This window comes from Strix uralensis, chromosome 10 (genome assembly GCF_047716275.1).
Source record: "Strix uralensis isolate ZFMK-TIS-50842 chromosome 10, bStrUra1, whole genome shotgun sequence".
NCBI lineage: Eukaryota > Metazoa > Chordata > Aves > Strigiformes > Strigidae > Strix > Strix uralensis.
In genome coordinates, this window is record NC_133981.1 from 10,682,612 (window position 1) to 10,970,969 (window position 288,358).

The window sequence follows — 288,358 nt, forward strand, 5'->3', positions numbered from 1 at the left end:
TTTCCCTCTGGCCACTGGTACAATTACCCATCAAGGATAATTGACAATGAGCTAATAGGATAAGCTTTTGTGTGTTTGGGTTGTTTTTGTGTGTTTTCCCCCTTCTTAGCAAGTGGAAGTCTATTAACTGGTGAGGTTCCATCAGGAAGGTGCTCCAGGCACATAAGGACAGTTCTTCAAGCAACCTGAAAGGGACAAGTATTTTTAAGGAGCCAGGACAGAGGAAGAAATAAATGTCTTTCATCTTATCTTTGACATTAGAATTCCCAAACCCCTCGCTGCTACAGTGCTGCATGTGCCTGGAGCTGTCCCCAGCGGAGCTGGCAGCCATATGTCCTCCACCTGAGCCGGATGGGCTGAGATGGGCAACAGGTCTTCTCAGGGGCCAGCTCAACAAGCCACAGCTACCGTGTTTTCTTTTAAGGTGGCAACAGCAGTAGTTGTATTCTGTACAATGACACTGGGGTGAGACAAGATGAGACCCCCTAAACACTGCCTTACTCTGAGAAGCATAAACTCCATAGCCTAAGAGCTCCGGGATGAAGAGGAGCATCCATCACCTTTTTTCCTATAGCAGTGGTCTGTTTACATCTTGTCCAGAGCAAGCAGCACTCACTGCTCAAAGTTGTCACAGCAAAGGCTGCAAGTCCCAAGGCAAGAAAAAGGGAGGAGGTTGGAGAGAAAGAATAATTCGCAGCTCAGGGCACTCACTGGGATGTGGGGGATCAGGATAGTCAGCTCCAGCATCGCCAAATGGGTTTACAGTTTACATCCCATTGCTGACGGGTAATACGAACTCCTCTGATGTGTGTTAGGTCCTCGTCAGATGGAGGGGGAAAGGGAACGTGGATCTTTCACTTCTAGAGGCCAGAAAATTGTAAAATAGATCAGATCCATAACAATTTGTCTGCATTTCAGTTAACCTCTGAAGATGAAATTGGACTCAAAATTGCAAATGAAAGGGACACTTTTCTAAGTCAGAGAGCAGCATGAGTTTGGTCTGTGTTTAGTGTTTGCTGATGGCTGACTCTAAAACAACCCCTTGATTAGCCTGTGGATTTTTTTTAATGTATTTTGCCAAATGCCTGATTACCTTTATGCACTTTCACTTCTAGAGTCTACCTCTGGCAGCTGGCAGTGCAGTGACAGTGTCTACATCCTTCATCTACCTCCAGCTGCATTTATTGAAGTGTAGCAGTGCTCTCTGGATCTACTTCAGGACTCTCCTAAGTGGCACATTTCTTCTGTGACTGTTCCCTAGTGATTACAGTTTTGTTCCATTGTAATCTTTCCTACACAGCTAGATGTCTGTATCTCAAGGTATGTTTGAATATCTGAAGGGATATTATTAACTCGTATTATTTGTATTTAAAATATGCAAACCCATTAACCCAAATTACCTGCTGGTTTCCTTCTGAATTTAGTTTTCAGAACAAATCCCGTTACCTTTGAAAGAGCACAAAAATTTGGTTCTAAATAGCTTCTGTTATAAAAAATTAAAACTATGAACAAGGATGTCTTAAACTCTTTAAACCATCTGCACGCTGCCAACTTACCTATTGTGCCTTTAATTTAAAAGAAATGCTAAAATGAGTGCAAACACTGAAAATTATGGCTCTGTGTGGAATACTAATCTGCAATATTTGCATGTTTCTGACATTTTAAAATTCCCCAGACTCTCATTCCTCCAAGTTCCCATTACGGCACTTGTGAGGACATTTTGTAGTGACGAGTAAGAAATGAAAACTAGGAGGATCTCATCAGGGAAACTCCATGTGACTTTGAGAACCTCATGTAATCTCAGGATTCATCAGATTAAAATCAATACTTCTTCCCCTAATATTAAGGGAGGCTGTATGAATTGTTATTCCATCAGGAATGCAATGGTATTTTCTTTAATCGTTCTCTTTCTATGTCCTGATTCACATCACCAGTGAAAAGGACATTTCTTCTACAGTCCACTCCTAAAAACAGAAGGACAAATATGGTTCTTTCAGATTTGGATATCATCACCCGTTGTCAATATTCTACCATTGGAATTTAATTGTCAGTCCTACAATTGACACACAAATGAGAAACAAGTGCATCCCTCTCTTCTTGAGAGGGCCCCGGGGAGCTGAGGAGTCAAAGTAAGCACACCTTCATGCCTTTCATTGGGTGACTGATGTGGTTTGGAGTGGTGAAGATGAAGACAAGTAAGGATCAGACTGTAGCTATGCTCAGCTGTTTATAAAATGCCTGGATAGATTGGTCTGGAGACCATAGGGCAAGAATTTTCAGAAGAACTTGGGACTTGTATTTGAGGCCAGATTTTTCCACAGTTTCTTCTGCCTTAGGTGACTGTTAGCTACTGTGCTTTTCCCTATGTATTAAAGAAAGCAGGAGTTTTGTAAGAGTTTGGTGGGGACAGAGCCTTTCTAAAAATTGGTGCCTCCAAAATTACCTCCTGAAATATTTTTAGTCATGAGCAGAAAATAATCCTTTTGGACTGTTAATATCAATTTCCCATATTCCAAATCTGGTGTGTAAGTGGGCAAGGACTTTGGCTATAGGTTGGTTGCTTGGCCTCACTCTAGGGTAGAGGTCACAAATTTGCATAACTGGTTTTCTGAGGAAACCATGATGTATCATGAAATGCAGCATATGAAAATAACTATCATTCTGCTGTTCACCTGTGAATGTGTTTTGAGGTGTTTACTGTAGCATGCAACTAATATTGGTCCTAAGGCTGCTAGAAAATGTGTTACATGCACAAAACAGTTTTGAGAACTGTAAAGTGGTATCAAGTCATGTTTGGCAGTTACGTTGGTTCTGCTTGGCTGAACTAAGTATCTTGCCTAAAGAACAGCTTCCAAGTTGGAACAGAAATGTTTATATCTGCCCTCACTTTGCATAGATGTAAACGATGATAAAAATGAAAGGCAAATCAGACTATTTTGGAACTCATTCTAAACACTAATCCATGAAGTTGCAAATGTTCCTCATTCTACCCATTTATTTCCAGTGCAGAATAACCAAGGACTAGAACTTCTATTGTCTGAAAATACACTTTATTAGACCTTATCTTATCATCCTGTTCACTAGTTCAGAAGGATGTCACTATAAGCAATTGACATTTTGATGCACTTCACCACACAATTGCTAGTTTTTATTTTTTTCTCATTAAAATCATTGACTCAGTTTACAGATGGCTTTTTTTTTTTTTTTTAATCTGGTCCTTCCTATTCATATTGTAACAGAATCCATTCAATTAACATTGTGCTGGGTGGAGGGGGAAATATCAGTTATCAAGTAGTACCTATTTGCCCTGGCCAAACATGGAGTGGGGGTTTCTTTTTGCTCTGTCAGAGACAAAAATTTTGGAATTTGATGTTGTTAAGACTTAATTTTGTGAGCAATCCAGGTAATTAATGAACTTCACTTAGCTGTTGGAGTGGGTAGTCTCCATGCTAGGATATTGAGTCCAAAAGAGGCATCTTGGCTTTGGGCTTGGGGAAGTGGGGTATCTTCATGAGGGTTTCTTTGTTTGGTGGAGGGTTTTTTTTTTGTTTGATTTTTTTGTTTGGCTTTTTTTTTTTTTTTAAATTGAATCAACCTTGTTTTGTATAGAGAAAGAAGCATAGAGAAAATGTGTTTGAATTCTGCAGTTTGTGAGTAAATGAATAGCATGAAAGAATAGCATAGAAACCAATGAACCTGAGGTAGACTTGAACTCTCTGGACTTCTTTTGTTGTGGATTTCTTTTCATTACCATGGAAGGCATCTTACTGTTGGCAGTCATAATAACCATCCTGAATAGTCTCCATCACAGCACTTGAGTGGAATCAGACCTTTGTTAACACTGTAAGCAAAATATTCATAGAATTTGACAAAGATAAGGAATTTTCCTTCCTGAGAGTGAAGGAGACACAGGAGGGGAATGCTAGCCCTGGGAGATGTGTAGCGGGCACAGTTATTTAGGGAGTTAGCAATTCTCTTTCAACACTGCCACCCAACAGGTCTTCTCCAGCTGTCTCCCCATCCTGTTCTTTTCTTTCCAATCAGTGGATTGAGAGCAGCCCTGTGGAGAAGGACTTGGGACTAGTAGTGGATGGAAAACTATGAGCCAGCAATGTGCACTTGCAGCCCAGAAAGCCAACCGTACCCTGGGATGCATCAAGAGAAGCGTGGCCAGCAGGTAAAGGGAGGGGATTCTCCACCTCTACTTCACTCTCATGAGAACTCCCCCCTTGCAGTGCTGTGTTCAGCTCTGGGGGCACCAACATCAGAAGGACATTGACCTGCTTGAGTGGGTTCCGGAAGAGGCCACAAAGATGATGGGGGTGCTGGAGCACCTCCCCTATGAGGACAGGCTGAGAGAGTTGGGGGTGTTCAGCCTGGAGAAGAGAAGGCTCCCGGAAGACCTTAGAGCGGCTTCCCAGTACTTAAAGGGGCTACAGGAAAGGTGGGGAGGGACTCTTTATCAGGGGTGTAGGGATAGAATGAGGGGTAACTGTTTTAAACTGACAGAGGGCAGATTTAGATTAGATGTAAGGAAGAAATTCTTTCCTGTGAGGGTGGTGAGGCACTGGCACAGGTTGCCCAGAGAAGCTGTGGCTGCCCCCTCCCTGGAAGGGTTCAAGGCCAGGTTGGATGGGGCTTTGGGCAACCTGGGCTAGTGGAAGGTGTCCCTGCCCGTGGCAGGGGGGTTGGAACTGGATGATCTTTAAGGTCCCTTCCAACCCAAACCATTCTGTGATATGATTCTATGATACTGTTTTAGCAATTATGTGGAAATTATTATATTTCTCTTGGGGGGGGGGGGGGGGGGAAGAGAAGACAAACTAATTAAGAAAACTGACAGTATAACATATAATGCAAAGGATTTTTTGTTTTCAAAAGTCCTTTCAAGCAAATCTCAATGCATAATTTGGAGCAGTGTCACATTCAGACCAATTACACAGTTGATGTGCATTTCAAGAGGAAAACACACAAAATGGTTCCTATTTGTAAATCTTAATAAAACCTGGGGTGGACATGAAATGAGACCCACACTCACATGATCTTGAAGTTTTTGGTTGGAATGTTTCATTGCCAGAGGGGAAAAAAAAAAAAGCTAAACAGCCTGTTCAATTAAAATCAATGGAAATTTTCCCAGTGACTTCAATGAAACCTAGCATAGGCACAAGATCTGTGAAGATGACTGGAAATGGTCCATAGAGAATTTTAAGGCAAGCAGCTTTGAACTGGGTATGAAATAAATGGGAAACCAGTGTAAGTGTCTGCCAGTGGGGCTGCGATAAGCAAATGTGCAAACACTTCCTCTGATAGTACTGGAATTAGCTACAATTAAGTATGATTTTGATGAGGAACACATTGCATTTCCAGTTCATCACAGCGAGAAACGTTTGTGTAAAATGACAGCTGCAGCTAACTGTTTATGGGTCTCTGCAGGCACTTCCTGAAGTTGGTGAGCTGGTTTATTTGTGTGTACAAAGCCAGTGGAAAATTCAAGCTTCCAACAATGGAAGAAATTGGGACACACTAGAGCAAAGCCCAGTAGACCACAGTGCTATCTTTTAAGTTCAGAGCATGCTTTTCTGCCCCAGTGCACACAAGGTAGCCCTGAGGTTATGCAGATGTCTCCATCCCACCAGCCCTGTCACCTACCCATGACCCATCTGTAACACTTGTTTTACTAAAACTTGGTGAAGGCTTTAGAAAACTAGAGGAACACCCCTAATGGAGGTGTTTGACTTTATCAGTCCTGCTTTTGCATGTATCCTTTTTTGCCCCCTGTTGTTATAAAAGTAGAAGATGACAAGTCAGGAGTGTAGTCCCTTAGATACAGACTTGGACAGCAATTTTTGCCAAAAATGAGTCTGATGAGAACAATGAGAAACTGAACAGTAAGGAAGTGTCAAAGCTCCTGTGAGAAACAGAAAGAAGGAGGAAACATGGAGGGCTGCAGACTGAAATGTGGCATTGTCCCAAGCCACCATCTGTCTTGAGTGGATGCTGTTTGCAGGGTAATCCCCGACCTCACTGATGTCTAATTTACTGTTATTTTCAGAATTGTGCTCTGGTTCACTTAATGGAAAAATCAAGGATTTGACTGAAACAGGTAGGTAGGTAGACACTGGAGCATTTCTATGCACTATAAAGGTGGTGTGCACTGTAAATATGGTACTAAAAGAACAAGATTTTCATATTTTTTTTCTCTGAGGCTTTGATTCTCCTCTCTCATCCCTATTATCTATTATTTTGGTGTAAGTGGGATGGTGTTTTGCCTCACTGATTTAAAAACTGCTCTGTTTGCATGTTTCTGCTTATGCAGTGCTTAACTTAGGGGATAGTATGGGTCCCTTAAGGAATTCCCTAAAAGGCAACCTTAATTAATGTTACCAGCTGTATGGAAATGTGTCTGCCCCTGGCAGTGTAGGGGAATGATGCTGAATGGTGACAACTATGTCCTCTTCCTCCTCTTGAGCATAATAACTCTCGATCTTTCCTATTTCAGCACATGGAGATGCTAAGCCCATCTCATAATGTAGCTACATTGCAAGGCATTTGCTTGCCCACATAAATTATATCTGTACCAATCATTTTCTCAGTAATTGTGTTTTAGGAAAAGGCAAAGAAGTACATGCACTTAATGGCTCTAGACCAGAAGCACGGTGATCATCAAAGGTGTCCTGATTTTCAGAAACCCTTACAGAAAGTAACTGAGCCATGGCATTTGCAGTTAGGATGTCATAGAAATGAAAGCAGTTGAAGTACGTAGTATGACTACATCCAGGACTAGCTGTATAGTGATATTGGCAGGATGGCTTATCAGCATAGGTGAGTAATAGCAGGGGAAGCTTGCCCAGCCGCTGTAACTGATTTCTGCCCTCCAGGTACTTGTCAGAAAATATTGTCAGCTGGTTGCACTTTGCAATGACAGGATTTGTCTTCATTCCCCCAAATAACCTGCCTGTGTGTGGGCACGTGTGTGTGTGTGTGTGTTTTAAAACAGGATGGAGAGTATTTTATTTTGTCTCACAAATGATAATTTGGTTCTTTTTTTTTTTTAAGAAGATTGCAACAGAAATGATGTTGACTAAAGTCCAGACCAAACCTCCAGATGTTGGGTATTTTGGAGCTGAGCTGTGACCATGTGACAGTTGAGTTTAGGTTTGAAGGAACCAGGAGATCTCTTGATGTCTTATGGTACCATCAGCTATTCTCTGTTATCTCTGCTGCTGAGACAAACTTGTTCATGTGTGATGATGTTTTCATTCACAGGTGTCTTTTTGTTAGGAATATTTGCTGCTTTCTACTTCCTTTCTCTTCCTCTCTCTCTGACAGCTGACTTGCTAATCCTGTTTCTTTGTCTTTGCCTTTCCTACCCACAGTAGTGTCTTTCCCTTTGCTTCTGTTGTGTTACAGAGGTGGGCTCTGCTGCCACTATTGATTAAACAGGAATGGATTCAGAGTTCCCTTATCATTAGGCTGTACATTTTTTGTGTGTGGAGAATTTGTGGATTTATAGACATTTCAAACTATACCAAAGGTGGGGAACAGACTTTTTGCAGTCATAGTCTTGCACGAATTTACATAAGCTTTAATTCTGTCTACCACAGAAGTCCTAAGGAAGTCAGAGATTGCGTATGTCATACATACATGTGGACACATGTAAATCTGCATGTTTGTACTGGCAAAAGCCTTCATGTGGATGCAGTTATTCTTTAGTAGAATTTACTTAATTTGGGCAGCTAAAGCTACCTAAACTGAAGTTGTTTGCCGGGATGAGCCATGTCTGTGCTAGGAAGGCATTTTAGGGTGATTTGGTAGTTTAAACAGCCCTTACATAAAAATGATAAGTTAATACCATCACCAGAATTTCATGCATTCATGCACACAATTTAATCTAATTTATGGTCTGATCCCAATCCTGCAGCAACTACTGACAGTGAAAAAAACTTTTGTTTCTACCTTTGGTGGGTTTAGGAATTGCTCAGTGCTTCCCTTTTGTAACTCACCAGTGTGAAAACCACTGGGGAAAGTTTCCTCCGTAAATAGCTGGAGAGCAACGTGGTCAGTCACTGCATGGTGACTCTCAGCGGTGCCTCTTAGTTCACCTCTGCAGGAAGGAAGACAACTGAAACCCTGCGTTCTGTATGGCTCGTCTGCAGAGCTGTAGTGTTTTCATGAGTTTATTGCAAAGCTCTTCTAAAGTGAGAGGGTCATGGAGGGTCCTCAGTGGAGATGTTCAGAAGCATTATAACAAAATGCCTTTCAGAGATGCGTAATTAGGAGCTTGATCCCACTGCTTTGATTCAGTGAGATTACCCAAGTGAGTAAGAGCTTCAAGATTTAACTTCCTTGCTTTTCAGTGACAATATAATAGTATGTGTGTTTTGGCATGAGATGCAGGGAGTGACATTCAAAACAGGAACGTTTTTGCTAGACTGAAAATATCTTGGCAACAATAATAATACTACTAATAAAAAGATACAAACCAGAAAAGTAATAAATGCTGACATCTGCAAGTTAAACACATTTTGACAAATCTTTTCACCTAAACCATGCAAGGTAGCTCTTTCTTGAGAGATACTCAGTGTGAACCCCTTGTCGGGAAACCGATTTTTCTCAGGAAATGCTGATTGCCTTTTGAAACAGTCTTTTCAAAGTGCATGAGATGAGGTCACCCATTAAAATTGGCAAGATGGCATTGTAATTTCAATGCACACCATGCATGCCTTACTTCTCAGAGATGTATCATTCACTTTTCCTCAGTATCTCTTTTTTTCTTAGTGAAAGGTGACCCCAGGCAAGCAATGAGGGTCATACCTGCCTCAGAGCAACCTGGAGGTATGTGGGCTATACTGCTGGGCTGGTCTTGTACGCTACTGGGAAGATCAGCTGGTTCACAAAGCCCGAGCATTTGGCAGTACAACAATTTTTATTGGTAGCTTCAGGCTACCTATATTTTTTCTTGACAATTTATACGCTACTCAACCCAAAGTATTCGATATAATCTGTAGATTCATGGACAGAATGAAAAGTTGGCTTCAAACTATATCTCAGGGCTGCACAGAAGGATACTTGCTCTGGTCTGGTGCAATGTTTTTCTTTTATTAGCAGATTTGAGCTGTAAAACTCTTGGTTATAAGACGCATTACTTAAATTCCATTTTCAGTGTTATTTATTGTTATTTCTAATGCTATTATTTGAAGCATAATATTATTCTTACTTTAGACAGTCAACAATCCTAAATACCATTATCACATCTGAGCATGAAAATGTTAACATGCAAATTGCTTATATCTGGCACTGAATATGTATGTTTAAAGCAAAACTCTTTGATACTTGCGATAATCATTACTCTTAGCTCTAAAATCTCCAACTGTTTAAATGACAGAGTTCATTAAGTTAATTACAATTTCTTGACGGCAAATCGTCTTGTTGGCAAAGTCAGTCTCTATAGGAAACCTAAACAGCTGAAATGTAATCAGATGCTGCTACAGAAAGTGGTTTAAAAAGGCAAAGTGATTGAAATTAGCTCATCTTTAAACTGAGGGCAAAGGCAGTGTGTGCCAATCCTGGATTCTCTGTGTCTTTCCTTTTGTCAAAAAATTGATTTTTGTGTATTGTTTTTAAGTCTGCTAGTACAATAGGTAATTCATCATCACTGTGAGATATAAACTCAAGCAGTCTCCAAAAATAATTGAATTTTGCAGAAATTCTCTAAGGGGGTGAAAAATCCATAACAGCCATTAAATTCCACTCTTTGTAGAAGGAATTTGAAATATTACAATTATGATAAAGTAGAAAAAAAACCTCTTTAATTTTAGTTGCTGAATCTAGCAGGAATAATTTGGTGTTTTGTTATGCTGTTCTACTGTTTCAGTGGAATTTGTATGCAAAAATGCGATAACACATATAAAAAATGTCATTTACCATGGGAGGGGGAAAGTTGTTTAGGAATTCCAGTCTGACAAATGCAAGAGATTTTAATCTTGATCTGGAGCTATGCTTGTATCTGCACCTGTACTGGAGAACAGCTTGTTGCTACATAAACTAGGAAGTGTTTGGTGCCTGTCCTATTATTGTATTTCTGTGGGATCTATCATTTTTAGAGCATCTCCAGATCTCCTTTAAACTATGACTGCCCAGCTGTGATTCCCAGGATCAACCCCTTCTCTACACAACTTCAGGTCATGTGAAAGAGTAATATTCGTCTTGGAAAACCCATCTGCTCTTGGCAACATCACGCTATAGGCATGGCAAAAGACCACAAGTAGGATCTAGGTTTGAGCTACTTATCAAGTAGATATTTCAAGGGTAAAGCAAGTATTATGGAAGAAACTTTCCAAAGCACAAGAGGCAATTAAGACCGCATCTCTCAGGCATTTTGTTCCTTTCCTGGTAGCTGTAGGACTTGACTTGCTCATCATCTTCAAAGATGAATCAAGGTTCTTATTAATTCTAGTGTGCCTCAGTAAGACTTCAGATCTAGTGGTCATATACTAAACATTTGTTATCCAGGAGAGATATCACAAGATCTTGTGGTCCATGCTTATAAAGAACTCACAAAGTTTAGGAAATGGACATGTGTTTTTGTAAATACACTTACATTGGTATGGGTTAAATGTAAAAGTAAATAGATACTGTAAAGTAAATAGGTGCTGTGATAATTTATCACAAGCTAGGTTTTTTCTATATACATAATAGCATGCTGTAAAGTCATAGATCATATCAGAGGAAGCTGTAACATCACAAGATGGATCATTTAATATATAAAATGATGCTCTTCTGTGTACTGTTGTTATCCAAAGTATATTAAAAAAAAGTATCAGACAGTACATTTTTTCCAATCACCCTTGTATGCTTAGATCTGGCTTAGTAAATCTACTGTATCATTAGCTTCTGCCTGAATTCAGCTTTTAGAATGGTTTACAGTTCTGAAACCATTTCATTGTAAATTGTAATTTTATTGGTGTTTGTTAGTGAAATAATCATTTGGGAACAAAGGAAAGAAGTGACCATGCTGTTTAATAGGATCTGTACCCAGATCTAGCAAGAAAATGGTGTCATTTCAGTTTACGTACAAAGTCATAATTTTGTGTTGGTTATTGACATTCTTCCCCTGACTGCTGTGAGGGTTTTCTTTCTGTCAGTTCTTGAAGAGGGGAGAGAACAAAATTGGGGAGGGAGGCAGGGTGGTGGCACGATGTAGCAGCACTGCAGTGGAGTGTCTGCCCCGTGCCAGGACCTGACCCAGCTTCTGTCATCCTCTGACCATGCTCCATGCTTATTTCTCAGTATAACCACATTTTAAAAAGTGATGAAGATATTGTGCCCAGAGGCACAATACTCTGCTTGTACTCAGTTGCTTGGGATAACCTACACAGCCCCATCCATAACGTCCCTGCTCAGGGTACTTACTAGGTGTGGGCTGTCCCAGACTCATGAGAATAACTGGCATTACTCGAGTGTTTCTGATCATGCCCCTTATAGCAGCTCTCTAGAGATGAATGTGATCTGCTTTGCAATATGTACTCTTTCCACATGGTCCCATGGCAGTAAAAGGCAACTTTAAGTCTTTGTAACATATGAACATATTTATCCATATTTTTTTCTTTCCTGGGCTGAAATTGGAGCAAGCAGGTTCTCCAGACCTTTTGAAATGGAGTTCTTTATTTTCTTCCTTTGCACAGCTGAAGCCAGTATCAGAGACAATTAAGTATCTGTGTTAAACTTCAAGGACACCTTCAGCTTTTTTTGTTGTTAGAAGTAGAAAAATCTGGGACCAGACATGGAAAGGGAATATTACTGCACCACTTGGGGGGATTTCTGAATGCTGACAGAGCCGCCGAGAGATCAGGAAAGGTTTCACTGGGTTGGTGAGTGCTGTTGCTCTCTTTCAGATGAATCGATGCATTCCTGATGCTTCCTGACAAGCACATGTGTGCACTGTGAGTCAGTGCTTCCTGTTGTGACCTATAACTTTTTATTCCCCATACTTATGGAGACAAGACAGACCCTTCTCACTGAGATCGGTGATGACAGAGCACACTTGCCAGGTAGAAGGAGGCCAAGAGGAGAGGAAGAGAAGACAAGCTGAATGCCTGGGGGTGTCTTAGGTGGCAGCTGCAGCCCAGGGAGTTGAGGAGAAATAAGGAGAAGTTAGGAGGTTTGAGAACTTTATTAAAATTCAAAGAAAAGAAAAATAAAATTTTCCGAAAAGTCTGAAGGCAAAACGCTTGGAAGTCACGAATTCAGGTGTAATGGTAACTCCTTTTGCATATATGATATAAGGCCTTCTCCCACCATTGTGTTCATTGACCTTGTTCTCATATTGGTTGTCTCTCTGTATTGTTTGTCTTGAGACATGCACTCCCACACCTATGCATGTTTTAAGCTTAGCACTGTTGTCAGTGTCTTTTACCATCTAACAATTGCAAGGGAGTTGAAATATAATTACTTCAAAGAGGGTAATAAGGGAGAAAAATGCTAAAGAAATGTCTTCATGGACCTGACGAAACATTAAAAAGCAGAATGTCTCCCATTAATATCGATAGCCCTGGATCAGCTCTTTCTTCCTTTTTCCTTCTCGTTCTCTCCTGATTCTTATAGAAACAAGTTGATGGGTTTTGTAAAGGCTTGTGTTAATTCCTTGCAGGGTTCAGATCTCTACCTTCACCTCTCCTTGACTTGCATGTCCCCCCATACCTGGACCCCTAGGAAAGCACTTGGGATAGCGAAACAGGAGCTGCTGCTCTTACAGTAATTCCTCTTAGCCTGGAAAGATGTTTGCAAAGGGGCCATCGGTGCCCTGGGAGACCTGGCACGAAGGAAACCTGCTCAGGACAGAAAACAGATAGATAGATTTTAGAAATGAGGGATGGAAAGAGTTTTCTAATGGGTAACATTTGATTTGGGTTGTTCATCACATCTGACTTTTTAAGAGTTTTCTGTGCAGTGAGTCTCTGATTCTGGGTGTGGTTTTAATTGATGGGCTGATTTAAGGACAGGTTATATTAGCTCCTGCTTGTCTCCAGAATCACTTTTGGTAATATTTAGCTGAGATGTGTTGCTACTAGCTTGTGCTTGGACATTACTGATACCTAAGGCTTCTGAGCTGGGTATTGCTGTCCCTTGTATAAAGACGATACCACTGTGGTTGGTTGTGGCTATCCTAACTGTTTTAAATAGTAGAGTTTCTAGTTGAAAACAAGACTGCGGAATTGGATTTTTTTCCCACAACTCACTGGCAACTGCAAGTATTAGCTGCCAGAATCTGCCACAATATTTAATTTAAACCCAGACTTATTTATATAGTAGCTAAGACAATGTTCACTGAGTTTGATATTAGCTTCCAAACCTTTCCCTCATAATGATTCCCAGCGCTCTTTTCGGAAGGACTGCCACAAAGGGAGGCTCACTCAGTTGCCATCCTTGCTGCCCGCAGTAGAAGGGGAAGAGTGAGTGCTAGTAATACCACTGATTTTATGAAGTGGAAACATCTTTATGCACAAAGGGCACTGTGATCATAAATTTTAGGCAGTGTTGATGGGGGAGATAAGCGAGTTAGTAACCTGAGGGTAAGAAGCACTGCATACTTCTAGCTATCCAATACCCAACTGAGCTTGGTTTTAAGACAATGCATCTTTTCTCTTTATTAAAGCTATGAGTTCTTATTTTTGGCTTTTCCCAAATTTTTCGATGTCTTGCCCTTTATTTTCCTGCTTCTGTTTTACAGCATTTTGTATTTCTGAGATGCATTATGAGGGGCAGGATTGTCTTCCACTGAAGAATTATCTACTAGCCAATGTTGAAAGAAGGATATAGGATTTCATGGACCAGTGAACTAATACGATGTGAAATCCTATTTTCCTATCTTCCAAGTGTCTACAGAATTCCAAGTTAATGTACTTTATATTATATGGTTGCCACCTGTTTATATTATCAGTAGTTTGAATATTTAAGCATTACACACTCCATTTCCTACCAATTTGTCTGTATTTCAAGAATGGTTTCTCCTAGTGTTTCCATACTTTTTTTTCCCTCCTTTTTCACTGCAAAATGAATATTGTGGCCTAGCATGATTACATTTAAATTTTCATTAAATAATTATATAGTTCACAGCACAGATTTAATTGATCGCACTCTTACCTGGTGTAAATCAACACAGCAACATTAATTCTAACAAGATTATTCACCAGCTGAGGATCTGCTTCTGTGTATTTTTATGTTATTCTCAAAGCCCAGAAGAGCACATCTTCAGAAACTATCTTTGAAGCTAGTTCACTTTTAACAGTTCAAAATCGCATTTCATTATCATATGCATGTTTGAGAAACCATAAATCTCACGTAAACAGCCTATAGTTTCAGTGCATATATTTAAATATATGATGATCCAAGGGCCTATTGCATGCTGGTGCACAGACATGTGGGTGGGTGTAAACACATCGACTCATAAGGGGTCATTGGATCATTTCTGCATCTGGACTAATAAATGGCAACTGCAGTTAATAGAGAACAATGAATCTTGGAACAAAGGGAAAAAATAGCGCATCTGCTAAAAGGAAAGATGTGTCGAATACTGATTAGGAAAGAGATCTGGGAGTTGTTGTAGAAAATCTCTAAAGCATTCAGCTTAATGTGCAACTGCAGTGAAAAGGGCAAGCAGAATGCTGGCTTGTATTGCTAGAGGAAGGCAATATAAATCAAAGCAGCTGGCTTTGTTACTATCAGGCATTGTTTTGACATCACCTAAAGAACTGAACTTTATTTGCTATTGGCCACTACAGCTTCAGAAGAATGTATTTTTTACTGGAGGGGATTTTCTGTATAGCAAATTAAATTACCATCTTCTGCATTTTAAGATAATGCAGAGGAAGAAATAGAAAAAAAAAAAAAATCAGCTCATTAAGAAATAAAGCGTATACTCTGATTGGTGCAATTGTTTGGTGCCAGCAAGGAACAGTCTACAACTTAACCTGAGTTTTAGTTTCAGAAAAAAGGATGCTGAAATATTACCTAAATATGGTGAATTTGGATTGAGAAATGTTTTGTTGAAAACATTTCATGACAGCTCTAAAATGATGTGAGTTATCACTACAAAGACAGCAAATGATAGAGAAAAATATAACTGCTAGTGAATGAAAAGCACAGACATGATGAGCTCAGTGCTCTTATCTGCTTATGAGCATTTGAATATTGTTATGTTTTAATTTTACAAGATTCTCACAAAGTCCAAAGGAGGCTTTATGCTTAAAAAAAAAAAAAAAATACAAAACTTATAGCAGAACCCGTTGCAGCTTTTATGGGCTGTTCTGTCAGCATTGCTATCGTGGCTCCGTGCATACAGAAGCTGATGATTCAGCCATAAATAATCACTGCTAGTTGGAAATCTGGTATGTAAAATTCTAGCTAGAATACAGTCATAGAGTCTGTAAAAAGATACATAAAGGAGGTATTTACTCAACAACAAAAATTTTCCACTTCTATTATATTCAATGGGAATATCTGACACTAACAAAACATTTTTATTGGACTTGAAAAAAGATCTAGAATATTCATGTATTTTTCCTCTTTATACACTTGGACCTCGAAGTCCCTCCCACAGGATTGTTAAAAATGACTCTGCTTTCTCCAAAACCTCCAATTTCAGTGGGGAAATAATAAGGGCATGTCAGATGCAAGACATCAGCAGCCTTGATGGTTGCAGTGTGTTTGCAGGGGAGCCGTGAGAAGCGCAGCAGCACGGGCTTGCTCCCCGCTCCCCGGTTAACTTTTCCCATGGGCTGTTTCTAACGGCCCCCAACACTGTCAGAACAACTTAATATCACTACAAATTCCCAACATCCTCATGAAGAGGGGTCAGGGCTTTTTGGACCGTGATGCTTCTGGACATAAACCTATCCTTAACCAAAAGGGACAGGGGAAAAAAAAAAAAATTTCATAGTGAAGTCATTTTGTACTTGCTAATAACAGACTTCAGGTCCTTTTCTCTGCAGATTTTGGAGTTGGTGGAGCAGACACCTGCCAGGCAGTCCTGTGTTCATGTGTCTCAGTCATGTGTTGTGACTGTACTTCTTGATCTTGGCAATTTTTCTGTGAAGGTCTCGTGCAGTCCAGTGGATAGGAGCCTGGATCTGGGGTAATGTGATTTAAGCTCCCACCTCTCTCACTGTTTTGCTGTTTCACTAATACTAGTTCTCCCACCTGCGTAGAACCAGTCTAACTTTGAGCAAATTGTTTTGCTTCCTCATAACCCAAAGTAAACATTTGTAAAACATGGATAATATTTACTTACTTTGGAAGTGCCTCCAATGAGGAACACTGTTCAAAGGCCAGGATTTGTAGATACTAGGCATGTAGATATGAATCAGCCCTTACAATAAAAGCTGCACATAGTTTTAATTGCAAACCGTATTCACACACTTGTTATGGAAGGTTTTCTATAGCACAGGAGTGGACAATATAAAATACCACTTGACTGGGACAGAAAGTCCATCATTCTTGTCTGCAGGGCCATGAACAGAAGTTCACTCAGTTCCCAAATCTCATTCCATTCTGATCTGAAAAGAATTCAGAAGTGTTATTTTCAGGCTGTGATTACCTGTCAGATCAAGTGAGGTGATGATAGTTAAGGAAGATGCCTTCTTATCTTTTCCACTAGCTGTGCCCAGCTCAGGATGGGTGATGTTCACCTTCTCTGTTATGCCTGTGAGAACATGATACAAACTGATAGTCAAGCTCTAATCTTGAGAAATAGTTTCAGTCCCTTGAGCCTCGTCCAATGCAGCAGATCCTCAGGTAGACCAGTGCCAGTTGAACTCCAATGACTCCAGTGCAGTCTTTCAGACTACCTCTGCTTGTTTGCTGGCCTCCCTATAGGGCATCTTATCTAATCCTTTCTTTGTTGAAACTGATTTTTTTTAAGCTTATATTTCTGCATCCCTGATGGGCTTCCAGAGTGTTTCAGATACTGCTGCTTATCAAGGTAGTCCTCTTACCACCATGACTTGCTATGAACAGTGCTAAACCCTCTTCCTCAATAAATTTATGCACTTCCTAAGATACAGACACAGGAATAGATTGAACACCAATAGAGATGGCAATACATATGCTTCTTCACAAGGATTCACAGAACGATGGCTTCAGTAAAGCCTAGGAGGTGCTCCCTGCAATAATTTTAGCACTTAAATAGTTATATGTATCTTTTCTCTGTCCAACCAGTTTAGTTTCCCAAGGATGCAACCAACTTGTCAGCAGGCAATGTCATGCTAGCAGATGGGTGTGATGGCAGGTAGCAAAGTGAAAGTCTGTATCAAGTGTATTTACTGACGGTGGATTCTCCTCTGGGAATTTCTCAGCACGTGCCACCCTCAATTCAAGGGGGTATGGCACTACTAAAGCAACTCTGAAGCAGATCTACTGTCCAGAGGCAAAATCAACCTTTCATGGCCATGCGGCCCCAATGACAGTCTGGGACCCTAGTCCATATCTGTATAAAATATAAGAATACACTCGGCCTTGTCCATAGGGCACTTCTCCTCACCTTTCTATCCATCCCATGTCTCAGTTTCTATATCAGATGTATTTCTTTGCAGTTATATTCCAATTGAAGTCAAACAACAAGAATAAATTAGAGAGAAGTGTGTTAAGCTGAACAATTTTCACTTTACAAATATTTTAATAATCAGGAAAGTCACCCATGTATAGTAATGATAAATTGCTTTGTTACAGGGTAATATAAACTTTAACAAGTATAATAAATATTTCTGCTTGGCCAAGAAAACTGAAATACTGGAAACTGTTTAAATATGTGCATCAGGATGAATGAAAATGTAAAACTGGTGAATATTTTAAAAATAGCATATGTTTTTGTAAATTAAATCTCAATGTGTCTTTATAGAAACAGGAATTTAGGGCACTGATCTGTTTATGGTCTAGCTGAAATCAGTGAGATTTTGGTGTCACATACCAACTCAGATTTATTTCTTTTCATATTGCTGTTAAGTAAAAGGGGATTAAAACATTCAAGGTTATTTAAAAGAAAGGTGGCAGACTATGTTATTCAGTAAATAAAACTCATAGGGAAGCTCCTTTTCTGAGAGTTACAGACGTGATCCATACCAAAGGCAGTATTTATCAGTGATACTGAGACAGAATGAGATTTTTATAACAGGCCTCTGAAGTTAGCTTCTACTTTCCATCAACAGCCAAGGGATAAGGGAACTTAATACAACAGGATCGTGAGCCAGGAATAACTTGTCTGAATGAAAATACAGGTAATAGAAACAGTAAAAGGTAATAACTTTATTAGGCCTTTTTATCCCATTTGTGATTAGTGAAAAGTTACCAGGGACCAGAGGGAGAGCTTTGCACCACTTGAAAACCAGGGTTTCAAGCTTGTTTCAAGCTTTGTTTTCAGTGCTTGTGATACCAGTCTTTCACTTACTCTGGAGAGGACATTTTCGAACTTTATTCAGTTTTCTTTCCAAAGTTGTTATATTTCTCTTCTGCTAAGAAATGTCTAACTTCAGTCAGAGCATCCAGCTGCAATAGCCTGTTTTTCATCTGTCTTTTTTCCCCATGGGTATTATCAGTCAGCTCAATCTGAGCAATCCTTTATATCAGACATGTTTTATACAGGGTTTCCCAATATTTTAGAGAGATACAGTTTTTAATATGACTTTAGTATAAACTCCTGGGCATTCCTGCATTCTCTGTGTATGTTTCCAACGTGTTTTTCTCTTCACTGACTTGTACTGATTTTTCTTGTGCATCTTTTTTGTTTTGCTTTGTTGGTAGGGAGTGGTAAATGAGGGGAAAGTTAGACTGCTTTCCAATTTCTGCTTCTGTTTTTATTTCTTCATTACCTTTTTCCTTCTTCTTTCTCTTTGCTTCCCAGCTACTTCTCAACAGGAGTGACAATGCACCACTGAGGGTAGATGTCACCAGTATTTACACTTCCTCTGCGAGGGACAAATGTCACAGAAACAGATGCAGAATAATCTTCTAACAACACTATAATCCCTATTGTGGCAGATCATTGCAAGGTCAAATTATAACAAAGAATGTTAAATTACCAAATTTAGCCCTGGAGAAGAGCAGCATAATTCAGCCTATGATTACTACAAGATGAGCTGGAAACTTGAAGCTGACCTCTTGATCTTCAGGCTGTAAGTTTAAAATAAAATCTTGCTGATTGTCCCCTCCAATTTCGTTTTGTATTTCTTTCTGTATTCTCTGATGCATGGGTACAACCTCTGGAGGTGCAATTCATGCCAGGAAGAAGCAGCATTCTGTCTTTACATCAAATAAAGGAAGGATGTTGTGCTGCCAGGAGAGTTTTGGATATTGCTCCATTTTGGTTTTCTACACTGTCTTGTCCTGACTTCTCAACTCTGCTGAATAATTTCATTCATTTCTGATTTGTGTAAACACTGTGGACAAAAATTATTTTCTGACACACAGCAGCTTTCTAATTCCTGTGTGGCTGCTGTGTGGTTTTATAGCAGACATTTCAAAATACAGGCACTTGGATCTCAGTGGAGAAAAATAAAAGGTTTATATGCTGAGGTGAGCTACCTGAATGAAATGGCACTGCAGCCATGAGCACGGGCTGTCTGCACTGACTCCCTTTTTATAACTGTTTTGGGTAGGCAGTGCTCAATATCTTTTGTAACTCAAATTGACTTATGTATGAAGGAGTAGATTCAGGAGTCTAATATAAAAATAAAGATGATTAAATGAAACACTGCAACCCACTCCTTCATTTTGTAATAGTACACATAGACGTGAAGCTTGATTGTCAGGGATGCTCAAGAGGTACTTAGAGCAGCTGTAAAATTGCCTCTGCATGTCACTGATGCTATTAGGATCAAACCAGCTCCCAGTTCATCTCTGGTTAGTCAGAAGGTGGCTGCAGAACGAGCCAGGAGATCCTGCCAGGAGTGGGTTGGTTTTGGTGTCTGCTTTATCCCCGTGCCCTCCAACCACAGAGGTTACCCAGCTCTCCTGCTGCATGCCTTGTGAGCGGTGGCAGGTAAACCCAGTGTCCATCCATAGGGGAATTTTGGTTTAAGACAGTTTTATGAGCCTATATCAGAATAAAAGGGATCTATTAAGAATGCAAAATTTATCTTTTTTCTGTTAGGACAAGGAAATGATTTTATGAAGTTCTCACCTGATGTAGACCATAGGGATCTCTGTATTTTTTTTCTTAGGCAAGCTATTGAATTTGTTACTCAGAACATCCTGGTGGAAGGGAGACAGGTTGTATGCTGCTCTCTCCAGAAAGGGCCTGTTGCAAGTTTTATAACTGTTTTTTTGCTTGAAGTGGCCATTCTGTTAATATTGCTGACATAAATATTGCTGGTATTCTTGCCTGGCATAGCATAAGCATTTCCTAATAGGGCAGTAACAGGTTCCTACAAGAAGGAATTTGCAGCGACCACCACCCTTGTTGGGAATACCTCATGTCCCTTCTCTATTTGCACAGGAGAATCGTGCAGGCAGTGGGGAGTAATTAGGATTGATTTCTGCTGTCTCAGTCACACACATGGATTCTCCTATAATTGAGAGAGATTTCACTGATAGAATTGAGCTGATTAGCCTGAACAAAGTAATGTTGCATCCACATGCATCCTGCCTTCATGTAATTGTAATTGTTGGTCTTCCAAGAACAACTGAGAGCAGAAAGCTGTGAACTAAATGACTCTATAGATATGTAGTAGAAGATAGTTCCTTCTCCAAATTACATCCAGTCTAAATGGAAAATTAAAAGGTAAGACAAGTAAGAGAGAAAGACGGAGGTGAAGTAGTTTGCTGAGATTATATGGCAGGACAATGACTGCACTGAGTAGAATGGAAATGTCCAGGGTCTCTGATCCTGTATTTTATCCACTGGATCACATCCAATGTCTTTTCAAGCCACTGTAGTACAGGCACCTTTATTTTTTTTTTTTATTTTTTTTTTTTTTTTTAAATAGGCTCTGTGCTTTTAAAAGCAAAATTAAATCTACTGCTTGTAAAGGGGGGCTGAAAGGATGTAAACCACTCCTACAGGTGCATCCATCCCTGCATGATGTCACCTCTGTTTTAAAATTAGCAGTTTTAAAATTGTCAGTGGATACATAATGGAAGCCTTCTCACATAGGCACATGCACAAAAAAAAAGATATTTATTTGCAACTTACTGCTTAGGAAGATGCTAGCAAAGCTCCTTTTTTCCCTGAATAGTGCTGTCCCTCATCAGTCCTGGACAGGTGAAATCCCATTGCTAACATCCTTAAAAGAAAGATTTTTTTTTTTGTTCTTCATGATTTATTGAGGTATTTGAAACGTTTACTGTAAAAGGAGCTCTGCCATCCCACATTTACATAAGCTCCTTATGTCAGACAATACCTTTGTTTGTTCCTGAATACACCATGTATTTTCCCTTCGTGTTTAAATTTGGATTCACATTTAAGGATGATAAAAGGGGTTGAAATTAAGCGGTTCCTGAGTTAACTGCAGCACCTTCTTTCAATTAGGCATTCATACATTATAATAATCCCTATTTTGAAGACTATTCCACTAAGTAAATGAAAGATTATAAGCAAGAATGCCTGAGAACAGCACCTCTCCCCTATCCAATTAATGATTTATCCTCTGAATATTTTCATATAACACCTTTCGACCTACTTGGATCTAGTTCTGCCTTTACCTCACTAAGTCTCCCAAATGTTGCACACTGATAAAATCAGTGCACAGAAATTTTTCAAAACAGTTGTTTTTTGGCAAAATGTTTCTGTCCTCATCAGCACCTGGGATATGAATTTCAGTACGATGAACTGTTAGAGCAAGCTATATAATGAGCAGCTGAAGAAATGGTATATAGTTTCCTGAGGACATTTTAATTTTATCAGTATTTTCTGGAAAATGCTCACACTGAATTTATTCTAAATAGAAAAAAGGGTTTATGTGCAACACTAGTTTGTGTATCTGTTTTGGTTTAAGTTTGATTAATAAAAGCAAAAATATATATTTTTAGAAGATACTACCTAGTACTCATGGCACTGTAGAGCCCTGTGGAAGGGAATAATTCCCTGTATCATGTTGTCTTTTTTGCCAATTTCTTTCTTTTCTGCATTCAAATAGCTTTTGTTGGTGCAGCTGTAAACTAGAGACTGTCTTTGCATCTACTGAGTGGTGCACATGAGGCTGTATTTGTTGGATAGTGATGTACTTCCCTGAAGTAGAAAAAAAACAGTAAATACATGATACATGTTCAAGTTGAAGAGACTTCCTCATGGAAACTGAGGGGTGAGTTTGTGTGAGGAAGACTTGAGGAAGAGCACGAGCCATGGGGAGGGGATGAGACTCCTCTCTTCCAGGTTTCTTGCTGACCTGCCGAGTGGTTGAGTGTCCCCTGGCATCTGCTGCAGATTGATGACGGGCTATTTCTTCTATGTCCTACAGACATGCTGTTAGAAAGATGCAGTCACTTTGTGCAATCAGTGAAACAAACAGCTATGAAATTATAAAATACCACACATTAATAAAACACCTCCTCATCTAGCACACAGCTCTTCTTTCTCAGTCTTTGGTACTTTTTCTCAATACCTGTTTAATGTCATCTTCATCTGTTTTAATTCATTCCAATACTCCAAAAGCAGCAGCTGAAACACCAATTTCTCCAATTAGTGCAATCTTGCTCCTGCACAAGAATCTTTTCTCCAAGCTGCTGCCTGCTCAGAGAAGTGCACTTCTAAGTGAACTGGTCCTTCAGTTTCGTTCAGGCTACCTGAAGGTGATGTAAAGGAGTATTCAGGAGTAAACACTGATGGAAAAATACTATGTGATTTCCTTTTCAGAAGGAGGTAATAAGGCAGGGACAGACTGTAGAACACCAGATTTCACCTTTTCTGTAATGAAATTTGAGATCTGATATACTATTAGGTAATAAAAAGCTGTCTATTCATCACAGGATTTTGTTCTGTCATTTGTACCATAGTATTATAATGCTTTTCTTGTGAATTCAGTAGTTATAGTAATGTTCTTAACTGATCACACCAAATCTTTGTATCTTCTCAGGAATGAGAACACTGTCAGAGGAAAGAGCTTGTGTATCCTGTAGGTAAGGACAGAAGAAGTTGGCAGCGTCTAATCTTTGTGAAGGGGAAAGGTCTTCTCTGTTTTGTTGTGCATCCACAAGACCCCTCTGTCACTGATATCTACACTAAAGGTCTAATGCATGCGGGATGATTGATTTGGGAAGCCCCCCCAGTGACAGTAGCCCAGACTGCAAGCCTGTGTGTCCTGTTTGTGAGCCTCCTTAGACAGCAGTCCCTTCCACAAGACCTACGGGTATGAAAGGTTTTCAGTTTATCTACATCAGGCAGTGAAGAGCAGTGCAAAGCTAGCCTTGAAGAAACCAGCTTCAAATCAAAAGATTTTGTGTTAGCTAAAAAGCTGTGATCATTTCATGGACCTGAACATATGGCTCTGGTACTTCCCAAAGCAAATGATACGTCTGGGTGTCACTGCAGTATTGTTCATCTGACTGGACAGCCTTGGCATGGTGACACACCTCATGGGTTTGCACAAGTCCCCTCTCTCTCCGTGCGTGAGGTTTGCTGATTTGAATTTGGAGATTATCATAGATACCAGTAAATAAGTACCAGTATCTAGTGTCAGTCTACCACCAGTAGACCATACTGGTGGTTCCACTGCTATGGAGGAGATCGTGATGTTACAGGACCAGGAGAGGGCACCAGAAGCCCTGACTCTATTCTAATGTGCCCCAGGACTGGAAGTGCAGGGGAGAAAGTTTCCTACAATGCAACTGTTTCTCTTTTGGACATATTCCTTTGTTCCCAGGTTCAGAGATACCTTACCGTCTAACTTGCAAGGCTGGGTTTTTACCTACAAGAGCTCGCAGCACCCTGTGTGAGTTAAATTTTTCTACAGGCAATACTGGATGGACAAATATTCATATACAGAATGACATTCAGAGCTGGCATTATCTGGTACATTGATTAGCAGCTTTAGCAAAGAGCTGAAGATATAATTGAGAGAAAGAGTGAACTGCAGACAATCTCACTTCTACTGCAAAGGTGTGAGGTTCATTAGTGAAACAGTGTTGGAGAATTTGTCTTTCCTCTTTCATCCTGTGGAAACTGTGTGAATTGGCTTGTGATGGTTTTGTTCTGTGCTTAAATATTGCTGTCTGACTTACAGACTTTGAATCATCTTAGGCAGATTGTGCAGCTGAATAAATAGAGAGGGAGCAGTGAGTGAAGCAAGCATGCTTGGGGGAGAAGCAGAAAGGAGCTTTCTTCCACTGACGGCCTGCAGAGAAGGTGGGATAGGAGGGACTAGTCATCTCTTTTGACCTTTTTGCAATCAGACACATTTCCCTGTCGTGTTCACGCAAGTGCATGCATCTAACAGCTGCCTCTTGCAAGTTCATTCTTGAAGGAAGTAATTGAGTCTCTCGGAGAAAACTCACAAGCTGAGAGCATCAGATTGACTGTACAAAGGACTGGAGGTCCAAAAAACCAGTCTGGTTTGCCAAGCAAGGAATTAGAAGCAGTGGCTTGGATGATGCATGTTATCCCAGATGAAATAACACACTTGGAATGATTATCTCCAGCCTTAGAGCATCGAGAGTTGCTGAATTATCTTCCTTCTCCAAATCACCACTGTTATCTTGGCACGGTTTTATATCTTCAGGTCTTTGCTCCTGCAGCTTCAGATTAGATACAGCTTTGAAATTAACTGGAGAAATGTAAGGAATCTCTTAATGACATTTGCACCACGTGCAACTGTTTCTGGGTATAATCAGGTGTCTCCTTAGGCAAAACCTTTAGCATCCAGCATGGTGATATTGTACAAACCTACATGTGGTTACAGAAATTCACACCAGCAGGCTTTCTTATGAACGTTGCCATCCTAAAAATGCCTCCATGTTAGGGCTTTGACTATCTGTGTTTATTTAATATGTATGTAAAATAATATCCACATCTTTATTCAGCTTTGAAACTACACAGAGTGATCTCTTATCTACCTGCCCTCATTGCAATCTGGGATTTGGAACTTCAGCAGCCCTTCAACAGGCTGTTTCCATAACAACAGAAGAGAAAAAACCCTGAGTAGTCTGTAGCTGCATTCAGGGTTGGTCCGTGTGGCCTCTGGAGGTCCATCAAGCCTCCTGAACCTCACAGCTTTCCCCAGGCTCAGGGGAGACCCAGAGACTTTCCCTTCTCCCCAGGCTGAAATGTTCTCTGAAGACAAAAACCAGCCCCCCCCCAGCTCCCATGAAAGAAACTTAAATTCTGTCATCATCTGAACTGAAATGAGAAACTCATCTCTGTGGTGCAGATCCACACCATCACACAAGACGCTAACGCCTTTCAGCTCTATCCATTAGTTAATTTTTATCCATTGCCTTTTGCTGTGCATTCTCTTTCACTCCATCACCCAAGGGCACTCATAGACTTAATTGCCCTCAGCAGACTCACTAGGACCTCCACTCCCACACCTTCTCCCTAAGGACCCAGGAGCTGTGTTTAAACTCAGCCCCAGGCACCCAGGCAGTGTTTGGGACCTGGCACGAGTGTGGTTGTGCTCTGCTCCATCTCCCACAGACTTGCCTCACTGACTGGTGAGCCCTGGTGCTATGGGCATCCTGAGGATGGACCTTGGAGTCACCCTCTGGGTAGCCTTGTCCAGTCTTGTCCTTCACCCTATCTCCTGCTGGTCTTGACTGGACCTTCTGGATGCCCCAGGACTGATCCCTCATCTCACCCTGGGGCTGTCCCGCGGCCTGTCCCTACCCCCAGCACCGCTTGGATGCAGTGGGACAGCATGATGCTGGCCCAGGCAGTGTCCACACCAGCACTCAGTCATCATCCGCCCCTCCCTGGCTCCTGTTTTACCCTTTTTCTATCCACACTCCTCTTCATTTTTAACCTCTTCCTTTTGTTTCACTTCAAAAGAGCCCTTCCTCTCCTGTCCCCTGAGTTTCCCTTCAGCAGAGAAAATAGCCCAAACCAGCCATTATAATGTTACAGTACGAAAGGATGAAACAACTTCATGTTATTAAAAAAAAACTGCAAAGGAAGCATTAGTCTATGAAGCTTTTGGCCTGATTGCCAAAATTCCCCATTACATTGTCATTGTTTGTGCCATTCTTTGCCTGATTTCTATCTTTTTGAATGTTATCTCAGGAGTGCGCACACAGCCTAATGTAACACTGAGCTCGTAGTCATTACTGCAACAGAAATAATGATAAATTATTCTGTGAGCAAAACAAATCCTGTGCAAATTGGATAGCAAAAGTTGTTTCTCAAGCAGGTTTAATTTAAGGCAGTATTATATTTTTGTCCTCATTCAGAAGTGACTTGTTTACTTAATGAGAAGGGGTCTCATTCTGAGCACATTTGCTGCTGTTTCACAGAGGTATCACTCTGTTGCTCATTGGCATTACTCCTGATTTATACCAGCAGTCAAAACGTGCTCATCTCTTACTCTGTCATCTTTTTTTATTAATTCCAGCTTGTCTTTGCCCTTTTTGGGATCCATAACTCCAGCAGGCACAAGTGAGAGTGCTTATTCAGTACAGGTGAAAAGGCGGCTGCCAATTAAAGCCCCATTATTCATTGTCATTCTTACATGAGATAGAGACAACACGGTTAGAGCAATCCATCTCATCCACTCTTTGGGTCACACTCCAAGCCACTAACCTCATCAGCGTAAACACCCATAAGCCTTCCTTATCCTCTTCATCACGGCTTAAGCCATATTTTACTTTCTCTTGCCTTTTGGCAGTCTGCATGTTGAACTTGCAACGTGAATTCCTCCATTGCCTTGCACAACTTACCACACTGGCTTTCCAGCTGAGAAATACTTTTGCTAACCTACGGAGCCAGCGGAAATCTATGGCCTCTCACTTTTCCACCTAATAACCTTATCTTCTCTGGTGGACCAAAGTAGCATTTTCTGGGAAACACGTAAGCAAAGTTTCCTTTGTCATGAAGGGTAACTTATGCTTAAGACAAAGTTTAACTGTATATCTTGAAGGGTAAATACTTGCCACAAACCAATACCATAGGGAAACCTGTTATTTCATCTATACCTTTGTCTGTTATCAGTATTATATTAATGCCATTTGTAATGAGCTAATACACATCACAACATATTTTAAAGAGACAGCATTTCATATTTAAGACTATTCCATTTTTTAACTACATTAGCCAATTAATATGTTAGTAACCATAATAGATGCCCACAGGGTCTATCTGGTATACTTAACTTTATTACAGAGTATTTAAAATCAGCCTTGGCTGAGTGGTCTGTGACCACATCTAGATCAGCTGTGGTTTAAAAGATATTTTTTCAGCACATGGCTCATCACAGTATTCAAAACTCTAGAGATCCACAGCCATAAATATGCTGCAGCTTGCTCAGTAATTTAAGTTCAAATAGCATCTTTTGATGAGAAAACGTGAGTCAAAACACACAGTAATACAAATATTTCTCACTGTTTTTTTTTTTCCCAGTGAAGCACAAAGCTGTATGAATCAGTGACAGCATTCACACCTTCAGCCATTGCTTTGAAGATTTCAGTGATTTTTTTATTTGAAGACATAATATTTTTTTTTGTTTTTATATCTCTCAGCTGCTCTTGACAAACACAACTTGCTAGCCCATTTTACATTTCGATGTTGAAAATTAAACATGCTCAACTCTTTATGGTAAGTCAATACTGTCTTCTCTTTAAATATGTAATCCTATCTAAAATGTGACTAGCTTTTTAACTGTTTAAAGATCTTTAACCAGCAATACTATTATTTAAATTAACAGTCAAATAATAATAAACAGCAAATCATTCTCTTGCGCATCTCCTGGGCTGGATGCAATAAGCACAATCAACTCATTGCCTTTGGACACATGAGCACACCCATAGCAGGCCATTCTAAATTGTCAGATAAGGGTGGCCCAGCAGCATGTCCCATCTATCCACTTGGTGGGTGAATTTACATCTCCAGCCTAGGCACGATAAGAAACTGACACATAAGGCCCCAAATCTTGCTGACTCATCAGTCTTTCCATTCCTTTTTTGAGCATGGGCTCGGAGATCTGCCAGAGTGCATTGGTAACAGGATAAATTAAATTCCACAGCATCCTTTCACCCATCTGGAAACAGCAATTCTGGCTGTTTCCCACTGACCTCACAAGATTAATTGGCAGTTGATAGCCTTTATATTCTAATTTTCCACCTAAGGGCCCCATTATATTTCAACTGCTGTGCCTGAAGAAATGCATCTTCACATAGAATTAAAACTTTTATGAATGCAAAAACTCAGCTGAGAGGAAGCCATGCCTATTTTGAAGTCTTCTTCTGTCTTTTCATCCCTGCTTGCTCCTGCTTTGGATAGACAGGTTATCTTATAAGGATTCCCATTTTTTAATGGTTTGTGTTAGGTTTTTTGGCTCTACTTTTGCTGCAGTTGCATTATTTAACATCCCTCTCTTTATTTTCAGCCAGTCCAATCTCTTGGCAATAAGGGTGGAGAACAAAACAATCCATTTTCAACAAATGCATAAGATTATATCAATTGACTACTGCAAGAAGAGAAAATACAGTCCCTTCTACACATTAGGGAATAAATTAACCAATGATTCCAGAAGATAACTATATAGGTTGAAATAAGATGTAGTCATGTAGAAAGAAATAAAATTTGAAACATTTTTTTGTTTTATTTAGTTTGAAAGAAAATGGTAACCTCTTCTCCCTTCCTGCTCCCTCTATCAAGAAAGCGTGGAAGCATTTTAATTTATTTCGGTGCATCATGGATGGCACTGGGTGAGGATACTCATTCTAGCAAAGGTAAGAGAAATATAAACAGTTTGGGTGTTCACAACTTGGACAGAGGATTGTATATAGTTTCTAGAAACAATTCCTTTTAGAAAAGTTCCTTTTGTACATTGGTGATTACTGTCATCATGGCAAAATGATGTCTGAGTTGCATTCCTGTCCAGCGTTTGAATGTTGGCATGGGGATTTCTTTCTTTGGTGGTTGTATAAGGGATGTGTGCGACTCTTCAAGTGTGGAATATATGCTGGGCTGTGTTCACGGACCTTGTAAGAGGTTGGTTTTGTCAGCAGTCAGTGAATACTTTGCAGAGAAATTTATGTCCAAATGTAGATGTATTGGCTTCTGCTATTTTTTTAATCACTATGCATTTCTGATATAAGTCATTTAACTCTCAAATGAGGCAAGACACTTTAAAAATATACTTTCCGTTGTGCTTTTCACTGCTTTAGTATGTTCTACAGAGTCACTGCCAGAGAAGCACATGTGAGCCCAGCAAAAAAGCAGATGGCAGAAGGACTGAGAAAGCAGTTTCAACCAAGTTGAAATTTGGGAGCTGTTAGAGATGATAGATATATTTAGAAAAGTATATAGGATAAATTTTCAGCTGATGGAAAGTGTCACAGCTATATTAACTTCAAGGAGCTGGAAGTCAGCTCAGCTTGAACTTCATGGTAATTCTATATCATTAAATCAGTATGTAACATAGCGCATCTGCATGAATCTAAATACAGGTGAATTTGACAGCAGTTTTTCTCTGTATTGTTTCCCGGCAGTGTTGGATTTAACATCTAGCCAACCTAGTATACACGTTTAAGATGACATATACCTGTTTTTGCTATTGATTTCTGAGGGTGCACATCATCTCTTTGAGAAACTTTTTCAAGCCCTCAAGCGAGATGTAACTATTGTAACTGAGGGTTTTTTCTGCTCCATCCCAGAGAGGGACTATGCAGACAGAAATAGGAGGATGACAGAGTAGGATAAGCCTGCGTAGTCTACTACAGCTGCAGCTACTTCACAGCTGGACAGATCTCAAAGCCAGTTTCTTTCTGGACTGGACTTGGACATCCTTGCAGCAGCACAACCTGGGTTCGTTCCAGGGTCCTGTTGGTCTAGACCTTGTGCTTAGTTGTGCTTTTGTCACTGCTGGGCATCAGCAAGGGCTGCAGTACAACCTTTGTGATCAACTAACATGAATTTTTCATATTACACATTCCCAATTTGATCTTTTTTCTTGAGCTAAAAAGTATTTTTAAGAAACTTATATTGTCTTGGTGTTATAATGGCCCATCATGAATAGTTTACCACAACTAGGAAAATTTTGCTCAAGGGTTAATTAAACTCGCTATTTAGAAAAAAAAAATAATTCTCATCTGCCAGTCATTAGATCTTGTTATACTTTGTCAGCTGGATAGAGGAACCCTTCGTTACAAAATACCTATTCCCTCTGGTACCACAGACTGGGACCTAATCACCTCTTAACATGCTACTTGATGAATTCTCGTTGCTCACTGTGAGATGTACTTTCTAATGCTGCAGTTGTTTGCCTGACTCCTTTCTGAATCCTAACAAGTAGTTTGCTATCCATCCTGAGCTGCAGATGGCAGAACTAGACACTTTAATTCCAAAATACGTACCAGCACAAAATAGAAAAGCAATAGAGACTTTTTGCACCTACTTAATATCCTGTTTATACAGCTATGGATTTTGCAGCCCTCCAAATAGATAAGGTTCAATCTATGGTTCTTAAATCCCTCTCAGACTTATGTCCCGCTCAGAGTACAGGTGCTCCATAGAGATCCTAATTCTATGCCTTAGATTCCTTGTTCCTTGCTCCATCACATTGCATTTATTGGCTGTTCTGAAGAAGCCTATGGCTTGCTTACAGCCAGCTAACCAAATGGTTAAGGTCAGCCTGCACCATGGACCTCCATGTACTGTTAGTTTTGATTTGAAAGTTTTGGAAGTATTTCTCTTTTTCATTTAGATACTGGAAAAAACTGCTAAGTATTGCCTGCACAGTCTACTAAAACTATTAGGGTATATTATCACACCTTACAAGTATAATTCTGACCAGTTTGGTAACCCCCAGTCCTTAATGTCATTCTTGTAACAAGGTAATTTTTGACTCACACTCATCACCTCGGCCTAGCAACAGTATTTCCAGCATTTACTGAGTGATGCTTATTTTTAAGAAAATTTCCTGGGTTTCCATAACGTCAATTTATATATATGTATAGAAATATAAATATATTATAAAATATATATCTCTATAAGATTGAAGGGTAAGACAGAAGTATGCTTATTTTAACAGTGTTTTCCCAATTATTGTACCTGATATTCACAGTACTAATTTTTTTCTCCTTGAATGCCTTGTCTGAAGGCCATTGAAGAGGATAAATCATTTATGTACTCTGTTACATGAGAATTGCCAATATTTTTAAAAGAAGTCTTACGCTGTTGATCAAGCTATTGCTTCCCTGCTTGTATTAAGAATTTTGTATAACTGCTGATAGCTTGACTGTGCAAAAAAGATTGTTTTAATATACAGTTATTTGTATGCTGTTTTTTCCTAAGCCTTCTATTCTTCATGTAACTTTGTCTTGTCTGGTAGAATTTAAAATCAGTCTGAAATGTAATTGGAAAATGTGTATCATACCATGTAGTATTTAGAAGCAAACTGTCTGGACTGAAATTGCTGATGCAGGTGACCTATTGAACACCCTGCAACCCACCAGTCAGATTAAATTGGTAAAGGAATGCAGGGAGCACCAAATGGTTCAGCAACAATCCATCTAGTGTTTTGTTTTTGATTTGGCCTTTAACGTAGGCTATTTTAATAAAATCGGTTCACTATATGGATCTAAAAAAATGGAAGAATACAAATGATAGCATTAGCCAATACCACTGTTCATCCCTGTTTTGGGACATCAGTGTCAGTTCTTCTTTTCTCATGAAAATCAAATGAAGCCCTTGGCAATCATCTTGTTCATGTGTCTGCAAAACTTGGGAGGGGAGTCCCTGGTAATTCTGCATTAGCCATTTACATTCACAGCTGTGACTGTTCTGTTTCAAGGGTAGCTACAATAATTCTGTAAATGTTACTTGTTATTATAATCCAACTGGGTTTGAATCTCAGTGGAAAAATATGCCCAAGCTATGTCTTTAAAATACTTGTTTTTATTTTTGTGTAGGGGAGTATAGATAATCAGGTTGTGATATATCAATGTAGGGTTTTGGCAGTAGACATTTTTGTGCAAATTATGCCAGTTGACCTTGACAGAAAGCAAAAAGAAAGCATTTTATTAAGTAGTTGATGAGTGATAGGTCTCATCTACATCACTGAAAAAGCTGTGACTGTGTCCATGGGTTATCCAGGCAAAGGCTTCATTCTACATATCCCTCTCTGCACTAGGCAAGAATAAGAACAACTGTGGGGACTGTGTTTTGTCCAGTGACTAGCAGTTGTTCAGGAAATAGAAAATCTTTATTCCTGGGCTTCTTTAATCTCTTCCACAAATGAATGAGATCAATGCCATTGTCCTGACCTGAGTCACGATTCCACTTCTCTAAATATTGTGTCTTGCTCTTTCTGGGCTTCATGCCAGTTCTGCACAAAGACCAAAGATACATTTTAAGATAGCATTTTTTGTGAGTATGGTATTTGCTTTTCTTTATAAATGACCTTGTCCCATTGTATGGTGGATGACTGGGCATGCATTGGTCTGCCATTCAGGCACAGCCTTTCTGTTTGACTTCCAGTTTTGTAGCTTCATCCCAGAAACTGCCATGCACCAACTAGATAATGGGGCAGGCTACTAAATGAGAAGGTGTCTGTAGTGGAGTGGCCAACTACACTGATGTGGCAGATCTCTGCTTTCAATACATGTATGTGTTTGAAACCTGTGCTATGGAGATCTGCTTTGAAGTGTTGTATCTGGGAATGTCACTACTGCGCAGTGCAAAAAACCCCAAAAACACCAAAACCCAAGCCAAATCAACCCAAGCCTAAAACTCGGAATGATAAAGGTTTCACTTAAAAAGCAATGACATCAAAGATAAAAACTACAAAGTAGTTCTTATATATTATATGATACATTCATTCAGAACGAACCTTTCTGGATGTGTTCTAGGATCTTTAATGAATGCTTGAAGGAAAAAGCATGAATAGTCTGTTGTGGCATCACTGGAGCTCAAGTCTTCCTTTCATCAATGCCGTAACACAGGTGAGGCTCAGTTTTGCTCCAGGTTGGGTCCAGTGAATCTTCAAGTATTTTCTGCTTGATGAAATATGTTCTACAGAGCTCGGTCTTCCTGTCCTGAAGCAGAGTGCAAACTTGTGTGGTCACAAGTTTTTCTGGTACAGCTGGGAATTAAACCTAAATCTCCATCTCCAGGCTGAGCTCTCTCATCTCTTGCTGTTCCTGTTTTTCAAAAAAGCGACCATGGCCTCTTTTTTTGATGGAAACTTATGGTTGTCTTCAAAAGCGAGATCTTACAAGCTGGCCATAGGAGTTGCCTGCATGGTGAGCTGATACCCTATGAATTGATTGGTTTTTGTCCTGATCTTTGGATCTGAACCTAACTATGAAGGAAGCAACTTGCCTAACTTGAGTCTTTAAGATTCATTGTGAGATTCTTGATCCTAAGTTTTGTGGGGTTGTTCAGTTTTTTGTTTTTTTGGTTTTTGATTTTTTAAATCTAGAGCTTACTGCTTTCTTTCACAAGAGCTGTAGGAAACTGGAAAATAAGAACTAAATATTTCACTGAATTTGATCCTAAATCTATTAGTGCTTGCAAAGCAGATAGGCAGCTCACTGTATTCTGGTGTCATATTTGTTACTACGGATTAGATCAATTGTCTAGCTACAGTAGCAAACACTCCCCTTGTAATGCACTTAGTCAGTTGTGAAATCATGTATTCAGTAGTGGGAAAAAAAGAAAAACCTCCATAGCCCCTTCAAGCAATCAATTTATGCCCTGAAGCATGAGATTTGATTACCATTGTTATTATCTTAGCTTGCATAGTTACAAATGTTATTAGCAGTCATAAAATTATCCAGCCTTTAAAAAATTATATTAAGAAAAAATGCCAACATTTCACTCTAGGTTTTTCAAAGCCTAAATTCCTGGGATTAATTTGAACTGCAAAAACTGGTAGTTTCCTTTAATTAATTTTACATTTGCTGTCCTTTGATCACGTGGAATTTTCCTGTATTCTCATAATGAAGGAATAGATGAGCATTTTCTAGCACATCTGTAGCTTCTCTGCTCTGGCCAAGACCCACCTAACTTTCAGCATATCAAAGCTAAGCATTGATGATGTTTACTCAGATACATGTTTAATAAACCATTAGCGGGATATGCATCACTCTCTATCTCTTCTATGTTTTTCCCTTTACAGTTAAAATCTTTCCCTATGAGCTCAAAGTTTCTAATGCAGCTTTGTGCTTCTCAATAGACTAGTATAATTTAAATATTCTAAAAATTCCAAAGTTAATGAAAATACTGTGAAATGTTGCAGCAGAATATAATGTCCCAAACAAATTTTGACATGGAAAAAATGCTAGTTGGCATCATGAAATTATTTTAGCCATTTAATTTGTTCAGGACCAAAATGGATTCCCAGAAACTTATCCTTTAAAAAATAAATCAAATTTTGGCTCTTGATATTCAAGTCTATTCACATTTTTGCATATCTACCTATTAAAAAAATTACATCATCTTTATTAATGAGCTGCGATGGTGGGATATGTGCTAGTAATTACAAGCAAAGTGAATTTTCTCTAAAGAAAATCTGGCCAATCTGTTCTTTTGTCCTGAGTATTTAATGTATTTCATGGCATTTAGGGTAAGATTGGAAATCTTCTGAGCCTACCATCAGACTCTGGAATTGGTTTTAAAATGGTATGCGTTTCTTGAGGGAATACATTCAGTGAATCAGGTAACAAGTTAAAGTTGCAATAGGCACAAACACACCCTCTATTCCTTCTGATTTCTTTAGACAGTTCCTGAGATAAATATTCTGAGGTTTTTTCCTCACAATTGATTTGAGACAATATTATGCATTTAACATATATTTTTAATATGTGATCAATACTAGCCTAGAGAGATTTAATGAATTTTTCTAGTGTTTCTAGCAGTGTTGCTCTCTCATTCTCACATTGAGTAGTGGATTCGATGAAAAGGCTCCTTGATTTTCAGCAGGAAATCCCAAAATAAAGAGCAGTTCTGTGGAGACACGGAGAGGACCAAACTGTGCTTCTCTGTCTTTATTTTTGTTCTGTGCAGACTTAAGTGCTATGACATTTGCCCTGTTTCATTACTCAGTGAAATCTGAAGCACAATGAAATATCTCTATTTACACTTTACTTAAGGCAAACCCTAGTCTTGGAAATAGATGTGATTAGTGCCATGTCTTATAAACATGGACACATTTTATTTTGGAAGTATGGAGCGTTTTTTGGCACATTGATGTACTTTGACTTTTCTATCAGCTGGCTTCCTAGTGGAACAAAAACTTTCTGCATGACTCTGTGTCAAAAAATTAAAACCATTTAATAGTTTCTATATTACGAGCTAAAACCTGAAAACATGAGAAGAGCCTGGGGAAATCATGTTGCCAGAGAGGATCTAAAAGTTGGGCCAGATAGGCAGGGAAATGAATGTCTAAGTGGCCGCTGCGTTTTGCAAGCCCTTCTGTTTGTGGCACGGCGTATCTGGGTAGTGGATGCAGCAACGTAGGTATGGGCAGCCTAGGAAGTTGACTTTGGCAGCAGTCCTGCCTCAAGCAGTCACTGGAGGTAACTCTCTTCTTTATGTCAGAGCCCTGCAGAAATCAACCTGGAAACTCCTGGTACTGCTGAGGCATCCTGAGAGGAGGGCAGTGTTGGCCAGAAGCGGGTAAGAGTCATTGTCCCCGTCTTTCATCCTCTTGGCAATGGCAGGAGGGGCAATGCCAGCTCTCCCCAGCTCTCCAGCCAGCTCTCTTATCTCCGCTCCCAGACAAGCAGGACACAGCTTCCCACCCTTGGCGTCTTCAGCTTTTGCCAGTGCTGCAGTAAATCTCCAGTCATTTCTGGATTTTGACTCAATCTCTGATGGTCACATTTATACTGGGTCAAATGTTTTTTCGATACATCGGCAGCCCTGACACGGTTGAGACATTCCTCTAGAGCTGTCTCCTTTTCCATTTATTTTCAGAGGTTTCTGCTGCACGGGGGCACAGCCCTGTTGCTTAGCTGTTGGTTGCTTTGGAAAGCAATGTGCTGTAAATATAGCATTTCACTGTCTTTGGATGAAACAGTAAGTCAATTCAGGATTTGGCTGTGAGAGCGGGATTCAAAGGGAGAACTCCTGTTCCCTTATGTGTGCTCTGGGCTGGGCCTCTGCTGCACAGAAATCCGACTGCCCAATGTCAGAGCTTTCTAAGCAACCACAGCACACTTTCCTTACATAATAGAGGCTTTTCTCCATGCACTTGCTGAGAAGGTTGGCATTTATATTGGTGCAAGTTGACTTAAACGTAGTTTAATATGAAAATTATATCTATGAATTGCCTGAACTTGCATGACTAAAATAACAAGCATAACATTGCTTTAAAAGAGTTTTGCATCTGCTTTCTTAACACAAAACAAGTACATTAAATTATTCTGCCTTTTTCCCTACTAGATTTCAGATTTTTTTTCTTTTACTACCATCTTTAGTTTATAATTCCTTTCCTTTAAATTTTATTATTTACTTCCTGCCCAAAAAGTAAGCTCACCTACCTAAATCTGGTGGAGATGAACAACACAAGTTGGCCAGTACATCAACAAACTGTGATTGCTACTGTCCAAAAAATCTTTAACCCAAATGTTAATAATACCCATGAGTGCTAACTGTGATTCGGTAGGGTGGTTTTATGGTTTAATGTCCGTGAATGTTTCTTTATGATTATTGTTCAATGCATTAGACAAAGCTCAGAGAAAAGAAAAACACCCAAAGGTCACCAGCAAGACAGAAAATTGTCTGAGAAGTCCAAGTCCTCAAGAAAATAATTATGTCTGACCTTCACCACGTCCACGCAGTCTCTGGATGGAGCGCTTAAGAAAATGACTGGCAGATTTGTGACGGCTGTTCTCACCAATCACTTAAAAATTTAGCCTGTTCCACAAAGGGATTGCAGAAGTAAACCATACAGGGAGAAAGTCCAAGTGTACAAGCATGCACATACAACCTGATCTGTTTTTGTGGTCGTGTGTGCTGTAGAGCACATGCAGCAAAAAATTAAGAGCGTCGTTTGCAGAAAATGAGAAGATAGATTTTCAGAGGTTTGACTACATAACCGCAAGGTGTGGGGATGAGGGATGCACGGGGGTTTTTAGCGAGGGAGCGCACAGCAGTGGACGGGGCAGGGAGGACCATCCCCATCTGAGGTTTTCATCTTCCTCATCCTTTCCTCTGAAAAGAAATGCCACTTCTGCACCCCGAGAGAAGGGTAAAATGGGGGGCCGGGGAGGGGTGGGGGGGTGTTGGTCGATTCCCCGACAGTGCCTCTTCACTCCTTGACCCGATTGTGCCGGCCCCCACCTCCACGACGAAGTGAGGACTGCGAGGAGGTCTTGTCGGGTGGGAAGTTCCCCCCTCTTCCCCCCCTGCCTCGATCCTCGGCTCTCGGCTGGCCGGGGGCTCGCCGTGCCCCCCTCCCTGCCCGCCCCGCCGGGCCGGGGCCGCTCCCGTTCCCGGGCGGGAGGCGGCGGTGCGTCTCCCGTTCCGCCTTCCCCCCCCCACCCCCCGGTCCCCGGGGCGGGAGGCGGGCAGGGGAGGTGCGGCCGGGCCGGGCCGGGCCGGGGCTCCCCCCACCCCTCCCGCCTCCCTCCGTCCCTCCCCGCCGTCCCCAGGTGCCGCCCGGAGAAGCGCGGCGGGGCGGAGGCGCCGCTGGCTCCCGGCTCTCGCCGAGGGGGCGTCGGATCGGGCAGGTGGGGGCCGCCGAGCGGGACCGGGGCCGGGCCGGGGGCCAGGGGGCGGCTCGGCCCCCCCGGGGGGAGGCGGGCAGCGGTTTGGGGAGGTGCGGGGGCTCGTTGCCATGGCTCCCTGCAAGCTCTGCCGGAGGAGATAGTGATGCCAGTCACGGAGGGACCCCTCTTCCTTCTCGTGGGTGTGTAGCGGGGTTGGGTTTGGGGTGGTTGGGTGTTTGGTTTGGTTTTTGTGGGTTTTTTTTCTTTTTTGGGGGGTGGGGGGTGGAGCGATTAATTTGGAGAGCCGGGACGGGGCTGCGGAGACGCCGCCGCCAAGACTGGCAGGTCCGGCCGCCCCTCACTCGCTACCGGCGCCGGGCTCAAGGTAACGCGGGGGGGGTGGGTGGGGCGGGTCCCGGTCCCGGTCCCCTCTCGGGGCTGGCGGGGGGTGCAGGGCTCTGGGACCGCGGGTACCCAGCCGCGGGGCCACCGCCTCCCCTCGCCCTGCCTTTCTACCAAAAGCCTCTTTTTTTTTTTTTTTTTTTTTTTTTTAAAAAATCTCTCTTTCCTTCTCCCTGTCCCGCACCGCAAGCGCCGGGTTTCCCCCTGCAAAGCAATGAGGAAACGGAGCTGGGCTCAGCCCCACCAAGGGGCCAGCAGGTGCCCGCGGCTCGGGGCACAGCGCCGGGGGAAGCCCGGGGGGTCCCCGGGGCACAGGTCCTGCCCCCCCCCCCCGCCTTTCTCACCCCCCCCCGGGGCGGTCAGGGCTCCCCCGGCCTCGGGAGCCGGTGCCGGCGCGGCGGGCGGAGCAGCTGCTGCCCGCGGAAAGTTTGCCGGAGGGTGCGGAACCCGGCGGGGGGGGGCGGCTGGGCGAGGTGGGGGGGTCCGGGCAGGGCCGCAGGGGTCTCGGCTGTGGAGTGGCGTGCTCTGCCTCGTGTTGGTTGGTTTAGGTGGGTTGCAGGTTGCAAGCCTGGGAGTCACGCATCTGTGGCAAACACTTGTTTCTTCTTCCCTTCCTAATGATTTTGGCGAGTATTTTATATATACCTTTTTTCCTGCAGTACCCAAAAGTCTTTTTTTTTTTTTTTTTTTTTTTTTTTTTTTTTTTTTTTCTGGGAAGCGATGTGATTGTCTTGCGCTCCAGGAGAGGCGTAAGAATCTTTAAACCTTAGTGTCGTCTGCTGTGCGTTAGGAATTTGTGTTGCACGCTCAGAGCATCACTGGTCTCAGCTGGGTTTAGGTTTTCACACTGTAAGGAGATGCTGTTTTCTAAGAGTCGGACACAGTAAATGTAAATAGATTTTTCATCTATCACTTCTATGACTAATGTTACTTTGCTGCTTGGTTTTGGGTGGAAAGGATCTAAGCTATGATACGTTGGATAACATACAGGTATTCACCCATAACTCAACAGACAGAAAGCAAGTAAATTCATTTTTGGTGCTACCTAGGAATAGTTTTGCTTGAAACATGGTTTGGAAAATTTCACCAGAGACCTGACAGGTGGTATTTTTGTTTGATTGTCAAGGGTTCATTTGATGTGACTGAGTTAAGTATGTGTTATGTAGCTCTCCAGATACCATTCCATAAACAATATTATGAGTTTAGTTACAGGTTTGAGGAAAGGAGATGGGGAAAAGCTTACACCTTAAAATGAACATGTAATTTTTGTTCATTTGTGGACACATGTGCGACACTGTCTTCTTGAAGCTGTGCACATGATCTCTTGCCCATCCTTTCCCGTGATCCTCTGCTTGGCTTTTCCTGACATGAAGTATTAGAGAGCATGACTATTGCTGTGTTAACACTTTTCTGTTGCTTAAAAGTAATGAATTTTCTTTGTCTTTCAAAAAAATAAAACCACCCAAAAACCACCTGTCCCAATGAGTCATTAAAAAAATAGAAAATTCTTGTTAGCCAATTTCTGTGGTCCTTACTTAGGCCGAACATCTGCTGTCAGTGGAGTCTGGCTTACAGAAGAACTACAAGACCAGACTATGTTACATTAAAATAAGATGCAAAAGATAAGATACCAAGGTTTGCAGGAGGTAATGGGGTTCTTTCAGGAATATTGCACAATATACATGAAAGTATCATTAAATATCTTCAGTAAAAAAACCTGTCAGCCATCCAAGAGTTGTAGAAGTTTTACCATATGCAACACACAGCTTCTAAACCAGTTCATTCTCTAAACTCTTCCAATTTATTATTGATTTTTATCAAAATAGGAATAAAATGAATTCTGAATATGAGGCTGAAATAAAGAGATTGTACTTCAGCTGTGTACACCTTGATTACATATAACTCACTCTCAGTGTGAGTGAATGTAATTGTTGTGGACATTCAGTATGTGTTGCTTCAGTAATGAAGCTTAATGAATGAAAATATAACAGTACACTTCTTTATCCCAAGAAACCCAGCAGATAAGCCTTCATTTAAATGAAAGATTACATTATTCACAACATGTATGTGTACCTCGAGTGGCTTGGATTGTAGCCGTCTTGTTTGCCAATAAAAATACAATTTATCACTTATGTTTGGAAGGAAAAATGAAAAAAAAAAAAAAAAAGAGGTAGCTATCCATTACATAAAACAATGTTGTGGGCAGTTGCTTCTGTGATAAGAAAGGATCTGCTCCTTTCCCCAGTGAGAGAGGACAGGGACTACTTTAAACACTACTAATTAGTTCAGTTTATCTTGCATGCGTTACAATGCTGTAGTTAGTTAATTATAGCTTTTCCCATTAGCAGTATGTTAAGAATAATGAATGAACATATCACACAGATCAAAAGAACATCTACAAAGTTTATCTTGGAGGAAAGAAAGTGTTATTGTGTGGCAGGAAGTCCCTGTGGCTTTCCCAAGGCGCAGATTTGTTGGAATTCCTGAGCTGGTGCTTCAGAGCCTGATGAATGACTTGAATTGATCACAAACAAGTGACACTGGAGCTCTTGGTTGCTTAGCAACCCACCGAGATGCCACAATTTCTTTTGGTATATTTGTCCAGTAAAGTAGAAATTCTGTTTTGTTAAAGATTTTTTTTTTTTTGCTAGCACAAAGCCTACCTTATAACAGCCTTAGATTATGTATAATTAAAATTGATGCCTCAGTACAGTCCGGGGAGCAGCATGGGTATGAAAAAAAGAGCAGGAATCTTACTTGTAAACCATATTCTGGTGGTGATGTGATCGGTGTTTTATAACAAGTTTCAATTGTCCTTTCTCAGTTAGACTTCTGTTCAAAAACCAAAATCATTAGTGAGACAAGTAAGTCTCAACAAAGGCAGTCATCTACCAAATGCTTTTTGAACAGTTCCCCTCATGCTGTCTCGAGGTCTGAGATCCTGCAAGGTCTTGTGGTATTACCCCACACTCCATTATGAGTAAATGAAATGCAACATGGAACATGCGGTTTGGTCATTGTCCAAACTGCATTGAGGCAGCCTGGCCCATCCTATAGCCCATATAGCTGGACATCTCTGCTAGGCTGTCCTTGCAGAAGACACTGGTTTCTTAACAGATCTATTTTGTGTAAGGAAATAACAGATTTAGTAGAGAGCAGAAGGAAGATAAATGTCATCGTTGTTATATGTACCCAAAGTACCAATATTGCCTTTAACCAGGTTGTGGCATCCTGCATACAGTTTCTACATGCTGAATTATATTTTTAAGTCAGTGAACTCTTTACAGTTACCCTTGGGTCCATGTATGCTGGCATCTTAGTGCTGGAGTGCACTGTGGAAGGGAATCTTGCAGTCATCCCATCGCCACTTACTGTGCTTTGGTTTGCATTATGGGGAGACTGCATAGACTGGATTAATTTTGGATGAACCTAAACCAGAATATCTGTTTCAGGAGTTTGCTTTGTGCGCTTCAGGCACTAATGGGCTTTTCATCCGTGGCCTCCTGACTTAGAGCTGAAGCGAAGCCTTTGCAACGTGTGGGGGTGGATTTGGGGTTCCCAGCACCGTTTTGCTCTATTTATCTATGTCCTTTTGAGCTCTGCTACTTGCTAATATAGACATATCCTCTTCCTTCTAAAATTGTAGCTAAGAAGAAGCATACTAGGGCTAGGAGAAATGCAGGCTGTCATGACATTTATTTTACTTAGACAGTAGTTGGCATCCCTCTTGGTGAGAAGAAGGAATCCAGGTATTTCACTTCTTTCCTAGACAAAGAGGTTGGGTATTGTATGATTTACTGGCGTATTGGACTAGAAGGGGATGTTTTAGCAGTGCCCATAATAACTGCTGCCATGTTTGGACCACAGTGAACCGAATCTCAACTAATTGTCAGTATTTCTAGGCTAAGATCATTACAGTGCATAACCTGTGTACTTGTAATTGGCTTTCTAGGCTTAGACGAATTTGCGGTAAAGATTTAGGCACATGTGAGCTTGTTTGATTTTGCTGTGGGTTTGTGTTTGGTTTTTTTCCTGTTGTCTCTATTTAACACAGTCAATGCCCAAAACTCAAAGTTGTGTTTGGGGTTTTTTCTTTTTGCAGCTACTCTCCTTGTAGCTGTTTTATGCATTGATTTCTGTAACTGTATTAGCATACCCAAATGCTGATTAGTGCTTGCCATTGCAGTGATTGCCTCTGCATTATAAATAGATGAAGGTACATGGTAATATTTGGTGTCTTGGGTTTCTCCTCCCAAAGTGTCCAGGCACCCTGTATGAAATGCACAGTGTGGAACTATGATGGCTGTTGTGATGTTATTTTCTGAGGCTGCAGCATTCCCTTGCAGATATTTGTTCTTCCTTCATTACACCTGAATGTCTAAAATGCCAAAAAAACTGCAGATGGAAAACAGTTTATCATTAAAATGAGTGTTTATTGTTATAGCTGAACTAGTGTTAGTTGTTTTGAGGGTGGTCTCCAGGTATAGATCCTGCTCTATGTAAGAAGAACAAGATTTATGTTGCTTTCTTCATTAGGGTTTTTAAGACTTCATGATTTCTTTTGACCCTCGCTATCCTTCTCTTTTCTCCATTTATCAAGAATATTGCCAATTTATCTTTTCAGGTGTTTTCCTCCTTTTGCTGAGTCAGCATCAAGATGGAATTAAATTCGAGGTGTGGTGGGGATATGGCTCAGTTTAAGGAGGGTGAAGGAGAGTTTGGGGAGGACAGGGATGAACTTGCTTGGGTTCATCTCATCTTTGCTCCCGTTCTCCTGCACAGAAGCAATAGAGATGTCTGGCTCCAGGCCTGAGCAGCTGGGGGAGAAGGAGCCAATGGTCAAGCCTGGGTAGGGTTGTTTCTGTAAGAGTGCAGCTTTCGAGGATATTTTTAACAGATGGTTCCTGGTCTGGCTGTAATAGCCAGTCTGTCAGCCAGACTGAGCTGCCTCGGGGACAGCCCCATGCCAAGCTCCTGACAGGTAACCTCCACACAACGGCTTTCGCTGTGGCAAAACCAGAGCTTCTCGTAGTGTCCCCGTTTCATCCTCCCCACATTTGCAATCAAGGAGGTGGGGGAAGGTGAACCTTGTATACCTGCTGTGGACGTTGCTTTCCCCTGGGCTGCCCCAGTGCAGCAGCAAGGTGTGCACCAATGGCCTTCGCATCGCTCTGCCAATGCTCTTGGTCTTCAGCGTGGACCCCACCTCTGCAGCTCCCACCTGCCCGGCGATGCTCCTGCTGCGCTCGCTGCCTCCTCCTCCTCCTCATGGGAGTATGGAAGGCAGCACAGGGGTTGTGCATTCACAAGTGCTTGTGCCTGCTGGTTGTTTTTTAGAGGTGGATGGGGCTTAACTTTAAAGGCGGGATGAACCCATGTGAAGGGGGTCTGGCAAATCTCAGTGCCCTCATGAAGAGAAAGTTTAACTATAAACAAGCCAAATAGTCAAAGCACAGGACTCCAGTTTCAAAGAAGTGTATCTAAATATTTCAGTGAGCCAAAGTCCTCCTGCCTTTCAATATAGCTTAGTCAGATGACTTTAGTGCTTCTAAAAATCTCATTTCAAGTGTCTCCATTTTTTGGGAGACCCTAGAGACGACTCTGAAACGCTGGCAGTTGCTATTCAGGACAGCCTCCCAGCTGAAATTAATTGGTTAGGCAGTAATCTCCTAAGAGGAGTAGGGAAGAAATGAATTGCAGAATTGGGCCCATCCACCTTTCAGTCTGTGTCTCCTTTGGTGACTTTTCGAGTGTGACACAACCAATTCCCTGTCAGCCTTTCCCGCTGGCTGACACAGAAGAGGTGGCTTTGAATGCTGCCTGCTGTGCTTGTATGGCACTTGAAAGGAGGAGAGGACTGCCTTTAAGGGGTGTATTCCCACAGCTTTAAAGTGTATTTGAAAAATGCATCGTTCAGTGATGTCGTGTGTATTACAGTATTAAAACTGATGGAAACCTGGAACAATGTTTCAGTAAAAAATGGCTGGTGCCATTGCTGTATCCCCAGTGCTTGAAATAAAATTAGTCTTGATGAAAGATTGCTCTGCTTACAGGAAAAGTAAAATTATTATTCCAGGGCAGATTTTTTCTGTTAGAAAATACCATAACAGTGCTTTCAGCTAACAGTAGTTATTAACTCAATGGCTTTTATTTTTCAGGCATACTCACAGAATACAACATTTTTTTTGCAGTTCACTGAAATCAGAGAATTGTTAACAACAAAAGATTGTAGGTTTTGGAGCATCTACAGTTTTTTTCCAAGAGTGATCTCCTAGCCCAGTGTGGTCAGTCTGTCACATCACTAAAATCCTTCCCTCTGTGGTACTGGGGTGGTTTGTGTTGGTTGATACAGGTCTGTGTGTATGCTTGCACCCGTGCCCATTTGCCTAATTTTGTTGGTTTTTACTTCTTCATAGGCAAAATACTCCAAACTACAATATGTTTGCTGATTTTAATGAACTTATTAACTAAAACTGGGGTTACTGCTCAGGTATTTTACCGGATCAGGGTCCTGTGCTTTATTTTTCACAGGTTATTCTCTCATATTACTCCACCAATGACTTTGTTCTAGTAAAATTTCATTATAGGGAATAGATTTTAGAAGATTTCTATTTTGACCTGATATGAGTCAGAGAAGGTCCCATCTGATGTTCTTGGTCATGCGACAGTTTTACAGCTGAATAAACTGTATTCAGTACTTTGTACGAGTTCTGCTGAAGCATCAATCAAAACGGTAGCTATTTTGGTAATTAAAATCAAAAATCCTTTGAGATGAATTTTTCTTTTGGTACATTTGAGCAGAAGAAATTAACACAGAACTGAACTAAGAGTATCTGCAAGTATTAATGGAAGATTTTATTGAATATGTTTTTAGGAAAGTAATAAACCTGATACTGTGGTGACTTTTGGGATTAATATTGCACATGAAAACCACTGGTGAAGTCATGGCGCCACTGAAATAGATGGTCAAACTCCCACTGACCTCAGCAGAGTCAGGTTTTTATCCCAAGAGTGATGAAAATCTAATTTACAACCTAACCAGTTTGAGAAATAGGCATAATGGCTCAGGCCCTTGACTGATACAAATTACTGTGGTTCAGCTGAGGATGATTGAGTTATACCGACTTATGCCATCTGGGCTTCTGGAGAATTGTGTCCGACATCCGCACGGGCTCGCCATGTCCATCAGTGAGCATGCTGTAACAGGCTGCACGCTCAGGCTCACTGCAGACAGGCGTGTTAGGAGCTTTATAATGGTGTCTCCTATCAAGTGGCATATTCTTGTCTCATATTTTGACTGGAAACAAATAACCGGGAAACAGTAATGAATATTCTTGTTTTCTGAGTCATACAAATTACAAATGTTGTACTGTAAGCTATAAAGTAACAGCGATTAAGGGACTGTCCCAGCTGTACAAAGCTCAGACATACCTACTTCATTAAATTTACAGGGTTGCCACCAAAATCCACAGTAATTGCTCAGGATTTACTACCTGCATGACAAATGCACCTTTCTATTACTGACTGTATAAGGTTTGACTTAGGCTTTTGCCTAAATCTGGGATTTGTATTATCTCTGATTATCGGTTTGAATTGCAGCATCCCCGCTGTCTCTGTCTCTGCAGCACTCAACTGGTGATTTTACCCACCCTGCTGGTAGGTGCTTTTTGGCTAATACCTGCCCAGCCGGTGTCTCCCTGCTGGGAAACGCTCCAACTCGCCTTTTCAGCTTCACGTTACATCCCAGGGAACTGCTGAAAATTGAGAGCTGTTTGAGCTATGTTATGGCACAAAGCTTTATCAAAGTGCAGTAAGTGTGGTGGCACCAGAAAGTAATACAGCTGTTCTAGGTACACAGCCCCTAAAGAAAAGGAAGTTTCTCCCATTTATTTCCACGTGTGCAGGATCCTGCCTTTCAGAGCATTGTACCTAATTATCCTGCCAGTGCAGCAAATTTTCACTGTCAGCCATTCCCCTTGTCAGACATCACTGTGCAGTGAAACCTCATATAATTCCAACTGCATAGCAAGATGAAAATTTCATTTTTGGTGCAGAAGAAATATGCCTCAGTGTTTATTTAAAAAAAAAACCAACACCCAAAAACCCCAACAGACAGCAAACATCAAGGGCTATTCACAAATCTTATCATGTGTATCACAAAAAAAATATTGGAATACAGCAGATAAGCAGCATTCTCTATACAAATCTCTTCCACCGTCATACTCCAAAATGTATGCTAAGCTTGTCTGTGCACAAAGCTCCTTGTAATGGGTGGTGGTTAGACCAAATTTTTTATCCTTATGTAGGATAGGATATAGGCAGGAGTGCTATGTATTTGCAGTGTTTATTATATAATGCACTCACTGGAAAGAATAATGTATGCAAACTTCTGAAGCTCAGGCAATGGCAATCCATTTATATTTATATATATATTTACAGCTTTATGTATTTTGTAATCCCCAAACCCCAATGTCCCCAGAGAGGGAATGCGTCCTTAAAAATTTTAGACCTTTAAATTAAGTGAATTTAAATTCACTCATTTGCATACTTTTTTCTTTGTTCTGCCTGAATGAGATATTACTTCAGTAATTGAACTGTAACTTAGCTACAGGTAAATAATGTAAGACAGCTTATATTTCAAATGCTTGACCGCATTAGGGTTGTGCAGTGCTAATCCGGCAATTTGCAGCACACCTTTGAGAGAAGATGGTGTCCTGTCCACTTAGGATCACTGAACGCTGGGCTGGCGCTTGAAAGTTCAATTAATGTGTGGTGCTAAATGTGCTTCTCAAACAGGGACTTGAAAGGATGCTGTGGGGTGAGGAAACAGGCATCCCTGTAAAAAAGACTTCTGGCTGAGTTAATATCATATAGATAGGCCAAAGCTGAATTCTCCTAAAAATCAAGTTTTACAGCTAAAATGTAACACTGAAGTCTCTGAAATAGCTTTCATGAGCAGGCTGTAGTGATGGCCTCTGTGGTCTGTATTGTTCTCAGCGGCTGGATTTGGCATCTCTGCACCTGTACGACAGATAAACTGGGATGGGTGGACAGAAACAGTGGTGGGAGGGAGAGGTGAGACTGATCAAAGGGATAAAATGTCTATTGGGAAAAGTCTTGCTTAGGATTTTTGGAAAAGATAGGGTGATATATCATACAAGAATGACAAAGTATTTTTGGCTCCGTTAGGCTATGTGTCTCAGTGTTCTGCAGGAATACTGGAGGAACCCATGTACAAAGAGGGAAAGCTGAAGGAGGTAGGGGATGATTGTCTGGAGAGCTTGGCACCAATCCCAGAAAAATAATGGATAAGTTAATAGAGGACTGAATTAATATAGAGTTAAAGAATAGAGAGATAATTAAGGCCAGTCACCGTGGCTTTGTGAAAAGGGAGCCCATTCCTGATGGAGTTACAGGTTTGATAGATAACGGGTAACTAAGCATTGTGGCGGAGTTTTCTAGGTGTTAGATTTGGTGTCTCATGAAATCTCAGTTAAAAACAAACAAACTAAGTTAGTATGTAAAATTGGTAGCAGTCTTGTTTAATGGATTAAGATTAACTAACAGAGCTAAAAATGTATTTGTCCGTGGGGATTATTTGTTGAAAGATGTGTGGGTTTAGCACAGTTTCACAAGAGTGAAAGCTAGTCCTGCAACTATTTAACTTCTCTATCAATAATCTGGACACAAAAATTAAATGACTGATGCCAAAATTGTTGATGAGGCAATATCGGTAGTGTGGAAATAATAAATTGTATGGAGCAGACTGACCACCTGACAAGATGTTGCCTCTTCTCCTATCCTCCCAACAGTCTGTGTCTTAACCAATGCACTAGAAGAGGGTATACTTGAGAGGAGTTAATAGAATCATAGAATGGTTTGGGTTGGAAGGGACCTTTAAAGGTCATCTAGTCCAACCCCCCTGCAATGAGCAGGGACATCTTCACTAGATAATGTTGCTCAAAGCCCTGTCCAACCTGACCTTGAATGTTTCCAGGGGTGGGGCACCTACCACCACTCTGGGCAACCTGTGCCAGTGTTTCACCACCCTCATCATAAAAAATTTCCTCCTTATATCTAGTTACCCTTTCTGTTTACAGTGAAAGGGTATGGAGGGATCACAAGAGACAAAGAAAGGAAGATGGCTTCCCAAAGGGATGCTATGGCTGAAGGACTAGCGGGATCCTTTGACACAGGGTTTTTATCTAAGTGCATGAGAATGCTGGAAAGCTATGGCCAGTTTTGGTGCCAAAAGCTGAAAAAAGAGTTTAAAAAACTGAAGAGTTGAGAAAATAAACACAATATCAATTTGAAGAGTAGAGAAAATTCCCTGCAGTGAGAGATTTAGAGAGCTCAATCTGCTTAGCTCATCAAAAAGAGGATTGAGAGAGGACTTGATTACAGGGACAAGTATTTTCATGGGGAAAGCATATCCAGCTTTTTAATCAAGAAGAGAAAAGAAAAATAAGATCCAATAGCTGGAAGCTGAAGCCAGACAATTTTAAATTAGACATTAAACACAATTTTTTATCTGTGATTAACCACTGGAGTGAACTATGATGTGTTCAAATCGAGACTGGATACCTTGTGTGATATGATCAGTCAAACACAAGTTACTGGATATTATTTGTAGGTGATAGGGAAAAGCCTGTGACGTACAGAAGAGTGCAAAGGCCTTAAAATCTTTGAGCACTGAAAGAGCAATCAAAGGCAGAAAATAAGAAAAAGGAGGAATGTACATGGGAAGCACAAAAAGGAGAAATAGAAACACCAAAAGGGCAAAGAAAGGAATTTAATCTGGAGAAGGAGCTTCTGTTTCTAAATACAGGAGCATATGTCTCAGCAAAGTGAGTTTTGGCATTGGAAACACCTTGAGTGTTGGCAGAGCTGGAGTCATCTGTTTCATAGTCAAAACAGCAATTTTGGATTCCATGCTTTGTTAATGATGATGAAGAAACCTCCTATTTGTGGTTTGGGCTTTTGGCACCATTGGCTCCCTGTTCTGCTGCTGTGAGAGAAGACAGTGCAATCAACTTTGCTTAGCTGTGATGGAGCTGATGGCTGCATCCCACTGTGAGAGCCGTGCCATGTTCCCCAGAAGTGAAGGTCACGTCATGGATCACCTGGGCTATGGCACGATTTACCTCTTCAGCAGCGAGCTGGCACTGTGGTCTCTTGTGTGCCCTTCACTTTATTGACATCAATGCTGTACAAGTTTTAAAAGAAATCATGAATCCTGTATTTATACTATTAGAAACAAATTTTGGGGAAATCCAGCAGGGAAACCTATGTGGTGTTGGCTGTTTTTGATGAGTATTGTCTGTGTATGTGTTTGTCCTCTTGAAATGGTTTCACCAGATCAGTGACCGTGTCTTCTTTTTTTTCAAAGAAGAAACATACTTATTTCAAGTGCTCACAGTGCCTGATATCCAGGTAATTGTTAATATAAATGTAATGCTGTGTTTCTTCAGTGGGGAAGTGCAGTGGTTCAGTCAAGATCATGGTCCAGGTGAATTTGCTGCTGGGTTTTTCTGTGGATCTCCAGTTATAATGGAAGTGAAACAGATGCCTTAATGACTGTAAGTCACTTTGCTATTGTGGAAGCTCTTTAACCAGGACTGAAAATCACTTTTCCAGAAAAATTTTTGAAAGTGCTATCTTATGTCCAGAGTAGAGAATACTTCTGTAATTGTTATGTGGAAACAAATAACTCGTGTATTATTTTTCACAACTCCATCACAAAGCTATCACCTTTGTTTAGCAACACTTCCTGTATTGTTTTTGGATTTATAGAGAGTAGTTATTTCAGGATCTTTTCAGTGTAAATTGGCAACATGTTTCCTTTGGACTATTTAACAGAAATAAACTTTGTGATCACTTAGAGCACCCAATTACCTGCAACTCTGCATGGGTCAACTAATTCTGCCTCTTATGGCCATAAACATTTTACATTGCCAGCAATACTGAATAGTGGTTTTCTGACTTCTGGGTCAGCGTGTGGATATTTTCAGGACTGCACTAGAACCTGGGCTTATTATGGTAATGTTCTCCTTGGAACTAGGAAGACTGATAAATTGTAATAAACTGTTTTCTTGAGAAAAAAAAAATGCAAGAATGTCTGCACTGCCTGTAATAATGGACTAACTGGACAGTAATTATTTCAAAATACAGTTGGAAGTCTGTTGACCTTGATGATCATTTTCTTACTCAGTGGACATTTGAATAATTGTCTTTGCCTAAGGATTCCCTAGAAGCTGTTCTCAAATCTGAGCAGCACTTCAGCATTTAATTCACGACACTGTGACATCCATTAGGAACGCAGAGAGGCAGGAATTACCCTACTCAATCCGATTAAAGATCCAATTAACTTAGAATCCTATCTCTGTTAGTAACTAATACTAGATAACTCAAGACCCTGGGAAATAAAAAAACACCTAACCACCAAAAAAATCAACCCGAAACCTTCCTCCCTCCTCCCCTGAACTCTCATTATCACAATTAAGGAAAAAAGTGTCCCTGAAAGATACTTTTTTTTTTTTTTTTGTGAATGAAAAACATTCTTACCAAGCACTTACTGCTTGGCTTCTATCCTGAAACATGAGATCAATAGCCCTTATAGCCCTTATAAATTCTTATCCTGGCTTAGGGAAGTATTATTATTAGCACTTTAAACATCTAATTATTCTCCTAATCATTACGCCCTTTGTATCAATAACCTTTTTGTGTCAGAGAGTTCACAAATTTAATTATTATGATTTTCTTTCCCATTTTAAATTTGCTGTTTCTTAATTCCAGAGTGATCATTAAAGTGACTATTTGACCTTGTTTCACCTGTTTTCATAAATACTTATGTCTGTCATGTTCATTCCTTGAAACACTTCATCTGTACATGAAATACTGATAATTCTTTTCATTCCTTTCTTAAAGGGACCTTTAGTATTTTCCTTATTTTTGACCTGTTTAGTCCTTTCTATTTCTATAACTTTTGAATGCCCTTGGAATACAGTTAGACTTAGTGTCAAAGGTAACTGTATTAGCAACACATCTAAATTGCTAATTTTGCACCATACTTATTTTTAGTCCTTTCGAATGTGTTCTGTACGGAACCTCCCATCTCAGTTCATCTTGACCACCTTGGCCTTCTGAGCAGATGCTTTCTATTGAAGTGATTTTTCTTTTTTTGTAGAAAGAAAACAATCCAATAGAAACACTATTCAGTTTCAGCCTTCCGAAGGCCAGGGGCTATTTGGTGAATTTAACTTCAGTTAAATAAAATGAAACAAATCTATTATGACCTTCTGAGAAAGTCTCATGTTTTAGATCATAGGCTGTTTCTAAATAGAGGGATAGGAAATTAATGTCTCCCTATGTAGATTATTCTGTAACTGCCTCCTACAAGGTTTTTCACAGTTTCCTTTGAACTGAGTGTCCTGGCCATTTCTTAAGAGACAGTAGTTTGAGTGGATAAAGTCTTAAGATGATACACTGTAAGATATATATACACACACAGTTAGTTAAATTGCTTACTATATATGTATGGTTTTGCATGGAATTGTTTAACCATCATGGCAGTTCTAGGAAAAGATCATTTGAGATATGTATGTGTAGCTTTTTGTTTTTTTTTTTTTTTTCCTAAACAGTTTTGTGCAGTGGGCAATAGCTTTTGCCTTGGGTTTTGTTTCTGATACTGCTTTATCTTCACTGCAAATATTCAGAGTGCCAGCAGTATCTGATGTGACTGAAGGGAAACAAACAAAAGCAAAGCAGCTCACTATGGAGTGTATCAATTTTTTAGATTTATTCTGGAGACATTAATTTTGAAACTTGAAATTACACACCTATGATGTGTGTGTTTGTGTGAGTATACACGTACAAGTGCACATACATCTATTTATAAATATGTATGGTGTAATTCAGATCCTTGTCTTGTGCAGGTACATTAGAAGAGCTGGAAAGCTCATAAACTAATGTTTATTGGTTCTTAATATTTAACAGTTAGGTCTTACCACAGCTATGGAGAAGTGATTCAGATTCCTTCTATTTTGGGGTATTGCTTTTATTTGGGTGCTCCTCTCTGTAGAAGAACACCTTCCTGTGTTTGGCTGCAGACACTCGCTGTGGCAGATGTTATGACTCAGAGCAGAGAAAAAGATTCAGATTTTTATTTTTTTTCTCTCTTTTTTTTTTTTTTCATAAGTGACTTGCCCCCAGGCATGTTTTGACAGGGAGGATATCATTTCAAATTAAATGTGAATGTGGAGGCTTTCCAAAGCTACAAATTGCAGAGATTTCTCAGCATGACTCAAAGAAAAAAAAAGTGTTGTGCATGCTGATCACTTGCTGTGGTGGGAGGGTGCTGCTGTGGTGTAGCTCTGGTATTGAAACCCATAGTTTATTGCCTTGTTACACATTTGGACATGAGAGAGGCAGTGTCCGTGAGCGAGCTCCTTTGATTTCATTCCTTTAATGACCATTTTCCTCTGTAAACTACATAAAGGCCAACATGGCAGAGCTGATTTTTTTCCCTGCTACCTTCAGGTAGGCTGGGATGGTGACTGGTGGTTTAAAATCTCATTTCCCCTTTTTGTCAGGTGAATCTCTAGCATAAGTGAGCAGAAGTTGTTTTTAAGAGGACAAAGAATTTGGTCTGCAAGTAGGCAATCCAGAGGATGCTTCCTGACTAAGGCTGCCAGAGGGCCATGAACGGCTTTTTGTCTCTAGCAAGATGATTGCTTTTCCCCTTTTGAATGGGGAGAGATGCAATGAGGAGAGGAATTCCTTGTTAATTGTGGGTTGTTTTTTTGTTTTGTGGTTGTGGGTTTTTTGGTTTTGTGTTGGTTTTTTTTTTTTTTTTTTTCAGCCCATTTCTGGAAAATTAATGGAGGGAACATCTATGGTTCTGAATACCATCTTATGAGCTGTTGGTGTCTGTGATCTGTGTGTCTTTTGAAGTAAGAGGGCTTAATACTCTAGATCTCTAACATTTTAAAGTTTTTCCTGAGTTTAAGAGCTGAACTTTTTCTTTCTAATGAAACAAAGCAGAGAACACCCCCCATTTCTTGCCTAAATCTCCAGATTTATGGCACAGCCATAACAAAGGTCAGATTTGCATTGTTTGAAGCTGGTACTCTTTGCGTGGGTTCTGACTTTCTGAGGATATTATGTCTTTCATTCTTCCCACCTTTATTCTCTTTTTCACCTTTTGTTCGAGCTTTTGACCTGCGTTTCATCTCTTCCTCCGCTTCTCCCTCCTCAGTTTTCCACACCCCACCACTGCTGGGTCTCAGGGCAGGTGTACTCAGGCACGGGGTGTTTCTGCAGCCTCTGGGACAATCCCAACCTTGGTGTTTCGGTGTTAACATGGTGTCAGTAAAAGGAATGATTCTGATCAAGGGCACCTTTCATCAGTGTGTGACTTCAGCTGGGATCTGTTAATTTACACTTCTCTTGAAAATCAATGGAAATTTGTATGCAGGCAGGATCTGGCCCTCTGCCTTGGCTGCGTCAGCCCCAAGGTCTGTAGCATCTTGTGGTCCCTTCAGGGAGACGTGGACATGAGCTTCCTTTGTGTCACCATGTTCACAAGATTTTTTCCTTTTATGCTGAGAATATAGCGTAGGAAAGGAACGAGAGCAAACTCTGATAGCTTTAACCCATAATAAATCTGATGTCCTTGGGGAGAATGGAGATTAAAGAGCCAAAATTCTCTAGGAGATTGTCACTTGGCTAATGATGATCGTAGCCTATGGCAGTCAGGGATGATATGGCTGATACTTAGCAGGGGTTGTGAACCAATTAGTCTGCTCAACAAAATACTTGGTCCAATGGGTGCAAATGTTAAGAATATTTATAGGGCTGGCTGTGGAGTCAGCTAATCAGAACTGGAGAAAGCTACTTAAGAGGCTGTCCCAGGCTCTACAGAGGCTCTGAGATTACACAGCTGACAGATAAACAAATGTTTGCTCATGTAAATATTAGGACTCAAAGATTGTATTTGAACTCTTTTTCAGTTTTCTAGCATTGTAAAATCAATTAAGGGTGCTTAAAACATGCTAGAATTGTCTTCCCTGTGGAGAGCTGACTTCAGGGGTGGCTGTCCAGGTTGGCTTCCTCCAGCTTTAATTTTGATGTGTCTTGGATGGTCCAGGTGGGAGCCCATTTCCATGATGGCAGAGATGTCACATAAGCTGGCCCAGGTAAAATGGCAGCAGCACTGTAATAATTCAGCATATACTAGCATGTTGTTCTACATTCATTAACTGCTTAAGATCTGAGTCTTTCCATTCACTCTTTAACCCATTACCTCTTTAACCTAATGACTTGCCGAAGTATGAAACTGCTGCAAATCAACATTGGTATCACAGCCTGGTCCATTGTGTTAGTAATGTCCAGTCCATTGTACTAGTGATGTAGAGAGTTGGTACTTACATAAGGACTAATAGGATAGTTGGAGAAGAAAAGCAGTAATTCATCTAAGTTTAAAGGGTGGCTTAAAGGTTTATAAGGGTTTCTTTCTTGGCTTGTTTATTTATTTGCACTTCATGTTAAATGCAATTAATAAAATACTTTTTCACTTTTTTGCCCCTCTAAGGCATTGTTTAGCAGAACTTCTGTTAAACAGATAATAAAATGAGAAAAATCCACAGGCTTCACTGGAAAAGCTTTTTGAAACCTGAGAATATTGACTCCTCAGATTTAGGACATAAATGTGGTTATACATGTTTTTACACAGAATCTGTAAATAGAAGAACAGCTTCTAACCCTGCTACTAAGCTTCTAATCAAAATATTCTGCCTTGCTATTTTACAGCTGTTACTTTACAGCAAGCAATCAGTTTGAAATACAGCCATTTTGAGTTTGATGCTGAAGGTTGTTTTCTCCAGTACTTATTTGAAAAATCAAATGTTAAACTGGGGCATTTATTGTACTTGGCAAGCTCTACACTAGGTCTTTACTTATAGAAAAACAAAACATTAATAAAAGCCAGGTTGCAGATTGTTCTGGTAAGCACAATGTGAATTTATTTTTTTTTTTTTTATTATTATTATGATTTTTTGCACCCCTCTGTGTAAAAGCTTTCTTTGTGCTGCTGCTATTCTGGCTGTAAGTGGTTTTAAGTGCAGTGGGTTTTAATATACAGATGTTATTTCTGATGGATCTTGTATATTGAAACTGGCATAATGTCTTTTTTGATCCTGAAAAGCACAATGATTATTGGTACTGATAATTGTGTTAATAGCTTTTTTTTTTGGAGGGGGAGGGTGCATGTGTGTGTGTTCATATGTGTATCAGAGATGCAACATACTGGTAGTTAAATGGGGTAAAAATGGTATTTTCAAGAGGAAGATCCAAGTCCGTAGAGACTCTCCAGGGATCTCATTAAAGCGCTCTTTCCTTAATATAGTGTACTGCAATAACAGCTATCAGAATCCCTACAGTGTGGTTTCCTGATAGGTTAGTTTACACAGAATTAATTGTCTAATTTTGCAAGCGACCAGTACAGTGCACACTGATTTTTATTTATTCATTTTTAGCCTGATGTGTTGCTCTTGTGGATTTTGCTTCGTAGTTTAAGATAGTTTTTACAAACCATCTTCAGTTATACCACTTTGTCATAGCACATATTACGTAGGAATCGTGATTTATTCTTATCATTCTTCTTTTTGTCCTCCATATATAAGACTTGCTGTTAATTTAAGCAATAAATTTTTTGCATAAAGCATTTTTAAACAATACAAATAAAAGGATGCATCAGAAAAGCAGATTCAGACTGTATAAGGCTTCTGTGGTTTAGATGCTCCAGAGACCCATCCTGAATGGGGAGAGTGGATTTTCCTTGTCCCCAGAGGTCAGCTTGCTGGTTTGTCTGGTACAGGAATAGCAAAGTGAAGATGAACCTTACACAGAACAAAGGACCAGCAACTTGCAGTCAGTTGATACAGAAGCATAGAAAAATGTATTTGAATAAAACCTAACAGGCTGTGCTGAGAATTTGGCTTGAACAGGATTTTAAATGTATTTGGAGGCTTCCTTTTTAAAATGAAGTTCTTTTTAAATGATTTGCACACAAACAAAAGACTTCTATCTTACTACCTACGTTTAGCAGCATGAGAAAGATGGACTTATGCAGAATATTCTTCCGCTCAGTTTGGGGCGGGATGGCTGCTAAAACAACTGCTGGTCTCGACCAACAGCTAAAAACTGCCTTTCAGCTTGACTCATCATTGCTGCTGCCCTCGGGAGATGATGCTTCTTCCCTCACCTGCTCAGGCTCATGCAGGTGGGGAAGAGATGATAGGCTTCTGCTGATTCCTTGCCCCTGGACCTGGCAGTGTTCCTGCAGCCTGCTGATATTTTTAGCCTGAGGAATGGCTTTGCTCTACAAAGACCATTGCAAAAGCCAAACATCTCTGCTGAAACTACCACTGTTCACTTGTGATCAGCACGCTGGCTGGAGGAATTGGTGACTATGCCCTCAGCTACTGTAAACTGGAGAAGTTATATGAGTAGCTGAAAGAGCTTTCTGCACAGACGGTCTGGAAGCAATATAGGAGGCAGGGAATGAGCATGGGCTGGATATGAGCTGGAAGGAACATGGGAACCCAGAGACAGCCAGAAGTGATGTAGCCTGAGGAGACCGCACAGAGACAAGAGAACAGTCCTGTCCCAAGTGTGTGCGTGTTTGTATGCTTGGGTACCTTCTGTCTCAGTGTGGTGATGGGTTATTAAAACATCTCCTGTTTCTGTAGGATGAAGAACTGGATGGAGGAGGGAGGGAGGGCTGAGGAGCATCATTCCCATCATTCCAGTTGAGAGTTCAGGCAAAGGGTGTCCTCCAACTGGGACTAAAGGATGTGGAAGTGAAACACTTCAATTAATGTAAGTGAGGGAGAGTAAGGCCATAGTGCTAGCTGAGAGAAAGGACAAGTCAAGATAGCTTATTGGGGGGGGGGGGAGGGGGGAACCCAAACCAGCAAAACTATCATCAAAGCCTGTTGTAATTCAGAAAGTGTTTGTCAACACTGGGATTTTATCTTTAATTTCTCGTTTACATATATGAAACATTCTCCAGGTAAAAACTCTGACTTTTCTTGTAAGAAGTGAGCATTTTGTATGGTGTTGCCATCCTTCTTGCTGGCAGTTCTAGGAGGGAGACATAGGAAGTCAGTGAAAGGTGAGATTCCTTTGCCTGCTCATTCATTGCCTTTTTAGCTCTTGCCTCTGTTAAAGAAGTTAAGGTACAATGTGCTCTGTGAATTTATAATGCTGTAGGTATTCCAAACTGCTTTCATAAACAGGGATTGTATCTCCCTCTTAGACACTAGATATGAAAAAGCCAGCCTACAGGCTGCAGTGTGGATCCAGCCCACCAAGCAAATGAGATGCCCATCACACAGGCAAAGTTCTACTGTTCCCATGTATTACAGACCATGGTGTGTGGACTGGGCTTGAGCAGAGATGAGGCTGTTCTCTGTTGGGAGACACCTGAATTGTGAATGTGCCACCATTCTGTCTGGTCCTGTGACAGGGATTTGATGGCGTGCAGAGCCTTTGAGTGCTGTGTCCTATCGTGGCCCCATTGGTAATGTGCATGTTGTTCTCGTGTCAGTTGTTATCTCGAAGTGTTGACATCATGTACTAAATAACACTTAAGCAAGTCTCTTTCCATCAGAAGATGAATTTCTGACACAACTGAAGTCAATGGGGCTTTTGTCACTGACTTCAATAGACCTCAGCCTCCACCTCATGACTCCATGGGAAGAAGAATAAATTGCTGCCGAAAATGCAACCGTCTCTGACATCCAGTGGGAAAGGATAATTAGCAGTCAGTCATGGAGCTGCCATCGTGGTTGTCTGATGAATAATAGAACTGAGTACAAGTGATATGTTGCCTTCCAAGTGCGTAAAGTAATTTTAGCAGATTAGCATGAGTATAAGCAGCCAAGAAATATGGTATGAAAACCAAGTGTGAGATGAGTTCTAGACAGTAGACATCAACTTTTCCGCCTGTCTGGCCTCCAAAACATACTGCATAGTTTTATCTAAACACTAGAACAGGAAGGTGTTGGGGATTAGGAAGACAAAGTCTGGTGTTACTAGGCTTTTTTTCTTTTATTTTTAGGGGTTTTTTGTATTGGGTTAATGTTCTTAAAAGAGCATGAGAGAGATTTCAATGAAACTTCTTCTCCCTCTTTGCTTCTTGTTAGAAATACCTCTGGAACTGGTTAGAGCACGGTTGGACTCTGTTGTAAGGATGATGGTACAAGGGTGAAGGACCACGTTTTATGGGTGTGTGTAGCTTCCATGCATTGAGGAAACCCTGGCTTGGAAATTCTGATTTCTATCAGAGACACAGTTCAACCAGCTGGTGTGTTGGGCTTTTAGGAAGAAACACAAAGATAGGTGCTGGATTTGTGGATCTATACCTTTTGAGAAAAGCGAACAACAATTAAAGCAGAAGAAAGCAAACCCAATGTGGTTTTAATCATTAGCTTCAGTTTGTAGTTGGTCTTAACACTGCGGGCAGCTTTGTGAGTGCATAAAGACGGCACTGTAATGCTGTGGCTTTTAACTAGGCCTGTTTATGTATTGTGATTGGCGAAGCTATTGACTTCATATTCTTTCATGTTCTTTATGTTCCCTTCTGTTTTGATGTTATCGTGCAGTCATCTTAGCTACGTATTAAACAAGAGACTACTTCAATATAAAATGATCAAAGGCGTAGGGGAACACAGGGCCATAAAGAATATATGGAGAGCTCTGGGGGAATGATAAGTTGAATTTAAAGGCTTTTTCAAGCTGCTTAATTCCTGCTTAGATTTCTGATGCCACCAATAGGCAACAGTCATTTTCTTTAAATCTTTTACTAAGGATTGACTGGCAGAATCACTGTTTTACATGGGGTTTAGAGAGTAAAAGGCCACCCTGAAGGTCAAGCCCGAAGAGATTTCCTCTAAGAGCTCATTGATTCTACTAGATTTTTGACTTGAAAAAAGACCACTCCTTCCTAGGTCTGTGGCTTGGATACAAGTGCCTTAGTATGTGCCAGCACAGAAGGCAGGAGCAAAAGTGTAAGTGCAGGAAAAAAATGATAGAGAAAGATGCTGTGGGGCAGATAGACAATGATTTCAGTTTCTTGCTTGTACAATTCAAACTGGTGACATTATTAGCTACTGGTCCATGAAAAAAGAAAGTATTATTTTATTGGTTTCAGAAATGGATTATATTAACAGTGAAATTGGGCAGAATAAAGATTTATGGTCACATCCTTAGCTTTAGTAAACAGGCAGAGGACCTCTGCTTATAATGGGGATAGAAGGATTCACTGCAGCTGTGGAGCTGGGCTGTAAATACTGTGGGTCTGGTTTTCTTCACATATATAAATGATTACATGGTTGCTGTGAATGTATATACATGTACTGTCTTTATTTTGCACAAAAATTAAGATGAGCATGTTTTGCCTCTCTAACCTCATTATAATATTGGCTTTGTAAGTTGCCCAGTGCTGTGGTGGTGATTAGCAAAATGAATCTGAAAGTCTACCCCATAAGCAAACTCTGTATTTGCGCTATTACCTACTCCTGTGATATTTCAATCTGATTCATTAGTAAAATTAGCATTTTTATGGACTAATTAGGGAAGAATGTTGCTTGCGCTCTTTCTGATATACAGAGATTTTCACAGCTTAGTAAAATCAAATAGAACTGAAACTTCCCCCCCCCCCCCCAAAAAGAAGAAAAGCAAAAGCGTTACTCAAATTAACTCAAAAGATTGGGGAGATTTTAATTTAAAGGGGGAAAAAAAAAAAAAAGGAATTAAGAGAAGATTAGATTACTGTACTATTGGCAGTTTGTACAGTTTTTTGAATTAAAAATTCCAGATCTCTTTCAGCTATTTTGGTTCTTCAGGCATAAAAATATTTTAAAAGCTGTCAGTCAGTCACCATATTTTTTGTGACGGTTGCAAAATGAACAGTAATGAGAATGAATAGTAATGAGTGCATTATCCGGTATCTATAAATACCAATTGATTTTCATTGTAAGTTTATATATTTCAGTCGACATACATTCTAGTTTTTCTCTTCTTTTTAAAACCAAGGTCAGGTTTTATTAGACCATAGCCGTTCATTCAAACATGTCTTAGTTTTTCTCACATTACGCTAATGAACCACTTGCTTTTGAAGTTTAATTCTAAATATGCATGTGTGTCACTTTTTCCTGATCACATTCTCCATTTGCCAGGAGGGTAAAAATGGGTGTCTGTGACTAAACATCTGAGGTCATCTTTTTGCAAGAGAAGTATTCTTTCTTCTTAGAGGATGGAATACAATTATTTTAATCAATGCAGGCATCTTCTGTTTTGATTATTATGTTTTTATAATGATCTTGATTTACAGAGACAAAGAGCAGTGAACATCTCATTTTGGGCTTCTGTAGAGAAGGCAAAAATCTCCATCTTGCATAAAGGGTAGAAGTTCAATTAGGCATTTTGGTGTCATGGGAGGTTGATTGTGCTTTAATTGGCTCCAGCTGACTGGCTTTTAGGCCATGATACTCTTCACCTGCAGTTGGATACTTCTCAAATATGTATGGAACTTTTTGTTGCGTTTGAAAGTGTTGCACAGTCAAAATAATTATTTCCAAATGATACCTTACAAGTGAATGCCTGATGATAAATACAAGTTACATTAAAACTGTAAAATAATTTAAGTTGGAAGGCACCTTTGGAGGTCATCTGGTCCAACCTCCTTCCGAATGTAGGCACAACTTTGAAGTTAGATCAGGTTGCTCAGGGCTTTGTCCAGTTGAAAACAGTAATTAGCCTTTTCTTCTTCAGGCTAGACAAACACAGTTCTCCCAGTTTCTTCTTCTAAATTATGTGCTGCAGCCCCCTCATCATCTTGGTGCTCTCTGCTGAATTTTTGCCAGTTCATCAGTGTCTGTTTTGTAACAGGCAAACCAAAACTGGACACTCTGTCCCAGAAGCAGTCTCACAAGTGCTGAATAGAGAGTAATAATTGCTTTCCTTGACCTGCTGGCTGTGCTCCTGCGAATGCAACCCAGCGTGTGGTTGACGTTCATCACTGTCACTGCCGACTCCTGTTCAACCCTGTGGCTGTCTTCCCCAGAGCTGTTTTCTGCACTGTGGGTTTCCATTTGCAGGGCTTCACGTCTGCTTCAGCTGGATGTTGTAAGGTTTCTGTCAGCCCACTTCTTCAGCCTGTTGAGATGCTGCTGAATGGCAATCCCACTCTCCAGTGTGTCAGCTGCTCCCCAGCTCTGGTATCACGTGGAAACTTGCTGCAAGCGTACTCACTCTCATCGTCAAAGTTGTTAATGAAGATATTAAGTGGTTAAACAGATTGCCTTCAGGAAGATTTGCTCCAAAATCTTGTTTGGGACTTAGGTGAGGGTCATCAGGCAGTTGGATGTTGGTGTGTGTTGTTCCTTCTTGCCCTTCTTGATGATGGCCATGACAGTTGCCTTTTCTAGTCATCAGAAGGATCCCCCAATTGCCACAATATTTCCACAAAAGACCAAAAATCAGCCTCAAAATGATGTCAGCCTGTTTCCTGCACATTCATAGACCTGTGTAGATCCAGTTAATCGATTAATTGATCCCTAACAAAATCTTCCTCTACTGTAGATAGGACTTCCCTGCCCCAAAGACATTAGGAACATGGACCTGGGCAGCCCGAGGGTAGGCCTTGCCAATAAAGACTGAGGCAAAAAAGTCATTGACTGCCTCATCCTTCCTCTGTACCCTTTGTTAGTAGTTCTGTTGACATATTCAGGAGTAACCCACATTTTCCTTGATCTTTTGCTGCAGGTGTACCTATGGGTGAGCCTTTCTTGTTGGTCATACCATCCCTTGCCAGCTTCAACTCCACCTGGGCTTTGGCTTTCCTAATTTTGTTCCTGCAGTCTGGGCAAGGTTTCTATAGTCTTCCTGGGTAGCCTGTCCCAACTTTCACCTTCTGTTCACTTTGTTTTTGTGTTGGAGCTCTGTCAGGGATTCCACATTCAGCCAGGTCAGCCTTCTGCCACGTCTGCTCCGCTTCCCACTCGTCAGGGTGGATTGTTCTGGTGCTTTGAGGGGGTTTTCCTTGAAGATCAAGGAGCTCCCCTGTGCCCTTCTGCACCCCGGGGAAGTCATCCATGACATTACACCTGCTAGTTCCCTGATCAAACCAAACTGCTCATCTGAAGTTCAGCATCAATATTGTCTTTGATGCGCTCATGACATCTCAGTTGCTTGTGCATCACCAGTGTCATCTTAGCAGATATCAGGGTGCTTAAAGTCCCCCAGGATGACAAGGGCCTTTGATTGTGAAGGCTGAATAAAGCTTTATCCACTTCCAGTTCTTGATAGGGTGGTGGGTAGCAAAAACCCACAGCAGTGTCCTCCTTGTTGACCTCTCTGTTTCCGACCCATAACCATTAGCTCCCAACGAACCCATCACCTGCTTCTCAGCACAGCTTCACACATGTCTTGAGAAATAATTCTGACTCATTAGTCTCTACTGAGGAAAATTCTGTTTTCTGAGCATACATTTTAACAGGTTTCAATCCTATACAGTGCCTTTTCCAGCATAAACATGTATTTTTTTTTCTGATAGACAAAAATATTTTGAAACCCTATTAGAGTCTAAACATTTGGGTTACCATAATAACTTAAGCATATACTTAATAACCTTTCTTGATGGGGGATTGTTGGTATAAAGTCTTTATGGATACCTGGAGTCTTAAGTACCAATGTAAAGCACTCACTGAACTGATGTATTTTTTTCAGTTGCATTTTTCTCATTGTGCTTTCAGCAGTCCAAACATTGCAATACTGATATCACCCATCTTGACCTCAGTTGTCTTCTGTGTTAATAAAATGCCCTGTGCTGTTACTTAGACCATTAGATTGGGACTCGGAAGTGTTATTTCTGGCTCTGCAATTATCCTACTGCTGCAATTTCCCTATCTGAATTGGGGATAACAAAGCTCTCGTTCTTTGCAGAATGCTTTGAGATTTGATGATGAAAAGTGCTATATGAGGGTTCAATATTGTTATGTGAACAAATATCACTTTGTTTGCATGGCTTGACCATCTTATAAGCAAGCGGAGAGCTGATGACCAAATCAAGATTAGAACTGAACAAATGAGTTATAATGAAGAACTTCAGTCTATTGACTTCGTTTTTTCCTTCTGTTTGAAAGTCATTAACTTTTATAAGTAAATCTCTAGAGACATTTTTAGTCTGGAAATCATTTGCCAATTGGGTTTATAGATCTTTTAAGTTTGCTCATTTTATGGTTTTACTTATCATTTTAGATAACAAATAAGTTACTTATTAGTTTATATGATCATTAGCAATCTGAGCATAGAATCGCATATTATAAGGTTAAGTTTCCAATTTCAGTGTTGGATATTTTCCAAGTGCATTTAAAATGCATTTCCAGAGAAAAACCCCTGAAAATTACAGATTAACAGTGAACAATCTTTACAACAGGAAAAAATATTCCTTTGTTAAAACTATACTTTAAATCTGTTGTGAACAGGGCAGCAACACAATTGATTATTTTAAACATAGTTTCAAAACCCTTTCTACATTATTTGCACTTAGTGTCATGGGTTAGGTCCTTCTGATCTTTCTGAGTTCATGTATCATGGCAGTTTGCATATGATTGACTTTTGTGTTGTAGAGTGGAAAAAAGGAACCTCAGTTAAATTTCCATACTGCCTGCATAAGATTTTTAACCAGGAAATGTTAGGGAAATAGTTTGTCATATGGTGTAAATAAAAATAACTTTAAAAAAAACCTGTGCTGATTTATCCCAGTTGAAGATTTGCTCCAGAGTACCTGAGAATGACTGTGTGGTCTGGCACATGGCTGTGAATAGCTGAAATCTAATTTGTATCTAGAAAACACAGAACTAAGTTTTCTGGCTGTATTCTGTCCTGAAACCTCAGTATTCTGATAGGAATGCATGGGTCTCATGAAAAATGGTGGATTTTTTTTAGCTGGCATGTAGATACTCACGATGCTGCCTTATGAGATCAGGAGAAATCCTTTTCTCAGCCCATGTGCCATTCAGTTTGCACATACTCCGTGTTGAAGAGCTCAGGGAAAGGTTGTAATGCAGAATTGTGTTGTGCGTTAGAAGGTTATTAAAATCAGGTGAAAGTGTGCTCTATACCTTGGGGACCTTAAATGCAAAATCATTCTAACTAATAAGCAGATACTAAATGTGCCAAATTTTACCCCACGGTACCACAGGCTCCTGTGGTGGTGTCGGTTTTGCTCGCTGACTTTTATTGACTATCAGGATTTATTGACCCAGGAGGGAAATATTGACAGAGGTGATTCTCTACCAGTCACAATTTCCCTTAAGGGACAATAGCACCTGGTGTTCACTGTAAATTTAAACTCAATGCATGCATGTGTGTCATGGCACGGGGTTTAACTGCTGAACATTTACCTACTGTGATCGTGTGGCAGTGCTGTACATGAGACCTAAGTGCTTTTGCACAGACCTTGACATTTTCTTTAGGGAAAGATATCTGTGGTGTGACTGGTGACAAGCCTGAGAGAGAGCATCTGTGTGCGTGTGCCTTTATATGCATTAGCCTTTGTATGTATGTAAAAGTCAAGGTGATTTTCTTCTGGTAACCATTAGAACAGGGTTTAATGCCATACATCCATGTTGCTAAGTTCACTACAGACCCAAATTATGTACTGGCAAAGTGCTATAACATTTCCCATGTCTGAGTAATCATGGACCGGAATCTGGCCCAATATGCTTGATTTAGTAAAACCTGTTCATGGCTGCCTTCTTTTATTGGTACAGTAAATCACAGAAACTGTTGGTTAACATCATGTGATGGTCTTAGACAGCTATGATTAGTATTTGGAAGCTCTCTTCATATTCTGATAGTCCTTTCAGTAATAAATAAACAGATATTTGAACAACTTGCAACAATGTGCTTGCAGTAATTATGAGCCACCTTATTCTAAATGTGAGACTGACCTGATACACATTTTTTTATTCTTTTTTTTTCCTCTGGTCAAAAACTGAAATATTGGTAAAGCATGTCTGCTAAACTGGAAATCTTAATTTTGTTCTTTTAAAATTAGTACTTTCCTACTATTGCTAAAAAGAAAATAATCATATTATTTAAGAAGTAGAACAACTGTTGTACTGACTTTTCTCAGCAGCACAGCATCTTTCTTGGGTTGTGTTCATAATGCACGTGGGTAAAATTATACCTAAAAACGATTGTTTCTTTAATAATAGCTATTTTTCTCTCTTGCTTTTTATTTCTCAACCCATATTAATATCACATACTTGATATTAGTCTGAAAATGTCATTGCAGATACATATTTGCACTAATGTGGGATCTATAAGCTCTAAGGACAGCAACCTTTTGCTGTGACTAGAGTTTATTCATTTCATCCTGTACTATTTTCCAAGCTGGTTAATGCATCTTTTTATTGTTTGACAAAACTTCCTACTCGAAAACCTTTTGCTATTAATATGCACAAGTGGAGCTTATTCTGCATTCGCAGTGGTGCTGGAGCTGATGGGAATGCTGCCTAGGGCTGGGTGCTGGGATTTTGGGTCCTTTCATCCCTTTGCCACCCACACATCACTTGATGAACTCTGCAATAGGATAAACCTTCATGGTCTGCACTGTAAGGCAAAGTCGAGTCTCAGAAGATTGGATGTGCAGAGCACAGCGCTGCAGGAGCAGGTTGGCTGTAGGAGGGCTTTGCTGAGGGAGAGTGGCCAAAGTAACGTCAGAGTTTCATCCTGGCCAGTGCTCCCCTCTTTTGATACTGTTCTGCTTTGTCAAGTCCTCTGGGCCAAACCTATTGTTTTCCTCAACATTGTGGGGATCTGCAGCAGGCACGATTCAAGTAATGTTTAAATATTTAGTTTCTTTTTTTCAGAACATTATCTGAGCCTGACTCAGAGGCTTGTACTTCATCGATTCATGTATCTTTTTGAGAGAAATGCATGGATGAAATGTGAAGGTCACATTGCAGCAGGGACCACTCGTGCCTGCTCCAGTCTGTTCTTCCCCTGCAATCAGTAGACGGAGGAGCCCGGGAAGCTGCCCGTGCCATCTGTGGCATGGCCAGAGGCAGCGGGTGATGCCAGCCCTAATCCTGGCTGCAGCATGTGCTCCCAGTTCTGCTCAGAGACCAAGCAGCCCCCAGGTAGCTCAACACTGGGACTAGAGATGTCTTAAAGCCATCTTTGTGCCCTGCTGCTTCTCCCCTCTCTGCACTATGTGTAACGCAGCTGAAATACAGTGTCAAATTCAGCGAATGACCAGCTGAGTGAATAAGAGTGTGAACTGCATTCCCTCACTTAGAAATCTGTCAACTCCCTCTAACCTTTTGGCAAATTGAAAGACCAAAGTGAATGTACTTCCAGAGTATCATAACAATAAAATGCCATTGTGAAGCAGGAAGCAGAAGCAGCACTGGGAATCCAGACATAGAGACACTTTGCCCATATCCACAGAGGAAAAAGATTGTATTTTTATTTCTCATCTTTTAAAATCCCAACAGATTTACAAGACCAGGGCACCTAAACACTTTGATTCAGGCCACGAGGTCTCTAGGACAGTCGTCATAAATCTGTAGGTTGCAGATTTTTCCCTTGTAGTACTGTGCTGGGTTTGTTTTGAGCCCTCTGAGCTCAAACCATGACGAGTACCTAAGGCGTGAAAAACTAAACAGCAGGTGAAGTTTTCAACACAGACTGGGAGACAGGTTTTCTCATTAAGACATACATTGTTCCAGTAATTCTTTTCCAGTGTAGTGCTAGATGCAATCTTTCTAGACCTTTTCTGCAGGTGCAAATTTTCTAGAGTCTAGGAATGACCATGTGGATACTTCTGTGCACAACAGTAATAACGGCACGTAGCCCAGAGTGCCACAGATCATCTTCTCACGCCTCTGTGAAATAAGCCTCATGGTTAGTTTTTAAACTTCAGTAGCTTGATTTGGACAGAGTCATTTACTTGAGCAAGGGCAGCACGAGACGTCTGTGCCCATTGCGTGGCTGTTGTGCAGGAAGAATGACGGTGGGTCCCTACTGACAGCATCACCTCGGATGGAAGCACCTGGGACATAGACCATTGAGTCGTAATTCTTCGTTCACGTTACAGAAGAGTCTTGGGCAAAATGGTGGATAACCTTCACTGGATGATGCATGTTGCCAGGAGTTTAGATCATCTTCCCTGGGGAATTGCAATATCATTGCATGGAATATTGGATTTGAGGTGGAGGAGGATTGTGGAGATTTATGGTCAGCTTAGTTCCTTCAGCAGGACAGTCCTGGTAGCTCACTGGTGAAAGCCTAAAGCAATACCCCTTAGCAGTCTTTGAGCTGAAGCTGCAGTAGGTACGCTTGAGCACTGATATCAGCTCTGCTCCTACATTGCCTTTTTAATGTTAAATGTTTTTTAATGTTTTGGGGAGTGATGTATTCTTACTGTCTGTTTATACTGTGCCTGAAACAAGAACTCCTATAAATTGCCTGGCTCTAATAAACCAAATTAAAAACACCCAGTGATACAGACTAGGTTACCAATACTGTATCTTATGGGTTTTTTCCAAAGTTTTCCTATACTTTTCACTGGAACTGTTTTTGATATAAATCCTTTCCTTCAGTCTGTGAGCTCGATTTACCTTTCCTCTCTCTGTACAGTACAGTGATAACTTCAGTCCTACAGACCTTCTCTTCAGGAAATTCTATTAAGATTTTCTTTTAGCAAAAGTGAGTAGCCCTTCAAAAATCCTTTATCAGGTCTGTTCTTTCCTGTTATGGTTTGCCTTTGCTTTTCTTTTTTTTTTTTTTCATGGATAGCTGTAATTTAAAGCTTACTAGATCGATAAGTCCAAGATGCACAGCATAAATGGGAGCAGCAGACAAACAGCTGGTAAAGATAGGAGAGAGCTGATTAAAAAGAATTCAGCTATAAAGCATTTGAGTTACTATTATCTGCTGTGATTTTTCAGTTAGGGGGAAGGGGACTCACAAATCATAAATCCCTCCTCCCTCACAATCTCTGATTAAAATAATGCTGAATTTTCTCTTTTTTCATGTCTCTAGATAAAAAGTGGATTTTTTATTCGGAGTAGATGTTTTAATCAGTTATAAGTGAATTGGCTTAATATAGAGATAGCTGGGGGATATGTAATGGCAGGAAGTCTGGACCTGATGTAATAGCAGCATCTCTGGTCCTGAACTCTCTACATCCAGTCCTGTGATAAACTGAAATCCTGAAAATAGCCTCTGTTTTACACTGATTCACGACATAGGGATTTTCTACCCTGCTTTGCAAGCCCTGGTGATTGTGCGTGGGACTGGGTTTGGGTTTACTGTGCTTTCTAGCAGAGGCATGTCTTGCAATCCTTGGACCAGGCTGCCACAGCTTTGTTGGGTTATACCCAGCTGGCACAAGCTGTAGATCAGGCAATTTGCATTGGTATTACAAATTGCAGTTACATTATTCTGTGAAGGTAAAGACGGTATAAAAGGCTGAGCGTGTTGCCAGCAGGAGAGTAAACATTTCTAAGCTAAAGCCTCAGTAGAAGTCAAGAAGGATTAAGGTGCAGCTGAAAGTAGAATTGAGGTTCCTAAATCACTGCAGAGCTTTAGAAAATGTTTTCTGTTCACATCAGGAAACATAATTTATTGACAAAGGGTTTGAACTTTAAAATATATGTGCTAGTGAACTGTGTTTCAGTGAAACTGCATACTTATTTTGATGGGGAGGTTGTGTGCCCATAACCACAGAAATTATGTGAAAGACTAAAGATGTGTGTGGCAAAAAGCATGTACATCTTATACATGTACATCGATGTATGCTGAATTTGGCTGTTTATATACCAAAATAGCAGAAAGACATTACGATATGAATTTGAAATACTGCGGGAAAGGATGTGCATGTGCACGTGTGGACTTTGGAAGAAGGATTGGGTCTATCTATGGGGAAATAAGTCTGTCTGCAACTGGTGAAATGAGACCAGATAAAGAGATTATCAAGTAGTGACAAGAAAGAAAATAGGTTAGCTGAATTTTTCTTTATCACTTCTTTTCCCTTAAGACATCTCACTGAATATCTTGTCATTCATACAGAGAGTCTGGAAAGAAAATCACTTTTAAAGGTGACCCACGAAGGAACAAAAATTAGAAACAGTGCTTGTGTGCTTCTTGTGCTCCTTGGTGGCATAGGAATTTACACTGTGTGTGTGTGCTCTCTTTTGGGAGAGCAAGAAAAGTGGTCTTAAACTTCCAAAGCCTTCCTGTTGCCTTTGCTGCTCCCAGCACGTAGCAGAGCATCCTGTGGGTGCAAAGCAGGATGCTGAACAGGGACTGAAGCCCATGGTGCGGCCTGGCTCATCCAGGAGTGAATATTGAGGTGCTAGTGCAATAGCAGAGGTGTATCATGACCATGTTTATGAGAGATTGAGATAGAAATGCACCTCTTGGTTGATGTGTTTAAAATGGGGGAATATTATTGGAGAAAAACAGTTAAGGAATCTGTTTCCTCTTGAATACACTTTTCTTTCATGGGCCTTTTTTTTTTTTTATTTTAAATGAAAGTAACACTTGAAAATCATTTTGAAATTGTGTTTCACATCAATGGACTATAGGAGAGCAATAATGTAAGTGGTGATTGATAAGATTAATTGTTTCTGGTTTTGTGTTATCTGTGATTCCAATGAAAGCTGAATCTTATCTGTTTGGTACTATATAAACACTTAACAGGCTTTAGAAAGCTTGTAATCTAAGTAGACAAGAAAGGCAAAGAAAGAGAGGGGAAATAGAGGTGCAGAGAAGTGACTTGTTCCAAGGTCACAAACCAGATTTAGAATAAGAATCAGATCTTCTCACTTCAGCCCATTTTCTATTCCATAGGGTATGGTGCTTCTGTTATTCAAATATGGAAAAGCCTGTCCTTTTCCAGTTAAATAGAGGGCAAAGAGAATGAGATCAGACATAAACTCAGTGATACAGAGAAAAAATAATAAAAGAAAACAAAGGAATTGTGCTGATAAGGATGCTATTTTTAGATAAATTCAACATATGACATACCATTACTCAAATCACAAATTTGTCTTTCTCTTTAGATGCAGTAAAGTGGGGAGAAAGATTCAGATGTAAAACTGCAAATTGACTATACATTGATGAAGAAACTGCTGCACGTACTGGTTAGAAATGCTTTTTTAAATTTTATTTACCTTTATTTCTGAATCAGAACAGTTAAAGTCATTGTAACTATTTTAGACCCATTTGATACTGTTTCTGTCTAATATGCTTTCTTTAAAAGCATAAGCAAGTGTGGATATTTATTTGTGCATATATGTATGTTCTGGAATAATTCCATGTGATTTTAATTACTTGAAGTATGCGGACATGCTTTCAAAGTCTGAAAGCTCTCTAAGGCCAGATGGAACTTGATTGTCTTCTCTTTTTACAAGTTAAGCAAACAGTCATTTGTTATTATATGTGTAGCTGAGCCCTAAACTAGGCTTTGTCCTGTTGTAGCATCTGATTGGTAAGGAGCTTGAGATTTTACATTCAAAAAAACTGCTCAACTCTGGTCCTTCAACCTGTAGGAGAAGGTACTGTAATTATTCTATTCTGATTATTTCAAAGGAAGTCTTCCACTCTGCTTTCCATCCGCTGGTGATGGCGGCCACTGGGACAGCAAGTCACCCCAAACACTGGTGGAGGGGCTGGACCCAAAGTGGTGGATGGACCTTGCCTTTCCTTAAAGTACCTCTGGGGCATGTTGAAGAGAAATAGTGGGGGAGCAGGGCCTTGGTGATGGTGTTGCCAACAACTCTTCATCAGTGAAAAAACGTCTTGGAGCCATGGAGTTATTTATGACTTGGGCTTCTCTAGGATAGCTTGTTACTGGGAAGTTTAAGTGCCTGTGGACCCTTCCTGTAGTGAGATATGCTTGGAGGAAATAATCACACTGACAAGGGATTTCTATCTTTTTTTTTTTTTTTTAAATCCTATTCATAAAAAAAAGCCTCCTGTAATTTTGTATTCTGTTTCTTGTTTGTGGCTGATGAAAAGCAGGTCTGTGCTACCAATATGTGGAGTTTAAATATGCATTTCCCATTAACTTTTATTAATAGGAGCTCTAAGGCTAAAGCTTTATGTATAATGGGAATTATTTACACCATTACTTTATTTTGAGATACCGTTTATTGGGATTTTCTGTATTCTGCTCACTGGCCTTGAGTACTGCAGAGAGCAGGGCTGAGAACATTGTTCTTACGTATCTGCTGCTGAATTTAATTTTTGCTTATTTTTGTGGTCTGTAAAATTAACAGTGACAAAGTTATTGATAAAATGTAGTCTGCTTGCTTTATTTTTTTATATTTTATTTTATTTTTTTATTTTATTTTTTTTTATTGCTTTAACTTTTTTTTAGTAAAATGTTCTTATTCTTTTATTATACCCATAGCCAGTGATTGTTTCAAGTAGAAAATAATTTACTAATTTCTGATAAACCCCGACTAACAAGGCAGTGGGATTCAGATGCTGTGTGAATCTAGATGTCCGTAAAATCTGGTTATTTTTTGGTTCGTCTCTTTGTAGGAGAAGCTCTGAACTGAAAAGCTCACTTTCTTGTCAGTTTGTAAGTTAGCTTATAAACTTTCCCTCTTTCAAGACCAGCCATCTGGAAAGGTCACCATGTGGAGGCTGGCTATTTTTTAGGTATGCATGAGCAAAGAGAATAAAGATTTAGTCTGCTTTTCTTGAGGGACAATCTGTCTTGTTTCTTCTTGCACACCCCCAAAATAATGCATAAACTTTTTTCTTTTTTTTTTTTTTCCCACCCCAAAACCTTCTCCTGTATTCTCTGTCAGAGTATCCCATGAGCTATTCCATTTCAAGGGAGAAATACTGGAAATATAGGCATAACATTCCGAGTGTAGACTTGAGCAAATTTCTATATAGAATCATAGAATCATTTTGGTTGGAAAAGACCGTTAAGATCATCAGGTCCAACCATAAACATAACACTGCCAAGTCCACCACTAAACCATGTCCCTAAGTCCACGTCTACGTGTCTTTTAAATACCCTGACCCTTTTCCTTAGCAAGAAAGGACGCAAAGTGATGCAGCCTTTATAATCAGCTGGGCGCTTGGTGCTCAGGGCGTCAGCGATGTGTATGTTTGGGAAATGTGCTATTTTCTTCCCTTTGGCTCACAACTTCAAGTACACCCACTTTTCTAGTTAATATGCTGTTTCCTCTCTGACTGAACCAGTTTCTCAGTGTGGGGATCAGCCTCACGACCTCTTTGCCCTGCGTGACCAGAGAATGAACTCAAAGCCATTCAGATGGAGCTTCAGACTTAAGTTAATATGTGCTCCAATGTCTCCCCCACAAATAACTGCATTTACACAGGATCTTTTTATTTAAATATATGTCTCCTCTTTGTCAGATAGAGAAATTGTATTTAAGATTTCATTACGTTTAACTGTGTGATAAAATTCCTATACTTAGAGTTTGTGAGTCTGTTACCTTTTAAAAGATTTTTGGCAATGTGAAAGTTAGTACTCATTTGTTTTCATTTAAAATTCAGGGCATGATATGTGAAGTTTTATTTATAAGAAGGATACACTGTCATGTCATTTTCTACTTGCTTAAAAGCCAGATAACTGGTTAAGGAAGCTCCCATCCTGAGGAGAAGAAAGGGCTCATTAAAAACATTAGCTGATATAGAACAAATTGAGCTTCAGTGCCCTGCATAAAGATTATAATAACTGTAATAATAAATGAATTAATAATGCATTAAAGGAGAGTTCCTACAGTCAGATTGTCACATGCTTATCCTTGAAAATTGACTTCATTGAGGTGTGTCATGTGAGCTAATGACCTTAACTGATAGATTCAGGACTTTTCCACACTCCAAAATCCACTTAAATCCATATTTCTGTACTTTTGACGGTTAGTATTCTGGACAGACATGAAGCAAGTAGGACCATTTGGTGTTGCAAGCCAGGGGGTAGCTCATTGCTGAAACAAAGCGATCTCTAGTTTTAACCTCAGGTAGTCAGAGTTGGATGAATCCTGACCACTTGCAAGGGAAGCTCAGGTTAGCAATCTGGTGCTGCAGGATGCACAGCAACACCAGAAGCATGCACATATTGGGCTGTTGGGGCTTCAAAAATTTATACAGCCTCTATCATACAAAGAGCTTCCAAGAAGTTGAAGGTTTTGGGTGAAGGTCATGTTTGTATGTATCACCAGCAAATTCTCTCTCCCGAAACCAAAATTCTCTCTCTTTCTCACCAACCTGCTTCTGTGTGGTATGATGGGGCCGTTCTGTGCTCCGCGGGAAGTAATGTGGTCTGATTGCAGCTTGGTCTGACATCTTCCCCTCTGCGAGGGCTGGACTGGGAGAAGTGGGCATGTTCCAGAAGTGCCTACTTAGGTACTAAATGTGAAATAACTTGAAATAGCGCTGTATCTGAAAATCTGATTGAGTTGTGCATTATAAATATCATGAGATTATCAGGATTTAGGAATAAATGGTCAAGTTCAGCACTAAAATACAGGCGTCAACAGGGTTTTAATAGTGGAAGTTTAGGTGCTGAGGTGTATCTCTAGACACAGCAGAAAAGTGAGAGTATGGGGATTTCTGCTGTCCCCTCTGGGCAGGGGCTCATTTATATGTGCTGCACTGGGGAAAAACTGTATTAAGGGAATTGATTATCCAGACATTGTAAACCTGTGCTGGTTGTAAACTGCATCTTTAGGCACCTAGGTACCTTTAAAATGAATCCATTAGTCACTTCTGAAAACCAAAATGACTCCCCTAAACCCATGTACTACTGAAGATAGAGTTTACATGTGTTGTGAGGTCGCTAATTTTGAGAGTCTTAAAAGAATTGGCACTGGAAGGGACCTGGGGAGGTTGTCTGGGTGCCTTAGTTCAAAATGGAATCTATGGGTGCCAAATAGAGATTATGGGGAGCACTTGTCATTTGACTTATATGTCACACTCATGCTTCTGTGTGTCCCCATTTATACCTGCAAACAGGTATTTGTAGGTGTTAGTTTGCATGTGCAGACTGAGCTTTGCCTATGAAAGATGTGAAAGCAAAATTCCTTCTGGGATGCTTTTTTTGAGAGTCATTGAAAATTCATCTTTTTTTTTTTTTTATAAATAAAAATCTCATTAGCATAAAAAAGCAAGCAAAAGGGCAACATCAATGGGCTTTTTATCAGTGCTTTGCATCATGTTAATACTATAGCCAACAGTAAATTATGTAGGCATTATACTGGAACAAAGGAAATTATACCAGGGGTTTTATTTGAGAAGATTTTGAGTTTGCTTGTCAAGTCATGCAGTATGTGGTTTGTTTTATTTGCTGGCTAATGTGAGTCTAGCTGAACAGTAGCTCTAGTTTGCACAGGGATTCTTCTCTTTCCCAGTGCATCATTTGATACATACCAGAAAACAGTAAGAAATTAAATAAAGGTAATGCATTAATGCACCAAATCGTTACGGCTCAGACAAACGACCAGAGAGTTGCCTATGCATCCCATGAAGTAGTCACTCAGAAAGCTGAAAGCCCAATTCTGTTTTTCAACCCTTCAAGCAATAAAAGACACAGCAGCGCTGAGGATGTTGAATTTTGGAACAGAACAAACAGGTACCTGCTAGGAAGCTGCTAAAATAGTGAAAGCCTGGGACTGGCAGCGTATAACAAGGGAAATATAACTCTGCCTGCTGAATTGGATCTGCTCCTCCATGCTCTCTATGCTTTCTGTATTGACTGCTGTCAGAGGCAGGAGAAAGAGCTAAATGCTAAGGCTATTCTTAAATTTTTAGTAACGACACTAGGTTCATTAGAGCTCTCATCAAATGGCTTTCAGTTACTATCAGTCTGACTTGTATTTGAATTGATGACCTTGAGATGAAAGGCTTTTTATTCTATTACCCATCTCCTGAGCCATCAAGTCTTTAATATGCCGTGTAAAATCAGTTTTCAGATGGTATTTCTTTTATATAATATTGTCATTTATTATTAACAGTGTCTGATTTTGAGTGCTACTAGCTATAATTGTGCGTAATACTACTTTTGTTATTCCTGTATTACTATATACTTGTAGACACAGAGAAAATAGATTGGTAATAGACTGTAATCTAGGTTTATATAAATGAGTTAATAAAATCAAAGAAAAATACGAAGTTAAAATAAAGTCAGCATCAGCAAAGCTCGTGCATTACTTCAGTAAATTGAAATATAAAATTATGTTTTGATGCTGAAATAAGCTTTCCTGCAAAGTAGTGTATGGGACTACCAAATGCATAGTTAAATTAAGAAAAATGAATATGAATATGTAATACAAACCATCACAATGAATATTACATACCACCTTTTTCCTCCTGAATGGTTTTCCCTAAAGATACTATAGAGTAGATCATGTTAAGAAACCAATGAATACAGGAGTGTTAAAGAGAAGTGCAACAAGGTAGCTTTTTCTATTTCAGTTTTATTTGATCGTGTTTCTTAGGAAAAGTGAAAACTGGCAGCGCTGGGATAAAGAGACGCCTTTGTGGACAGATTCTTTGCAAACTCTTGATTATGGGTAGCATATTGTACATGTTGGATCTGGCTTGCAAGTATGTAATATGAATTTTAAAAGAGAGATAATATGAAGCTGGTGCTGTACTGGGCAGCAGTTGTGCCAAATTAAATGATTCTTTTACCCTTATTTTGTTCCAGAGGAGATAACGTTTCTGTAAAATGCTATTTCTTGTGTTTTGACACTAAAAGTGTTAGAATGCAAATCTGGCATAAGATCTTAAGGGGTTATCCAGTTCAGCCCACTGGATCACACTACATAGCCAGCCTCCAGGAGAGATGTTGGCGTCAAGGTCTTTTTAGAAGCTTCCAGTGACGGATCCCAGCAGCTGCCTTGGAGATAATGTATTAAAATGATTAACTATCTAAATAGCTCAGGAAGCTTTTCATAATGTCTGTCCTCAATTTTCCTTTCTGTGAATTAAGCCAGTCACTGCACATGCTCATGAAGTACGACTGATTGTAGTTTTCTTAATTAAAACCTGTTATGTATTGGAATATTGCTGCTATGTCTACTTTTTGGTCCTCTTTATAAAGTGAACAAATATCCTTCTTTCCAGGTCATGTTTTCTAAATCTCATATGAATAATTACCTCCTGTGTCCTGTGGTTAACATCTGTTAATATTTCCCAAAACACCACTTGTCTTTCTGGCAGCTGACTCATGTTGCTGACTCATGTTTAGGTTTTATCCTTGCTAACCTCCCTGTCCGCTCTCTATTGCTGCCTACCCAATAGAGCTTGTTTTAAAATTTGAACTTGATTATTTACGAAATAGTTAGGATTTTGCATATCTTTTTATTACATTATCTTCATGATTTCAGATGGAGGTTTTTTCCAAACATGTTGAGATAATTTGGTATGCTAGTGCTATTTTCCAGAGTGCTTGCAGATCCTCTACTCTCCACGTGACCTAAGTTACTCATGAAAATATGGGACCAGGTGCAAAGACCTGGTGATACACTGGTGTGTTCCCTCAATTTGGAAGTGGACAGTTGAAAACTGTTCTTTGAGTGTGTTTGTTTATTGTTAGTCTAAAATAAGAAGTTGGTAAATCTACCTTACTGTGATAGAAGAACATGTTTTTCTAGTCAAAAAATATCACATCTAATTCCTTATTATGATATGGTAATTAGCCTGATTAAATAAAAAAAAAAAAAAAGAAGATTGGGTTGACATGATTAGTTCTTCAAAATACATTTTGGTAGTTTCTTCTTGCTTTATATTCCTCTGGGTGCTTTTAATTCCATTGTTTAATCATTTGTTACTGGGTCTTTCAATGTACTGAATCTATACTGCGTAGTCTTTCTTTTTGCCATTCCTAATCATAGTTGCTATGTTTGACCATCTCTTACCCTCTGGGACCTCAGCCATTCCCTGAGAGTACTAAAAACTAATTACTTATAGTTTAAAGAGAACTTCAGCTGATACCTGAAGTATTTCAAAGTAAATTTAATCCTTAATGACTTATTCATCTGTATCCTACCCATGCAATCTTTAACTCTCTGCTTGTGTTCCAAGCTCCAAGTTAAAATGAAATATACTGAGAGTTTGGTCACTGTAAAACATCTTTTTGAGAAGACATAAGGCAAAAAAAAAGACATTGAGTATACCAACCTTTTATATGTCGAGTGTGATTTGCTATTCTTTCCCTATTAGGTAATGGACCAATATTTCCCTTTATCTTTTAAATCCCTTTTTGCAGGCAATGTAGGAAGAGGGGATCTTGTACTCAAAAGGTAAACGTTATTTAGTAAATGACCATCCTTTTTTTTTTTTTTTTTAATTACAGTTAATTCAACTACTGAAGGGTTAGAAAAACTCATTAAGGTTTATAAGAAGTATTTCTTATTGCTTAATTAGTCTTCATTAGTTGAACCAGAAGATTTGTATTTTTGTATTATTTACCACAAACATGTTAACCATCAAGCATTAATATTGTTTCTAGAAGTGTGCTGTGGTTGTGATTATGTTCTCCTATTGCATTTCCTTCCCGGCTCTATTTTCAGCACCTTTTTGCAGTCCTGGCACCTGATCCTTGCTCTGACAGGAGCGTTGCGGGAACGTCCTGCTCCAGCAGCCTTGCTTGGGTGATGGTTAGTCACTTTGAGATGGTGCGTCTCCAGTCCAACAGCAGTAGGACTGAGAGGGACGAGGAGTTGATCTTTTGGCAGCCTGAGCATCCAACACATGGAGGTTTGAGGGGTGGGGAGGGTTAAGCTGTGAAATGTCTCCAAAGTTGGTGTGCTGGGTTTTTTAGAGGCTTATAGCTTGATAACATTGCAACGGCTTTTCATGACCATGGGTATGTCCTTGAGGCAGGTGGCATCCTGTGCTGAATTTGGAGGCAAAGGGAGACCAAGCACCTTCAGGAAAAGGGCTTAAGGTTTTGTAATATGTGCACAAGAAACCAGAGTATTTTTGCTAATCTTCAAACTGAGGAGATGCAGAACCATTTTGGTTGAAATGAGTCAAAAGTGTCTGCCCTAAAAAACAAAACTTTGAGAGACTGTTCACTCTTTAAAAAAGGAAAAATAGAGAAATGTCGTGAGGGAGGACCAAGTCCTTAGATGTAGAAGAGGCAAATGTAAAGACCATTTCTCATTGTGGATAGGGAGGAAGGCCAAAACTGTGGCATGAATGAGTGAGGATTGGTGTTGGAGAAACACTTGCCGGTGACCAAGCCAGCCAGCCCCGCCTGAAGCTGCCAGGGCGGCCGCTGAGGCCCTGGCTGCTGTTCCCAGCACTCCCTCCGTAGGTAACATCCAGGAATGACAGAGCCGTGGTTGAGTCTGATGACTAGATGACTTCTTGAAGTCCTTTCCAACACTCTGGTTTGATAATAAAAATTAGATTAGGGCCAACTTTTGAAAGGGAAAGTTGTTACCAAAACGAGCTCTTAAAACGCGTGGTTTGTTTTATGAGGGGTTTTTTACGTGTGGGAAAAAATGTGTACAATCTTGAAGCTTTACCACAATATTATATATAAATATGGATGCAATAAATTAATTCATGGGTTGCAATATTAGTTATAGATTTGGACAGGGTGTAGTGTAGTGCTGTCCTCTGATGTCCACTGTAACACAGAATAGTAGAGAGTATTGGAATAATAAATATATGATAAATATAATAAATATATTTAAAAGGTGTGAAAAACCATGCATTGTAAGATTCTCTTGAAAATGTACTGCCTATTTTTTGTTATGTTTTACTAGTTTATTCTCTTCTCAAGTCCTGCACCCATAGACTTGAACATTAATTTATTTCAGTCTTCTATGAAGAATACTCACTTTTTCTGCAGTGCCACTTTCTGGTTAGGTATCTCTGAGGCAGATTTGATAACAGGGTGCCTACAGTTCTGTACTTTGGAATAAAGGAAATTACTATTTAAAAAAACCCAACGCAGTACCCTCCATGAAATGAAAAGATAAATTAATTTTCTGAAAGTGACTGAGCTACTGAATTTCTTTTTTAAATTCATTCTTTGACAGAATAGTGTAAGTAAATGCTAGAGAATGGAAAGTGATTAAAAATGTAAGAATTAATAGGAAAAAGTAGATAAACAAATGTTATGAGTACAGATTTGCATCCTGTAGCATAAAGAGGATTAAAGAATTAATTTACCACTGGCATTTATTTTGGAAAAGTCCTAAGGCCAGTTCCATAAATAATATTCCTGATGTGCGAGCACCCTAATGAAGGCAATGGGGTAAAACCAAAAGAGTCTGTTGAAGAAGAACAGGAAAAAAATACAAAAAAGTATTTAATTTTTTTCTTATCAAGTAAAATATTAAGTTAATAAAAACTATGAAGATGGAACTAGAATAGACTAGGTGGACTAGAAATTGGAATTACAGTTTTCTCTGAATGTAGTTTGTGGTAAGTAGGAAGATTTTGAAAAGAAAAGTCATTGTATAAAGAGATATGATTTGTGAACCAAATTATTAATATTACCAATATTTTTTCTCGAGGCAACAGTAACTCAGTCCTTAAGTGATGAGGAATTGCTTTATTTTTTGACAGTCTGAAAACTGATTCTGACACCCTGATCCATCCTTGATTGGATTAACTGAACTGACATTTTTCCAGAAAAGAACAAACAAAACACACAGCATCCATCCCATGATGAGTCGACAGAAGAGGTGTTCACAAATTCCCTCCTCGTCAGCCTGAGCTGTGGCGACGTGCCAGCTCTTATTAGTATCAGCCCTGCGTCTCTCTTCCCAAAGCACATATGCTTTGCAAAGTGCTCATGTCTCCCATGTATGACAAGTGCTCGGGGTAGTAACGGGAAAATGTTTGCAGAAGTTAGTGTTTGTCTGAAAGGCTGCTGCTTTCTCCTCAGTCATTTTAGCATGCGTTATGGATGCATGGTATGTGCCCATATGGATTCCTGTTTTCCATGGCACCCATGTACAGAGTAGGCTTACAAAATTATACCTTGGCTAAGCAAATCAACCACATGTTAGAAACTTAAGCCTTGAAAGTCATCACAACTCCAACTTCTAAAAGTCTCATTACAGAATGACATGCATGCCTGAATCTGGCTCAACAGAGATGTGACAAATTACTTGGGGATTTTCTTTAAATGCTGCTGCACTATTGACATATTTCCTCAAAACCTGTCCTGTCATGCTAGATCAAAAATTGTTGCAGTAGAAGTTATTCCTCTGTAGCTCCAAGACAGATTGTTATTCAATTGTACTGACAGCCCGTGTTTAGTACTCTGTTTATTTGGCTCTGCTATCTTCCTTGGATCTGTAGAAGTAGGATTACCAAGCGGGCAGATACCTCTTGGAGATACCTCACTTTGCATATTTCCTCACTACCACCTTTGAAAAAAGTCATTTGCTTCTAAAAACTTCCTTGCCAAGCTTAGCATTTTATATCCTGCCAAAAAAATATCACTGATCATGTCTGAATATGGTAAAAGAGGAAAAAAGAGTTATTCTTGTGGCCTAATGCACCTTTTTCCCTTTAGGGTAGTTGCTGTTTTGTTCTTGCACACAGGGCTAAGGGTAGTAAGTACAGTACACCAGCTATTCAGTGCCTGAAATAACTTGGATGGAATTTATTATCATTAGCATGCAGAAGGGGCAAAGCCAGTTGCTGCATGAGTTCATTACAAGGGAATTATTTCCTTATATACATTTAGTAAGAGTCAGCCTTAAGTGATGTTACCTCATTAAATTCAAGAACTTGGATACTGTTATCACTCTCCCAGATTTAATAGGCATGCTTTTTCCAAAGAGTTGCTTTTCTATAATCTGCTGCATAGCATGCAGACACCTGACAGATGCTCAGTAGATTTCTGCATCTGATGAGGGTTGGAGCTTTGATAAATGCAGAAGGGCTGTCGGAAAGGCCCGAGGTGTGAGAGCGCAGGGATGCTACCACGGCAGATTTTGCATGTGCTGAGAGCTTGGAAGAGGCTGCTGTGAAATAAACATTTTTTGTTAGCTGGTACCCGACAGCTTGCGTTGGCTGGAGGTCACTGCATGGTTTCTGTCGTCATATGAGAAGTTCTGTCTCTGAGTGAGGGGTGAAGAGGACACCCACTAATAAGGGACTCAGCGTTATATCCTCAGTATGCCACGCTGGAAGACAAAGGGACACTGTCTATGCTCAACATCCCTCATTTGAAAATTAATGAACAAATGGCAGGCTACCGACGTGATGGCTATGAAACCTCTTACATTGGGCAAGAAGTGCTTTCCCACTGAGTGCTTTCTGGTTAATGATTTAGTTTCAAATTTGAGTAAGTCTTTGTTGCTGTGCAGTGGTTCCGGGCAAACTAGTTTTGGGGGAGGGATAGACCTTTTGAAGGATGCTTCACGCATACATTAGAGAAATACTTACTTTCTTAATTTTTTCGAAGCCAGTATCATGAAATCATGCAGATTAATGATGCAAAAGGTCTTTTTATTGTCTGTTGAACTGCTGTGCCCCTACAGGGTCGTTGTTTTCATTAACCAACTTTGGTTTACATTTCTACAATTCAGATTTATGTAAAAAGTTACTAGTACCCATATAGCACAAAATAACAGGGAAAGTAATTCTCTCCAGGTAATTAAAAATCAAGCCTTTCTTACAAAACAAGATATTCTGTAACCTGTGAACCTAAACCCTTGACTTGGTTTCCTACTGACTTATATTCCCAATTGCTCTGCACAGGGCAGTGCTTGTGCATTTTCTGTCTTCCCCAGCAGGCAGGAGATAATACTGGGTTACTCACAGCCTATGTTATATGTTATGTACGCACTGACTGGATTGCCAGTAAATATATTGGGATTTGCCGGTCAGCTGCTCTCGAACAGAATTTATGATTTTTTTTTCTCAGTGGAGGCACTTTCATTTGAAACTTCCCCGTTTGCCAGCGATTGAGGGGTTTGGATAAATGGGAGAGGCTGCACAAGTGCAAAAGCCTCTTTTCCTCAACAAGCTGTCCCAGAAAATGGCATTTTTTCCTTTGCCAAGAAAAAAAGAAGTTCTCATCAAACCAATCTATTTCAACATTATAACCTTTATCCCCCAAATAAAGATGCAGAATTTTTGCCAAAACCCTGCTCATTACACAGGATTTTCATTTCTCTCTGAAGGGCTTATGCTTGAGTTTTTATATGCAAGCACTGTGGGTGAATTCCCAGGGAAGGAGGGTGTACACAGGGTCCCCCAACACCCCTGGGGTGCTCCTGTCCTGTCCCCAGGGCTGGTAGGTGAGGATGGAGTCAGCCCCTGCTGATAGGGGGCAATACACCTTCCTTGGGGGGAGGTGGAGGAGATCTGGGGGCTGCTGAGGAGGAATTTGGATAGTTGAGCAGTTTTCAGGAAAACTCTGAAAGCCTGGCATCCATTGAATATATGATAACTTCATCCTGATGTTCTCAAGGTCATAATGGAGACATTTAACATTTTAAAACAGCATTTTGGGAAGCATTGGATTTATTAAAGATTTCATTATGTTAGTGGTGTCAATGCACTAGTGGAAGCACTGGAATAGTGATATTAAGAAGGCACTTGCAAAACTTTTTGCTTGTTGCGTGCTTTGCAAGTAAGGAAAACTGAGACCAGCTCTTGATGCTGCTCATTATTAAACGCTTTCTTTAGCAAACGGGCTTGAATACAAACATAGTCATTTGTCTTCCTCTGAACTGCTAATGCTTTTGACGTATTTTTTGAAGTTGCCATCGTGAGCTGTAGCCTTTGGACTCCCTGTGGTTTGCTGGCAATGTCCAGACCTGAAACTTTATTTTTCTTTCTTGTAGTAAGTATTAAAAATCAGTGAGAAAAGGTTGCTTGGTATTAGGATTGACTTGAGCTTCAGTTCCTCTTCACTCCATTTTTTTGTTCAAAGTCATTCTCACACTTGCAAAATAAGTGACCTGCCATTTAATGCTCTCTGATGGGAAAGTGCCACACCAGATCCCATAGGAGTCAACAGCCACAGTCCAGATGCTGGTGATGGGAGGATGATTGTGCCACAAGGCAGCAAATAAATGTTGTGCCATCACTTGATGAGAAATATATCCAAAAAAGGATCATGTTTCTGTGAAAACAGTAAGAAGTAGAGAATAATACTTTAGATGAAAGGTTAAAGGAACTGGATTTATTCGGGATTTTTTCTGTGTACGTGTGAAAGAGTAAGAGAGTGTTTTACTGTAGACTGGTAGACCTGCAAAGAATAGAGGTTTTCAGTGATAAAATATCTAATTAATGCCATTGATTCATCTTCTTGATGTGAGTTAAAGTGTCCTTTACATATCATACTTGTATATCTATATATAGAAAGAATAAGTATTGTATTTTACATTACCAGGTAGTGAGCTATGACATCCAAGCACAGGTTAGCACCCTGCTTCTTATGGACTAACGAGGTGTTAATCCCTGCACCATTACTGTGTGTATATGTAGGAATATTTTGTTTTGGTATTAATGTCTTCAGACTTCCAGGACTAATCATCATACCTCATTTCATTGACAAGTAATGGTAACATATGGATATAACTTAATAAAGTATTATGAATTGTTATTTTTTTACTGTTTCTATGTAGGTGATTGTTCAGTTCCCTGCTTTGTTGTCTAAATTAGTGATCTGGATGCATTAGATAATATCATTTGCTTGTTTTAGAACAAAACATGAGACAAAATCCTGTTTCTTCTTATTTCCAGTGATAAAATCCTTGGTTTTAGATGAATTGTCAGATTTCTCTGACTCAGTTGGGCTTTTTTCAGTCTTTAGGTCTGCCACTTTGACCCATCTGCAACCTATTGCCTATTTGAAAAGAGGGCTAAAAATACTTACAGGCATTATCTCAACAGTCAGTTGCAGAGAGACAGCAATTTGTTGACGTATCAAAGGCAGGTGCACACTGACATCCGTTAGAGAAGTTAGAATAATAGAAAATAATTTACTGATTGAAAATTGAATTAAAAAGCAAAGGTGCCACATCTCATAAATTGGTAGAGGGTCTGCTGGTGAATCCTGAGATCTCTCTGAAAGGAACCTGGTCGTCTCTGTAATACAGATTTGCAGCCTGGATACATTCAGTGTAGAAAAATGCACATGTAGAAGGTCCTTTCATATTGGTCTAAGAGAAACTCTGTTCGAGGCCATCATAGCTTAGGACGTACTTGTAGGAAGTGATTGTACTTGAGTAGTTTTAGTTACTTAGAAGCTACACGGAGACTCATGGTACTTTCAGTAGTTTGGCTGCATAAAATTTATTGGTAGGCCAACTATCCCAGTTTGAAGCTGATCTTAACAGAAACAAAGTGAATGCAGATGTAGGTGATAGGATGCTGGTAATTACAAAAAAGAAAAGCATTGGAAAAGCTTGAGATTACTATGATAGTCAAAGACAGAAATGAGCTGAGTTTGGGAATGCAATTTAAAAATATTTAAAATATAATTTGCGCAGCTGTAATGGAAGATAGAATTTAAAATATTTCTTGGCCAAGTTCAGCTGACTTCTTTTAAAAGAAGAGTTAATTGAATAGAGGGCAGAAGGACAAACCCAGATATTTTAAGATCAGGCTTTGCAAGTACCACATATAGGAAAATATAGTGCTAAATGCTTTCCCCTTGACAAATGTGGTTCTTCTGCCATATGATCCATATTTCCAGCTCCGGGATGTATCACCCTGCAAATTGCAAAACTAAGTATTAGGAAATATGCCTTGAAAATGTGCCAGCTACATTCCTTAAAAGGATCTGAGAAAAGATGACTCACTACTTAAATGGCCATTCCTTGCATCTGCAGAGCATTTCAGGTTAAATTCTCTGAAACAGTCATGATTTCTTGTAGAAGCTCCTCTGTGTTGCAGAGCCAGTGCTGCAGCCGCAGCCCATTGCTGAGGTGCTGGTGAGGTAGGAGGAAGGGAGGTAGCATCAACCTGGAAAGGGGACGTGGTCCATCAGGGTCACCTACAGCCATCTGGAGTGGTGAGGAGGTGGAGGAGCACGAAGACTACCCCTAAGAAGGTTTGAAATTTCTGAATTGATTAAAAGCTGACCTAAAGCAGGTTTTGGATGTCAAATGGCTGGTTAATGACTGGGGTCACGAGAAAGGAACATGAGTGAAATATTGTCTTCTTGTCCCCTTGTACTGTTTATGATGCATGAGGCAAGGGCTTGGGCATTGCAGTGATATATCAGATCACTTTGGGGAAATATTTGTGACCTGTTGATGCATGGACTGTAGTCAGTATTTTGTATCTCTGTCTGTCTCTCCATCTTCCTTTGTTCTCTTTTCTGTTTTTTATCACAGAGCCTTGTTTACTGCACATCTTGGTATAAGATCAGAATTTTTCTCTATTAAGTCAGTATTTCTGAATTCCTATCTTAGCCCAGACATTTTGTGGGGGTTTTGGTGGGTTTTTTGCTGTGGGTTTTTTTTTTTTTTTCCCTTTCTTTTCTTTTCCTTCTCTCTCAATAAAACCTGCTTTCTCAATCTCTCACTGCTGTTCCCCTACAAGCAGTGAGCTCCTAGGGCACAGCTATGCCTGATGTCCCTTCATAGCTCAACATGCCGACGGGGCAGAGTTGAAGTGACAAATGTTGAGCTAGTGCAAAGCTGAGGTGTCTGAGTTTATTTTCAAGTGACTGGTGCTTTTTCCTTGTTAAAACACATAAAATAACCTTTACTGGAACAATTCCATTTAACATTTTTGTCATCTTGGTCATACAGAAATTTGATTTTTCCCAATTGTTTGCTGACCAAATACATCAGATTTTCTTTACAAAGTGTGTTTCTGGTACAGAGTGCTTTAGTTTTGATGAACCTAAGTTCAGGTGCTCTGTAGGAACCTACCTTGCAGAAAACACTAACATCATCTGCTGAAAAGCAGATCCCTTTAAGCATTTATCAGATTTTTAGAGTATCCTGCTACAACCATTTGCAACCTTGAACAGTCTCAGCTGGCACGGGTAGGTAAAGCCACCAGGAATGTGCAGGCGCGCACGCCTAATGAGCTCCGTGTTTAGCTGCCGTGGTATGTGCCAGGTTTTGACTGACAGCCTTTTTTGCCTCCTTCTGAGTGAAACCAGCTTCTTTCTGTCTTTTCAATAAATAAGAGAGCTGCGCATCAAGACAGTGTCTTTTGTGGTTATTTCTCATAGCTTCTGATCCGTATTTGAGGAACTTTTACTGCCTTTTTCTATTTGGTTGGGTGCACTGATATATTTTTGCTTCCTGTGTTCAATTATTCATTTTTCTTCTTTGAAACTTGAGAGAAAAATAAACCAGGAAGAATCCAGTTATATGGGCTTCCAGATTTTGAAGATTCATCAAAACTGTGCTATAGTCTCTTGCAATTCCTTACAGAGGAGGGATCCAAAGTCTGCTGAACTCAACATGAATCTCTTTCTAACTTTCATGTTACCTTAGTGGTCATTCTACCTTTGGCTCGATATGGACAGTAAGTAAAAATAAATGACAATTATCTTTTCAGACAGAGGTGCTTGTAGAGATACCACACTTAATGGGACTCCATCCTAGGCTGTTGTCATGAAAGGTCAGAATAAGGGAACTTAAATAAAATATACATATTTTATTCCTATTATGGGAGAAATCTCATGTTAAGTTTTTGTTGACAGGTGGAAAGGAGAAGAAAAGAAGAATGAGGAGGGAAAGTAATCCATTGGTTAACTGTGGTTAAAACTGGGGAGGGCAGAAAAAAGGAAAAAGAACTGTTATTTTATCATAAATATCAAAATACAAATTCAGGTTGACATACCATCATCTAAATCCCCCCAAATTTAAATGAACTCTTTTCTTCTCAAGCATGTTCTGTGGAAGCCAGTACAAATAAAGTTCTCACTTCATCTGCTCTGAGGCAGAGGGACAAAATCCTTGAGTACATCCCAGCACATTTTTGGGTTGCAGTAAGAGGATGTGGTGGGGAAAATGGAGATGTATGTTGATGAATGTTATACATGCTGCCATGAGTGTTGATACATACTACTTGTGTATGAAACTGTGTGGAAAATAGTCTAAGTTTTCTTTCTATCTGCTGTTAGATGTGATTGAATAGAAGAAATGCTGTGATTTATTTTACAAAGTTTGCATAATGGCCTTATTTGCCCTGAGTTTGGGAAAAAAAGGGGAATATTCTATTTACCAATCACAGAATCCGTTCTACTTTTAGGTATTGATTCCTTTTGTCTCTGTTAAAGTGTCTCGTATTCTGTCTGTCTCCACCCTGAAATCCAGGTCTTTACGTGGAGCATGTCTGTTTATGTTCCACATGTGTGTGTTTTGCAGTGGTAAACCAATATTTTCCTTTACAAAGTACAAGCAGAGCAATTTTGCCTCAGGTAAATTCTTTCTCTGGGAAAACCCATTCAATAATGCCTCAGGGCTTGTATCTCAAGATGAAACAGAAATCTGTCTTGCTGATAAAATGTGAGTAAATTTTCATGTCTGTGACAGCTGAAGGAAAATTAGCAGGAAAAAAATTATACTCTTTAAGGGAGGAAAAGCAACTAAACTCTTAGAATGTATATACTTTTTCTTAGCTCTTGACATGAATTGCTGTCTCCTGTGAACTGAACAATGCAGCTCTCCCAGACCCATCTTGAATCTTCCCCTATTTTCCTGCTGGATAAACCTCCCAACCCTCTATTGGTATTTCTTCCTCTATCTCCTTCTCTCAGCCTTTGTGAAAAGACAGGGTTATGGCGAGGCTGTCCTCCTTGCTCTGGGGTCTGAATCTGGCAGTGCCGAATGATGTCAGGTAATCCAGAGGTTGAGTGGGAGTTTTTGCCTGCCCTGGGGTTTCCCTGGACTCCCACATGGCCAGTGCTGATCGTTTTGGTGACCGGCACTGATCTGCTGTGTTGGATGTCTACATTAACTAGTAGGAATGGGAACACATTGGTTGTCTTTAGAAGGAAAAGAGACGTTTATGGTGAATTGTCTTATTCTAAGGTAGATGCTGTGGTTTTGAGGTTTGACTATTGAAGAAGACAGACATTCTAATTTCTTTTTTTCTTTTTAATGTAAGTTCAGAGGTTTGACTAAACTGTAAGGTACACACCTGAATTTTTAATCCATTTACTGGTCTGTTTTTAAAGCTGCATTTTTTGTGACTATATGGTATTAATGAGGTTTGTTCCTCCTCTTTACTCAAAACTGTAGATGTGGTCTGCTGTAGCTTTCCAGCCAGCACAGACACCAGGATGGCACTCTCAGCAGTGTCGGTCTGAGGTGGCTATACAGCAGTAGCAGAGCATGTGACTGGCTTATAATTAGTTTGCATTTCTTTACAGCTTCTCTTTTAGACGGGGGAATTGCATAACTTAACGTGAGTAATACTAATTATTTTGGATCTGTCATTGCACAACTGATGATGAATAATGCAGATGCTGCTGTGACGCTAAATGCAGTTGTTGAGGATTTTTTACATTTTCTCCTCATCATCTGTCTTGAAGTATTGTGACATTGGATGACACAGATAAACCTGAATTCTGTAATTAAGTTTTATTTTAACGATCCTGGAAAATATTCAATTTTGCATGTTCTTATAGTTTAAATGCAGCTTAATGAGTCTTCCAGCTTTCCTGTCTGCTTAATACACTGCTGACATTTCTCCATTTGGATAACAAGATTCAATAGGATAAAACTATCTTCAAAATGCTCCACACTGGCTTATTTAGGTTTTCATATTAATGGAGATATTTTTATGCCATTAGATCAACAATTTTTCTTCCATTTATGTGTGGAAGGCCAGGTCAAGTCTGTTGCTAAGCAAATAACAGCAAAAGATGAGGGGGTAATTTCAGTGACTATGAATTTGTTTTTTCTAAAAAAATTCACATTATTTTCCATGAGTGTTGGTGTGATTAGGATTTTGCAATACTGATTCCAGTAAACAAGCTTTAAGCCTCCTTTTACAGGCTTTTGCATTTGAAAAAAATTCACATTTGATGAAAGCAGTGACTGAAACCGCAGGCTTCTCACCCCCTCACTGTAAACTGTGCACAGAGTCAATTGAATATGTAGCTATGCAGAAAAAGCTTTGCTTAGGTGAGATCTTCTCAATTTTTTCCACAGTATGCCAGCAGAACTGCTGGCTGCCTTGCTAAAGAAAAGGCATTTATGTGTGTTGGGTGAGGAATTTGTGTATATTCAGCTGGGCTGTCTGACCTGACTCCTGAGTTACGAGGGCTCTGTCCATACCACGTCCAAACTGGGATATTTTTAGAGTGAAGCTGATCCCCCTTAGGCACAGAAACTTATGAATTTAACAAACTTTTTCTTTTCTTTTTTTTTTTTTTTTTCCCCCTCCCACCCCCTCCATCTTTTTTCCCCCCTGTGACTGTTTAATATTAAAAGTACTGCATCTCTTGATAGTAAAGTCAGCAGGGATCCTCCTGCTGCGGAGGAGAGCAGAATGCTAATGCTCGGCAGTACAGGGCTTCCTTGGAAGCGGCTGAGGCAGCCAGCGTAGTTGCTGTGCCGTTGCACCTTGCCACAGGCTCTCAGAGGGTTTCAGGCTCTCTGTGGGTGTGCACAGGCCCTGTTGGCTTTCATGGGCCCTGCGAGTTTATCCTGGTGGAAAGATGCTCCAGATTTGCTGGTGGCAGTAAGGAAAGCGTAGCCTAATTTTCAGAGTTGATTCCTGTAAAAGGAGGACATACTGATGGCCAGCTCTTTCCCAGAAGAGAAGGTTTGAATGATGCTCCTGGACTCCAGAAAGGTGATTTTATTCAGTCTTAGACTTGGAAATAAATCTGAAATATTTTTGTTTTATCCAGCTATACCAGAGTGCTTGGGAACATGAATGACACGTTTCCAACCATGGTTTTCTTCTTCAGTTGCAGTTGGAAACACTATGGAAAAGGACTCAGAAAAAAATTGACTGACGATTCTTGCTGTAGAAGAGTCCTTTGAAGTTTAGCAACTTAACTTCCCGAAGTCACAAGCCATTCATGGGTGATGTGTGTTGCAGTACAAACCAAGTTGGCATTTCCAGAAAATAAGTGAATTCAAGACATATTTATTAGCTCTATGGCTCGAATTCAAAAATCTCCAAATGAGAGAAAAAGTGTTCAATTTTCCCAGTAGAAACATTTATAACAGGAAGAAAAAGTTTGAAAGATTGGCCTTTAATTTCTAGACTAAGGCCAAACAGAGCAATCATGTATAGACGTATCAGATGTATTCTATCTATAGAATGGTAGAAAAATCTGTTATGAATCATCAGTTAACACTATCCTGTTATGATTTTTAGGTATGTAATTACAATCATGCAGTATTTACCAAGTGTGAATACTTCCATTCCAGTGATTTGTTATCAAACTGGACGTGTGGCTTAATTTAGATTAAATTCAGAAACTTTGTGTTTGAAAATTGTTCTGTACTTTATGCCTTGTAGGCATAAAGTGTAGAGGAAAAACATGACAAGATGGAGAGGAAATAAACACCACATTTGAAGAGACAGTGATACACATTTTTCTTTTTTAATTTACAAATTACAATAAAGGTTCATATGTGATAATAGAAACAAATCAACTTGATGTAAATCCACTGCAAACCAGAGGTGCACTACATACATCAAAAGGGAAGATTAAGCACCCTAACCAGAGTCCTGTGGAAGGTGGTTACGGCAGTTGATTATTGTGAGAGTGAGCCTAGGTAATAAGCATGAAATATTAATTACACTACTGGTGTATTATGAAAAAAAGGTGTTTTAGCATTAAGAAATGAAATTGAACCAGATTTAGAAGAAACATTTCGGACTATTTTGTGCAATAGGCTAAAACAAATATTGACTCACTAGTATGTTAATACAAATAATTAAATTATTAGGGATTAGTGACCAGTTTAGTCTGTAGAGAATCCAAAGCAGAAAGCTTTAACCTTTTCACTAGTCTTCCTTGACTCTTATCTTCAGCTGTAACAGCAGTCATGTATGTCTTCTGCACCAAAACACTAGTATTCTTCAGGGACGTCTTTGGTCAAATTAGTCCATAATCTTTCATAATGCACTCCCCAGAGGGTCTTATTACTAAATGCTCTTGATAAGTAATAGCATATGCAAAGTAGATCTGCACTCATAGGTCCTGTCATGTAATAAATGATTGAAGTCTAGCAGGGAAGTGTGCTGCAGTAAAACCGCTATTAGCTGAACCCAAGCAAAATTGTTATAATCTGAAATTCAGACATGTCCCCGAGGCTTGCTTATCCACACTGCCCTGGATTTTCAGCAAGTCAGGATCATTCTCCAGTGACATGTCAGTTTTGTTGCCTGGGTCCTGGTAGAATGAGAAGAGGGAAAAGCACCAAAGGAGTAAGAAATAGCAAGCATCTTTTCTCCCTTTGGCAGGGTGAACTCCCATGAGGAGGTGGAGAAGTGTGAGTTGTGCCATGGACGTGGGACACTGCACTGGGTCAGGTATTGGAGCTATCAATGTGACCTTATCATGTCCCGTGTGGGGAAGTAGGAGGAAGGAATCACTGGAGAACTGGTTTTTGTGATTGTCACTGATTCCTCCAGAAAGGAAAATGCTGGATTGTATCTCGGTTGTTTTTATTGCATGTGCCTTGTAGCTCCTGCCAGTTGTCTCCAGAGCGGAGCCATGACAGGAGCTCCTCTGTAGGTCCAGAGTCCCTCCAGTTCCCTGGTTTTTATAGCAGCAGTGAGTGTCAGGAACCCAAGTGGCAGTCACTTTCACTTATATCCTGGTTTCCTGGTGTCATTTAATTTGCACTGGAAAACTCAATACCTGTGGAAGCTGTGGGTTCACTGCGCTCTTCAGGAGCAGATGGTGTTCCCCGCTCAGCTCTTACAAAGTGTTGAATTCCAATAAATTCACCTTGCTGCTTAACCCGGATACTTATTCATATTACTTGGGTTTTGTGCACTTTATTTCATCACTTTTATAGGATCACAGGCATTGTCAATTCTTCTGTTAAACCTTGGTGTAACATTTATTAACTGATACAGGGCTGGTTTAAGCATCCTTTTGTTTGTAATTAATGGCCTGGCAAATTTGGAACAAATGCGCTTCAAATTAAGGCTTAAATAGTGCTTTCTGGCCATGATTAAATGTATTATTACAATAGGCCTGTGTATCCCATGGGAAGTCCAGGGAGCATATGCCCTGCACACAGGTCCCATCCTGAGAAACTTATGGTATGAATAGAGAAGGTGTCCAAAAGATGGAAGAGGAAGGTACATCACAGCTGGACACAAAAAGATTCAGTAAGATCACATGTAAAGTCTGTCAGAGTTGGGATCTGAATTTCTGCTGCCAGTCCAAGACCATCTCCTTAATTAAAAGCACCACAATGATTTGGGAAGGCAAAGGACTGCAGTGACAGGGTCAGATTTGAGATTTGTAATCCACATCATCCTTTTCTGAGCTCATGTTCTGCCCTCACGAACATTTCATTGAGTGCAGAAGTGCTGGTTTGTGGATGGAGCTGGTAGAGTTGAAACACAGACTTGGAGTGGACCTCAGCTGCCTGCTCCTGCCTGCCCTTGCTAAGAAGAGCCTTTGTTTAGGTCCAGCAATTTTGCTAGTACACCATATATATCATTAGGAATCACTAGCCTAATTTCTTGTTTCATTATGGATGACAAAATAAAACATTAATAGGTTTTTTAATATGAACTGGAAGTTAAATATTCATTATTTCTTATGACTTCAATGTCAGTAAGCTTTTAATACGCTGTAACTCAAAAAGTCTTTGCTCTCTACTTGCCCCATTTTAATTTATGAGTGTAAAGGTCATCTGAGCATTGCTTCTGGCCCATTTCATTCCTCAGCAGCTCCCAGCTGTACGTCATGTCATTGTGTGTCCTCGTGGGTGGCTCCTCATATGCATCATGAATGTTATCTGATTTCTGGTGTGCACTTTGGCTTTGGGCTGACCTCTCCCTAAAGCTGGACCAGTCCTCGATAACTGCTTTTTCAGTATGTTTCAAATGTGTGATATATAGAAGAATGGCCACGTTAGATGGGGAAAGAGAAGCACTGGGCCATCCTTGTGCACATAGTGTGCCAGAGGGATCTGCCGTGTGATGTTGTGGTAGCTGCGGAGCTCTAAGGGGGACGCAGATGAGAGGAACTGGCTTTGCAATTTCTTTCTTAAAGCTATTTGTATCCTCTCTTTCATCCTCACAGCTCCTTTTTGTGTCTGGATAGTTATCTTGTTCCTTTATCCTTCCAAACCATCTTTCATGAAGCTTTCTATCCTAAATTTTCTCCTTCAGATTTGATTTTGTTCCGATACAATGTGTTCATATTTGTTTCTAAGTGAGTGTGCTGAAAACATTGACTGCCCATTGTCCTTTAATATCAAGTAATTTACATAAAAATTACATTTGAATACCATATGCATTTTTGTGGCATGTTTCCGGAGAATGGAAGCAGAATCTGCATACACATATGTGAAGTCTTTGTGTGTATTAGTCTTACTCAGAACCCTGTCATAACCAAACCCTGCTAGTTAACACCAAAATACCATAATCATTAGTTGTGTAAGTCATTGTATGTCCCTGTAAGTATGGTCTTAGTTCTGCTGATGAAGATAAGCAGCAATGTGAAAATCAGTAGTGAAAACGGGGGGTTTTAAGATGAGGAAAAAGGTACAAAAGTTGATTTTATTCATTATCAATAACCAGTAATTATGAATAATGGCATAAGTGAGCCTGCAATTCAACCTTCTTGTCATACAAGTTGCATCCTGTGGATCTGGGCACTGAATTTGCAGTTGCTAGAGCACAATGGCACCTTTGCTATCCTCCTAAAACTAGAGCTATCAGCGAGTGCTTAGTGCAGGTCCTGCTTATGGCTCCTGGTCTCCTGGCATCAGCCCAGTCCTTGGTGCTGAGTGAGCATGCTGCTGCCCTGCCGTCACTGTCCCTAATACCATGAAATTCCTCATGGCCCTTTTTAGTTCATCTCTTTTGTATTGCTGAATGCAATGATCACAAGATCCTGGGAGAATAACTGTTTCATTTTAATAATCTAAATGCAGTTCATTGCACTGAACCTATAATGACATATAGTGTGATGTTACGGTTTTATGCTTTTGCGTCTGGGCATTTTCAAGTATTAAGTTCCTCATATCCAGGTTAAAGAGAATTCTTTATCAGGTACATGATCTCCTCTGAAAGAAACTGCACATTTTGCTTTCTGTATGATTAAATATTTTGCTACCAAGAAAACCAAGCTAACTGTTAAGTTTGTATGATGACAGATCTGCAATACAGCAGATACTTACCTTATGAGGTGATTGCTGTTCTCTGACGACTGGATTTTGTCTGTATGCAGTAGTACGCCGAGTAGTAAAATTAAGTTGTCACAAATGATGCAACCTCTGAATGAAAGATAGTTTCTTTTCATACAGTCTTCCTCAGAAGTCCACATTTCTGACACCGATGAGGTACAAATGCTAATTTCTCACTACTGGGTGTTGTGTTTACTACCATGAGCAGGGCCATGGGTGTTATCAGCATGGTAGGAAGGAGCTCGAACAGTAACAGTCCTAGAGAGAAGCTCCAGTACTTGATGAAAAAATAATACAATCAATTAATAGATAATCAAGTGTTAATAATTTATATGAACTTGGGAATGAATGTTGTTAATATTTAAACATTCTGATAGATTAAAATTAATCAAAGTATTATCTATCTATCTGGAGGCATACTGGGGATAAACTCAAGTCTACCTCCTGATATAATGTATTTCTGTAACCCACTTCAACATCAGCTTGTGTTTTGTGATTCAAAAGGTGTTGAACGTATTTCCTACGTTTTACCTACCTTTTTACAAGCATTCAGGGAACATAACCTCAATGTCAGCAATTAAATACATTCAAAAGGAATTGGTTTTTTTGGGTTTTGGGGTTTTTTTGTGTTTGTTTTTTTTTTTTTTCTGAGAATTCAGAGGGTGTTGCTCTGCTACTGCTGCTTCATGTGACAAAGCAATGGAGTAACCTGGCACAGATGACGTTGGGGTGCAGGACCTGTGCCCCAGCTGTGTTGGTGCAATGTCAAGTGCCTCTGGTGCAAGTCTGGTCCATGGCAGTCAATGGGAGATTTTTGCAGCTGAGATGATCTTTTTGTCAGGGTTACCCAGACTGGCTGTGACACTTGAAGTCTTAAAGAAAAGCAAGTCTACATGAAGATGCTCCTTCGGGTGTATGAACTGAACACTTAAAAGAGAGAGTGCTCATGCTGAATTTATAAAGTGATGTCTCTTGATTACTCCAGCTATTTCTCCAAAGGTTCTTCAGCACGTATCCATTTTAAATTAGTTTTCTTGTAGTATTTCAGTCTTATAAATGTCTTCAACTAACACTGCAAAAAGGTGGATGATTACAATGTTGTCATGTATTTTATTCGTAAATCCTGAATGCAGTAATAGGATGTTTGAATTCCTTACTTGACTGTATTTTTTGCTAAGGGCAATGTCTGTTATATTACAGGAGGAAATAAACTCTTTCATCTTTCTTGATCTTTCCTTTTCCAGACCTCTGCCCTTTTCATATCATAGCTACAGCTGCAGATATTTTTATTTTATTTTATTTTGAGATGCAAGTAAATTCTCCCAAATCATCTGTGGCATTACAGATCAAGATGGTTATTGGCCATCTGAAATGTCAAGAGTGAGAGGTCAGGGAGCTTGAGGAAAGAGCTAAAGAGCTTTGGTCGTACTAAACTGGATGTAATGTTAGCCTAGGTGGACGAAAGTGGCCTGGGTAGAAAGTGGCACATTGAGCTGGCTGCATGCAATAACGTATGAACTGATTTGGTGAGCTAGTACCTACTAAATTTTCCAAAGGAAGAGGGCACAAACTACACAAGATTATCTTGGAATAAAGAATAAAGAAGGAAGCATCTTTATTTTATAGTCTCAACTCTTACACATGCATTAATTTTCCAGGTAATTATAACCTCATAGATTCATAGCAATGACTGTATTTCAGTCTTGAAACATGGCAGTTCTCCAGGTCCTTAGAAAAACTTGTTTCTGTTGTCCTGGTCCCCTTTCCCAGTTCACCTTTCAACTCTAAATGCAATAATTTATTGGCAGCATTTTAGATTCCAATAGTTAGTCTTTATTTAGTGACTCTGGAAGAAAGGGCAGGATAAAAGTTTGGACTCACAAGAGAATCCAGAGGTTTCTCACAGTTCCTCACAGGTTTTTGCTTGCATTCAAATTCTTCTGCTTTGAGGCACCAGGGTTTTTTTGTTTTATGTCATCTGGAGTTTTGCTGTAGTTTGCACTGTAATGGGTACGTTTGCTCCAACTCACATCACAACTGTGCATTGTTTGCAAAATGCACAGTCACTCTCTTTAAATGCTCTGACCTCTAAAGCTCCGTCATCTCGAGTTAAGGTCAACTTCACATCAAGTCATTGTTAGAAGAAAGTTCAAGTCTTGGGACTCTATGAGCAGCAGATTGCTCATGATGTGGTAGTGTAGGTGACTGTCATTCAAGCTGATCCATTCCAAAATTACAGACTTGCAGGTATAAGAACATCAGACAAAGATAAGTGTTTTTTTAATATCTTTAATTTGTCATGGGCTTACATGCTAGAAATATTAGTTGAATAGTATAGAATAAGATACTGAGATTTGGATATATAATATGAAGAATAAGATTTAAATGGTAGTTAGATTAATAGAATCTTTTAATTACTCGTATCACTTACTTAATCATCTACATTAGATTTTGAAGCATCTCTAAACCGGGAAGCAGGTCCTCCTATAAGATCTTGTTCAGATAATTAAAACAGGAGACAGCTTTATCACAGTCAACATTACAAAAATGAGAGAAACAAAGAACGTTTCTTTGAGGTTGAGGTACTTATCTCTCCTGCTTTTAAGATGCTTGGATGGAGAGCAGTTTCAGGGCCCCAAAGGCTGTTTTTGTGCACGCTGCGATATTCAAATGCCAAAGTCTTTTTATCAGTGGATTTTGAACAGGTGTTGCTCAGGTTTGCATTCCAGTACTTGCTGGATCTGGTTTGGGGGGCACGGGGGGAGCCACAGTCAGCCCGTGGCTCTGCCAGCACACACGGAGTGGGAAAACACTTGAATGATTTTTCTTCTTCAGAGCTCACTATTACATACAGAGAGTTTCTGTATGTCAAATCAATACAGAATTATTTTGAGGAAATTTCCTTGTTTATTTGTGTGTAAGTCTTTTTTTTTTTTTTAATGGGTTATGATTTTCACTGAAATGCACTTGATTCTTTCTAGTTTTACCAAAATCCATGACATCCCATGGATCTGTTGAGATGAGATGAGATGAGATCAGTGAAATATTCTCTTATCAGGACAAGCAGTTTAAAAAGTCTGTGCTGGTGCTGCAGAGGGCATTGCTAATCACAGAAAGGCCTGGAAAAGGCAAGAAGGTAAACTCAGACAAAGTAGAAACTCTCCTGCACATCACTTTTCTAGGAAATCTTCCTTTAGACAGAAATGCTGAAGAAAAAGATGCGATTTCTATGAGAGCTGTGTTCCTGTTTGAGCATGCTATGACCTGTGAATCAAGAGAGGTGCTTAAGGCAGCTCTTCTAGCTTGAATATACTGACTTCCCTTGTTTTAGGTGTTGTCACCTTACTTTAGAAGAGCTGCTGGTTGCGAGAGCGTGGAGACTAAGCAGCAATGAACAGTGGTGCTTTTGCCTCACTGCTTTTGACAGCTAAAATCAAATCTTTCTGGTGAGGACAAGGGAAAGCAAAGGACGCTGCTGCTGTCCTCCTTGGTCTCTTTTTCATATTCATGCGTATAAACCTACATACATTCATGCCTGTGAGGACAGGCTGAGAGAGTTGGGGGTGTTCAGCCTGGAGAAGAGAAGGCTCCAGGGAGACCTTAGAGTGGCCTCCCAGTACTTAAAGGGGCTACAGGAAAGCTGGGGAGGGACTCTTTATCAGGGGTGCAGGGATAGGATGAGGGGTAATGGTTTTAAACTGAAAGAGGACAGATTTAGATTAGATACAAGGAAGAAATTCCCTGTGAGGGTGGTGAGACACTGGCACAGGTTGCCCAGAGAAGCTGTGGCTGCCCCCTCCCTGGAAGGGTTCAAGGCCAGGTTGGACGGGGCTTTGAGCAACCTGGGCTAGTGGAAGGTGTCCCTGCCCGTGGCAGGGGAGTTGGGATGAGATGATCTTTAAGGTCCTTTCCAACCCAAACCATTCTGTGATTCTATGACATATGCCTATGTGTGCATATTTGATGCAGTAGAGAGCCCCAGGAGTCTGCACACATTCTACGAAGAATACAGAGACTCAAGCTATTGCACCTACCTGAAACCCTTGTACCCTTACTGAACTGTGCTTTTGCTTGCAAAAAGATCTGCTCTGTCTCTTACCTTTCCATCTACCTAATGGGGAAGAGCACTGCACTCTCTCAGCATTACTTTTAAGGACAATTATATGAAGAGATGGTTGGAATGGTTTCGAAATGAGTGTGGCCAAGTGGGGAAGGGATCTGAATCTCTGGAAATAATTCTTTATCAAAGGGCTTCCAGTTTTGGGGCTTGTGTTCTTCATTTTCTCTCCTGACAGGTTGGAGTTTTTTTTGTTTGGTGGTTTTTTTGGTGGGGGTGTGTGTGGGAATGAAGGTAAGCATTTAATAGATGATAAGCTGTATAATGACTATGATTAACATTCATATAAGGTAACTCAAGGATGGGAAAGAGACAGCTCGGCAAGTCTAATAAATGCTTTGTAAGTGGATCTGCTTCCTCAGTGCTTGGGAAGAATACACAAACCAAAAAAGAAAACCGAAAAACCCACTCTGGGATTTTCAAAATACCCTTAGAGATTGAGCACACAGATTGCTTATGGTATTAATTTGAACAGAGTATCCAAATCCCTGAAGATATTGGTCTTAATCATGTCAAATGCCTGGAGGACTTGGTGTCCTGGAGGGAACTGTTTCTGCAGAGAGTTGGGAGTTTGTGCTCCTGCTCTGGGCTTCAGCAGCTCAGAGGTTTCAGGCTGTTGAGTCCCAAGGTTTTAAATAAGCTGTGCTAAGTAAAAGCCCTAAAATTGTGAGTCATATATGAATTAGGAAATGTTTCCTGCACTCTGCAGAAGGCAAAGCTATACTACTGAACTGGATCGGATGATATCTACACAGCTTTTAGCAGGAGTGGCCCTGTTATGGACATAGGCTTATACAGAAGGTACCACTGATCTGTCTGCACGTCACCTGTCAAAGCTGCTCTGTCTGCTGGGCAGCGGTGCCCTTTTGGACAGATTTATGTTACACACCATACTTGTACTATGGCCAATATAATATGAAACAATGAAGGAAGCAGGTGCACTCTATTTCTTAAATATTTTTTTCAATGTAAAAATAATTTAATTTTTTCTCTTTTATTTTTCTTGTTTGTTTTTCTCTTCCCCTCCAAGAACAGGTTCATATTTGTTTTTTCTTACTGTTATTGTAAATGAGCTGTTTCAAGTCTACAGCCATCAGAAATCTTGGTTTGATGAGGCTGCTAGGAAACATGTAAAGGTTTAAATTATAAACTCTGAGTGAGAAAATCAGTGGTGCATGATTAGTTGAAAGTTTTAAATACACTAGTCATATTTTTCATATTCATGTACAGAAATGGCTTGTGTCAACTGTAATGTGAGTTTTAATACATATTAATAGAGTCTGTTACAATGTAGATGGTTTGTACACCTTTTGGTATGGCTGTGGTATTAAGAGTCTGCACAGTATAAATTAGTCATTTAATAAAAGAAAACAATACATGAGCGATAAGGTCAATTTTGTTCAGAGATGGAGTTCCAGTGCATCGCTTCTGCAACCAAAAGGATTAGAAGCAGGATCAAATTTGCCAGCAAAATTAAATAAATTAATAGATAAATTGCTGTGTCAGAAAGGAGTTTGCTGTTACGCTTGTCCACGTCCCTGGCTGTGTCTCCATCTTTTTACTGCTGTATTTTTTGATGGTGCAAAGCCAAGGCTGTGGCTCAGCTCACCCCTGGAAGGGTTGGAGTGGAGTGACATCTCTGAGCTGTGTAGCTCGGGTGGCTCAGGCTGCCTTGCTTGGGCAGGCTGTCTTAAAACTGATGTAAAATATGAAAGGAGTTGATGCCTGAGCGCTGTCTCCTTTTTTTGTTCTATTCAGAAAACAGAATTAGCTGGTGATGAATCTGCGTGTTCTTTAAGTGTGTTACACTTTTCAGGTAGTGGCCTAACAAATGATCCAGATTTTGTAGGAAATCACTTTAGCAAACACTAAAGGGCACTCACCTCTGAGCCGAAATGCAGCAGCTGCTTTGGCAATTTATTGCCATGCTCAAATACCTAATCGAGCCGATCGTTTGTAATTGCTTTGCCTGGTAACCTTGGCATCGCTAAAGCAGTCTATAAAGAGATATTTTAAAAAAAAAAAATCTGTGTTTTCTTCATTGGAAATCTTTTGAACCATTCCCCTTCCTTAAGTTTTCAACAGGAGAGGCAGTAGCTTTTGGCTTATGCTTTATCAAAATGATTGTCAGGATGCTTAATGAGCTTTGTGCCAGACCAACCGCTTTAGTAACATATGTCTTCAGCACGAACCTTGATCCCGCTGGCTGGGCACGCCGCTCCTCTCAGCAGGCAGGCTGCATCTCCCTGCTTAGCTTATCTGTGTAGCATTTAAATGTTTCAAGACACCCATTCTGAATTAGGATTTATCATCACCTTTGTATCAAGCTAGTCCCTTTGAATGGTTGTTCTGTAGTGAAGAAAAAGTGGAAATGATTTCTAGCGCAAAACACAAGATGCGAAAAAACTGCCTCTTTGTACTAGTTGTGATTGTGTTTTCTCTCTAAAAGAAAGTGCAAGAAAATTGCGCTTTAATTCTTTGAAAAGAAGCATTATGAGATAAGGTGGTAACTAATATTAGTGCACAATAACTTCCTGACAGGTTTGCACCACGCGCTGACATGTCATGTCAGAGTTGCTGTAGATGAAGCCGAGTTCTTTGCTGGAGATGCAGCAATTGCAGATCAAGTGATATATAATTTACTGAGCTGCTTGTTAATTCTATGGTGTTATGAAATCTCCTGGGCATATAATTACTACAAATGTTTACTTGACTTTCTCACATAGCTTGACATTCTACTGTAGAAGTTTGTACTTAGCTTGACATTCTACTGTAAAAGTTTGTACTCAGTAACGTTATGGCCTAGCAATAAAATGCAACTATTAGGCAGCAAAATATTAAAGAAGTATGGATGAGACTAAAGGCGTTTTAAAAAAGCTTTCTATGGCTTGGAATTACAAACATTCATCCCATCTCCCGCTGATTACACGCTTTGTAATAGCTATTGTTTCCATGGCTGGGGTTTAATTTTCCACAGTACATTGGCAGCGCTGGCGATCTCAATAGCAATCCTCCCAGCAAGGTTGCGAGGGCTGCGGGGAGGACAGCGGGGAGGCAATGTGATTGACAGATATTTTAAGCCTTTTTGTGGTTCAGAATTCGTGAAACATTTACAGGCAGACCTGTTTGAGTGGGTAATATGTGGGCTGGCAGCCACACTGGGATCCTGGGACCCGCGGGAGACTCCGTCGCCTGTGAGGAAACCAGGATGACTTTGGGATCAGGTCAGTGTCATTCCTCCCTTCAGGTTACATTTCAACCCTGATCTCTGCAAAGCCTGGAGCGAAGGTAGTGCCAGCTTTCTGATGAAACTTAAAGCCGCCCTCCTGACTATTCATTGCTAAATTGCTGCTGAGAGGCTTTCCAATTATGCTGGTTAGCCCCAGAGTAAAGGTGTGTGTTTGAGCTGAATATTTCAGGGTGTACCCTTCACCTTCAGCTGTTTTACAGACTGCTGACCTGTCACGTTAAGCAGGCATTGGGTTAGGCTCAGCCTGCTTTGCACTGGGACATGTTCTGCAACACCGGTCCTGTCCATACTGCAGTCCCTTAGGTCTAAAACCAGATGAGCTGCGCTGTGCGCCAGTCTGCATGTTTTCTGGCATCCTGGATTGTCCCTTCCAAGAGAGAGAAGCAGTGCTAGAGATAACAGCCAGCTCCTGGGATGGTTCCTCCTGACCTGCAGCTTGATGGTAGCAGCCCCAGAGCTGATTTTGCAGCTAGTGAGAGCCACTCCCAAACGCTTGGGATGCCCAAACTTGTCCTGGATTATAGAGCCTTAAAGTATTTATTTAAAACACTGATTTCTTTCAGTGTGAAAGTGTTATTCCTCATGCCCAACAAGTTCATGTGAGCCCATTTAAACATTAGACATGTTGAGAACAAAAGCAACTTTCACTCTTGTAAAGCAAAAGTTGCAAAATTAGAAACGCTGTTACAAAAGAAAAGCAGACAAAATTAGGAAACAGAAACTTAACATTTAGCTGTATTAGCAGCTGCAAAAGCATTACCTTTGAATAAGGAAGCTGTCTTTACTTTGGTGCTTCCAGCCTGATAGCGCTCAGATTTCGGTGAAGCCTATTAGAGGTGGGAGTCTACCTGGAAATTTTGCTTTTCTTTATTTTTTTGTAATTTTATGGCTACTCCTAAATGTAAGAGGCATTTTATAATAGCTCTCAGACTCTCCTTGATTTCTCCGCTGATTTGAAGGACCTGTGTATGTTGTCAGTTTGCATTTACCTGCCTGGTGCCCAGAAGCGTGCTGATGAACATGGGTTTACTGGCAAATGGATCCAAGGAAAGCAGAGGGACTTGGGCTACTACCCTTTTCTGTTCCTCTCAGGAAACAATGAATTGCAGTTATTTGGTAATGTTTATAAACTGTATAAATCACATTAATAAATCACCCCTGAAAGGGTTTCCTGTCCTGAGATCAGTAAGAGAGAGTGGCCCCAGGCCCAGCCCTGGTTTGTTACTGGTTGCTTCTGTTAGCTGGAAAGACAAGGAAGAGATCTGGTGCATGAGTGGAATTTGGTAGGTTTCCCATAGAAACAGAAGATCAGGGTTTTTTTTGCCAGTGAAGGTGATGTCAGTCAGGAACATCTATTCTGACCTCAAAGGTTACAGTCTGGTGTTGATTAGAGGAAGTGAGGGCTCAGTCCTCTTGTGCCAGTGTACTGATGCAACTGAATAGCTTGTAGAGTCTTGTCTGTCTTAATATATCTTGTTTCTGTATAAAAAAAAAAAAAAATTACTTGGTGTTATTTCTGTTTCTTTTTGAAATAAATTCCCACTCTGTGTCTCAGCTTGGAGAGTTCAGGCAGGTTTGAAATACTCTGTCGAATGCAGAATCCAGTGCTGTGCTCCGCCTTGGTGAGCTGCTTTTCTCTCGGATCCTTGCAGACTGCTGTCACCATCATGGGACCTCCAGTTCCCTGCTCAGTGCTTTGAGACCCAGGCTGGCTTTCATTTCTTCCCCAGTGAATTACTGCTTCAGCCTCACAGATTCTCCCAAGCTCCTGCCCTGCCTGTCTCTGCTCAGCCGATCCCTCGCTCGTCTGCATTCCCTGTTATTTTGACAGGATCAGCCCTCTCCCAGGATCTGTTCACTCACTCATCTGCATCTATTGGCAGCGGCTTCGAGGCCCCATGTAGCTGTACCAGGCTTGTTGGCGTCTGGTCTAATTTCCTCATGTACTCCTCTTGCTGTCATCTTTTTTCCTGAAACCTTTCTCTCTCCATCTCCTTTTCACACCCCAAGTCCTGCACTCCTCTGTGCAGCTTCACAGCTCTTTGCCTGTTCAGCCTCATCCCTTGCTGCTTTCTCATTTCTGCACAGAGGGGTATCGTGAGTGTCCATCCCCCCTGTTGAAACAGCTTGGCTCAAACAGCATTTAATATTTTTTTTACCTTTACCTTTTCTACCTGCAGTGTCAAACTGAGTCTAATGGATAGGGTCTTTTTTTTTTCCCCACACTAAATTGGTTCTGTTGTTTCCAGTATGGAAATAGGTGAGAATCTCAGAGTCCTGCTTAGACCGAGTAAAGGTGAGTCAAGACACACATCTACTTTGTCAGTAGGAAAGAAGCTTTTCCTTGAGCAAGTTGAACCTTTACTGGTATTTGGTCAACCCAGTTGCCTTTAATGCTATTCCCAGGGTTACCTGCTGGGAGGAACACAGTGAACAATTCTGTTAACACATATGGTTGAGTAAACCCAATACCTCATTGATCCTGGCTGGGAAATACCATAAAGCATCATGGAGACATTGCTGTACCTGGCTGCTAACTAGGGAAAAATTATAAGTGAAAGAAATTCCAGAGAAACCTGCTTGAAATCCGTATTTCTCAAGAATTCTCTTATTCACATTGTGATATTAATCTCCATTTCCATCCTCTATATAAACCTGCTTAGTATGTGTTGTGATATCATTTACCTGATCGACTTTTCAGTTGTTGGTGAGAAAGAAGAAAGAGAAAGGGTAAAAAAAATCACTTTGTGAAGTGCTCTGCCAATTTACCGTGCCATAAAAGAGATATGCCGTAGTTATTACTAAAGTCTAATTATGTAAATGACATGATTTATTAAATCCCAACAAGTTTTGTTTCTTTTCCTTATTGTTGATAGTTGTCCTTGATAGCAAATGTCACGGTGTGTATCATAAAATTAATTTTTGTGGAGACTTCACATCGTTACAGGAGCTTGGAGTGCAGGAGGCCTTGCAGGCGAAGGCGGAGGCTGCTCAGCAGACCTGTTATCTTTGCAAGAACAAATGTTGTCCACAAGGATAGCAGAGAGGGGAGAGAAAACTCGCACAGCAGCAAATATTTAATTAAAAGAGCTGCTTGGGCCAACTAGTCGTGGCAGCAGCTGCTTAAACAGAGATCTGTCCTTTAAATAACTTCAGCTAAATAAAAGGAGAAAAAGGAGAGTGGAGGGAAAAGCTCAAAGGGCATGTGCTGTAATTGCAGAAGTGGTTTTCACTTTTACATTGCAATGTCTTTAGTAGCCATTAGCTCCTTCTCTGCCTGTTTGAAAAAGCAAGATGCTTCAAGCTCTGGCAGTTTTACATGGTTGCCAAAATTAGAGAGGGGAGTGTCAAGAAAGTCAACGCATCACCTGCCAGCTCCTGTTACCTGTATTTTAGATGTACAAGGTCTAATGAGGAGGGCTCTCATTGGCTTTTCTGCCATGTAAAATAAAATTTGGTAGGTACAGGATAAGTGCTTCTCTAGTATTCACTGACGAAATTATAGATAAATGTGTGGCTCCCCACTGCGGTAGGTTTGGCCTTGGGCCCTCGTGCCAGGGCACTGTCCCAGCTGTGGGCAGTTTTCTCCATTTAATGTCAGGCTCTCTGTGAGTTCCCTTTGTGCCTTCTTTATCTGTCACCCCATGAGCTGGGCCTCTAAAGGATTCATGCTATTCATTTAACATGAAATATTATTTATAATAGTATAGCCATGTTTTTCAGGTAATACCTAAGAGCATCCATCAGGCTTCCAGATGCATTTCAGCTATATAATAAATGATGTTGTTTGCCCCAAGGGAACGAACCTAATGGGCACACCAATTGGGTTAGACAAGCAAGAAGAGCGTGGGGTGGCCGTGCATTTATATGTGTTGGGGAGAGCTGTTTGAAGTGCTCAGATCTGTAAGGAGTGAAGCCATGCAGCTAGTCTTTCCCCTGCTCTGGGGACCTTTGTTAGGCTCACAGCTGCCAGCAGGAAAGCATGAAGAAGCAGAAGTTAAGTCAGAGATATTTCAGAGTAAAGCATATGAAAGGTATTGTGCAGTTGTCTTTTTCCTGACTCCTCTCTGGTTTTCTTCACTGTTTTCTGGTAAGTCTTTTTAAGGTGCATACTCAGTTATGCAAGATAACGATTAGAGGGCAATAAAGTGGATCTATCCACATGATGCAATACAAATGAAATAAAAACCAGTATGACCAACAGTATTTATGATTTCTCCATTTTTTCTTTTTTTTAAAGAAAAAGGTAGAGCCCACGTGTGGTGCTATAGAAGCTCTGTATGAAGTGTGTAATACAGTTTTCATGTGTGTGACATGGAGAGCGCTTTTTCCTGAATGTGCATGTAATTGATTAGTATGATACATCTGCAGACAGGCTGGTGAGCAAAAGTCACACACATCGTGTTATGGACAGAATGGGTAATGAAGACCATGGTTCTGTGTGTTTGACATTCAACATTAAGATTTTTCTTACAGTTTTGTGTAACTTAACAGATTTTAGTTGTTCAAGCAGAATTTTCCACTCCTGATATATGTTTGTTGTACTTCTAATTTAACTTCATTTGCCTTATTTTCCAGCAAGGTGGAGTTCAGGTTTTTCCAAAACTGGGATAGGGGAAAATATGGTGTGTTTGTGCTCAGTGTTCATACAATCACATCATGGGGAAGCAGCAGCAGCTCCAGCTTTTGGAACAAGGACTTAATATTTGGTGGTGTAGTTTAGATGCGTGCATTTTACTGTTGCCATGGAAAGCAAATCACCAAAAGTAAAGAGAAAGGAAAAGTAATGATGTAATTATGCTCATGTAGTTAGTGGGCACTACCTCTAGGTTTTTTCTAAACCTACTTGTCTGGTCTCAGGAAGCACTTTACCTAGGTATTGGGATGGACTTTTGCCCAATTTCCTTCAGCAGTTTTTTCTCCAGGTACTTAGTAAACAGGTGAGGAATCTCATGTTTTTTCAAGGCTTTTAGACTGTTTGGGTAGTGTGTTTTGCTGCATGTGTTGCTTCCTCATTGTTCTCTGCTCAGGCACCTAGTTGGAGTCAAATTGTATCTCTAAAGATCAACTGTGCCTTAAAATATACCATGTGTGTATGTGATCTATCTAATGAAATACCTTCTGTGTGATCACCTGAAAATAATGCACCCACTGACAACTGCTTTTCTGCATCTTGCTGGTAGTGAAAGGAATGATGAACGTGGATCCAGGGGAGAAACAGAATTACAAAGCCTTTTCCCTTTCTTTCACAGTTACAGTAGATATATTCAATATATTGTCAGCTAACTGTCTTCAGCGTAGTTGATTGGTGTTTTGATTCAGTGCCCTGAAAAAAGGCATTAATGGCGAGAAGCCACTGTTCAGCTAAAAAATCATTGGGATCTGGAGCGTTTTGAACGATGCTTTTCTCTTACAATGGTAAAACTACATGAGCGAGTGCAGAAAACTGCCCATGCTCAGAAATAACCTTCGCCTTATCAACAACTCGGTTCCCCTGAAAGCCTTGGTACAAAACGTTTCCATTAACACAAGCTATTGAAACAAAATGATGACCAGATAAATTGTAGCATTATGCTACTTGGAAGAATAACGTCCATTAAGATTATGAACTCTTTCCTCCCTGGGGATCCCAGCCAAAAACTCGTCCCATCAGTTTCTCTCATGCGTCCGCTGGGATTGTAACAGCTCCTAAGAATATGGGTGAAACAAGAGTGTCCCACATATGTGGACTGGGCTTTTGCATGTGTGTTTTTTTCTTTAACTTTATTGTTTATTTTTTAGCTCTAAGCTTGTTAATGGCAAAAAGGAAATTACTGTAGACTCCGGCATCTAAGGCAGACACAGGGAAAGTAGGCAATGCAGAATCAGGATGAAATACCCATTCCTCTCTCCTGCTACAGTGTTTTCTCTAGTGATTAGACTTCTTAATGCATAAACTGGGCCAAATCCTGAACTTATTGCCCTAAATCAATTCTTCTGGTACTTCTTCCTTGGTAGACTGCAAATCCCACTGGTAACTGTGGACGATCCTCCTGTAGAAGCCAACACAAATGGAGATCTGACCCAGTGCCTTGGGGGAAGGCTCTCCCTGTCCAGGCAGGGCATGCCAGGATTTCAGAATTTGTCCTGCAGTGATGTGGATGGTGTTTGACTTGTATCCTTAAATGCTTTCATCCAGTGTCTGTGGTTAAATCATTACATTTCACTTCCTTTTTTTTTTTTTTTTTTTTAAGTAATCCCTTGTATCTCTGGTAATGTGGAAAATGTTGGGAGTTTAATGGCCTTGAGTTATCAGGAAAAGCAAGCGTTGTGAGATCCTCCATGAAGCTGGAAAAGCTAATCTCTTTTATTACACAGAAGGAGGAAAAATCAGAGGAAAGCAGAAAGTACACGAGATTGCTTGCCATGAAACTCTTCGTTGTCATGAGTCACTGACTGCAATTTAAATTAGAAACACAGTGTCCCAATGACTTTCAGTGTCTTGTAGTGCTGTTGTGCTGAGATACAAGAATAACACTGATACAGAAGGAGATTTGCTTCAGGTTTGATGTTAGTTTTTCTTTGGGTTTAAGATTTTGTGTGTTAAGCCTGCCAGGATTTTTCCTCTCAGAATCTTGGGAACACTCTGAGCCTTCCGCGAGTCCGTGAGGCAGAGAAGTGCTGTAAGTGTGCATCTTGCATGGCACAGATGAAGCAGTGGACTCAGATTTAGGATTTTTGCTATTTGACAGTATTTGCCAATGTTGAACATTGTGAATGAGTTCACCTGTCTGGGTTGTATCAGGAAAAAATGATCCCTAATGGTTCAAGTGGGAATAATAGCTGCTTTCTGCTGTTTATGGAGGTAATTTATTTGCAATTAAATACCTTATTTTTTCCCCCTGTTCATATTGTCACCTTGCTACTAGCACAGGGAACTCTCAAGTAAACACAAACCCATGCTGTGAAAATCACTAACACAAAGTGGAAGCATCATTGCTCTGCAGTGGTTTCTGTTTTAGATGATTTTTCTGGCACGAGGATTGCTCCCGCACCGCAAGCACACCACACGCTCAAATGGAACCCATTAGGTGCTGGGTGCTGTAATTTTTTCCCGCTCCTTTACTACCTGATAGAGTGCAGAATTTCTCCCATGGCAGACTTTTGAGGAGCCTGTGCCTATGTGTTTGGGAGGGGGATATGCTGTTTTCACTGAGCTTTATGCTGAATGAACAATCTCATTAGACTCCAGGCCTGCGAGGAGCTCTGCCTGGCAGATCCCCTGCCCACATTTTCAATTCAATAGGGCTCTGCCTGGCTTTGTGGCTGCTGAATGATGTGCTGTGGAGCAGGAGCTGGAATGGCTAAAACTAACTGTGGCATGAGCTGGGTTTCAAGAGAGGTTTTCAAGGTGAGGCAGGATTTCTCCTAGGAGGTGTTGCTTTACTAGAATGCGTTCGTTTGTTGTTATTAACATGAGAAAGCTCATGATTTTGCAATTATTCTGTGCTTTGAAAGAGGGAGAATGAGTGTACAAAAGAAGAAAGAGCCTTTGCTGCAAATTCATTTTGAAATTCGGGAGAATTTGCATTGCCTCTGTTGGAGGAGGCTGTCATTAGCAGTCTCATCTGAAAACAAACTGCAACCTGCTTTTATTTCCTTTGTGCATGGCTGACACGCCGTCATTCCCAGTCATCCAGCCCAGTTGCTACTGTACTTTGTTTTATGCTTCATGCTTGACCTATGAGCTGAAATGCTAATCGCCAATGAAAATTTCAATTAATATAAAACTAGTTTCAGCCAGAAATGTGGTAAGCTCATTTAGGAGATGTAGTATCTCAGGGAAAAATATAATGGCAAAAGCCTCAGACAATAGTTTAAATTTTAACCAACCAGTGTGCATTCAGATGTATCTGCAAAGCTCAAATCTGTGCTGTTTTGTTACCAGCAAGGGGGAGTGATTGTCATTGCGTATTTGTAGGTCTGTGGAAAAGCCATGCTCACAACATTCCTCTACTACAGTGTTATCTCCTTGTGCTGGAATAATTTCTCTGATTTCGTTGGTTAACAAAAAAATGAATGAATATATGGCCATACCTTTAAGGAAAGGAGCTACAACAGATACACTTGGAGGGATTACACTGCTCTTACATCTGTAAATGTGCATATATATAAATATATATATATAAATATATATATATAAATTCAGGAACGTTATTTTATCATACTTGTACAAGTATTATGCAAAGTGCATTTTATGTTGCAGTGAAAAAATATAATCTAAAATTTCATCATGGTATTTTTAATTCAATTAATTTTAGACACAATAAGAACTTGCTAATTAAATGACCGTAGATTTCTCAGAAGTCTGCAAAACTTTTACACCAGTAATTTATGCTGCAGGTCATGGTATATACAGCTCAAGTACACTACCTTAAATCCAGATTTTCCCCTGAAACAGAGATTGCTGCCACAGTAGAACTGGAAGAAGGCTAGAAGAAGATGAATGTAAAGATATGGACTAGTTCCCGTTAAGGAAAGACTGTTTGCGTCTACAGACCTAAACTCATCTATTACAGAAGATGCTGTAGTGGCCCAGTGCTCCCACTGCTCAGTGTTGCTGCCCAGTTGACCCCAGATCTGGGGAAAGAACAGTTTTACATGCAGTGAGGATGGCCAGAGAAGCAGGATCTGAGACCAAACTGGGCAGCTAAGTTACCCCACTGCATGCATGTGCTCTGGTAAAGCTGGTGCTTGGGGGAGGGTTCAGTTTGGTAATAGGATTGCAAAGGGGGGATGCGGGGAATTGCACAATCACAAGTGATGCAGAGGTGGGGACCTCAGAGAGTCAGGGAGACCCAGGGAGATTATTAGGCAGCAAGTTTAACACTGCACATATTGAGGGACTCATTATCTCAGGTGATGGAAGTCAAAGTATATCGTCAATTAATAAAAAAGAAAAAGGTACTTAAATTTGTGGACTAAAGGCCTGTTGGTAGCTATTATGGACAAAAGGTTAGATGCAGCAGCTGGCTCAGACAGACCCCAAAGAGCTATAGGAGGTGGGGAGGATGTATGTACCAGGAGAGGATCATCCAGATCCACTTCGGTGTCACCTGAGGTCCTGCTTGTGGTTAAGCACTGTTGTTCCTTTTAAATCAATACAGATGCTTGTAGTTATTCACATATTTAAGAACATCCATAACGGTGGAATTTGGCTGCAGGGTATTGAGGTTTATGTGCTCCTAATGGTAGAAATAACCACATTAACTGTTATCTCAATTTACTTGTAAGTGCCATGTCAATAATGTTATAACTAAAGTTTAATGATGCATTCATCATAAACAATGTATTGTTCACAGTTAACATTTATTTCTTTGGTTATGAAAAAGCTAAACCAGGTATTGATTTCCATGCTGGATTTTCTTTTGAGTCTTTATTGCTAGTGCTGCTCAGAGGCATTTTGAGCTTACAGCAGAGCTGGTCTGATGGGACTGGCAAACCTGGTCTCCTGACCATCTTTGCAGGGTTGCTACTTTTTGAGTAGGTTTCCATTATGAATATCCACAGCTGCAAAAGCGCACTTTGTTTTCAGCAATTGTGTAATTTGTGTTAAGTTGGTGGTTTTGTCAAATGTTCCAGGTCTTAAGCTTGCTCACATAACTTTACACTGGAAGGAAATGCAAAAGTGGGGAGTTTTATTTAAGATTGCTTGACTTAAAGTTTACAAATGATCCTCTGCTGGGCTAAGTCAAGTCCAATTAACATTAGATGGGTTGAGCAGAGAGACCAAAATAGGTACTGACAAATTATTTATTAAGTTTAAATGTCATATGTTGCCAGAAATATTGCTCAGTTCCACACTGTTTTTAAAAACCTGGCTGACTTGAAAGGAGCCATCCAATGGAGCATGTTGGAAGGTGTAAGGAAAAACCAGGAAAAAAAGTAAAAAAAAGTATTCAGACAATCTGGTTTGTATGAATCATATTGGTGAAATGACCGTAGGGAATCCATTTGTTTATTTTTTCAGGAAAACCTGAAGACCTCACATTCTTTGGCAGCAAGCACCTCTAGACCCTAGGAAGAAGGCTCACACTGGCAAATGTCAGCAGACAGCTAGAAACAAGCAGATTATTTGTACTGATTAGAAACCACATTTCTTTAGTTTTCAGTCATTGTGTGTGTGTAAGAGACATGCAAGACTTTAAGAAATATGGTCCTTGTACTGTGTGATTTAGTACTACAGTGCTTCAGCGAGTAGATGTATGAAACAAATTAAATCAAATCTGTCAGCTGCTGTGCCATTATATGGGCAGAGTGATGACCAAGAGAAATTATTAACCATTTATAGCTATCTTTTGAATGGTTTGAGAGCATAGGGTGTGGGGGTCGCATTTTAGGATTTTGTTGGGAACACCTGGGAGTAGATTGGGAGTATTTTCAAAAATGGATAGCTGGTGCCAGCTGCCTTCTCTCGGGGTTGGGGATATGCTTATACACCTTTTCAACTTCCTTTTAGCTCAGGGTAGATCTCAGACAGAAAGAGCATAAATTGAGTTTCCACACAATCAGCACAAACATCAACCTGAGATGTCGGTCAGAGCCGGGTGGTAGCAGAGCACCAGCTCGGGGACAGGCACCAGCTGTCACCCTGCTGTGAGTGCCTGGCTGGGGAGGTGCCCTGCCCAGCCGATATCTGACTTCTCTTCCAGAAAACCAAGGTTTCCCAAATCCCTAGATATTTCTTAAAACCTTGTCCCAGGGAAATTAATTCTATTACTTACACTGGTTGTTGAATTGAATGTTTTACTACTGCTTGTGCTACAGTAAAACATTTCATAGCCTTTTGTGCATATTTCTTTATTATTTATATTCATTCTATCACATTTTTAGAGGTTTTTTTGTGGTTTGAGAAACTGAAAGGCTGATGGATTACAAAATTGGGAAGGCATAATAGTTGCAATCATATTTAAAACACCTACATTTTGTGAAATAGTGTTGAAGTTGTTTAACTGCACCGAAAACTTTTACTTTACATGTGCTGTCCAATAATGTTTATAATATCCTTGGCAAGATAAATAAAACATAGATGTCTCTCACTAAACCTCCTGAGAGTGGACTTGCATCTCAGAAAAAGCCTTCATGGCTATGTGATACAGTGTATTTGGAAATATTTTACCACGGAAGGAAGAATGTCTTTCTAATTTGGATGATTATTTTAATCACCTCCAGCATATGCATCATGGGCTGCTTTTCTGAGAACATCCAAAAATAGGTGATTGGAATAGAGTCAAGTGAAGGTTATCTTCTCCCTGGTACTAACACTAGAATGTCAAAAAGCTTTTAGGGGAAAAGCTATGTATAACATTGATACCTGAAGTACAACAATGGGTCCTTATGAATACTCCTTCTCATCTTTTCCAAACACATGAGTGACTATGCATGTGGGTTTTTTTTTCAGGGAAAAAACCCCAGCTAACTATAGCTGCCTAAATACTGTTGCTGTAGCATTACATTTGAAGCTTCACTAGCATAAATCTCAACCTTTCCTAGCTAATTAGTGAAGTAGGGAGGTATTGCTACTCGCGGCATGGAAAAGCGCAGAGGTGATTAATCCTACATGCTCCAGGGCTCTGCCTGTATCCCAGGGGACCGTGGCCCCTCTTCTGGGAGCTGCTGGGGGACCACTTTGTCCCACACTGAACACATTTCCTTGCCTCATGAGTTTTTTGTCACCTGTTTGCTGGAAGGCTCAACAGCAGAGGGGAGATGGGCATGGAGGCTCACTGGGGTGGAACACTTTCTGAGTAGAAGTCCTTGTCATTGTAGGTGTCACCTGCAGCTTCCCTTGAACCAGGGCATGAAGCTTGGAGCAGCAAGGGTGGAAACAGGCAGGTGGAGCATCCCTGCTGCCCTCCACTCTCAAATTCCCCAGCACCTGAGGTCGCTCACTATGATCTTTGATCAAGTCTCATCTCTGGGTTTCATACCACCAGCCTCACCAAAAGGCCTTCAAAGGTGACGGGGCTTCAGGGGCACATGGGTGGGCACCGCTGGGTCAAGGCTGGCCTCGGGCTGCGAGCTGTGCAGGGATAGAGGCAGAGGCATCGCTTCTGGAGCATCAGTGCTCACCATGCTGAGTCCCCACCGCACTGGCTGCAGCTCGCCAGGACGCGAGCAGACGCAATGTGCTTCACGGCACAACTGTCAGCTGTGGGTACAGTCCTGCAACCGCCCTCAGGTCAGCAGGGACTGCTGCCGTTTTGGGATGGGGGACATTTTTCACTGTGTCTGGGATTTTTTTTCTTCGGGGATTGTAATCGAGAAAGAGTGAGAGTACTTAATTAAGCTCCCGTACTATATAGTCACTTAACCTGCAACATATGGTATAATTAAATAACCAAATTTTTATTTCTCATACCAGGAAGCAATTTTTTTCTGGAGTTTTGTTCTGTTATTTTGTAGCTGGGGCTACACTGAAGTCTGTAATTTCTAATTACCAATGACTTCTATTTAACAATCTTGTAACATGTATTTCACTGAGAAATTAAATCTGATTCTAGCTAATGAAAAGGTCAGCTCAGAAATGTACCAGTATTAAGCTGTGGGAATCCAGTACTTTCATGAATATTTGTGCTGTACAGGACTTATACAGGGACCAAATCTTACATATTTTAAGAGGGAACCAAATAGCTGAGATTGATGCCATATTTAGTAGTGCAATTTAATTTCTCTTGGAAACAGTAGACCAGTAATCTGGGAATTTTGGCTGTCATCCTGCTATTATTTATGAGCAATTTTAATGTAGTAATTACATGTAGGGAAAATTGTTCACTAGGTTGATGAGATAAATGAAAATTTAATTTTTTTTCTTGTTTAGTTGTCCAATATTTTGATTACACATTTCTGGAAGCAATGGTATACAATAAAAGAATCTGGAACTGCATCGCTCCTTAGAAATACTGATATTTTGAAAGATTTGCTCACTGTAAGTTAAAGGCAGCTCATTAAACAAACAAATGAGCTGTCCTTGGAGCAATCAGTATTTACTATTAACTGAACAGCACAGTAAATAATGAATTGCAGGTAAGGAACTACAGATAAGTATTTGCAGTGAATTCAAATGACTTGACTTAAGCCTGAGGCACAGAAAAGCGAACATAAAGATAGAAATGGAGGAAGGAGAAGGAAAAGAAAAAGGAAGAGGAGGGATAGTGAGTGTAACATTTGGTGTAGCATATATGATCGTTCATCGTGCCCAGGAAAGGTTTTCTTTGGTAATCTTTTGCCTCCCTGCCTAGTGCAAGGGATGCTACATCCTGCTCCTGGTGAGAACAAAGGAGGATGTAGAATTCCTGGGAAAAAGCAGGGGTCCACAGCAAGCTCTGGGCCTGATCCAGCACACCAGCTCGGAAAGCAGGGCTGATGTTTTTACTAAGGTCAAGATTTTGCAAGTTGCTCTCTGGCACTTACCAGACTCCAGGAGAGCGTTGTGCTTTGGCACCAGTGAGACCGAAACCTGCCCGTAGCTGCCAACTGCTTGCGCAGCTACCTCATTTATTGCTCCAAACTACTTAAGCAGCTAAGTTGTTCATTTGCTAGGAACTGGCACAAGATGAGAAATTTTGGTTTGGAGTTTAATCATCATAGGAGTAAAAGATAGTGCTGCCTGACGTTTGGGTATGCGGCTGCGTTCAAGGCCAGGAGGGATGGGGTGTCTGGAGGATGTCTGATATTGCTAATTTAGGGAAGGGGCTTGGGGTTGTTTGGGTGGTGCAGATGAGAGGGAGGGTTGGTGATTTAATCAGGGACTCTACAGTTTCAGCTGAGCTGTGGGCCTGAGGGTTGGTAGGGCAGCCAAACACGTGACAGCCATGCTAAACGCCTAATGCTTGGCAGCCCTGTCTATACATCACCTTAAATAAGGTTAATCGCTTGACACAGGTCTCCTTGCGGGGAGGACATATATCTCACCTGTCCGTCTGCTGAGGACCATCGCAGTCCAGAACAGGGCACGGAAGAGCGACCAGCTGAGTCGGGGGATGTTGGGGGAAATGTGCATTAAGTGTTAGCCTTCATAATAACTGCTGTCGCAACCATCACAGCCAGGAGTACGCCTCTGCTACTCCCTTAGGGGTAATATATATAACATACGAACAGGAACCTTATCTTGCTGGATAGTTATCACTAGGTAAATACCTCCGCAAAGATACTGTTGCTTAATTCACGTCACCCCGGGACTGTACCTCGTGGAAACTGCCACAGAATAAAATGGCAGAGGTTAAATGCAGCTGCAGGGAGATATCCAAGTAGCCTTCGGAAGTATCCGATTGCTGTGCACAAGTCCAGCACTGTCGGTCCTCAAATGCTTGCTGCTTCCAAATGCTGGTGCTGTCGGCCCCTGCATTAGTATTCAACGCAGGGAGAAAGAACGAGGCGCTAGACAGACCAACTAATTACAGCAGCCTGCACAGGCAAGTTGTGCTGTACCACATGATAAAGTATATCCTTTTTATTTAGTAGATTTCTTCTTTGCTCTCTGTCACTTTATTTAAAAAAAGTAAGACAGTGTGAGCTAATGGGTTTCATTAAGGAATCAAGCTGTTTTCTTGAATTTAATCTGAATCTATACAATGCTTTGTAACAGTCATATAAAAAGAAGTTTCCTACTCCTCAGTGTGCAACCCTAGCAAGCTGCACACCTGTAATCTTAGCTCCCCTTCCTCTGGTTGGCATCTGGACAGGGGCTGCTGTGGTCCCCCAGAGCTGTCAGCAGATGGGGGAGAAGAGGGCTTTGCTACCGCTAATGTACCATCTGCGAGCAGCAACACTGGTCAGATTTTTATGAGCCTAAATTGCAATTGTGTGGCTGGAGGGTTTGCAGTCAGAGCATCTCTTTTACCATCGATGACACAGATAGATCTGGAACTGAGCATCAGCCAGGACCGGGTAAGGCAGGGTAGGAGAGTCCAGTCCCTCAGTGACAGGAGTTGTGCGGCCGTCAGGTAGCTGCTGGCCAGGGCTGCCATGCGGCTGTGTTGTGTGTACCCCCCCATGCTGTGATACAGCCCAGATTTTATTGGGCTGAGGTTTGGAAAGGTCTATTGCTCCCAAGACAAAGCCAGGAGAAATCAAACTGAGGGAAATATCAACTGTCACAAAACAGAACTTACTGATGTTGGCCAATCCTGCCCAGACACATCCTGGGGGTGGCAGCTCAGCCAGCAGGTCCCCGTCCCCTCTGGTGCCCTTTTGCACCATCCCCTTCTGCAGAGCGAGGCACTAAGCAGATTAGTCACCTTCTTCCATCAGCAAACACTCAGTGCCTAAGATACTTATAAGACCTCTAGCTTCATTTCTAAACAAATGAGGCTTATGTGGTTATAGTGTCTGTCCTTGTCCCCTTGTTGGCAAATTTCAATCTTCACCCAGGGGTTTTGGTCTCAAAGATGTTAACTTCCGGAAAGTTTTCATGAACTGGTGCCTGTGTGAACAGAAATTATCCTGTTAATGCCTCTGGAGAACAGGCCACAGCACAACCTGATCCTCCTTTCTGAGAGCTAGTGTGAGAGGGAATGTGTGGGGTTAAAGGGAAATCTCTGCTTTATGCCTGTGTTTTGTAGAGGTCCATCAAACCAACCATAAGGAGCAAAGCGTCATGGACTGGAGCAAGGCTTGGTGCTGTCTCTGCTCCAGCTGCAGCCAGCTGTGCTGGGCAAGGGCGAGCATCCCTAGTATGCTGCCCAGGTCCCACCCCTGCCTGCCCCAACATGCCAACTGCTCTCAGTGATCCTGGGACTGCTTTTCTGATCCGTGGATTAACTGGGTGGTATGTGCAAAGATACGAGAGCTGTGTGTGAGTCAGGCTTAGTCTGGAAATACATGGCCACAGTTGTACAGCTCTGTTTGTGAACTCTTGAATCGAAGCGCAGTCTGCCATACAGGGCTGGGCTGGGCTGCCAGCAGGTTGGTCCTTACCTCTGTCATAGTAGCCTTGTCTTGAAAATTGCTTTTGCAAAATTATCTTGACAACTGAGGACAAAATTCTCTTGAGACTGATGTCCTGTAAGTGCTATGTGTGGGAAGATACACCAGTACAAAATATCTTACACCGGTTAATATTTCGCTGAGATATTGTGAATGATGCTGACTACTGAAATCCTCCATACACCCACATTTGTAGAATTCTCTCTCCTTTACTCCTCTGTGAATTACACTTATATGCTCATTAGAGCTGAATATGTCTCCTTTTGGCAGCCGCCTGACATTTTTGCCTTGTAATGCAGAACCTAAGGATGTATAATAGATTGTGTAAAACCTGCGTATAGTAGTTCTGGGATTATGGAGAAAAGCAAGGGTTTCGTGTTCTGGTTCTTATTAATGAAATAAACTAGATTGTGTCCTTTTTAAAACATAAATGAAAGATAAAAGACACATGAAATTTATGAACAAGGTCATTAGTGTACCAAATTTCTCTCATTAGATTTGTTACATTACTTTCCAACTTATACAACTCTCATTAGAAAAATTTATGAACTGGAATGATTACAAGTATACTGTATTTTAAACCATCCCTACTTCTAATTGCAAAACAAAAAATAATTATACTTCTGTGCTATAATGAATTTGTACTTTTGTGCATGTATTTTTTTGTTAGAAATTTAATAGAGGTCCTTCCCAAAGCCAGGGGGGTGGTGAGAGAGGAGAGGAAATTGTACCACTTACTGCAATTTGCAATTTAGCTGCAAATCCTGAAGCATTCCTTTAATTTAGTAACCTAGTTAGAGCCAAGTTAATATTGCAAGCTAATATGGCTGTTTCTTCTCCTTGCTAGACTCAATTTCACATCCTTACATCTGATTTGAAGTGACGGTGAGAGGAAGCATAAGGTATCTCTCATTCTGTTTGGACTCCTTGTTTACAGAAGAGTGATGGAGATGCTATTAAGCACAAAAGGGATCACCATATGCCTGTTTTTCTTTGTATTGAGTTTGGCAGCAGGTATTGAAATACCATTATCAGGTGAGTTATAGCTATTTACTGAACAGTTTGCTGTTTTGTTTTGGTATCCCTTTTTTTTTATCAACCTTTCCCTGAAGAAAAAAATATTAAATCCTGCTTTTCAGTTGTTCCATTTTGAATTTAATTCTGCCAGAACATGGCCTTTGGGAAACACAGATCTGATAAAAATGTAAGCTACTTTGTTTGGACCTGTTTAAATGTAGCAGTAAACTTGTCTAATAACATATATCTGGTGTTTGTGATCCAACACACCACTTAGCTCCAAGGGTTTGGTTTTGTCCTTCACATAAATTCCTCATTTTGGCTCTGAATCTCCCTGAAGCTTGTTTGATGTACATATACTCCTACTTACTTGTCTTGCAACCTGCCATTTCAGCCTGGAAAAGGAGCAGGTGTATGTCTTGGGGCGTACATTAGTCCCCAGAGAAGTATTTCCTATGCCTTGCATCCTGCCCTGGGGAGCACCTCCCTTATCCCTTCTCTGGCTGTGATGCATTCAAACTGCCTGTTTTACACGGTTGGTGTGGTTTCAAGACACGTGTAAAATACGGGGTGAGGCTCATAGGGGACAATCCAATGAAAGCCATTGGACCCTGCTGCCTGGATTACAGCCCAGACCTCCCAAGTTTTGCATTTTTCAAACATAAATGGACCAGGAGGATTGCAAACCACAGTTTGCTTTTTTTGGGGGAAAAAAGAAACAACAAAGCAAACCTCCATAATATAGGGTTTTATGAATTTTGGTGGGGAAAAATGAGTAAATAAAGCTTTGGGTGCTGTAGCCTCAGAGTAAGACACAGGCCAGTTTCAGCGCATCATGTAGACCTGCCATGAGCTGTTAGCACTCTGGAGTCTGCCAATCACCCTGGCTGCAAAGGAAGAGGCAGTCGAGCAGGTTTATAGGATATTTTTCAAAAGCTATCCAAACTTGTTTAATGACATTTGGAAGTAGAAGGGATTTTTTGAGGAAGGTACCATAGTGGCTCCTTGTGTTTAAATAAAGCAAAAGTGGAGCTGTGATTGTAAAGTGCAGGACAAACTGTCTGGGCATCCATTGCTTTTAAATAACTACACGGGGGAACCATCTAGCCCTTAATTTGCTTTAATGAAGCATTTTATATTTTAATAAAATGGAATTATGTGTGATCAGTGAAGCTGGTGGGCTTGGGAGTGTTCAGCTTTGAGACTGCATGGTATGGCAAGACACCATGTTTCGCTTCAGCATTGAGCTTCCTGGACTTAAAAGAGAAACCAAAGAGCATGTTAATTTTCTTCCTGGCTGTTTATAACAATGTGATGATCCTATTATCCCCAGCTCCACTGCAGGGAGCATTCTCCCTCGCGTGGCTCTGTTACACAGGCATTCGCAACACTTTAATTCCCTTAGAAAAAAAAGTTAGTGAAACATCATTGCGTGACTGTGTGACTGGTAATGGCTCTTTCCCTGCTGTACCCTGGAGGGGGTATTAAGTCATCTGTGCAGTCCATGGATTTCCTGGCAATTTTATCCAGGCAATTTTATCCAGGATGGAGATAGCAGTTTGCTACTTCGTGTGCATGTCTATGCGTCTGGATTAAAAAGCCAGTTATTGACTTCAACAGTGAATAAATTTACCAGTCCACACAACAATGCTTTGGATTTCATTTTAGCATGGCCCCAGATTTCCTCTGCGCTGGATGGTTTGGTCAGATGTGAAAGTGTGTGTGGGCAATCCCCGTGAGTGGCTGGCCGAATGCAGTCAGTGCTGTCCAGCCTTCTGCTGGCTGCCGAGGCAATAACAGTGTTCAGTGCCAGGAAGATGATGATGATCATCATCCTTTTTTTTAAGGCAAGCCTCACTCTTTACAGGAGTAAGACAATCCTGACATTGTCCCTTTTCCAGAAAGGACCTGAGTAGAGCACAGTTTTGCTTGAATTGCATTTTAACCCGGTACCTCTTTGTGTTCAGTTGTGCAGCTTCCGACAATCACGGAGCAATCTCACACCCAGGTTGCCTACCCTTTTGATGAGGACTTCACAATTAAATGTGAAGCTAGAGGAAACCCACAGCCCACGTAAGTACTGCTTTCACCTGGAGAATCAAGAGAAATTGAGTTTGCTTTTAGCCTTTGCCAAACATTGTTCTGGTTTTGAGGAGGGGAGGAGTAGCTGATGTATGGTAACCTGCTCATCATCGTAAGGCAAGGTTAAGGTTTGGGTTTCCATTTAGGCCATTCAGCTTTTGTTGCTCCATCACTTCCACTCATTCTGTGAATAGATATCAACATGCCTTTTTCGTGTTGGGAGATGTTTCATTTCTCTGGCATGTGCTAGGTTCAACTCATGATTTAGAAAAGCTTGTCTGGGCTGTGCAGCAAAAGATAGGAGGTGTGTAATGGTAATCAGAGGGTCCCAGCTGTTCTTCTGCCTTTTCCACAGCAATCCTAAAAATACCGAGCACATTAAACCATGTATTCAGAGACCACATTTGCATTTTATCAGATACCTTGTCTGCATCTAACATCATCACGACCATGGTGATGTTACAAATATACACATAAGGAGTTATTCAAATAAATATCCAAAGATAAGCTTTATGTATTTTACACCAGTGTAAAAATGACAAAGATTTTTAATGAAAATGTGATTAACAAAAATATGGGTAACAAAAATGTAATAATAACATAGTAAAAATCTCTTCCTGAGACTTTTGCCACTGGATGGTGTATGGGCTAAATTAATAGCTGGTTTGCATTGTAATTTTTATTCTTTAGTCTTTCCTTTCTTTTTTCTCTGCAACATAATTTCAACTTGCTTAAAAAAGGCAATTATTATTTTAATATCAAGATTTGATCTTTTTAACTGGCTCTGAACAGAGATTTGTAGTGTGATAACCAATTTCCTTTGTTTCACTGTTTGTCAGCAGATTGATGAAAAGTTTTCTGGTATATTTAAATGCATGTGATAGTGCTGGCTAGGCAATAGGAACCTGTATTCCTCTCCAGACAGGTCACAAGGCAGTTTTACCAATACTGGTGAAGTGCCAAAACGTATATTTCTGCTGACATTAATTTGTTCTATTAAAACGTTGCAAAATGTTGACAAAGGTACGTATTCCACTAAATGCATGTTATACTGTAATTTCAAACTGTCTCTGATTTTGAATTTGTTTAGCCCAATTTCAAGCTGCCTGAGACTCCAGATACATAAACTATGACCAATACTTCAGCAATCAGCAAAATCACACCCGAGTAGTATCAAAACCACAAGTGATTCTATGTCAAGACTCAGTCGAGTCATCTCAGTTTCTTCTGGGTTCAACCATGGTATCTCCTGTAGATGGTGAGAAAAGCTTCTGTCAATCCTTGCCAGTCAAAAGTACCAGCTCTCCTACAGACACAACTTTTTTGCAAACCTTTACTTCCTTTCACTGTGTGGCTCTTGCTTTCACAGATGGTCTCTCTCATTTACTGTCCTTGCCTTAAGCTTTGTATTTTTATTTCATGTCACAGTCAATTATCCAAAAGTAAAGTGTCTGATAGGAGACACATGCCCAATAGCTGACAGAAGTTATAGTAGCACAGTGGTCATTTTACCATTCAACACTCTCCTCTTACATCAAGTTTTTCCTTTTATTTTCATAGTACACTATTGGACCCCTATTTACTGCTTTTTGTACCGTAGTGCTCTCTGTTCTATGACCTGTGCTTTGTAACACTTGTATTATTTCTCAGCTTTAACTGGACCAAGGATGGAAAACCATTTGATTTATTATCTGACCCGAGGATAGTTGCCTCTAACAACTCTGGAACATTTGTGATTCAAAACCGTGGAATCATCACCAATTTTCAAGGGAAATATCGTTGCTTTGCATCCAATCTGCTGGGAACTGCTATGTCAGAAGAAATTGAGCTAATTGTTCCAAGTAAGGGATTACTTTGCTTGTGGGTTTGTTTGGTGTTTTTTTTTTTTTTTAAGGTGGAAACTGTGTTTCCTCAAATTAAATGGGAGAGAACTAGTTACTAAGGTGGTGTATGGTAAAACATGCAGTGTTTGTTATTCAGTGAATATTGGAAGGAAAAACTCTGTATCCTTTCTGGAATGATTTTATTTCATTCCTAGTTTTGAGGGCAGAAACCAAATCTGAATGCAAGATTTCAGACAGTACTGCTGGACTATCAACTCCTTGCAGGTTTCCAAGCGCTGATACTGACACTCCTTACCAACTTCAATTAATACAAATGCAACTGGGTACATTATGTATATGTTTTCCCGGATATATTAATTTGGAAAACATTTATTATTTACTTTTTCTTTCTGAGTATCATCTGCCCCACTTTGCCTCTAAAGGGTGGGTTAGTGGGTAAATTAGTATAAACTTTTTAGTAGCCATCTTGGGAGAGATGAATGTTCAATGACAGAAAAATATTTGCTTTGATGTGACAATTTAAATGCCTTTATAAAGCACTTGCTTTGCCTTTGCCATAAAACCTGTAAAATTCTTTTCTGATTTGTATTTGCTTAGAGCCACAATTTGCTCTTGTGATGCTTCATCTTCTAATACTTTTCTCTTTCTCTAAAAAAGAAAGCATAAATATTGATGAGGGTTGTAGTCTGGTAAATTCTCTACTTAATCTGGGCAGAGACAATTTGTGAGCTGATGCCAGCACATCATGAAGATACAGAAATTAAAATATTTGGAGAGATAAAACACATAGCAGAAGAAATACAGAGTAGCTATCTTAACTGCAGTGCAGTTATTGGAAGATATTAGTTGTTCATGAAAGATAGAAATAATGGCATAGATCATGAAATAGTGTTAGAATATATTAAAAATTAAAAATGTAGTGGGCGATAAAGGAAGTCATTGTCAGAGAAAACAAAATTGGTTTGAGACAGATCACTGTGGGGAAGTATAAAAGACACTTTGTCATTTTGGGGAAAGTCCTGAGTTAATTTTGGAGTGGTCTCTCTAATACTGGATAAGTTTACTTGGTAAAGAATTAGGAATTATGTGATGTTTTTGCTTTCCAAACATTTATTGGAAAGCAGCTGCTGTTAAGAGTCATAAGACTGTAATATTTCAGCTTGGCAACTGTGACTGAGTGCCCAGAAATTGGGAGGACAATATCATCTCCATCTCAGAGCAAGGAACATGGAATCAGAAGCTGGGGGGAAGGATGGGAGAATTAGCATTTTATTACTGCAAAATAACAACTGATGCAAATGTTTGAAAGCTCAAGGGGAAGTTATCCAATCAACTGTGAGTTCATTAGTCTGATGTCAGTAGCATTCAGGGTTTGGTACAAGTACTTACGGAGAGAATATTAAAAGACCTGGAACTGAATAGAAAATGAACTAAAAATATAGTAGTAAAAATTACTGATCCTAGAAACTTGTCCTTCCATCATTAGCACAGAGGGAGAGCAGATGAATTGAGTGATTTTAAGGACCAGGTTTATAGAAGTGGGATGAAATTTACTGATACAGAGTTCAAGGTCCTGATTAGGACAATGCTAATACAACTGATACGACAGGAGATGGCTACCTATCTAAAAAACTACTTCTAGCATGTCAGTGTAGATGAAATGGGCTATGAGAAACATGCATAATCATTTTTGTCATGTCTTTTTCATAGGGTATAATCCTGAGAAGCATTCTAGGCATAGCCAAGGGTGGGAGATTCGTGACGCTGTGGTCATGTTGAAAATAAGTTACATCACAGGGGCTGAGAGATTTCATGGGAGAGGGCTGCTAAGGATGCCATGTAGATGTATTTTTATGAGTGCTGCTCATGAAAGACATGATTTATTTTCCTTCCAAACAGTTTAATGGATTTTTTTCCTTGGGAAATTTATTTCATGTTGCACTGTATTGCATAGTATTCCCTAATGCAGTAGCTTGGTGTTTGGTGAGGAATTACTGAGATTACATGTGTTGCTATATGGTTTAGTCTCTACCAGCTTGCAGTTGCTGTAAAGGAATAGCATTCCTGAGTGGAGGAGAACTGCACAAAGTGTTAGGACAGTAAGTTGAAGTTTATTGAACTAGTAATGTAAGTTAGCTCCACAGGTAGGACAGTGCAGCTGATGTCAACCGGAGTTTCAGTCAGGAACAGGATAGTGATGCAGTTACTCAGAGCTTTAGACAGGACATAATTATTAATTTTGGGATCTGGCCAGGGCAGTGGGGTTAATATGACTTCTCTTAAGCAAAGTGCCTCAGACTCATTAATTTTCAGAGGAGTTCAAGACCTCAGTGTCATGTTTCAGTGAAGGTGTGTCACCTCCAGCAGCAGAATATTCTGATACTTCATTGCTACTGAACTAGAAAAGATGCTTAAAAGTTAAAAACAAAAAAGAGTTGATGACTGTATCTGGGATTGTTGATCTGTACTTGGAGCAGATAATTTTTGCTTTTAATGAAAAATTGCCTATACTAACTTGAGTAGATATTAAATATGCTGGTGGTAGTTAGCAACAGATTTAATTGAGAAGTTACAAACATGGTTGTTATCAAATGTGAGGGAAATTTTAGTGCTAACATGTGCAAAATCCTAAATCCAGAAAATAAATAAATGGTATAGATAATTTATTAGAGGAATTTACCCAACTCCCACACCTTCTAAGGCACATTTACTTTTATTCATACTCTTCTGCCATGAATTCTTTCATTTAATGGTGCAGTGTAGATGCTGCAAATTAAATCAGGATTCAGAGAGTAATAGAAGACACCTTTGATTTTCTAAAGTGCTGGATAGTCTACAACTATACTCAAGTGAAAGAGAGCTGCTGGTGCACAGATCCGCTGTAAATTAGGCAATCACTGACACAGAAGAGTTTGGGATAAATTACCTCTATTCACCCACAAGTTTTGAAGCAGACTGGTACATGTGAGATCACTACATGCATTCATGATAATGATGCAGAGGTGGCAGTGCTTTGCCAGCTGTATTCAAGTAAAATGTAAGCTACTTGGCAAGTCATTATGCCAATGAAGTGAAGAAAAACCCAGCAAGTCAGACTAGGCCAGTTTTTTTCATAAATTACATTTACACTGCAGAAGTAGAATGCTGGGTCTGTAAGGTTTCTGCTGAAAAGGAGAACAAAAGACTGTTTACTCACAGTAGTCATTCCAGGAAAGCAATAGAAATGTCAGCAGAAATGATCATTAAATCTCACCTACATAATGAAAATACCACACCTCCTCTATATATGGTGACATTAAGGAGAGTGGGGAAGAATGGGGTCTGAGGATCTCTATATGGTTGCATCATTTACAAAGTCCAGATTGTTACAAGATACATGCAGCATGAAAATGAATTTAAATGGTGAGAACACAGGCTTCAGCTACCCTCCTCCTGTATTTAGGGAATCTGTTGCTTGAATTACTGAGTAGGCCCAATGCCAGAGGAAGGAGAAGAACTACAGTTTAAACCTCTTTAATTAACTGTAGTGTAAAAGACTCTTCATGGTATACTGCATTAAGATTTATTTATGCTCAGTATTTCTAAAGCCACTGCTCCAAAAGACTGAAGATCTGAAGATGGAGACAGCCTAAACATAAAATTGTCCAGTGGCAGGCTGTGCTATGCCAATGATGTTAGTTCTAGAATTCCAAAAGAAAGCAAAACCAGTGTTAGTATCAAAAATACAGATGTGAATATTGTGAAATCATTAAAAGATACTGAGCTGATACTGAAATAGGAGGTCTCAGTAACACGCTCAGTGAAGGCATTCAGTATAGCCTTTATGGAAGAGAAAACAAAAGAGACTTTGCAGATGATGGGAATAAAATTTGAACCTCTTGCCTTCTAAACCAGTGTCCTATACCTTTTGACAACTTTTCTGGCCATCTAAATTGTTGGGATCACCCTGATTGTTGCCAGCGATTATCATTTTGGATAGGATGATAGATACTTACACAGAAAAAAAGACCATCACTGATTCCATCATAAAAGCTTCTTTGAGAGCAAGTATCTGACAGCCACAGTCTTCCTGACAGCCAGGCTTTCCTAACTTTTTTAATTTAATATAGCAATTAAAAAAATCCATAAATAACAGGATCATATCTCATAAACAGTTCAAAGGCTGCAATGAAAATTATGGATTTAACTACTGCTTATACTACATGGATCAGAGTATCAACTGATGCACTGAGAGGAGTAGTGGAAGCTGCCCAGCCTGTATTCAGCACAACTCATGTGATTGGTGACTGCAAGTCACGCTTAAGATTCTTTGATGGGTTGGGCTGTTCAATGCACAAGATACACAGATGCATATAACAAATCAGTCAGCTACTAATTAAAGTGTCTCAGGAGCTGGGAATTTCCAGGATATAGAAATTTCTTGACTATTTCCACTTTCCCTCACTCTTAGATCCTTTAAGGATTTATTTGCATGGAAGAATTTCAGAATATCCATGATGGGTCAGGCTAAACATCCATCTAGCCCAGGACACATCTCCAGCAGCATCCACAGAGAATGTTATAAAAACAGGCCTGGTGTATAGTGATGTTTTCCTACAATAGTTTCCCAAAATATTTACTAACTGCCGATTTACCATAATGAGTTGACTCCCATTTTACACCAGATACTGGTAGAAACCAAGTGCCTCAAGGACTTCTACAGTTACCTGAAGAAACCCTTTTCCTTCAGTTCAATTTCTCAATACTTTAACCCAGAAACATGTAAAATATCAGATTGAATGGGCTCCATTCTCCTATAAACTGGTATAAATTGCCATACTTGGTATGGTTATAGTTGTGTGAAGTCACTGTAGTCAGCTGTAGGACAAAAGCTAAGCTGTAGGACAAAGTGTGCTAATAGCTACCAGAGTAAATCTGAAGCAATCCTGCTGGGGACTGGAGAACCCCAACTCTGGTTGCTGTATTTCTGAATCTGTACTGCTAAACTCAAATTTAGATTTTATATTGCATTGTATTGGTCTCCCTCCTGTTTGCTTTTTGTTGAGATACTGCATTTTCTGACCAGATAAGAGGTAGGATGGAATGACCCAGTCTCCTTTCTGAAATTTCTCTCAGCCAACCTAATTTGCCAGTGGTATTTCAACCTAATCTCAAGTACAGTTCAGTCATTAAACTTTGAGTCACCCCAGGGATTAAACAGAGCCTGATTCCTTGCACAAATTACTCTGGGCGCTGATAATCTTCCATTTCTATGGTTTTTACACGTTGTCAAAGAACTGTAATTCTGTTTTTTGAGTGCTGTACAGCATTCACAGTACAGCCTTGTCAGGAAATAATACTTGGGCAACAAAGCCTTTCCCAAGACTGTTTGGAGAGCTTTATATGTCATGGTGGGCTTTTAGAAGATGTCTCCATAACAGGTCAGGTGTGTGGTTTTTCATCTTCCTTATGGCTGTTTCATACATGCCACTTGATTGCTTGTGTCATGAAAGCCATCCTGCTGGCACTTCAGCAAGCCTTTTTCAGTCATTAAATAATGTTTTTCTCCCCTGTGTTATGGATATGTGTGAGGTAGCACTTGGAGCTATGCTGGGTCCTCTGTCCCCTCTCATTATATCTGTGTGTGGGGAATTACATGAAAGATAGACATGACAGTTTTAATGGTATCGCTGCGAAGAGATCAATTGGTTGTAAATTTTACAGTGTCCATGTGCTGCATTGATAACTCCATACAGTATTAAACACTTTCATGACACAATTAATCTTGTATGATACTTTCAAGCTTAATTCAGCTGTGATAGTTTCTGTGATCAGCCACAAATCACTAGTGATTGATTCTGGAATATCCAGTAATTAAAACAGAGGAACACTGCAAAAAAAAAAAAAAAAAATACTGCCTATATATACATACTGAAGACTAATGTGCAAGAGCCAAAGTCTATTGTGATAGTAGCTTCTTAGTTTTAATAAATCTCCTCATGCAGAATTCAGAAGCAGTTATTTTTCCAGTCTTTGAGACCAGTGGGACCCCAGCAAGAAAATATGCTTGTCAGAAGCTTTGGCTCAGAAATTTATCATGAAAGTTGTTTTCTTCTCTTGCAAAACTTCAAGGGTTCAAAATACTCAAAGTTATGCATTGAGGGAAAAATCAAAGTTTTTCAATATTTTTCACAAGGAACTGAGTGAAATAAAACAGCATGGAAGGACCCAGAAGCCCCGACGACCTGTGGTTCAAGTACTTGTTTGAGGTGGAAGACATTTGGGTTCAAGTTGCTGCTTCCCCCAGTGAAGTCCAGAGGCAGATATCTGAGCCATGCATTGGAGATGAATGTCTGTGCTGCCAGCAAATTACACCAAGACATGATTTTTCACTGTCTCCTGGTGGGACTTAGTATATTTTTGTATAATTCTGTAACTATTGGCTACAGAAATTGACTGAGAAGACCAGTGGTTATGGCACCCAACTGGGACATTGAAGACCCAGATTTATTTGTGCCAAATGAGGCAAAAAATGGGTTTGAACAAGAATTTCCAATGTCCTAGCTGAGTGATCTCACTATTAGTCTATTTGCTGGTCTCTTTGGTTTAGCCAGAAATCCCTTATCATTCACCTGAGCCAGCTTTCTTAATGTTTTGTTGAGAGTCATGTGCTTTTGGGAATAAGTAAGCTTTAGATTGAGAAATGGGCTTTTTCCTACTGGAAAATGTTCCACCTCTCCAGCAGTCATCAGATGTATTTTCCAGGGCTTGAAGTCTATAGGTGATTGAACGTATTGGATTTGAATATATAGTTCCCTTTGTTATCTGAAATTTCACCTACAGAGGGGGTAATGCTTATTAGCTCCATTTTGCCTCTCGTAAGAATTCATAACATATTAATAATTCTCCTGGAGATAAAAATCTATGCACAGTCTGCATTCAGGCAATCAGCATTATAGTGATTGCTTCTTTTTATGTTTACTAATCCTACAATGTATGAAGTCTCCTCAGAGTCCTGCCCTGCATTTCTCACCCTCCTCCCTCGGTTTGACTCCTGCAATGTGACACTGCAGGTATCCTGTGGAGCTGCTGGACCACCGATGTTTCAAATTGTTTATTCGCTATCAAGAGTTCCCTGTCAAGACTTGAACACCAGGATGGCAATGTTTGCTGTGCCAGTTTGGCTCTGCCCAGCCAGGATGTTTTCATTCCTTTGCTGTTTAATTGCTGTTAATTTTGCTATTTAATGCAGTTGTCTGAACTGAAACTTCTGCTAGTTTGAGCTTGCCTGAAATGAAAGCAAAAGACAATGTCTACCCTGAAACTGTCTTAGCTAAATTTGTTTAAGGAGTGGTTACATTTTGCAGACTGCTTTTTTTTTGCCCTAATCTCTGAGTTACAGCCTCCCAGTGCTTGGTTTGGTGTGGGCTCCAGCCCAGCTCTGCTTTCCCTCTTCTTGGGTGTGCTCTGGTTGCATTTTGACTGCTGAGACTGGCCAGGTTGCCCAGATTTGTCAGGTGTGGTTCAGACTTTGAACAGTCTACTGGCATCAGTGCTGATGCTCTGGGTGATTAAACAAGTCCTTGATCCGTTAATTATTTAACCTGTATTTAAGCCCAAATAGTGCAGCCCTTGTGCACCCCTCTGTATTCTTTTGTGCAAAGCCTGTCTCTGCATCCCAATGGACAAGCTTGCTGAGAAAGTCTGCAGGTCTGCACAGCAGAGGTTTTACACCTGAGGGGATGAGGAGGCAATAGAGTGTTTAAACCAGACTTCTGCTTCATCTGCTTCTGGAGATGGGAAAGAATTGGGACAACTCCAGGCACAAGGCAGAATATCTGCCTCCTCTCTGTCCTCCCCTGCATTGACTTGCAGTGGCTTCTTGGGAACCATTTTTTAGCCAAGACTTCCCAGAACATACTGCACTCCCAGGCTGGTTTCTGATCTCCCAGGAACAGCCTGGGACCCGTCAGTGCACAGTCCTCTCTGCCAATCTTAGCCTCAGGCTTTGGTTCTGCATGGCTTTGAGTTGTCCCTTTCAGACAGCACAAAGGAGCTATAGAAGCATTTAAAAATAAATGCTTTAAAATAAAGCCTAAGGAAAGCTCATGAACATCACAGACAAGTGTTAAACACCACCATTCAGTTGCCTGGCTTTCAGTTCTATGGTCTGTGCACTTTATGAATGAAGAATGCTAGCAGAGATTTCTTACTCTTAGTAAAATGCATCATTACTCTGTATCACTTTGTCAATAATAGTAACTGAAGGCAGAGAATGCAAAGGATGATGTTAATGTAAATATTTTATTAAAATTTCTATTAAGGCGGAAGCAAGGGGCAAAATTTCAAAAGGTAACAATAAGAGAGGAACTTCTTTGCTTTTGTACAGGTGTACCAAAATTCCCAAAAGAAAAAATTGAGCCCCTTGATGTGGAGCATGGTGATTCTGTGATTTTGCACTGCAACCCCCCAAAAGGCATCCCGCCTTTGCATATCTACTGGATGAATATTGGTAAGTAAATAATTTGTACACAGTTCATATGAGGAGACTCAAAACATTTGTCTTCCAGAGCAGTTTCATTACAGATTCATAATTGATGGGAATGGTAATTGTGCAAATGCTTAAGGAAAAGATCTGGATATTGAAAAACAAAACTGAAAAATGAAGAGTGGAGATACATTTTTACATAACACAAAGTTAAATTGTAGAGTGCATTGACTCAACATATTATTAAATCTGAGGTATCAAAAAGCTTACATATCAGCAAATGAGTCTACCAGTAATGAGGACTTCTGCATTTACAGTAGAGAGGATAAAATGTGTCAATATATTATTTCTATCATTACTGTTTTCCTCTTTTCATAAACTAATGGTTGATTTATGATACTAAGAAAAAAAATAGTCTGTCAGGTATGTATAATTAGTTCCTCATGGCTTTCTGTCACGTTATTCTTCAGCATTTGTGTTCTGCAGGAATTTCTGGCTCTTGGGAAACAAAGTAACTCAGATTGCCTCCATGACATGAAGGGTTTGTTTCTGATGCTGACCAAGCATTTGCAGAGACAGGGTGCCAGATTAAACCTCTGATCTTATAAGGCAGGCTCTCTACTCCTGACATACATATTTAGCACAGACTTGCATTTGGCTGGATCAACAACGAGACAGTACAGCAGCCTTAGTTCATACTAACAATCCCCTGCTGTAGTCTGTAGTTACAGAAGAGCAAAGTGCTTGGGAGACTGGCCGTGGGGAACATCTGTAAATGGTGACCTCTCTATCATCATTACAGGCCTTTGTGTCAGGGAGAGGTGCTGGAAATTTTCTTTCATCTGAGCAGGAACTTTGTACTGAATAATTTTTAATTATCAATTTTTCTTTATAAATTATTTAAAAATATATGTTGAATACTGGTAAATAACTCATTGCTCATGCTGGGTCTTCTGCTTCTTTTGCATCAAAGTTATATTCTGTATCTGGAATCAAATGTATGACAGAAGAGCATTAGTAGTCATATTGGTGAAACAGCTCAGTATCATTACCGTATCATAATTATTTTTTCTTGCTAGATTTGCAACATATTCCGCAAGATGAAAGGGTCTCCATGAGCCTTAAGGGAGATCTCTACTTTGCAAATGTGGAAGAAAATGACAGTCGAAGTGATTATTGTTGCTTTGCAGCATTTCCAAGACTGAGGACAATTGTACAGAAAATGCCAATGACACTGAAGGTTTCCCGTTGTAAGTCTGTGGATGAGTACTTTCTTGTTTTCTGTTGTTTTCTCTTTTTTAACTCCCCAGGCATCAGTAAATGCAGATATGTGTCTCTGATGTGGTTCTCTCTGAAGAACATGCATGTTACCATGCTTATTCCTGCATTATTAACTTTACTCTAAGGGCTAAATTCAACCGATAAAAGCTTGTTCAGCTGTTGGGCCCCAAAAGGGCCCCATTCTTCCTCCTGGTCTCCCCGCAGTGAAAGCCAGTGATGTGTTAGGGTAATCTGCTTCTTTGGCAGTCCAGCGAGTCACCGATGGATGGGACATCGCTGGGTCATGAGGACTGTACGTGGCTTCCTCCTCCCTGGGTGCAGGCCTGGTTTGGTGCAGGTGCAGCAATGCGGTTGGGAAGGGTGGGATGGGGCTTCCCAGGTCTTTGCAGGCTGCCTTGAGCATCAGTAGTGAACACTTAATGAAATGTTGTGAAAGGAACTTCAAATTTTATTTATTTATTTATTTTAACATCTCTGTATTCCTGTAGTCTCCAAGGGTCTTATACAAAAGATGGTTTCAGGTACTGCCCCTGAGTCTCACTGGGGCAAGTGGGGATTGCTGTCCCATCGCCATACGCCTGCATTTGTTCAGTGTACACCTACCTGCTACAATATCAAACTGCTAATTCAAGCTGTGTAAAGCTGAATATATGGGGTGTACAGCTGTCAGTTAGAAGCATAGGAAAAGAATACAAATATCCAAGCAAAAAAAAGAGCCTTTTAGGGCATGCTCTCAGCTGCATTAAATCAGCAAAGCCCAACAGAAGCCAGTGGAACTAAGGCAGCTTATACCAGCTGGAGATCCATCCTGCTTTGCCTGAATCTCTCTTGGCTGTAATAGTTTCTGGTATCACTTCTACTATCGCTGAGGTTGCCTGTGCCCTTAATATCAGTTTTCTGTTTCACTAATACTTCTGACCTTTTGAGCTTACGCAGCCCAGAAAACCAAGCAGGTTTTTCTTCATGAATGAAAGCCTAATATTAATATATGATTTTGAGAGTTTTTTTGTTGGGATGAAAAGATGAAGGATTAATAGTGGCTTTGTATATCTTAATACTTGCTTAAACCATATCTTGGGATAATAATTGTGAGAAAAATATTAAAATGAAATGTCATTCTCCATAGCTTTTCTAATGGGTCCACTCCCCCACATACGCACACACAGATTACAGGAGAATGAGGAGGGGTTTGACTGTGGGGCCACTGATAGCCCTGGCAGTGGCCCAACAAAATATTTCAGTGCATGCACCTTGCCATTGAAGCCATGAGACTGGGTGCAGGCAAAAATGTGAGGCATAAACTTAAAGAGATTTGTAAACTCAACTTGAGACTGCCCGCTCCACTCTGTGCCAAGTCCTCATTAAGGGACTGTATTAAAAATAATACATAGAAAAAATGTAAGCAATAAGAAGAAAGAGACTGGATAAATTTTATAACATTTCCTTATAGTGGATACTTACGGCTTAGTAATTTTTTTATTTTACTAGGTAGCTAGGATGAAATGATGATTTTATCACCTGTGAAGTATTTTGCAGAATAATACATATCTTTGAAGAATTTTCATTGTATTTTCAGAAATTTGTTGTTCATCTGTTGCTTTATTTTATATTTTTCTTTGTTTCTTTCTTTTATGGTAGAAATGGGGGGGGCATGTTTTTGTTTTGGTTGATTTATTGTTTCTTTTGAGTCTATATCAACTATGCATGTTTGTGTTTGGTTGTCACTTTTATTTATTTCAGTTAAGCATGCTAATGACTCAGGCTCACCTAACGCTGCGGTTACTAAGGGTGAGTTGAATGCATCTGTTATTTAGCCTTTAAACTGGGAATCTACTAGCTGAGATGAAATGTGAGCTGCTGCTTAGGAAAAAGACAAAAAAATAAATCACAATTTTTATTGCAATGGGATGGATTTAAGTGGTCCATGGAGTACAATTTGCTCATCTTGTACTTTTTGACAGAAATCTGAAGGGTTTTTAACAAAGAGGTAGTTTTCTTACTTGAGAAAAGAACATTCACATTTCATAATGTGATGTAAGTAAGGAGGCTGACGTCCTGGGTTTCTCGTGTTATCAGTTCAGAGCAGGAGCCAGAGCTGGATGCTCCAAATCTTCCTCTGGCAGTAAAGATGACTCTGGCGTTAGGTACCCACAGTTTGAAACCATGAATTCATGTGTAAAGGGTCACCCCAGGGCTGCATTACTCCAAGGTGAGCTTAAGGTGTGGATTTACAGAGCTTTAGCTGTTTTGTGTTAATTGTCCCCATCCCCAGCTGTACCTTGCAGTAGATGGGAGGTGGTTCTCTCTGGACGTATATTGTCCTGTCTGATACCACTGGTAAGCACTACACCAAAGCAGTTCTTATCCTGGGGATTCACATCTTCCCTTGTTCTGTGTTCCTCTCTTTGTGGAGCAATATCCTGAAAATATTCTGCTGAGGTTTATGCAAGCAGTGTAGATAAGTCAGAAGGCAGCTAGTGGCTATTCCTGCAATTCTCCACACAGTTAATTTTGTTTAAAATACATTAAAATGAGAGTCTTTGGTTTTGTATGTAACTCTTGACTCTGATTTATTTGGTTAAATTGCTTTGAGAGTCTCTGTTTTTCGAAATGCCCAATTTGAAACTCCTGAAAGACCTCGTTTTGCTGGATAAGCACGGAAGTTTTGGAATAGGGGGTTCTCTTTGGGTGTTTTGGGATGGATAACTCAAAAGACTGATCAGTCCTCAAGCCTTGGCCCATGGAAGCTAAGCCTTATGAGCAGAACAAGCAGGGCTTGTGCAGAGTGACAGACACTCAAAAAACAATTTTTCCCTTGGAGAGATGTCTGAAATCCTGTCACTGGTCGGGAAGGGGGACTGCCTGCCTTTGGCAGTGGGAGGTGGAGGGCAGATGGAAAACCTGCGAGCGTATCCAGAGGCACCAAAGTGTTTTGCTGTGACTCTGAGTGTGACCAGATTTGTAGAGATACAAAGCAAGGGGAGGAAAAAAAATTAGAAAATGATTCAGAGAGATACATGTGGTCTTTTACCAAATCATCCGTAACTGACTATTTTTGAAGAACTAGTACCATTTGGGGACTTATTCATTACTGTGCTAATTGTTATTATAGTGATAACTGGATAGCCATTTAACTCTGCGCGTATTTCATCATGAAACCATTGTTTGGCAGGCTGGAACAAATGGTCCGTTGAAATCAAATGCAGGTCAATCTTGTTTTATTATTTTAACGGTCTTCCTTACAAATTGTATCTACATTACTGTAGATTTAATAATTGTAGCAAGAAGGACAATTCTGTGGGATATTCAAGTTGGGAAAGATGGGTTTTCATCTGAGATTTAAGAGATGATGGAGTTCAATGCAGAAGAAAGGTGATGTGAAAGATGATGTGGACCAGAAGATCAGCAACTGAGCAGACCAGTGTACCAGGAGTGGCTGAGGTGTATGATAGACTGAGCCAGTGCTTGGAAAGCAGGACATAAAACTGTAGGAAAAAGGGCTTCACCAGTGCTGCTGACTGTTATTATTACTGTAGCTGTCTTCTGACTGTTAACAGGAGAGATAGGAAAGTCCTGGATTAGTCTTAAAGCATGTAAATAAAAAAGAAAATTTACAAATCAATGTCCAAAACCTTCTGACAGAAGTAATGTTTGTGGCATTATTGAAGGATAAGCAAAGGTTCTATGATTTCATATCTAACTTTTATTTTATTTTATTTTTTAGCAAATTTCATCAAGGAAAGAAAACCCAAACTGCTGATCCCTCCTGAATCTGCAGGCAGTAGCTCATCAGTCACTGTCATCAAGGGAGGTGTCCTGCTACTCGAATGTATTGCTGAAGGGCTGTGAGTAATGGACAATACTGCACAAACTTAATCACTTTTTGAAATAGAATTGAGCAAAGAAAAAGCTATGTTAAGAATTATACAACTACAAATGAATATACCTACTTGCCTATACAGTTTTAAATTGAACCTCTATGCAGAGTTTTTCAGAAGTATGCATACTCCTTGTAAAGCAGCACACATCTAGCATACAACATTCATGTATTTGTTATTGCTATAGCTTATAAACAAGTAATTAAAATAATAGGGTATTTATTGATTGTTGTTTTTACTGTTATATTAAAAAAAACCCTATTACTGAACATTTTTCTATAGTGCTACTTTTGAGATGTTGAGAAACTAAATAACATCAGAATTCAGCTTCTGTGGTTTGGCTCACAACCTGTAACATTTCTTTTCTAGTTTTGCCAATTCAGTTTTGGTTCAATGGTCAAAAATTATTCTGCATTTTTCCAGGTGTCAGATCTCATGTTTTTAAAAGCAAAGTTTTTGAGTGATGTAAGACAAGACATCCGTTAAAAAAATGCCCCAGCGGCTGAAACTGGTGGCCCATCTAGCCCAGTTGCAGTGACAGATGCTGGCTCGGGAGCGCATGTGAACCTGGCCACTTTCTGTGGTCCATTTGCCAGCATCCAGAATTTCCATACAAAGGATGTACCTTCCATGATGTTCTCACAGAGAACAGCATGTCAAGGAACAAAGTCCACAACTATGTAAAAATATAGTGAACTGGAGTCAGCTGTATTGATTTGATCCTGCTAAAACTAGCAGCAATGGGCTAACTTCAAATTTAGTTTCAGTCCCATGTTTTCTGCTTGGGCCCGTTGGTATGAATGCCTCTGGTGCTTTGTGCTGCACAGATATCTCAAGCTTGTTACTACTACCAGCATTTACATTAGAGCACTACTCAAGCTGTAGTTGTGGATCTGGATGTACTAAGCGTGGTAAGATATCTCAATGAGAAGATGTTTGCTGTAAAAATATAGGGAAGGGTTAAAGTAGATGGTGTGTGATGGGAAATCAGGACAATTTTGTTCCTTATTGTAAATAACACAGGACAAAATAAGGGTAAGGAAAGGGAATGGCTAACTGAATGCCAAATGCAGTCCTCACAATGAAGCTGTGATCCCTCTCTCAGACCTTGTTTCTGCTCTAGTAGCTCAGACAGAAATAAACTCCACTTTGCCCTCAGTCCAGTTTTCCACGTTTTACTGTGTGCTTGTAGATGCAATAGTCTGCCCCAGAAGAGGCGCCACCTAAACATCTTTCCAAGCACTAAACCCACAATGAAAGCACAGTCACTTCTGGTTTATTTGTGATAGAGCTTTTTGTTGAATGGAGACCTAAATCATTGTCTTCTCCTGCTGTATGGTAGAGCTGCAGGTCTGTGAACGCAGGCTGTGGTTAGCAGTTAGATAATTCATACTAAAGACTGTGTAATTATATCCCCTCTATAAAATTCCAAAATCAGGATATTAATCTGCCTGAACAAACATGTTTAGGGTATTTTGTTTTTCCATGTGGGCTTGAAAGGGCATTGCTCATTTAAGCTGGCAAGATTATGCCTCTGCAGTTGGTTGCCATTTCTGAGAGAAGGTGAATTACTTGTCTTTATTGGATTCACTCCAAGAATCTGCAGTGAGGTTTAGTTCCCTGTTGCAACACTTCCTTGTCTAATTCACTACCCATCAAGCTAATTTGCAGGCCCACAAACCTCCACAAGTCCACAGCTATGAGTTTATAGTGTTTTCAAGGTACTTAACAGGCAAATCACCTTGGAAATACACAAATATGAATTTTCATGTGCGAGAATTAATATTATGTAAAAGAAGAGAAAGCCAGAAAAGGCTTTCTGTTTATTTGGAAGAAAAAGTAAAAAAAAAAAAAAAAAAAAAAAATTTGTTTCACTTAAACTTTTTTAAAAATTATTTTTCAAACAAAAAGGTTTTTTTTAAAGTAGTCACTTTTGAAAGAAGGTAAAGTACTACTTTGATCACCAAACAAATATTTTTTCATTGAAACCCTTCAAAAATGCAACATTTTGACAAAATAAAATGGTATTTTTATTTACTAAAATTCCCATTTTTCAGGAAAAAAGTGGTCAGCTTTGCCTATATCTCTGCCAATCCATCCCACCAAATGTCCACAAACCATGAAAGCGGATAGACTGAGCCAGATTTCGAGTAACTAAGATCAGGGGCAGCCAGCTGCAAAATAAGGATTTTAAGTACATTTGCAATCTGTCATTTTTGAAGACTTATATTCTGAGTAATGACAGTGTCAGGAGGGCATCGCCTCAATACAACACCAAGGCAACACAAAGCCTGACTTTGGTACGAGAGCAGGACAAGGACTCTTGCAGGAAATAATAGGATATTTGCACGGTTGCACTCACTGCTCATGGAAAACTATAATTTCCTGGTACCTGGGGCTTTGAATAGCTTGTGCCCGGGCATTTTGCCATAATGACAGATGGACACAAGAGTAAGCAGATATGACACTGTGTATGTGCGTTGTGTACGGTGTTGGGGTCGCGAAGCCCAGCTGGGAGTGTGCAGACAACAGTCTGTCCCAAATTTCTGTGTCATTGCCATTTGCTTTCTAAAAATGTAAGGAGCATTTCCAGCCATCTCCAATGGTTGGCCACCTTTCTAACCAGGCAGGGCACTGAGTGAAGTCACTGTAATGAAGTCTTTACCTCCTTGTCTGTCCTCAAGTGCCCTTTTGGAATAGGATGAGACGAGCTCTGTTCCCTCTCCTGCAGTCCATGGCATGCCACACGTAGGAGGAATGCTGCCTCATGCCATGGCCTGGTGTTGGCTGTGAAAAACCTGTTCACAGGGGCCCTTCAAATCAAGAAGCAGTATAGACTAGTTGTAGTCTATAGCATAACCCTTAGTATAGCCCCAGTGTTTTAAAAGAGCTCAAAAGTCTCTGAAAACTTCACCTTGCAAACCATATGCAAGTCCAGCAGGTCTGCTAAGATGAAACATTACAGCAGCCTAGTATTCAACTCAAAAATATTTTGTTTTTTTCTTTCTTTGCTATTAGCCCAACTCCTCATCTAAGCTGGATCAAGGTCACAGGAAACTTGCCCAAGGACGAACCAGAAACAGAAAATTTTGGGAAGATATTGAAGATAGACCAAGTGACTGCAGCCGATGAAGGAACGTACCAGTGCACAGCAAGCAACCCCATGGGAAGAGCGAAGCACGAGTTCCACGTTCATGTGGAAGGTTCTGAGTACACTTTACTAAGCTTATTGATTTTCAACAGAGAGGTGGTCAAAGGGAACTGAATAAGGACATTTGCTGATATCACTCAGTGTAATGCATAAATTCAACCAACTCTATGAATTTATGCTAGCCAAGAACCTGCCTTACAGTTTTGGGAAGCTTGCAGAAGATAGCACCTTTTTTTTAAAAAAATAAAATATTAGAAATAATGCATTTTTTTTCCTGAACCATGAAGGCTCTACAGAGTGGTGAACAGGAGTACAAATACATGAGCAGATCCGGTAGTCTAAAGATGTGAGTTAGTCAAGCAGAGATACTGATGAAATGTCTTGTATTAACCTGAGTGTCAGACCAAAAGATCTAATTATTCTACTTGCTCTTAAAGAATGTGAAAATGACTGTACTGGGGCAGATCAGAGATACGTTTAGCTCAATTTCCTTTCTTTGGCTTCCACCAAAAGTGAATGCCCAGGAAGGACTGTAAAAATGCAGTGAACAAGCATGGTACCACCCTTCTCTTCCCCTCCTTTGCATGGTCCCTTGCTATAAGAACAACCTGAGCTGAGTTGTTTCTGTAGCCCCTGAAAAGTGTCATAAAAACTTATGAAACAAAGTAAAAAAGTACTTTCTACTAATTTTTCACAGTTTAAAAAAATTGAAATATGACCCTTTCTGTCATCTCACTAAGTATCCAAGGTCCGTTCCCATCCTAGCCCACGTGCTTGGAAGGGTGACCAATACTGTATTAACAGCATTCATAAATAGTCCCAGGGTTACACTCGTGCCTGTCATACACTTGTGCGTAGGGTGGTGTGTCCCTGTGTGTGAGCGTACACCTGGGTCTGGGGGCTGAACAGGGTGAGTTCTGGCTAGCAAAATGGAGAACCTGGTATGTTTGTGCATCCGTTTGGTTGTCAGTTATTTCTGTTGCTGCTGGAAGGTGGCAGATTAATGAAGCCAGTCAAGATACCTTCATAACAGGCAACTTGAAGGGTGCAGATAGAGGCTCATGGTGCCTGCTCTCCCTCCATCCTCTTTTCTCCCTTTCTCCCCTCTCCTACTCCCCAAACCCTGAAGCTATGAGCCCTTTGCACAAGGCAGGCGCAGATGCTCTTTTCCAGGACCAAAGCAGAGCTCCAACGAGACTTAGCAAGTAAGCCCTGCAGAAGTATTACGGCCACTGCAACTCTTTCAGCAATGCTGCCCATAAATAGCTACAAAAATGAGAATCCTGAAATGCAGCTCAAAAACTTGCTGAAAACATTTTCTCTTAACTGATGAAAAATGCTCCAGCCTCTGCTCTGCAGAGTAAAAAAAAAAAATCACAGTCTGTATTAAACTGTCGGTGTCTGCCAAGTGCTTCATTTTAATCTGTGCTTCTTCTCACTCCATGGTCACAAGCAGTCCTGACAGGAGGAAAGGCATTTTCAGCTACCTGCTCTGTATTTACTCATCAGCTGAGGAGAAGCGTTTTCTCCCAGTACGTGATGAATCATCCCCATTCACTTGACACAACCTTGTGTCTTACAGTCTTCTTTCCCTTCCTGGAAGTGTGGCAGAGGGGGATACCAGGGCATGGCAAGTTTTCAGCTGCAATGGAGGGGAAGTGCTGACTCTAGAAATCATTCCAGATGGTTTGGAGCATCTCTGCTGTAGCTGAATATTTTAACAATCTGGCTACGATTTTCTCGGCTATAAAAATTGAATCCTTCAAAGAAATTGCAGGAGCTGCAAAAACTAAAATACCAGAGAAATAACATTAATTAAGCAGTTCAGAATATTGACCCCCTTCTCCCCTAGTCTCTAGAGGGAGGAAAGCTTTCTGGCAAATTGTTGTTACTGCTCATTAATAAACAAGTACTTAAAAAAAAAGAAAAAAGAAAGAAGGAAATAATCCTGTTCTAGCCACTGTAATGTAAAAAATGCTTTTTGCAATTGCTGTTAAGTTTGTTTTCTGTATGTGTAAATAATGTTGGCTGCCGTCACTAGCAGGAATTCTTTCTATTAGGAGTCACCTCACATGCAGGGTATCAAGGTAAAATTTGAGCCTAAACACTGTCTTCTTCTAGAATTTCTAACCAGAAAATGTCACTACCATTAATCAGAGATGGGCATGTTCATCATTCTTGCAGCAACTCCTGCGTGCACACTCAAGGGCAGATCTTGAGTTGGTGGAAGTGAGCATTAATTTCAGTGGGTTTCAGGAAGGTTATGCTGACGTAGGGCTTCCTTGCACCTGACATGCTCTTCTCAAAAGATGCATGCAGGGAGAAGAAAATTAAACATGGAAGAAAAATAATCTCAGTTATTAACAGCCAACCATTCTCAATCTAGTGCTGGTGGGTAAATCAGGATTTTGCTATCATTTCTGTCCTATGTCACATTTTCTGTTCTTCTTTCTGGTATTTGAGGATCTCAAACCAATACCCCAGCCTTCTAAATAACAGTGTTAATTAATGATATTTGCATGCAGCCCACTTACTAATCCTACAGGAGTCTGAGGGCAAAGATTCAGGCAATTATTACCAAGCATATGAAAATATTCATCTAGGAAATTGCTTGAGTGTTTGAGCATTTTAATCTCTCTTTGCAAGGAAAGATGTAGCCTGGAACATTGGAGCAGTGAAAAAACCTCCATTGTTGTTACTAGAATGAGAGAGAATTATTTAAAAAAAAAAAAAAAAAAAAGGCAAAGCAAGCCCACAAATTGTCTTGACTTCAAATAGTGGTTTATTTGGCTATTGTGTATAATCCGCCAAGCCCAACAGAAAATGTACATATGTAACCTCAAAATCTTGTCACTATCACAGCGCCTGATCTGGTGGTACCTTGATCTTGACTGAGGCTCCTAGACTGTGTTTAATAGAAATAATTATTACAATATAATGATTAATTATGGTAATGATATAGTAGCTAAGGGGCTTTGCAGTTATGTCTTGTAATACTTTCATTACTCAGCTAGACAAGAATAAAATAGATTAGATTAATGTGAGGCAGAACTGTGTCTGGTCATTTTAATCAGGCTCAAACTGCAGTTCTGTTTCACTGGAAAAGTGCTTCAACTTGGATGCAGACCCCAAGGTGGTAACTGCATCTAAAGCTGCAGACGATACCCCCAAAGTGGTGTGGATTGCCAGCCCTCAGGAAGATGTGAGGAGAATTTGAAATGATCTTGACAAATTGGGAAAATGGTCTGGAATAAAAAGGATGGGCTCCAGTAAGCACAAGTGCAAAGTAATTCTCATCAGGCAGCACTAATTGGCTTCATAAGCACAGGATGGAAAATGTCTGGTTAGACTAGTCTGGAGGATATAGTGGATTGCAAACTGAACACCACTTGGAAATATTAGTCTTGCAGACAAAGAAAAAATCATCCTGGAAAGTATAAAGAAAAGTGATGTTGTAAGAGAGACTACTGAGAACTGGTAAAGCCTCACATAGCACAACCAGTTTTACATTGTGCACTTCATCAAAGCTGCGGTTAACTTGAGACAGTTCAGGAGAAAGCAGCAAGGGTAGTCACAGAGCTCCAAAACATGCATTTGAGAAAAAATTGATAGATATGTTTAATTTAGGAAAGAATGAATCTGGGGAACACATAGCAGCCTTTAGATGCACCGAAGTTTCTTCACAATAGATAGTAACAAATTGTTCTACTCATTCCATGGGGATAATGCAAGATACAATAGACTTAAATTGCAGTAAGGCAGAAGTTAGTTAGACATTAAAAACTTGTTCTAGTGTAGACAACATGGGAGGCTGGGAAGGTTTGAGTCTGTTTGGGGTGTTTTAGGTGTAGGTGATCCTGCTTTGTTGCAGAAGGATGGACTAGATGCCCATTTTAGATCCCTTCTATTTTTGGACCTGTCATTATATTTCCATAAAGACATAAATCTCTTAATCAGGAGCACCACATTTATAACTTTTAGCGAGAAGAATATATTATGCAGTGAAATATTTGACATACCATATTGCTCATGCAGATAACTATTTGACTGTCCAACCACTAGTTTCTGTAGTTGCTAAAAAATATGTGTATATTTTGTGTACTTATAAGTAGTATAGCATATCTGCCACACAGAAAAGAGGTTCTTCAGCCTTTCTGTGAAATTACATTTCATACTTGACAAAATCTCATTGCCTGTGGCTTCGCAGCTACATCACTTTCTTGGGGCAACCACAGCAATTCCCATGCTGAGAAAGGAAAGCAGTGGTTTAATATATCTTCAGCTCACTTCCTGAGTGTATGCACAGATGAAAATAGGGAGCAATCCATTGTTTGTATTCAGTCTGTGTTTGGTGTCTCACCTCCTCCAAAACAAGAAAATATCCTGTCTCAAGCACTGTATTTGTGGCAGACCTAGTAGTGAAAAAAAAAAAAAATTTCATCAGGGCTGTTACAAACCTTTACACCTCCATGCCTTTGACCTGTCTTTTCCTGATGGAAAGCATAATGTATATGAGAGAGAGAGAGAAGGGAAAACATCTACAAAACCAAAATGTCCTGCTACTTGCAGAGTTTCTTCCTGGAGCCAAATACAAGGAAGCATAACAAGTATCGTCACGTCACAAGCTGCATTACGGGAGGGCAACCAGCACTGTGAGAGGAAGATGGTAGAAGAAATCTGTACTGTGTGAAGGAAATGCAAAGATGTTATAATTTTAGACAAGCTTCGGTGTCGTGGATTTTACTTCAGTCTTTAGCTGTTGCTTAACAGTATCTCTTCATCGGTGCTCTACTGTGGAAATGGTGGACTGTGTGTAGAAGCTCTTGTGTATCACACTTCAGGGGTGTTTTTTTAATATATCTGTGTGAATATGAGCAATGACGCTTTGTTTTAGTGTATCACACCGATAACATCTGGAGATATATTACCAGGCACAGCTCTGTTAATCTTCAAAGCGCTTTATAAGCATTAACTAATGAATCCTCATGTTTCCCATACATTAGCTCATCTTTTTCAAATAGGGAAAGAGGCCCAGTGACCTGCCCAGCACATGCAGAAAAGGAGTGTCAGGTCTGGAATTAAAATTTCAAAGTTTGTTGCTTCTCAGGGAGACATAATGATGAATTCAAGGCTGTGTTTTGGATTGAGGCTGCCCATTGAAGAGTAGACGGGCTTGGGGACCTGCATTCAGTCTGTAGAGAACAAAGCGTTAATCAGATTGATGCTTTTTTTTCCCCCTCAGTTCCCTTCCCTCCCTTGTGGTTGTTTTGCCAATGAGGTTTGTGTACCTGATGCTCAGGGGCTGCTCTGGGGAGGACAGGGTTTCCCAAGAGCAGTTTAGCTGGCAGTGCTGGGGAAGGGGAGAGCAAGGGAATGCATCAGCACACTGCTGCTCCTCTGCCACCACCCTGTGGGCAACCTCTCTGGACTCCTCCTCAGGACAATGGTTCTCTCATCCCCAGGGGTGAGAGAATGTTTCATCATTCCTAAATATTTTTCGAATCAGCCTCTTATTTCAATACGTGATGTAAAACAAGGATATTGAAAATCACAGTGCATTTCCCTAGCACACGTAGATGAGCAGATGGAGGTGCTGCATCCTGTCGTGGAGCTCTGCACTGCTCCGGCATCGCTGCGCTCTGCCCTCTGACTGCTCCTGGGCAAGTTGGGGGAAGCTGCTTGCTCATGCCTAGGGAGGGGGATTTGAGCTGGATGGATATTTGCATCTTGTTTGAGTTGTTGAAATAGTCTCACTTCATTTCACAGACCACAGTCTCGTGTCTGAGGGTCCTTGGGATAATGCCGACCTGTTCAGGTTTACCTCCTTCCCCAGCCTCTCACCTCCCATTTGCATTTGTTTTCCACTTGGATAAACACTGCTGGTTTCCTGCACACTCTCCCTGACATTCACATTTCACAAAGCCTGAAGGACAGAAATTGATGTGTGCTGATGCTAATTTTACCTTTTGTAACATCAGTTTGCAAGAAATACAATACAGCTGCACAAAGGCTGCTAGGAGCTGGCTGGGAACTGTTGGCAACGTTTGCCATCTCCTGGAGGACCATAGCAATAGCATAGTTCGACTTGTCTCGCTGTGGCACTTGATACCTCCTATGTCCCCTCTTTACAGAGCCTCCTCAGTGGATAAAGGAACCCGAAGGTGGTGTTTACAGTGTAGGAACAAATCTGTTGCTGCTGTGTGAAGCTATTGGCAACCCAGAGCCAACCATTCAGTGGAAACTCAACGGGATGCCCATCGATAGTAAGTGCAAGGTCCAGTGTCCTCATATAGGTGGTGGCCAGGTGGGATGCACCAGTGTTGTGCCCGGTTAGAGGGAACACACAAATCCTAATGCGCTGAATGATGTCTGGTTTGACATCTATTTAGACATGAATGAATATTTATTTACTTAAAGCTAATGTTTACATGTGATCTCGAAGAGAGTAGGGGTGAAGGCTGCAGGGTGTGGGGTGTTGGTACCCGTGAGTTACTGCCTCTGCCTCACTCTGTAACGGTCCCATCTTTTGGTGATCTGGGATAGCTTATGTTCATTGAGGGCTCCTGGTCTTTCTTTGTGCTTCTGAATAAGCACAAGTGACTGTGTGTCTGGGGAGCACGCAGACTGCTCCCTGGTGTAACAGTATTATTACTGCCATTTTAAAAGGCGTGTGTGGGGATTTTACTGGAAATTGATGCTCTAGAGCACTTTCTTTTGGCCATGGGACTGCTGGCAAAGGCAGTGCTCTGCAATTTGCTGTCTGGCTGTTGAGCAAGGTTCTGGTTTGATCCTGAAGATGCTCTTTGCCTTTAACTTTCAAGCAGTGAGGAGAGACTGTGAACTTCACAGTCGTGTTTTCTCCATCTCCTGATACAGTCTGGGTCTTTCCAGGTCGGACCTTCAGAGGGAGAATCTCTGCCAGAGAGATCAGCCTTACCAACCTTCAGCTTCAGGACAGTGCTGTGTACCAGTGCGAGGCCAGCAACAAGCACGGCACCATCCTTGCTAGCGCCAACGTGAACGTCCTCAGTGAGTACCAGCCTTTCCTCTTCATGAGAAAAGGTCTAAATGAAGTGTCCCATTCTGCTGACTGAATCTTCAGAACAGCTTGAGGTTTGTAACCATGTCATGTTCCTTCGCGTTGCCCCCAGATTTTAAGAAATGCATGTCCAAACTAATGCAACAAGCCTTATCATGGACAATATTATATGCTTAGCCTAAGTGCTCGTGAGCTTTGATGTGTTCTTTATTTTAAATACAGGACTGTGGTTGGGCTTGAAACCTTTTGAATTCAAATGTACTAAAATCACTGGGGGCTGAATTGTGACCACAACTCTGTTTTTGGATTACTAAGTGTATTGTTAATCTTTAATTTCAGTTGTGATGCTCAGCCTGTTCTTTGAAGAAAGTGATGGGAATTTATTTAATAGAAGAGGTCTCTAGAGGAAGCAGATCTGAGTTTGTTTTCTCTCCTGGAGCACACTGAGGTTTCATGTTCTGACATGTCCAGCAGCCAACTGCCATTATCTTTGTCAGTGAAGCTTCTGAGAGCTCAGTTGCTCAGTGCAACTGGTTCCAAAAGGCAGTGAAATTCCCATTAAGTGGCTAGGCCTTTGACCTTTGTTGGAGAAGGGAATGGTGCAGGCACAGTATTTATATTCCCAGTTCTGAAATGCAGCGTTGCTCCTTCTGCATTTTCTTTTGCAGATATTGCTCCCTTAATACTGACCTCAGATGGTGAAAACTATGCTACAGTTGTGGGTTATAGTGCCTTCCTGCACTGTGAAATTTTTGCCTCACCTGCGGCAGATATTAGATGGTAAGCCACTGAGAACTGATGTTTTCATGTTAAACAAGTTCATTCAGGCTCCCCAAACATTGAAAAATGTGCTAGTTGTTATTTTTATGGAGTTAAAATCAGAAATTTGTAACAAAACTGTAGATAATAGAGGTATTCTGTGTTTAAATGCACTTCCAAGTACTCTGAAGAACTGGTTTGTAATAAAAGGTTAATGACAGTTCTCGATATCAGTGTGATACAAGTGCTGGGATATTCATTAAACCAAGCCATGCTGCATATAGCTAAATCCTGCTACAGCTTCATTGGCCTTAGTTTAATGTTGGCAACTTTTTAAATTTGCACACATTATTGAGGTGGAAACCTGGTGACTTACAGAGCATATTTACCTGGAAATGGTTCCATATGGTTAGAAATCACAGGATTCTCATAGCACTTGACAGGTGCAATAAAATTGCAGATGACAGCTATAGATTAAAGGCTCAGCCAGACTAGTTTAAAGACCTTACTAGATGCTGTCAGTATGTTTTTGGTTTGCAGGAAGCTTATGTCCCTTTACAATTTGCCTGCACATGGATAAAATGAGTTACTAATCTTGACTTGGTTGCTCAGTGGCAGATCTGAGACCAGCTCCCGAAATGCCTGTATCCCCTGCAATATCTGCTAACCATGAAATAACAGTTCCTGCAGCCTTAGAAATAATGCATAACTATTGTTATCATCTGTAGGACTAAGGATGACAGCATAGAGCCACTTTCAACATTACGCTATGAATTAAATAAGAATGGCACCCTAGAGATCAAGGAAACAAGGAAAGAAGACTCGGGGTCATATGCTTGCTGGGCTGCAAACTCGGTTGGAAAAAGAGCAATAACTGCTAATCTGGATATAAGAGGTAATATCTCATTTATGAATAGAAAGACTTTTGACATTTGCTAAGATTTTATATTTACAAATTTTCAGTAAGTAATTAGTAAATATTCAGGCCAAGATACAGATTTATTATTTTATTATTTATATGTAGCAGTTAGTATCATCTCCATTTTTCTGTGTGATTTCTCCATGCTCATACATGATGTTTACTTTCTTTTTGATGCTTGCAGAAGTTACATAACCCACCAAAAACTTGCAGAAGTTGCATAACCCACAAAAACTTGCAGTTTACTTTCCAGATCTGTTAACTTGATCATCTTGAATTGATAGATATAAGGAAGAAATTCTTCCCTGTGAGGGTGGTGAGACACTGGCGCAGGTTGCCCAGAGAAGCTGTGGCTGCCCCCTCCCTGGAAGGGTTCAAGGCCAGGTTGGACGGGGCTTTGGGAAACGTGGGCTAGTGGAAGGTGTCCCTGCCCATGGCAGGGGGGTTGGAACTAGATGAACTTTAAGGTCCCTTCCAATCCACACCATTCTATGATTCTATGATTTTCTCTCCTTCTTGCCATCAGCCATGTTACAGTCAGAGCAGGTTCTTGGCTGACCCTTGGGAGCCCAGAGCCCTCCCTGTGCTCGTGGGCTTGGTGGGCTCCTCGCTGAGCCAAACAGGGGCCCTGCATCTCCCACAGCCGCGGGGTTCCTCCTTCCCTAAAGCTACTTCCCATCTGTTGATCAGAAGGTACATCCCAAACTGAATAAATATCCACAGCAAACACCAAGCACATTGCAGCAGAATGAGTTAGAGGATGCTGCTGATATGAGGGCTTTGCAATGGGCCTTTGCCTGAGTGTCAAGTTGACAAATATTTGTAAATAGAGAAAAAAGATCACTGAAATGTGTTTACTCGCACATTTCAGATACATACCTTGTGCTTTAATTCGGTTTTAAGGGATTTATTTGGTTAGTTGTCCAGGAGGGGTCTTTTCCCTGAGTGGGTGGTGGTAGTAGACAGCTTCTGTTGAACACACAAGTTAAATTTAGAGGGTTGCATACAAGTTTACTTAGGATTTAGGGCTTGCCAATAAAAAGAAACTTTAATACTCAATTAGTAAAGTCCTCAAAAGGACTGTCAGATGCATGTTTGCTGTGAAAACTTGAGAAAGAAACACTCTGTTTGTGTTCTATTTCCACCCATTCCTTTTGCTTTGTAAATTTTACAGTGGTAATAAACATGAAAATGTACAATGAAATTCTCACAGAGCAACATTTCACTGTAAAAATAAATTCAGCCAAGTGCTTTCTTCTTACTTACTCATCTGTTTCTGCATTCAGATTAGAGTCAATTAAAAGAACAAACTTGATTGCAATAATTTTTTCTCACTTGACTTTAATAAGCTTGTAATTTTTCTTGGATCATTGCCAAAGCCTATTTCAAATGGCAATTGGACATAAAAATCATACTTAAGCCTTTTTTTTATCATCCATTTTATGACAGTCTGCTAACAAGGATTTTCACCTGTGAGTCTTTTTTGTGGTTTGTTTTTTTTTTTTTTCTGAAGTTCTTTGGTTTGGAGTGAACTAAAAAAGAATTTTTCAAGATAGAATATTATATCCTGGCAAATAGCTATTTCAAAAACAACCATCCTTCACTTGAAATATTTGTATATATAACCAAAAAGACATGATCATTGCTCCTGAGGTGATTTTTATATATGAAGTTCTTGGTGAAAATTTGATGTAATAGTCTCTCTCTCTCCTAATCAAAGTTTTTTTCTATGATCAATCAGATGCTACAAAACTTGTTGTTACTCCGAAGAACCCCCGAGTGTTGAAATCACATTCAATTTTATTGAAATGTCAGTCTGAGTATGATTCACACTTGAAACACAGTTTTAAATTATCCTGGAGGAAAGATGGAGATCAGCTGCCAGTCAACAGCACAGAAAATGGCAGGTAAGCAAGGAAGAAACAAGAGTTTTCTTGATCTCAGCTGAATAATGCTTTATGGTGCTGGAACATGAGTTTCAATAAGCACGAGACGTAATAGCTTGAAATGCAAATTTACGTCTGCAAGAATTCTTCATGTGAATAGATCTGCTTTTTATATACATATAAGTATAAATGCATCTATATGAGTTTTGAGTCATGGCTGGCAAATTATTTTGGTTTTTGTTAACTCTCCCACCATCATAGCAGAATATTGCATAAATGTTGGTTCAATTCAAAAATACAAACATAGCCCCAATGCAGTAAACTGAGGTTTTGTTTCTCCACTTCAGTGGAACTTGGTATTTTCCTGTGTTTTACACCTATTTGACCAAAACAAAGTCCTCACAATATTGAAGTGAATGGAAAAGAGGTTTCTGGAATTCTGCCTAAAATCATACACATTACAAGCAACGAGTATGAGTTTAGGACTTGCAAGTGCAGGCTGAATTTTGCCCTACCCTTGTGTTTCTGTTGACCTGAAGGGGATGGAGCTCAACCTTTATTCCATACAAAAGGTCCCACAGTGGGCAATCAGATGTCTTTATTAATTACCACGGAAGAGAGATGGTTTCCTAAATACTGCAGTGCTGGAGAGGCTGAAGATCCTGCTGAGGCCATGTAGTGGAGGGAGATAGCGCCAAGCAAATGCCATGTCTGCAGCAGACCCCATGTGCCTGGGTTAATGCCAGTTTCCCCTGGTGCATTGGACATTACACAAGTGGGTTGGGAATGCTCAGTTTTACTCAACCCTTTCAAAAATTTGGACATAAAGCCCATGTATTTGCCTCATTGATGATGTGCCAAAATCCTATGTTCCAGACACTCAGCAGATGCATATCAATGTGGCTCTTTTCAGACCAAGAGACATGCCAACTTCCAGCCATGGAGGCTAAATTGCTACAAAATACAAATAATAGTCTACAGCACAGTGTATAATACAACCACAATTATGTTTTAAAGTAATAGGCCTAACATGCAATTATGTTATTCAAAATGTCCTGTTACCAAGTTTTTTTATGAACAGTTTTTTGGAGAACAACAGTGTCTGTCTATCATACGCTTATCTTATAGATTGTTCTCTTCCTTATTTTTATGTACCTTTTTTTTTTTTTCCCCATAGGATAATTCTGGACAGGGATACACTGTTCATATCAAGCGTGACGCTGGAGGATCAAGGAGTTTACACGTGTGTGGCTAGCACTTCCCTGGACAGTGTCACAGCTGAATCGCAGTTAATTGTTCTTGGTAAGAGGATCTTTTGCCAGTGTGCAAACAGCTCCGTGGAGTACATAATGCCATTGCGGCACTTTTGCATATTTGCTTCTTTTGCCCAATTCAGTTACAGAGCCTCAATAACCCAATTTCACAGAGGTGCAATGTACCTCTCACTCATTAACCTCAGTTGTGCTGTCCTTGTATCTCCTGGAATGGGGATGCTGACGCAAACTTTTCATTTATATTTAACCTTTGTTATACCTAAGATGAGGCAGCCTTTTTTTCTCAGTTCAGGAGTCACCCACAGTGGCTGTAGGAGCTTGCCCAGGCTGGCAGGTGTAATAGGATGTTAAGAACGACTCTGACTCTGCTTCTGCTTTGAAGTCCTTGGTCAGTCCTTCACCCCACTTTACTAGGGATTTGCACACGTATTATGGCTTGGACTATTTTTTGAAAAAGATGTAAGGTCAGTATTTAGATGTCCAACTCCTCTGAAGATCAGTGGAAGTTAAGCACCTAAAAGGATGAATTATCTCTGAATCCGAGCATAAATTATTGTTCAGTGGCAAAGAGCAAGTCCACAGCAGAGAAAAGCCTTGACCCACAGAGTCTGAAGATTGACTTTGTGTGAGCATCCTTACAACCTGCCTCCCTTCCTGAAGGACCACTTGAAATTAAGGGGGTGAACTTGTGCAGTGATGTGCAGTTCTTTGCATATGTACCTAAGGGCATCAGCCAATAGCTAAAATTCTGTTTTGTGAACAGTTTTGCATCATCTTAATTTAATGAAATTTTGCTTCATTTTACATTTTTATTTATTTCTGGCAGTGATTGCAACAAGAACTAAGACAATCTGACCTTCAAGATGTTTTCACACTAAATGAATTGTATATTTCAGTAAATAGTAAATTAAGAAGATGCTGTGCACATTATTTGTGGTAGTGTTCTTTAGTGCTGTATAATTCAAAATGTTTGTAGACTATTTGTTACATTACTTATGAAAATTTCATGAAGCACTTTATTCCCTTTTAAAAAGGTGATTTGCAGAAGAGAAAAAACAGTCGTTTTTTATGCCTTGTTTATTGTATATAGAAAGGTCTTGATGGATTAACAATATCTGTTATTTTCCAAATGAAAAATTCAGGCTTCCATTTCAAAGAGAGACTTGTGAGATGGCTAAAGAACTAAATATGACACAGATGGAGACATCATAATATGGGCAGCTAAGAGCAAAAGAAATATTCAGTTAGAATACTTCTAAGTATTTGTTCTATGATTGATTAATGAACAGATAGAGGGGTGAGTATCTTTAAGATGTACCATCACCATCTTTAAATTAATATATTGAATTTTAACACCAGATATGCTTCAGGAATACAACAGCAAAATGCCTGTACATTAAACTGTGCTTTCCTGATTTTTCCCAAGTACAACAGAAATAGGGGAAAGAAATGCAAACAGAACTAAAACAAAAAACCCAACTCTAATGTAACCTTTTATACTTTTTGATGTACTCTGAGATAAACAAGAAAACTCAATACTGTTATTTAAAAAATGCAGTACAAACACAGTTAGTTTCTTTCACAATGACAGAGGCAGTATTGGTAGCTGTTTTTCCTATAAGAAATTGCATTGCCAGCCAAAAATGTAGTTGGAACATTGGGGCAGGAGGAGGTCAAAGGCCCGAAGTTTGTGCAATCTTGTTTCCTTGGTCTGTACATTTTTTAGGTTTTGAAACACCAGCCTTATGTTTAAGGAGGGGAAGTGTGTGTGTGTGACTTTGGAAGGAAGAGGAGTTATCATCAGTCCCCTGCAGTGAGAAATTACTCTTTTACATTAAGCCCTATACATTTCAGTTACCAAACTAATCCAGTACAATCAGACTGCAAACTGTCAAAGCAAGCTATAAGGAAGACAAACATCTCTGTCTGAAATCGCAATATTTGAAAGTTCATTCAATTAGAGGCAATTTGACAAATGACCCATGCTGCAGATCACCTCTTCTGCCCCTGATGCTGTTGAGAAACCAGGTCATGTTGAAGATGTGTGTCCCCCTTGCCATCTCCCAGGCCTGTGAAGGGGAGCAGCCTATTTCGGTGGTGCTGGTAACCCCAGCCCAGGCTAAGACCACATCCCCGAAAAGTGAGCTCTGACAGCAACAGGGTAGTCCCATGCTCGGGGCTTGTATAGCCCCACACTTGTCCCCGGGAGGTGCAGTGTAGTTATCACACCAATCACCACAACTCTGACTTTGCTAGATTCTATGGACAGCATTAGTTGAGCTGGCAGATAATGAATTTTCTTGTTTCCTTTTAATATGGATCCCCATGACTGGGATAATGAATGTTATCCTTTCACTCATACTCTAAAAGATCAAGTTCGATACCTGTCAGAGCTGAGTCACCTTCTACCACTCTGGTTTGCACCAGTGTAAATCCAAGTGATGATAATATAACTTTCTGCCAAGAGCAGTGTCAATATCTGTTAATGATTAAATAGATCCTAGTGTTGATTTGAAAAGAAAAATCTGTTGCTGCAAGAACAGTAATGAGAGTAGATGTAAATGAACTCAAGAAGGGATATTGCATTATTAAGAGAGAAAGCAGGACCAGAAGATTCAGCCTGGTTTTCTGTAATAAAAAAGATCTTTAAAAGCTATTCCCACTTTCCTCATTTTGTTCATTTTGAAATCAAAAGATGTTTTACCACCATCTTCACTGAACTTGCTGTTCCAGTCCTTCGGAAGATACCAAGACAAACAGAAATAGCTTGCCATGCTCCTGACACTTCATTATTTTTCAGATGTTCCTGATCCACCAGAAGACCTTCAGCTCTCAGAAAATCAAAACCGAAGTGTTCGACTAGCCTGGAAAGCCGGGGCCAGTCATAACAGCCCTATTAATGGTATGAAGGATTTTAATAACATCATCTTGCACTGTTTAGCATTATGGCACGTCATACAGAAGAAACAAACTGTGCTCACCGCCATACTTAATCGGTTTTACTATGACAGTTAATTTGTTGTAAGTTCATTTCCATCCTTGCTATTTATAAGCTGTTTATACTGGCTCTGCCTTTTTTCTTTTGTTTTGTTTCTTTTCTTCCCCAGAGTCGATTATAGAGTTTGAAGAGAACCGGTGGGAGCCGGGGAGGTGGCAGGAGCTAACCCGAGCCCCGGGGAATGACACCACAGCCCTTTTGTCACTGGCCCCATATATGAATTACCAGTTTCGTGTCGTATCTGTGAATGCTGTGGGAAGGAGCCAGCCCAGTAAACCATCGCTGCGCTATGCAACACCTCCAGCTGGTAAACACTGCCATCTAGTTTTCTGAATATTCATATCTTTAGTGTTTTGCTGGGAATAACATTGCCCTCCTGTGCTTCAGAGGGCTGTAAAGAAGCCAGGGTCACTTGTGCTGCTTTCACTGCTCAGTGGCAGGCCAGGGATGCCAAAGTGAGGAGGCTGCACTGCTGTGGTTAGCAGGGTGTTTCCTACCGTCCAGCACAGCGCTTTTCTGAGCTTTGCTGATTTTGTACCTTTAAAGCCCACTGCAGCCCTTTACGGACAAGCAGTTGCTGGAAAAGATCAGGGTTTAAGGGGGGCCTTTCAGCAGTGCTGAGCTTGTCAAAAATCTCCATTCACAGTGCATTTCTTACTGTGACAGAAAACATTGTGTCCCTGAAAGTCATTTTAGAGGCCAACTGTTCAGCACAGCATTTGCATTCCTTGGCATTTTTCTTTCATTTTTTTTTCCCCTTTGCTTCAATTTCAGGTCCTTCTTCAGCTTTTCAGCTGTGTGCATCCCACTAATGATATACCTTCTGTTTACTATCCCCATAGGGAGAAATATCTCTTCCTCATAATCCCCCTACATCTGGTGCTTTGAAATCCAAAAGTCACAGTTTCATGTTAGCTGGTGGCTTCAACCAACAAGGGCACTTAGGAATCAAAACTGCATGAACAATGTGTTTCAGTCACAGCAACTTTGCTGATCCAAGTAATTAATCTCATGAACGTTTTTTGTTTAGATGTCTTTCACTCTCAGTAATACGGAAATAAGAAAAATTATTTGTTTCCTTTTTTTGCATTTAAATAATAAATGCAAATAAACCCAGGTTATGCAAACTAACCTTATCACCTGTGTGGTTCCAGCTCCAGACAAGAACCCAGAAAATATCCGAGTTGAAGCTTCCGAACCAAATGAAATGGTGATGAAATGGGAGGTAAGGGAAATCTGTCCATCAGTGCTACACCAGAAACAGGTTCTCCCTTCAAGCAATAGTTTCTAAAGCAGCATGGCATTTATCAGGATGATGTCTTAATATAATTACATTAAAAAAGAAATAACAATTCCCTTTATCTCCCTTTCTTTTACCCCTGTTTTTTAGGAAATATTAGCAAATTCCATAGGTAGGATCTTTGATATTCCTGAAGTCAAAATAAAAGTTGTTATTGACTTAAATTTGTTCTGGATTTCCTCCCCTAGTTTTATTTTTGTTTCAAAAGACAATATTTTACATCTAACTTTGCAGGTTATTAAGAAATATGAAAGTCCTATAAAGCACAGTGAGAATTCTCGAGAGTATGCTCATCTTCTGTGCATTGTGCATACAAGAAAGTGCTTAAAATAGTTGTGGTCTTACCCTGCTCTGCAGGAGGAGCAGCCAGGCCCAGGAATGGGATGGTTTACACATAGCTTCTGCCTTTCCAGCCTGGAGGTTTAAAAACGATGGGTATCACTTGGCCAAGTGAATGTGAGCTTGAATTTTTACATCGGGAATGAAAGGAGCATAGATAAAGCTAAGCACGTGTGTCAGATGAATTGTGTAAAAGTCTTGAAGATGGTTTCCACTCTTCAGTTTCCCTGGCTTTGAGGCTTATAGCTTCTGTGCCCACAGTTTAGAGATATATATTCCTTCATTCAACACAAATTTCAACAACTGTGGAAGGAAGCATATTTTTTTGTAGCTGGAATTAAACACAATTTACATGAGATTTACTTCTCAATCTGCTGCTCGCAGCAAAGAGCAGTAAATATTTCCCCAGTGTGAATTCATGGTTTAGGCTATAATTACACCAAAAGGAGATGGCCCTCTAGGTCTATTGACTTGGATTTGAATGGGGATTTTTGCTGTACAACATAGCCCAGGGTCAGGGAAGACAATCCTGCCTCTCAGAAGAAGTGCAGAGTGGTAGTAACCAGCATGGCTGGGAAATGCTGCTCTGACCAGTGGTTCATTGAACAGAGAAGGAGCTTCTCTTCGGGAAGCCTGTAATCCACTGCTCAAACAAGGCAAAAGTAGAAGTGGAAACTGAGATTGAAGAGAGAGAATGGGATGGACAGGCTTTGTTAAATCTTGTTGAATCAATTGAATGTCATAAACAGGATATTCATTTATTTTTGGTGTTTCCTGTATTCATTTCAGAGGAAATGCTAGGCACTGAACATGCTATTTCTGGCAGACGAAGGCTGCAAAATGATGTTAATCTGCCTACTTTGGATTAAGAGATGAGATGAGCGTTAGTGACTAGCTTTTCAGCCAAGGATTTGCAGCATTAAGGGAGATCAAAATAAGAGTCAAGCAGTGCTGCAATTTAACTCTAAGTGAGAAGTTATTTTTGGTAGGGATTTTTTACTTTTTCAGCTTCTCTTGCAAATCCCATTCCCCAGGATCTTTGTCATGGAGGTGATTCTCCCAGCAATGCCTGTTAGAAAGCTGCCCAGTCTACCGACTCCTTCACCACAGTCATCCCCAAGGTGCTCATACCCTCAGAGAAGATAAGTGGTAATTTTTGCAGATCCCCTAGACCTAGGTCCCCTCGTGCATGAGGAGCATCAATGGGGCATTGCTTTCTGCTGTCACTTGCAAGTCAGTGCTGTATCATTTCAGACCTGTGTGCAGATTGGATACATACCAGTTATTATATATTTAATAAGTACAATATATAATTTAAATTTTATTAAAAGTAGGCTATGTGGTGGGAAATATCCACAGCTGTTTCAGTAGACTGAAATAACCTTCATTTTTGGTAGTGCAGGTGACCTGTTAACTTTATTAATTAAAGAAGCACATTTTCAGAGAAATAAACTCAACTGGAGAATGTCTCATGACAAGCCATTGCTATATGTCTTCTAATATTTTATAAATTAATGTTAATTAGATGGGAACCATGCTGTGATGAATTCTTCATCTGATTGGTAAAAAAAAGTAGCATAAGTGTTGCGCAATAAATGTCCAGGTGTAGTTTCAAGCATTTGGTGCATATGTAGTACAAATCTAAATTGTAATAACCCAACTTGCTGTGCTGCATAAAATTCTAAGAAAAAAATACAGATTTTAGCTGTACTCAAAGGCACACACAGCCTTATGTCAAGATACACATTTTAGTTCTGCTAAAAGGCATGCGGTTTTACATCACACAAGAAAACAAAGAAAACCTGTGGCAAAACAAAAACTGGTATGTGTAGTATGCAGAAATATGTCTACTAGCAATTAATCTGTTTTAAATCCAACTGTTTCTCTGCGTTTCACCCACCTATCTCTTGAAGTCATGACTTTTTTTTCCAGTTGCCTTAAAATTAACATGACAACGAAAAGTTAAAGCTTTCTTTTTTCCCCCCTTTTTCTCTCGCAGTGTTGTAACATGCTCTCCAAAATTATTCCCCCCTCCCCTCAGCTGCTGTTTCATGATTACTGCAACAAAGGCAGACAAGATCTCTTTTAACTTCTTCCGCAGCCATTGAAACCCGTGGAGAGGAATGGGCCAGGGCTGGAGTACAAAGTCAGCTGGCGGCAGCGGGGAGTCGAGGCGGACTGGAACGAGGAGACAGTGAAGAAGCATTCTCTGACCCTGCGAAACACCCCCACCTTTGTGCCTTATGAGATCAAAGTCCAAGCAGTAAATAATTTAGGATCCGGTCCTGAACCAAATGTTACTGTTGGATATTCAGGAGAGGATGGTAAGTAGCAAAAACTTTCATGTAAAAATACGCTGCATGGGGGATTCTTGCGATGCAAAATGATCAGATATGGAGTGATGGATTAGGCAGTACATGCCAAAACTGCTTAAATGGCAGTGCTCAGCGTGGTGGGCTACATGAGATGCAGATACGACTGATGCTGAGTGCCGTGGATGGCAGCTTGCTGGAGTTTGAGGGCTGTTTTGGAAAGGTCACTTGTGCTTTCATTAATCTCAGTTGCTGGCTTAATGTGGATACTTGTTTGAAGGCCACAGTCCATAAGAAGTCTATGAAGTGTAGCTGTCGTTGTGTTGTACTTGGTGGGAAAAAAGGTCTTTAGCTTGTCTGGGGCCCGATTCAACAGTTAAGAAGTTAAGTACTTGTCAGAAGTTAAGTACTCTGGCAATTAAGCATGAACACTGAGACGCTGAGTGTTGTAAATGAATTTACAGATAATGCCACATTCCCATTTATGTAGGGTGTTACCTTGTCCATTGAGTCCTTGAAGAACAGGTCCTCTTTTCCAGCCTGGGGTTCTGTCCGGTGACTTTCTGTGGCTCCTGGGTGGCACAGCCCCCTCATAGGCCTCCCTGTGGCACTGGAGAAGTCTTTCTCCAGTGTAAGGCTTTGCTTTGGCCTGCTCCTGCTCCAAACCCCTTCCCCACATCTTCTCAGCACCTGTCCATCTGATTTTGGACTCTGCCTAGCCCACAGTGCATCATCCAGACCAGATCAAACAGAGACATTTCCTCCCCTTGCCACCTATTTTCACAAAATAGATGCCCTGGGCTGCTCTGAAACAGCAACCGCTTATGATACCCACCCTTTGCACATGCTCTTCAAGCTCCAGCTTCATGGTGGACTTTGATAATCATGTCCTGTTAGGAGAGATGAACATGGGGGAGGATTGTCCTGCTAACAGAATTAATGCTGGTGCCACAGAAGATGCAACAGCTCTGCTATGTCCGTGGGACACTGGATAATGTCACTGCTGAGGCCACCCCAACATCTCTGAACAGCAGCCTCTCCTCTTCGGTGTTTACTGTGTGACTAGAGAATAAATTTGGAGGACTGGAAATGTATCCAGCTGCAGCAAAGAAATGCCAAGTGTCACTTTAGGAAGCAACCCAGTTAAGCACTAACACCACCAAAAAAAAAATCTTTTTTCTAGGAATTAAGGATATAAATCAGCAAGGGAGTAACCAGCATGGTGGCCAGCTAGCGTGGGGCACCAAGCTTCCCTGATCCCGAACACAAATGCTTATTTCATTTGCAAACGTGTAGCAGCAGGGGCTGGGAGCTCTGGCAAAGAGGGGCCAGAAGGGCCAGCGAATGGTCTGTGTTTCAGATCTGCAGCTTAATTTTATTAAAGTCAGTCAGTTTTCATCCCATGCAGAGTCCGAAGTCTTTAATTTGGTTTCGTAAGAATGAAATAAACTGACAGTTTGAATGGCTTTTGCAAAGTCTACAGTGGATTAGCCAACTAAGACAAGCATGTGTTTTGCTGCTTATTGAAATGACCAGACAGCCACGTCCTTGATTTTACCCACCACGTCCCACAGCGGTCACTCCCCAGTAGCAGTAGTATAGGTGCTGCTGCTCCCACCTCTCCACATGCTGCAGCTTCTTGCAGAAGCCTTTATGAAGTATCATGACCCATGGTAGATGATATGAAACAGTTAGTAAAGTTACTGTGATGACCACAGATGTAAAAAATGTCACCAGCTTTGCAGAGGGAAACAAATCCTAAAGCAGGCTCTCTGGAGCACTCCTCTCACTGAGTGAGCGCCCCGAGATCTGCGTTATCAACCCTGAATGGACCAGTTTGATGTTTGCAACCTGCTGAGTGCTTCCTGGTGTGACACCAGCATAAGGCTTTGGTGCTCGGAGTCATCTTGGTGTGCTGTTCAGACAGCAGAATCACCACTATGTGCCCTGAGTTGAGCGACAAGAAGGTTTGGTGGTACATATTCTCTTCCCTGTAGAGTGTATGGCAGAAGAGGTGGTGAGTAGTGAGAACAGAAAGAAAGAAACCTCACAGCATGTTTATTTTCTTTGTGTGTCTGTGGTGGATCTAATTTTATATCTATCAGTGGAAAATCTTCCTTGCAATTCAGTTGTCAATGGATCAAGGCCTCTTTTTTCAGGCACTATAATAGCTCTCTGTGTTGTGTAGTGATTAAAATCCCACTGTTTAATGAGCTTAGTTGTAAAATGAAATTGATTATAAAAAAAAACTTTATGATTGCCTTCTTGAGTGCTGTGTTAATCATTTTTTTTATTCTTCTCACTGCTGTAAGCATTACTTGAAACAGGAAATCATAAATACTGGTGTAGAAATTCATATGTCCCAGTTCACCTGTATTCCAGCCCTCAGCAGAAAGCCCTGATATGGCAAAATAATGTTTATTGGCCCATTTCACCCACTGGATGCAGGTGGAATGGCTTTTTTCTTGCCTACAGTCAGACTGCATGAACTGCCACAGCTTGAACTGGAAAGCCAAGCCCTGTAGCTGTGAACAGTGTGAAACTGAGCTCTTGTAAGTGTCTTTAATATGCAGCACTTTTGTTTTTACAGTTCCAGATGCCGCTCCTTCCGATGTATCGGTGGATATTGTGAACAGCACACTGGTCAAAGTCTTCTGGTTTGGAATACCAAGGGACAGAGTTCGTGGACATTTAAGAGGCTATAAGGTTACAAATTTATCTTTAAATATTTGTATACAGTTGAATAAACTACTAAATGAATGCCAGATCAAGGATAGATTGCAATCTCTCATTTCTGGGAAGATGAGAGAAATCAATATCATGTTCAACCTCATACAACATAATTTGTTATAGAAATACCAATCTCAATGCAGGTCCGTTGGTGGAAAACAAAAAGCATGCTGGATGGAAAAAGACATCACCCAGAGAAACACTTCCTAACATTTGTGGGAGACAGAAACTATGGGATGATTCCTGGTCTAGAGCCCTTCAGTGAATTCCGCTTAACTGTTTTGGCTTACAATGCCAAAGGAGATGGCCCGGAAAGCTCCCCCATTGTGTTTGAAACTCCAGAAGGAGGTAAGACAAAATGAGAATATAGAATGGAGGGACATAAATATAAATTGTCCATGCAACAAGACAAGTTGATTTCCTTATTCAAAATGATTGTAAAATCTCCAATATTCGTAAAACCCTTAACTAGAATGGGGAACTGTAGGTTTTGAGCTAAACTATATCCTCATTTAACAAGTATTTGTAGAGTCAGACCTGTTCAATCTTCTTCTCTGAAAGCTAATCCCTGTATCTTTCAGTCCCTGAACAACCACGTTTCCTAAAGATCCTGAACTTTGACAAGGACTCTGTCACTCTGTTGTGGGGACTTCCCAAGAAAGCAAACGGCCATCTTACTGGCTACATTTTGCAATACCAGATAAGTATGTGCTTGTTTTATTTCGATTTTAGAATTTAAGCATTATTAGTTAAAGAAAAGAAGAAAAGAGAAAAAAAGGGTTTATATGTGCACAGTTATTTAAAACTGAGACTGTGAGAAGGGCTGTTTCTGAGATCCCTGTAACAGCATCAGAACAGTGTTGTGAACTGCGATGCGCACACAGCCTGCTAGAGGGCAGGCTAAAGTCATCTTCAGAGCAAAAAGTTTTCCATGCACTTTCCTGATGTAAACTCACATTGCTGCCGTGCCCTAATTCACATTTATAGACTAATTCAATTATTTCATATTTCCAAATTATACCTACGTAGTAATTAAGAAGACCTATAATTTATAGGTGCATTTTACTGAAGTGAAACTTATTCAATGCAAAATAATTTGTAAGTAGCCACATTTATTCAGATCTTCACATCGTCAGTGAGCACCTCCTCCCTGTACAATGCCTCCGCAGAAATGTAGACAGCTACCACCTGAGTCACGTTATTGATTAATCACATTGAGAAACAACTGAATACCAGGAGTATTTCTTTCTTTCTTGCCTATGAAAGAACTGAGTAGCTGGGAAGAGACCAAGCAGATAACTTCAGGCAAGATCCAGTATTGATCCCAGACTGCCACAACACCAGCTGTGAGGTGTGGTGACAGTTCAAGGTATTTTATACATTCCTTGAGGAACAGGCTTAGACTGTGCCCTATTTACAAAAAAACCCCAACATGTAGTTTTCACTTATCTCTGCTGATAATGGAACTGCCCAGTTGCCTTTGCAAGCAAGGGCTGGAGTCTGGATGTTTGTTTTTGGTGACTATGAACAGAGAATGGATCCATCTATTTAGGCAGTTTGGGAGTTGCAACCCCTCCTTCAGCTGCCAACTGTGCCAAGGCAGAGGGGAGAAAAGCAGAACAGCCATCCGTTAACTTGCTTGCAAAAGTTTGCAGATGTTTGGAAGCAAAGCAAGAAGCAATTCATATATATTTAATGATCTAGGAGACAGTAATTTTTACCTCCCACTCAGTATGTGAATATCTAGAATCAGAGAGCTTTTTAAGAACAGTAATAGCTCACTGAGTAGTTGGGAGATTGACATGGACGAGATAAATTCCATTAAAGTACTTGGCAGGAAGGTGAGATATGCTTATTCAGGCTTCATTCTTCCTACTTACTGCAGAGAGCCTCCCTTGCAGGACCGTTCATGACACATTTCATGTTCGTAGCCTGTAGCTGCTGGATGTGACTCAACTGCCTTTTCCCTTTCAGTAAATGAAACGCACGAAATTGGACCCCTGAACGACGTCAGCGTGACCAACCGCTCCACACTCAGCTGGAGGCTTTCAGGTCTCAGCTCCAGTACCAAGTACAAATTCTATGTAAAGGCTTGTACAGTCAAAGGCTGTGGGAAGCCGGTCACAGAAGAAGGACTAACAATGGCTCAAGGGAGTAAGTTAATAGGCAATATGTTTTTATGTGGAGAAGCTCCAACAATAATGAAAAAATCTATTGAGAATATTTCAGGCTTGACATTTCCTTTGTAATTAGAGAAAATAAATTTGTTTTTCTTTCCATGAGAACAATCAATGAACTTTTTAATGTAGCCATGCAGCTCTTCAGAAAAGTAGAGCTTATCTGTTTCATTTTGCAGTACAGTACTGTGTTTTTATTCCCACCGATCAACTCTAGCTGTACTAGAGTAAGTGAATTGCATTTAGTCACGAACAGAAAGTTGAAGATCTAGATAATCTGTTCTCAGTAATACAATAAAAACAAATTCTGCCCTTGCATGAAGATGCAACATTAGGGGCAGGTATTTGACATGGAAAATCCAGATAAACATGAAGTTGACTGCAATACATTTGATCCATTATTTTATTATTATTTTATCAGAGACTGGGAGTGAGCATTGTGTGCCACTTAAACCCTATCCTAAAGCACTCATGTTCAGTGATTTAAAGGAAAATTGCAAGCACGATATGATAGCTCATCTTTCACATTCAGCTGAAATGAAATAAAATGTACTGTGCTCAGCAAGTCTGAAAACTCTACAATACCAAGGAACAAATCCTTGCTATTAATCAGAAACCATTGCTGTGCACTTACCATGGGGAAGGAGAAAGAGAATGTGATAAGGAAAAGATTCCTGGCTTCATCATTTTTAGCAATGATAACAGTCTGGAACAATGTTCATATAAAATAGAAAAATGGTCTTTGTTGCACAACATCCTATTGGACTTCTAAGTTGCAGAATATCTTCACTAACTGGTAAAACAAGTAAAAAGTGCTTTAAACTCATGACATCCCAGTTCAGCATCCAATCATCAACAATCATCCGTTTTCTCAAGTAATGAAACTCCTTCTCAACTGTCTTGTAGCCTCCAGTCTCACTGTAGTACAGAGGTACTCATGGAGTAGTAACAATTAAGCAATCAGCATGGTTTAAAATTTATTCTTTGTCAAGGAAAGTAAAAGATCCTCTTTTTTTTTTTTTTTTATTCTTCCAAGCTAAAAATATACAATTTCACCTCCTTAGATACCTTTTCTGGCCTTCATTGGGCAGCCAGAATAATGTGTTTTGCCCACTTGAAAGCCTCTAACTTCTTTGAATAACCTTGTCAGGTTTTATGAAATGCATCCCTGCCTGATATGCTTAAAAGGATGATAATGTTGCCATTTGTTTTGTGCTCATTCTCTTCTTTCCTAAGACTTTGTTTCAGCGGTGGCAACAACTGATTCTTGGGAAATGCTTGTAGAATAAAGTAGTATAATTAATAAAAGCTGCAAGGGTCCAGTTCTGCAATTAGTGCGTGCTCCTTGCTGGTTCTCAAGCCACCTTAAATTAGGACACTGCATCTGTCACTGAAGCCATTAGAGTTTTGAGTCATTAATGCTGGCTAAATTGTTTGGATATTTTTCAACTAAACATGATAGGCTGAAAAAAATCACTCTTTTCGGTGACCTTCTTGGTGTTTTAAGTTGTGTTATGGGAAGCAAGGTAATTTCTCAGAATTAAAACAATCTCTCTTTTTGAAAACAGGCAGTGATTTCAAAAGTCAAAGTTTATAATTTAAAATGACCCACATAAATAACAGATATAAAATGTGGTGCCCTCCGAAATGAAACTCCAAGATAGAGCACTCCAAGTTTCTTTGGGTTTTGATTCAATGATTCTATATCCACTATGGTTTTAGTAATAAAAATATAAAGCTCTCATTGTTCATTTTGAGACTTTGAATAGCTTCCACTGCTGTAATGTCACTTGTGCAGGCCATGCCATGGGTATTTCAGAATTTCACGATACATTTTGCCAGGAGAGTAGTGGAAGCTTTGGATTCATTCACATTTTATCATTGATGTACTTGATCTGCATTACCACTATTGCTTTCATTTATTTGCAGTTATCCCTGCTACTATAGTCTGGAATCAGAAAAAAAAAGTCAGTCTCTTTTTTTAATATGTACAAGTGTGACTATGCATGTATCACCACTAAAAGAAAGTCTGTGTAGGGAAAATTGTTGAGCTTTAAATGGTAATTTTGCTAACCTGTAATTTATGTGCAACCCACCTCCTGATGATGAGTTTGCAGTGGCACTAATGACTAAATTTAGTAAAAAATATTTCTCTCAAATAAATGTAACTCCCTGTATAGATAAATGGGTAGATCATACCCTTTCTCTACAACTGCAGCATCTTCCTCTGTGAATGAATCATTTTTTGTCAGGAGTAACACATTTCTTTGGGTTAGCAACACTTTACCAAAAGGCCATGAGTGTATACTGATAGGGAACGACCATCTCACGCTCACATCTCTATTTCTTTGTTCTCCAGCGGAGCAGTGCCACTTTCTGCATCCTGTGCATGTCCGGCAGCATCAGAGGTAGAGCCCTCTGTTCTGCAGTACTGCCTCTGTCAGACAGGGCTGTTTCTGTCTAATTAACTTAACAGAGGAAAACCACACTTTAATATTTTTCTCCAAGATTAAATGCAGACCCACTGGAATTAGTGAGAAATAGAAGTAAGCAATATAATAGCTTTCATTTATAGCATCCTTGTTGCATGACCCAACACCACTGGCATTAGGAGCTAATACAAAGGCAATGAAATAAAAGTCCTCTTTCTTATCAAAGATCTTAAACATAGCCAAAATAACTCAGATATGAAATGCTGATATATAACCAAAGGTCTTCTTCTGTCGTTGATGAATTACTGTGGACAATCATGAAGACCCTGGGCAAAAGGATATTTGCATTGTAGTGCAAAATAAATAATAGTTTCATTTTTGTGGCTTTCTCATGGTTTCATTCCATAGAAGAAGGTATACTGTCTTTAGAAAATGAGTTTTACCTCTAACTTTCCATTTTCAGGCAGTATTTCTTAAATGACCTACAAACTAATTAGCTTTCCCCTTGAGAATGTCGATTTCCCGATGATCATTAGCCCTCAGAAACATAACACAAAATAATGTTCTTACATAAGTGAAAAAAGTTAATTTAATATAGCAGTTCTTCTTTAACACAAAGCTTCTTTTCATCCAGAGCTACCAGTATTTCTGGAGGATTACTAAACATGTATTACATGTTGAGAATGATTACTGTGTGTCCAGAAATTCAAGCCTTAATGAAAAATTCATCCAGAGGAAGCCATACAACTATAGTTTTATTTTCCAGAGAGGCCAGAGAATAGAAGTTCACCAGTTTAATTATATTTCAATGGCAATTGGCACATAATTCCCACAGGCTTTTTGAAATCTTAGCTGGAGGGTACTAACCTTCATGACACACCGTAAGATGAGGAGAGTAACCATTAGTTACAAAATATCTGGTTTTAGTTCTCTTTTGCCACAGGCACAGTGAAAAAGGAAAAATACAACTGCCTTAGCCATATGTAACCACTGGTATTGTTACCAGCAATATACCCTCTGCTCACAATAAGAGAATCTGATGAAATCTTAGTGAAAAGTTTCTTTTTCTGTCATTTATGCCACCCCACTCTGCTGCCTCTTCTCTGGCCAGGGGGCCTGTAGCCCATCAAACCCTGTTGCTAGTGACAGGCAACAAACTGTCCTGCCAGACTGGGAAAAGGAATACATGGGATATCGCTGTTTCAAGCCCTTATCATTTTGAGCGAGAAAAATAGGCATGTTAAATAAAATGTGCTAAATGTATCAGTCTGGGAGTACTTTAAGCAAATTTGTGATTAACTGTTTTTCTTTACTATTTTTTTTTTGCTTTTTCCTCTTCAATCAGCCTGCCCCAGTATAGCCAACACAGCTAAAGAGAAGAGGAGATGAAACAAACTATAACTTCTCTTCTTCTCTGAGCTCAGACTTCTCCTGCAAATGACAATCAGTACAAATAGATGATCACTAACTTACCTATAAATTCTTCTCAGTAGACTTTACATACTACAGGTTTACTAATCTTTATAGCTTTAAATATTTCCGATTTTAGCATGAATTACTTCCTGCACGAAAAAAGCCCAGAAGATGAAGGATATTTGTGATGCATATTTATACACTTTTAATAGCCAAGCAGTAGGGGAAAACTAATGAAAGTTCAACTTTCCATTTATTGCAACAGATGTATTTAGACAGGTATGGTTATAAATTAAGATTTTGCCCACAATTAGTATTTAGCTATTAGACTGCCAGTTTTTTTATGTAAGTATGTTTTATAACAGATGTGCCAAGTTTTGGAGAACTAGCAGTCTTCTAAGTCTTTGGGGGCAGTTTATATTGTTTTTCCCTTTATGCCATAAGCTTCTATAAAAAATGTGTGTTCTGTTGTTCTCATAAATCTTGAAGCCCGGTAGGAATATTGTAAAATTGCAGTTCAGTGTTTAATGTTCATGCGAGTCCCATGGTATGGCTGATAAATAGTGGGGGAAGATGAGAAGTGCTGGTGATATGCCTTTATTACTAATGCTTCTTCTCCCTTATTGTAGATTAAAAACCTAACCCAACTGCTTTCAATTTTCTGAAGCTAATTTCTGCAGCTCACTGACCTTTCAGTATGTTGAGCTTTTCCTTATCTGTATATCTTTGCTTTTATTTTTCAGGATGCTACGGTGCTTTTTCTATTCCAACCACCAAACTTGCCCCAATTAGCAATGCTTTCTCCTCTGTAGGTCCTATATTGAGTGTGTAACACAGGCCAGAAAGAAATCACGTGGAAAGAAACCTCATAATCACCTGTCACTGGACAGCTGTACTGAGTTTTAAACAAAAAATTCTGGTTTGTGTTTTGGGATAGGTGATGTTAATGGTAAATCCCCAGTCCCAGGTCAGGTTGGGCTCAAACCCTCATTCCAAGATGTGCGTCCCAGCCCAGCACTGCTTGGTGTGCCAGGGCAGTGGCATGGCTGGCCAGAGGGGCTGATACAGCTGAACAATACCCTGGCAGAAAAGGGTTATTTTTCAGCCATATCAGTTCCCACTTTGTGCTTCTGCAAAGAGTTGACCATTCAAAAAGAAGACGCTGGCACAAGCTGGAAATAAATAGGTGATAGATATGGAGTGTTTAAGTTGGTTTAAGAAAATGGACAATGAACCACAGCGGTGGACTACCATTGAGATCAGGGATAAGCATTTTGCTTACCAGGAATTCAGGAGAAATGCTTCCTAAGGAGACTTGTGTTGTGTACAAATTGGACCATGTGGTTCTCATGTCATGCCTAGGTGTTATACGGTATTTAATACACAATGGGTTGAAGGTTCACATTCATTCTTGTCACTTTATGGATCGTGTTTCCATTAAATAATGTTTTTCTGATGTCTTGATTTTAGAACGTGTAATTAAAATATACCTGTGATATCCTGTTGATTAATTTGCAGTTTGATTAAAAATTATAGCTCAGTTTCACATAATTCATTTAGCAAAAATTACTGATAGATGGATTAATTTATGCTAATAAGCTGTGCTTCAGTATCAACATTATTTCAGCTGTATGTGTTCTCTCTGGGTCCCAATGGTCTACTAATGTAACTGTTTATTGTAATATATGTACAGTTGCCTTGGAAAACTTATCTTGAACTGCTGCTTTGATTGTGCTTTGATTCGTCTTAATCTCTTTTTTTTTCCTTCAGCTGTCAACTAAGCCTTAATCTCTGAAAGCTTCTTGCTTTGCTTGTTTACTAGCTTAAGTATTAACGAGCATTGTTTTACTGTCAGTGCTAATGGTCAAGTAGTTTTCAAATTATACTGTGCTCAATCCTTAGTTTAGACAACTTTGGATAAAGCAGGCAAATTAGGCAACTGAACACAATTAAAGAGTTATATTTATTAAGTGCAGCCCCCCCCGATCTCTCTCCTGCCTTTGAAGGCAGGCACAGTCCCCTGTTGGTTGACTAAAGAGATCCCCCATGTCAACACACAGTTCTGCATTTGTTTATATGAACAGACTTTTCATGTTCAGGCAGTGATTGCTAACCTCTCTAGATGTCCTTTTTTCTGTTATCCACAAATGCTATTTTAAAAAAACCTATTTAATACCCTACAATCTTAATGCAGACAGAAATTACAGTAGGCATTTTGCAAGTAAAAAGGATTTAAAACTAGGGCTACTGGAATTTCCCTTCTACCTCTTATTCAGATATTAAACTCATCAGGAACATTGAAATGCCTAAATACCAATTTAAAAGCAAACTTCAGCTATACCTAAAACACTGCTTTGTGCAGGCATTGTGGAATTTAAAGGACATGGAAAATCACTGTCAGGAGAGAAATGAGTACAAATCCCAATGTTAATTTTTACTGTGAGACATGTAAGAATCCATTTCCAGATAACAAGCTGTCTGTGCTTCCCTGCTGAGTTCAGTTCAATGGGAGAAGCATCAAGCCCCAGATTATCTATACAAAGCAAGCCCATTTTCAAGTTGTAATTTTTTAAGCATGCATTAGTTAAAGCAGGTCCATAATCCCCCATCAATATTAACTATCATCCTGGGAAATGTACAAACCCCTTCATAAACATCAGGATTACTTCAGTCTGCTGTTTATTTTATCTGATGGAATATTAAAAATCAAATAGGGGGAATGTTTTTTACTTCACTGCCTGCTTTTAAAAATCAGATTATCTGGTGACAAATGTTAAAAATCCTTGTGTGTCATATTTGTGTGTTATTTACATTATTTGTAAGTGTGCATTTCACAGGCCTTTTGTTCAATGAATACCATTAATCAATATGACCTGAATATGTACATTCCATAGGTAAAGGGATCGGCAAGATCTCAGAAGCAGTAAAGCCCACCCAAAAGTTTCACCCCATTGAGGCACTTGAGCCTGGAACTGAATATACAGTTCGTCTAGTGACTAAGAATTGGGTTGATAACAATAGCATTTTTGAAGATGTAATTGAGACAAGGGGGAGAGGTGAGACATGAAACCCTTCAAGGTGATAAAGATTTATTTTGAATGTAAACAAATGTTGAAGTTACATCTTACATTGTGCAGTGAAAGTGTACCAAAATCATAATTTTGTTCTGTGATTTTTACGTTGACCCTTGCAGTTGAATCCCATGGGAGCATAAACGCATCCATGGTTCTCGGCTGAGTCCTGTGCCTTACTTGACTCACAATAGCCTGGAACAATTACAAACCTTTACAAAACAGTTTTCCTCCTATGCGATTTTGAAAGGGTAGTGCTGTGATATAATTTTAAGTGTGCCAGTCCAGTGGTTTGCATGTCTTGGGTGCCCTTTTAACTCTGTTTCTTTCGCAAAACTGCTTTTGCATGAGAGGCTTAACAATTCTCTGTTCAGCTTTCCTATTTGGCATTAATCCTGTGAGTCAACTACTCTCTCAGAAGTACCTTTCCAAAATGTCTGTATTGTGCCTTGTAGACTGAGCATTCCCCTTAAGTCTAAAAATGTCACGCTCTGAACATATTTCTGTCTTGCATTTCTTTAAGTTGAACACAATAAGTAGTGATAGACTGATTCAATTAGGATCCAGTGAAGAACGTGCTATGTATTCATGTTATAGTAGGGTGATGCCCTCTTCCTCTGATTAATTTTCTTCTTTTTCACTCCTCTTCTGTTTCACAAAGCCTATGCTGGCATTTACGATGGAATTTCCACCCAGGGGTGGTTTATTGGACTGATGTGTGCCATCGCTTTGCTCACCCTACTGCTGCTAACTATTTGCTTTGTCAGAAGAAATAAAGGAGGAAAATACTCAGGTAAATGGATTTATTGTCCTTTCGCTATGTTCACATGTTAATAACAAGCATCCTTCAGACTTTTATCTCTGGAGGCTGCAAAGCCACAAGCAGAAACATCCAATTAGGATTTGTAGCTTTTGATAAATATCCTCAGGATGGATTCTAATGAATATAAGTGAAACTGTACTCTCTGGGTAAGATAGTGCTGTGTGCTGGTCAGAGATCTTGCTAAGGCCTTTGATAGTGCTTGTTGAATCTTCCAGTATTCAATCCAGCTGTAGAGGCAAGGTCCTTCACCAGCTGCACCTCTGAGCCTGCGTTGACGGGTCTACCTGCTCGTTTTTCACCTCATAACTGCTGCTTGACATACTAACTGACATAACTTCCATGGGTAGACAAACTGCTGAACAATAGAATATTTTGCTGAAGGTAACACTGTAGTTTTCAAAGCAATGAGTAAGGATTTAAGAATAGATCTGGTTGCCCAGAGAGGTGGTAGATGCCCCATCCCTGGAAACATTCAAGGCCAGGTTGGACGGGTCTTTGAGCAGCCTGGTCTAATTGAAGATGTCCCTGCTCACTGCAGGTGGGTAGGACTAGATGACCTTTAAAGGTCCCTTCCAACCCAAACCATCTATGATTTTATGATTCTGTAAACACTTGCTAGCTTTCTTAAAAATTGGGGAATGGCCCCAAACCCTTGATGGAAGCATGCTGGTTGTGTCTGGCCAGACATGCAGTGCGAGCTGTTGCCCTCCAGGTTAGGCTGTAGGTGACAGGCGATTTTCCCATTGCACCTGCAAACAGAAAAGTCCACAGCAGAACATGGCATACAGATCTGTGCTTTATTTTATTTGTACAGTGAAAGAAAAAGAAGATTTGCATCCAGATCCTGAAGCTCAATCAATAAAAGATGAAATCTTTGGGGAATATAGGTAAATAGGACCCGCTTTAACAAGCATTTCTGTTTTTTGGGTTTTGTTTGTTTCCAGCTGTCATCATTATTTAGGACATTTTTATAGCATGCAATTAATGCTATTTTTCATTTTCAAAGCAAACCTCATAGGAGTGGATACTAGTAGGAATATAAAGGTATATCCAGTATACTTAAATACATCCAGGTTGGGATATAAGTAAATGTTGATGTATCAGTGGCTATTTTTCACTTTTTTTTTTTAATTAGCATTGTATGAATAATGTAAATATATATGATAATTTGGGTTCCTGCTGTAATGTCTAGTGAAGTCAATAGAGAGACTTTTATGTCTTCAGTGGGTTTCTGAAACTCAGTCAGGCCCAAATTGTTTAATATGGGGAATGTTCTTTTTGTGGAAGAAAACAAAATTTTGAAACATGGTAAGAGATGGTGAAAACCCAAACAAAGCTCACTACAGAAGTTTCTGTAGGAGAACTGAAATAATCACTTTGGCTGCTTTAAAATAACTAAAGCTTACAATATTATGTAACTGTGGTATGAAGAAAAATACATCATTATAAGAACAATGCTGGAAAACTGGTGTCGCTGGCCTTAAGGGCATAAAATTTCTGTTGAAATCCCACTTATATATACTACATTATTTGTACTGGAATAGGGGTTTTTTCTGCATAATTTCATCTTTATTTAATTTTTAATGCTTTCTAATGGGACAAATATTTAGAAAGGTAAGAAAGTCCTGAGGTTAATAACTTTGATCCCCTCCTTTCACCCCAAACTCCAAACTTGTCTTTTATATAAATAGAAATGCCATGTGCAGAGAAGTAGCAAATATTTTTACTGTATTGATTATTATGTTATTGATTACATGCTGAAGAGTTAAAGTTCAGGAGCATTTCTCTGTCCTACCTTAGATAACATAACCAAAGCTTTGACACTGAGTTGGCATCAGCAAGGGCCATAATTGAGTAATTATGTACCTAGTTCAGAGGCCTAATTAGGTTTTTTTGTAAGCTTTTAATCTATGTTCCCAATCCCCCCAGATGTCATGTTCAGTCGGGAGAAGTCAGGCTGCTTTGGTTCTTCTTCTGTGGTGCCATTAGGAGGAATGACCAGTGGAATTTCCTTTTTTTTCCTGAATTTTGGTGGTGGGTCTGTCTTTTTCACGAAATTGCCGCTGAACATAGACTGCATATGAGCAGATACAGACACTCTGATTCTGCTTTCGTTTTTCCCTGTTCCTACCCTTTAGCAGAGAGAAACTCCATCAGTTACAGTAAGATAACAGCAGAACAAATGAAAAAAAGGGAAGAAGGCCCCTTTGCTAGTCATCTAAAATCACACAAATGCTCACAAAGCAGTGAGGTATAACCTACAGCTGATGCCTCATCCCACAACTCTACATCAGTTCACCCACCCACCTCAAAAGAAAAATGAAATAAATAGGCCCTGAATAGCGCCCACTGTTTTGTAAAATGAAAATGTCTCTTTCTGTAAGATGCTGAAGACTTAACATGAGCACTGATTGCTGGAATGAATCCATCAGATCCTTTCCAACATTTCCTTTTCTTTCCCCTTCACTTTATGTCCATTCTTTTGTCTGTCCAAGGCAAAAAGGGAAAAAAAACAAAACACACTTGTAGTTTTCATTGATGTTTGCCTTTTTAACCAATTCCATTATTGTTATAATCACAAAATCATGTATGTGGGGAATTCAGGTCGGTGTGCATGACCTGTTTGAGGTGCACCAGACCAAGCAGGACTCATGGGGTCAGATCATTCTCAGTGTACAACCCACATAGAAATGTTTCCCCCGCTCTTCCCTCTTGCTGCTTTCTTTTGCAATAAAAGAGCAGTTTCCATGCCTGTAATTAAAAGCTAGATTTTTGGAAAGGCATTTCTTTGTTTTGTAGTGACAGCGATGAAAAGCCGCTGAAAGGCAGCGTCCAGTCAATTAACGGGGACATTAAAGCCACTGAAAGTGCTGATAGTCTGGTAGATTATGGAGAAGGGGAGCATGGGATGTTCAATGAAGATGGTTCATTTATTGGAGCTTATTCTGGATCTAAGGAAAAAGGATCAGTGGAAAGCACTGGGAGTTCTACGGCAACTTTTCCTCTCCACGCCTGAAATATAAGCAAGAATGATTCGTGTTTAATTGTGATATTTATCTTGATTAGTACTCCACAGTTACCACATGTGATTGGAAGCAGGTTGCCAGTTGAGCCAGTCAGGAACCTGACATCCAGGTAATATAAAAATAAGTCACTGCCACTAAAAGATGATTTTCCATCCTAATTTCTAGGTGTTTTCTTCTAATTAAAACAAAACAAATAATTCTTTACTATACAAAATGTCTTAGTCTTACCAAAACAGAATTACTCAGTGTGACATCTGTATATGTAACTGCTACTCCATGTGTTTCTTAGGCTTGGAATATGTTTCTCTTGTATAGTATTTTTCCCTCCTGTGTGGCCATTGTCACTTTGTACATACATTTATATATAGTATTCCCTCATGTACCATGGCCTCGGCATTGTAGAGGTTATAACACAACAAGAAGATCAAACAAAGACAACAGGTTACTCTGCAAAGTGACACAATCCATCTTACTGAGAAAAATGATAATTTAAAATACTGGAGAAATATATTCTATATATTGTATAATTTTTCATTAAAAAATAAACTCCTTTGCTTATGATACTCTAAAATTATTTTAGTGGTTACAGCTGACTGCAATTACCAATACTTAGAGATGCAACTTTATGCACAGAAAAATTGCTCTTAAAAGACAAAGCTCTGGCCTTGTGGATGAATCTTCTGTCCAGTAGCTGGCACTATTTCCTTAAATAAGTTAAGCTGCAGTATCTTTCCTGTGGCAAGGCAAAACAGGGTTCTCATCAACCATCATTAGAAAGTATTTTGTTTTCCCGAGTCTCTACAAGCTGCATTTCTAAGCAAAATGCTTGTTGTCTGTCTCATATCTGTATATTTGTGCGCTAGCATACATTTCATGGAGAAATTGTACATATGATATTAATATTGACACAAGTAAAAATCAGCCTTGTTTTATTTTGAAATGAGACATGTTGCTAGCATGAGTCTGTATAGCTGTGTAGGATGAATAGAATTGCTTCTCAATATGGGTTTGGACCAGCAAAACTAGTTTTCAGAAGGAGTTGTGTGTATACCAGTCATATAAATCTCACATCTTCCTAGTATTACATAAAATAGATGTACTTGACTTTCAAGAGATCATTTATTTTCAAGCTATTCATTGTTAAATAAACAAAAGCAAAAGCAAAGAGAAAATATTATGGTATAGTTTCTTTTATATTTTGTTTACTGAATGCTGGTTTAAACATGGTTCTTTTCTTTGCCTCTCCAACACTAACTCAGCAAAGCTGTACAGCACATTTTTTTGGTCTTTTTGTATTGGAATCTCCTGAATTACTTTAAAAGCATTTGTATTTTTGAATATGCTTATTTGAGTAGAGTATCAATATGGCTTCATTTCTTCTTGCACTTACAAATGACTGTCACTTCAATTATAATATCTTTTAAATAGTTACTGCAGGAGGAATATATCCTAAAAGCCATTTGCATCGTGATAGTAATTAGGCAAATATCCCCAATGGCTCCTTCATGGTCTCGATTACTTCAGTGGAAGAAAGAGAGGAAGCAAGAATTATTCACATGGTTACGTTTCCATTAACGGCTACAATTACGACCCGTTAGTTGCCCACAGAAATTCAGGTTGTTACCAGTAGAAAGGCCATAGTTTGTACACAGCTCACGTTAGCTTGGGCTCCTCCCCAGCGCTTATCAATTTCTGAAAACAGTAAGTGGCCTTTGGTGCTCCATACTTCTGCATATCTGTTCCTCTTTTTTTTTTTTTTTTTTTTTTTAAATTTTAGTTTGTAAGGACCTTTCATATAGCTTCTAATTGGAAAAAGCAAATCACAAACAGCCAGCCCAAAACCCCCAGTGATGTCATGTGTGTGCGTATAAAAGGATGAGTTGAAATCTGCCCTGAGTCGAAAATCACCCCAGTCCATGTCAGTGACCCAAGTCATTCAGTTTTTATTATTTATAAAGTTTTATTTTTTGTATTTCACTCAATCCAAATGCTGAAAAAGTCCAAAGTAATTTTTATTTTTGAAAAAATCTTCATTTTAAAATGAAGGGAGTGCATAAGTGGAGAAATGTGAAAATTGGCATCTCATCAACAGAGACATTTCCCACCAGGGTCTTTATCTGCTGACTCTAGTCTGCTGCAGCCCAAACCAGATAAAGTCTTAAGAACTGATTAGGCTTGTGACAACCTTTGTTGCAAGCTTCAGGCTATTTTTAGTGTGTTTCCTTTAGAAATCATCCCCACTAGGCGCTTTGAAATAGGAAGAGAATTGGAGTGGACTCCCCCACAGCCTTGCTAACCTCCCTGTGCAGAGGGCTGGGGCGGGGGCTGTGCCTGAGCTTGGCAGAGCTCCCCAGCCGTGGGGTCACTAACCAGGGCAGGGGCTGAGCCTGGATGCGACCCATCTGCAGTCCCAGTCGTCCATTTTCTTGTACTTTGGGTTGCTGCAGATCAGCTAGACTCCTTGTCCCAGTAAATGCCTATGTTAAACAGACACAAATTTCAAATCATATTAGTGAGTGTCAAATTATCGAATAATGAATATAAATCCCCTGTGCTATCACTTGCTCTGTTGCTGCTAAGAGATGTTTATGACATTCCTGTGATGTGCTACTCATCTGTGCCGGTATGAGTGCTTTTTCTATTAAAATTTTAATTCAGATCCTTAAATCTTAATGTTGGTGTTTCATGATGCCTCAGGGCCTAAAAATCATAACAGTGACAAAAAGATGTGCAATGGAATTTGTACAGTGCCCACTGACTTTTGAGGAATATGCCCAATGAATATTAAACAAATGGCTAAAACTCATGGGGAATCTTGCTTTCCTGAGTTTTTTTTCTCTTTTCCAATCATCTCTTTTCCTTTTTTTTATTCTTCCCATTGGGGTTTTATTTTCTATTGTAAGGGCACCACTCATACAGTGTACCTTCGAAAGCGCAGGACACTGATGGTTTTTTAGAGATTTGCTTTCAAAAGGAAACTAACAGAGCAAGCTTAGATTTTTCTGAGCAGTTTTTTGTCATTGCCAGGAGATAGGCTGCATCTTTCTCTAGGGCAGTCTGGTACAGGTGAGAGGAAATGTGGCCTTGTAGGCTGAATAAAAAGTATCACCAACTGTACTGCAGTTCTGAAATAGTACATTAAATCCAATAGTTGTTTTTTGTTTTAGTTTGGGTTTTTTTTGCCGTGGCCAGGAGTGTTTATTAAAATTAGTTGATGGAAATCTGTGGTGATTTCACTAATTAATACCTAGCAGGGAATTTCAGACTGCCTGCTGGGTGGAGGGAGTCAGGGATGGCCAGCCATGTGAGCACGCAGACCGTGCTGGATAGAGAATTATTAATTACCCACTGCCATAGCTGTTAGCCTGGTTACATTTGGTTACAATACGCCATTACATTTTGCTGACAGTACAAGTGTGAGAGGGGAAATGACACTTTCAGATTTGATATCTTAGTCAACCCGGGATGCAATTTGATCCAGCAAGGAGGAGGCATTTCCCTGGCCCCAGGAATCTTGGCTTGCGGATTTAAGCAGCCTCCTCTGGAACAAAGAGAGGGATGGATGTTTCTCAAAAAGTTGTGCAGTTTTGGCTGTGCATAAGATTAAGCAAATAAAATCAGCTTTTCGTAACTAATGGGAAAAACCCCCGTGTGCTAGCTCCCATGCAAGTGAGCCATTTGTGTTCACAGAACAGCATGCCATTGATTTGATATGGATTGTAATCTCAGATCTATATATTTATTTTAAAAATATATATATAATGTAATTGCACTATCAAGAACTTGTAGGAATGGCCCCAGCTTCATTCTCTGGCAAAATTTTGGGACCCAGTCTCAAGAAATCCTTGCTTGCACTTCAGCTGGGGCTGGATCTTTAGGAAGAGCAGAATTAGGAATCAAATCAGAAAATGACTTTCCCCTCTGTATAAAAATGTATGTGCATATATAATAAATTGAAACACCTTCTTTGTAACTCAAATTTTAAATGGCTCTAATTAGCATATAATTTAATCACTTATGATATTCTGTTGTGTTCTTATTACACAAATTTTAATGAGTAGCTCTTTTTCTGATAACTACTTCCATTGACTGAATGGGTCAGATCCAACGCATGAGAGGTTTTAATAAAAGTTTTCAGGTCGATATTATTTTTGAGATGAAAACAAATACTAGCATAATCTTTCTATATAAAAAGGTGGGGTTTTTTAACAGTAATTCCACATGCAGTTTTGTACACTAAAGCTAGAATAACATTCACTGATCCTTGCGTGCTTCTGAAAGGAAATCTCATCATAATATTTGTAGTCATTATTTTGCCGGAGTGGTAAATCTAGATTATTTTATGTACTTGTAAGAATGGATATAAAGAAAGGAAGTTCTTCATGACCAGAGAATTTCCTTTGTTTGGCAATGGATCAAGCCCTCAGCTGCATCTCTGTTAATGTTTAGTATTTCAAAATAAGGCATAGAAACCGTGTTGGAGTACCAGTACATGTTTACATTGCAGCTCCATATCTTTCATGTAAAAGTCTCAAGTGATCTGCACTGATTTCTTCAGTTTTCAGGCAGGAACCAGTAGGTGGGTTTGAGCCAAAGCATACTGTCTGTTTTGTTTTTTATTATTATTACTTTAAACAAGATACTTTGTAATTTCATGAGAAAAGATCAAAGCAAATGTGGTGTCACCGTTACAATGTTACTTTTGAGCTAAATGTTAGTGTGCATTTATTAAAGTTTAGAGAAATGTGTTGTACTGTAGTTGCTGTTTGTATCATGCATATGTGCACGTATGGTTTTAAAAGATATTTTCATTTTACATGAAATACAACTTTGCTAATAAAAGTTCGACTTGATGTAATCTTCAAAAGCCTTAGCTGTAATCAACAAGTTTCTCTTTTGGTTTGTTGTTTGTTGGTTTGTTGTTTGTATTTTTTTTTTCTCCTGATACCATTTCTTTGCTGGGAATCTGTTTTATTTGTCATTCATCGCCCTCTCAAGCTAGTGGTCTGTGGTGGGTTTTCTTGGCCCTGCACGGAGGTCAAGCTGCCCTTGGCTTTCACGGGGACTGTCAGACACCACAGACAACAGCTATCTAGAATGATCTACACCAAAGCAGGGATGAATGTGAACTGTAAACACCCTGAATTCAAATGCATCATTTCTTTCACAGTATGATTATCTCCTGGATCAAACTATCATCCTATATGTTAGCATCTATAACATGCTTTATATACCCTGTGTCAGTTAACATCACATAACCTCTCAAGCACACAGAGCTTTAAGCTAAGTGGCATGTGAAATAACTGCAAAAATAACATCATCCAGTATTAGAATACACTTAGTCATTAAATGGAAGACAAAAGCTCAACATACCAGGCATGAACAGAGGTGAAAGGAACTGATCCAGTTATACATGGCAGAATATAGCTATAAAGATTAGCAGGGTGAATTTCTACTCCTCTCCATTAAAGATCACCATAATAATGATGATTTTATAAATATCCAGGCACCTAGAAACCCAGTAATACTCATTACTTTCTTCTAATCCCTTAGTTAGGGAAAATTCCAGTTATGCTAAAAGTCTGAAATCTGTATGTATTAATTATATAGAAATATAACAAATGTTCTTTGTTTGCCAAGGTAAATAGGAAAAGAGCAAAATACCTTAGTTCTTTTGTTACTGAGTATTAAAACAGTCATCCTGTCCTTCCCTCCTCCCTGCTAATATTCAGCGTTATATGATTTCTTTAATTTTTCTCTGCCTGTTCATGGAGAAGGGTTTAACCTGCATGATGCACACAGGCACACCCATCTGATACCCAAAACAGTAAATCTGCCACTTCTGAGGACTCATTAAAAGTCATCAGACAAATCCATAGCAGTTGATATTGCTGCAAAATCCATTTTTGGGAAGAAAAAAAAAAAAAAGGTATTTAACAGAAATTTGAAAGGTCTAAACAGTGCTCGAGTGTGAGACAAATTGCTCACACAGAGAATAATCCCTGGCTTCCAACCCTGGCATGGTTTCTGTGCTATTGTTAGAGTATTCAACTCAGTGAAAGAAATGCTCTTGTACATTTTTTTTTTCCTAATTTTTTTAGCTATTTCACTTTAGCAGGAAGGTTTCAGGACCTTTTAATACATTCTTCACCTGCAAAAACTCTTGAATAAATTCAGTGCAAATGCAGAAACAAGTAGGACTGTGCTAACTAACATTCACCTTTCAGGAAGGCATCAAGGGCATCCCAAGTTTTTTTTATTATTCTTCATATTCTGTTATAATGAAATTTACACTTTTCTCAATAACATAATGGAGAGGAAAAAGTCTTACAATCATGTGCTTCACTGGAGTGAGAATAAAGATGCTGCTGCCAGTGTCAGGTGCATGGGCTGCAGATCCCAGCTCACCGCATCCCACAACCTCTGCTGACAGCCAGCCAACAAATCCCTGAGCAAAAGTTTAAGGAGAAAGTATGGGACCAATATACCTTTATTTGATATTTTGCTTTTAATACCAAGTTGGCACTATTTGCACTATTTTGGGGGCAGAGCATTATTTCTAATGTTCAAATATTTCATTCTGTTCTTCAGTATTACAATGAAATGTCATCACTTTTGGACTTTTACCATCTGTTAATAAGCTTGAAATGCAGAGAAGTCAGTCAGTTACCCAGTGGGAAATACCAGCAGTCTCACTCCTTGGAAATGTGTAAGCTCTGCAGATTTATAAGCCTTATTTAACAAGACCTGTGCATTGTTTTTGCCATGCTTGAGGCCCTGGTGCCTGCACTGAGGCTACATCCCCATTTGATGTGGCTAAACCTTCACAGAAGAGCTGTCCCACCCCATCACTGCCTGGAGATATAAGTATTTCTATAAAAAACCACCCTGCCCCACTGCCTAGCCCCACAGTGCCCAACTGGCAATACCTGCTGTGCTTCTTCCTTCTGCAGAGCATCTCTGTAGGTGCAGGAGACTTTCCTACCTGGCTGCAGGTCTCTTTGCATTTAAAAAAAAAAAAAAAAATTGCCTGTAGAGATCATCCTCCTATGCTGCATATCCAGCCTAGTCTGGGGGTTGCAGCATAGTCCTCCCCATTTGCTTGGGACATCAGGGCAGGAACATTTCAAAACAGAATACATGCAGCAGTATGTTTTGTTTGTTTGTTTTTTTCTTTGAAAATCTGGTCTTGTTTTGGAGTTCCTTGGCTTTCTATTGCTATGCTTTTTCAGCATGCTTGCAGTACTCTTACTGACTGAAACCTCTAAAAACTGGTGGCTTTGACAGCTGCTCTTCACCTGGGATAGAGGTGAGACACAGCTGGTGTGAGAAGAAGGAGAGGGAGGGTGCAAAGCAATAGGCAGCTGCAGCTAGCACAGAGTGAGTGGGGAACTGCTGCCTCTGCTCAGCATCTGCATCCCATCTGTAACCACAGAATAAGCACTGGGTCATTTTCAATTGCTCCTCCTGAAGGAAATGACATACAGGTGGTACTTCTTTACTAATTATCCTGATAACAAATCAGTAGCCTTTCCTTCCAATCTAGGATGTAGTTACCTTTATGACTGGAAAGTGTTTACATCACCTCTTCATGGGTGAGAAGGCACTGCAGTGGGGTTACAGCTCATTTCATGGGAGTAGGACTGGGATGTGAGGCCAGGTCTCCCTTGTGTTTGCTGGGCTGGAGCTGCAGGAAGCCCCACAGCTGTGGAGCGGTGACCCAGACACCCAGGTAAGACCATACCAGTGCTGGGAAAATGGGTTTGTTACAGCTTTTACCTGAAAGAGTAACGTGGGAAGGTGAGGAGACCTTCTTGGGAAGATTTATGGAGCTGTGGTTCCTACCAAAGGGTTTTGCTATGCTATGGCTGGTTTACAGTGGGTGCTGTGGGGTTTTACCCCTTCTCTTGGCTGGACAATGGGGCTGGTCTTCTGTGTTTGTAAATGGGTTTGTTGTTAACCCTGAGGCAGCGGGTCTGCCTTTGCTGCACCAACTTTTATTTTTCTTCTTTCTCTTGACTCTCTATCAGGATCTGTCTATACTGATCCCTTAACTCCCTGGTCCCTGGGCTTGGAAAACGTCCAGCCTGTTTGCATCAGAGCTGTATTGGTATTTCTTCCTTGCTGTGCATTTTTGTCACCACCTGTAACCTCCCTCCTCACTTCAGGGTGGAAGATGTTTTCTTCTTACTGATGCACCTGGGATTTTGAAACTGTCATGGGTCAAGATGTCTAAACTGTTCCAGACTTTTTTTTTTTTTTTGGGGTGTGTGAGGTTTCTTTTGAAGTTTAAAACTTTTTTTAAGTTTTTTTTTAAAAAAAGGGGGTGAGAGATTAATCTGCAGGTTTTAAGACTCCATGTAAAAAATGCTCATTTCTGGGGGATGAGAGACTCAAAGGGAAGCATGACCTGTGCCACATCCCCCTCCTCCATCACGCAGTTGTTCTCATTGGAAAGCGGTGGGCAGAGGTCTGGTGCTGAGTATTTAGCTGAAGACACAACAGTTTGTCCAAACAGTTCCCACTTGATTCTCAGGGTGATGTAAAACAGATCTGTGTGGGTGTTGAGGTCCTCACTAGTGTGTTACTGGTGTGGAGACCTTCCTGAACCTGGTCCTGGTCCAGGATTCAACCAGGGAATTACTCATGTTGCTCCCTCCTGTGTGCTTCTGCCACGCTGTGTGGCTGCAGGTGGCTGGACACATGGTAATTGAGATTCCTTGCATTTTTAAGTGAGTTATTTTTATGATTATTTAGTAAATAATTAAAAGCATAAATGCAGTTTCTAATAAAAATAAGCTTATCACGTAAGAGGGATGTTTTGCTTTATGACTTCAGGCAGTCATTGTTCTCAGCATTTGTTTTCCTCTAAGTGGCAATTTATACAAAACATGCACACAAAAAAACTACTGGGCTATTTAGACTGACAGTGGAGTAGCAACTTCCAATAGAGCAGGAGTTCTGGTTAATTATTCATAGTTTAAAAAAAGAGTACGTTTTTCCAGACTCAGCATGGAACTGAGAAGCCACTAAGTAAATAAATTTACATAAAGTGCAGTGAAATCAGATCATTTGACACTCTAATTCACCTAATGTAAAAAAAACCCAAACAAACAAACAAAAAACCGAAACAAGAAAAAAAAAGATTTATTGAGGAAAAACAATTGTTCCAAAGAGTAGTGTCAGCAAAGGGATCTGAAAGTGGCAACGACAAGTGGAGGGGAAATAGCTCTGGAACACAGGTCTTGAGGAGCATTGCAAGATAGAGATGGGGAAGTGTTATGGTAGCTACTAAAGCCACTTGTTTTTGTTATTTCTTCATCAGGATATTAAGTGATTTTTGTCACAAGTTATTTTTGGGAGGAAATTATTTGCTGAAAGATGTTTGCTGTGTTTTATTTCCCATAACCATCACTTCTTGAGGGTTTTCATTTTTCTGTATATGTTTCTTGAAAAATTTTTACTAAAAAAAAAAATAACTATCAACCAAAAATGGTTTACTTTTTTTGGATTGCATTTTTTTAACGACTATGTATATTATCTAATTCTTAGTGGTGTCATGGTTGCTGTCACGATGCCTCTTAGCTGCCATGTTTACACATTTTTCTGGCTTTTTTTGCATGTGGCTAGTGCTGAGCTCTGCTAGGCTCAGTACTGCTGTGGCTCTCCTGCATGAGTATTCATTCTCCCAGGGCAGCAGGGTCTCCGTGCTCTACCCGAGTCTGACTTTTTTCTGAACCTCCCAGCTCCTGGAGACCCAGGACTGCAGAATTATGAATAACACAGAGAACTTAACTGTTCTGTTTTCAGATTGTTTCAATATGGAAAAAACAAAAAATACAGTCCACCTCAAGGAAGAAAGGTCATCAAGCTCAGTCTGTGATTTACTGAGAATTCTACATTTCAGATATATATATATTTTTTTTTTTAAATAGTTACCAAAAAAAAATCCCTACTCACCAACCTCATGGAACTTTGAAAGCATGAACCCATGAACCGAAAGGTTCATAAAGCCATGGAGGATGGAAGAAGAGCACACTAATTCATTACAAATGCCAGATTGTGGCTCTCTAGCTGACTCTGACTTTCAAAAGTGAGAGTTTGAATTATGAGTTTGAATTCTGAGTGAGAAGCCCATATTTTGACTAATTTTGGTAAACTTCATAAAAACATGCATTTCTCAGTCCTATTATTTAAAGTTTCAATTTGTCTACATCTCTGCTTGCTGAATGTTCTGAACATTAAAATTTTCTCACATCTGCAATTTAAGTTTCCCATTAAGGAAAGGAAACTTTAAACTCAACTGGCTTGTTTCATCAGCCCGTTATCAGTGCCCATTGTATTTTCAGGTTTCTGTCAGTTTGACAAGACATAGCTGAATCTGTTTCTTCTTATAATCAAGATAATAACTACTAAAAATTGATGGATTTTTCTGCAGTTGAAAATGCAGACTAATTCTTCCCATAATTATCGAGTCTTTAAATGGTAATTGCACACTGTTACCATCTATCTGCTGTCAAATTTGTTTCAGTAATTGACCTCCTAGTCCAGGAATTGGAGACAGTCTTTGATTATTTGTTCAATTAGTCTTAAAGCATCTTAAAGTGTCTCTTTTTTTTTTTTTAAGGTATCTTAGTTATCCAGCCAGTCAAAGAAAGTGTTAAGAATGTCACTAAATATTTCTTATCTTTATCATTATCAGTACTTGCTGCATCTGATTTTAACTGGTATATATAGATACATTGATGAGGTTTTTGATGAGAAAGTATTGACTGCTTTGTGCTTTTCCTTCATTTCAACCTTTAGTGATGCTTCTTGGGCAAGGGAATGGGCTTTACTGTAGTGGCATAGCCCATAGCTATTTTCTGACAAAGACAGCATGCTGGCTATTTGAGTGCTGCTCCGTCTCCACCACTACCCATCCAAGCTGTTCCCATTGGGGCTGCAGCGTTGCTCTGAGCACACTTCTGGTTTCCTTCCAGTAAAAAAAAAAAAAAAATACGTGTAGAATGGTGTGGATTGGAAAGGACCTTAAAGATCATCTAGTTCCCACCCCCCTGCCACGGGCAGGGACACCTTCCACTAGCCCAGGTTGCCCAAAGCCCCGTCCAACCTGGCCTTGAACCCTTCCAGGGAGGGGGCAGCCACAGCTTCTCTGGGCAACCTGTGCCAGTGTCTCACCACCCTCACAGGGAAGAATTTCTTCCTTACATCTAATCTAAATCTGCCCTCTTTCAGTTTAAAACCATTACCCCTCATCCTATCCCTGCACCCCTGATAAAGAGTCCCTCCCCATCTTTCCTGTAGCCCCTCTGAGTACTGGGAGGCTGCTGTAAGGTCTCCCCAGAGCCTTCTCTTCTCCAGGTTGAACACCCCCAACTCTCTCAGCCTGTCCTCATAGGGGAGGTGCTCCAGCCCCCCCATCATCTTTGTGGCCTCCTCTGGACCCGCTTGAACAGGTCCATGTCCTTCTGATGTTGGTGCCCCCAGAGCTGGACACAGCACTGCAGGGGGGGGTCTCACGAGAGTGGACTAGAAGGGGAGAATCCCCTCCCTCGACCTGCTGGCCACACTTCTCTTGATGCAGCCCAGGACACGGTTGGCTTTCTGGGCTGTGAGCACACATTGCTGGCTCACAGTCAGTTTTCCATCCACTAATATCCCCCAGCTCCTTCTCTGCAGGGCTGCTCTCAATCCATTCCTCACCCAGCCTCCATTTGTGCCTGGGATTGCCTGTCCCACAGACTCTGCATGTACTCACATTTTCAAATATGAGGATGGCAGAGAGGAGAATATGTATTTTCTAGGATCATTATTATAAGAGAGGCTTTCCACTCAAAATGATCAGGGCTTGGTTTGGAAGAATGGAAGAAAAGAAATACTGTGTTCTTGACATCCACAGGCATGTGGAGATGGAGAAACGTGTGCAGCATTATTTGTTCCTTGCTTTGTGTAAAACAAGAGTAGTGCCATGGATTTATACAACAGTTTCTGGTCTGATTTTACTCACCTAAATGAAAGAAAATGCATGTCGACATGGGCCAAAAATAAGTGTGTGTTTTCTCTCATGTAATTTATTAACTATATAAGTACTTTTATTTTTCCTTTATAAAAAGGAATTAAAGTCCTTTATTGACTCCCTGACCAGGGATCATGCTGTTTTCTGTGGTAATGCTTATTTGGTAGCTGGGAGATGAGGAGGGAGAAGAATACAGAGAATAAAACTCGCATCCATGTGAAGTGTGTATGCAAACACCATTCGAGTCCAGCTTAGACTCTCCAGTTGAAGTAATCACTGACTTTCTTTTAAGTTGTATGTGTAAAGGTGGATTTTAGACAAAGCCAGAACTGATAAGCAGCTGAAAGGGCTAAGAGATCTGAGGTAGAATTAAATCAGTATTGGACCTGAGCTTGTCACAGAGGGAGGAAAGAAAATACTCTAGTGGTCTTAAACCTGCCTTTTCCTCCAGTCCCCAAGCTTCTTTTCCCCACATTTTTGCATAGTTTTGTTTTGTTCCCCCCCCCCCCCCCCCCGCCTTTGCACACTTTCCCTATAGAAATTCAGTGTATTCCGTAAGGGGTTTTTGGGGAATATATTTTTCTGTTGTTGTTGCCTGTACACAAATGAATGTTCTTGCTGCAATGGAAGAAAATGTGTGAAATAAAACAGAAACCTCTTTTCTGGTTTCCACCTTAAGATGAGCAGTAAGCAGTAAAATAAAATAAAAAACCCTTCCCCTGTATGTAACAGACACATGATCTGGAGTTGTTAATTATTTCTTTACAATAATATTTTATTCATCTCTACCTTAATTTTAGCTATAATTGTGAGGCATCACTAAGATACATTTTACAATCCACGTCCTCCCAGTGGTAATGAGAGCAGGGTAGCACAACTATCTTTCATGCAGCCGTCTTCTGCAGACCAAAACATCTGTTGGTGATGCAAACCAAAGTCATGCTTGGCTTTTTAATTCCAGATGATCACCATTTGATAACTCTTTTCATAGAAGCAAATGATTGCTAAAGATAAACAAATGCAGTCTGGAATTTCATATTCTGCAGCATTCACCTGGTGTTTCTGCTCCCTGCTATTATCCCAAATCCCTTCTGTTCTTTGCCAGTCGGAGCAGAAAAGCAAGTGTTGCTGTGGTTACACCGGGGAAATAGGCAGATGCTGCAACATGCATGATGACTCTTCCAGGAAATGCTTCAAGATAATTACAAGTAGCGATTGTGCCAGGAATATTGCTTGTTCCTGTGTCTCTTCAGATAATAACTTTTATAACCTCCTTGGCTGTGTCCTCTGGAAGGATTTGAGGACATAGTGATTGTAAGAAATCACCTGAGATTATTATTTCCCTGTGTCTTTTCTCTCCCGGACTGAATGACAGCCTTCCCTGCACCTCAATAACGTGTGCTCTAACTCTCTCACCTCCAGTTCTTGGGCTTTAACTGTATTTTAGCATCTATTTTTTATTCTTGGAACTTTTGCTGCTTGAGGATTTAAGAACTTTAGAACAGCTAAGGCACCTCAGTCCAGTGCTTAGCTGCTGCCTAACCTGCAAGTGCTTTGGTATATAGGTACAGCTGTATTTTAACATTAAACTTTACCATCTCCCTGTAGCTCCTTTCTTGGGTGTGCATATCCCAAAGCTCTCACTCTTAATGATGCAAAGCACCTTGTGCATGACCTGGGGAAGGATTTCCAGGGAGGTTTGCATGTCTCTTCATGGCTTCAATTCTGCAGGTATGACCAGGAGAGACCAAGCTGGATATTGAGGCAGATGGATGTTGGTCTATATTCTCCTCCAGCATTGCTGTACTGGTGGAACTGGACACCCAGCAAGGTAGCCTGGGAACGAGGACCCTGTGATGTGGAGACCTGACCCACCTGAGGCTGGAGGATCCCCTTCCAAATGGGTGCTGCAGCCAGTGAAGGTGGGCAGCAAGAGTGGGGTGCTTTACATAAATAAATCAATCCCGTAGCAAAAAAATATTTCAGCATTAGTTGCTGCTTTTGCTTAGTAGTTATATGCAAAAGCTCCAGAAAGGCACATGATTTAAGACACTTGAAAGGCATCTTGAGCTTCAGTGCTATCTCTTTACTGGGCCCTGGCTTATACCAAGGCTGTGAAGGGATGTGTCCAGATCTCTCCCAATATGTTTGTAAGGAGTCTAAGCATTGTGCCTAAGCTTGAGAAAACAGTGGTGGAAGCAGCCCAAGTCATTTCTGAGAACTGGCTTTCAGCTGATTCATTCATTACGTTATTAAAAAAGCATAAACAGTTAGGGAATTCAAAATTCCCCCTTTCTGTAACTTAGCCATCGCATTGGAGTTGCCAAATATATATAATCTGTTTTTTATCCCTGTACAAAACAACAACCTTAGCTACTTCTCTGAGACTATTCATTTTCACCACATCAGGAACTTATTAATTCTTGATGAGAATTCAAGCATTAATCAATTCTTGATTGAATTCTCCCCAGAGGGAAAGAAGAGAAACTGGGCCAGATTTGCCTTTTGGCTGCTTTGAGCTCTGTCTCTGACTTAATACTCATGGCAACAGTGGTATAATCAGTCTGCTCAGCTTCAACTCCATATCAAATGCATCTTCACAGATAATGCAGGACTCTGAAGACAATATCCCTGCTGCAGGTACTGTCTGATGAGAAGAAAGTGGCCAGAGCCCCCACAGTGCTTTACCTTTGCAGTCCTCCTGCAGCAGCTGCAGCAAGTAGCAATGAGAATAGTCTGGGGGTTGCTTTAATGGGGGTCAGGATGCACAGAGTTGGGACAAGGCTAAGGCAATTAAAAGGAAGAGACACAAAATTTTTTTTTTAAAAAATGTATGGCATCTGTTAGCTGGGTTTTGTGTGCTGCAGCCATACCTTGTGTCTGGCCAGCAGGTAAGGATGCAGGAGGACTGAGCGCTGGGAATCTAAGTCACGTTTGGAGAGAGTCAAAGAGCCTCAGTCTAAAGCTGATCTAAAGTCATGGTCAACTGAGATGCAGGGATATCAGATTCCTGCAGTGGAGTCTGAAATCAGGCCCTCGCTTGCTGTTAAGAAGTTCTTATATTGAAGCTGTTCAGTTCTAGTGCAAATCTTACAAGTATACTGTCTGCATTAAAGACAAATCAAGCCAGATCTTTAAACTGAGATTTTCTCGTGATTTCATTTAGTCATGGCATACTGGGGAATTTACACTTAGATCTATACAATTGTCCCACTTCCTTGTAACTGTATTTTGCAGAAGGAAGTTTTCTTGTGAAATTTTTAGAGCTGTTTAGATGAATTTTACTTGACAGCTCCATGTCAATTGTTTTGACTCCTCTGCAATGAATTAGAAATAATTTACAATTGTGCTAAAGATTTGTCCTATTTTCATAGGGAGCCAAATTTCCCTTATTTTTCTTATACTACTTATGAAAAGTGGAATGTGATGACTTCAGTTTGAAGGTGAATTAGACAAGGCAGAAATTCTAAAGGGATGCCTACAATACATTTAATTTGAGCTACACTTTTGTTGTCAGCTTGTATAACTCTCAATTTAGGAGCATGGATTTATTTTTCTTTTCAGTAAGCTTACTATTGTTTCTTCAGAAAATATTTTCACCACCATCACCGCCCCCCCCCCCCCCCCCCCCCCCCCCGAAGACAGAAGTTCAGTCAGACTGCGTTCATAATCAATACATTTCCAAATTCCAGTGTTTGTATTTCTTTTTTCTTAACAATCATAGTCAGAAATTTGGCAAGGTGCATCAAGCAGAAGTTTTGCATGGGCGATGTTCCATGCCAGTGCCCTGATGAAGCAAATGTTTTGGTATGAGCTCTTACTAGAGGAAAATGGCAGATGAGACAGGAACACCAATTTTCTTTCTACATGACTTCTTGTCCCCAGCATGCCACTCTATCTACAGATAGAACTGGTGTTGATAGGGTTGCTAGAGTTGATAGCCATAACTGGTGGGGTTTTTTGCAGTTACTGCCTACTTCACTTGTACATAAACCTGATTTTTGTAATCTTTTCCTTTGTGAAATGCTTTGGAACCTAGAGATAAAAGTGACTTATAAGAACTGCTGCTATTATTATTTTTCTTCCTCATTCCAGAAAAAAAAACAAACCATATAATCTTGTGAAAAATATGTCAAAACAACCCAAGAAAACTTTGTTCCCATTAATTGCAAGAGAACCAGTTGTTGAAGTCCCTGTTGGTGGCTGCTCTCCTCAGCAGGGAGTGTTGTGCTGCAAAGGTAGCACACGGTACGATGGGAAGGAGCAGTGCCATGAGCATCCTTACTCTGTGGCAACTGCAAGGCAGTTCTCCGCTCTTTTAGAGCGGCCAAGCTGCTTTTTTTACTGCCCGGTGCTAGCACTGGAGCAGTCCAGCAGCACAGAGAACACCAACTGATTTCTGAGGATGGACTGGTGATGCTCAGCCCTGGTGGCTTGTTCCTTTCTCCCTCCTTCATGCTCATGCAATTGAAAATTGTGTTTCATTTTTATTCCTTCCAACCCTTCAAAGGCAACCTCTGCCGCTTTGAAGCGATTGTGGCTGGAAGCAGTAACCTCGCCTGCATTGGCGTAGCCCCACTTTGAGCACTAACTGGACGGAGTAAGGGCTGTAGGAACTCTCCTGCCCGAGCAAGACAGGCTCAGAAGGGAATTGGAGCCTGGGACAAGGGCAAAGCATTTGGGCATTTCCTCTGGGCTTAGGCAGAGAGCTGAGCTCACCTGAGAGAGCACTACTGAGAAGCCACAGAGGAGGAGTGGTTTTTAAGCTGCTTTATTCAGACTTTCAGGTTTCTGAATGGCAATGGAAGCATGGCCCTGGCTGCCCTGGGGAAAGCACACAGGAATGAGGTGAGCTTTAACCTCAGCGCTGAAGCACGGGTGCTGGAGTAGCAGAGCCAAAGAGCTCTCGGTGGCACAGGGAGGAGCAGCTGCCCATGGGTCAATCCTTTTTGATTTGGGGCTTAAAGTAGTGAGATGTTTTGCTGTTTGTTTGCATTTTGGAGAACACTGCAATGCCTTTGCAGTGCTGGAGCATTACTGTAAATGCCTATCTCAGCAGGCTTCAGATACCCATCATGGTGATGATGATGATCTCTGTTGAGACTAATGGCATTGCAGCCTTTGGTTTGACCCCCAAATGGCTCTAGAGAATTTAAAGGGCTGAAAGAATAGAAATGTCCAAATTTTCTTCTCAAAGACCCTCCATGCTCTAAGTGTGAAGGGAAATACCCTGGCAGTGATAGCACACAATGGGGTTTGGGTTTTATGGATTGCTGTCCTGCCTCCTCTGGAAGGACAGGACCTCTCTTTCAACCAGCCTCAGCTAGGACAGCATGAATAGCTGAGCAGGAAGGGTAGAAAACAGCTTAAAAAAAAAAAAAAGTCAGTAGGGGACTGTGGGAGCTCTTAAAATGAAGACATCACCAATGAAATGGAAGTTTATCAATTCTAGTGACCTGTATAAACAGATGAGAGGAGTTGTAGCTGGTCACTTATAACCATGTAAAATTAATTAAATTGGTATTGCTTGCAGGAAATAGAGAGTATTGAATATAACAATTAGTGGCTCTTTCTGCTCTTTTGGAAGACACAAGTATGCAGAAGGCACAGGGAAATGGCACTTAGAACAGAGTGCATTACCCTTGTCAGTCACAGGCAATTAATACAAATGAGCTATCAGTGTTCGAGTTCAGTTTTCTAATAGCTAAAATAGAAGATGGGGCACTTGGTCATATCTGCTAGGAAAACAAATCCCACAGGATTTTTTTCAGTCTCTGTTTTGCAATGTGTGCTTGCAGGGTAGAGAAGGAGGTGGGCTTGAGGGAGAACTGTGTCATCTCTGGGTCCTTTCCTCTGAGAAAGATGTGGAAGGGTCTCAAGAGGCTGGTATGAGATTGCCCTTGGTGTTTCTTAAAAACTGTGGTTGACATTTCCCTAACTCAAGATGCATTGCATCCGACAGAAGGGAGCGCTATATTAGATATAGTAATTGATCACTGAATGAAAAGTTGGTGGTTGCTTGGTGCAGGCAAGTACGTTTTGATTATGTCTGGTATGCACTAATGGGAAAAAGTCTCAGTAATTTATTTACTGTTTTCCAAAAGATCCAATTTCACAAAGATAAAACCAATAAAACTCCCCCAATTCCCCCCCCCCTCCCCACCCTGGCAAAACACACTATAACAAATGGTGAGCGGGGAGATTAGGAGCATATAGCAGAGAATATAAATGAGGAGTTGAACATGGTAAGATTGACAAGCAAAAGAGCATGAGAAAACATATGGCCAGCAAGTTTAAACCTATTTCATAATGTCCTTTAAATATGACAGGAGTGAAAAGAAATTTAACAAGTTGCACCAGTCCATTTACAGATGGAAACAGCACTGTCAGTGTGTCTGTCCTCTCCCCAGCAGGGAGGGAGGTGGGTGATGCTGCCACCTCACAGGAGGGAATAATTTATATACTAGCAGTGATTAAGAGGCAGTTAAACAGCAGCTACTATTGGGTTCTGTTAAATCAGTAAGTCTGGGTAACTGGCACCTAAAATTTTTAAGAGCCAGCTGATCTACTCTTTGGATCATTAATGTTTATTTGTAGTAAGTCCTGGATCACTAGGGAAGTTTCAATAGGCTGGAAGAAAGAAGAAAGCTCATGTTCTGCCATTATTTAAAAAGGGTAAATGGGATGACCTGAGTAATTACAAGCCTGTCAGATGAGCATTCAATCAATATGTGTTTCATACCACCAAATGTAAGGTCATATATCTAAGAATAATGAATGTATCTGATACTTGCAAGATAAGAGATTTTTATCCCAATAAGCAGTGTACAATAGGCGAATACTGAATACATCTGGGGAGAAACTCTATTTCTGTCACGGGGGAACTCTGCATAGTAACGCTGCTGTCCTGTTTTGGTGTCCACGATTCATGAAGCCACTTGGAAATTCAGAGGGAGTTCAGGGAAAATTCACCAGAATGATTAAAGATTTTGCAATCCAGCCATATAAAACTAGCTCTGTTTAAGCCACAGAGGAAAGGCAAAGGACTTCCCCGATCAGTCTCTAATGATCCGTGCTGGGATACTACTGGCAGAAAATGTAGTGGGTGCAGCCTGAAGCCAGAAAGCTCAGGCTACAAACGATGTGTGCAATGCTCATTCATTGCTGACTAGATAAAACTAGGATTGTGGTAAATTTCCACAAAATTTTTTCACAATAATCTCAATTTATTTTATAAGAATATCGCCTCTAGTCCAACCATTGTTGGTGGCCTTTGAACTGGAAGAGACCTTGGTTGGTCTTCCTCCCAGGCAGGCATTGCCTGGTGTGCAGGGCTGCAGCTGGCGGCTATTGTGGGCCAGAAGAGTTTTGCTGTTGACTTTGGCTGAGGACATGCAGAGTGGGTTGGGGGCGCGGCAGGGTGATTGCATGGACACAGCTTACAGCAGGACCTCTGGACTTGGAGCAGCCACCCTGGAGGAATGAGAAACATGTGTCTGCAATACAATGTAAAATTGATAATCGACCCTTCAGGTTGCCAAAATGCGTTTGACCACTGAGCTCAGAGAAGATTCCTACATAAGCTTCTCTATTATTTACAGATGTCTAAATAGCCAGGCAGGCTATAAGGCTATTTTTTGAAGGTGCAGTGTAAATCTAAATTGAAGCTTATTTTTAGCACCTCTCCTGGAGGTCAGGATGTGCACAGATGTGTATGGACTCTGCAAAATCTAAAAATATTTTCCAGATATAGCATTTTTTTAATTCTCTTCAGAAGCTCATGATCTTCCTAGGTTTAAAGCAACCACTGAAATTTTGTGTTGTCCAGATTCTTTTCTAACTTGCTTTCTTCTACTAATTAATTGACAAAATTAGCAACAATATCTTCCCTGTTTTTCCCCTTTAGTTATTTGTTGGATCTTCTGTATGAAAATACTGCTGTATTTTTGGAACTTGGATTATGCATTACCAATACAATTTTCACATTTGTATTGGGTTAGTAAATTGTTTGTTAAAAAAGAAACTGCCAATGCCTTTAGGGGGAAAAAAAAAAAATCACAAAAATCCTACAGTCCTGGAGGAAATTAGAATGGAAGGGTTTCTGAAGACTGTGGAGCAGTTAGCTCATCTTGGGTACTACTACCCTGATTTTCCACCAGGAGTTAAGGAAATGTGGAAATAAACTGCTGTTGTGGGAATAAAGATGTTTTTGACAAATTTCTCCATTTAAAAAAAATTTTTTTAACACATTGTTTGACTATTTTAAGTGAAGAGTTCATTTCAAAGGTTTAAATGACATTTTGGTTTGGAATTTAAATCAATATCCTATATTTTTGAGACATTAAAACTAAACAAAGTCCATCAAATCACTCACTAGGGAAAAATTCCAGGTTTCAATTTTTGTAGTACAATTGCCTTCTCCTTTTTACCATTCTCCCTCAGGCTGAGCTTTTTACCTTTCATTTAATTCCTCAGCAGGTAAAATTTAATATTGATATTTCTCACAAAATAGGCCAATATTTGTTTCCTAGACCCAGCTACTAGTAAAAAACACTTCAGGAGGTTGAAGTCCCTTGGTGCAGCAGGCAATCATATTGGTACATGGCTGTTCTCAAAGTATGAATGCCTCCTAACGCCTCTGACAACCCATTCGTCTCACACCTGCTGTGCTGAGGTTACATTTTGCTGCAGCCTCTAGAATATATTTGTTTCCAGAAATTCACTTTCACAGACTCTCCTCTGACTGTCTTTCCCTTTTCTCAAAATTCCAGTTTTTCTACACTTTCTTTAGGGAAGTAAGCCTGTCAAGCTTTCTCTGTTTGTTCCCAGTGTTTGTAAGATTATTAAAATATTTACTGGATATCTTCATGTACAAAAAAATCTGTGAGGAGGGCTACTAGAACTAACATGGGTTTGGATGTCTGATTGGCTCTTCCTCGTTGCTGGTAAATCAATTTCTGCTCATTTGAAGTTGATGACCCTGATTATCAATGTTCTTCTAGCAAGAAAATGGAACTTTATTGATTTGGGTGGAACCATGTCAGATTCATAAGTTAACTTTTAATCAGCAGAATCCAACTCAATGGAATATAACTGGTAGGATAACATCACTTTCAACCCAAACCAATTAACAAATACCTTTTTTGTTTTTATGTTTTTTTTGTCAGTGCCCACCATTCTATAGATCTTAATTTAATGGTTTTCTTAATGTGCTCTATACCTCTTTAGTGTTAAAAATAAGAAAATAGGCATTCTTTTAATGCTCTAACAGTGGTTGGTTTGTTGGTTTGTTTTTTTGAGTGTTTCTTGTTTTTATCACTAAAGAAACTACCGAGAAAAGGTAGCGTCTTTGCAACTGTAATGCTGTCCAACAAGACCAGCAATGTTCAGGCTATTATTGATAGACAGAATTTTGTCAAATAGTAGTTAATTTGTATTATTGTGGACAGAAATGTGTTCTCTGATCAGCTGACACATTGTCCTCAGCTTCCAAGTCCTAAAAAAGATAAAATATACTCTTTAACTATTTTAATGTTTGCAAATGTGCTTTCTGTAATTGAGCAAAACCAGAATCACTGAGCAGCTAACATCCAATTTTTGTGAAACATATGGAAGTCACTTTTTATAGGGTTTCTAATGAAGTCTTCATTATTGTAATATGTACATATTTTGAGTGTTGTCAGGCTGTCTTTCATTGGTGTTAGTGCTAACATACGTTAATTGGCAAATGACTATGAATTACATGGAGCTGTAATTTCGTTTAGGAGTTCTGATTCCTACTTTAATCACTTGGGAGTGAATTATCAGAAACTTAATATGACATTTTGATCACACAACCTCATTTGTTTTGTTGTTTTTTTTTAACATTATGGGGAACTATAGCCAAGGGAAACAAATAAAATGGAGATTACTTTGCAGAGTATATTGACCACCAGTAAATGAGTTTCAAAGGAGTGTTGGTCACAGAGAACCCCTGCAGCATCTGTGTGTTGTGGCCTGTGAAACTGATGTTTTTGAGCTATAAATAGAGGATAGGAAAACAGGAGTGGGGGAGAGGGTCTCTCTGTATCAGCATGTGCCACCATGGGGTACTCTGCTGCTTGCTAGGATGAGCTGGGGGTCTCCTCTGTTGTGCTAAAATGATGAAACTTGTGGTCTCCTTCAGTGAAGAACAGTCTGAGAAAGAAACCTGGCATTAAAGAAGAGAAAGAGCAAAGGGAAGACTCCCAGCCCTGGGATCCCAATCCAGACTCCAGCTGAGCAGTGCAAGGTCGGTACCACGTTCATCTCTTGGTCCTTGTGTGGGCGGTGTCTCCTGGTGAGCACTGTGCTGGTGATCAAAGCACACGCAGCAGGCATGCAGCTCAGGTTCAAAGGCTTTAGCCGTGTCTCTCATTTATACATTAATATATCCCTTATATTTTATTCTCTACTAATTATTATTTATATCATTCCTATTTTCCCTTGAAGGTGGTAATTATTTTATATTCGTTCTTCAGTCATTTTCAACCAATGTGATCGTTTAATGCTCTGTAGCTTTGAATGCTACAGAAAATTTTCAGTTGGGATGTCTCTGGTGTAGGATACCTGTTTGTGGCCAACATAACTGTGATGAGAGGTATCATGTGTAGACACGTGTCTAGTTTTTTTGGTTTACTGTCCAGTGACTTATCTGATCTGTCCTCTCAAGCATCTCATGACTGCTGTTGCACAGATACAATAATGACACATCCTGATTTTTGGGTGTGCATAGCTTTGTTTCACCTGTATGTTAAGGGAGACTTTACAGCCCGGGACACATGGGGACAGGTTCTCAATCCATGCTCCTGTGAAAAGGAAGTGTGTTTTGTGGAGAGCCTGCTCCTGCCTGACCAGGGAAGCTGAGGTGTGAGTTGTCCTTGCTACCTGTGCACGTATGTGGTTGGACTGACCCCACAGTCTTGTCTCTGGGTCATGAGATGCTTGAAGGGGATCCAGAGCATTTTGGATTATCGTCAGTCTTCTAAAATATCTAGTGCAGAGAAAATCTCTTTGCAGTAACTTGATTTTCAGAATAATTCTTGGTTTTTTCATGACATAGAGGTGTCATCACAAGGCTCAGCAGTCATCTTAATATGGATTTAGTACCCACAAATATAGGATAAGGAGGAAATACCAGTTACTTGTTTCCAGCCACTTGTTTCCAATAGTTAAGCTGAAGTATGCTAACAGAAATATTATTGATTAGCTTTCAGGGTAAAAAATTAGGTATGTTTGCACAGATATGTTCAGCATCATTGTATATTGACTAAATGTATTAAAGATAGATAAGATACAACTGTGATAGGCATATCTTCTTGTCTGAAGCAATGACTTTCATTAACTTTATTATTAAAGTGAGCATATTAACACTCAAGTCCTAGAGACCTTCTGCATACCTACGTGATCAGCATTTGAATCTTATAGTTTACTGATATCTAATTCAAGTTTTCCAATAATATGATCTTCAGTATAACATGTTGCATGCTCTTCTGAGAGACAGCTCATTCAGGGAAACACAGAGCAGAGAAGGAATGAAGCTACTTGCCTGAGCAATTTTGAATAAGCATGAGGAAAAATGTGTTTCTTTCACATTAATAATCTATTAAGTTTATTTCCACATCTGGTTTGAAAATGTGAAAATCACTTCATTTTCCAGATAACCTAATTCATCTGCTATTTGCTGTATATTGCTTGAGATCCAAAAATGTATATTTAAGCAGTTGTCACTGGAAGAAAATGAGGATGTGCTCACCCTGTGGCTATATTTGCTATGTTGCACTGAGGTTGCCTGGGCCAACTTCCTTTATTCTAGACTTTGTGTGCAGTACAATTTGGCTAGTTATTTGATGAATTAACAGGCCAAGAAGTTGAAGTGCTCTGATCATAATTGCATGTTCATGAGCCAAATTTCAAGGAAAGAATTTAATATCTTTAAGTGCAAGAGATAATAATGGCAAAAGTTATATTGTAAGGAGTAATTTCAGTTTCTAAAATCGTTCTGAAAAGGCAACCCCACTCAACGACGTAATTTGTGTAGCTACAACACAATTTGTGTAGTTCCTTAAAGCATTTCTCTTTCTCCTGAAGTCTGCAAGTTACACTTCTATGAGATGCTGTACAAACTAACTACTGTATCTATTCAGAATATGATAATATCTCCTTGCCTTTGAATGAAATATTTGGCCCTTGAGAATCTGACAGTATCTTTCCTCATAAAATACCTGAAAATTGAATAAGATCTTAAGCTTTATTATGTACATATAATACTGGTACCTGTGGGATTATGTGTAGTAACCTTATTTACAGAACCTTAAGGTGTATTTGCAGAATATATTTCAGGCTGGGACAATACTGTAACGTGTGTGTATAATCTTTTCTTCTTACGTGACTTGATCTCAAAAAAATCCCAAAGGTCTTGTCTCAGAAAAAGTATACAGGTCCCCAGTACAAATCTGAATATAACTTTAAATTGCAACATTTCAGAGTAGCAGGAATAAAATGTGTACCTGATGCAATATAAGAAGTCAGTCTCTTGGGCTCTGTTGTTTCTAAGTCCTTTTTTGCTCAAAATGCAAAGAAACTGTAAGGAAATGTAGCTGCTCTTATAAGAGAAAACATACGACATGGATGCTGCGTTGACAGAGATTCTTCTTTTGAAACTAGAATAAGGCCATGAATTTTCAGGTACCAGAGAAATACATTAGACACTTAATACGGATGAAGAGTCTTAACTTGCTTCCAAAAATGCATTCCCACTACTCTGGAAGCAGGACCTCCTCCAGTAAAGCATTAAGGTGAAGAAACTGTTCCCCCAAATGCATGCCACTTCCCGAGATGAAATCCCCTCCCTTTGGGAGAAAAGAGGAAAAAAAATCATACCACCTATAAATGATAAGAGGGCTTATATTTGGAAACTGTGAGTGAGTTTCAAACCCTTATTTTTCAGGAGGCAGCTGGGAAAACATGGATACTTCTGACAAATGAACATTCTACCTCATCTGCTCTGTGTGATGGAATTCTTCCCAGCTAAAATATGGATACAGGTTAGGGATTTGTAAAGCAGTGTTGTGGTATTATCCATGGGGATGCTTATGTAAAAGGGCTTTATAGAAACTTTTGAGAAGTTAAAACAGAGGACAAAACAACTTTTTATCTTAGCTCAAGAAAAACAGAGGTTTCCAAACACACTTTTCCCCCAATCCTCTCAGCAGTTCCGTCATAGATAAATAATTCCATTATGTTTCTGTTTGAAACATGCAAACATGATCACTTTGGTGGTTTTAGTTGTTTTATTTTTCTTTACTAAGCTGTTCTTTACAGGCCTTTTAAGGAGCTGGAACTGAATCCATGTCCAATCAAACTGATCAGCATTTTTGGGCATGACTTTTCAGTCACAGCATGATGTACAGTCATTTAATGTAACTTTATACAACAGAGCTGTTTGGATTATTCCCTAAAGATTATCTGCAGGATCTTAAAGAGCACTTTGGATAGCTCAGAAGTCTCAGCACTATATATATTTTTCATTACATTCCTGCTGCTTTTGTAATGTTTCCAAAGTGTCAGTGTTGGGTACAGTAACAGGAGAGGGCTTGCAATTTACTTAACTGAGATAGCAATGCTGTCTAAGGTGAAATTAAAATAGACTTCACTTATTTGTGGAATTAATTTTTAAAATGTGCTCAGCAATCACTCATGTCAATGCTCTATGCTTACAGGGCTTTTTTTCCCTTGTGCAAATGCCACCAAAACAATGTTAGGTGGTACTGAGTTGCTTCTCATTAATGATAGCAATCCCTTCTTGTGTCTGTTGTATTATTTAAAATGTGGCTTTTATTAGTTACTCAGCACAGCACATTTGTGGGGGACAAAGTAAGCCTTATTCATTTTCATCAGCATCTAAACCTGCAAATGTGGGTAAAAACTAAGACTAATTTTTGGACTCTCAATTTTCATTTGGTTGTTGCCAGATGTCAGCTTTTGAGTTAGACTTAACAAATTTTCACAGATTTTGTTCTTAGGCCTGATTGGTTTTCAGGGTTATCTTCTGTATGCATGGGGCAACTCCTTGGTTTGTCCTGGACCAGGTAATTTAGGAAGAGCTCCGTGGTGTCAGTGGGTAGTGCTTCCATGAAGATGGCAAGGGAAATTTTACCAGAGATGAAGCCTCATTTAAGGATCACTGGAATGAATTATATGTCAATGATTCTCACAAATTGCACCTACATCACTCAGTGGCTTCATTTAAAAGCATGTATCTGTTTGTGAGCACATTTTAACACTGAAGAATTTGGGAGTGGATGTGAAGTGGGACATTTAGAAGGCTCTCTACTGTGAAGAAGCAAGTTTAAAGGTCTGAAGTTGTGGGGGTTTTTTTCAACAGACATGATCTTTGAAATCTTTTCCATCAGTTCTCTCCACATTCCAATTTCAGTTTTATAACACCCCTCACTGTGCAAGTCTTGGCAGGAAACTTGCCCATCTTGCGGAGCCTTGCATGAATAATTCATTTAAGTGTCATGCTGATTCTCAAAAGGTTGAAATATTTCTTTGGAGAAACTATTTAATAAGATTCTTCCAAACAACACAAAATATAGCTTTGTATGAATTTTATGGAGTAGTATCTCTTAAAAGGTTTTGCACAATCAAGAATTTAATGAACTGAAAACCAAAACATATGGTAGTCCCTTCTACCTATTTGTTTCCTAGTTTGAAGAATGAAGATGAAGCTGCTTAATTGGGGTCAGAAACTTGAATCTGTCGGATCTGAAAGCATAGGCAGAAGTTCAAGAAATAGGATACAATTCCTGTTTGGCTCCTTATTTATATCTTCATTTAGGTGATAGTATGTGGTAAAGACAGAGAATGAAGCAACACCTCCACTTCTTTTCCAAGCCAACAAAATATTACGCAGCTGCTGCAAAATACTGTCGCTCTGAAGGACTCCCAGCTGTATGCTGTCCCAGACGTTTTGTTCAACAAGGTGTTGTTTAGCCCATCAGATAGAGGCACACAGTCATTTGCAGTCCTCTGAAGAAAGAGTGAGTTCCATGACAAATTATGGATATTTAGAAGTTGATGAAGCTTGTTAGAATGGAGGGTATTTTTGCTTTGTTTTTCCTTTTGAAGATAACTTTTAAACAGGTTTTGGTGATGTGAGAGGCTGGTTTGAAATAGGAAGTCCCTTGAAATCTTTCCACTTTTTAAATTTTTTATGCTATTTTAGCATTATTACAGTTTTTAATTGGCAATATTTTGCCAGGAAAAATAAAAGCAAAGCCCAAGTCGAGGATCAGCCAGTGTAGTTAAATACAATATCGCATCAATCTCATTGGTGTTTGCAGGAACATATTTCAGTGTGTATTTGGAAGTTATACAATTGGGATAAAATATTTTGTGTTGCTCTGAGGATGGGAGACCATCATGTTTCTAACAGGACTGTTTGTTGAGAAGGAAAAAACTCACAAGGGACATGGTTTTGGTATATAACTGATTCTCACTATTAAGTGAATTAACTTAGACAATCATTATATTGTTATCATTTCAAGCAATTTCATCAGAAGAATTTGGCCTCAGATCTAAATTAGGGAAAAGGATCCCATTAGTGGTGACACAATACATTTGAGTTGAGAGTCAAGGTTATGGGTCTGACCTTGTCGGCAGTGGATAGAGATGAGGAGACAGCTAGAGCACTTCAGGGCATGCTGACTTTCATACTGTGACTTTGCCTTCTATACTGTTTCAAAGCTGGAGTGAGTTACAAGATTTCTTTCAGCTCTCAAGTTTAAGACAGGGTGGGGAGCCCTTTCTCCCAAATTTTCCCCCAGCCATACTGGAGCCAGCTGCCCAGGGACTTGCGCAATCTCCACCCTTGGAGACTTTCAAGACTTAGCTAGAAAAAAACTACAGCTGACTTGATCCAGCATGAAAAGCTTCACTTTGAGTGGGGAAATCATGATCTCTTATGGTCCCCTCCAACCAAGATTTCTATGAAGTCTTCAAGGCAAGAGTCACTTAGGGCTTCAATGATGCTTTGGACAACACCCAGTTGCATGGTACTATAACTCCTTGAATTTCAGTGCAAAGATGCCAATAAAGCTAGCTGGATCAGCCTGCCTGTGTGCACATGTGTGCCTGGTTCCCCCACCTCAAGGATCTAGCCTATTTTACGGTCAGACTTGGGGCTTGACAGACTGGAAGACTTGCACATTCATTACTGCTGAAATGTATTCCTACATGGATATTGCTCTTCATAGTGCCTTCCAGGGAGCTCATTTAAAGATTATATTGGTGACTGGTGGTTTTCAGTGTTTGTAAAGTAGTTTTCATAATTAGGATCTAAGAGAACTGAACTCCTTAAGCTAGCTGATAATTTTTTTCTTTTTCCTCATTGTCATTTAGTTGAAATTAATATTGTAATTGCTTTCTCTGGAGACTATAGCTTCATGCACTCTCGTTTATGGAGAGAAATATGGATGATGGGTGACTAATGATGCTTAGTTAGGCATTTTTTAAAAATAAATACAGAATCTGTCAATCCGTTCTCTGTCAGAGAGAGAAACAGCTCCCACTTTCACAGTCTCTTCCTTCAGGGGATTCTGTCTTGGGAAGTACTATAATAGGGAGAAATGTATGGGGTTTGACTTCTCTGGCAGTTTTCTCCCTTTCTTTTGCAAATACCCTTCCAGTTTTTCTGATAACATTTATGGGGGCTGAGAAGTGCATTGCCTACTGAAGAAGGTAGAGCAAAAGTCTTGGAATGACATTGACCACATCATGTCAAGTCCATATTCTCTAATTTTGCAACTAAAGATAATAAAAGTTGAACGAGCAATATCTTTAGCCTGAGAAACTAAGCTTAGCTGTATTGCTTAGGATGTTGCTATGTGGATTTAAATTAGCTGAGTCGGTCCTTAATTGCTTAGAGAAAGTGGACTGATATGTCTAGCTCTCCATCTACACCTTTTCCAAGCTGTTTTCTGACAAGTAATTTTTTTCCCCCTACCAATAGCCTGGTGATTGATCAGTTCTGTTTATATTCCTCTGACTGCAAGGTTCAAGAGGACACATTTTTAATTTATTAATAAATAGACAAGATTTTCTTATTTTCTTTCCTCATTGTTTAAACATTTATTTCTTAAGTTTCCTCTTCTTGTGAATGGTCTTGTTTCCTGCCTCTTAAAAAAGAAAAATGAATAGTCTACTTTCCAAGCCTTCTTAGGGGTAAAGCTCCTCTGTTCTGAAAATTAGTTGAAGGCTAGAAGGTGCAGGGGAACAGAGAGTGGAGTATGGCAGCACAAGCAATCAGCTTGCATACAAACAGAAAAATACATGACCTAACTGAAGTATTTCCCTTCAGATGTCAGAATAGTGAAAAAATGCTTCATAAACTCTGTTTTCCAAGGGATGTCCAAACTGAAATTTTATGTTTGTATTTTAACCGTTACTATTTAGTGAAAATGACATGGTGAGATTGGGCAAGGAGCAGGGGAATGTTCCTGGACATCCCTATTCTTGGGATTAGTCGCATCACTAATGCCTCCAGCCAGGAAAAAAATGGGCAAGATTGATTCCCCAATCTCAGGGATGCGGGATAATATCACATGGGTTTTCTTTGTAGAAAAAATCTGAGGAAATCATCTCCAAACCCCATGAGAGTACCTCATAGCATGCTTAGCATCCCAGGGCAACAGCAGCCAGTAGCGACTGCTGAGTCAGTTGCTGCTGTTCTTATGGGAGCCAAAACTGCCCTCTGTGAGGTCCAGACCACCTCCCTCTGCACAAGAAAGTTTGTATTTTTCCAGTGTGATGGAAAGTAGATGGAGGATGACTGCATTGAGTAAGTAAGGGCACAAAGCCAAAATTATGCTTGTAGGGTGAACACTTTTTTCCAATGACTTGACCCTCACAGTTTGTTGAAGTACTGGGTTCTTTATCTACAGGGGAGGGGGAAAGCCTGTTACTGCTGCTGCATCCTCAAAACCAGAGAAACTTTGATTATATGTGCTAATCCTCTGCTGTTGAGCAAAGATGCCTGGCACCAAGGCTTTGCTGTATGCAAGATTCATCTATGTACTCCAAATTGGCCCCTGCGATTTTTGTGGTGCGGGGAAGTGTATCACGGCAACCTGTGTCTGAAAGCCCAGCCTGAGCTTGCTGTGCCTATTATTAGGAAGCCAAATGGGACTGCACACCACGCAATTTTAAATAGAGCATGGAGATTGTCAGCAAATTCTGTTAACAAGTGGCAGAATTTATGTGCTTGTGGACTAGTCCCTACATTGGAGATTTATGGTATTCTCCTTTCATGCTGTGCTGTTGCTGCTGCCTCACAATTAGAGAGAAGCTGGCATTAAAAACATCTGCTACCCACGTTGGCCCATAATTGCCAAACTTTTCTCTCACTTTCTGCCAAAATGTACCTTGCCAGCAATACCGTTGTACTTAAATGTTAGCTCCCGAAAGCAATGCTTGCAGACACTAGTGCCACTGAATCAGCACTAATACTGACATTTCACTTAGGGAAGGGGAAGGATTTGTGAGGAAGCGGCACCTCCAGGAGCTTAATTAGCATGGAAGTGCAGAAAAAAATAGCGTGTCCTATAAAAGAGCATGGTAAGAGGTGGTTTCCTGTGTTTTCCTGAGATTTCCCAATGTCTGTTCTGGAGAAGTCACTTGAGAACCGGTGGCTGGGTTCCAGGCTGTGGTCCTGCAATGAGGTCCCTAACTGCTGGTGACAAACCAGGGCACACAGAGCCCCAGTGCGGGTGTCTCAGTTACTACTAGAAGTACAAAGTCTCCTACTGTTCCCTTTGTGCATTCAGTTGCATTTTTCTGAGCTGTCATTACAGTGCTGATGTTATGGAGAGATGCTCCAGGTGGGTCAGGGGCTGTGCAAAGTGGTATACAGTCACACATGGAGACGAGGTCCTGTTCTGCAGCATCCTGGCATCCTTTCCGCATGTTTTCATTCTATTTAAAGTGATTACCAACAGACAAAGAAGTTGTCAACTATTCATTTCCACTCCTCACTCTAATGGTTAGTGATTTATTATTTTTTTCTGATTCCTTCCTGAGCAATATAAATGCTGCATTGTAATATGTGCAACGCATTTTGAAAGCACAGAAAGAAGAACAACAGTGGGCAAACTGTTAAAAACTCCACAAAGGAGCGGTGAGCTGGGGACTTCCAACAGTCGTGAATAATGTGAATGCTGACCCTCTCTATCTTCTAGCTAAGTTTTGAGATGAAGTATGTTGGGACATAGCTAGGGATATTCAGCAGCCCATATGTAAGGGACTTTGCTTTGGCAAGGTAGTATGTTACTACAGCAGCAAGGCACTGTGTAGCTCCACGCTTTGTGAAACTGCCAAATGGAGTGATGTGTCATAGGGAAAGAGATACCCATCTGACACACAAAATCAGCATCTGAATTCTGTTGGAGAAGACAAGATAAACACACAGAGGCATGTACTCATGTAGGGGATATGTGGTTGCCAATATTACCAAAATATTTTTCTATTCTAATTTGTGTGAAAAATATGAAAGTGAACACTAGAGCTGAGGTTATACATCAGTACAGCAGCTTCCCTGTGAAATGGACTCCCCCCCCCCCCCCCCCCCCCCCCAAAAAAAAAGCCATTGGTGTTTTTTTCAAATTTGACTGAATCCTATTGTTGCATATAAGCAGAAAGGTCAATCTAAAAAGAAGGAGGAATTAAATGTAAGTAGTATCAATATACTCCAGAACTTGCTATGTGCATTTCTTTCTATTCTTCATGGAGAAATGTGTTCCTTCCTCCGGGCTGTGATTAAACTGAGGCTGCAGTCAAGTTTCCCAGCTCACTATTGGATTTTTTCTCTTTTTGTAACTGTTCTGCTTTCTTGTAATTATCTTTCCATTTTTTAAACTAATAGAATCTTTATGCTTTTCTGTGGCTTTATGCATTTGTGACACTCACTCAATTGCAAGTAAGACCCTTACTGCATGAGTATCCCCAAGCATAATATTATTTCTAGGTGAGACGATATTTCTCGTCCACCTGTATCTGCTGGATGATATCGCAGTTGCTAAATATTTCAGGTTTTGCCCCACACTAACACTCTGCTTATTAGCTAAACAAGGATATCAAGCTGATAATATATGTATAACAAGTTATAGATATGAAAAATGATGCTCAGCATTTTATATTTTACTTCATTCAGCATAGTAAGGACTTCAAGCAAGTTTGTGATCATTTATTTATGTGTCCATGGGTTTGGCTGTGCCAGTTTTGTTCACCTTAAGAATTTTCTAACTCTGAGTAGCCAAGCATGGCATGGGCTGTTTGTGAAGTGAGACACTGTCTCAATGTACAGATGCAATATGAAACCTTCAATAACCTTTTTTTCATAATAACTTCAAAATGTTTCATTTGATCAGAAAGGAGAAAAAGACAAAGTTTAGCAGCAATGCAGCAAGCAGAGGAGTTTTTGTTTCTGGGCTGAACCGCAGGATTTAAGATGTAGAGATGCTTTTATTCTTAGGCAATATTGTCAACATAGGTTCTTGTTGCTAAATTTCCCTGTTGCAGCTTCACTTTAGAAAGATGGTGTTGAGGGTTAAGTCCATATATGGTTTCTTCCTGGAAATGTAAAGCTGCATACTCTGTATTTCAGGTGGTTGTGAGCTATTTTGCTGCAAAAGTGTGGCTGGTTTAATCCAGGCAGTGATCAGCAGAGGGCACTGATCTAACAGGAGTTGAAGTAAACTCAATTGTCATTTTACTTCAGCACAGTCTAAAAGGGCTCAAGATTAATCTGTTAATATCCTCTCATTCCTTTTCTCTCCTATATCAGTGTTAATTGCCAAACAAGTTACAACTTTCTCCAGTATATTATACTGGTACATTATACACTACTGCTGTAGATATGGTTATTTGCAAATTCGCTACAGACTCCTCCATAAACTCAAGAGGTTTTTATGTTGCTTCTCTATGAAGAAAAATAAATAGAGGCTGTAATTTCATCCATATATCAAATTTAATCTGCATGCTATTTAAAGCAGTCTAAATATTAAAAACAGATTATTGGAGTATTCCACAGGACTAATTTTATTTATTGTAGTTTATTTTCAAATAAACTTGTCTACTTCCTTTGGTTTTATTTTCCTCCAAAAGATGCATTCCTTACAGTATTCTTTTTAACTATGCTTTCACAACCATATTTAAGAACTGGTTCATACCTGTTGTCAGCTGGGCTGATAAAAGCAGTCATGACTGAGACTTGGCAGAAATGGCAATAACAAACCTGGCCGCATAAAACACCCCTGTAAACCGAATGAAATCGGAAGTAAAAGGCCAGCATGGTTCTGTTGGGGTGAAGGAGAAGGCAAACAGGGGTGTAAGATACTGGTAGCATTCCCTGGATCCAAGGGCAGAATAAACCTCCCGAGCAGTGGCAAGAGATCACGGCGGCTGCAGATAGGGTTGTAGGCAATCCGGTGTCAGCAGAAGTGATGAAGGCTGGCATGTCTGGAAATTGCTCTGACAGCCAGGGCCCTATAAAATTTTAATTTGAGAAATGAACCTGTTCTAAACTTTGAGAGTCAAGCCCTGCAGCTTTTGCTTGGGCAAGATTTTTGCCAAGATAAATGAAAATAGACTCTGACAGTAGCCAGTGGGCAAGCCCCTGTCTTGTGTCTGGCAAATAACCCTTTGTAGCCCCGACCTGTGTCACAAGATTGGGGTCAATAAATAAATATCAGTTTGGTGGAAGTGTGTCTTGAGTGTCACAGCATTATTAAAAGCCTTTCAGGTTGAGCAAAAGGCAGTTTTGTAAAGTTAGTCTCAGAAGTGTTGGTCTCCTACAAATTGTATTTCTATTGCCTTTTATGTATTAGTCTTACTAAGAACATTATAGCAAACATAACTGTATCCTGCAGAATTTTCTGAGATTTGGCTTGTTCATTGGTTTTGGAAGAGTTTTGAATGAAAAAAACCTTATTACTAAAGGTGCAATTTAGATGCTTACTGAACATCATGGCTCAAAACAGAAAAGGGATCTCGGTCTTAGCTATTTGGGATGAAAACCCAATCTGAAACCCAAATGAAGACTCTTAAGCTGGACCACTAAAGACAGCACTTCTCACTGTGTCCTCATCACTGCCATATAACAATTAAAATGGGCAAATCTCTTGAATGACTGGAAAGTGATTATGGTCCCCCCACTATATGCTAAAAGCAGCATGTTTAGTATTTGGGGAAATTCCTGTCTAAATACAGATCGCACTGTTAGGAGTCAGCAAATTATTGTTAATTAAGGACTTATCTATCTAACTTTGCAGTCAGCTTCAACAGAACAATACCAAATTAATGCTATCTCATCTGAAGATAGATGCCCACTTAATATGTTCAAGCCGATTAGTTCAATAGACATTATTTTCAAATATGGATGTAGCAGCTTCCCAATTGATGGGTAGTGCATCTTTGAGTGCTAACCACTTTTTTTAAATACAGTATTCATGCTGCATGGTCATTCTTTCAAATAGCTTTTTAATGTAAACTGGTTTAAACCTAATTTTTGGGCCTAATTCTGCTGTCCTTTTCCTCACTGGGTGCTGCTTTATCCCATCGATATAAAGAAGGCTGGATTTTTGTGATTATATTTTATCTATGGTTTAACAGTGCCCATTTGACAGAGAAAGGTTATTCATAACTGTGAATATTAAGCAGAATGTGGCCTCAGTTCAATCTGGGATGCAACTGGTCAGACTTAATCTGTGGCAGCTTTCTGGTTTGTTTGTTTGATTTAGTTTTGTTTAGCAAATGCCTAAAAAGAATTTAATAAACTGAAGTAGGTCTTCTCAAGTGAGGTCAGTCAAAGTAGGGTGCCCAGAAAAAATCCCTGATTTTAAGCTCCTGTTTTAGCTTATTCATGGCAAAGGGCTGCAGCCCAGATTTTCTGCTGCATACAGCTGCTGTTAAATACCAGTTCTGTCAATGAACCTCTGTCCAGTTTAGGTCCTACTGCAGGTTCTAATCTGTTCTGAACTTGCCAAAAATGTATGCAAGCAATCTCCTAACTTGTATTTACATGTTATATTAGTGTGAGAGAAGGAGTAAGTCTACCTTTTTAATGCTTGAGTGGAAAAGTGAATGTTGCTATAGTTGCATGTATAATCCTGCAGAAAAGAGATGCATGGGAGATACTTAGTAGATATATCGACTACTGTGGAAGCAGTTCTGTATGTCTGAGTCCAGTAGCTGCAGCAAATGAAACATGTTACCTGTGATGCAAAGAGGAGAGTTGAACTGGGTGTTTCAGGTGTGGGAGGCCATCCCAGTGGAAGGACCAGATGGGAGGGAAAGCAAGCCCAAGTGAGCATTGGTTTGAAGTGCCCTTCTTCCATATGCTCATAACATCTGAAAGGAAATTAAAAATTAAAAGAAGGGAAAAAAAAGGCATATTGTACTAATGACAGTAAGTTGGGAAAGTATGAAGGAGATGATCAAGAGGTCCTCACACTGAAGTTACATTGCTGTGAGCTGAAGGAGAGGAGTATGGCATCAATCATTTGCTGTGGCCAGTGACGAAAATTCACCAAGGTCTTAATTCTTACTGCACTTGGTTTACTTAAAAATATGTTAGCTTTCCTCACAAGTGTACTGCCATTTCACAGAAAGCAAAGATATAGCTAGGAATAATTGCTTTAGCCTTTAGTTTTGAGTGGAGTTTTTTCTCTTCCTCTGCCAAGCAAATAGAAAAAGCACTTGTACTAGTTTAACATACACTGCTATCTAAGAAGAAGAAAAATTCAGTAGAGATGAAGATAACTTTATTTCTGTCACCAAAGAAAAATATATATTTGATCCAATCTATGCTAAACTTTTCTTTGCAGTTCTTGAGAAATACAAAAAAATCTATATATCACACTCTTGGCCAGTACTTGATGACATTAGCCTTCAGCTTTTCCCTCTGTTGTCTTACTAACAACAACAAAAAAGGCAGAGTGTAAGCTTATGTATCAGTAAAGGTAGAGTAGCAGAGTTCCCATGCACCTCATTTTACAATTTGCTTTGACATGAAGTGAGAAATAACTGAGCACAACCTTTACTACAATAATTGGATTTTTGCCATCAGGAAAAGCTTGTTACAACTGTGTCCTCTGAGAAATAATACACTTTTTAGGTTTAGTTTTATAGAATCCATTCTCTGTAACCTTAGAGGGCTCAAATTCCAGCGAGAGAGATGTGATGTACATGGGCTGGATCCTTCCCCACCCAAGTCAATAGTCTGTCATCATTCTGTCAATAGCGTTGGTTGGCTTACACCGCTACAGCCTAAAAATCATTTTGTGAGACACATCTTAAAATCACAGACTAATTTTAGAGTGGTCTCCTTTGTCTTCCTTTTTTTTTATTTTGCTTGCTTTTTTTTGTTGTTGCTTCAGGCCATACTGTTTTGTTAGTGATTTTTCTTCCTTTGTGCAACTTCCCTGAAGAATTACAGGAAAAGAGAATTAATTATAATATCTGCATGGATATTGCACCTGAAAACATGTCAGTTAGGCTATAAGGGTCAGAGTGTAAGGATGAGTGGGCTTTGTGAACTGGGGATAGGAAGTTTCTTTAGTTTTAGGATCTCAGGTGTTTTAAAATTGTATGTGGTTCTTCTCTCCATCATATCTGGGATCCCCCAATCCAAGAAACTGTAATTATATGCATCTCACTAAACATGTAAGTAATTTCATGGATTTCATTAGTACTACCAAATGCTACTTTACTAGGACTATTGATTATCATCTTCAGATTTTTCAAGGACTGTTTTTGCCATTCTTCAACTTACAGTTGAAATTGAAATGAAACTAATCTTTAAAAAAAAAAAAAATTGTTGTTTCAGGTTTTGTTATTGTACAACTCTATGCTCTTACTAACATTGCTGATACACTCTCCAGAACTTTGAGTATGAGCAGTAAAAACCTAAACGTGTATTTAAAAAATATTCTATTAAGATTATGTTATTATTTAAAGTATTTTAACTGTGTTTTGAATTAAATTTAAATTAAACACCCAGGAGGCCATTACATAAAGTTTTTATTATTATTTTTAAAAATAAGTAGTAAACTTTTTCACTTAGAAATGACTGCTGTGTGTAAGGAGTTAACAGAGTTTCTCAACTGTATGTAAGCTGAGGGATTAAAATCTAACTGCGAGGTACATGTTAGGACAATGGGCCATAATAGTTTATGGAAGTATGAAAAATCAGAGAATGCAAATGCTTCAGTCTCTGCCACTGCAGTCACTCTGTCTTGGAAGTGCTGTTCTAGCCAGTGAAGCGATGGCAGGGAGTCAGCAGAGACAACTCCAGAACAGCCCTTTTCCCAGCGAAAGCGATCTCAGCAAAACCCGGCTGGACTAAGAGACTGGGATGACTTCAACAGTGGTACCATCTGTACCTGTGGGGAGGTAGCTGTTGTGCGAGGGAAACCATCCGATAATAAACAGTACATTCAAGACTAGTATTAGAGTCACAGAAGAAAAAGACCTGAGATGAAATGGATCTCTAGCAACAGGAACAATGTATATGAGCATCACTGCTGATGAACTATTCATGTCCCCAGTGTATACAACAGATTGTCTTCAGCACCACCAGGACTAAGTAACATAGGAGGAATAATTCTGTTTGAGAAAACTATATCCACAAAATTATAATTACATGGTGTATTCTTAGAGTTTCCAAATAGTAAGTTCTCTGCAAACTATCAGCTCTCTGAAATCTTTGGGTTTCCAGAAACCTAAAGCCATCTAACAGAGTGACTCTGATGATACACATACCACATAACTCTTCCTTTTAGAGTCAATAACAAATAGCTCCCATTGGCATTAATGGGAACAGGATTGGGCCTTGAATTATTAACCACACAGGATAATAGGAACCTGTTTTATTTAAATATAACCAATGTGAGATTGGAAGCGTGAGGTGGTAGTAACGAGCCATTTTGAGTAAAGGGAGATGCATATTAAGTTAAAGTGCCTTGTACTCAAAATCAATTTGAATTTACTTCAGACTTTGCATAACCTTCTCTTCAGTGCTATACAAATGTCTTGATAGACTCATTAAAATCTGGAAAATGGGAAAGAAAATCATAAGATCAGAGACTCATGAAAGAGCAGAAATAAAAATCTGTAACTGAAGTGTAATGTTACAGAGTGGATCAGTGAGAATTTTAAGTTTTAATTTCTTTCACTTTGTGGGTTTATCACATACTAACTGTTACTTCACCATTTTTATGTAGTGGAACATACACGTTACCACCTATTTATTCAGATTTCTTTTTTGCCGTATCTTCCCTCTGCCATTCTACTCACGTAGCTCATGGTGAAGACCCCTATGATGTCTTTGACAGCAAAGACCCAACATTAGTAAATCTGTAAGAAATAATGATTCTGTGTGCTCCTTTTAATACGTTACCTTGGAGGCTAAAAGAGGAGAGTACTCTGATTTGGAGGAATTTGTTATGAGCTAAATGGTCATCTCCTCCTCCTAGAAATAAATTGTAAATGCAGTTTAGCTTGTCACGGGATGCGCATTAATTTGTTCTTCAGAACGCTCTTCTGACTTGCTGCTAAGCACCACATCTCATGAATGTGTATTTTAACTACCTGTTCTTGTCTACCTCCAAATGGACAGTACAACTGGCAGCATTTTATTTACTGCTACACAACCAAGCCAAAATTGTTTTCTCATATCTGCTGTACAGGTTAAAACTTGGCTCTTATCCTTAAGGATACCTTGAAATGTGACATTTATTCTGATGAAAGATTTTTGGTTGAAATTCCTATTTACACACCAATTTGATAGAGAAAAATTGAGATTTTCCTTATCATGATTGTACAGTATGAAACAAATTGCTTCAGATTATGATTCCCTCCACTTTAAATTGTTCCATTGTTTAGACTAGAGCTGGCTGACAGTTTCTTCATTTATCTTTCGTAGATTAACGCTGCAGTGGACATATTCGAGGCATTAGGCTGGTGCTGATTTGTCAACCTTGACCTTCTGCCACATTAGCTCATTGCAAACCTGACACTCTTCATTTCTCAGCTGTAGAATTTTTTTCTGAGCTCTCTGAGCCAAGATTAGCCACCATTGTTTATATGAAAGTTATATGGACACATATCAAAAGCTGTCATACAGTGTTTTCTTTTTCACATTGGATCCCTATTCACCAACATGTATTCTATATCAGAAACACATATCTCATCATTCACAGCTTGTAACAAAATTTAATTGCTATTCGTCTTAACTCTGATTTCTTTCACAGACTTGGTTTGGCTTAATAACAGCTCTTGCACAACAGACCAGCCTACACATGAAATATAGGCCATTGAAATTAGCAGTAAGTTCTAGCTGCTTTATGATCAGAAGCAGTCCGTGCTGGACACCTGCATGGATGAACAAGTTGCTCCTGGACAAGCTCAAGCGCAAAGAAGCAGCCTACAGAATGTGAACGCAAGGACAGGTAGCCTAGGAGTGATACAGAGAAGTGTCCGAGCAGATAGGGATCAGGTTAGGAAGGTCAAAGCCCTGATAGAATTAAATCTGGCCAGGGATGTCAAGGACAACAAGAAAATCTTCTACAGGTATGTCAGTGATAAAAGGAAGACTAAGGAAAGGGTGGGCCCTCTCTGGAAGGAAATGGGAGACCTGATTACCTAGGGTATGGAGAAGGCTGAGGTACTCAACAACTTTTTTGCTTTGGTCTTCGCTGACAAGGGCTCCAGCCAGATTGCCCGAGATGCAGAAGGCAAAGGCAGGGACTGGGAGAATGACTAACTGCCCACTGTAGGAGAAGATCAGGTTTGAGACCATCTAAGGAACCTGAAGTGGCACACATCCATGGGACCTGATGAGATGCAGCCATGGGTCCTGAGGGAACTGGCAGATGAAGTAGCTAAGCCACTATCCATCATAGTTGAGAAGCCATAGCAGTCTGGTGAAGTTCCTGCTGACTGGAAGGGGGGTAACATAAGCCCCATTTTTAAAAAGGGATAAAAGGAGGACCCAGGGAGCTACAGGCCAGTCAGTCTCACCTTTGTGTCTGGCAAGATCATGGAGTAGATCCTCCAGAAAATTGTGCTAAGGCACATGGAAAATAAGGATGTGATTGGTGACAGCCAACATGGCTTCACTAAGGGAAAATCGAGCCTGATGAGCTTGGTGGCCTTCTACAATGGGGTTACAGTGCTGGTCGATAAGGGAAGAGCAACTAATGTCATCTAACTGGACTCGTGCTAAGCAACTGACACTGACCTGTATGACATCCTTGTCTCTAAATTGGAGAGACAGATTTGATGGATGGACCACTCAGTGGATAAGGAACTGGCTTGTCACGGTCAAAGAGTTGCAGTCAATGGCTCCATGTCCAAGTGGAGAGCAGTGACGAGTGGCATCCCTCGGGGGCCGGTGTTGGGACCAGCGCTGTTTAACATCTTTGTTGGAACACGGACAGTGGGATTGAGTGCACCCTCAGCAAGTCTGTTGATGACAACAAGCTGTGTGGTGCAGTCGACACGCTGGAGGGGAGGGATGTGCCATCCAGAGGGACCTGGACAGGCTGGAGAGGTGGGCCTGTGTAAACCTCATGGAGTTCAACAAGGCCAAGGGCAAGGTCCTGCACATGGGTTCAAGCAATCCTAAGCACAAATGAAGGCTGGGTGAGGAATGGATTGAGAGCAGCCCTGAGGAGAAGGAGCTGGGCATTATTAGGGGATGGAAAACTGACTATGAGCCAGCAATGTGCACTCGCAGCCCAGAAAGCCAACCGTGTCCTGGGCTGCATCAAAAGAAGCATGGCCAGCAGGTCGAGGGAGGGGATTCTCCCCCTCTGCTCTACTCTCATGAGATCCCCCCTGCAGTGCTGTGTCCAGCTCTGGGGGCACCAACATCAGAAGGACATGGACCTGCTCAAGCAGGTCCAGAGGAGGCCACAGAAATGATCGGGGGGCTGGAGCACCTCCCCTGTGAGGACAGGCTGAGAGAGTTGGGGGTGTTCAGCCTGGAGAAGAGAAGGCTCTGGGGAGATCTTCCAGTACTTAGAAGGCTACAGAAAAGCTGGGGAGGAACCCTTGATCAGGGAGTGCAGGGATAGGATGAGGGGTAACAGTTTTAAAGTGACAGAGGTCAGACTTAGATTAGATATAAGGAAGAAATTCTTCCCTGTGAGGGTGGTGAGGCACTGGCACAGGTTGCCCAGAGAAGCTGTGGCTGCCCCCTCCCTGGAAGGGTTCAAGGCCAGGTTGGACGGGGCTTTGGGCAATGTGGGCTAGTGGAAGGTATCCCTGCCCATATCAGGGGGTTTGGAACTAGATGATCTTTAAGGTCCCTTCCAATCCAAAACATTCTATGTTTCTATATTGGTGATTTCTTCCAAAAATTTGCTTTGGTCAACATTATATTTAAACTTCATTTTAAGAAAGGATGCAGTTGTTGGAGCTGAAATCTGAAGAACCAGTCTTGCAAGTTTACAGCTAATACAAGCAGGTAAGTACTTTCATAATTGCTGGAAGTTGATCCTATGTTCACTTTAAATTGGATAAAAATAACCACTGTTTCAAAGCCACCTGGAGAGGCAGCCAGCATGGTCTCATCAGCTTCTTTTCACCAGGAAGCTGGCTTCACTTCTTTACAACAACTTCTTACAAACTTTGCATGTTCAGATGTTGGACTTTATCTTTGGTCCTAGTAGAAATTAATACGACCAGGAAATTCTCACAACAGTTGTCCCTTTTAAAGGAGTATGATGAGACTTTTGCTAAAAGTTGCCTTTCCAGTTTCCTTGATAGTAGGAACCCATGGGAAAAAAAAAGGACCATCACAGAAACAAATAAACAAGATCCATGATGACACTACTCACATGTAGGGACAGTGGTCTCCCAGACAGGTTCATTTTCATAACCTAACATAACCCACAAACCTTTAAAAAAACCTTACTGCTTGAAAAGAAGGTGCCAGGTAGATTGTACAAACCCAAAGTATTTGAGAATCAGCTGCCGAGGGATCATGGAAACAAAGGTGCTGATTGCAAGTGGTGGGAGAAATGAGGCTAACCTCATCCCATCAGGGAGATTTATCAGTGGTGTCAGCTCAGCTCCTGGATGAAGAGGAGTTCTTGGAGGAGAGGGAGGTCTGTGGCACCCTTCACTCATCACTGAACTTCATGCAGCTGCTCAGCTGCCAGATGCTCTGGTTTTAATGGCTAAATCACAGCTGCATCACTGAAAATGCAGTACATAAGACTCAAATCTGTGCTGTTAAATCCTGATGTCTCATTTTCAGCTTTCAGACTATTTTTCTTTTTAGTTCTTTAGAATTTTTTAGTTAAGCTGGTTCTTTCTTTTTTTTTGTCCTGTGTTTGTAGAGATCTTTGTGAACTACTGGACTTATGCGTGGTTATTCAAGTAGAACTCAATATAATAGTTGAAGTAATGCAATCTTTAACTGAAAAACACTCCCATTGAAGTAAATGAGAGTTTAATATGTTTAAATACCACAGAATGTAGCCCTAAATTTAATTGAGTATTGCAAGGAACTTAAATCAGCCCTGTAGGAGCTCTTAGGAGGCCTCCTTTTTTACCCTATGATAAGCATTGTGTTTCATATAGTGATACACATCCAAAATGAAAATAAGGGTCACCTCCTTTAACTTGGACTACTGTTTCATAAATTATTTACCTTTATGGTACTTCATCTCTTAGTGTAGGTTGATCTGACAAAATGTAACAAGACGTAATGATAACTTATCTTTACTGACTTAAAGGTACAAAAATCAAAAATCTGCATTTGATGATGTCAAAACCAGGACAGATGAAACACTTGAAACTTTTAAATTCTTTTAACAACACTCTTGACCTGCAGAGTTTTTCAAATTCCTAGACTTCTGCAAGCAAATGCCATGAAATGAGTTACATCTATTCCACAAACGGGATTTCAGTAGCATTGCCCAATATCCATGTTAGAGTTGTTGATTTTGCTTTTCTTGAGTGGCAGTGACTAGTATTATTTGCTTCGTAGTCTGTGGGGAAAAAGTAAAACTATAAGATCATAAAATTTTGTTGGAATTAGTGTGAATAAGTGTGAAGCCAGGAATAACTCTCAGAATGGAGCCAGGATCTTATGCCTGGCGGAGGAGTTGAGCAATGAACTGTAACAAGGAGTTACTGCTTGCTACTTTTAGGTTAGCCTTTTGTAATTGTGGTTCTTATTTACAGTGAGAGAGTTAACATGTTTTTGTCTGTTTGTGCTATTGCTATTCTTATGGATTGCTAGATGTCACATAAAACCCCACCAACATCTTGACATCTTGTTCAGATAAAGAAGAAAGAACATCTGTCCTTGGTGAATCGCAAATAGTGAAGGAAGGTTAGTAAGATGATCAGGAGAGATTTGAGTAAGAATCAAGACACAATTGGCAGTTTACAACACCCTAAAATCAGACTGACTTCCAGATGGAACAAGGTCTGGGCATATCCAGAAGATGAGTTTCTCATGACTCTGCACTTACTGTGACGATAGTGTCGATCTTTATCAAGTCTGAGCTATTTACATAATCTCCTTCCCTGGCAGCTCAGCTCTCTGAACAAATCCTACAGCTAAGGGGACAGAAAAGTAATGTTTTCAAACTTGTTTTGAGAAGGATCCTTCTTGCCCAGCACTGCAAGCTGTAGAGGAGCTCACACTCATCATCTTTTTGTCTTCAATAAAGCCCAGACTGCATCCTACTGCTGGAGCAGGAGAAAGGTGTGATTATCTGATAGCTGATTGTTTACATGTAGTAGGAACTGGGAATGATAATGCCCCTCAAGAGCATTTCACATCTTTTTTTTTTTTTTTCTAAGCCCAAACTACATAACATATTAATCTTTATTGCTATTTTATTTCATACAAGACACAGATGAGGCTGTGTGACATTTTACTCCTCTGTACAGTAACTGTACATCAAGAGTTGTAAAGTGCCAGACAATTGGAAATAGCATGAAGTAAATGCTTCCTAAAATGCCTTAATATGAGAGCTAATAGCTGTAATGTATGCTTCTTGTAACTCAGTTCAGTCTAAACTGATAGTTTATTGGATTGTCATACTTAACGTGGGTAAGTATTCAAACATGTCTAAACTTCATAAAACCTCCTGTACAGAGAGAAAGATGGTATTAGAGCAAAATCAAACCCAAACTTTTAAGCATGTTTGCACAGCAAGTTCAACAAACACTTTTACTGATCTGCGTGAAACTTGTACAATTTAAATGCCATTATTCTTTTTGTCAATGTGTAAGCAAATTCTAGTACTAGTGGAAAACCTAAAAATATTAAGTTTACTTAATAAAACCTATTAAAATGGGTGGCATGAAACGGAATTATTTCAACTGGAATATATACACTGGGGAAAAGCAAGATCTTGAATATTCACATTACAGCTCATTGAAAAGGCAATGGGCTATGCAACAAGATTGACAACAAAGGGAAAAATGATGAGGAAAATTGCCTTACTTATCTGCTAGAGTGCTCTTGACTGCCAACTGTAATTTTATGGTTCATTATATAAAAAAATACCATTAATGTTAGTACTTGTGTATCATAATCATGCGAAGAAGGGAAAAAGTTCATTGAAATGTGCTCCATTTTTAATCAAGACACTATAATTGTGTGTTTTTCAGGCATCATCAATTTCCATCAATTTTACTGCTGCAAAAATAATGTGCTGCTATAGTTCTTCCAAAGGTCAATTCCTGCATGAGGTACATCGACTGCAGGGATGTAAACTGTAAACAAACAGCAGCATAATTTATCTTCTCTGATATTACTTGATTCATCATGAGCTTTAAGTTGATAAGTGAAGAAAATGGAATCACTGGTTTTAAATTTCGTGGTGCATCAGATAACTTAGAAGTTACAGAAATTTTGGTTATATAAATGTTGTTATATAAAATGTCAGGCAACAGCCAATATTAGCATTGCAGAGCTAATATTAAATAGCAAATGTATCTGTCAGCCTATCTGTGTACTTTCAGTAGTTTTGGAAATCACAGATCAGATAAAATTGTCTGAAATAATGGCAGGCTCTGCACTGTGATGTGTTGCATGACTTGTGGGTTAACCACCTCTAAACAACTCTGTCCATCAGTGAATTTGGGTTCCTCGCACCTCCAGGGAACTGTGGTGTTACTAATTCAAACACCCTATCCCTTTTTTTAAAAGGGGACACAGGAAAATTTAGTGACACGTTGGAATATGCAGAAAGTTTTGTGCAGACCAAGTTTTCTGAAATAATGTTTGTATTATTTCAGTTCGATGTCAAGGTACAAGCCTACAGCAGAACCTCAGTCCCAGCGCAACCCAAGTGGAGGACAATCTGTATCCCAAGGACTTTCTTCTTGACAAAACAGAGATGATTCCCAGATGATATTCTCCTAGCTAGGGGATGCTCAGACTTTCTTTATTGTGTGACTCTGTGATTGAGACTGACCTTGAGCAATAGCTGCTCTTTTCTCCTGGGAATGTGCTCAGAGTTTTGAAGCCTGGGCAAGATAAATTTTGGTTAGAAGTTACAGCTGGCCAATGAAGTACAAAAACTTCATGGTAGATATGTTATCAGTGTTGTTAAAAGCTGTCCTTCATCTATGGGTGCAGAATACTGAAAAGCAACTGATGTGCTTCATGGGCAATGTCTGTTGTAGCTGATCCTTTATCCCATTGAACACATCCCCTTTTTGCAGAACTGCTACCAGTTTTTCCTTTCATGCTCACTCTTGTAATCTTGATCCAAATTTCTCGCAATGCAATCTGTATATAGATGCTTGAGACTGAGGGCGTCTCTGCGGAGGCCAAGTGCTGCTTTTCCACCCTCACAGAGAATCCCAAACGCACTGAGTCCCTGGTCTCCACATCAGGCTCCCTGGCGACCCTGCAGACTGGGCACCACATCCCCTTGAGCAAAGCAAGGAAGGCAGCTTTAATTTTTATTAGCTTTATAGACCACTTCGGTCACAGCTTTTGTTGTTGAGTGACAAGGAGCAGTGGTACACACAACAGCCACAAAGAAACAGATTTACTCTCTATTCTCCATCTTTTGAAAGATCCCTCTCCTTAAATAAAGCAAGAAAAGTCCAGTACACTAGAAAGGGCTTCTGCTGGGTAGCTCATATTAGGGCCAACAGATCATAAAACCAGCATTACTTGGATGATATATTCTTGTAGTATTTCATCTGTACTAGTGTAATACACTATCAGATTTGTATTGCTTTGATGGTATATTACTTGATGAAATAAGGTCAGCTGTCAAAAACCCAATCCAGTGTCTGAGGCACTGAGTTTTGTTGGAGGAAAGGGAAAAGAAAAAAAGTTCATTTTATTCCTGAAGAGTGCATTCTTCAACATGGTGAAGTGAAGGCTGGTAAGACAAGCTGAGAGGCTTTACTGAGGCTGACAAGCCCTCCGGAAATCTCATTGCTTAGCCAAGGTGGTAGGGCCCAGGGCCCTGGGAACAAAGTGCAGCATTTGCTGTCAACTGAAACCTCTCCTCTAGCTCAGCAATAAGCCTGAAATAGCTGAAATAATACTCGCATTTATACCTATTTTCAGATAAATGTCACCGTGCACCTAGCACCTTGGAAGCGGGACCACCCTGCAGCGGATGCTGAGCAGCTGGGCGGTGTGTGGTGGAGGAGTCTCTTCCTTCTCCTGCCCCCAGCAGCGGCGAATGGCTGGGATAACGCTTTGCAAATCTCACTGGAAACACACAGCATTATTCATAGTGTACGGTTAGTCTTTCATGCTTTCCTTGTTATAAATATGTAACACATGCTACAGTGCAGAATGTGATAATATATTCTAACGTGATCTTTAATGCTGATATTTAAAAACCTGTTCCTGAATATGCACAATTTAAATTTCACATGAATGTACATCTACCATTTTTCCTGTTTAAAGCATAAAGTCTTTTAGGCAAAAAGTAGGTTTTATGTCAATCCATTTTTACCCCTTTCTTCAGCTCATCTATCTACAGCTAAATATTTTCTTCATTTTCCACAGAAAAAATGAGTTGTTCTAAAGCAACAAGTGCTGCAGTGTGTGTGTGTTTTTGTTGGTAAGTCAAAATAAAAACACTGGGAGAAGATATTCTCATTTGTTTTCCGTTCCAGTTTTTAAGTGATATGTTAGGAAGCAATCATAATAAAGAGAAGCTGAAGGAGCTGAAGAAATTATTTCTCAGTTAGACAGCAGCCTGCTGTTATCTCTAATCTAAGAGGCACTGGATAGAGGTCATCTTCTGATCAATGAAGTGAATTTCATTTTATGATGCTGAAAACAGACATAGAATGGTACAATCAAGTGCTTTCAAAGAGCAAACAGAAGCAATCAGAGAGTGATGGAAGAACCATAACAAAAATAAACAGATTTATTGCTGTATATAGCCTGTTTTACAAGGACTCTGTTGTGCAGAAAGAGGATGTTACTCTACTTTAGCCCCCCAGATATACAGAATATTGCCAAGATTTATAATCACATAATGCCCAGGACAGTCTTCTGGGCAAATGGGGTTAACATGGTGCACTGCTGTGTTCAAAGATTATCTCTCATAAAGGATAAGCAATTTAGTTTCCAAGCTGAACACTTAAGCATGTAATGTAATGCGACTTTCGGGACTCCCCATGTACAAAGAGTGCTGAGAGTTTTTCTGTTTCACAGTCTCCAGAAACTCCAACACAATCGAGTTTCTCCCACGTGCACTGGCTCTGAGGGGCCGGCTCTCTAGCTACCAGTGGTGTTTGCCCATATTTTGCTTTTCAAGTGGAATTTGACTTGGCCAGGTTTTACTCGCAGCACTGTCTGATAATACAGATTGTAAGGTCTGAGTAACATGTTTGCTACTGAAGTTTTATAGTTAGTTTGGAATATTAAGCGTGGACATGTTGTCATGGGAATTGAACAATTATTGAATGTATGATCTATCCTGTGCCATAGGTGAGCCTTAAAGAGTATCTGCTGTTCCATTCAAGAACCGGGGAAATGGATGGAGCATTCATTGTGCTTTGGAAAGTTTGGTTACAACTGACTGTCCAACAAGAATTTGAAAATACTTTCCCACAAAAATAGTGAATTTCAGAAGCAGCACAACTGTCTATTTGAAATGATCCGTCACGTAGCAATCTGAATAATTTTCACGAGCGGGAGCAAGATAACGAGTATTGATAAAAGTAAGTAAATGAGCAAGAGGAAAAGATTCCTTAAATACAGAAAAAGATAAAGAAATATGACAAACGTATGTGCCAGGAAATGGACAACTGTGTATCTGTCACAGTGGACTGGAAAATTGTCCATTTCTGGGTGTCTGACTGACTATTTGTGTCTGATCTATCAATTGCAAAACAAATTTGGTCTGGAAGTATTCCTAGGTTAAGGTTTTAAGAGTGACATTAGACCTTTGTTTGTATCCTGTGCAGCTGCGGATGGAAAGGTGTCTCTCAGCCAGCGATGACAACGACCAAATGTTTACGTACATTCATCAACCAGTTACGGAATAAAACTGCAAGAAGAGAGACCAAAAATTGGCAGAGCAGCAGCATGCAGAGGAGCCCGGAATTTTAACTGATCTGCTGCCGTTACACCTGATGGAGGGTGCACATGCAAGGAGCAGGAAAAAGTGAAGTATTCTGCTGGCAGTGAAATGTAGAAACAACTTCATACATTTTTACATGCCTCATTCAAAAATAACGACTGCTGCATATACATATTTGAAAAGATAGTATTTGCCCCAAGTAGCAGGGCTTTTTTTTCATCAGAACACATAGCAGAGGTTTTTTTTTTTCCCAAACTTTGCAAACTATCTGCACAAATGATGGAAAGCTAGAGACCCCTTGCTGTCAACATGGATTAATCTGGAATTCCCTGGCATCTTCAGATCCTTATGCACCAAAACATTAGTTTGCATCAAAAGCTTGAACAGTGACTCAAAGTATTCAGGAGTTCAGAAAAGTACAAGAGCAAATGAACTAAAATGCCTCCAATTTCTATGGCTTGCAAACTTCAAAAAAACTGTAATTGTGCTGGAAGTCTTTGATCTCAATATTATTCTTCTATTGCCTTTGAAGTCAAAAGCGTAGGGCTATTGCAGTGAGATCCTAAGGTGTCAGGTGTTAATTCCCTATACTCACATTTAAGGTACATCATATTAGCTATTGACCACTACGTCCTAAGGAATGTAACAGATCATTGATGCACAGGACCTCCAGAAGACGTTTTTTAGAATAAATTAGCAATTACACATTTTTAATAATCAATGGTTACAGCTGAGCAGGTGTTCAAATGATGTCAAAAGTTACATACTAAACAGGAGCTTACGTCATTTTTGGTGTTTAGGAGGGAGCCCTAGAAGGGGGATGTTGGTGAGGGGCTCAGCTGGAACACCGGGAATATCTGCTTGCCCCTGAGAAGGGAGCTTAATGTCATAAATTGGTACTAGTATCTGCCTTCATACAGCAAAAGTGGAAAAGAAAAATGGAAAGAGCTGCACTTATATGACTTGTAAAATATTCATTTACATGCTGCGCTTGAGGAGAATTGATCTCTAGAGAGCATGAGGTTTCTCCATCTCAGTCAAATTAGGTTAGAAGTAAGAGCTGACTGGGATAAAATGTCATGGGGACAGCAATGGGGTGAAATGGTGTGGGCCTGTGCTTGCCTCTGATCCCTGAACAGGGCAGGGGGGTCATTAGGAAAGGTGGAAACTGCAACAGGACCAAGGCACAGTCTTGCCCCTGAGCAAGTGTCTCTGGGTTTTGATTCCACTGATAGTAAATTGTTGAAATGTTTTTGTAGATTTGGTCTTCAGTGGCTTGTTTTATCTGTCAAATTACAGCAAGGTTAAATAAGGTCAGCGCTGTGGGAAGTAATGGTTTATTCCTTTTGTTTACAGTATTGTTTTCAGTGTACGGTAAAGGAGAATGCAGCAATGGGCACAGAAATGGGCACAGCGGGATTTTTGCTTTGCTCCTCTACAGATGCCTGTTGTTCCTCAGCATTGCTCGCAGACACTGGGTGTGCTGCAGTGATGATACACAACCCCAGTGCTTGGCAAGGGGCCCTGTGTGGCTGCCTTGACTTTCTTATTTCAACCTCTTGAACATCAGTTGTTGAGTAGTTTCCTCATCAACTGGATTTCTCTATGTCTGTATGAGCCCTATCCAGGTCTGTGCATAGGATGCAATGTGGGCAGTCGTGAATGGGTTTGCCCATGCCTGGAGGGACTAGTCACACCAACCCAGTGCTTTTTTCTAGTTAAAATGCTATTTGAAGAATTTAAGTGAGCCATGCTATTGTGAATGGGGTTCTTTCAGTCTTTTTCTGATGTTAAGGAATCCTAAAGAGTTTCTAACAACAGATTTTTACATAGTTAAACTGAGAAATATATAATGTTTTCAGCTACTTCTGACAATAATGTCTTTACCTTGGGAGCAAAGTATTCATGATGATGTCAATAAAGACAGCAGCTTTGACAGCAGTTTTATATATCAGCATAGATGTAGAGTGCTGAATATTACCTGTATTATCAATTGGCTAACACTTTCTACAAGAAAGATGTCTCTTTAGAAAGCTGTGCCTTTTATAAGTGTCATCAGCTTCTGTCAGGCTTGACATAGCTGGGTTTGTCTGGGTTTGAGGTTTTTGTTGTTTAAATTTGTGATAAAGCAAGTGAGTATTTTCTGAGAGATGGGTATTGAAAAATGCGTTATGTTCAAATATAAACTGCTTCATTCTACCGTTTTTTGTGAAAGCTCTGAAATACGTAGAGGAAAAGACTTAAGTGATAGAGTGATTTGCCATGCTTTTGATATTAAAATAGCACAGGTACAGTTCATGCAGAGGCAGTGACTTACTACAGCTCTAAATATCACTCCTTTTCAAAGCTCTGAGGTTTAAAACTTTGTGCAGAGTCTCCATCAGCTTTTGGATAACCCAAGGGCAGAGGAAGAAGAGCAGTGAGGGCAGCGAGTGCAGGCCGGCAGCTGTGAGTGCACTGTGTGTACAAGTGCATAATATCATACTAATAAGAAACAACTTATTTGTAAGTATGAGGAATATTTATTTTTCCACATTATGGGAAAAAAATCTCTATATTTCTGTTAGTGTAAATCTGTATGGATTCATACTTCATTATTATTTCAGCTGCACAGTCTGAGGGCAGCCTTAGTGACAAATTTCTACCATTTCAGCTCTCTCAGTGTGTGCTGGTGAGCATTACATAGAAAGAGGACATAACGTAGATCATATGTCACAGCTCACTACCAGCTTGTGTCTGCAACTGGTGGCCGAGGGCCATGCTCTTGAGGAGCAAGGAGGCATCACTCATGCTTCCAACAGGTGACACTAAGTGTTTTCAAAATGATCACTGCTGGCCTGTAGTGTGCTGATATGAAATACTGCTCCTAGTTGCGAGCCTTGGGACAACTGGTGGGGGTGTGCAGTGTTTTCAGACCGCACTGCTTGAGCCACCTTTTTTTTTTGCCTATAAATCACTGGGCACACAGGCCATCCTGCCAATGCACCCTCCTCCTCTATCAGCACGCTGAAGGGAGATGCAAATGGAGACCAATGAGGAGCTGCTTTCATTACAGGGGGCCTCTTTCTGAATATTTACGTTTGAGGTATAAATCATGCTTAACACATCACTCAGTGTAATAGGTTCCTCTAATTAAATGAGAGCTTTATTGAATAAATTACCACAGTGGTAATTATATGTGTAATACTCTTGCTGTATCTCCGGCAATTCCTTTGACTTTATTGCAGATAAAACAATGACCTTGTCTATTTTCATAATGCTTGATAGTTTAAGAAGAGTGAAGAAATGTTAATTATGAGTTCTCCAAGAGTCTTTAAAAATGTTACCATTAATAGTATTAAATCAATATTGAGACAGTATTATTCCTAATGCTTCCTGCATATTCACAGTGCCAGTCATACCCCCGTTACCTCTGGAAACACAAACTTACCTGTATGAGCAATGGACCTTAGTATGTCCAACAAACACTGGCAATATAGTGGGAAAATGTTGGTTTACTCTATAATATCCCCAAATTGGTTTTTCTTGGTAGAGTGGAGAGCCAGAAATTATCTGCATCCAATCAGCAAGGTCCTTTATGTAAATTAATGCTGAATTAGAATAGCAGAGTATAACTTGATGACATTGGCCTTATTTTTTGTGTATTAGTCAATACTTGCCAAGTTTACAATTTTCCCTTTCCTTTGGTTAAGTTATTTATATATGCACACAAGTACAAACTCACCCATTGGATACTTAAATTCCAATGAGGCTTTATTTTTATTTACTGCTTTCTCCAATATATGCACATCTTTCAAATCTCCACAGAGCTGCATCGATTCCTGTAGTATCATCTTGTAGTTTATTGAGTACAAGTGGTGACTGATTGTCCCTTGATACTTCAGGAAGACCTAAAAAGATACAAGAAAGTAGTTTTAAATAGGCTATGACTTTATTAAGCTACAACCACATCTGGGAAATTATTTGAGATAGTTGGGAATTTCTTGACAATTTTTTTTTTTCCCACTGGAAAAAAATGCTGATTTGCCAAAACCCAAAACTGTTTGCTATGCATAATTTGATTCAACATATCCAATTAAGAAGAAAAAGAAGCCAGAGCAATAGCGGGTTGACACTGTTAACCAAAGATTGTGCTTTTTCTAGTGATGGCAATTTTTCAAAATTTTAATGAACTTCTACTTAAAAAGAGTTGAAAGCAATTAATTTGACTGACCTGACAAAAAAAGAGGGGGGGGTGTTGGTGTGTGAGATCACAGATTTACACCCTGTCTTGTACACAATTTCTCTGCAAACCGTTGAAAGCTTGAGGGATGAGGAAACACAATCCATGCTCAGTGGGGAACTTCCTTGACATGCTGCCACACTGCTGATACCCTCCAAACCCCTGCTTATAGAAAACCTGGGAAATTGGGGAAAAAATCAGCATCTCAATGTAGAAGGCATTAACAGCCTGTTTTCCTCCGTCTTGGTGTCTTCTGCTTTCCTGAGAGCAGCTGGTTTCCATCACCCTGTGAAGAGTCGAGTCTTTCAGCTCTTCCTTAGGGTGTGCCAGCCCATGCCTGGTTCTGCTTAGCTTTGCTGGGATCTTTCTGAGTATCTCCTTTTTGCCTCCATCCTACCGAACGTCACGTTTTTGTGATAAAATGATATTGATCCATTTCTAATAATGACTTTGCCTGAGATTTGCATTACTGTAATATCAGGATCCTGTCAAGTTAGTTTGAAAACACAGTCTGGTTCAGAGAAAACACTTGAATTTAAGAAAAATCTGAAACTATCTTCCATTAATAACATCTTCAAAAATTAATTTGCACCTGCACTCAACAGGGTGCAGGAAGGATAGCAAGGCTTTTTACTATGGTTTGGAAAGCCATAGCAAATAACTTCTTCAGTAAAAAAAATAATCTATAATCTAATAGCAGCTTTCTATGGAAATTCACAGTATTTCTCTGTTCAATGGTGCATGAAAATACATGTGCTTTGTATGAATATAGAAATGAAGAAATAATTTATCAAGCAAACATATAGGTACATCTTCAAGAATTTCTATTGCTTTGGAAACATTATTCTTTTTTTGACACAGCTTTACTGATCTGTTGTCTGATGGATAGATCTAAGATGGAAGAGGAAATACTTTCCTTCATTTTATAAAGAAAAGGGAAGAAAGAAAAACTAAGCATTAGGATGCCAACATGTGTTTCATTGACTTCAGTTCTGCCTGAGAGAACTAGATTCAGCAGAACAGTTTCACCTTCACAGAAGTTATTGCTTTAACTTCTCTGCCTCTTCTCACAAGTTTTTCTATTTTTTTCCTTAGTTTCTTTGTATGAGTAAAGCATCTGCTCTCTAAGGTTATACAGAAATCAAAAGATATGATTATTCATTTTTCTTTAGCAAAAACCAAGAATCGTAGCAATTCTTCAAAATATTGGCTATGAACCAAAGGCTAAAGTTGCCTTTTAGAAGAAATGCAGTGTCTGTTGGGAGTTATTTTACTTTGAACTCCATGGTCAGCAGATATCCTTGACCCAACAGATGGAAAGGTCAGAGTTAAAATATAAAGTATCTACTATTTTAAAAAGCAAATATAAAAGACATTTAGCTCAGCAAAATATTGTTTCTAAGCTTTGTACACTGAGAAGAAATCCAAGAGCTTCCTGAAACCTCTTTGTAGTTGATAATGTAAACATCTTTGTTCTGATGCAAATAACAGAGGTATTTTTAGTAAAGATTATATGGCATGGTATTTCTGATGCTTACTTATTTTTTGTAACTACATTTTCTAAAAAAGAAAATATACTGTCCACAGGCTTTTGGGATGCTCTAGGTCATATTCAGCATCATGCCCTCTTGGCTTTCTGGGGCTGGACACACGACAGTTTCTGGGATGTGCAATTGCCTCTGCAGCCCACGGAGACCTCCCTGGTGTGGTTCTGAGAGTGACAGTATGCAAACAGAACTTGACATGAGGCAATAAAGAAATATTTGACTGAATGTGACAAGACAGTGTTGTGGCTGCCTCTAATAAACATGAGTGCAGCAGTTGTAATTTCAGGCAATTGCCTGTAATGAACGGTGAACGAGGAGGGAACGCACAAAATTGCACATGCATGTCTGTGATCTCTGCCCACTACCTTCCTTATATTTAAAACATATCATATCTTCAGGACTGCAAGATCATTACTGAAATGAGGCTTACTGTGACCTTGACCATTGGGAACATGTGTCAGAAGCTGCTGATTGGAGCTACAGCTCCTGAGGGTAGAGGGAAAGGATGCTTAAAAGTGAACTTTGTGCTTTGCAAACACCTGGACAGATGATAAGTTGGTGCGGCCTCTAATTTCTGCTGGGCATGACCCTCGCAGGAATTTCAGCCTATATTGGAGGCCCAGCAGAGCACATGGAAATATCCCACCTTAGCAGGTCGGTGAGTACAAAACATCTGCTTTGTTACTGAGACTCTGATCTTCAGACTCTTTAATTTAATTAGTGCACTTAACCAGTCTACTTTGAGGGGAGTATTGATCAGTTCTCTATTCCCAATATAATTCTTGTTTCCCTGAGAGATGTTAATAGGAAGGACAGTGCCTTTATCTAAATACAGGGATTTCATTTATTTGAATCCCCCTCCCCAGTTATATAAGTTTGTGAAAAGCTATCAGCAGGAGACATTCATTGGAGTAGCAGGGGTATCTTTCCCTGATTGGGTTTCTATTTGTACATTTCCCAAAGCAAATAAAACCAGATTGGAATTGAATTAAGGGGGTTCACACAGTGTTTTGTATTGGTTAATTTAATAAGTATAAAATTCACCTAATTAGTTAACACCATACAAATAAATGTATGTCAGTTTGAAACTTCTTTGTTATGTATACAACAAGAAATGTATCTCTGTTATGTGAGTTGTGGTTTTATATATGTCATGAAACATGATTACTTTCTAAAATAGTAAGCAAATTTGATTGTGTCCATGTTTTTTAAACAAAATCTTCCTTGCCCACAGTTTTTAGGGGGAAGAAAACCTTTTGGATTACTTGATAGGCACCTATCAACTGAGACATCCCAAATCACTTTTAAAATATTTAATATTTTTGTCTAATTTTACAGTTGGACTCTTCAGAGGCATCTACAGAAAGCAGGTTACCAGCTCCCCCTGACCTTCAGTACGAGGAGGCTCTCTAAAGCCTACAGGAACCTCAGATTTCCAGTAGTATTAGGAAAATAATCAATTACATTAATTATAGGATTAAGAAGCAACCATGGGAAACACTCATTTATTTATTGGATTCTAATAGTCTCACTGTTATTAAGCATAATTTTCTTTATCTTCTTTGCTGTTCTGGCAGTTATCAAATGCATGCATCAACAAAACCAAAAACAACCATGCAAAAAATGAATGCCCTGACTGTAACAAAGTGTGATGTGAAATACGTAGAGAAAACTAGGATGGGCTTTTGGTCCAGTGGAGTTCCTCAGTCCTATAGCTCTCCAGGTGGTAAGTGAAAATGGTATCTCTTTCTCTCCCTGTTGTTAATCAGCAATTCAGTGCAGTATCTGGGTGGAATTCTGCCGGGGTACATTAACACGCCAAGACTGTACAAGAAATCTCAGTGAGTCATCAGCTTCATAAGTATTTCCCTCTACTGTACTGCAGAGCCCCAGTATCTGAATTACTCTGTATGTCAGTAAAAATGCAAAGCCATTTTCCATTTAAATATTTAAGTTAAGCAATTTGATAACACAGGCAACAAGGACTGGTAAATCTCATCTACTATCATGAATATAACAGTGACAAATACTAGTAATACTTCAAAGGAAGGTCAGCACTCCAAAGAAATTACATTGGAGCCTTCAGCTGAGGCATTTGCTCTCCAAAGCATGAATATATGGTGGATACAAAATTTAAGGATATTAAGTTATTTAGCCTCAGAGTTTGACTTCATGACAGACAGTGGCACTGAACTCTAGAGCTTGCAGCTTGATTGCAGACCATAAATAGTGTATGTGTGCCATACCGAATACATGACCTAATTTCATTTATATTGAGAATACATCTAGAATAGGAAATAGAGGAAACTGAGAACTGGTGGTTTTTTTGTTTGTTTTTTTGTTTGTTTGTTTGTTTGTTGGTTTTTTTTTTTTTGTTTTTTTTTTTTTTCTTTCTTTCTTTCTGAAGCTTTCTGGAGGAAGGGAGGGAATGTAGTTGAAACGTAAACATTTTTTGTGCAAATGTCTCACCCTTGCTGGAAGTTTCAAAGACCAGCTGTCTGATCCATGATGGTTTCTGCTTAAAAGATAACATCCCTCAAACACGATTATTTTCCTGGATAAAGTAAGAAAGATCTGTTTTCAAATGTTTGCAGGGAATCAAGCAGAAGAAAGACTTGAAACTACGAAGTGGAGGTACTAGCTATATCTGCAGTTGACAATGCCATAAAGTTTGCAGCATTGCAGTGATAATGACAGTCAGGTAACTTCTGGTTCATTTTCTTACCAATATTGATTAGTTGACTATGCAAACATGTTGCAAATGTGTGGCATAAGAAAGCCTTGCTAATGTTTATGAACTGCAAGGTGCTGGGATCAGAGAGCATCACAAGTTGATGATTCCCTATACACACTTTAATGAAGTCTGACATATAACTTCAGTGTGACCTTGATCTGTACAAGAGCAGTAATATCGTAAGTTGCATCAATAAAACCTGAATAAGGTTTTTTTCACTGGAAAGAGTCTCTGACACCTGTACTGCTATCAATATTCATTGGAAAAACATACCAAATTGTGTTAAGGTTTATTTTTGGTAGGACTGGGGCTGCATTTGGGTTTATGCCACAAGAAACTAAACAATTTGGGATTTTATTTATGAATATATAATATTAGAAACAGTAGTTTAAATTGGAGTTGCAAATGTATATATGGGAGTGTTTCCACTTGCATTTTTTTGGAGATATTTAAAGAAACTGGAAATGGACTGTGGTTCACTAGTGCCGGCTCACCCAAGAAGTTACAAAGTATATTACAATGCATCAGTGCACTCTAAGCAGGACTTGATGAGATGCTTTTATAGAGCCTGTGCTATATTTAATGCTCATTTTCCTTTGGAATACCCCAGGATATTGTCTGAGATAAGAGAAGTATTTCTTCCTTTCTCAAGAAAGTTCCCTCATCAGGGGACAGCAGTTCTTGTTGGTTCAAAGAAGGAATATCTGCATAGCAAAATATGATCACATAGTGCTTAAATACTTTTGTATTTGGTTTTTGTCAGTTATTATTTTATTTTTCTCTGGAACGTAAAGATTAGGACGAAAGTTTAATTAAGTTTACTTTTGGCTACTTGATGGTGACCTCAGGGATGTGAATACAAGTGCTGATTGAAAGACTGTGGATCTGTTATTGTTCATATTTTTGCTGCCCTGCTTGAACTTTATGCCTCTGTTGTGTTCCTGAGAACACCTGGGGGCAGTGGATTGTCTGTTCCACAGTGAACTGCTGCTTTTAGGAAAGACAGAAATTACAGTGAAGCAACAAAAACTAAATCTGGAGCCAGTTCACTTTATATGGTTTTAATGTTCTACTCTTCAAAAAGAAAAAAGCCTTTAAAACAAAAAAGGATACCCCTCAAATGTATCCACTGAAGCAACTCATTGCAAGGGAGGTGGAATTACAAAGCAGGAACTTCAAATGAAATCTGCTTTTTTCTTGGAGCATTTTGCACCAGGAAATCTGTTCTGATAGCTGCATGCTCTTTGAGGGAATCAGCTCACCAGCTCTATCCAGTTCTCCCCACTTCAGTCATAGGGGACTTCTCCCCCCATCAGTGATTAGTCTGTTGGAGGAATCTCCTCTGGAGAAAGAGCCTCAGCTGGCCAGTTAAGATGACAGATTTAAGATAAGTCTTATTACAAACTGAAGATTTGATGGGGCCAAAAATCTAAATCCAAGCTCTGTCTCTGTGCAAGGAGTAACAAAATCCACAGCTGTGTAGTAGAGTAGTAAATGTTGCACTAAAGATGAAGATTACTTCACCTTTTGTTTCCTTCCTTAACATTATTCCATACATATTGAAAACAGAATATGAGTTGCTGGGAAAAGGCCATAAGAGCCTTCTGAGTGTACAGATAGTATAGCAGGCTCAGAAGTCTGAAAATTCCCAATGCACTCTTTAATAAAACCTGGCATGCAACTGTAGAGTAATCTCCCTGTCTTTGCTCAAGAGCAGTAATATTGTGGGTTACATCAGTAAGGTCTGAATCAGCCTTGTCATGGTAAAAAATGTCTTTTTTTGACACCTGTATGGTACCAAAGACTCATTGGAAATTCATGTGGACTGGTATGGAGTTGCATTTCCTATTTGGATACTGAATAGCTTCTCATGATGATCTTCTATCAGTTATACATTTAAATATATCTGCATATCTAGATAATTATAGCAATCAAATGTCCTGCCCAGAGTCTAGCGTGCAAACCCTGCCTCAGCTCTCTTCTGCATGAAGGGTGAAGCAGCTGCTCCCTGTCTGGGGAGATGAAACCAGCACATCCTAATTTCAGCAGTGAATGCACCCCAGCCAAATGTAGGCCAACCTCCGTTCTTCTGCTTATTAAACAGCATTTATCATGGCACAGCTAATGTGGCACAGCTGCATGTGGTAAAGTTGGTATTTGTGTAAGCATGCAAAGATATATGCCCAGACTATTTTTCCAACGTCATTATTTTTAGCATTTATCTATTGCTCAAACCTCGTATACAGGCAGGCATTATTATTTTTAGAGCCTTTTAAACATGATCCTGGACACACTGAAAACAATATTTTTAAAATATCTACATCTATTAGAAGAAATGCATCTGTGGTTCCTAAACTCAGGAACAGTCAGTCTGGCTTTACCTTTAATATTGCTTCTTTACTATCTTAATGATACAGCTTCCATGCAGATAAACTTTGATGTGAGCTTTGTGCATATGAATATTATTGGCAGAAGCCCTTTGTTTCACCTTTAGTAAGAAAGGGAGGAAAATATGCAGGAAATACCATGGCATTTATAGGTTAACAGAATCAGGATTTTGCTTTGTATTTTTTTCTAATGCTTCAGTCAGTGGCATTTTTGGCTCACTGTGAGCAGATTTAGCTTTGCAAAAGGCTATGGAGTACTTTCATGTTACTCAACAGCCTGTGCTGATTCTGGGAGGGGCACAGAGAGGTTGGTATGGGTAGATGTGGTAGGAATTCTGTCATATTTTGTATTCAGGCAGCCTGCAGTTGGAATTCTGACATCACTGTTCATAGCTGCACTGTGCTGACCCCTTCCCTACGAGCCAGCTGAAATGTGGTTTCCCGCGCTGCTCTCCAGATGCACTGGGGTACGTGCAGGGCCAGAGCTGCAGTGCTGCGGGAGGCATTTTGCAGATCTTCCTTCTACATCTGAACAACTCTACAGGACCAGCGATAGGTTGCCATGTGTTGTAAAGTCATTACAGACATATGAAAGATCCCAGGCAAAATGAATATGATTTCCAGATTTTTCCAAGCATATGCATTTGTTTAAAAGTGAATAGATTTTTGTCTTAGTGTGCTGGCATCGGAGGTTGGTATTTTATTAATACACCACTCAAAAAAGCGAAAGTGGTGTGGTAGAGTTGTAAATGTACAGCACAGGATGATGGATGGTTCAAGGAGAGGCTGGGCTGTCCCTCTTGCAGACACAGTATCTTCAAGACTAAAGGATTAAGGATTTAAAGGACTCCAACCCTGATGATGTGCTTATGTGACTATAGAATAGGACCTAATTTACTAATCAGACACAATGAAGAATAGAATCGAGAGAGAGGGAAAAAGAGGAAATTTAACACTGGGAAAGGATAGAGAATAGAAGAGAAAATGAGTAAAGATACAGGAGATGCAATCTAAGTTCAAATAAAATATACATGCTTGTCTTATTGCTAGTACTTCTCTTATTTCACATGCTTTGCTGATCTCATGTAGTCCTCACCATAAAAAGTTGCCCACAGTTACAGTGATGCTTCTAGAAGGTGAGTATATGTATGTCAGGAGAAAAAATAACACTCGCATTGAAGGATGATTTAAGATTATTCTTCCACACTTCTGTGTGAGATTGGATCTATTGTAACCTTCCTAAACCTTTGTTACCTTTGTAATTTAAACTGACAGGTTAAATGCTAATGCAATTGATAGGGGTGAACAACTGGTCAAGGAACAACCTGATCTGACTGTATAATGCATCAGAGAATTGCAAAAATATGCAGGTCAGATGTAATTTTGACAGAAAATGGCTCGCTGCAAGGGTTTATGTTTCCCTGGATAGTCTTAAAAAGAGTTGGACTATAGTAAGTACCACATTGCTTGAAAAAAATATCAAGTTAAACTTAATGGAAAAAATCCAAGTTCTCAATATCCTCAGATTTCATTATCAGTTTTTACTGGAGATAGGATAATAAGATTATAGAATTAAAAGAAAAGTTATACTCATTTTCTTCAGCTCAGCAGTCCTAATGTGCAAAAAGAAAGCGACACTCATTTCTCACCATAAATACACAGTGAAAACTGCTTGGAAAAAGAAGTGGTCTCTGACCATATACAGCTTGATTTGGCCCTTACCGAAGTAGAAATTCTGTTACTTCAACAGGCACTGGGTCATGGCAATTACTTGGAACAGTAGGTAAAAAGATATTAACTCGTGAATTAATCCTGAAGTTAGTGGTGTTCCACTTGGCATAACACGTATGACTGTTAAGTGAGACCAGGGTGTGAATCAAGTGCCTGGAGCAGCTGCCCACAGAAGCAGCCTCTCTTTTCCAGCTGTAATATGTATTTAAGTGAAACAGTAATACCTGGGAAGACTGAAGGCAGCTGAACCTAGTGCATCTTATTTTCAGTTTAGGGAGCTTCCTGAAGAGTAAGAGACCCACATTTAAATTGCTCTGCTGACTGGTCGAGATGAATGTGAAGCAGAGGGAAAGGGCTACGTACGCTGGAAGGGACAGTTGGGCAGCTCATTGTGTCCAAAATACTCTGTGAATCCCACCTTTGTTTCCTTATATTAATACATGTGCTTAAAGAGCAGCACTGTTTTAGAATACAGATTAATTTACATTTGGAGACGTTATAACAAACTGTTTACTCCAGTCTGAGGATTACCTAGGAAAAACCCCTTCTACTAAGGACGTTGGAGAAGAATCGATTCTTCTCTGAAACCTTTCTGATCAAGAAAAGAGTTGGTAAATCCAAAATTTGTCAGCTGTGACATTATGCCACAATGTATTTTTGTTACTGTGTTGCTTAAGAGTGTTAGTTTGTTTGCCTTTAAACTCTTAAGTGCCAGAAACCTCTCAGACTGTTGCCACTGTCAAGCACTCCCCAGCTCCCCACTCCAACAAGAAGCCACAAGCAGGTAGTAAACAGACCTGAACAAAGAGAGAGAAAACAAACATATAACCCCCCACTTCAAGAAGTTAACTTATTTTTAATATTTTACTGATTATTTTACTATTTTAATCTTTTTTTTTTTTTTTCTCAGAGGAAATTTCAGGGTTGAATTTATCCTCTTGCTCGTGCAAGTGTTCACTGTATTCTTCATCTATATAAATGTTTAAAAAGGAAAATAGAAATGTAAATTGCCTCAGTGCTTTTAAAACCTTAAAAATAATGATTCAGTGACTACTCTATGAAACGGAACTATCCTCACTGCTTTAACCTGCAGAGTAGGTTAGCATAACATGAAATCAATTATTGTACTAGACATATAAAAGCTGTCAGGTTTAATACTTAACTGCGGTATCTCCCCTGAATGCTTGATTTCCAGTCACCTGTATAAGTTCCAGAAATACAGAGACGTCAGGCAGATTCTGGGGTAAGAAATGTATTTGACTATCCTAAGTTACAAAAGTGAAATCTGGAATGAATAATGCACCCTGTGAACATGACTCCCTTTCTAATCAAACATTTCCTAGTACTAGTTCCTAAAGTAAAGCAGAGCACAAACTACAGAACAAATATTGAATTTCTATTCTGCTTGTCATAATTATGACACCATTTCATTTCTTTTTCAGCTTGTCTAGAACCAGTTTGGCTTTGGCTGGAATATTACTCTCATCCTTTTCCATCCTTTCCCTGTCTTTTTTTTTTTTTTTTTTTTGGGGGGTGTGTGTGTGTGTTTTTCTCTGCAGAAGGAGAATCAGAAATGGAAGAGAAATGCTTTGACTTTCACAGCTCTTCTACTGTCCACTACTAAACTTTATTATATACTTTTTATACACAATGAAAATTATTATTAGTCTTTCTTCTGATATGTGCTCTATTATGTGACCTTGTTATGGCTAAGATTGCAATCTTAGAGTTTGCACTGCTAGCGGTGACCACGGTCCTTCATTTGAGAGTCCTAAAAATGATGGATTAAACGAGCATTAAGGATTGTGAAGGGCTGATGCTGATATTACAATAATGGGCAGTTTGAAACAGAGCTGGGACAACTGCCTGGTGTGGTGGGGAAGAAGTAAAAATTACGACTCTGACTCCTTTCTCCTGCTACATACTTCTGTAGGGAAGGGGAAGGCTAGGACTCACTTTGAGAACAGTCATCTTAGAGCCTGTGTCCTTCAGACAGCCAACACTGCAACCCCCAAGACAAGCCTAACAGCCAGGACAGGTTTTGTGTGAGCTGCTCCATTGCACATGCCTGTTTTAGTATCGCAAAAGGAAAGCAAAAACAATCTGTAGGGTCTGGTTTGAAGCTCTCAGTCACTTGACAGCTTTGGTGCATTGCTTCTAACATCAGAAACATTACCAACCCATGGTCCATAATAGTTTGGTACAGAGTGATAAAAGCATGGAGCAGGAGAGATATTTATCTTGGTGTATTTCAAGCTAGAAATGATGATCCTAAATTGCGTCCTCTGAAATACAAACTCCATGTTTAGCTCTTCTTAAAAAAAAAAAGATAAAAGAAACCAGGATTTATCCTCACAAGATCAAGTCTCATTTTCTTTCAGAAACTACATTCTAGACAATAAGTAATCATTATGTGCCAACAGACCTGGGAATCTGATTTTAACTTTCAGGGAACATATTAGGGCTATAACCAAATCTGAGGACTATTATCATAGCAAAATGACTGTAATGCTTCAAGGCTATAATAGTCATCACCTTTTTATCATTCATATTACCATCAGGCCCAGAAACAATTAATTTCTTCAACACTATTCTACCTTAACCTTTAACTATATGCATTATTTCAAACATCTGAAATAATCCTTTATATAACACAGTAGAATAATACATTTGCCACTCACTGCACATTAGAGTTTGCTAAACCCAGATTAGTGCAAAAACTGTTCTGTATATCATGAAAAGACATCTATTCTCTCAATCGTGCTGTGGAATGACCTTTAAGTGATACATAAGTTGAAGGAACACCAATAGAAAACATAAGGTTCATAAAAGTCTAGGAATGATCTTTCCGTTATATCACCATTATAAAAGTGTCCTGCCTACCTACTTTTGGGAGGGCTTTACTTGGCTAGCTCTGACATATTTTATGTGGAATGCACAACATAAATATTCCATGGGTTCATTATAAAACTGTGCTTGTGATATACCTTTCTAGTGTCCTTTGTGTTCTTTCATGAAATGTTTATTCCTGTTATATCAAGTAGGTGCTAATGCATAATACTAGCACTATACATAGACCATCTTGATAAATAATCATGTGTATGCTCCAGTGATTTTGTGCATAAACGCTCCTATATCTAAGTTACTACAGCCCTAGGCCCTGAATGGATCAAATTTGTAAATACAGCACTATATTTCTTACCTCTGTTGAAGTGTATTATGATAGCAGTACTGGCATTTATCTAGACTGTTGATATAAAGGTTTCTAGCCACACAAGTAATGCATATTGCATTATGGAATTTTGTAATAAACTGCTTGAAATATTACCAGAGATAATGGATCTTGCAAAACATCAAGGGAGCCCCGAGGCAGAAAGATTCCTACTGTAGAGTGTTTTGGATCAGATCCTTGGAGAATACTACTTCTAAAATAACAAATTTGAAGAATTTAATTGCAACTTCTTCAATGTCATCACGTCACTCTGAAAACCAGATGCTTTAGTTCAATGAAAGGTCTCAGCAATACAGATTAGCTTTTTGTTAAATTTAACTACTTCAAAGAATTCAAAAATTTCATTTCTATGATATGAGGTATGGCTTTCAGTTGTACTAAAGTGCTTAAAATACTTGTAAGCATGCAAATAGGATAGAAAGGCTTTGCTTCTTCGGCTTGGTGCGACTGGCTTGTGCTTCTTCTGTAGGAAACTTGCCCAAGAGATCTTTGCTTCCAGAATCTGTTTGGAGCTTCAACCTCCACTACTAGTGAAGGCTCTAGCTCAGGTCCCAGGGAGGAGACCCATGATGTTAGGCCTGAAGAAAAAAATAGTAGTGCTCAAAGCTATCAGTTGTTCCATATCTCCTCTGCTGCAGCACAGAGCTGGTGGTGATATGAAAATGTAATCTTAGAGGGTCTAAATGTATTAGAATATTTCTAAACTGCATTAAGGGAAAGGGATTCAGATACAAAGGATTCAGGCACCACAGAATGGTTTGGGTTGGAAGGGACCTTAAAGATCCTCTAGTTCCCACCCCCCTGCCACAGGCAGGGACACCTTCCACTAGCCCAGGTTGCCCAAAGCCCCGTCCAACCTGGCCTTGAACCCTTCCAGGGAGGGGGCAACCACAGCTTCTCTGGGCAACCTGTGCCAGTGCCTCACCACCCTCACAGGAAAGAATTTCTTCCTTACATCTAATCTAAATCTGCCCTCTTTCAGCCTAAAACTGTTACCGCTCGTCCTATCCCTACACCTCTGATAAAGTGTCCCTCCCCAGCTTTTCTGTGGCCCCTTTAAGTACCAGGAGGCCACTCTAAGGTCTCCCTTGGAGCCTTCTCTTCTCCAGGCTGAACAACCCCAACTCTCTCAGCCTCTCCTCATAGTGAGAGGTGCTTCCAGCCCCCTGATCATTCTCATGGATAAAGGACAGTTATTCTTGTACTGAACAAGAAAAAGTTTTTGGACTTTTAGTCTAATTTTTCTGTGATTTCTCGCATGACCTTTTACAAGACACACACAGCCTGCCCAAGGAAATCACAAAATGATTTCCATTGGCTTCAATGGATGAGAGATTAAGGTCTTAATTTCTCTTTGAATCAGTTTTCTCATTAGTAAATTACCAACCTCAGAGCTTAATGTTTCCAATGCTCTTCAGTATCCTTGAAGGGAAAGTGATATTGGAATGTTAACTGTCCTTATTGCCAACAGTCACATAGCACACAAATCTAGATTAATATGAGCATTTCAGTGGCAATGAAATCTGTACCCGTGTTCCCTCTACCCCAGAAGAAGTAGGCAAGAGTCAAAAAGATTAAACATTATAGCTAAAAAGAAAGCTGGTTTCTCAGCAGGCATCTTGTATTTCCTGCAGGTTTTACTATATTTTAGAACAGATTTTCATTTGCTGTCATACTAGCACTCTACAACAATACTAATTTCATTCACAGAGTTAATCAGCAAGTTCACTTCACCTGGATTTGAAATTTCTCGAGCTGAATGTTCACCTTGTTTCAGTACTTAAGGGCTTACAATGTTCAAACAGCGTTATGAACTCCAAACTCAAGGAGAGGTAAAAGTTGTTCATGCTGGCAGTGGTCATCTTTCAATATAAACATCTGAAAGGAAAAGGTGAAGATTTCAGAGTAACCTTCGCTGGAGAAGAAATGAAAGACTGACGGCAAATTTGCTGATGACCTAAGTATTTCAAAGAAGGCAAATTCTGAACATTAACAAGGCCCAGCAGGAAATCATTAAATCTGAGTGATAAAATGGGTTTATTTTAATTTGCTAGCTTGGATGTTCATTAACAATGAATGGATTGTGGAAAATATTTGTCTATAGCTTGCAGCTTGGCTTAGATAATAACTGTATTAAACGAGTCAGATTTCCCATCAGCAGTTTCTGTTGCATTGGTTTTTATCATATGCTACTTGCATCACCAGTCTCTGTAACTGTGTTTTTTTTATGCAAACATTTAAATGAATGTCCTCAAATCCTCAGCTCAGATGTCACCAAGCCCTGGAGCTATTAGCTGCTGCACTGGCCATGCAGATGAACCTCTGTCAGAGCAGGTAATCCCCAGCTGTGATGCTTGACGGACCCAACCTAATAGATATCATGGTCTAGACTTCATGCAAACACAGCCTCTTGTGACTTTCCCACCTAGAAGGCCATTAATTGCATTGCTGACCTGGGAAGTGGCAGACTGAGGTTGAGCTCTGTGCTCTGCTTGAGGAGGGTTGAATTCCTGCCTCTGAATGTCCTCCCTGGACTAGGTCACCAGTTAACCATCAGGGACAAATTCTTGGTATTTCTTCTGAAGTTATTCAAATTGCATAAATTCCACAAAGTCTTCATAAACTCACTGGAGTAGGGGTGGAAAGCGGATGTTTTCCTTTTCCAAGGTGGGTGCTTTAACCTGTAGTCACCATGGGCATACTCCCCACGGAGCACTAAGTCTTGCTTTGTGCCTGTGCTCATGTACAAAAGTAAAGACTAGGTAAATCTAGTGTTAGTATAATCCAGTATTTGGAACAAGTTCTTATCTCTGTCATGTCCACACTCTGCTCCAAAACAACCTCATTTTAACATCACCAATTAAAAATCCATCCTTGTTCTGTCTCACATACGTTCATTCATACCCACCCTTTCAAACTAGCCACATGATTCTGGTATAATCTTAGCCCTCTATACATATGATTAACCCCGCCTTTGACTCATTAGTTCTACAAAATTCCCCAGTGACAGATTCAATTGTATCCTGGGTGAACAGGTGACTGGTGCTATGCATAAATTTCATATCAAATGACTCCATCCCTTTATTGGTGATAACTAGAATGATAATTCTTAGACTGTGACAGATGGTACAGTTATTTTGGAAGACTTAGATGTCTAAGAGTTTAGGCAGCAGATGAACAATAGTTTTAAATATATTAGAGATATCTAAATAGAAGATTTAAATTGTGTGGAAGTCAGGACTGACTTCAAAACTTGTCCCAAGGTGCAAAATTAGATCATGTAAGGTAGATATAGATACACAAGTCTAGAAAGATTAAAAGTATGTCTGGTACACCCATGCTACTATCATTACTGGGATTATAGGTACTCACCAGTCTACATGATTGTTTTATTTTCTCTTGGTCAAAATAGACCTTGGAGCACAATCTTGAGCTGAGTGGAGCACAATGCTGTTCCCAGGAGAAACATGTAGAGGCTTGAGTGGATCTCCCCCTTTTCCAATGGCATTGTGACATGATATAAATCAGAACCTTTCTTTCTTCTTACTATTACTTGGTATAGCCAGTGATGAAATATTATTTTCAAAAAACATTAATGTACTGCCTGCCCAGCCTGAATGTCCCAGCTGGAACTGCACAGGTTAAAGCCTTGAATCAATCCTTTCTTTTAACAGTCCAGGGAGCAGGCAAGAAGCTTTCTAAAGAAAGATATAGAGGAGAACTTTGACCAGCTAAAAAGATAAAAAGGGTACAGACCTAACATTAAGTCTCATTTATTCCATTGCTTGCATTTCTGATTTTATCAATGTTGCACATTAGGCACTTATTTTAGCCCTAAATTGAACCATGCACACACACATACCTGTACAAGAAGTTTCTTCATAAATATCTCTGTCCTGCAAACACATCAACTGTCTTCGGGGTGAGGGGTGGAGGTGTGTATCCAGTAGCATTTCTTGGCAATGAGTCCTTATAGTTCCATCCCTGTGAGAATAGAATGTGCCTTTTCAGTAAATTAAAAAAGAAACCTCCACCTTCACTGTGGAGTATCATCTGACATGTTTGTTGATTTATTCAATGTATTTTTCATTCCATAATTCTTCCAGTCTGTGTTCAGATGATCTCATCCTGCATTTGTTTGATGAAGGTTACCAAACTGGAAAAGCCATCTACTTTCACCTTCATTATTATGACTGATATTTGTGCAGCTCTGTTTATTTACCTTTAACCTACTCCAGGGCTAACATTTCTTTTTGGTCTCATCCATAAGGAATTCAGCAATACCCTCCCTGCTATCCCCCACCTAAGTAGCAGGAACCTTTGCATGACAATGAATCCTTTGCCTCACATTGTTTTAGCATTCTAACTTCTGATCTGGTGGTGTGGAAATACTGCATGGTGTAGTCAGAACAACTCTAACCAATTCCAGCCACAGCCTGAGTAATTGGTCACAAGAATCATTTCAAATTGGTGCAAGTGATCATCAGCAACTGCTCAGCTTTATTGTCTGTTATCCTAACAACGGTGCTGGATTGGTTCCCAGTCCCAGGGGCCAGCAGGCATCGTGAGCAGGGCAGAAACGTTCCTAAGTTATTTTAAAAGCCATCAATTTTCAAAAGTGTGCTGTGTTGAATTAAAGCTTGTCCAAACTATTCAACCTGGTCATATTTCTTCACTATCAGTGTTGTATATGTCATCTGTTGTTTCACCACCTGCTAATCCGTCTGTGCTCTAGCTGTAGGTTTGATTTATAAAGATGCCTATATCTTACTTGTTTGCTACATGTGACCAATGTAGCTATTTTTTCCATCACTGTTTGTCTTTCCATGCTACATCCACCTATTAGTCTAAATTCTGAAAGACAGGAAAATATGAAAAATTTTATTCCTACAACTGTCATTCACATTTTTCTACCTTTTTATCGTGAGTTATTGAAATCACATTGACACAACAGGACATTGTTCAGGTACATATTTCAATTTACCATTTTTTACCGCCCTTATTCATTGCTATCAAAAATGAATTTTAACCATGAGTGATATGTATATAAACCTGATTATTTGATTCATAATCAGCTAAAGTTATAAGGAATCTCCTGCTGTGGTTAGACAAGTTAATGCAGACATAAGCAAAATTACTTTACTCATAACCTGCAATAGTTTTAATAATGTTATTTTATTTCTTTTAAATTCTGGGAAACATTAGCCAGATAAACAATGCCTTTTGATTACCAAGAATGCTCCCTTCTTCAAACAGCAGCTTTGGACTGTAAGCATCAGCTTCAATAGAGTTGGTTTGGTTTTTTTTTCTCTGTTGGCATTCTTAGCTTTGTGCCTGGGTATGTCTGTTCTTCAGTTCTACTGCTACGTTCCAATATGCTAGCAATATTTTTCCTTTTACTGGCTCGTTTAACCTATGCAATAAAGATGCTTGTCATGTCATAAGGTAAGTATTTTCACTAGAAATTGCTATAGAAGTTCGTATCAAACTGGACATTTCTATTGATTTTTGAAATTATATTAGCAGGTCTGTTTCTGCCTTCTTAACAATTGACTTTTAGACCTCCACATTTCTTGAAAGAAATATTGCTGTAAATTGCGATGACCCAATGTAATCTTGACCCGCTCTTTCTCTTCTCTTATCCCTCAGTGCTCTACTGTTCTAATAGCTTTTCTTATGCTCCTTACAATTAGTTCACAGAAAATTAGAAGAGATAATGGTTAATGAACAACTGCCACTCACTGTCAGTGAACTGCTACAAACAAAAAGGCACTTTCAGAAGTCAGAGAAATGAGATAATATTACAGGGACAATGAGCTGTCTAGAGTTGGGGAAAAAACTGGGAGGAAACTGAAATTTTCCTTGATCAAGACCCTTCTGAGGTTTTGAGAATATTCATCTCTGTGAGGCACTCACTCAGGTCAAACATTGAAGAATTTTTCTATCCTTCAATACATGCAGTGAAATTACCCCATGTCAATTTAAGCCAGTGATATTGTTAGAAATAATCTCATCGTCTTTCATAGGCTTGTCTCAGACCCTTTAAAAGACATATAAAAAAACCAGTTCCTGTTATTAAACCTGTGTAATATTAAAGTACCAACATTTATACCTTCATCAATGAGTGCCTTCATTGATGTTGTGATCAGTATGCTGAGAGGGCCAGTCTATCTTTACCTTCACCAGCACAGAAATTCACAGAGTCTACTACATTAGGATAATGATTTTCCATGTATGATTGTTGCCATTGTTCCTCCAGGATGAAATGAGCAAAAAAAGTAATGAAATCTGAAACATTTTTTCAATTATTGCATAATTACTGAAGAACATATATCTCCTTCAAGTGATTGGCAGTAATACTTTATGACTGTATTTCTGCAACAGTAATTTAGCTGGCTTTAAAGTACATGATTCATATATGAGCATCTTTGAGAACTGCATGGTTGCCTAACTAATATGCATGCCAGCTGTGATCTTTCTGCTTTTTGAGTTTACTTATATATAATTTGTGTTCAAACTACACTATTCAGTTCTTTGGGCCTTTCTTGTGAGTATGGAGATGCATTTTTTACCACTGTTAAGTTGGATGACAATAGATGCTGAGGGCCACGCTTCTAAGGCTCGGTAATAAACATGAGCTATAAGTACTTACCTATGTAGACACTACCACGTGGTGGATTTTTTACCTGAAGCTTGGAAAAGCCATAGCTGACAGTTTCATGATAAATAAGATTGACAGAACAGGAATATCACTTTAGGAAGTAGCATATCAGGAATACTGGAGAACAATCCTACTTCAGGACTACCTATACCCCTATAGTGCACATTGAAAACAGAAAAGCTTTTATTCTCCTTTTGAATCTAAATATAGTCACAACAAATTTAAAGTGGTTACTTGAGAATAAGATCCCATTCAGGATAAAACTCTCTAGCAGGATATTTCTATTCCTTATTTCCCTAACTGAGTGTAGTCAGAAACATCCCCGAATGTGGTTAGAATGCTGTTTGTCTTCATCTAGGAAAAAGATCAATTCTGTTGAGGAAACACAGTGCACAGCATGGGATCACACTAATCAATTTGAGCAGGCCTTGGTAAAACTATCTGTTACTCTGCAATCCAGCAGCATCAAAGCCAATTAATACTTTACTCAGCTTTAATGAATGTATTAGTGGTTAATATTTGTGTGTAAGCTACTCATAACTCAATAATCCTATCACATTTGCATTATTAATAGGACAGGTACGTGCCTTTGAGTTGATTGATCATAAAACCTATTAACCTAGATTTGTAATATGTCTCCAGTTACCTCCAAGGAAGAGCAGTAATCACTATGGGCACGATAGCAAGTAACAGGTTCAGACTTTTCGGATTCCAGGTGACTGTGACTGAAGAACTACAATGAAAGATGCACTTTAAACCACACGTGAGCTGATCTAAAAAGTGATAAATGTCTAAAATCAAGGACTAAGTGCCCTGGATTATGAGATCCCCAAGCTCTTTCAGCTCAAACCCCCTCTGAAAGGGAAGCAGCAAAACTGACAAAAAAAAAAGGCTAAAAAAAGCCTAAGTATGGACTAATCCACTCCACACAAGAGAGAAATTCCCTTACTCTCTTTACCCCACTCCACACATAAAAACCTACTGTGTAGTGCAAGCTTATTTATTTAAATGAATCCGTGGGTTGTTTCAGGTGGGATATGAGTAAATAAACCAAGTACTTCTCTAACGCATGTTAGAGAAGAACAATATTTTGCAATTTCCCTCCTACAGGCTTTGTGTTCTACAAAGAGAAATAAAAAAGTACTTCATCCTTTTCAGCAGCCTTGAAAGCTTTTGCTTATTCATACCTCCTTACAATAGAGGACAGATAATCATTCTGAAAGGGGAAAGCAGCATTCAAACACTGTGGAGAGAATATGCAGTTAGATGAATTCCATGTGAACAATAATAAAAAAAGATATGAGGAAAAAGCGGTTCATTCCTTTGGAGACTCATCTTCATCTTTTTAATGCACTACTTCCACAGGATCTTCTAATTGCTTCTTGTGGGACTGAAGTGTTTTCTCTTGCAACCTCGGTTTAGAAATCTGTTACATTTGTTGGTATGTTGTTCTTCTGCTTTTTTATTTTTAGGTTTGAAGAATTGTTTTCTTATCCTTTTTTCCCTGAGATATTTTCCCCATATCTCACATTTTCTTGTTCACGTTGTTACTATCAATGAAATTTAAGCTTATATGATGCTGTGAAGCTGAATCCTCTCTCTTTTATTACCATACTTTCTTATATGGTGGGAAAGCAGTGAAAGCTGACGGTTAATCAGTTCTGAAGTCCTACATGCGGGCAGGAAGATGTGCTATTAATTATCCAGTGAGGTGTACCTGCATGATTAATGTGAATTCATTTTCCATTCTGTACTCTATTGCTTCTCTAGTTGCAATATCTTTGTTAGAACTATGTATAAAGGGAATTAAAGGGGGAAGAAGTCATGCTGTGTAAAACCTCAAGCAAAGAACACAGTTGTTGTGGCTAAAAAGGGAGGCAAGATCAGGCAGCAAATGCCACTAGTCCCAGTTTTATTGCCCAGATGTTTCTCATCTTTTCAGGCACAGCTCTTTATTGTCAGCTGCCCCATGACAAGTTGTAAAGTTAAGGCCTAAGAAGTAATTAAGGCAGTCTGTCAAGAAACTGAGAAAAATGAGGAAAACAATATGCTTTCACCCCTTTTCATAGAGCTTTGATTTAACTGGTTAAAAATGTTCCTTTATTTTGCATAGGGCTGAGCAAATCACTCATTATAAATAATGTATTAACCTAATTTCATCACTTTTACTCCGTGAAAGGTTCCTGAGTAGATTTTAAAGTATTTCTTTTGAAAAGATATTCATGCTCAAAAGCAAATTACCAGATATTTTATCTGCACATGATAGTTACATACAAACAGGTAATACTGTAAACTGATAAAGTCTAATATTACCTCTCTGTATACTATTTGAGAAGCATGTAAGAAATAACTTTAAAGCAAATATTTATAGCTAAAATTGGTGTGTTAGGAATATTTTGTGCAAAAGAAGCTCCCTCATCAAGTGCTCAAGGAAAGTCATTGTGAAGAACTCATGCTCAAATAAAAATTAATTATTTCTTAATATGCCAGTAAAATTATTGCTATCACTCGATCTATTCTAATTAACAGAATCATAGTTCTCTGGGACAGACAATATCATCTCAGGTTTACAAAGACCATATATTTATATCTGGATATTGAACTGCTCTAAGACAAATTAGCTATGTTTAACTAAAACGTGTCTCAGGATTACATCAAATCTTTTATTTCCCTTGATGCAATTCTGTTATTTCCCTTGAAAGTCTCTGTGCAGAAGCTTCAAACAGCAGGAAAAACAACTACTCAGGTAATGTAGGAAGATACAAAATGAAAAGTGTGTCCAGATCTCTGCTGGAAAAGAAATTGCATTTCTGGTAAGCAGCAGAGATCAAATAAGGCAGAAAGAGCCTGACTGCCCATCAGTCTATTAAGGGCGACGAGAGTCAATGGAAGATCAATATGTTTTGGGTAAGGCCTTGAAAGAAACCTCTAAATGTGCATAATTAGCCATTCTTGAAAGTGTGAAAATAGTTCACAGTAAAACACTCTTGTGTATGTGGAAACATGTGAGAATACAGCCACTGCTTATAGCCACATGGAATCCAGGCTGACCACCACGTGTGAAAGCAACTATAAAAGCCAGAAGAACGACAACAACTAAACCTTAGAATATATTACATCAGTCATTCATACTTTGGACTTGTGAGAGCATGAACTAAAACTTTCATGTGAATGCTTGAAAACCAGTTGGTCTGGCTTTTAGGGATAACCAGTGTTTTTCAGGGTGAAGAGCAGCAGAGATTCCTTCTGCTCGTAACCATTTATAGAAAATGCACATTAATCCTCTACTGAGTCTGAACAACAGAAGCTGAGAGACCTTACAGTTAATTTGAGTTTTAGGATAATATTATACTGTAAATAAGGACAGCTACCATCCAGGAGGATGGCATAGTCTGTAAGGATTTGAGCAAAGCACGTTTTCACTGTTATTTCCTTTCTAAAGCAATATCACAAGAGCTTTTTCTGCCAGGTCCTTTGTGAAAGTCTGGGGTGCACAAGCCTAGGATATGGCGACTTTGGACCCCTGCTTCAGTACATTATAAAGGAGGTTCTGCTTTGAGCATTTGGAGGGTCTCACCAAGAGGAACTCCATGCTTTGCACTTATGATGTTCAGAAGACAAAACCCTGTTGCTTTAAGAAGTGTTACTAAAACTCCCTTCATGCCAAGCAAAAACCAGATTTAAAAAAAATCTGGCAGTCTATTTATTATCCTCTTGGCGTCAGTTCATAACTCTCAGGAACTCTAAATGAAGCTCTATGGATGGATTGTTTACAAATGTTTGTATCTGGCTGCAGACACTCCAAACACACCCATACAAAAAGCAGCTATTGTTCATTCATTGCAAATAGGCTTTTACTTTGCAGTTAATTATCCACAAACAGATTTATTCTCTGAATAGTTAGCAATCCTCAAAACAGCAATATTTTTTTCAACCAGGCTAGGATTCCTGTTCTAATGACTGAAGGAACTAAACTATACAATTAGGTCTCCTTTTTACTGTCTTGTGACATTAGACTGGCATTTGGGAATTATCATTAGAAGTCTCTGGTGGTTTTAGAGCAAAAATCCAGAAAATGCAACCAACTGAAAGATATAAAATGTATCTTTGTCCCCCTCAGGATAGGACTGTGTATATATTCTCATATAATGTATATAACATGTATATAACATTTTACTGTCTACTACAGGATACTCAAAGTCTCAGCCTATTTATTAAAGATCAATTTTTGTGATATGATTGATCCACTGAACACTGGAACTGTCATCCTCGCTCAGGAGTAGCAGCAGTAGCAGCTGAAATACAATCCTTTCTTCTACATTTCTCTGTGGATTAAGCCCTTGGTATACACATAATAGACACTCTCTTTGTGAAGATTATATGCCACTGGTATCAGACAAAAAAAGCCCAATTATAAGGTAATATGTTTAAAAAATGTTGAAGAATTACAGACCAATCATCCTCTGCTCTGTGCCCAGAAAGATACCTCAATAAATAGTCAGACACTCAGAAGATAAAAGATGATAAGAAAAGAACCAGCATGGATGTTTTGAGAACAAAACATATCAAGCTAACCTAATACCTTTCAGTGATAAGGTGGATAGGGAAGGAGGGTAAGGAAGATGTCTGCAGGAGAGACGCTGTGGTGGGAGACAGTAGGAGTGTCATTAACAAAGAAAAGCAGACAGCAAATCAGGATAAATGAGCAGAAATAGCATGTTTTAAATGTGAAGTAATTCTTCAAGTCTACTCATCAGTAAGATTACAGATGGAGTACTCTGGCCTGTCTTGGACCCAGTATTTCTAAAAAGATATGAATTAACTAAAGGGAATTCTGAGGACAACATGCCAAACAGTCAGAACTGCGGAAAACATACAGCATGGGGAAAGCCTGACATAACTGAGCTTGGTTAGTCTGGAGCAGGACAGTAAGGGAGGTGAAATGCCTTCACATAAGCGAAATGTTGTTCCAACCTACACGGCATTAGCTCTAGCTCTGTCCTCTGTGGAAGAAAGGCTGTAAAATGTACTCCTTGCCATCAGGGAGGGAATAGGATAATTTCCACGATTAAATTGCAAGGGAAATTTAGGTTAAACACAAGGAAAAACAATGTCCAGCCTAAAGGCTAGATAGGTAGTGGAATAAATAGTGTAGAAGTCTGTGGAATTTCCATCAGTGGAAGGACAGGTTAAAGCAGACACCTGTCAGACACGATTTAAGTCTGGTTTATGTTATCTTGAGATAAAAATGATGCAGTGGATGACTTTGTAAAAACCCTTCTTCCCTTATCCATGCTTTATATGACTCCATTTCTATGTTTGTCCTGACATCCAGCTTAAGGTTACAATTAATTAAAATATTTGAAGCCAAATAGAAAGATTTTTATGTTTCACTACAAACCATTTCAACTGGCAAAATTGATGGCTTTTGAGTAGACCATGGTACAGCAACACATTTCAAACGCATCTGGGAAAAGCCTCCCTAGGTTTTCTTTTACTCCTTCATTTGATCACCCCCAGCATGAAATCACCACTGATGCCTTTGCAATCATACTTCAGTTTCCTGGCATTTGCAACAATTCCTCCATGATGGCTACAGCCTCTTCAGGAATCCTCTTGTAAAATGTATTTCCTCATTTTCTTTGTTCCAATACTGTATCTTTTTCAAATGCACTTTTCATGGTGATTGCAGTTGAACTACTACTGTTTTTCAAATGTCTTTCTGCACTCAGGCCCCATTTTAGCTAATGTACCATATGCCCTTGAGTTAAATTAAGCCAAAATACATCAACCCCAAAAGTTTTCACAGGCTCGTGTGAGTTCTTTTGAAGTTCTGCACAGTTTGCCAACATATTGCTTATAAAGCATATGCTAAAAATGGTGACCACCCGAAATATGTCAGTAGGCTTTGATGCATGGATGGTGAGTGAAATTCTATGAGATAGAGGAGATCAAACAATTTTCCAGTTGTTCCAATTCCAATTTCCTTTCCAATGAAAATTTGCCATGAAAATTTGCTTGTTGAATGATATAATCTCCTCTTCCTCCTATTTGCAGCTCATGCCCTGCATCAGTACCCAGCTTCCCAGCAGAATCTGCCAGCTGGGGCCATCTTCCACTCTTAGTTCTTGATACAAACAGTGATCCAAAAATAATTTTCAGGGGTTTTGTTGCAATGCTCCATTATTTTTTTTTAATATAGCATAATTTAGGGAGAAATTTAAGAGACATCATGTTTATTTTAAGAATCAAGGTCCCAGAAAGAAAATCAACCTCAGTTAAAGATATTTTTCTTAATTTTCTGATCTCAGTTCTTATTTTTTGAGAGCAATGAAGGCTCAGACATGATCTTGCACTGTTGATTCTATGGACTTATGTTGAAGTGTAAAGACTATCCAAGAGTCAGATCCAAAGGTTTCTTTAAATTAGATGCTCAGTAGCCAATAGATATTTGTTATTATTGTTCATGAAGTCTCATTCTCATGAGAAAAATACACAGAGGCAACTTTTATATTTCAATATTTCACTTTGTTGAATTCATTTTATGAGATCTTCAGGCTTAGTGGTGCTTCGTTGCTTTTTGCGGATTTTTTTTAAGATTATGTTTTCATTCAATTGTCCTTCCATAGATCTACAGTAAAACAACTAAGGACACTTTATACCTAACCCTTTCATAAAAAGTGATTGAAAAGTTCAGCTGAATATGCTCAGTGTATTTTTTTTTTGCTTGTCATCCTTCACAGATTTACTTCTTTCCATTCCATCTAAAAATATTGTTTTGTTTAAGAAGAAAAAAACCTATCCTTGTGACAATTTGCATAATATGTTAATGCTGATATGCATCTAGACATCTGGACGGCATTTTAATATCTCATTCTCATTCAAACAACTAGAAACCACACAGATGGTAGAGACAATTTTAAGAGCATTGTTGTAAACAAATAAGGCAGCCAGGAAATCAAACACGCTCTAAGATAGGCTTTAGAGCCTCTACTGCTTTCTGTGTGAGAATATGCATATGACATGTTTTGACTGCAAGAGAGAGCAGCCTTCTTCAGTTTCAGATAAACTAAGAGGTAAATGCAGAATTTTTAATTGAGATTGGGGATCATTTTATGGGAAAATCCTTACCCTGCCCAGCATAGCTGGCACCACAGATTATACTCAGCACTTGTGAGACTGTTATTTGAGGCTCGAGATGCTGCTGGGCAGACTATGTGTTTTATTTTATATTATTTTCAATTAGCAATAGAAATATGAAAAATCCTGATTGCTTCAGGAAGAAGACATCTAAATTCTCTTTTCATACTTTACATAATAATGTATCTTCTAGTAGTTAGTTGCTCCTGTTGTTAAAAATTCATCTACATGAAGTTGTATAGGACTCAGTAATCCCCCGCAGTCCTCTTTAATCTGCTTCTTGTTTGTACCTCTTTATAGGTATGTACTCTTGCTGAACTAGAGCAACTACTGCAAGTGTGGATGTTTTGGATGTCTGCTCAATATGCTTATATAAGAGCTATACAACAGCCTTTTCTGTAGGTGGAGCTGATGTCTCAGCAGATGCTGCAAATTGGTGTATCTCTCTGGATTGCATTAAAATTACTCTTTTCTTTATCAAATAATATTATTTTTTCCCTTCCCGCATAGCTGGTCTCGGACCTCTTAGCAGTTATGGCTACAGATCCCACACAATTAATTTCACTGACCTTATATAAATTTTCAGGAATTCAGCTTTATTCAGTGAAGTACGTGACACAAGACTCCAGGACCTCTTCCTTCATCTCCTGTAACACAGATAAAAAGTTACTGTTTAAATTCTATCCCTTCATTATGTAATTATAAGTAAATTAAAAGATATTGAATTGTACATTACAAAACTAGGTATCTAAGCTTCTACTGGTAACCCAAGAAACATTTTGGGTAGTGAACACTAATGAGCTATTTGGAAAACCGCTTAAAAAATTGTGCCTGATTCAGTCTAGTTAACTGAAGACTATGGGATTCTCTTGAATCCAAGAGAATGGGATTAGAAGCTCATGGAAAGTTGGGGGGTAACCACCTCAGAAGGCAGTTTGTCAAGGGAATTTGTGAAAATAGTACTTCCTAAAATATTTCTGCTTTTCCTCTCATCTCAAACCCCTGGATTTGCATATGGTAAATGCTAAGAAGGGAATGGAAGACAACTCACAGAAATGAAAGGCAAAGCTAATGGAAATTCAACACAAAAAAAAGCCTTAAGATATCTCTTAAACCTAGGAATAAAAACAATACTACAGCATAAAATAACCTGACAGAAGACTTTCAGAGTGAACGTTGAATAAACCAACTTTCCTTCACAACCGTGGCCTGCTCCTAGGCTGACAACCATTCCCGTTAACCTGCGGGTGACTCCCACTACTAGATGATATTCTTCTTTGCCATAGATGCTTCTCTCAGGCTCCATCTCTCGCACTTTTCCTTTCTTTAAGGACCCCTCTGCGCCCGAGTTTGGTTGCCCTGACCAAGCTGTGAGGCAGGCAGCCGCAGTGGACTGAAGACTGTCACCATGATTGGGATCAGGAGCTCCTGGCAGGCAAACGGGAGGCAGCAGCAGTTGGAATCTGGGCCAGGAAGTCTTCTGCAGTCTAATGCAGCTATGAAAACTTTATGTGCCATATAAGTTTGCCTTAAAAATAAAAATCAATAAAACTTTAATCCTAAGCATGCTTACTTTGACAAATTTAGTTAGTGTTTGGCAGAAAAGGGAGGATAAAAATAGTCATTTAATTTTTAGTCTGCAAATTGTAAGATTGCAAACAGCATTTGCTCTCAAAGATAAGTCTTTGTTCACACAGCTGGATTTCTGTGATGTCTGGTACATGCTTAAAGAAAATCATGATCTAATTGTTAATACTTCAAGCCTGTTGATGATGAAGCTATTGTGGCAACTAGAATGGGTGGAAAAACATTAATAACAAATGGTGCAAGCACCTTCCTCTGATCACAGAGTGCTGGGAAGCAGGAAAATGATTAAATTACAATAGGAACAGTCAGAAAACAGGAGATAGAGACTTTTAAAGCACAGATTTATTCTTTGTTCTTAGGCAGATGGGGCCAATGCATTCTCTCACCAGGCTTAGCGGATTGGTAGAGGAGGAGACAGCTCCAGCAACAGCAGTGCCTGGCTGAGAGGTCATGATCAGTGCCATGAAGCTTCAGGACATGCCTCCACCTTTCCTTCTCTGCGAATTGCACTTTCCACCCACCCCGGTTTTACAGCAGCATGCATTAGTGAAGCAGGTCAGGGAATCCAAAGTTATTTTTGAAGTCCATCATTTTTCCAAATATCAATCTTCCTGCCTCTCAAAAAAACCCAACAAACAGGCATTTTTATAGGAATGCAAGAGCTTTTGGTGAAAGGTTTTCATAAAATATGTATGAATTCATTGTATATACGCAGTAAAAAAAGAACAGATATATCACAGAAGATCATATTTTTGTGTCATCTTTGGTGAGAAAATATAGATCAATCGATTCTAAACTCTTGCTTTGCCAGTACAGAAACAGTACAAAAAGCACTGAGGTAACTGATGTTGACACCACAGGAAGAGTTATTATCTAATGAGTCTTCTTCTATTCGGATGTGAACTTAGACAATTCTATATTGAAAGAAATTCATTTTGTTGCCTACTATTCTTTATCAACTTACGAAGAACAGAAGAGGCATTCCAAGTCACTCATTTAAACCATGGAAACATTAAAGCACTTCAGCTGAAACTTTATAAGAACTTTTATGTAGAAGTATGATGTCTTGTTCCTTAAACCTGTTTCCAAACACTAATGCATTTTTAAAAAAATTGAAATTTCTCCAAAACAACGTAGCTGATCATTCAGGCTGCATGATTAAATTTGAGGATTTGAAAGCAACTGAAAATAGGGTATTAAATCAGGTTGTATTTATCTGCATTATGAGTATAATCCCTACTGTTTGAATAGGTGGAGAAGAGGAATCACAATGCCTAAAGATGACTTAAATCTGTTATTAATTTGGGAAGCCCTATTTAGGTAACAGAAAATCAGTTGGTAAATTGAGGGAACATGATAGCCAGTCTTTTAAAGAATTTTTTAAAATATTACGAGGAACTTGGATTCTTTAACTCCTGTAAAGAAGCCATCATTGCAGGTATGTACACAATAGCATTAGATGTAGCTATTAAAATTTCTATCAGTGTTATGATGGTGATTTCAAAAGCTACATTAATAAAAAAGAGGCATAATTAAAAGGGAAGGAGATCGTTTAAAGTTGTTCCAGGCTTTAGTTATTTACCTTAATCAATTACAAAAAAAGGTGGGATTGTCCTCTCCATTTGCATGCCTAGAATAGCTCTTTTGGAATTGCTCCAATACTGCGTGTAATTTTAGACTTAGGACAGCTGCTTACTCTAGTCAAGCCAATAAAATTTCACAAAGAATACATCACTCTGTGTGCAGAACTAGATGGAGGCAAAGAAGTATCAAAATGCTTGATTTATCTCACTGCCTTGCAGCGAAGCTAATCCTGCTCTCAGAAATACTAGGGTGTATGATACCATGGAAAATCTTTGAGTGTTCAAAGTGCCAAAGGAAAAAATGTAAATGAAAGGGAAGAGATGCACTTTCCCTGATGGGATTTAATTGTGCTGTTGACTCTCTCTCTCCAGGATCCCATCTCTCAGTCGTCCTGAAGCAAATGAGATACAAAATGGTCTATGGTGCTACACTGCAGCTGTATGTGTCAGACTAGCAATCAGCTGTGGAGTCCTAAGGACAAGGTTATTTAAGCTCTGAATCAGGTGTATTTGGGAAATGGCTCACTTCTTGTATTGTATCTGTGGCATTTGTGGAAAAGCCATCTTTATGATCCTGCCTCCCACCAGCTGGTCTTCTGTTGGTCTTCAGACATGTGTGTATGTCTGTCTGCCATGGAGCAGCCACCTGCAATACATTCACACATCAATTTACTGTCAAGTGGCTTGGAGTGATTCTGTGCTCAGTTTGAGATGGAGTTGCCCTAAGCAGCTGAATTTCAATGACTGTTTCCTAGAATTGTACTTACAGAAAATTAAGCCATTTCAAAGGTTTTTTCATTTAGACACTGGCAAGTGTTTCTGTATTTAATGTTGTTTTGATTGGGATCTACTCTATAGGATTCTGTGTAGCTTAGTCCTCCCTGCAAGCAGACGGGGAAGCAGAGGTTTCTATAGCATATCCTAGTTCTGTAAAGACTAATTGTAGACACCGCAACTGATCCAGAGTGATTTTCAAGTCACCCCTTCAATTCACGATCAGCTCTGGTGCAACCAGACTCATCTCACCTGTGCTTCAGTGGGAGCCCTTCCTGACAACACGAACCTCTTTATATCTTTCTCAAGTCTGTTTTTTTTTTTTTTCAAAGCCGAAGATAACAGCACTTCCCTACCGATGTGCTTTACATGTATTATTAGATTTCATTTCTGGTATAGCCTTCCTTTTTACAGACCAACCCTCACACCTTAAGGAACAGAAAAGATAGATGGAGGCAAAGCCCTTGAACTCCAATAAAAAGAAATCTCATTCTGCTGATGCTCAGGAATTCCTCTTTCTTTCGTTGACCACATGGCAAGAGACCTGCTGATTCTTTCTCCTCTAACACCTTGTCTTATTGAAACTCCCCTCCACTCTTGATCACCATGCAAAATAGGTAGTGTCCTAAAATGGTTTTAACTAAGCAAATGCATCCTGAAAGAACAGGGAACATTCTTCAGCAATTTGTATGAAAAACATCTCATCTGTGTGGATGAAACTCCATCTGAAGGGAGTGAGGAAATGTTAATATGTGTGCTTTATGTATGTATGTACAGTGCTTGTAATATAACTGGTACTTTTTAATTTTATCAGCTATTTTTTGTTTAGCAAGATCAGTTTTGTTCTTTTTCTCTGGGAGTTGGATATCTTAATCATATTTATAGCATTTATAGAAATCATTCATACCTTCTTAAATTTTATGAGGTCTGAGGTATCTAGTAAATTTCTAGAAAGAAACTCTCTTTTTTCCCCCAACCTAACAGTAGATCGGACTGCATTAGATTATATGAAATTTAAATGCATTAACTGTTAGCCAAAGTGAATTTTCATATAAATTAATATTGTTATTGTATTTTAATAAAGAAATAGCATTTATGGAATTATGTAGACATCAATTACTTGGAGATCTCTTGGAACAATTATTGACTTCGTGCATCATCTGCTTCTTCACTTCAAAATATGTTGCACTCTTCATAAATACCATATATCAGCGAGCCATAAAACACATTTTAAATGCCTTCTAGCCCATCACAGACACTGTTGTTAGAAAAAGCCCCCCTGAGCCGATGACATCCTAATATGTGACTATGTAATTAAAATTCTGACATATGCAAAGAGTTGTAAAATAGATAAAAGAGTAGGTATTGTAAATAGAAGTTTAAAGGCTCTGAGCAGATGGTTCATTTGTGAAAGAGGTACGGGGAGCGCCAAGAAATGACAAACAGATGGCTTAGGTGTGAAGGACAGGCAGGGAAATTTGGAAGAGTTGCGATGTAATGGACAGCTCTCTGGATTTTTGCACACACTAACTGAATCACGAGGCTTGAATAGAAGGTTAAACATTTGACATTTTTCGATTTGCATTTATATAAATGTGTCAGTGGAAAATGTCCAGCAATAAAGCCTGATAATAATAATCAAGACAAGTCATGCTTCATAGGCTTCAGGGGTACAAAGTCTGTTCAAACTGCAGGTATCTCTTGAGTGATAACACAGGCACTTCTATCCCAAGTCATATGTGTGGGCTGAGTTGTTTTAATTCAAACAAATATTCAGAACTGTAGCAAAACTATATTGCCAATATTTACAGGTGCCTGAAAAATAGTTTTAGTAATGTACTAAGTGAACTAATGTTTGCCAGCTGCTGCTCCTTGCTCGTCTACTACCTGTTGTGTTAGCAGTATGCTGACTGAATTCAGTTCAAATTTAGGTGATTATATACCAAAATCATGACTAAAAAGGAATCTCATTTGGGCAGAAAGATCAGATCAAATATTGCTTTTTTCTTTTGAAGCAGTGACAGGTCTTAAACCATAACCAGATTAAAATAATGACACTGCTAAAGCTATCTTTGAGTCTAATTTTCTGTCACATTTTGACTCTCTCATATTTGTCAGGCAAGCTTGAAAAAACATCACCAGCTACAAAATAGAAGAATCTCTCCACACAAATGGGCAAATGGGCACTTTCAGTAATCAAAATCAAATTTCCCAAGAACTGTGAAAGTGCAGAGATTTTGAGAGTGCTCTTTGATCAGATTCTGTGTGAAAACTTGATCAATGTAGTAAAGGGGGGATATTTATGAACACTTTTGTGGAAGTCAATTAGTTTTGCCAGCAGGTATTCATTCTGAAAAAGGTAACTGAAACCAGGAAAAACTTAGGCATAGCTGAATAAACATCCTCATTTTATAGCAACAGCTAGTGCCCAACTGAGAAAATATAAACTTACAGGCATCACAAAACGATCCTCTATGTATCTTTGGGAAAACTTGACTGAACAGATTTTTCAAAGCTATGGAGAAAGATTTCAGAGATTGCTCCAGAGAAAAAACAAAAGCAAGATAGAGACCTCAAATCCTTGTGAAAATTATGCACTGCCCACCTTGCCTGGACTGAAAATCTCATCAAGTTAGCCTAGCAGATTGTATTAATGTGCCTTATTTAGAGATGGCCAAGTATTCAGAAGTGATTAAAGCTACTGTAAGGCACTACACATTTTTCAAAATCTAGCATAAGCTAGAGAGGGAAAAAAAATGTAAGTCTGTCCAGTACAGAATACTAAAAGGCCACCACTGTTCTTCAGGTGGTTACAGAGACGTAAAAGTCTTCCTAAGTAGCTTAATTTTGTAAATTATGTAATCAATATTATTTTCTCTTACTACAAAAGGCTATCTACATTTGAAACAGCATTGATGTTTATGCAATGTGAATTTCTGCAAAGCAATTGTTAGATGGGAGCCTTTTTTTAGGTTTACCTAAAATTTACCTTGCAATTTTTAACTTGCAAAGAACCCAACACGATCATTACTTTTTCATTGTGTGGTTTCTTGCATAATAGTAATACAAATGGAATTAATAGCTGTGTGCAGTGTAGCTACTACAGTAATGGGGGGAACACTAGAGTGCTAATAAAATCTGGTCTTTGCTAGCTACTGCTGCATTATATAAAGGCTTGGCATTGTTTATTACAACTATTCAAAAGACTAGCAGAATACGGTTCCTCTAAGAATCAAACCAGAGACTGGCTACAGTGTCCTGTAGTAAATATTGAAAACAACTACCTATGCTTGTTTTTGAGGAGTTCCCATAAACTGGTTAAAGCCAATTCTAGTTTTTTTGCCTTACAAAGCCCCAGGAGTTATTCCAAGTCTAACCTGTGGAGCAATCTGCCTTGCAAGGTACATGTACCTTTTAGATACTATCTAGTTTTTGAACTTTGTCTGCATTTATTTTGCTTACTGGATAATCTCTTTAATCCCTGACAAACATTTTTTCCTCAGCAATCTTGTTCTTTTGTCTAAGTCTCTCTGCCTAGTTAACTTTGTCTGCATTTCTCAGGCATGCCAAACAGTAGCTAGCATCCTCCCAGCTGTCACTCCTTACGGTGACAATCCTTTCTCCTGCCAGCTTCTCCCTGATTTGCCTACTCAAAACATCTTTATTGTTCTGCTCTCCATTCCTATGGTACTACAGTTTGCTATTATGCAGCATAATTCTCATCATCGATCCATACTTTTGTCTTAGGATGTTGGTAAATTTATCTTCTTTTTGCCTGGAGAGGAGCTGCGTATTTGAGCTATATGTTATTCTCAGAAGGATGAACTTATTTGACCTCCTCTTTTTTTTTTTTTTTGGCTAAGAGAGAGACTGTTACTTGTGATGTTTTTTTATCTCACTCCTGTATTCTAAGCTATCCTGGTTCTTCTCCTTGATTTCTTTTATCTGTTAGGTATCACACCATACCAGCTGTCCAAAGGAGATGAATTTTAGTAGGGCTGTTTGTGCTATGACAGCTAAGGTTGTGTCAGAAAAGTATTACAAATGACATCCTTCAAAAGTTTCTAGTAGCCATAAACATTTTCTCTAAAAATCTGTGTAGGTTTTTGCTAAGGATATTATTTTTCTGTTTATAAATCTAGATGTGATTTATATAAATAATTATGACTAATGTGGAAATAAAATATATTTATATATTCCAAATGCCTAATAGAAACAATAGAAATTTATAATAAATATGTATATAACTACAGATTACTATTATTTCAGTAGGGGGATTGCTCTTATGTAAAAATGTTATTTGAATAACAAACAGAATTTTGGGATATGTATTTTTCAATAAATTAAAAGCATAAAAATTATATTTAGATATAATCGGTCAAAACTATAACAAAAGCTCACCTCTGCCTAGTGTCTATCTATGTTCCTGAACTTCCAAAAACACCTTAAAACAATCCATATAGCAATCTTCTTTCTGAGTAAAGCACAGAGAAGGTAGAGGCATTTCTCAAGACAAATGGAAGATTGCTGACACCACATTGTAAGATTGAGAAATAAAGAAAAGAATTAAAGCAGACCCAGTCAGAGGACAGTACAGGAATTAAAAAGTAATTGAAACAAAGTGATAGATTCTCTTTCTACCTTCCAGTCAGTACATTTGTGAGGATATCTGCTTCAATCATTTGTTTAGCTTGTTTTCTAGGACTATGAGGACTAAATATTGAGGCTTCTGAAACAGAAGAGTTGTAGAGCTCCCTTTTCCCCCCATGTGGGCTGTTCTCAGGGTGCACTGCAGGAGAGCAGCCTCTGCACACCTCAGCACGGAGGGAATTGCTGAGAGCAGGAGGTGGCTCTGCCTCACTGGCACATGGGGCAAGCCCCTGCCAGGTACAGGGCAGGTGGGTTGCGAGAGCAGGGCAGATGCAAGGAGAGAAAAAAAGAGGCTCTCTTATGGATGTCTGACAGTCAATCTTTTTTCTCTGCTTCTCTCAGGGCTGTGGCAAAATCATAGTAAATTTTGGTTTGTTCTGTTCTCCTCTGTGAGGATAAAAAACTTAAGCTCATTCCACTGAGGAAGGTTGTGCCCTCATTTACACTGAAGTCAATGATTTCTTCAGATGACTTCAGATATATAGTGCCCTGAGTGAGAGAAGAATTTGACCCATAATTTTTTTTAAAAATAGCTATGGTTTTTGCACAGTCTTCCTCCTGAAGACTCACTTTACTCAGCCATCAATATTCACATTTTAAAGTCTTATTTCCATCAAGTTCCATTGATGACCTTTAGAAATTGGTCCCTTCAAATAATAAAAAAGACCTTAATTACAACAACATCTGCCTCCATCTAGCACTTTATTTGCCTTAGAGAAGAGATGGAATGATGATTAAGTTAATGGATAGGTCATTTTCATTTTTCACATTTACCACGTAAGTGGCTCCATGAATCACCATTTATCTGGAGCCCAATCATGGAAGCCAGTGGCAAAACATCCATTGACTTCCACAGCCTCTTTTCCTGCACACTCCACAGAGGGGAAGTGGAGTACTGGCATTAATCAACCTTTACAACCCATACAATAATATATTTGTCTTTTCTTAGGGCTGGAAAATAAACACTACTGTCCTCAGGCTCCTGTTTCTCTAAAATCTCCATTGGCTACCTCAGCTTTTTCTGTCAGCACTCCATTAGGCCATGTGCAAGCAGTACACTGACAATTTTGCTCCCTTAGCTGGGATAAAACAGAGTGAAATGACAGCAGAAAATAATAATTTCTCTACCAACTTATTATTTTTTACTAGTCCGATGCAAATATATAACCAAAGTGATATGGCCAGCAATGGAGTTGGACATTACAGTGTCCCAGTCCGTGTACATGCCATGCTGCAGTGCAGTGCACAATCCTACCTGAAGGGACAGAAAACTGTCTTGTGTGTGTGGACTGCTGATGCTGACCATGGCAGTGAACCCCCTACGTGGAGAGGATGTGTAAAATATGTGTATAATGTAAGAGAGGATACGTATAATACATAGAAAGAGTTGAAAACAGAACAGTTTGGGATTTGGGTGGGAACCCAGCTTCAGTCAGGGGAGAAAGCCATGAAGTCAGAGAGTGAGCCCCAGGTAGTCACCACTGCAGCAACTTACCTCTTCCTGGGTCTTCTGAAAAGACACCCTGCAAACTAACCACCTTGTCCATCGCTCCAATTTCATCTGTATCTTTGCAGAGTTGCCTCGAAGGGTTCCATTTTCTGGCCTTACTCAGCTTTTCCACTCTGTTCTTGGAGTCCCCTACCACAATGCTGTGAAATTCCCTGTGTATACACAGACATTTATATATGAACATATGTATATATGTGTATATAGATATATATATATATACAGGTTGAGATTGAAAATACAGATTGAATCAAAACCGCTACATTTTAAAAGGGAACAAGAGCTTTAAGCAAATGAAGGTTGTCAGTGAAAAAGAAAATAGGTCCCTACTAGTGTTAAAAAGCAAATAAAACATCAGTATGTACATTACCATTGTGATTTGTTTTCTGACACCTCATGTATTAAAAAAGAGGGAGGAAGCAAAACAACTTGTAGTGGTGGAGATGACACTGAAACTTTAAAAGACTGAGAGTGAGCTGCAACAAATTGAACCAAGCGGGAAGCAAATACACACAAAGCACAGCTCTCTTTGGAGCAGAGACACATTATGGTGAGAGGCTGTTTGACCATTCCGTTTGTTGACAAAGTTATAAAGATCAAGATCATTAGACTGAGTAAGTAGTCAAGATTTACAAGAAAAGGAACAGTAACATGAAAAAACAGAGATGGAGGTTTTTATTTGAACTGACAAATTACATTTATTATTCAAACACTATAACCATCAACTGGCTTAACACCAGAAGGAGCCTTGAAAGATGAGCTATAAAAAGTACTTAAACACAAGGCTGGAGAGAACAATATGGTCAGCAGAAGGGCAATAAAAAACATCCCAGGAAGTTGTATTCTGAAAAACTTCTGTGGCCTATAGAGAAGACACAAACTGGACTGAGTGTCGTGACTTCAGTGTAAGCAGCAGCTGGACTGTGAGGCATGTAACAGCAGCATTTTACTGATAGAAAATGGCAAAGGGAAGAAGCTGCACAGGATGTGTGCATTTGGTTAGCAGCACAAAATCACTTGTGTCACAAAGCAAAGAGAGACACATAAAATGAAGTGCCTCTACAACAATATGCTGCCTGCGCTGTGGGACCAACTGCAGTAACATCCTCAACAAAGAAATACAGAAGCTGCATAATTTAGCTCCATATAAATGCATCCTCAGAAAAATGTCCTTTCATCCTTACTTAGTTTTGAGTGTACAGACATACATACATACACACGCACACGTAGGTATATATGCATTTTTTCTAATGGCAGAAGTTTGCCCTGTGTCCTCTAATAGCGTGGAATGCCAAAATAATTCAGTATCATGTAGGAATATATCATCTGTAAAAAGAAATGCATTTGGGGATGTGATAAACAATGTTAAGCAAAATTTTATTTCTACATAGAATCTTTCTGTTTAAGCTGTTTTTCCTTTTCCTTCAAGGATATGGCATGTACTTGTCTGAAGATAACATATATCAACATTTATGAACTTAATCGAAAAGCCAGGACTCCTCTGAGTTATTAAACCATTAAAGGCCTCTGTCACTTTTCATGTCAAGGTTAATAATCACATGATTAAAACAGTTAAAGTTAGAACTGCAGCACTAAAAATTCAACATTGTCACCCATCTTTTGAGATTCAAGAACAATCCTAGATGGTTTTTGATGTGAAAACCATGTTGAACTGTTTGTAATTAAAAGGTAGCTGCTGGAAAAGGAACTTAAAACATTGTTCATAATGCTATCAAAAGGAAGTTGTTTGATTCTTCTTTTCAGAAGGAAATTTATCTTGCATTTCATTTAAATACATTAACAATCCTCCATCACTTTAATTTACCCAAGTTTCTTTAGATTAGGAGTCTCAATGTGCTTCCAACATCAGAAGTGCTTAATCAAGAACAAGGATGCATTTGCCCTGCACAATTAACACCTGCTTTGGTCCTGACAAACTCTGAAGCCAGGTAGTACAAAGCCTCTGAGCAAAATGTACCGTACACACGATTACTTTTTGATTTACAGGCTTGCCAGGACGCAGAGTGCTAGCAGAATAATCCTTGTAAAGGGGAGAGTACCAGCAGAATAATCCTTGTAAAGGGGAGAGTACCAGCAGAATAATCCTTGTAAAGGGGAGAGTACCAGCAGAATAATCCTTGTAAAGGGGAGAGTACCAGCAGAATAATCCTTGTAAAGGACCGTGCCTTGAGGAAGTGTTAACTCCTGTGTTGGTTGGACCCACCCTGCTGTGAAATCCTCGGTGTGATGGGCCATTTCACATGCCAGGGAAGAAGCTTCCAAGATGGATACTCACGGCCTCAAGTACCCCTAACAGCTATGTCTTACCAAATCATGTTTCTGGGAGCAGTCTAGAAAAGGATCCTGAATTTTGGGCTAATCTCCACCTGGCATTTTCTGTCTCCCTCCATGTTTTATGGAGGCTGACCAGTCAGATATTTGTAACTCAGTCAAGTAATGCTAATTCAGTAATAACCACTACTGCTTCATTTTGTTAAATTCTGGATTTGGACATCATTAATTAGTTTCCGTATTGAAACTAACAGAATTATTCCTGTGTTTATATGTGTGTTTAAGCATTTTGCTGTTTAGAAACTTATTATTAAAAAACTACCAACAGCTGGAGATAATGTTATATGAGAAATTTTTATCTAACTTACATTGTCAGTAACTCTTAGCCTTCTGAATTTCTGCAGTTAGATTTGAATCATCCAGACATGGCTTCTTTAAGTATAAGCTATTCTGGGGAAACCTGACAAAAAAAACCATGCATTTTTCTAAAATTATACGTAAATACATATATATTTGCAAGTTATTTTTAATAGGCTGTGGAGAGTTGAAATTTGCTGTAGAAACATTTTTTATAGAAACATTTTCCTGGAGGAGAAATGTGTTGAAATTCATTCAAGAAATCTTGCTGACAACTTCACTGAATTCTATTGCTGTTTCTATTTTGGGACAGTTTGTGAAGGATTTATCTGGCTTGTGAAAAGCTAAAAGATGGTGTTGTACATTGTATGACGATACAATGAATTTAGCCTTTGTGTTACCTTTCAGATTTGTGCACTACAGCAATCTTTCAGTTTTATGATTGGATCCTGGTTATCAAACATCCCTGTGTAACCCTGCAGATTTCTCACACCTTTAGTTAGCTCTGTGTTGCTCTTAAACATTTCTACGACATCCAGGTGCTGAGTTCTACTGTGATACAAAAATCCACAAACATGTAGGAAATGCATTTTCCTCCTCCAAGTAACCAAAAAACAACAGTGTTTGAGACAGTGGCCTTCTCATTTAGGTGTTAGGAGTAAATCATATGAAAACCATTTATCTAAAACATATGTAGCTGAACAAAAAGCAGAGCAGAATTCTTCCAATAGTTGTGTATCCAGTCACCTGAGTTCTGTTTAGAGAATGAAAAAAATCACGTCCTTGAATAAAAACGAGGCTTTGGTGCACACCAAAATGAAATTATAATTAATGTAACCAGTATCTCTAATGTGCCATAGCAAAACATGTCCATTCGTTAATAAACTGCATCACTTGTAGTGTGCTTCTGTATAAGAAAAATAATCTCCCTTAAGGAAGGTTCAGAAAACAGGAAAGAAATAGTAAAAATAAAACCCATTGCTCAAAATCTAACTTCTAACTTCAATTTGAAGTAGATAATGTGCATGTAGACATGGCAGTATTTGTGTGATAATTTGCTAGAAACAACTTACTCGAATTAAATTCTCGTTCTATTAGCTTGCTATTGTTGAAAATAGCAGTATAACATTGTAAAAGTCATTCGCTCGATGTATATTGTTTCTTTATAGTAAAATGCCATGATTTATTATTTTTATTTCCCATTGCCTGTTTTTTTCTCTGGAGGAATAGCTGATTAGTCTCACTTCAGGCAGTTTCAACCGGAAAGAGAGAAACAGCTAAAACAAGCTAGGAGAAAACACTACAGGAGCTCTTTTGCTCTCTCCATAATTTGAAAGAGCTCTTCAGCCACTGTGCTGTTAAATTCCACCGGGTTCTGCTGGAAGAAAGAGAACGCTGCAGGCAAGGCGCGGAGGAATTAACTTGGGTTTTTTTCAGCTGGTCTCTCTCCTTTTTGGAAAATATTTTTAGATTAAATCCTTGTTGTAGCCTAGAATAAATCTCATACTTGAGATATATAACAACAAATCTTATTAACTCTGTGTGGTAGTGAGAAGTCTGTTTCTTAGGCATCATGAGAAAATGGGATTCTGCTTGTATGGTGAGATGAGAACTGAAGATGATGCTACTAGAGCAAGGGCATCTTCTTAGTGTCTGACATGCTGGTTAGTGTCTGTACTGGCAAGAACAGCTCAGGAAGAGGGGATCTCAGGCCAGATGATCCACCTCCCTGTGGCTGGACCATGTAGGCACATTCCTAGAGCACATCTCCCAGAAGGGACCCAGTGTGGGCACTTTGAGATGGCAACCAAAGCACAGTAAGGGGAGACAACTAGGAGGTGTGTTTCAAGAGGCCACTCCTGCCTGGGCTGACTGAAACCACTAATGCAAATGCACCCATTTCAGTTAGGATGTGCAGAATAACAACATGGGAAATGTTTCAGTTGTTCAGCTGTGATGAGGATATTGTGGCACTGGCAGCAGAAACAGGTCTGCTGAACAGTTCTTTGCTTTCAAGTGAAGTGGTAAGTTTCATATGATCACAAGTTGCTGAGGAGAGGGGTCCGAAGAGGAGGATGGCGGTGGGGGACCCTTCTGAAACCATCAAAAAACCTGCGGCAAAACCGCAAGCCGAGAAGGCAGAAGCCCAGGGAAGAGGGAGAGCCTCGAGCCACCTCCCCCGAGCGGGAAGAGTGAGCTGGGAGCGAGGGCAGGGGGGACTCAGAGTGGGCAGAGCCTGGAGTGACACCCAACAGCCCTCACGTACAAGAGCAGCCCCCCGGGAGCGCGAGCGACCAGGAGTGCGACAACAGGACGGGCAAACAGGGTGTGGTGGGTCAGAAGGACGTGGGACGGCATTTTGCGCAGCAGTTCGCGCAGGCAGGCGAGTGGCACAGTCCCTCTCCTGGGTCTAGAGCTCATCTGAACTAGTTGTCATCATCCTCCCTGAGTAGACTGAACTATGGTCTCCACTCAGGTCAAAACCACCACCAGAAAGAATGTGGTGACCCAGACGGAGCTGCCACGCAAACACGCAGTGGTCCAGGTCCCAGGCTGCAGGGAGTGCCTGAGCCTGTCAGTCCTGTCGGAGGGCAGCAGTGACAGCACCCGTGTGCACTGGGATCAGCTGGGTGACCTGCTCAGCCTGGTGGCGAAACTCATAGAAGAGGTTGAAAGATTAAGAAGTATTCGGGAGTGCGAAAGGGAAATTGATTGGTGGAGTAGCGCCTTGGCACCCCTGAAGCAACAGGAGCAAATGGAGGCTCCAAAAGAGGCAGGTGATCCCTCACCCTCTTGCGACCAGGCAGAAGGAGGGGACCTAAGGGATGGGGGAGACTGGAAACAGGTCCCTGCTCAGGGAGGCAGGAAAATCCCCTCCTGCCCTCCCTTTATTGATGACCTAGATGAGGGGATCGAGTGCAGCCTCAGTAAGTTTGCAGATGACACCAAGCTGGGTGGGAGTGTTGATCTGCTTCGAGGGTAGGGAGGCTCTGCAGAGAGATCTGGACAGGCTGGAGCGATGGGCTAAGGCCAACTGGAGGAGTTTCAATAAGGCCAAATGCCGGGTGCTGCGCTTCGGCCACAACAACCCCCAGCAGCGCTACAGGCTTGGGGAGGAGTGGCTGGAGAGCTGCCAGTCAGAGAGGGACCTGGGGGTGTTGATTGACAGCCGGCTGAACAGGAGCCAGCAGTGTGCCCAGGTGGCCAAGAAGGCCAATGGCATCCTGGCTTGTATCAGAAATAGCATGGCCAGCAGGGACAGGGAAGGGATCTTAGTAGCATCCGAGCACCTAACTGCTCCTCCATAATACACACCAACACCCTGTTGTCACAACCTTGTTTTTGTGTGAGGCTGCAGAAGAGAAAATTATCTAGGTTATTTCAATTTCTTCACAAAACTCACTCAAGGAAGCAAATGATAGCTAAACAGAACAAAACCAGACCTTCCCAAAACCTCAAAATAAAGCAACTGTAGGAATAAAATCTTCATGTTATCTATTATAATTCACAATAATTGCATTTATTATTGGCTTATTTTAATCATCTTTAGGCACACCAGAATGATATTTTCCTTTCAAATTCAACAGAAGATAGAGTTTTAGATTACTTATATTTATGAAAGGAATTATATGATATGATGTGATGTGCCAGCAGGAGACAGGATATGCCAACCCAGGAGATCTTTTCCCTCTTCTATTTCTCTTTCAGTGTTCCTGTGTTCCTACTTAGGAAGCCGGTATAATAAAAGTGGTACTCATAATATACAATATATTTTTCCAGATTACTTTAATAGTGCCAAAAAGATAACCAATGAATAATCATAATAAAATATATGTAAAAGGGATCACAAATCTCACTGATGCAGAACAGGAAGAATTTATTTTTAAAGTGTTGCTAATGACTTTCTGCCTGCCCCTTTGAAAATTGCTTTGAGCTTAGTACTATCCCTTGGAAATCCAATTCATAAATTCACAAGCAGCATGGAATTCCAGTAGGAAATAAAACACTTTTATTCAAATGTATTACAGCATGTTAATGCTGTTTCTTAGAACATAAACTGCAGTAAACACTGCACTGAAATACAAACAAGGAGCAACCTTACTGTATGGTGCTGAAAAGTTTCTGGGTTAAAAGCCAAAGCTCAGCACACAGACAACTCACAGATTATGAAAAAATGGACCCAGATGATATTCTGTGGCTAATGCAATCAAAGAGAAAGCAGTGCTCCTGTGAGCAGAGTATCCCTTCGCTGTGTCAAGGAATTGATACAGGGAGCTGCTGCTTTGGGGAGCTGCAGGGACAGACGCGATGCTTCCCAACCCAGTGCCAAAACCAGCACTATGCAGAAAGCAGGTGCTGCAGACTGGTGCTTTGGCAACAGCACTGTGTCATTCAGCAGCTGCTGATAAGTGATAATTTTTCATGGGAGCTATCTCAGAAGCGTTTCTCCAAGTGGCTGGTTCTCATGGCTGCCTCTGCTCTCATTTTACTCTGAGTGCTCCTCTTAAGCACACTCAACTGATCTGCTCTGCCTAGAGGGAGACAGAAAGTTGCTGAATTTCTAAATGTTGCCACTAAACACATACTGGTTTGTAAAGGGACTCTGGAAATAACTGGTAGTCTCCCTGTATCATATTCTCTGTAGCTCTACCGAATACTTTTTACTCAGTGCAAATGGAAAAGGCCTCTCACACTACCCAGCACTGCCTGTGCATATTTGGCTGCCTCATGTCAAGTGCTGCTCGCTCACTTTTCCTCTTTTCTTTTTTAAGGGAAACCAATCAATATTCTTGAGAATCATAACAGGAAGCGATAGAGGTATCTGAGACAGATGAAAACAGGGAGCTCAGAACTTCCTTAGTAACTGATGGGTGTGGCGGGCCCTGAGGGTGCCCAGGGCCTGGAAGCTCCTGTCCTACATCACAACAGGCGTGTGACGGCTCGGGGACTCTGCCGAGCACTCCTGTGAGACCACTGGCAACACGGCAACGGAGTGACATGGCGCCTCGTTGGAAAAAAAAAAATTCAAAATCCTTAATTGCAAATCAGAGTAATTACCTTTGAAAAAAGAAGAGATTAATTAACTGCAGCTCCTGTAGGTCCTGGGGAATGGGAAGTTGTCAAGCCCAGTCCAGTTTCTTGAGACAAGAAGTGAAAGATCAGCCACCTGGAACGGCACCACCAGGGAAGGCTCCGGACCAGCGGACATGGCTTTCGGGGGAAGACTCATGTCTCTCTCATCTGCAATTCTTTCAAAATATTAAACGGTAAATGAAAGTGACCTCTGCTGAACACCAAGACTTATGCAAACTTTTTCAATAACCAAGGAATTCACTCACTTTTAATTAAAATTTAATATTTTTCAATAATTGCATTAAGCGCCTATAAAAGAAGAAAGGGCAACTTTACCGACTAGGATGACTGAATTACTGGAAAGACAGAAAGACTAAAAGAAAGGTGGAAATATCAAGAATTGGCTGATTTGGGATCAATGCCCAAAAATCTATATTTATCCATAAATGCTGTCTTGATATCTCTATAGCGGTATGATGTATCTCTATTATCAGTGCGTTGATTTATGAGAAAGGCTGTTAAAGCTGCCAATGTTTCTAAACAAACATTTTCATAGCTGAAAAAAGTTTTGCTGAGTTATTATCCTCTTACAATTTAAGAATTAAGTTTTACAGAACAAATGGGGAATTTCAATTTGTGTCAGGGAATCTGTCTCCTGGGCTCAGGCGTCAAGTGCTCACTCGATGCAAGGCGTCTGCAGTGACTCTGCAACAATCCTGCCTTTCAGCCCCTGCTCTGCTACCTGAGGCCAACAGGCTACAGCCCGTTCCTGTGCTCCTCTTCCCTCTGGGATAACCTGCAGCCAAACAGCCTTTTAAAAATACTATTTATTTTAACAAAAGCATCATAGAAAAAAATCTGTTTCAAAATACAATACAGAGCTAAATCCCCCTTCAGACACCACTCTTGGGAACTGGTAAAGGTCAGTTCCTTCAGGCTTTCCCACCATCCTCCATCAACTGGGGCTGCAAAGCTCCTCCTGCCACAACCCAGGACTTAACCCTTTCCTTTTGAGCTCCAAGATCCCAGACTGGGTAAAACATGATTGTCACTGAAGAGACACAAGAAACAAAATCTTCAACATAAACTGCATGAGCCCTTGCCTGCCAAAGGATAACCTAGACATTCCTATTCCAGTTTGATGGCAATAGGCCAATTTTTGTAATTTCTGCTTTACTCTTCCTTAAAATTCTAGGAATTCAGTGATCATGATGAATAACAAACACTCTGCTGCATTTGACTAATGGCTTCTCTTAATAACTATGTTGTACTTTGGTATTCGTGCACTGTAGCCTCTGAAGAGTTTAGTGCATTATTAAATATCAATTCCAGTTCTGTCATTTCAGGCTTAATGTAGCTGAAGCTATCTCAATATTCAAAAATCAGGTCCTAAGACAATCACATGAATATCTCATTGCTTAAAATTAGACATCTAAATTCACCTTAAACATCCAAATAAAGTCAGATGAGTTCTCAAAAATGCTAAGAATCTGCAGTGTTCACAGATATCAGTGACTGGATGATACCCAGCATCTTTAGAAATAAAGAACTCTGTTTTATACCAAAATGTACAGGCTTACTTGCTAAATGTCAGGTATCCACACTTGAATATCTTCTTCAGAGAACTCTGTATTTCATATCCAGAAATGTTTTCATTTCCTGGAATAGCTGTGTTTATTACTTTAATAAACTGAATTAGGAAATATGGTTATTGGTTTCCTAACTAGGCTGAATTAAGTTTCATTAAAAAATAAAATCTAGGATTCCAGTTTATACTTGACGTAAAGGCACTTAAAATGTTAAAACAACCATATTCCTTTTCCTTTTTCTTTTAATATGTAGATAACGAAAATCCTTCCTGCATTAAACCTAGAGCTATTCTCAGCATTTCAAATGGACCAAATATCATAAATAAAACTTTTAATTAAAATATCTAGCATATAATATTTCTATACTTATTATGTGTATGATTTTTTTCGGTTTGCTGTAGATCACAGAATAAAAACTGTAAAATGTCTATATTAAACTGGCAGGTTGGTGCTCCATAGCTATTACCCTGTCTCTCCCATAGCAAGGGAAGTTACTCAGGCCAGAAGGTCCTGCTGCTGATGGTGACCATGATCCCTTCTCTGGAAGTAGGTGAGTAACATGGACATGGGCTCCAGCATCATTTTAAACTGCAACAAGGGAGGTTTAGACTGGACATTAGGAAAAAATTTTTCACAGAAAGAGTGGTCAGACAGTGGAATAGGCTGCCCAGGGAGGTGGTGGAGTCACCATCCCTGGATGTGTTTAAGGGTCGTTTGGATGTGGTGTTGGGGGATGTGGTGTAGGGGAGAACTTTGTAGAGTAGGGCTGATGGTTGGACTCGATGATCCCAAGGGTCTTTTCCAACCTGAATGATTCTGTGATTCTGTGATCATAGTGAAGTAAAACCCACCGAGAAATTATATGGCATTCCTAGATAAAATTAGCTTGTCTCACACACAACTGATTTAATGGCCATGTTAGAGGCATGTCTCAGTTATGAAAGGAAACACCAGGTAGTAGCATTTTTAGGGCTTATTATTTTCAGATCTAACGCTGAGACAGTTAGGTCATGACTTTTTCAAAGCAGGTATCAAGTGAGTTGTACATCCAGAGATAATGCTCCTGCAGCTCCTGCTGAGGCATTATGGTACCTCACCGTCTGGCTGGTCTCTAATGGGCATCAGCTGACACCTCTCTGAAAGCTCTGCTGCACCGTGATTTACTGTGCGGTGAGTGAACGAGCGTACCTGGGAGCAATGCGAACGGGTACAGCATTAACATTGGATGCTTCAAAGCCGTTTGCCTGCTGTGAAAGGGGGTCAAAAAATACAACTGTGAGAAAAACGTGCAAACTTGTTTTGTTCTCCTGTGTACCTGACTTCACTATAAGGCTGCAGGCTGCGGCCTCCCCATGCCCACATCCATGGAGAGACTGTTTGGGGAACCCACCCAAGAGTCCACTGATGTCCATCTTGCTGGGACTCGAGCCTGTGGCACGGATGGCCCACACGTGTCTGTTCCTACAGACAACAGGCCAGGGAAAAGCTGCAGGATCAAGCACAGTAACAAGTCATGAGCAGGAATAAATCAAAATCAGCTTGACACAAGTCCAACAGCTCACTGCCCTTCACTGGGATCATCTCACCTTACCTGTAGGTCTTCAGTACAGCAAAGCTAATGTAGTTCTTTTGTTGGAAATCTCACAATAAGAGAGAGTTACACAATTCACTAGAGTCCCCCTATGACAGGACATTGTTCAAACTTAACTTGGAAAGGCAAAAGCAATAGTTACCGCTATGTGAAGTGTCTGTCAGCACTTTGCTTGTCACATCCCTTGCAGACCAATTCCAGCTGCATTTATTAATGAAGAATCACTGAAGCACAAGTTAATTCTTTTATCTACACTTTTGTCCCAGAAAATTGGTGTTTAATTGTGTGAATGAAAAAAATTGTGTGGATACGATAGCAAAGATAAGCCCATCAATTCTCATCACAGAAACAGTTAAAAGCCCTGTTTATTTCCACACAGGAGCCTGTTCAGTATATTTATAAAAGCCACAGAGCTGCTTCAGACTGTGGGCAGGTTATTGTGTACTAATTTCCACTTGCAAAGTTTTCAAATGATAGATTATCTCCAACAAAAATGATTGTGGAGCTAAGCTGAAAAGGTTCCCTAAACTGAAAAGGTTCAGTTACCTCTAAATATAAAGGCAGGTTATGTACATGTTCATCTTACGCCATGAAAGTTACGGTATGTGTGTTAGAAGAAAGTTCTGCAAACTTTTTTTCCAGATTCATAATTAAATCACTGCACTTTCCACTTACTCAATTTGAATGTTGCAGGGCCATAGTATGGGAAAAGAGAGAAAGTGCCAAATACAGTTTCTGTGACAGCAGTTAATACAAGGAGAAATATTGAAAAAGCTTTATGAAAGGTTTAATAAGTAATTAAATGACCAAAACCAAACAAAGTACTTACCACTGGGAAGTCAAACTGTGCCAAAGCCCTATTTGCAAATATTGAAGGCCTAATGACACAACCGTTTAATTCTTTGTCTTCTCTCAGACTTTTCACTTTTAAGCTCTATTGAAGTGTACAGACAATGCAACTTAAGATAAAGCCACCTTCATGCAAGCCAGGAAAGTCAACCCACTGAAATCAGTGAGAGGATTTCTGGCATAATGCAGTTTCCGACATTAGAATGTAAAAACTGTATCTTTTATTTTGTAACAAATCTTATGACCTTCCTGGACCCCAATCTAGCCCAAAGCACATTCTTTTCTCTGATAGTTTATCGATAGTTAAAAAGATAATTAATATATCCAAAGTTATTAATCTGTCAGAAAAGTGTAGGTTCAGAAGTCACAGTGTCTAAAAGAGCATGAGTATGTGCAGATTTCCCTGAGTCTTCGAGTCTCTTGGAGAAAAGTAGCACTTGCATAGGCAGCAGCTTAATCCATGTTCACAGGTCACGTATGGCATAATTAGAAATGCAGCAGAGTAAATCCCAAGGAAATAAGACAACATTCAAGAACAAAATACTTTTTTGAGGTTTGCTCCATGCAGGACCACCATACGTTCATCGTGCACTTGGATGAGGGGTTGAGCGTTTCCTCCTCCTGCAAGGAGAGGAGGACAAACCTGCGCATGGCTCCTTGCCTGGCATTAGAGGTCGGCGTTTTTGCGTTTTGGCTGTCGTTACCACTGCTGCTGTGCCTTTTCAGGCTTCATTCGTGAAAGTGATTCATCGCTGAAATGATGAATAACGCTGAGAGAAGCTGCAGTGAAGACTGTCAAATTGCTATCTCAGATTTTGGTTTCACATCCACTCTTCATGAAGTAACAAGAGAACAGAGCAGGATGTTCAATGCCACCAGGCAAGAATGGAACAGTAAAATATGAATTAAAACTAACATAAACCAAAACTGCACTAGTGCCTAGAGCCTCAAACCATTATTTATCTTCATGAAGAAAATAATTCAATGGAGCATGCAATATCATCCATCGTTGCTCTCTTTTAGGAACAACTTAAGCTCTGTTAGGAACAATTCAAGCTATAATCTCCCCATCTACTCACTGGCCCACTGATCCAACGCAGACATCCTTATACAGAAGTTACACCCTCACCAAATTTATTCCAAAATCCTGCTGAAATCAATGGAAATTTGGCATAAGAAAATATTACAACATATCACATCATAATCATCATATTACAGCATGTCAGACTAACATGACAATAAATGGCTGAGTGGGAAGAAACAGCAGTTTAAACTGGTATCAATACATAACACTTAGCACCACAAAGCACTTTTACTAACTCCCGCAATGGTAATTGATTAACGGTAACATGTTAAAAAACACATAAATAGATGCATTAGCTAATTACGAAAGAATCACTTTCTTGTCTAGTTGCATGAAGAGCACAGGACTGATTTCTCAGCTCATTAAGTTAGTAAATGGAAGAATAAAAAAAATCAAGCTGCATGTGGCAGAAGCCAGTTAGTAGAGATAGACCTGTGCTGCAGAGGTAGAGGTTTCCCTGCCAGTATAAAGGTACAGCCAAAGCCCAGACAAAGGGATGCAAAAAATAGAGGTTTTTTGCATGCATTAAATCAGTAGACACATACATGAACAGAAAAACAGATTTTTTTTTTTTTTAATATTTGTCTCTGACGCTGTATGCCTCTCAGCCATTCAGGCATTAGGTCTTCTTTGAGCTTGATGCTTTATGCCTTCATTCACAGGAAGGACAGAGAGTCAGACAAGAAGCTGCGTTAGTAGAGGTGTCCATGCTGCCCACCCAGTGCTAGGCTGTTCGTCTCTACAGGGGTGATGGCAAAGCCCAGCTCGAGTTTGGAGGGGAGCACTGAGGGGGCTGCACGGCTGGGGGAGCTCTTCCCACAGCGATGATTGCCACAGCCGAAGGGCTGCTGGAAGTGTCAGTGATAAGCAATGCCTACTGGTGTTATTGGGCCATGGAGCCAACATCCCAATAATGAATTGAGAGATAACCGAGTGAGGAGAGGTCATGGAAATGAGAACAAATAGCTTATGTTTGCTCCGACACAAAGAGGAGTTAATGGTAGAGCACTGCCAGGGGGCTAAGTACTCAGAACCAAATATTCATTACTGAAATATTCTGAATGGATGAGAGTGGAACACAATGGGATTTGTCAAGGCCAGAGAAGAGGATGGTGTGTCCTTTCTCTACTCTGTCCCAGGCAGAAGTCCCTACGAAAATCTGAAATACTTTCTTGGGCTTTTTTCCCACTGAAACAGAACTTGCTGCATTGGTCAGAGGCTACTGGGAGCTTCTGTTTACACAGAAACCCTGTGGCAGGGCACATACAGAACTAGGGTAAATGGGCAGTTATAATAAATATTTTGATTACAGCTGATTTGTCAGCTACAGCATACAAACAGAAGACTAATTAAATGGGCCAAGATGCAGCTCACATAAGCAAAGTCAAGATACCAGGTGTTAGAAAGCAAACTGAGAAAGAATTGCCAGGTTTTATATTTTCCACAACTTAGAGAAGCAAAACTGCTGATGATCTGATATGTTTCACAAAACTTGCTGTGAACAGCATGGCACAGAGGTTCAGGCAAACATGCTATAATGAGAAGATGTAGAATGCAAAAATAATTAGTCAAGGTTTATGGAGCCTACCAGCTAAACACAGGCCACTGTGAAAGTATCAAAGACACTGTATAGAATTATAATAATATGAAAGTGTCGTATGGCAGCTTCAGAGAGCAGATCTGCAGGTCTCCGTAGCACAACTAATATAACTTCAATGCCAGTTAGTCTTGTGATTAGTCACTGTAAGTACAGCAAAACATGGATAAAATAGCTTACTTGCACTGTATCATCATTCACTTCCTTATTTGTCTTATAAACTACTTTCTCCATTTCTGTTCTTAATACATTTTGAAAGAAAGACTTCTTGAAAGCCATCTATGGGACTCAGATGTTGATTTCCCTTCAAACAAGTGGGATCTGAATACCAAAATCACAGAAAGTAGCTTTGAAAGTGTCCACCTTCATCTTTCCCTTCTCTCATCATTAAAAATATTCCTTCCACATCACCAGTAATTTCCATCAGCCAAGATCAGAGAATTCTGTACACTGGGGAGGAAACACGGACAGTCACCTAAACAGCAAACAATCACCACAAGCTCCTGGTGAGGCAGTTGTATTACCATCCAGGTAATGCTGTGAGTCACAGAGTGCAAAATATGCACCTGCAGAAAGCTTTAGAGCAAACAGCCATCCCTGGGGAAGGTGAAGACTAATTAAAACTAGTGCTACAAAAAGATGTTACTGTTCTAACATGTGTTTGTATGAGCTAGTGCGCCAGAGAGCAATAAAAGAAATGTCAAAGGAAGTGAGCAATCATGGAAGAGCCTGAGCTAAGGGATGCAAAGACGAGTGTCTGGGGAAGCAGGGCAGAAACTCTGTTTATAGCAAATAGAGTTCTCTAAAAAATTAAAAGATGGGGAAAGAACGTGCAGATGAGTCTCTCTGCCATCGGACAAGGCATGATCAGTGCTCTCAGAGACAGATGCTTAGATCTGAATGGATGACATTGTCAAATGAGACCATTTGATTTGCATGTACTCATTGTCCAGGACATGGACTCACCTGTGTGTATCCACAGTCCAAGATAACTACTTCTTCAAGATGGTTGGAACTAGGCTGGAACAGGAAAGAGGAGACTAAGATTTTCAGCTCCTTACCCAAGGCTCAATCTGCAATCCACAAATCACTTCCCAGTGCTTCTGGTCAGTTATACAACTCACATCATGCTCACCTTTATTACAGAGGTGTCTTGGAAAGCCCTACTAGCCCCGCTTCTAAGTGTGAGGCAGGGCTTGTCTCCTTCTTTCTGTCTCTGAGATCATCAAGGCAGGCGGCAGATGCCTGCCTGGAAGACATAAATTCTGTAGCAACTATACCTCGATACCCGAAGGACCAAATTCACTCCTAGTTCACATGCATTATGGTACAGGGTATAGCTGGATCTTTTATGAGAGACAGGTTTAGGTGGCAAAGTCAGCTGGGTTACAATCAATGTGATGCAAACTGAAGCCTAACGAGCACCTAACGCTTCTCATAATGGAACAAAAAACTGGGAGTCCACCTTCCCCTCCTGTCTTCAGTCTTCTGGAAAAATTAAAAAAAAAAAAATCCCAAGTGCCTGAAACTGGGCAACATGCAGTGCCTGAACTTCTGAAACCAGTATGATAAATCCTTTCCCATCTGGTTGGTCTTCAGCTAATTAACTGACATGGTTGAAAATGAGCACCAGCTAATTGGAGCACTCTGTTCTCCCTTTCCCTGGCAGGAATGAAATGGATTCCAGATGATCAGTGGTTCAGCATTTTCCAAGTAATACCAATTCAATGCCACCAGTCCTGGGCCTGCCTCCCAGCAACTTGCACACATCCTCACCTTGGGCTACGAATCCAAATAGCATCATTGGAAAGGGAAACTTGCTAACTATCCTGAAATGGCAGGCAGATGTGCGTAGTCTCCAATTCATATGATATAATGGAATACATGCCGCCTGCAAATAATAAGAGGCCAGCTGAGCTACAGGCATGCCTCTTCTCCAAAGCCAAGGAAAACCTCCAAGCTAGCCCAGAAAGCCTAGAGGTGCAAAGGCCATCTGCAGTGCTCTTTGCAAGAGAACTGCAATGTTCAACAGACAGTTCTGTGAGTAACCTGCAAGTGATGGGTGTCAGACCTCTGAATCTGGGGTCCTAAGAAGTAGAAAAAGCATCTGCATGCCACCACTGAGGAAAAGATGTTAAAGCATAAACATACCTTGCATTACCTTAAGGATTCATGGAGACCACCTGCACTGAGACATGTCCTGGCCCACCTGCCAGAACAAAGCAGCACAAGACCTCTGCAGGCTTTTGGGACCAGAGGTTGGGTAGAGTCCCCATGGTGCAGCCTGCCTGCCAGCCCAGCCCCACGCTCAGCCAGACTATCACAGCTATTCCCACAGCTACGCAGTCATAGAGAGACTCTCACTCTAAACAAGCAATTTGTGAACCCCAGCTGTCGTGTCTTGTTCCTCCAGGAAACTCCTTCCCTTGTACCTGCTGCCACCCAAGGATTTTATTTCTCTGTCCTTTCCTGCTCCAGCTCCTGGTAGCATTCCTCTTCTGGGCTCCAGACCCTTTTCAAGCAACTTTCACAGTGACATTATCCCCTCCAAAGCACAAGGAATAGCTTTCAATGACAGCAAGAAATCCCTCCGTATCTCCCAGCATATAGAATTAGTGGAACAGGTTAAATTGTGGCCACTGCCAGTGATGAGCCAAGAACACCTCTGTCCTGTTGTCATTTGCCCTCAGATGGTTTCAACACCCACATGTTGCAAAACACAAACAAGCAAACAAAAATCATCTCCCCAAACACAGAGGTGAGCAAAACTGTTCGTAAAAATGCTTGCAGTAACATGAGCACCAAAATACTATGAAAATCAGGCCACCTGTGATTCAGCTGTATTGTGAATAACATTCCCCAGGATTTCCCTAAAATCTAGGGATGAATATTGTAACATCCATGTGAACATAGTATACACAGAGATGTTCTTTAAAATATGACCATGTACAGTGATGAATGCTAAAACCCGTTGTTTTCATGTATGCAGCTCTGCACAACACACTATGGGGGGTTTATTTTGTTCTCAATCGCAACACTGTAAAGCAGGGTTAAGCCTACTGAGGTCATTAGATGGGATGCAATGAAATCAAGGTATATGAGAAGAGTCACATCTAATGAAGGTTTTCTTTATTTCTCTGCAATATGATATTTTAAAAATTCTCCTGGCATGTTTTGGTTTTTGGTTGTTAGTGGATGCTAAAAAAAAATTTGCATATTTTCATCCCAAACTATGATCATTTCAAGGATTTTTTTTTTCTATTTTCATCTTAAATTATTAAATTCTCACAAAATTAGATTAAAACTTGTATTAACTAAGAGGAGTTCTATATGTCTGAGGTTTATTTCTATGTTTATCAAATTTGGAAATAAGAAAGCATAAATAAAATACCTCCATGAGATGCTAATGCACTTTTCTTTAATACATGAAACACAGTTGTACAATACAGATCATCTTCTAGCTAGAAGCATCATTTAATATTTATTACTACACCATCTGGCTCTGCAGATGTAAGGAGGGTATTCCCCACTTCTTGATCTGTGGTATTTTAGGGTCCTGACCTCAGAACATACCACCACTACATGGTGGTAGAGCAATATTTATTTCATCCCAGCAAGCAAAGTTCATTTTAAACTACGTAACTTTGGATGTTTCCCAGTCTCAGACTTTTAGAAGCACCAACAAAGTTTATCTTTATTCATTGTAAAACAAGCAAACAGTTTTGGGAAACCAGTTTAAGGAATTTCTTTCACTTTGGAAATGGGAATCTTATCAAATTGGAAGAAATCCTGTGATCCTGCAAGGCCAGAGTCATGCTGAAGTTGCCTCTGTAACAGGCTGCCCAGTGGTTTCTGTTTCCCAAAGAACCGCATTGATCAGGCTATAAAGAGCTTTCCAATAGCTTCCAGGAGAAAGCAAATTTCACATTGTGATAAAAAAAAGTAAACTATACTTCTCAGGAAAACGTAAAGGTGCCCCATTCTTAATAGGTACTGATATTTTCTGTGGACTTTGTGCATGCTGAGTGATTTGGGTAGGTGGGTGATGTCCTCTATTCTTCATGGATGTTTACTTGTCCTGGCTTAATGGGTTTAGCTCTGCTATATGTATGCATATAAATACACACATACATATATGAGTCACATCACATTAACATAACTTAATACAGTGTGATGTACCTATATGATAAAGCTGATAATAGGTACTGATTTTTAAGTACCAGGCATCTCTCTCCTTCGTACGCTTCAAAAAAATGACAGTTTAGAAGAGGTAAAAGCTAATTTGCTAGCAATAGTCACTCTGGAGTTACCGTGGGCTCTGAACCTCTAATGCATTTTGAGTTATGGTAATAAACATAATACCATTAAGGGCATGCCCCATCTCCCAGATGGATATGACACAAACCCCAAGCATGTCAAAGGAAAAAAACACTGTTGATTTCAACAGCTTTTCAAAAGAGTGGTTTAGAAAACAGTGGGAGCTCTTGTGCACTGAACACTTTTGAAGATCCAGCCGCTTTGAACAGGAGACAGAACTGTCTTAAATAGCTGTGCCTTTATGCTGCCCTTCAGGTGGTAACACATCTTTCTTCCAGCATGAGAAACAGGAGCTAATAGGAGGAGATTTTTTTAAAAAGCAGTCACCCCAAAGCTTGACTGTGTCTCTAACATAGATCTGTGGTTCAATAGCCACTTTGGCTTGCGGTTCAATAGCCACTTTGCCTGCCTTCCTATTTATAAAACTAAACAAAATGCACTGAGAATTACAAGATTCCAGGTGAGGGACAGTACTATAAAATGCCTTCACCTCCTCATTCCTACTGACGCTATGCAGAAAGATGTACTACACTTTCACTCACATACTCATGCTTCACTCACTATGGTGTGAGGATCTGTAGCATTTAGCCCTTGAATTTCTTTTCACCCGAATAACTGAGCATACACCACATCTGTTCTGGGGCTGGGCAGCCTTGCAGTCCCCTGTGGGGCAGCATGACCAGCAGATCCAGCCCACCACCGAGCCAGTGGTCCCCCTCGGAGACCTCAGGGACTGGTCCGTACTGCCCCAGTGCCGGGCATGCAGGCACCTGCGCAGGCTCCCTCAGCTTGTGCCTCTTCCAACATCATGAGCTCTTTAAACCAGGAAAGATGACCACCTTTCTTGAATCTCTTGCATGATACTAACTTTGGTCCTTTGGATATGTTACCACCCACCCTTTGAAATATAAATGATAGTTAAGATGAATCCAAATTTAACCCAACAGGTATAAACAGTTGGCATAGCAAAGCTTGGGGCAGTAGTTGTTGTAATAGCACTGATCTTACTGTGGGTGGTTTTGTGAACCGTAAACCAGATGTCACTGCTATTATTTCAGCCTCTAATTGCACTGTCATTAAGCATAATGGTACATTAACAGAAAAAGTGCATTTCTATGTCTCTGTCGTCTCATTGTGAATTTCCATCTCTGCACCCCAAAACGATTCTTTTCTTAAAATCAAAAGCTAATTTATATGCCTGACTGCTCATTTACAGACTGAGCGAATTGAAACAATCCTTTACCTCCTTCCCATGAAAAAAAAAAAAAAAAAAAATTAACTTTTTCCTCATTATTAGGTATTGGCAAGGCAGACACCAGCCAATTATCCTATGAAAAATATAGCTGCACCCTTCGCCCAAAACGAGGAAGCCTTACGTTGCCAGGTGACAGAAACAACGAGCTGTCAACCATGCACAGTGTTCACTACAGTCGACAAACTACAGGCTATTTCTGTCCTCTGCATGAACCAAGCATCCAGGATCCCAGTGCATTCCTTCTATTTGATTTTTAAACTCTCATCAAGCTCCACGTGCTTTTGTTAGTGGAAGCAAGGATGGCAGGTTTGAAATCTGCAAGCAGATGGAGTAACTAGGACTGAAACAAAATGTCCTAAAGCTGTTGAAATAGAGGTTGATTCAGCTACTATCTCCAACCAGTGTTAACCCTGAGCCTACAAAGGGTCCTGCTGACACCCAAGCAGATTTAGTTGCTAAAATAGATAGACTTTCCAGAACACTCTATATACTTAAAATACAGTCATTTCAAAGGCAGACCTGGTAACCATAAAACACGAGGTGCTGCACAACAGAAAATACAGGAGGGGAATACTGAAGGTTAGGACACTACAAGTAAGCTTGACTTTTATAAAGGAACACCACGGGAAGTTTATAAGCAACACTGGGAGAAGATTTTTTTTTTTTTCTAACAAAGTGTTATAAAGTTCAATGTGTTTTCCATTTTCAGAGGTATACGCACCTTCAGTTACCTGTACCACAAAATAATTCCCAGTTTCTGTTCACTTTAGCTCTTGCTTCCCAAAGTTACACACATACAAATTTTTTTTTACTGCTTTAACATAGCTCATTTAATATTAGTAATGCCTTGGAGTGCTGATAGTGTAGGTGGTGACGTGCAAACCCTGAACAAGAAACACAGAAAGTTGAGCAGAAAACAAAAGGCAGGAGATGAATTCACACAGGGAGAGGGAGGATGGGTGAAAGCCTCTGCTCCCCTGATGACTTTTGTTATTAAGGGGTGATCTCTCCCGCAGGCGGCCAGAGCTTCTGGGCACGTGATGCCCCAAACTCCACGCACTGTTCCAGCTGCAGTGGAACCTTATATATATAGGAAGGGTTTATTTTCTCTCTACAGTGAGATTCTTCTATGAGCAGAAATTTACAGCAGACTTCTTTGTAAGCAAGATTTCATGTTTTAGATTATTTTCCTGTAGACATATAAGCTTGTATGTTTTTCTCTGTTATTTTATCTAGCCCTTGTCTGGCATTATGTCCCCCTTTTTATGCTCAAAGTCAACATAAAAGGAATTCTGGGACAAGGCCATGTGCTGAGCTCCTCTAAATTTCCATTTTCATGTGAAATGTTTCTTCACAGGTGCTACTTCCTCCCAGATTAGGACCAGTGGAAAATGTTCGACATCCTTCAGGTTATCTAGCATTCATACTGTTATATAATTAACTCTCATTACCACCTGCATTTGTCTAATTCCAGCAAAACCAACTTTCTTGCCAGTGACCTCACTTTTGGAAAAGCGAAGAGCACAGTGACTCAGCCTTGGGGTAGGTGAGAGCAGTCACTCCAGTACAAAATTGCTATGCTTTGTGTTGAGGATATTATTAGTAATTGGATTGCCTCTGAAATTACTACAACAGTGGATAATCTACCCCCTAGAAAAAACCTGGATATTGTTGGCTTGCTCCTTTATAGCAAATGGAAAGAAGGTAATTATTATACATGCCAAATGCATGGGCCCTAACGTGTGCATGTTCAAAGCACTCTGTAAACAGTCATTTATTTTTTCTTACGGTGGTTTGGAGAAGGACCATTCTTTAGAGAGAAAGTCTTGAGAGGAGATATGAAACAAGTCCTTCTTATCTCACCTGCCCTAAAAAAATCTCAACTGGTTTTAATTAACCTAAGCAGAGGGTGGCAATCTGGGCAACACAGAGTACTGGGAAAAAAGACCTTGTTCAAAAGGTACAAGAGGTGATCAGCATCCCCGCTTTGCATCAGCACAGCCCCTACACAAGCTGAGGGCCACGTCTCCAGTTTGGTGGTGGATGGAATAAGCTGCAAGGATTGAATCTGGCCCTGAACGAACGTGGAATATTATTCCACATTTCAGAATACATTGAGAAAGACTCTTTGTGCTCGTATCTTTTCTTTTCATGTTTATCTTTTGGCAGAGGTGATACAGAATATGTGGCACAGCTGAGGAGATTTTCTGCAAGGACATTTTAAGCTCCCAGGTATGAAAGTTGCTCAAAGTCTACTATTATTATTGCCCTTCAGGAAAAACATCTGTGAAAACTCTGATTGCATTCACTTTAAGGCTTGTTGTTATATTTATAAACAGAACTGTTGGTGATTTGGATTTCTCAGAAGCCAATTTTGCTGTTTATCTGTAGGGAAAAAAAAAACCAATATAGAAGAACAAGTACATTTCAGAGGGATGTCTTAAACAGTACAACTAGAAAAAGTTTCCCATCTGCCACAATTCCATTAAATGCTGAAATGTGGAATTTTCAAGCTTGTGATTTGGGTGGTAAAGGTTTAAGTTCTGTTCACATTTACAGTTTGCATCCATCCAGGCATATGGGGATTGTTTATACATGCCTGAAAAAAAGCCTAAATTTGTACACACAGACAAGTTAATTTTTATTAATGAATCATTTTGACACATAACCCTCCACTTGTCTGTCACAGACTTTTGAGTACACAATCTCCTGATAGGGAAATATGCCATTATTAAACAGAAATTAATTTTAAAAGATAATATAAAAATAACTTCTATGTATCTTTCACTTGTATAAATCACAGTATTTTCAGCCTACTCCTGCCTTTATAATAATTTTAAATTAATATATTTCTTCAAGAATTAGCTCAGTATAAAAATGAAAAAAATCTTTAATAAATATGCTCTCTTTTGGTTCCAGTTACATAATGGAATAGTCTGGAATGGTTAGCTGGTCTTTTCATTAATGGATACACTGTTTTAAGCTTACTCTTACTTAGCACATCTTCACCCAGCTTGTTTGTAATACAAACAGCACAATATGACCTGCCTAAAGGATAATTATGTTCAACTCTCATAATACTGCCAATAATTACTTTCAACAAAAAGATAAGCTATTTCACATCTTCACTGTCAGTGGAGGGCAAGGCATATCCTCAGAAGACATCATACGCACTAAGAAAATCTCCTAAACCAGTACTGTTTGAACAAATGAACAACGCTTGCACCTAGAAACCAAATGTCCACACGGGCAGATACTGATCTGTAAACTTGTGCTGCTGATAATAACAGGGATCTATGCTTTTAAATAGAGAACTTGCAAATGTGTGTCTGGTTAAGTTAGCATGTGTTTTACAGATGAATGTATCACTTGGTCAGCTCAAAAATTAGTGCCATCAATTAAAAGAGATTAACTCAGGTAGGTATGCATGTGGTAGATACGCTTGTGGTATTGAATTTTAAGTGCAACTTGCACCTGTCCTGATTTTTTGTTAATTTTAAAATAGCAGAAGCAAAGTAGAGATTATGAATAAAATACCATATTCTATATAACAGGGTAAAAAAATCAACTCAAAACAATCCTGCCTGAAGTTATGAAGAACAGTTATACTTTAGTGATGATAAGGACCTAAACAACTAAATGAACTTCTAGTGGTCAACTAGCAAAATGTCAGGATATAATCTTTTTGGGACTTCCTGGTAATTAATTGCAAAAATAAAATTGCCATCTGATCCTTTCTTTTTTTAATATTCTTAAATTTTGGTAGTTTCCTTTACTAAGTTTTGGTAGTTTGACACAGTTTTTCAGTTCTATTTTAGATAAAAATAATTCAGAAATATTATTATATATTATGAGATAGAGTGGGATATTCCATACCATATAGTATAAGACCAAAGAAAAATCTAGCAAAGCTAGATTTTCTGTTTCTAGTCAGACTGCAGGTTACTGAAACAGAAATCAAGTGTGTGGAAGGTTACGGAAACACATTTCTTTTCTTCCCTCCACTCTTCTGAGCAGCTGAGACAGTCCCTGAAGCTCCCAAATCGTCAGAATTAAGGCAGGAAGGGAGATGCAGTCCTCTCAGGAGCTTTTGCAGCGAGAAGGCTGCTACAGCAAAAGCTGTCAGAGAGATGCAAGGTGAGCACACACCTGCTGGCAACGTTTCCCCTGCAGAGATGCTAATTGCAAAGCAGAGATTGGAGGTAAGTGAAAGGAATGCGTGCTTCAAGACAACAAAGAAATTATTAAAGAATGATATGCTTAGTGGAGATTTCCTGAAAAACTACCGAAAGACTCTGGGTGTGAAGAGGCTTGTTCTGTAGGTAGTGAGCTGAGCTCCACTCTCCCAAAGCAATGCAGTTGAGCTGGGAGTCAGAGATGAGAGGGACTGATCTTGGTGCAGTGATGACTTTAAAGGACAAGACTCTGCTCTTGTATTGGTAAGGAGGAGAACTGGGTTCACCAAGTATACAACTTTGCAGATACCAGTATGTTATGCCATTCGTCTACAGCAATTTCTATTCACCTTATTAAAAGCAAAATAGACCAATAGTCTTGACAGTCTATTTTCCATCTCCTCCTTCATTTGATACTTCATGCATCATATGTACATTTTTATGCTGGAGGCAAAAATGGAAAGTCTATTGCTTATGGCTTCTTCTCAGTCTTTTATTTAAAACAAAATGTGACAAGTTTAATTATTTTTCTCACATCTCATCTGAAATTTCTTGACCTTCTTTAATATTGAAGCTTTATTCTTGCCTTGCCCAAAAATATCTCATGAAAAATCTTAATTGTATTAAATTACCTGTTTATTCCATGAGATACTTATTCATGGTAGTGTTTGCAACAATGCGGGAATACTCACAAAGTTGTTTTCTTTTAACTGCAGCATAAATTTTATGAAATCTATGAGAGACACATGGCAGTATGTATAATGAGGTACTGCTGAATATACAAAACCAGAGTAAAAAGCCACTTCTCCCCCCAGTTTTAGGGTATAAAAAATATAAACCTTTTGACATTACTCTGTGATAAACACATTTCAATTACAAAACCCATTATTTTATTGAATATCAGTCTTCAATGCCATAACAATCACTGGAAGACATTTCTACCTCCCTGCAACCTGCGTCTTTCTACCTGCCCTGGCAAATAGCTTTCCACACTCTGTTGTCCATCAGATATACTGGAGAATGTGCTGGAAAGCTATGATCCGTGTGTATAGATTCACTAAGCCTTAAGAAGAAGGTGGTCTTACTGTTACCCAGTTATCTCAAATTACAATCCAATCCCAGCTAAGGTAGATAGAGGTATTTATAATATGAAAAATAGACCACATGGTAACAAATGACATTGGTGAATAAATGAAAGAAAAACTACTTTATCTATCCTGAGGCCACATCAGAAATTCATCTCCTGCACTTATCTTGCTAGGAAAAAACTCTGCTTCAGAAAAGTGTAAATCTCTTGCTCCTCCTCCTTTTGGTAGCTATATTTTGTTTTCTGTAAACCATAGATGATACCCATATCTGATACGAAAATACAAATGACACCAAAATTTGTCTACTGCTGGTTCTTGAGAGAAAGCAGAACCTGCAGCTGCCAGCCACTCTGCAGCATTACCAGGTTTGGGGCAATGGATATTTCATCTCTTGCAGCGCACGCTGGAACACATCCAAATAGCCTTTAAAAATTATAATTGAAGTTTTATATATGTAATAACCTGACTACTGAAATGAAAATTAAAAATAATTACTATTGCTGTCATATATCTATCTTCCATAGGCACAAGTTGTCCTACAGCATAACAACTGATATCTACTGGGAACCTGGGGGATCATTTCA

At 39.8% G+C, this 288,358-nt stretch overlaps 1 protein-coding gene across 7 annotated transcripts; it reads left to right on the forward strand.

The window, feature by feature from the left end:
• The first annotated feature begins 37,642 nt into the window (after nt 1-37,642).
• Nucleotides 37,643-178,983, forward strand: CHL1 (cell adhesion molecule L1 like). Of its 7 annotated transcripts, none has more exons than XM_074879174.1 (28): nt 37,706-37,809; nt 70,335-70,415; nt 118,746-118,933; nt 120,883-120,988; nt 122,648-122,838; nt 131,210-131,332; nt 132,388-132,558; nt 134,330-134,377; nt 136,314-136,434; nt 139,486-139,670; nt 145,750-145,881; nt 146,510-146,647; nt 147,326-147,437; nt 148,145-148,311; nt 150,077-150,242; nt 151,399-151,523; nt 154,296-154,397; nt 154,603-154,800; nt 155,648-155,718; nt 158,234-158,456; nt 161,035-161,150; nt 161,318-161,522; nt 161,756-161,878; nt 163,149-163,328; nt 170,091-170,252; nt 170,929-171,060; nt 171,905-171,977; nt 173,890-178,983. In XM_074879174.1, exons 3-28 carry the CDS (start codon nt 118,843-118,845, stop codon nt 174,104-174,106), a joined length of 3,678 nt encoding a protein of 1,225 aa, XP_074735275.1. In that variant the 5' UTR covers nt 37,706-37,809; nt 70,335-70,415; nt 118,746-118,842; the 3' UTR covers nt 174,107-178,983. The 7 variants fall into 7 exon arrangements, with proteins under 7 accessions (XP_074735278.1, XP_074735281.1, XP_074735275.1 ...); XM_074879175.1 differs by lacking the exon at nt 37,706-37,809 and adding an exon at nt 37,866-37,988; XM_074879177.1 differs by lacking the exon at nt 70,335-70,415 and having other exon boundaries at nt 37,643-37,809.
• The last annotated feature ends 109,375 nt before the right edge of the window (nt 178,984-288,358 follow it).

What these genes read in the sequence shown, in the direction of transcription:
- CHL1 (XM_074879177.1), top strand. Translation starts at nt 118,843, where the DNA reads ATGGAGATGCTATTAAGCACAAAAGGGATCACCATATGCCTGTTTTTC. An exon ending in GACACTGAAGGTTTCCCGTT is followed by an intron (nt 132,559 to 134,329) that starts GTAAGTCTGTGG and finishes TATTTATTTCAG; the next exon opens with TTAAGCATGCTAATGACTCA. An exon ending in TCATAACAGCCCTATTAATG is followed by an intron (nt 154,398 to 154,602) that starts GTATGAAGGATT and finishes TTTCTTCCCCAG; the next exon opens with AGTCGATTATAGAGTTTGAA.